Source organism: Silurus meridionalis, chromosome 2 (assembly GCF_014805685.1).
Source record: "Silurus meridionalis isolate SWU-2019-XX chromosome 2, ASM1480568v1, whole genome shotgun sequence".
Taxonomy (NCBI): domain Eukaryota; kingdom Metazoa; phylum Chordata; class Actinopteri; order Siluriformes; family Siluridae; genus Silurus; species Silurus meridionalis.
The window spans coordinates 32278240-32509330 of NC_060885.1; the positions used below are offsets into that span (position 1 = coordinate 32278240).

Genomic DNA, 231091 nt, shown 5'->3' on the forward strand with positions numbered 1-231091 from the left:
AGTCAGTGTTCACATTCACTCATATTCAATAGGCTTGAGTTCCAGCAGGAGATCTTTCACTTCAACCCATGTACTGCATATCTTCAAGGAGCTGCCTTTGTGAACAGGTGCACTGAAATGCTGGGACAGATTTTGGTCTCCTAGTTTGGAGAAGTGAAGGGAAAATGAAATGGCATCCAAAAAATGTCTTATGCAATTGTGTATCTCCAACTTTGTGCAAACATTTATGGGAAAGAATCACAAATGGTTGCAAAAGCCTCAATATTTTATTGGTAGCTCTGTTAGATTGGACATCAAAATCATATCAATGTAAGCATTTTTTCTGTATATGTAAAATGTCCAAATTAATGAGCTTTAATTTATCAATCAACCAGTGTTATTTGATGCTCTTTAATGTTTTTTTTAAGAATCGCTGTCAGTTACATTTGTAGCAATACATTATATTAATATCATATCATTTAACAGATAATCTGTATATAATAAATCATGGTGATCATCAAATTTCTACCTTGGTATCACAAGCCTACGTTAATCATACTTTTCGGTAATTGATCAAACCGAAGCCGATGGATGGGAGAGGTACTGAACTCTAAAACTCAAACACTTGACCCTTTTTCTGCTATTTATTTGCCATTTTCTATTATTAAACAAATTGCAGCAACTTTGACAGGTTTTTCATATACATTCTTACATTCTTGGACTGTTATAAATCTAATCACATTCAATCCATGTAGCCCTGTAAGACAGATCTGCAGTAAACCCTAAACTGGTAAAGAGCCTGTAGGATGCCTGGTTCTCCTCCTCAACAAAGCAGTAGACCGGGTAGCCCTCTGAATGCAGTTTCTTTGCCAGGACACTAACTAGGGCTTTAGCGTAGCCTTTTCGTCTGTGCTCTGCCACAGTGTACAGCATTCCCATTGCACAGGAGGCATAGGTCAATATCCATGACACCGGACGACCCTCTGAGTCCAGCACACAACAAGAAGGGAACTTCACGATCATGTTTTTGATGAACTGTTCACTGAATTCATCCATCCCAAACTTCCACGTGCTGTTCACCAGAGCGACGTGAGACTCGTTGAGTGACGACACTCGTACAGGTAAACTATAAAGAGTCAAGGAGAGTTGTTTCAATGCAAAGCAAACATTGGTTTTTTTTACTTTGTATTTTTCTTTATTTATTCTAGTAAAAATAATGTTTAGAAAGAAAACATTACTATACTGAAACCATTACTGAAAGAAATTAATGAATCTTATCATATTTACAAAAGCCTCAAGGAACAGATTTCAAATTAAGGTTAACCTGCAGGATAAAATACTGACAAGTTTAAGGATTAAAAAGTCAGATCTGTTACCTTTCACTTGAAAGCTTCGATGGATCTTCTAGTGTCATCATGTAGCACACATGATTTTTCACATCCTGCACCCCTCTGCTCAAAGCTACACTTTTTATCATTTCCTTATGGTTCAGGTCAACACCTAAAAAAAAAAAATTGTTGGTGTTTATTGGAGTGATTCATCAAACTGGATATGCACAGACAACAAAAACTGATGTTATGTGTCAGGGTCTGGACATTTTTGTGTTGTTTGTTTTTGCTTTGGCCACCAGATGCCGCCACTGAGGCCTTATCCCCTACTCTCTTATCCCCTACACCCTAACTGTTTAATGTCTCCCACCTGCTTCTTGTTAGTGTTGTGTTTTTAAGTTATCCCTTTTGTCTTGGTCGTTGTTTTCTCTGTATTTTTTTATTTTATTTTATTTTTTTCTCGTCTTTATATTTGTCTTGGTATATTCGGTATTCTATTGATCTTGGTATTTGTCTGTCTTTATATTTGTATTTAAATCTGGATCTGTGTGGGTTTTTTTGTTGTTCTGTTTGGTGAGTGTCTTGCTATTTATGGTTGTTTGAAGTCTTGAGTCTTGTCTACTTGAGGCTCCTGGTATCTCCCTGGCTTCTCCTGTCCCCCACCCCCCCACCCCCTGCTGGAGTGCCTGCACGAGCGACCCGGGTTTGAGACCGGCTCTCGAACCTGCCAGTTTTGTATGGCACACAATTGTATGAAATAAAACCATGCAGCCACAGGACAGGTTCATGACCATAGACTTGCACAGTCCATTTCTCCAGATCACAAATGCTACTTTAGATTGGTCTTCGTTAGTTATTAGTGTCAGAAGGGCCTGACTCCTATCTCCTTGGTGTTTAACACACAGTAGTGTCTGAAGTTCAGGGAAGATGGTTAAAAAAAAACATCAAATGAGCAGCAGTTTTTGCATGTAAAAAAGCTGCTGCTCATTTGATGTTTTTTTTTAACCATCTTCCCTGAACTTCAGACACTACTGTGTGTTAACAATCATTTACCATTTCAATGCAATAAGAACAAAATGGCAACACATTTATACTTAAACAGAGGTACTGCTTCCAGTCAAAGACATCAGTCTCGATCAGTATGCTCCATAGAGATGAGTCATCCTTGCTAAAAATGCATAGGTCTCTGAAAAGGTCTGATTTCTGTATGCAAGAGAAACAGGTCAATGTGATAAAATCATTCGGGAAAACAGCTTTTTTTTAAAACTATACATCTTGTGCAATACCTTTTCCCGTCGTGGTCTGGTGAGTAGCACATTAAAATTTGGCCATTGGTCCACCAGAACATCTATAGGGTCAGCTTGAACTCGATTCATTAAAAAAACATATCCATATGCCTAGAGAAAAAAAAATCCTCTTCTTATGATATACTCAATATATAAAATATAAATAAAGGCTCTATATGTGTATGCATTACATCTAATGACAGTACATTCTTGCACTAAGTAAATTCTCACTATCTTGATTTGTTCCAGCTGTTGTTCAGTTTTCTCTAATGGAAATGAACAACCCCTGCAATAAAATGTGATATTATTTTACTTCCAGGTTGAACTAAACGTTTATTCACCTTAGGAGGTATCACACCACTTCTCTTTTCATGTAACAGACAAACACTCAATATCACAGAGATTTAAAAGAATAATTTCTATAGGATTGGATGGTCTCATAGTTTCTGGCATATTTATAAATGTCCATGGACTTGATTTTTCTTACAGTTACAGTTAGTGATCTATGCATCCTGTGCTTAAAAACACTGTCCCATAATCTTGAATGATCAGTTGTTTTATAGTTCATTTACAGTACAGTTTTTGTTAATGAGTAACAAAAGTCAATATAGATTAGTTACTGGTCCAACTGAACGTTTAGATTTAATTACCCAGTAAATTTCACATATACATACATCAGCATTATACATACATACATATATAGGTGTGTGTGTGATATTGATCATGCCAAAAAAAACATATATAGAACAATTTCAAAACAAGTCACAACAGACCTGTTGTGCCTGAGGAAAGTCATGTCTAAGCGATTCCTCAGCTCTCTTCAGCTCCTCCTTGTTCAGCAGCTTCATGGCTTTCAAAAGAAGAAAAAAACAAACAAAACGAATTTAGATAAATACAGAATACAGATTAAATACAGGTGCACTCAATCTTCTGTATGTGTGCTTGTAAGATTCCATGCTATTTTATTGGAGCAAACCATTCGGGCTCAATGGGTGGTTCCTAAGTCCTGCCCACAATTCTTTTCTAAACACTGGCACAGGTTTTTTTCTTTTTCTTTTTTTAAGGCTCATCTATTGCCATTTTTTATATCAGTGCACTTTACTGATTTGTTTAGGGTTAAAGTCTGGCAAATAATTTGGTTTCTTATACAGTAGCTTTTACAGTAAAGAAACAATCAGTCAATGAAAAATAAAAACGAATGCTTTTAAATGGCATGATAATTATCACAGTTTTAATAGTCTTTTAATGAAAAAAGAAAAATAAAATGTAAAAACACAAACATTTTATGCTCAGAAATTCTATCGTGAATCGCTTGAGTCCAGCACTGTGCCAAACTTCCGCCATTTTACATAAATAGTTAATAAATAGTTAATAAAAACTATATGAATTCTATGAATTATATACATTTTATATACAATCATCGTAAATATAATGCATGAAATAAAAAACCTTCAAACTAACATTTTTTTTTTTTTTTATCAAACACACAAACAGTCATTTGAAAAAATGCAATAAACTTGTCTATTCTATAAAATAACTGGCAGGTTAAAATATCGCTTGAGCCGTTTGATTATTATCTCTCAATAACGCTTTCTAATGGTAAATCTGTTGCACTTCAGTTGTAAGGTTTGACAGATTCTGCAGTTTCATCATGTGTCAAATGTGATCTTTGCTCTTGCCATTCCATCACCTCACTTAATGTAACTTACTGTAGAATCTTCTGATTTCAACACAGTATGTTATATATTGAGCCAAAATAAGTTACATATTAAAGTGAGCTTCTGAAATACCTGCTGCCGTTTTGGTCTGATGAGTAGCACAGTGAAATTTGACCACTGCACCACCAGGGCATCTATGGGGTCTTCATCTATCCTATTAATCAAAAACTTCAATGCTGGTTCACTGCATACCAGGAACACCCAACAAAACCAGTCATTTTGGAGTGAGGAGTGATAAAGAAGGAGTAGGGAAAAGTAAAAAAAAGATTTAATATAAATATATAATAAATATAATAGAGTTTACTTAAACAAGGGCCTTTGTAGGCCCCATATGTGCTGCCATTATTTTCTGACAAGTAGCACAGTGAAATCTGGCGAATGGTCCAAAAGGGGCTATATCGAGGTCAGCTTTAATTCTGTAAATCATAAAAAAATTTAGTTAACCCTTTTGTTGCTTTAAGCTCAGCTCTTCTGGGAAAAGCCCCTCCACTACATTTTAGGCATGATTGTGAGATTTGTGTTCATTCAGCTACACCGATCAGGCATGACATTATGGCATTATAACATTATGACCGGTGAGTAATTAAAAGTGATTACCTCTTCATCCTGGCACCTGTTAGTATGTGGGATATATTAGGCAGCAAATGAACATTTTACCCTCAAATTTGTTGTGTTAGAAGCAGGAAAAATGGGCAAGCATAAGGATTTGAGGACGTTTGACAAGAGCCAAATTGTGATGTCTAGACGATTAAGTCAGAGCATCTCCAAAACTGCAGCTCTCTGTTCCCGGTATGCAGTGGTCAGAATCAAAAGTGCTCCAAGGAAGAAACGGTGGTGAACCAGCGACAGGGTCGTGGGCGGCCGAGGCTCACTGAGGAGAGTGTGGGGAGCGAAGGCTGGTCCGTGTGGTCCGATCCAACAGATGAGCTCCTGTAGCTCAAACTGCTGAACAATTTAATTCTGTTAATGCTCGACAAATCAGGACTGTTTTGGCAGCAAAAGGGGACCCACACAATATTAGGCAGATGGTCATAATGTTATGTTTGATCGATGTAGGTGAGGAGACATGTAGACAGCTTGTATTTAATTCATCCCAAAGGTGTTCAGTGGGGTTGAGGTCAGAGCGCTGGGCAGGACACTTAAATTATTGCACTTCATCTTTAGAAGCTTCCATGCATCAACCGCTTTGTGTTTTTTGTTCCAGTGGCCGCTTTACCTTTACACATATGGGTGTAATGGTCAAGCGTCCACAAACGTGTGCAGGTGCCTTCATTGACCAATTTGTAATAATCTTTTACCTACCTTTTAGTTGTGAAAACAGTCAGTGTAGAATTAAAATAAAGGGTAAATTAATTGCATAATTATGTCTAAGAGTGTGCATCATTGTTGAAAAATTCAAACCACAAATCCTACGAGAACTGATCAGCAGCGTTCGATAACTTTTATGATATCCACAATCTTAGTTACAAGCCTCAAAGATCATGGATTATTATGCAAGCTTATCTAGTTCAGTACTGTACACAGAAATTAGTTTTTATACGTCACATGAGGGTTGAATACTTATGCAGGTAAATTTTTATTTAAAGCATTTCTTATCATTAATCCAATGGTTATAGTTTTACATAAAACAAAAACAAAATCATTTTTTTAGAGCCATAAAAAGAGCTTGATCTATAAAGATTTGTAAAAACTTTACTAAATTAGCCAAAGATCATTATCACATTGTTTCAAAATATCAAAAGAATACATGGAGTTACAGTATTATTATGATAAAGCAGAAATTAAGTTATGAGGTATAAATGGACAACATACTGGCTCATATTGTCATGAGGTATAAATGGATAACATATGGTATGTGCAGTGAACACCATCTTCAAGAACGTTCCTTCAAGAAAGTACTGATTCAGTGACTCAGTGATTCAGATTTCATTGACGGAAAACCAAGCATTCCTGAATGATGGAACCTCAGAAAAGCCTAAACTTGTAAAGAGCTTGTAGGATGCCTGGTTCTCCTCTTCAATGAAGCAGTAGACCGGATAACCCTCTGAATGCAGTTTCTTTGCCAGAACGTTGACCAGGACTTTAGCGTAGCCTTTCCGTCTGTGTTCCGGCAAAGTGTACAGCATTCCCATCGCACAGGACTCGTAGGTCAATATCCATGACACGGGCCGACCCTCTGCATCCAGCACACAATACGAAGGGAAATTCAAGACCATGTTTCTGATCATGGGTTCAGTGAGGTTACCCATGTTAAACTTCCATGTGCTACAGACCAGAGCAATGTGGGACTCCTTCAGTGGTGACACTTGAACAGATGATCTGTAGAGGTTGAGGAAGAGATTGGTTTTCTTTGTTTGAATTTGTTTGACTTTGTTTGACTAGAAACTAGTTACATTTACAGAAACTAACTAGTTTAGAGCGATCATCATTTATAGAGTAATAGCAAATTCGCCACCATACGCCACCAAACAGGTCTCTTGGAATTTGCTATCACTCTATAAATGATTATCGATCTAAACTAGTTAGTTTCTGTAAATGTATGTAAAAAGAAATCTGAAATATCCCATGTACATAAGTATTCAGACCCTTTACTCTACTTAGTAGAAGCACCTTTAGCAACAATTACAGCTTTGCATATTTTTGGGTAGGTTGCAACAAGCTAAGCACACCAGGGTTTAAGGAATTTCTGCCATTCTTCATGGCAAATCCTCTCAAGCTGGGTAAGGTTGGATGCGGACCATCAGTGGTCGGCCACTTTCAGGTCTCTCCAGAGATGTTCAATAGGGTTCAAGTTAGGGCTCTGGCTGGGCCACTCTAGGACATTCACAGATTATCCCTGAGACAATCCTGTGTTGTCTTGGCTGTGTGCCCAGGGTCGTTGTCATATGAACGGAAGGTGAGCCTTTAGCCAAAGTCTGAGGTTATGAGCACTGTGAAACAGGTTTTTATTGAAGATATCTCTGTACTTTGCTCCATTTAGCTTTCCCTCAACCCTAACCAGTCTCCTGCTCCCTGCTGCCACCACCATGCTGCCACCACAGGGATTTGGGATTTAGCTCTGATATGCATTGCCAGCTGGGAGGCCTTCTATAGAGAGGCATGTGCCTATCCAAAACATGTCCCATCAATTCAATATACCAAAAATGGACTTCAGACAAGGTGTAGAAACATCTTAGCAAAGCTCAAGAGAATCGGGGGCAACTAAGCTAAATGGCAACTCTTGTTGCAAAGTGTTTGAATACTTATGTACACGTGATATTAATATTTTTTTTGCTTTGTAATACATTTACAGAAATTTATTTTGTCACTTTACGAGGTGCTGAGTGTAATATCAGGCTGCAACATAACATTTTTAAAAAAGTAAAAGGGTTTCGCACTGTATATTATTTCTCTCAGGACCAAAATATTTTGGCTATACAATAATTCTTTGATGCTATCGAAACTACACCGTACGTATAGCAAATAAGCTCAGGTGACAACAGAAAATACTCAAACAATCTGTGAAGGGTTATAAGGCCATTTCGAAAAAAGAAGAGTGTACATTCTTTCTCCCTTGTACATGTGGTCTAAGTGAAATAACCTACACTCGAAACGAGATACTAAAAACTAAAGCGACAGGTTTTGGATCCCGTATGACAGTTCTAAAATATTATAAAAGTTTTTAGAGGTCCTGTGGAAGCAGGCTGAACTTATGGCTGAAATTATTTGCACTGAATGGATAACAGCAAACCATGTACCTGTCAAGTGTAAGCTTTGATGGATCTTGCAAATTTAATAGGTTGCAGGAACATATGTTTTCCATTGGTACAAATTTGTTCATCGCTACAGCCATTAATGGTTCCTCATATTGCAGGTCAGCACCTAAACAAATATGTTATAGGTTATAGGGTTAAACGACACGTTTAGAATCAGAGGGGGGTCTTTGTAAAGCTGTAAAAAAAATTAATTAATTAATAATTAATTAATTAATACTTAGACACTGGTACTGCTTCCAGTCAATAATGTCTGTCCTGATTAATATGTTCATTAGGGATGTTTTGTCCTTGGTAAAAATGCACACGTCTTTTAAAAAGTCTGGTTTCTGTGTATAAGAGAAACAGGTCAAACTATTACAATGGAGATATTGGTTACATTTGCATATGGTTTACATATTTTACTTTAAACCCCCAACATTTGCATATTGAAATCATCCTGCGCAATACCTTCCGCCGTCTTGGTTTTATAAGTAGCACATTGAAATCTGGCCACTGGTCCACCAGTACATCTGTGGGGTCAGCTTCTACTCGATTGATAGCAGAAACATATCCGTACACCTGAGAATATAAAAAGTACAAAATCTTACTTTAGCACCTTATGATTTATTACTGTGAACATTTGAGCATTTTGTTTGCCTCTTTAAATCTGCTGTACAATCTGCAATCATTTATCCTAACAGTCTCGAGAGTCTAATGATAAAACACATTTAGCGCAATAAGGAATGCCTGAAACACTTCCGAATACCAGGGGAGAAATGGAGGAGTTAAACAACAGATATTTGAGTAAAATGTTCTGTTCTGGCTGATCACTAAAATATGATCTTAACAAGTAATAATCCATTGCATATTGCTGAATATCATACTTAAAATATTATGAGCCTATGCAGATCTTATATTATGATGCACTAGAGAACAATAAGGTCATTTTAAATCTTAGTTTCCATTTTTTTGCATCAGATATGCATATATAAAACAATTCCTAATACCAAAAAGTGGTATTTTTTATACTCTTTTATTATAGTTTTGACTGAGTGCTTCCTCACCTTTCTACATCTTCTGATTGCTCAACACCTTTATTGTTCTGCATTTCTCCTGATTCTCACATTCTTATCTAGAATGCGGTTAAAGATTAGTACTAGCACCAAGTGTCACATGATATAAATGTAAGGGTTCATTTGATCACTTTTAGGGATGGGGTACTTGGGAACATGGAGAAATAGGGGCAGGTTAAACATTAATTCATTAAACAACAGGTTAAACTTACATTTGAAAATGTACTTTAATGGCTGATCAATAAAACATGATTCTAACCCTAACTAACACTAAAAATCGAGGAAAATCTAATTTGATCAACAAATAATCAGCAATTGATTATTGTTAAATATCACAATTGAAATATTGTGATCGAGAACAAGATTTTTTTTTTTAACTGGAAACTCTGATCTTTTTTTTGGACTGTGCTTTTTTTACTCCTTTTTTATTCAGAAATATATATTTTGTTATTATTTGAGTATTTTTTGTAGTTCATCACAGGGGTATTGCAAATATGCTTTTTATTGAAAAGCACAAGGTTACTAAGTTCAGTATTTACCTGATGATGCAAACTACCAGGTTAAGATAACCTGTTCCGAACAAACCGATTCCTGGACTCTACAAGCCTCAATGTATACATTAAATCATTTATAACACTGTCCTTTATCTATCTGTCATTATCTAACATGCAAACTCAAATAGCAGATTTTTACCGTCTTTGGTATTATATGAATGAAATGTCCAAAAATGTACAATTATATTATTTCAGCATATCATCATGTGCTTCCTTTAACAACATGTGCCTGGCAGATAAACACAGTGAAACACCCATTTAAAGTCAGATCAGTGTTATAAAGTTAATTTAGTGTTGTTTACAGACCTGTTGAGACTGGGGAAAGTAATGCCTGAGAGCTTCCTCTGCTTTCTTCAGTTCCTCCTTGCTCAACAGCTTCATGATTCTGTAAACCTCCTGCTGATGAAATCCAGTCACAAATAAAACAAACTCAGGTTACAAACTGGTGAACGAGTAGCACACTGCCCACTCAATCACACGTCACCCAATATCACACACACACACGCCCATACACACATACAGAAACTTGCATACACATTTATTTTTATGACTTTGCATAGGTAGTATAATCAGTATAGTATATGTTTTCAGAAATCAGTGTTTAGACACTGATTCCTGGAGGTGTTTCAGAGCCCATGCAGTGATTTCCATTACAGCATCCTATTCAGATTTTCGTCCTTTTCTTTTGTGCATTGAGATTTTTTTTTTTTCCAGATTCTTTGGATATTTTCATGATATAATGTACTGTACTGATTTAATGTCTGTTGATGTTGAGAAAGATTTTTCTCAAACTGTTCCACAATTTGTAGCCGCTTTCACAGATTGGTGAAACTCAATCTTTACTTCTGACAGTCTCTAACTCTCTAATATATATATTTTTATAATTATAATAAGAATATAATAAACTGATGAGATGGAGATTGTTTTGGTAGACACCAGCACATCACCATACATATAAGCTGTCGAGCATGGTGGTGGAGAGAGACGGAAAAATTATCCCATTTACACCAGCAAATCAACATTTAAATGGATATAGAAGAAAACAGGACCTATATCAAAAAATAAATAAATAAATAAATAAATAATTTTTTTCAAAAAAGACAATTATTTCATTACAATAAAGCATCTGTTGCATATTTGACCCCTTTTCCAAAAGTGGCTGCACAAATGTGAGATCTGTCTTTTCACAATTAGGATTACTGAGAGATTTTCACACGACTATCACAAAAGTTACAAACATTTATTGAGTTTTAAGAATGCAGCAAGTGAATACATTCACAGATCTTGATCAATATAATACATAATAATAGAACCGTTTTCTCTTATGCGTTATGTATTTGACTGTGTGAGGATTGCAGTGTGTAAAGAATAAAGCGAACTATTTAAAGCTTGGAAAACGGACATATAAGGAAAAGGATCTTGTCCCTATAGCAGATTCTATAAATATGTGCAACCTTCAGGAGCTCATATATGGTAATGGTTCTGTGACAGCTTCAGAACGCATATAAGTGAGTGCAAAACTGGATTCTGGTGTGGTGTTTTTAGTCTATCTGGTTTCAAAAGCTACAAGACTTCAGAGCAATTTGGTTCACAACACGTGACACACAGTCAATGGGTGTAAAATATGCAGCAGGTGATGTATATAAAATGCTATTAAACTGATGATATTGTGATTTGCGGTGAGAGTAGTGTGCAGGTTGAGAAGATCCTGGAGAGGTGGAGGTACGCGCTGGAGAGGAGGGGAATGAAAGTCAGTAGGAGTAAGACAGAGTACATGTGTGTGAATGAGAGGGAGGGCAGTGGAGGGGTGCGGTTGCAGGGAGAAGAGGTGGAGAAGGTGGAGGAGTTCAGGTACCTGGGGTCAACAGTGCAAAGTAATGGAGAGTGTGTTAGAGAAGTGAAGAAAAGAGTGCAGGCAGGGTGGAGTGGGTGGAGAAGAGTGATAGCAGGAGTGATTTGTGAAAGAAGAGTATCTGTGAGAGTGAAAGGAAAGTTTATAGGACTGTGGTGAGACCTGAGATGTTGTATGGTTTAGAGACAGTGGCATTGAGTAAAAGACAGGAGGTGGAGCTGGAGGTAGCAGAGCTGAAGATGTTGAGGTTTTCGTTGGGAGTGACGATGGACAGGATTAGAAATGAGTTTATTAGAGGGACAGCGCATGTAGGACGTTTTGGAGACGAGGTGAGGGAGGTGAGATTGAGATGGTTTGGACATGTGCAGAGGACGGACATGGGGTATATCAGTAGGAGAATGCTGAGGATGGAACCACCAGGAAGGAGGAAAAGAGGAAGACCAAGGAGGAGGTTCATGGATGTAGTGAGGAAAGACATGCAGGTAGTTGGTGTGAAAGAAGCAGATGTAGAGGACAGAGTGGTATGGAGCCGGATGATCTGCTGTGGCGCCCCCTAATGGGAGCATCCGAAAGAAGAAGATTAAACATATTTAAATTGAGTATTTTAATACGTAGCTACAAAAGATTTCCAATAAGATTTGATTTATTAACATATTTGGGGCCTGGAGTTTTTGTAAATTGGGAGGTAAAATAAATACCTTTTTTAAATACATTATTATGTAGTAATTATTATTATGTAGTTTGTGTTATCAGCGCTACATATCGCCGGGCCATTAACAGCAATAATAATAGATCTACATAAAATCATCTCCTTGGCCTTGAGTTTGACACATGTGCATTAGAGTACGTCTTTAATAGCCAATCATTAGATTTTTAATAGGTCTGATAATTAACTTACCTACCCAACACCTTGTCTGAAGTCCTGTCCCTTCCCTCCTCAAAACAATCCATCCCACCTGAGCATGTGAGAAGGTCCATTAAGGAAAAGTGGCCTAATGATTGTTGTGGTTGTTAAATTCCTGAATGCATGTGCGGTCCAGCTGCGGTCCAGCTGCGTGAAGATCTACAGCTGTGAAAATGAAATAAATGTGCCATCACTTTTAAATATATTTTGGCTAGTTTCATTATCCTGGAAGAAAAATCCAAAGGGACCTGAATGACTACAAACCGGTAGCACTGATGAAGCACCTTGAAACATTTGTCTTAGATCACCTCAGGGAACATCTGCTCAGAGAACTGCACTTCTTATAGTTTGCTATTGCTAAAAATGAGGTAGGCGGATGCTTGGAACTGTAGCACAGAGCTAATTTTAATATTATCTCATATCTATTACTGTACTTATTGAGCCTGTCATATAATGCTTATGGCACAGGTTACACAACTGTATCACAACTGTATATCCAGCATTATAATGTTCCTAGGATATTCAGTACCGATCTTTGGTATTGTACCCCTCACGTTGTAAATGTCATTTGTGAAAATAAAAAGGAAGGAAATAATGAGTGATATGAGTGAGTTAAATTATATTATAAATCTAATGTTTAAGATTAATTTAGTTGAGCAGTTTTATAATGTTTACTAGAAATCTACTGCGTTATAACTGCTAAAAGGTTTTTGATGCACTGAATCCAGATGTTTCTATAACACCTATATGTTTTTTTTTTTGGGACTTCTGGTTCCTGTGAATCAGCTATTTGAACGCATATTGAACATATATACTGTAGCATTTAAACCACTGTTTAATATATGTTGGTGTAGTTACAGTGTATTTGCATGTGTTATATTGCCATAATGTTATGCTCAATATTGTTACTACTATTATTATTATTATTACATTTATTGTGTTGTTCACTGTTCAATCCTATTCTATTGAAATTCATGCATATAAAACATTGTCAATTTTTTTAAAATATATTTTATGATGTACAGTATATATATATATATATATATATATATATATATATATATATATATATATATGATCAATATATATAATTTAGCGATTACACGTCATCCTGTGCATAATCCAATTAAATATTGTTGTACCTAAAAGCTTCTGTCACCAAATTTATTTGGCAAACAAAAAAATTCTGATTTTTTTTTGTTTTCATTTTATTCCAAAAACATTTAGCTTTTGCAGAATTTTTTATTTTTTTTTCCAATTTGATATCCACAAAACAATACTGCTGTAATGAGGAAAAAATTAGTTCGTAACAATTCGTATTTAATTGTTTAGCCTCCCACGGTTATAGCAACTAAATCTAAGTCAGTTGTGCATCTTGCACAATGTTATATTTCCAGATGGAAACATGTTTTAATCCATCCTGAACCCCACAGTGACATCTACTGGTTTTAAATTCAACACCAGTCTAGACAATAAAATAAATTGTGAATTTTTACTGTTTGTTCGCATACTTCACTATTACTGTAGTTATTGAGCCTGGTTTTACACTGTCAGTAGGCCATATACCATTATAATAAAGCACGGTAACTATTCTAAAACTGGCAAAAGAAGCAAAATCATTCATTGCACAAAATTTGGATTTCACTGCTAAAAAGAAATCACTGAGGTACCAAGGAAATGGCATCAGCTGATCTTTAACACTCACCGACCCAACAAGGCACAGTGCAGGGCTGAAGGCATCACATTTCAATCAGGTCTGCACATCCCCCTTATTCTTAAAAACCAGTACCAGCACACTCCTTCTCCATTCCTCAGGTATCCGCTCACCTTCCAAAAACTTGTTAAACAATCGACTTTCCACTCTTCGTCCTCTTTATTGCTGCTCTCACGTCCTCCTTACTAATCCTATCCACTTCCAGCTTCACCATCTCCAGATCACCCAAACTTCTCTCTCATTCATCACTAATCAATAAGAAGCTAAGCTATTAAATGTTAAATAGCGAGCAGCATTATAAAACAAGCTAACTAGCTAGAGATAACCAACATAGATTATTAACAAGCGTTAATATCGTTACTTAGTAACCAAGTATTATATATGAAATGTTAAATGATCTAACGCTGAGAACACTAGAATGAGACCCGACCTAGGATTATTAATATCCCATTGTATAACTGGACTAATTGCTCTAATTGGAGATGATTAAAAGTGACGATAAGGAGAGAATGTATGCAAATGTAGAGAATGTATGCAAATTTATATTCATGTAACACATCAGCTAGTTACCAGTCTACTTCAGGCAAATTCAGTAGTGCTGAATGTTTTGTTCAAAATCCTGTGTTAAACTCACCCCCCCAAAAAATAATTAAATAAAACCAACTATTTCTTACAAGCATTTAAAGATTAGTTTAAACTCTGGACTATTATGTTCAATGAACCACTCAAGATCAGGACCAATCTGTTTTAATTTCTATTAAAAATTCTTTACAGATTTCAACAAGCAACTCAGAATCAGGATTGAAACAATGAAGCTCAGGATCACTTAACCAATACAAAATAAAAGCTGATTAAAAAAAAAAAAAAAACAAACCTTGGTTTGAGATCACACAAACTTCAAACTGAAATTAACAGATGCTAGATGAAACAGTGATAAACATTTCAATTAAAGATGAAATATTTTAGTCAGTAAAAATGAAAGCTCATTCAGTTATACTGTAGCATTTAAAAGGGCAGGTTTTCCTTTTGAAGAGAGTTAAAACTGTCTTTATTTAGAGGTCTCAGGCTTCTTTTCTCAAGGCACAAAACATGTCGAATGCCCACCCACATACACAAGGATCAAAATGTCAGCAGTTGAGTCAGGTAAAGTTCACCTTTTTATTAAAAAAAAAACAAAAAAAAAAAAACCCTTCCTTCACCTTCTCCATCTCTCAACCTCCTGCATAGTACTTTTAACCACCCCTAGAGTGGTAACTCCCCGGAATGACAAAATCTCAAATTACATTAATAGCACAAATTAATTTCTCATTTTCTAAAATAAAACCAAGACAGGGTGTAAAAAACAGACACCGCGCTACAGACATTCTCCTTTAGCTCCGTTTATTGCACTCCGCTCCTCTTTAACTCCAAACGTGGCGTTTGCAGTGGGTCACCGCCTGAAACACAATAATTCAGAGTGTACATTTCTTTGTTATGCTTTGTAGAATACATTCACCAGCCCCTTTAGACACATACACCTGCTCATCTTTAAAGCGACCCAAAAAAAAAAAGCATCTCAAAATGAATATTAACTGAAACTACTAGCATGCATTTGCATGATTTTATGGATTATGCTGCAGACACATAATTGGCTGATTAGATAAACAAGCATACGTAGAAGTAGACCATGATTTACATGTTCATTAAATGCATTTATTTACTAATAAATACACCAAAGTAGTCTAATTTTATTATCGGGTTTCCCCAGTGATTCCATATTGTTTATTTAAAGGATCAAATAAATCCTCCCCTCGAGTGTTACATTTTGTATCAGATTGAATGCACATCTTATTAATATGATATATTTATTTAGTTTAGCACATTTGTATGATCTGTTCTAGTTTATTTTTGTAATAAAGTTCAGTACTATTTTACAGAGTGTTAGTTGATTTTTCACGGCTCGTACTTGCCGAAAACCGATGAATCAAACTATGTGTATGGTTTTATTTAGTATCCATTTTAAAAACTATTACACGTGCAGAATACTTACATTGCAGCGAGTGGCTGTTTCAATGTTCTTGCACCAGTAGGCTGGGCCCCAACTGCACTGCTCAACACCCAGCAGCATCCTCAGTGCTCCAGGGCATGCACCTAGTTTCTACAACAGTAGATCACACACACATTTAAATAGAGGGCTTGCTTTCACTCTCCAAGTGCTAAGAGTGACAACTAAACTACTTTCTAAACATGTATGCATGATTGGGGATCTTACCATGCAGACAAATTCAGGGTCGAGGGCTTGGAGAAGCAACTGGACAATCATAGGCTCATACTGCTCAATTAGCTGGTCACACTGTAGACAGAAAAACATGTTCAGTGATTCAAATGTTCCTCAGCCCTTAAAAGACTGGGAAAAGGTGGGCTTCATTAAAGGCAGGTCATGTAGGAGTACAATAATTTTCACTCTTGTAAAAATCACAGTTGAAGGTTAACAAATCACTAGTTTTTATAGAAAGTTTTTGAAAGCCACTCAAGAGTTTCTCTGAGGTCTGCATTATGTTATTTGACAGCTCGCTTAAATACAAGGACTCATGCATATTCGTCAACCAGCCCAGCACGAAAGATGCACGTATGTAAACCAACCTGAGTTTTATATTCATCAGGCAGGAAGTTGCAGACTTTTTTCACAGCCTCCTCGATCTGGGCCTCTGTGGCGTTCTGCTCCAAAATGCCATCTACGTAGCGCACGGCCATCTTGCACACGTCGCAGAACCCACCAGCCTTAAACTCAGCCTTCTCCATTACAGCTAAAAAAGACGATGCATACAGAAAAAGGTGATCAAAACCCAAATGCAAAATAGTTAAAAATCCTGGAACCCTTGCGTAATGGATATTTAGATAGAAACTCACGGATAAAAGCACGACTTGACTCTTTGCACAGGCCCAAAATGCTACAGATCGTCTTGGGGTCAGCTTCCTGGACCAACAGGTCAATGACTGCCTGGCCATAGTTCTCAATGAAATCCTTGCACTGAGCAACAAGGGTGCTTGGCAGGAGGCCACACACCTTCTCCACAGCTTGCATCACTTCTTTCTGTAAGACCATAGCAAGGCCAGATAAAACTTGGTTGCATTTGTCAGAGAAAAACTTTGAATATTTATACTCAATACTACAGTGCACAAGAAGGAGGAGAAGCTCATACCTCGGTTTTCTGGTCCTGGATCATACCTTCAAGCTCCTTCATCACAAATTCACAGATGGCACATTGAGGGGATTCACGTGCACGCACCATCTTCTGCTTAGCCACACAAACACAATTAGGGAAATAAATTATGAATTGATAGAGAAAGGGCTTTTAAAAAAAAAAAAAAAAAAAGAGCATACACAGATGTTTAACAATAACGCTCAAGAAAGAAGATTTGTTTAGTAGGAACAAAACCCCATAACTGGATTACGTAGCGCCACATTATACGTAGTGGAAGACACACTGGTTACTTTACCGTGGCAGGTTTGAGGGAGGAAGCCTTCACCAATTTAGCTGCAGGGATGGTTTTTTCCACAGGGATGGATTTAGCAGGAAAAAGATTCATCAGTGGCACAAATTCGGGAGTGGAGTCACAGAAACCAGCACGGCAACAAATGTCTTTAGGTTGCTACAGGAGGAGCAGAGGGAGCATGGATGAGATTTGGTATGAGGTGTAGTTACCCCATCTAGTGCACATTATGATAAGCAAATGGCCCGGTGATGCACAACCCTCTTCCATTCAAACCAACTAGCAAAAGTATCAAAGAAAAAAAACAAAACAAAAAAAAAAAAACCTGCTACTTTGCTTGGATCAGCACAGTTCTTGCCTTTTCAAGATATTGTTATTAGTGGTTGTAGTAGATACTACATTAAACTAGGGGTTTTTTTGTTTGTTTGACGGTACGCAACACATCACCCACAACGAGGATCATAGTGTCAGGACCTCTTCCCACTTACCAGCGAGGGATTGAGAAGTTTAGTAATGCACTCGGTGTCAAGAACACAAACTACTCTATTGATAATTGGATTTTTTTTTCTGGGAGCGTTCTTCCACCCTGATGGCCTGCACACCAGCAGAGTTGGAGCAGCAGCAGTGCCATCAGACAACATCACTAGGATGATTCACACCATCTGACTGAAAGTAAGACATCATGCAATTTACAACTGCCATTTACACAACAAACCAAATAGTTACAAGTACACACACAGCCCAACTTATAAAAACCGTGTCTATTCCTCGTGTAGTAAAACCAAGAAATAACTCTTCCTGCAGTTAAAACTGAAAAATGCCAGATATGCAAACAAAGTTCGGTCTTTTAAACATTAGATCACTTGCACCCAAAGCGCTCATTGTAAATGAGATCACAGATAATAATCTCGATACACTCAGTCTCACTAAGAACTGGCTTAAACCAAATGACTCGTTTAAACCCATATCTACACAGTCAGGATATGCTTATAAGCATGAGCCCCGTCAGACTGGTCGTGGGGGTTCAGGTGATTCAGGTTTAAATTATTTGAAGTGCTAGTTCTTAAAGTTGTACTTTCAATGCATAGAAAACCCATACCATCTCTCGCTCTGGCCACCGTGTACAGACCCCCAGGGCCCTACATTGATTTGCTTCAAGAGTTTGCTCGTTTTCTTTCAGACCGTTTGATCAAGTGCTGCTTGTAGGAGATTTTAATATTCATGTAGATGATGCCCTCAAACTGTCATTTGTGGACTTAAACTCTTTTGGGGTTAAACAAAAGATCACCAGACCAACTCATTTTAATCAAACACTAGTATCCCACGGAGCAGACGTCACCGATATCGACTTGTTAGGACTATTGTTCCGACCACCAAGGAAAGATTTCGAAATAACCTGCCCGATTTCTCCAAAATCTCACTAAACCCCTAAATGCTAACAATCTTGATGAAATTGCTATTATAGACCTTATCCTTACTAGCACATTAGACACTGATGCCCCAGTCCGGTTAAAGAAAACACCTGCACCATGGTATAACAGACATACTCACGCCCTTAAGAGAACAGCCTATAATCTGGGAAAAAAAATTTAGGAAAACCAAATTGGATGTATTTAGAATTGCGTATATAGACAGTATGCTCAGCTACAGACAGGCGCTGAGCACCTGCGCAAACTAAAAAAACAAAAAACAAACCCAGGTTCCTTTACAGTAGAATAGCTAAATTGACAAATCAGGTATCTAAAAAATATATTCCATCACAGTTTAGTAGTGAGGACTTTATAATCTCTTAACTAAAAAAAATTAAGTAAAGTAGTCAAAAAAAACAATTGTGAAGATCCAACCTCTGACAGTATCGCCTAATCCAATCTCACCTAAAACTCCACAACTAGACTGCTTTACACGTATAGGACAGGAAGAGCTGTATGATCTTATCAGCAAAACCAAAACAACATGTCTGTTAGATCCCACTCCAACTAAAATACTGAAGGAAGTGTTACTTACAGCTGGTGAGCCTCTTTTGAATATTATTAACGCCTCACTATCTTTAAGTCATGTCCCTAAACCCCTTAAGTTAGCAGTTAAGCCCCTGATTAAAAAAACTAATTTGGATCCCAACACTCAACTTACAGACCCATTTCAAATCTGCATTTAGAAGGATGTACTGTAACTACTCGTTCAACATTAAAAGAACCGAGTTATTTTAGACAGCAACTTGTCTTTTGAATATCAACCATATTACAAAAACAGCCTTCTTCCACCTTAGAAATATTGCCAAGCTAAGAAACATTTCTATATCTGATGCAGAGAAGCTTGTCCATGCATTCATGACCACCAGACTGGACTATTGTAATGCATTACTAGGTGGTTCTCCTGAAATCATTAATAAACACGCTACAGTTAGTTCAGAAAGCAGCAGCCAGAGTTCTCACAAGGTCGAGTAAATATGATTATACAACCCCAATCTCCTCATCCCTACACTGGATACCTGTAAAGTTTCGACTAGACTACAAACTACTGCAACTTACTTACAAAGCCTCAAATGGTTTAGCGCCCATGTATCTTTCCAGTCTCATAACGAGCTACAATCCATCACGGTCTTGGAGATCTCAAAACTCTGAACTCCTAGTAGTTCCTGGAATAGCAAAGTCCACTAAAGGTGGTAGAGCACTCTCATATTTAGCACCTAAACTTTTTAATAGTCTTACTGACAGTGTTCGGGGCTCAAACACACTCTCCCAGTTTAAGTGCAGATTATCTTTTTAGCAAGTTCTACACATAACACACATCACATATAATAAACTTGTGCTCCAGTACATCTGATTACATGCACATCAACTTGTGCGTGTAAAGATTATGAACAGCAGCTATGCTAATTCTTTTCCACTGCTTCTCTTCCTTTGAGTCTGGTTTCCTCCTCATAACAGCTAGGGAGTTTTTCCTTGCCACAGTCACCACGGCTGCTCATCAGGGATAAATACACATCGTTTACCTTAACTGTTAAATAATGTGAAGCTGCTTTGAGACAACGTCTTGTGAAAAGCACTATAGAAATAAACTTTACTACTTATCACATAAGAGAGAAACTGATTTAAAATGCTTTCTTAATGTGGTGTATTCAAACACTATCCTGCCACCACAAGCAAAATGTACCAACTGACGGATCTAAAAAAAATAAAATATAAATAAATAAAATAAAAAAGCGCTTTAGTTGTCCAAATAAAACGGAATTCATTTTTAAATTTATTTTGCACAAATTCTGAGTGCTTGCTACAGAAATCCATTGTTCCCGATGCACATTACTAGATCTTGCCAAGCTTAACCACATATCATAATGATATCTGGATCTGAACACTGCCACCTCAAATGGTACCAGACACAACACCTCAACCATCAGAAGCTTGCAGTTAGAACTGTATTAGGACCAAACTGCTTTTAACAAAGTAGTAGGCGGACGCTTTAGATGCATTCATGCATGTTTAGAATTCATTCATGCAATGCACGTGTATAGCCTCCTGTGTAACATGCAAAATACATAGATTATTTCTAATAAGTCTTATGTAATGAAACACGATATCTGCTGGCGAGTGAAGGTTTGGGGAGGGGTGAGGAAGCCCAACTCCAGTCTCAAAGCCACAATTAATTGCTTACAGTATTGTAAAGTGGCAAACTGCTGCCAAATAGTAAATTTTGTATTGAGTCCTGCTCCAATTCAAAAACAACCAGGACTCGAGTTGAGCTGCCTGTGTTCTTTAATTAAAAAAAAAAAAAAAAAAAAAAAGGGGGTTTGCAAATGATAAGCCTATTGGAGGCAAGTTAACAACGTAAAAGTTAAGCGAGGTGTTAAAGATCTTCTGAAAAGTATATATATAGCTGTAGAAGGTGATGGGCCACTATAAAACAAGTTAGTGCACATTGTAAGTAATCTCTCTACAAAAACAGCACAGGTTAGCAATGGTCATCCACAGGCATGTAGTTCAAACAGGGAAAAAAGAAAGGAAAAAAAAAAAAACAACAACACGGGTCAAAGTAGCAGAATTCGGATACCTACCTTGTCCTGGCGCCCAAAGAGAAAGCAGAAGGAATAAGAGAAAAGGAAGGCAAATAAATGGGGGAATAAAATAAAGAGAAAAAAGTGATTAGAAACCCATGAATGAGAATAGACAGGCTGAGTGGCTTAAAGACTGGACATGGGCTTAGAGATTTCAGCCTAAATTCAATATATTGAAACATAATTACCCAAAAAAAAAAAAAAAAAGAAAGCTGCACAATGAAAACATGGATATCCTGACACGTGTTGAAGGTTGAACAAACCAGGTGGTACTCACCATGGACATGAGCTGCTGAAGAATAAGAGGGGCGTACTGGCCGACATACTGTTTGCACTGTGAACAAGATGCAGGATATTGTTATACCTCAATCATCATGATCTTTACGTTTTGAGTAAAATATGCTTGTATTTGGTGCTTGCATTACTGTCTGAATAAGTACTAGGTTTAAGATATGGTTTAAATGGTCAAAATAATTTATAAAGCTTAATAGGACCATAATATGCAGTAAATGAGGCTCAATATTTAATATGTGGAATTTTACAAATAAAAAATGGAATTGGAGCACTTACTATATCAGCAAATTCAGGACCCATCAGGTCACACTGGTGCTCGATCTGTTCAATCAGAGAGCTGACAAAGCTAGCGTTTTTTCTAGCCTCATCCTGCATGTCGGTGATGAACTTTAAACAGTCGTCGCACACAACATTATTCTTCAGCGCAAAAAAAAAAAAAAAAAAAAAAAGGATTAGAATTAATATCCAAGAAGACAAAATGCACTTATGAAACAGAGCGAGGAAAGCGAGCTCACATCTGTGGTGGTCTCCTTCTCAGCATGCTGCTTTGGGTAAAGAAGCTGGGGGATGTTAAGGAGTAAGGGGTTAGCCCTCTGGGTCAGATCAAGCTCAGGAATCTCATTGGACATTAGCTGAGCTTTGGCAAGAGCTTCCTGCTGGGTAACACACAGGCCAAGAGCACTGCAGACCACATCTGGATTATCCTGAAACAAGAGAAGATAAGCGGAACAAAAACATTACACAAAAAAATAAATAAATAAATCCACTTTTGATCAAAAGTCAGCGCACACAGAACAGGAAGACGCTCACTACTGAAGAGGAACAAAGAAATGTGTGTTCCTCTCACCCACCATTACACCCAATGCCTGAGAGATTTCACTTCCCAAAAACTATAAGCAGTACCAGTTAACCTAAAGAGTAGGGTTTTAATAAACAACTTGTCATACAGATAGAACTGTATCTAGAATCTGACAATAATGTACAAAACCCTGGAGTTGCCGTCAATGACACTGTCCGACTTACCAGCTCTCCTTTAATGATGTCAACGAGGACAGGGAAGTAATTGTCCACAACTTCTTTGCATTGAGCAGCCAGGCCTTCATCAGGAATCAACTGGCACGTTTTCTCAAGGTAGCTCAGGATCTCAGCCTACACAGACACACAGACGACATTAAACGCTGCCAACAGTCACATTGGTTAGCATCAGTAGAAAAACTGCTTTTGCACCTTTGACCATCAGGGTGCATGAACAATTCACCAGGCTGGGCAGTCGAAACTATTTTGTTCAGTCTTCAAATAATGTGGGAGGACTATCTTAATTTCATGCCTTTATCAACTTACCTCTGTTGAATTGTCCTTAAGCAACTGGTCCACCACAATCAACACCTCTTTGCATAAGTCACATGGCACAGATCTCTAGAAAATTAAAAAAATAAAAATAAAAAAATTTAAATTTGAAGAGACAAAAAGAATATATATTTTTTGCTATAGGCCAAAGCAACAACCCAAAACTGACCATATGAGGCTGGTTCCAGACATTTTGTTGGCAATGGGAGATCGCGCCGCAAATCGAAGCAGTCTTGGCATTTTGGCACCAGTATTGGGGTCCACGGGCACACTGCTCAGTTCCCAGTAGAGGGCTGGCCACAGCTGAAAAGAGAAAGTTCTCATCAGCTTGGCTATTATCCTGCACAAGGAATGGAATGCGTTTGTGTTTATAAGCATGCGTGTGTGTAATTATAAAACAAAAGACATGCCTGAGACTCTATGCAAATCACAAAAACACTGCATTCAGAGCAAGTGTGTGTGGGGATGCTCTTATCTATATCCCTCATTTCTATGACCTGCTGTGTCTTAAGAGACGATCACCTAGTGCTAGGATTTGAACTCACAACTACCTGATCAGAAATCAAACATGTCAAACTACTGCGCTACTACTTCCCTATAGCTAGAACACAAGTTAACTGGTTTCAACAAGATTTTAATTTAGTTAATCGGTTTAACAATGAAATGCAGAACAGTCTGCTTTGGAGAGGAACTATGACATCTTCGTTTATTTTGAGTAACCACAAACTCAAAATTCCCTTATGGCTGACCAATACAAGTATCTCCTGCATAGTCTATGAACAGCCACTCAGACATTTCCTTAAGGTAACACCCAGGTATCCAGGAGGGGAAAGAAAAAAAAAGAAAAATCAAACAACCACAAACAAAAGGAGGTGCTATGATCAAATATGAGTGTAAGGCAAACATCACATGACAAAAACGCTAACAGGGAAATAAGGGGCTTTTTAAGCAACCGCTTACCTCCAGATAAGGCAGTATCTTCATGAGGCAATCATAGCTCGGCAATTTACATTAATCACACTTACAGTGGTAAAGAAATAAACAGTGATGTAAAGTCTGAATCAATATAATTTGAAGAAAACAGAAGCAGCCATCAGTGACTCAAGTCACACAATGCAAGTCAGCAGCATGATCAACAGCCATTACAAAGCTGAAGTACTTATTTGCAAAAGACTGTTAGTGCTCCATGTTAGATTAAAAGCTTTGTGCTGTGGGCCACTAATACCCCTCCCCCAAAAAAAAAATAAAATAAATAAATAAATAAATAAAAAACCGTTCACAACAACTACACAAAGACCTGTTTTGGATTAGAATTTTCAGTCAAGACAGGATCCAAGACACACCCTGCTTTGAGAACTTGTCTGACCAAATCATTGGTGGACTGACCACAATAATTTGTGGTAAAACACTTATTGGTTATATTGAAAGGAGACATTTTAGCAGCCATGTTTTTCCCTTCTTGTCTACCACTTATCTTTTCACAGGTGTACAATAAAATAAATAAACGTGAATCAGCTATAGGGGCAGGGGAAAAAAATAAAGACCTGAAATCAGAAAGTCTTTTGAAATTGATTTTAAAGAATTCTAGTTCGTGACCAAACATTTTACTTTTGGTGGCAACTCTGAAGTTTAAAAAAAATTATATATAAATATAATCCTCTAACTACCTCCAGGCATCATTTACTTTCTATGAATTACAGACAATAAAACTTGAAAACAAAAACAATAAAACAAATGTTATATTTTCTCTGGCATCACTCAGTCATAACACAATTCAGTCAGAATACGGTTTAAAGAGACAAACAAGAACAAAAAAATAAATAAATTTAATCCCATGATCTGCATGTCAGCAATCCAGTGTTCACCTTGACCCATATTTCAAAAGCACAATAAAACAAGTTTAATCATTAAAAACCTCATCCAATTAGTGTAGAATTCAAACTAGAAGAAATAAATAAATAAATAAATAAATAAAACACACATCACAACCACAGGAAGTAAATTAGAATAAACCTGAAGTGGTCATGTTTTCACAGATCTCTCCCCCAATAGTCAAAAATAGAGCCTGATAAAGTTGTACACCAGATTAAATCTTGAGCTGCATGCACTGCTCTCACATTAAAAATCTTAACCTACAAACTTTTCCACAAGCCTATTTATAAAACACACAGCAAAAAAAAAAAAAAAAAAAAAGAAAAAGTGTTAATTTTTTTCTCTCCAAGCCTACACTAGTGAAATTATTCTCATGACCAAAAGTTGAAGTGAAACCTGCAAGGGAAATGAGACAGAAAAAAAAAGAAAAAAAGGAACAGAAAATGAAGACATGAAACAACATTAAGAAGAAGTTCAAAATCACATTCCCTTCTAACGCAATTCACAACCCTTGTACAGGATTGACTTCAGAGCACAACATAAGGGATCACACGCTGGGTTTATTCAGACAAGAAAATAATCATACCAACGTTAGAGTGGTGTAAATTAAAGTGTTCCCCATTGTGCGTGTATCCTTTTGTAGTTAGTTTTAATGTTGTTGAAAGACCAAACACTTTCAGTGGTTTCATCAGGAGCTTCTGTCCTGCTGCCCTACCACATTCTTTCAAAATCAATAACAATGAAAAACACAGCTTAGAGTAAACAGGTGCCTGAAAACTTTATTAACCGGCATGAAGAAGAAACTGAAGAGACTTTGTTGAAAACCAAGCCAGATTTTAGTGGATGCCCTCATCCAGAACGATACCTGAGCAGGTGAGAGGGTGAAGGGCCACACTCGAGAAACCAGCAGAGGCAGCTTGGTCAAGTCAATTTGACTTTTATCATCAATCCAAACATATACAATACAGTACACAGATTAAAAAAAGGTCAATGAGGACCAAGATACTACACTAGACAACATGAGGATGCTGGAGATCTGAACTTGTTTACTTCCTTAACAGGATCTCTTAGCTGAAACCTATGGATTGTTAAAACTCGGATGAAACAAGCATCCTTAATGCAAGCAGCTGCAAATAAGCTAAAAATAAATCCGAACAGGTGTATCTAGATATGGCTGTGACTTGAAATAAACCTGGATCTACTCCCTGGACTGCTGCTGCTAATGAAGAATAGAACAGAAACAACACCTGCTGACCCCTGATTGTGAGAGGAGCGAAGAGATAATATGATGAGTCACTGAGGGGGAAAACACAATTTTCACTCTAGAAGTTATGATTATATTTAATGCTGATGGATCTCAGAGCACTAACGTTGCAGTGTTACCGGGTCTGAAAGTGAGAAATTAAAGAAGAAAACACTATGTAAAAACCACCACAAAAGATGTTTAATATGACAAACTCCTCCCTGAATGTAAAACAGAAGAAGCGGGTTTAACACGTCACGACTCGGTTATAAACCACAACACTTTTATTTTATTTAGTTTCTTTCCACTCCTCTGCCTCCCTGTGAACCATTTCTTCATGATGTTTTTGAGGAGAAAAACATAACCGTCACTCTATTTGCCTCCGCCATGTTGGCTAACGGCTAATCAAAACGCGTAACCGAACCGAACCGCGACGTCATAACGAAAAAACACGGAAAGGCTTTAATTACCTGTGGAGACCAGGAGAAGCGTCAGGAGCATCATGGATTCACAGCAGAAATCCTTAGGGTTGTTTGGTTGTCGCCGAAGTGTCTCGCTTCTGGTGGGCGTCGAGTGTTTTCGGTCTGTGTAGCTGCTGCACTGCGGTTTACTGACACTAGCGCGAGCTTAAAGCATTGTGAATCAGGTGACTCTGACTCGTCCGAAACACGTGACTCACCCGTCCACGTGACCCGCCCGACCACGTGACCCGCCTAAGCAGATAGTTTCACTGGAAAAAAACAACAAATTAAAACAGTATCTAATCTATCTATCTATCTATCTATCTATCTATCTATCTATCTATCTATCTATCTATCTATCTATCTTCTCCTTTGTATTATATAGTGTCATAATCCCCCTCTTAATACCGTAATTATGACGTAACGGCTGTAGAATCTATCAATATTATAGAGTAAACAAAGCGCTGCATCACAGACAGGAATCTCATGAGAATGAATGTCATTACTAAAGCAAGTCTCCTTTCATTGGAGCCACAGCCGCACTGCCTCTGCATACACAATCTCTAAAAGATCAATATTGACCTCTTACAATGACGCCGGATTTTCCTGGGGATTTAAAACAAAGGCAAATTGTGTTTTTGTACAATTTCTACAGGAAAGAAAACACAAAAGTATAAATGGTTCATTAAAAAAAGCGTTACTGTTTTGACTGACCTTCTTGAAGGCCCGCCACTGCTGATCTAAACCCTATCAGATTCTCTGACTTATGTTGGAACTTTTTTTTATTAATATGCATTAATTTATTCCAAATCGTCTATTCTTTTCATTTCAAAGCTTTTCTCTCAGTTGAGATGCTTTCATTTGTATATGTTTTGTCCAATCCTATTTCAGCCGTCGAAACACGTGTTGCCAGGGTCTCTTTGAGGCCTTTAAAATCAACAGTGCCTTTAGTGTAATGTACATGATGCTTGATGCGAGTTGGCAACATCACATCAGGTTGCAACATGATGGTCACATCTTGCAAACCGCATCTGTAGGAACCTGCTAAACGTCTTAATTCTTCATTATTAGTAAAGACGTTCAAGTCATTTAGCAAACATGTCTGTATTGTACGCACCTCTACAGTACAAATATAAATGCCAACAAGACATAGGAGGTCGACTAAATCAATTTAAACTTTCTTAAAGGAAACTTGTGCGATCGTGTTAAATGTGAATGCATGCTAAGTTTTATTAAACCCAAATTCCTGACCTTCTGAATAATAATCCAGAGCCTTTACCATCAAGCAGCACTTTTGGACAAATCAATGTAAACAAATCAGATTCGCTTAACAAACACATTTGTCTGAATAAGTCTATTTTTCAAATGTGAAAGCACTATAATCATGTAATACTTTAGTAATGTTGTTCCAGGAAGCAGAAATGTCTGTTCTGTTGTTTCCTCGGAAGTCCGAACAAATCCGGGCAAGTCAATTTAATCTAGTTTAATTGTTTTAAGAAATACAATCTTCTCATCAATTTGAAAGTGAAAAAACCATAGACATTTTTGTTAACGATGATCCAGTGAAATAAGAAACTTCTGCTGGTATTTCTGAGGTGCTGAAGCAGGCCTAAGCCTCATATCTGTATTTTGCTATGCAAAAAATTCCAGATGATCCAAAAAGCCAGTCAGAATAGTTTAACAAATATACTTTGTTGACTCTGCAAGCAGCATGGAAATATATAATTTGAGTAAAATGCATGTTCTTCTAAAATCTAAAAGAAGCTTTCACACAGCAGTCATCACGTATGTACAAAAAGCCGTCAACTTGATCAGTGTAAATGGGTTTAACAGATACATGTGTTTGATCAAGCTGCATGTGACGTGAAAGCACCATGAAGGTATTCTTTAAGAGGTTTTACTTTTATTTATGATGAGCTTACTGTTTAAGTTAATCTTGTTCAATTCAGTGAGTAAACATGGCAACCATGCTGAACATTTACAGCAGATTTCCAAATAAACCCAGCCATTCTGAAATGAAACGTTCTGCCCTGGGTGTCAAAAAGCTCATCCTCAGTTGTAGTTAATGACACTTTCTAAAGGATAATGACCCAAAACATACAGAATAAAGATCGTTAAAAAAAAGCCTTCTGTACAATCTGAATAGTGTCTCAGGCATAAAATCATTTTCAGAAAACCAAAACAGGTCCAATCGAGAACAATTTAAAAAGACACATTCTCTGCTCACACACACACACACACACACACACACACACACACACACACACACAATATTTCATCAGAGCTGTGATTCGTGTTGATGGTTTTACTACGGAAACAATCATTCAAACCTGATCAGACTCAGGGCTTCAATCTAATCATTTACAAGGTAAATTATTGCATGTTTTCTTTCTCCTTTATTCAGTAAATCGCTCAGGTTTTTAATTTTTATGTACATGTACATTTTGTAAGATAAAAAACAAAACAAAAAAAATTACATTTTTTTTTTTATTAATTTCTCATAATAAACTCTCACACAAACACGCCTATAATGCAGCAGAGCCCAGCAGCGAATCTTCTTCCTTATAAACCTGAGGATGAAAAGAAAACAAGATTTTAACATTCGCAAAATCCAAAACAGTACAGCATTGACCCTGATGTCTGCTGAAATCAGGTCATATCTCGTGCAGGATCAGAATTTATATTGTTTTTTGTGCTCTTTAAGAGTCCGGTCTGTTTGAGAAAACAAACTAGATGTCATTGTTTATTACAATAAAGATCATGTTGAAAATAAAAACACATACAGCAAGAATGCCCACAATGCATCATGGGTAACTCAGAGAGTCTGTCACAGAGACAGTGGTAAATCACTTATACTGCTTTGACGGTCATTTAGAATATCTAGAACGTGTAAGTGAAGGTGATAAAGGTGAAAAGGGTCAAAAGTCTATCTGTTGATATATTTTTCTCGGTATCAGGTAAACCCATCATTGAGCTGCGCATAGCGGGTATGTCTTCATCAGGTGAAGCAGGCGTTCTGGTGACACGTTCGTTCACATTTATAGCATTTTGGCAGATGATCTAAATAAGTCACTTAAATATGAAGGACACATCTGGATCACTGCGGGATTAAGGAACACCAAAACACCGAGCAAACAGTGATTTGGTTCCAAAGCTGGAACCCAAAGGACCAAAAATGTCCTAGTTTATAGCAAATTATACACGTACAAGCACACAATCCTGTATTTATTTCTATTGTTAATCCAGCAGTGAGTGTGTGGTCTATAAAATCCCTAAAAAACACTAACAGATATGATGCTCACACTCCGTCAGAACTAAGAGGTGACCACACGGTGGCTTGGCCTTCCCCAGTATTGATCGGTCATAGTTCAGTTTAATTACAGTAACCATGTGATTCCCAGCAACGTAAAACAATTTGAGAAGGATTTAACCGGTCAATGCAATAACTCAAAATCTGACCAGCCAAATGAAAAGAAGTTCAAACACAATGTTAATTTGTTCCCAGATTAATGCGAATTAAGAAAATTGTACTTAATATTATCAGCACCCCAACAGATGTCCGTTTTTTGTCGTGGCTTCAACTTTAGTGAAATAAATACACAGAGTTACAACAAGATCTACAGACTTTTTAAAAAAAGAAATAATTCCCTTTATCCTAGGTCTTTCACCTTGCACACACATTTAGGCCATTTTAGTGTAACCAATTCTACCTACATGCACTTTTCCTTTATATAAAGAAGGAAGAAAACCAGTAAACGCAGAGAAATCCATGCAGGCACAAAGAAAAAGCTACAAAGTAGGAGCACTACCCACTAAAGCACTGACTGTTGACTGTCTGAAATGATGGAAATGTGAAGAGGATGATACTACAGAAGCTGTAATGTACTAGAATATGTGCATGAATAGAACCCTGTGGTTTGCCTTGGAGCTGCAACTACTGTCAGATCTGCTGCGAGAATTTTGGAGCATGTCAAGCCATTCTGTTGACACTCCTGTCCACTGGTTCTTCTCAATATTTTCTTGGTTTAAGACTTAAGAGTTCCTTCTCGTATTCCTGAGGTCCCATTGAACCCTAATCCTGTCCCTTTCTTATTTTCATATCTGCCTGATTCATCCTGATGTTCTACCTTTGAATGGGGTTCTATTCAGTTGAAGACCATCTGACGATGGCTCTATAACAACAACCTACAGATCCATTAGGAGCATCTAAAGAACTTTGAGACTGGATCTGTATTGTAATTCAAATCAATAGTCTGCGATAAAGGCTCAAGGCTGCAGTTTGCATGAACAGTTCTGCACTTACGTCCCCATCACTGAACACCTCAACCATGATGGAAATGTAATGAATGGACATACGATGTTGAGGATGAGTCATTTCAGATTCTGGTTCCTCTCAGGGTTCCTTGATCATGATGTCTCACCACTGTATTGCTAATTAGGTATAGACTTATAGGCACTCTATATGTCTAAATTCATATTTTACAATCTATTCATCGCTGTAAAGCTGATTAATAAAAGTGAACTCAATTTGGTTTTCTTGATGTACACTTGGTGATTTGAAATCCTCACGTTCATGCAGAAGTCCTCTGGTCAGTGTGAGAAGGTGAAGAAGAGGCGCAGCACGGAGATTTTGGAAGCTCTGTGTCCTTCTTTAACACCGTCTGCCGCACCACGTCCACGTCCCTCTCCAGGTGGTTCAGCAAGGGGCTTAGGATCGACGGGGAGGCGTGAAAGTCGACGAGGAAGTAGGAGGCTCGCGTGTGCCGCTGGCTGTGCTTGCTGATCGTGTACGGCAGTCGCCTCTCACCGAGACTCTCCAGGTCTCTCACCACGGCGCCGCGTTCCATCAAGGTCTCCACCGTGCGCCTCAGCACGGCCGCCGTCTCCGGCCTCTGCATGGCCTTCAGCACCAGAGACAACTCGTAACGAGGCATTATTAAACCCGAATTCAACCAGGCTGAGGGGCACAATTCACACTTAACACTAAAAATATATAAATAAAAAACAAGACTTCTTCTATAAGACACAGGGCGCCGCCATGACAGTTTGACAGCAACGTGAAATCCCTCCTCTTCCTCTTCCTCCTCTTCCTCCTCTTCTTCTTCTTCTTCTTAAAGGCGAGATGTCCACTATAAGGTTTTGGTGAATCAGCGCCACCTAGTGGACAGGATTGTAAAGCGTGGCTGCAAGTCGAAATGGCATCGTTCATTTTGTTATTTACACCACATACGAGTTTATTTATTCCGATTTCTTAAAAAAAACGCATTTCATAAAGATCAATATATATGTTTTTTTTTAAGACACATTTGTTTTATAGACACATGGCGACGTCATTAGGGCTTGACAGTAAGGGCTTCCTTTTTTAAGCGATTGGTCCATTATGGAGTTTTGGTGCCGCCTACTGGACTGAAATCGTAGCTACAAGTCGAAATGACTTTTTATTGTATTTATTTTAATTAATTAATTTGTTTACATTTATTGTTCAAGCTATATTTTCTTACACAAATGTACATTTTAGTTTGCCAAGCCCTATATTTTTTTCTTTGTTTTGTTAGCTTCTGTTTTATACCCATGGAATTGTTGTGTCTTTTCGGATTAATATTAAAAAAAAAGACGCGACACAGGAGACAATGTGAGGGAGGCACGATTGAGATGGTTTGGACATGTGCAAAGGAGGGTTAGGGTCTAACATACATATTTATTTTATATACACAGAGTTGCTGCCATTACAGCGTGACAGCCTTCTTCTTCTTGATATCGAGGCGATTTGTGCACTATACGGTTTGGCGCTACCTACTGGACGGGAGGGTAAAGCTGAGCTACGATTTACATTTATGACATCGAGATAAATATATATGGTCTAACATACATATTTATTTTATAAAGAAAGGAAAAATACTAATACATGAATAAAAGAAGAAACAACTATTATTGAAAATTCGCGTCACTAATACGTATCTTCTCTACTTTACACGCAGCCTGAATACAAACAGCCGCTTCCTTCCTATCTAGGTGCCCTATATTCGGAACAAGCCGCGTTTACCCCCTAGTGCACTATGCGTTTAAATAGAAGGCGTTTGAGATTCAGCCAGACGCAACAGCGCCCCCTGTCTTGTTGGAGACAAGAAAACAGGATTGCCGTTACTATAAAAATTCGTAACAATTTCGAATACGGATACAAAAAGTTAAAACACACAACACACTGCTGGCTCGACATACATTTATCGATGCGGCATTAGAAGAGCTACAAAACGAAAGCCCCGTGACGTCTTTCTTGTGCGCCATTTCCCCGTCGTCACGTGATCGGCTTCGTCGCGCGTTTCAGTGCAGTGAAGATGGCGGCTGGCAGCTCGGTGCCGAGTGATCTGTACCAACACGTTTACACGTTTCTACTAGAGAACAAGTTCACCAAAGCCGCTAAGGAGTTTATAAAGCAGGCGAAAGTCGTGAGTATACGCGATATAGTGTTGCTGTGTTAAACAGAGACACGCACGCACGCGCCGCGTTGTGAGCACGCGTGCGTGGATTGCTTTAAACACGTGTCTGGCGGCGTGTGTGTCTGCATCGCTGTAACCTCTTATTACAACAAAGTGTAACAATATATAAATGATCAGTATGTATTATGCATGATTTCATGTATTACAGTTTAATCTAATCCACTCAACGGTAATGTTTAAGATCCGAGATTACAGAGAGTATTACTAATAAATTCCCATATTGTGCTCAATCTGTGTAATTACCAGTTTATAACCACCACTATAAACCGTGATGTTCCCCTCTAAGCCTTTTTAACCCCCATTAAAAAAGCACCCCTCTTTTTCCCCTTATGATTAATTTGGTCTTTTTTGGGGAGAAGTTTCTGAACAACAAATTCTTACTTTTTCCAATTTAGAAACCTCAGGACCAAAATGAAGAAGGACTGATAGACATCTTCAGTTTTTGGGTTAAGTAAGTAGATGTTGTATAATCTTTCTACCTCGCATCAACTACCAACTGCTTGTACCTACTGACTGTTTCTGTATCCTGAAGGTCTCGAGAGGCTACAAAACGAAAAGCGGTCCCCGGAGGTTCCGGGGTTAACGGACCGTGTGCGAAAAAAGCAAAGCAGGATGAGGAGAGTTCGAGTGAAGAGGATTCGAGCAGCGATGAGGAGGATGCAGCGCCTGCCCAGAAAGCACCTAAAGGTAAAGGAGATCTTTGTGACTTTTGAACTCTGTACTGATCAGGGTCAGGAATCGGTTCTGTCTGTGGCTTTACAGTCAGTGTTTTCATATACGTGTACATGCTTGTGTATGTTAACAGTCGCGGCATCTCCAGCGGTGAAGAAGGCAGCGGTGAAGAAGGCAGCGGCAGCTCCAGCGGTGAAGAAGGCAGCGGTGAAGAAGGCAGCGGCATCTCCAGCGGTGAAGAAGGCAGAGTCCAGCAGCAGTGATGACTCCAGTGACTCTGAGGATGAAGCCGCCACCACCAAAACACCAGTACAGGTAAACTTTAGATTCTTCAAATGTTCCTAGAATCTGACTGATATCTGACCAATTTCCTTCTATACGATATGCTTCCTAACTTTGCAGTTGTGTTGTTTGGTGTCTCAGAAGGTCACAGCTGTGAAGCCTGCAGCTTCGTCCCCTGCAGCAGCCAGGAAGAAGGACACCAGCTCCAGCAGTGAGGAGTCTGATTCGGAGGAAGAACCGGCCAAACCGGCAGCTACAGGTAGATTATTGCTAACATGACACTGAGTAGTTATGGAGTACACATGGAGTTAACTCTCCATTTAATAATAAAAATAAAACAAAAGGGTCTTTAAGCCATTGTTTTGGTGACCTCACCAAACTTCTTGAAAATGAGCTTCAGAGAATTGGGTGCTGAATTCTCTGTAAATGAATCATAACATATCCAGATTGTAATTCACTATTGCATTTTGTTCATTTCAACACACTGCTCAGTAAATGTGTCTCCTGAGGCTGTAAATTTGTTTTGTGCTTCTCAGGAGCCAAGCCTAAGACTGTGACTCCTAAAGCCACGGCTAAAGCCGCTCCTAAAGCCCCAGTTCAGAAAAAGCAGGAGAGCAGCAGCAGTGAGGAAAGTTCAAGTGACTCTGAAGACGAGACTCCAGCAAAGGTAGGATTCCCTCTGGAAAAGCTCTGACAGCAGTAGCACAGAAGCCTCTAGAGAGATTTCTGATGCATCCAGAAGGTAGATTTCCTTATATTTTTTTATTTGTGCATTAAAGGCAGCGGTGAAAGCCCCTGCCCCGGTCAAAGCTCCTGCCCCGGTGAAAGCCCCTGCCCCGGCGAAAGCCCTTGCGAAAGCCCCAGCTACAGCCAATGCCAGCAGTAGCAGTGAAGAATCCTCAGAGGAGGAGGCACCACCTAGTAAGAAACTTAAAGCAGGTAATGTCTTAAATAAATTAAAAACACAATTATAAAATGATTTTAGAAAGTAAACCTGGTTGTTTGTAATGTGGCTGAGGTTGTGTTTTTTGCTTATAGGTACATACAGTGCTGTACCTCCACCTGCAGTTCAGAAAGCCCCTGCTCCAGCAGCTAAAAAGGACTCATCAGACAGCAGTGAAGACAGCAGTGACGAAGAGGAAGAAAAGAAAGCCCCTGGTAAGAGTTTGGATAACTGTATAGTTGTAGAAAAACCACTACTAGATCCATATCTAATGCTTTTTGGTTTTATGTAGCCCCTACAAAGGCAGTGGCTCCCAAACCTGCAGCCAAGAAAGACGAGTCCAGTTCAGACAGCTCGGGTATGAACAGCACACTATTCTGATATTCGTGAAGCTAACCCTGTTATACAGCATTTAGTATTTTCTGAAGTCTACATTTTTATCCTGATTGTTTGGTTTTACAGATTCAAGCTCTGAGGATGAAGCAAAAAAACCAGCTGCCAAAGCGGCATCATCTAAAGCAGCTCCTACTAAAGCCCCAGCGGTTTCCATTAAGACTGCGGCAGCTCCTGCTAAGAAGGATTCTTCCTCATCCTCTAGCTCTGAGGATTCAGATGATGAAGCAGAGAAACCGAAGGCTAAGGCTGCCCCGGCTAAGGCTGCCCCGGCTAAGGCTGCCCCGGCTAAGGCTGCCCCGGCTAAGGCTGCCCCGGCTAAGGCTGCCCCGGCTAAGGCTGCAGAAGTGTCATCTTCTAGTTCTGAAGAGTCTGATGATGATGATAAAGCCAAACCACCTGCTAAAGCTGTCCCTGTTAAAACTCCTCCAGCAAAGGGTGGCCCTGCAAAAAAAGCAGAGTCTTCAAGCTCAGGTGAGAACAACCACCTTTTCTAGAAGCAAGTCATAAGTCCTTTGAGTTTGAAAGGTTGCTCATGACATTTACTATAAGAAGTAACAAGGCAGTTTTTTGTTTTATTCCCCCTTAGATTCTGACAGCTCCGAAGACGAAGCTCCTGCCAAACCTGCAGGCAAAACAGAAACTCCAAAAACCACACCCAAACCAGTGTCCACACCGAAAACTCCAGTCACACCCAAGACTCCATCCAAGCCTGCAGAGAGCAGCTCGGACTCTGACAGCTCTTCTGACGAAGAGGAGCCTCCTAAGAAAGCTGCTGCTCCTGTCGTTAAACCAGCAACACCCAAAACTAAACCAGCGGAGAGTAGCTCCGACAGTGACAGCTCCGACTCGGAAGATGAGACTCCAGCGACTAAAACAGCTAAAACTTCGCCTTCCACAAAAAGCTCCACCCCTACCGCTAAAGTAGCCACACCCACAAGAGCTAAACCCACACCCACAAAAGCTAAACCCACAGCTAAATCCAGCAGCAGTGGCTCAGACAGCTCAAGTGAAGATGAGGATGATAAGAAGATTAAAGGAAAACCTGCTGCCACTTCTAAGCCTTCTGTGACTCCAACAAGCACTAAAAAGGCTGAAAGCAGCAGCTCCGACTCTTCAGACAGCTCCGATTCAGAGACCGAAGCTCCCAAAAAGACCCCGGCCAAACCTGCCGTGACCAACGGGAAAACAACTCCTAAAACCCCTGCTTCTACCACAAAGACGGCTGTATCGAAGCCCGCGGAGTCATCGTCCAGTGAAGAAAGCTCTGATGACGAAAAGGAAGCGAAGACACCAGTAAAAACCACACCTGCTGCAAAAACCACGCCTGCTGCAAAAAGCACGCCGAACGCTGCCGCAAAGAAAAAGCCCGAGAGTAGCTCGTCAGAGAGCTCATCTGAGGAAGAGGAGGTGAAAACTCCCAAGACTACTAACGCCACTCCAGCAAACGGTAAGTCGAATGTTCTCTGAACCTGATTTCACTCTTGAAGCAGTACGAGTTTATGTTTTGCGTAACGTTATGCTGCTGATCACTTTCTTTTCAAACCACAGGTTCAAAGGGCAAAAGAAAAAGGACCGACGAGGACGAAGACGCTTCGATGAAAACGCCTCAGAACAAACCTGTTCACGTCACACCTCATTCTTTCCCCAAAGCCAAAAAGAAGGTAAGGAGGATCGGGGGGCTTTTTAGGTCGTAGCTTAGTTCACTAGAGCCTCTCGCGTGTGCTGTGTGTTCGGGTCATTTCCGAATGAGTGCAGGGGGGGAGATTTCCTGACTGACTGCAGTAGCGCTATGTTTTATACCAGCTTTCATGACTCTCAGCTGGATTTTAAATCAAAGCAGCCACTCGGTAGAGCTTTGGCTTAGATTTAACGGTGTGTGATTGTGAAATGAGGGTCTACTCTGTAGGACCTACTGGTTATAAATAACGATTATATTGGTTTATAAAGTGTTCAAGCTTCCCCCTAGGCTTCATTTAATAAAGTCCTTTCATAAATCATTGCTATTGGTTGAGATCATTTAGGATTTGGAATTTTTTAAAACGAACCCTGATTTGTGGCGAAGCAGTTCTTAAGTGCCTTTCCCCCCTTTTTTTGTTGTGTTCTTTAAAGAATGGCAATAACCCTTTCCGTAGAATAAAAGACGAGGAGATTGAGATCAACCCGCGCATGTCGGACAATTCTTTCACAGCCAAGGTAGGCCACAGTAACTCTTTTCATCTCTCATCCTACTTCACTTTGTTTGAAAACTCCGCCTTTTAACTACTCGCGTTTCTTTTCTTTAAAGTTGGGGGCGAGTGGAGATTGGGGCGAGAAGGCCAACGACGTGCTTAAATACACCAAAGGCAAATCTTTTAGGCACGAAAAGACGAAAAAGAAGCGAGGCAGCTACAGGGGAGGCACCATCTCGACCAACATCAATTCCATTAAATTTGACAGTGATTGAGGGCTCAACCCACGAGCACCACGTTTCCTTCACCCTTCTGGACTACTTTTTCTGATGCTGTAGTGTCCTATTTGAGGATCTGGCCACCCCAGACAACTGCAGTGTATTTGTGCTGTACTCAGGTCATTATTGATAATGAGCAAAGTAAAGCCTCGAGCAGACACACAGCCATGTCAGGTGCAGTTTCATTTCTTAGCCACAAGGTGGTGACCTCACTTTGCTCATATATCTACATTACTCTTTCCTTTTATTTGTACTATCAGAATTGTATTGTCAAAGTCCTAGTTTCATGAGTTTATATCGAGTTAGTAAAGCTTTTTTTTCCTTTTAATTCAGCTAATGAAGCGGTTATATTCTGTTTTTCAGTCTGGACAATAAATCGATGAATGGTTTCTTTTTATCTGTTTTGAATTTGATATTGGTGTGAAACTGATCAGTTAATCAGGCTACATATGCTGAGTGTGGTGATTGTGCACAACGTCTAATGTGAATAAGGAGCCATCTTTAGTAGCACTCACATTGTTCATACTGTGGCTGTTTTTAGTTTTTGATTCTAATTTAACTACCGCAACAGATGTATTAGTTTTGTCCCATTTGTTTATGTATTCGTAATTAAAACCTTAATGAATCTTAACGTAGCTGTCACCTTTCTGGATTTTTTTTTTTTTTTTTTTAATCAATCAGCTACATAATCTAAAATGGCAGAGGGCAGTAATGCTTAGAATTTCAAAAAGTCAATGTTTTAAATTAGTGCATTAGCTTAAGTACTGTTTATTTCATTTCCCCAGATAGACATTTGTCATATGCGTGGTTGCAATTAAAACTTTGAGAATCAGCAGGCACTCTTCTCACTGGCACGAATCATCTATTGCACAGGCTTTCTATATCCAGACTAAAGGCCAGTCATGGAGCCATAATGCTGCTTCAGCACATAAACTGGAGATTCACATAAAACCTTGTTTACTATATTAAGCATAAACCTGCATTATATTACGCAGCTATTTCACACTTATGTGGCTTAAAGCTGCTGTGTGCACCAGTCGGTACGAGCATTAAACTGAAGACAGGAAACGTCAGGCATAAATGGGCCATCTTGCTCAATGCACGGCTTGTGATTTTCACTGCATTTTGCTGTAGAGTTAAACTGCTCAACCACAGCATGTATGGTGTTTGTGGTAGGGGTGGAATGCAATGCTGCTCACATCTAGACATTTAGACAGCTGTTATTTTTGCATGCATCCACCTACTTATATATAAAATTTCCCTTCCCCCACATGAACAAACTGGCAGCCTAATTAAAATCAGTGCAGCCCTGACCAGTTTAACTAAGGATAAAGTCACATGACACTGGACAATTTTTTTTTTTTGTGTGACCTTTTCCATACCTGTCCACTCGTTAGCACTTGTAGCACTTGTTCTCCTATCTGTAATTATATCCTTTTAAAATATGTTTTCAGTTACATCCCCGGTGTGGCAGCACAGACCCGTACTGATGGTTTCAATCTGTGCTGCTTCTCCAAACGCATATTAAACCCACAAACTCACACTGTCATGAAAAATGGTTTAATATAGTAACTCTGCACATCACTCATATATACTCATTCAATAACATATTCAAGTACATCATAATTTCTCAATGTGGCTTTTCTTACATTCATAGCCTCCTCTCTCTCTCTCTCTCTCTCTCTCTCTCTCTCTCTATAGATAGATAGATAGATATATATATATATAGAGAGAGAGAGAGAGAGAGAAAAACAAGAGGGTATCTCAGTGATAATGCTGAATGTGGAAGAGGTCTGGTTTCAAAACAGACCTTAAAAGCACTTTTTTTTTTTTTGTGTAAGAAGGCAAAATGTACAAAAGGCCTTCGTTCTTTTTTTTTTTTTTGTGGATGTCAAGAATACCACAATCCCCTCAGTAGAACTCCAGCATTTTCCACCTAGTATGTATCCAACACATCTGAAGCACATGTCATGGGGAAAGAACCGAAACCTGCTTACAAAAAAAAAAAGCTCAACCTTGATCCAGTAGTTACTGAATCAACACTGGTTGAAAATATTCACCTTTAAGGTTTAACCCGAGTTCAATAATACTACTCTTGCGCTCGGCTGCAATGAACGATGAGCGTGTTCTTATTTCGTATTCTTGAGGAGGAAAACACAAAAAATGTAAAAACTATTGTTACTTGTATTTACACTGGTATCTATACAGAAACAGACCCACATTGGAAATCCAATGGCCATCCTGAGACCAGTGGCCGAAATCCCAATGCATTTATAGTTGCCAATTTACTTATATCTGTTTTACCAAGGAGGAAACCAGAGGAAACCCTCATGCTCAATTGGTTTGTGGAGAGGAGGACACATGAAGGTCAGGTTTGTACCCTGTGTCTACTGACCACCACACCTCTGGCGAACAATAATATATTTGGCATATATAATGATCTAAAAATGTATTATAAATTATTATTAAATAGAATTATTTTTTTTGCAGTATTGAAAAACGTGTTGAAATTCTTGCCTGTGATATTTGCACATATGCTACAGATGTGCCAGAGAAAGTGGCTAATGTGTTATTCTCTCTCACAGCAGTTACCTCATGCAGCGGCACTGTCCACTACAGCATGTGCACGATTTATTACATGCCATCTTAGGTTCATTTTGTAATTTAGTTGGCTGCAGACGATGCTGCTTTCTGTCTGTCTCTCTCTTTTTTTTCTTTTAACCCCCTTCCTCTCTCTCTCTCTTTTTTCCACCCTGTTACTGCTGTTTAGGCATGGCGAAGTCCCACGCTGTGTCCTGCGCACACTTCCACATAGCGCGCACCAAGCGGGTGAAGCCCATGTCCTTGGGCTTCTCGAGCCCCCGCATCAGCCTCTGCTTCATGATGGCTATAAACTCCTTGTTGCTCAGCTCGCCGTTACCTGAGACAAAGACGCTGTCAATTATTGCACTCGGGTTTCGTTCTGTATTTCATTTCTGGACAGGAGCAAGCACACACTTACCGTCGCAATCAAATAAGGCGAACACAACGTCGCACACGTGGTCCGACAGCTCCACCTTGGCTACAGTGCGAGCCACTTGCTTCATTGTGGCTGGATTGAGGGAAAGAAAAAAGGACTGACATTATGGCAGCGACATATTTCTACTCAACGTGTTGTGAAGCCACGATCTGGCAAAGCCGATTATATCGAGATAGCGAGTTTGTGTCATTAATGATTCTCTGGATGAAGACTTTGTCTCCCTGGTGAGGAGGAGATGGAAGAAGGAAGGAAGAAAATAAGTGGAGGAAAAGGGTAGTGGGCTCATAAAAAAAAAAAAAAAAGACGACAGGTACTGAGGATGTCAGTGAGGGACTGGATAATAATCGCCTGCCACACAGCAGCCTCTCAGTCCCAGCTGAGCAACTATAAAGTAAAATAGATAACCAAGACCATGACACGGTCTTTAGTCTCCATAAGAACCATTGATTTGCTTTGTTCTCCGATGAGAAGCGCAGAAGACAAGAGACAAAGACTTATGGGAGACGGCGGCCGGGTTATGATTTCTGCGCCAAGACGAATCAATTTCTACATTATCAGTTCTGCATGGCACTGAGCAGAAAATGTAATTCTTTTTCATTCCAGAATAGAGTGGGAATGAGAGATGCAGAGAGAGAGAAAGCTGGTAGATGAGTGGGAGAGAGAAGAGAGTGGGTGAAAGGCATTAAAGGGTGGAGGGAGGGGGGGTGAATTAGAGAAAGACAAGACACTGGTGTAATGGCATGAACTTCCCATGTTGAAAGCAGAGACTTAATTTGTGTATGCCGGCTGTGTCTCTGATGACGGTCTTTAAATGGGTGCAACTTTACACTGCAAATCCACGCCTGTTTTTTTATTTTTATTGGTGTCAAATAATGACCAAGTTGAAAGTATTTTGTTTACAAATTCTGCTTGCGATGCGAACATAGTGCTTGTGTAATGTTTAAGTTTAATTAGATTGAATCTCCAGCATTATGAGCAATTTCCAAGCCACTATGGAGGCAGTTATATAACAGCATCATAATTAGTCACAGAAATGAAAAATAACTACAAGTTCTCCTGAGAATGTTGTTTAAATGTCTACAGACTTAAAGTAAATCAATGTAGAAGAAAAACAGGAGACATGGACATGTGGATAGTTGAAGATTGACTAAGATGTTGTTTGGTCATTTACCAATTTTAAATGGTCCAGTTACAGTGAATCCTGTTCTTGGATGGGGTCTGTTATAGCCCAACTGCCTCGAACCTTGCAGCCTGACCATTTTCTTTAGAGATCTCTAATCAACAAAACATGTGTGTGTGAAAAATTCCAGGAGATCAGCAGTCACTTTGCATCAACATTAATGTCACGGTCAGACACCGAGATCGTATGGTTTTCATTCTGAAGTTTTCTACGGTCACAAACCTTCCTGTTGCCTTGAACCAGTCTGACCATTTTCCTTTGAGCTCTCTTATCAACAAAACATGTCTGTGTAAACTTGCAGGACAACTGTGTGTAAAAATGGAGAGGTGCAATCTCAGTGGCATTGGACTCTGGCTCTGAAGGTCATTAGTTCAAATCCCAGCATCACCAAGCTGCCACCTGCTGGGCCCTTGAGTAAAGCCCCTTGACCCTAAACTGCTCGGTTTTAAGTTGTTCTGGATAAGGGCATCTGCCATAAATGTAAATGTAAAATCCCAAGAGATAAGAAGTTTATAATATGTTGCCCATGTTGCTTCAACATTCTCATATTTTCTAGGAATGTTAGAGCAGGTGTTCTTATTAAATGCTAGTGAGTGTGTAAGTCAGTGTCAGTCAATTATCACCCTTAAATGTACAGTCATCAGGCATAACATGGTTGGATAGATGATGGACAGATATTTAAATGTTTTGACTTTAAAACAATAGAAAAAGCACAAACAGTCGAATCATATCCATTTAGAAATGACCTTAATAATATGATGTGAATAACTGATCATTCAAATACTCAGCTTTATCATCATCGACTGGAGAGCCAGGATGAATAACTATGAACAGTGTGAAAGCTTCGGCATTCATGTGCGGCCACGCTGCCATAGCTACGGCAGCCTGCCACCTGACTCGCACACCTACACTATATTTAATTATGTCACACCGTGAGGGGAAAAAACGCTTCAGAAAAAGACAGAGAAGAGCAAGAGGCACAGAATATGACCAGCAGCAGATACAGTTCCCCAGATCAATAAAGGAACAGTGGATGAAGATGCAGTGATGCGTTCTGTATTCTGGAGGTTATTTAAGCAGAGACTGGATTTAAAGGGAAAACTGCATCCTGATCTGATCTTATTTCTAATCCTGAATGCCTGAACAATGACCAGCTCTTTTTCCCCCTCACATCCGACTGAACATGAAACTGTTATTAATTAAAATAATATAAATTACAGAGACAAGCATTAAAAGGGCAGAGCGAGAGAGACAGAAGCAGGATCGTGATTATAAAGCCAGAACAGGTACAGTGAGCTACAAGCGGAATGTTTACCAGAATAAAGGGGAAAATGGGAGGAAATATGAGCATTGCCTGGGGAAAATGCTAATGTTGGTAGAAAGCAGTCTCAAAATAAGCATCATGTTTGCAATAAAATGAAGTGTTTGTGTGTACCTTTGTCTATAGATGCACCCGCCATGTGGTAAAAACTCAGTGCGGTGTCCACGTCATTCACGTTTTTCAGAAACGTGAAAAAATTCTCCACTTCTTCAAACGTGATTCCCTAACGAACACAAAAAACGCAATTGAGAGATGAAAGAATGATTGCTTTCTGTTCAATGAAGCCTAAAAAAAGGCAATAAATGTATACAGGCTGTTCATTTGTTTTTACGATATCAGGCTTTTGTTATAGAGTTGGACCTGAAGCCTTAAAGGAGCTTAATTAATGGAGGATGTAAATCTTTCTCTTTTCGTTTTAGCGAACAATGAAACATGACTGATGTCTGTAGCTGGATCATGCAAAAACAGTGATGATTTAAAGCATGACTTCAGGTTCACTCTGATAAATCTAGAGTGGCCTGGGTGTGTACAGGCGACCGGGTGTGTATCGGTATGTGCAAGATATTTCAGCGCAGTGCCTCCTGAGAGGTGGGTAGGTGAGCAGGATATGGCTAATTACCTGATTACAGTCATTAAGAGAGAAGAGACGTGCATTAAAGTGCTCTTTAACCAAAGCAGAAGATCTGAAATCGAGTTAGGCGCATTTTCTATTCCTCAAATGCCCAATTCACCTCGTTCGGAGTCATAAAAGTGCACATTTGATTTCATTTTAATGCAGTTCTCCCAGAAAGAAATAAACACATCAGTCTTTTCTTAAGGAGGAACCTTTTTTTTTGGACGGGCTGGCATGATGAATCGTCCTGTATTGTACCTAAACATCATAACAGTGATAGCTCACAACTGCTTCAATGTACAAAACAACAAACGTAAAACCCCAATATAAATAAAATTTAATAAAATAAATATAAATAAATATTTTCAATAAATGTCACAGCAGCTATTTGAAGGTTTAAGATGCAAGTTGTATTCAATGAATAAAGCAAGCATAAATAAGATGCTACAAGTATAATGACCATTTTATGATATCTACACTTATGCTTACAAGCTAGCAGTTACACATGTGAAGCCTTGTGTCATCTGTCTATCAGTCAGCTAACGCCTCCACATCACCAGATTAAGTGCTTAATCACTCAGCAAGTCAATGAACAGCAATGTCCTGCTAAAGCAAATCATAAACTCGTCAATAAAATCGAGAGGCATCTCATCATGTCGAAACGTCGTGTCCGTGAGCTCCAAGTCATCACTGAGCGCATGTGTCGATACCCTTTTCAAAATGTATACGGCACAAAAAAAAAAAAAAAGAAATTACCTTGTTCCCACCTTTGCACCTTTATGCTCATCTGCCTGAGTAAACAGTACCGCATTACAACCTCGGCAATGAGTCATGAGGCACGCATTACAACCTTGACAACGAGAACTTAAAAGCTAATTTGGCAGTGAGACGCGAGTCACGAGGCATAGATGGGTAATGGTTCGTAAAGGTACAAAGGGAGTGTGTGACGGAAAGAGAGAGGGATACGCATCTACTTGGTTTTGTTGAAAAAGACTAAAGCTAATGACACATTTTACCTTGAAAGTGCCGGTATGATTTCTTCAACACTTATCGTGCTTACCTGCGCGTCTTTGAACATCTTCTTCAGGCCTTTTTGCATCTGTTTGAGTTTGCGGGACTGAACACCGCTGTAAGCGAGCAGCATGCCCCCGAACTGCCTCTCTGTGATCCTGCCATCCACTGGGTCATTCCTCTCAAACTACACACATAAGCACAGAGGGATAAATAAGACTGCAGAGAATAATCACATGCTTTCACACTTTTCTTTTTATCTCTCATATATAAAATTTGGTTTAGGACAAAAAGGGCCTGCTGGTGATTTCTTCCTCTTGCACCGTTCCCCCCCCCGTCCTGCACCCAATCTGTATGTAAATCTTCTTTGTGCGCCATGATGATATAGCATATGCTAGCAGAGTCATGCATCATCCAGACAGCACAGCAACCTTGGGACTGGTCTGTTCGTGCACACTGTATGCTTAAAAAGCACTGAAATCGCACACATGCAGCTGCTTTACTTTAAGCAATTCAAGTAGCATTAATCCAGACACCACCCCAACTAATACAAAATCTATACATTGCAGAGAAGAATTGGATTGTGTGACACCGAGTGTACGGCATGATTCTTTCCAGTGCTTTTATTTTTCAACACAAAATTTTGCACTACAGAAACTACTTCTCGATCACTTATTTTAAAAGTAATGTTTTTATGACTTTTAACATGACTGTCCGAGAACCTCAGAATTCTACTCCTCTTTTCTAGATGGCACCAAAGACAAGTAGTCAGAAATGTGTCTCTCTCACTTTTTTCCAGTCTCTCTCTGTCTCTTTGTTTTACCAACTGAGCCTAAACTCCTTCCCTGTAAGTGAGAATGTCCATCAAGTAGACATTAGCACCAGAGAGAGGCCAAAGTAAGACAGAAAACAGAAGTAACGGTTGGGAGATGGTGGAAAAGTCAGCATCATAACAGACTGGACAGCATGTTAAAGTAAAGCTTGCCCTGCCGCCTATGCCCTTACATACGAACCAGCTCTTAGTGACAAAGCCGACCTGAAATGGACACATGCTGACTTAGTGCTGCCATCATAGAGACAATCCGTCAGTCTGCCTTTTTCTGCTTAACCCATTGTTTTTCCATTGCCCTCTCCCCATCCTGTTCTTTTCTTTCCATTTTATTGCAAGTCAGTCCATTGGGATTACCATCAAGTTTAAATTGGTGAAATTCGATTAAGAAATGTAGAGCTTCTGTGCGTAGGAGTGAGTGGCTGCAGATATTGGTGCTGGTTTGGAGGAAGAAGACTTTCACAAATCACTTGTCTGATGTCTCATGTAAAAACCCGGAAAAGGCTCCTCATGCTCGACATTTTTTCTTGTTTCATGGTCTTACTGACATTCTGCCCTGTTTTGCACTATTATAGAATGTCACTGGTCATTATACACATACACACACACACACACACACGCGCGCGCACACACACACACACACACACACACACACACACACAGCATTTTGATTAAAGCTATTCGATGTTTAACTTCATATTTGCACAGTATTATTTGTAATATATATTGAACCTTTGACATAATATTAGCCAGCAGCATTGACCTGGTCTCTGAACCTGTACCTCATACTTTGCACTACTATAACATATAAATATACATATGTATATACAATAACATATTAGATTTATATTTATTGATATACATTTCTATTTGTACTTCCGGTTGGATGCTAACTGAATTTTACTGGCCCTGTACTTGTACTCTGCACAGTGACAAAGTTGAATCTAATCTGATCTAATTCTGGAAAGACCTGCAATGGTGGGGTTTTTTCCTCCCACAATTCACAGCAAAAATGTAAAACACCGACATGAGTATACTTGTCAAACCTAGATTAATTGATTTTTATTTCACATGGATGACCCCAAGACATGCTCCATTTATAACAAAGTTAAAGTGCTACATCAGCAAATCTTGTACTTAAGTGACCTAGCGGGAACAGGGGCGGGGTCAAGTAGTGATAGATAATAATGGATACCCCACAATACTGTGTAAAATCATTTCAGATTCATATATCAATTGACTCTCAAAAAAAATAATAGGGAGAAAGAAAAAAAGACCATGGCGTATGTTTAAGTGATACTCGTAGCAGTGCATTCCGATGTAAAAATGTAAAAATTGACACATTCCTTATTCCTGTGTTATTTCGATAATAGATTTGTGGCATATTCCTTTTTTATCCCCCCTGTGCATTTTCTTGTGTTTTTTTTTTCTGCCAGCTCTCTCACATGTATCCCACTGATATGACATAATTTCACTCATTACTGTACCTCAAGCTTCAGTACATCGTGCTGTAGTTTCCTCTGGAACTCCAGGAAACTGCCGATGGTGAGTTTGCCCTTCAGGTCGGCCCCAAAGAAGTAGGTGGTGAGAGCGGAACTGCAGCCAGCTGTCCTCAGAGTGTTTCCCGTGGTGGAGCGATCCCTGTGCCGCATACCCATGCTGGTCTGAGAACGGATTATACTCTGTACCTGAAATACAGACATGCAAAAATTTGTTTGGTGCCAAGTCACAAAGCACAAGACCTGGGATCAAATCCTTTGCGAACAGTTCAGCGGTATGAGTAGAAAAACGATGCTCGACATGAGCATTTAGGGATCAGTGCTGTAGGGAATAGTGTTTTTTGCTTGTGTATCTGGTTGGCATCATTCATTAAAACAGGTCAGACTGGATGGGAGATTTATCATACATACAATGTGATTTATCAAGGTAGATGATGTGCGTATATTTAGAAGATGCCCCTGATCTTGCTTACGCAGAACACCCTAGCTGTAAGGAAAGTGTAATAGAGGGTGAGCTGATTCCATTTACAGCCCTGTCAGCATTATTTCCCAGAGTAATTGCAGACCGTTGTGCTTACAACATTGTACAGACAAGTGGTACAGATAAAGGTAAAAATAATCTGAAAGAGACTTTTATAGATCGAATGGAATGAATTGTTTTACACGGGAAGCTCTTTACTGAGCAAAGGTTCTCAGAATGCTATCAAAATCACAGACTTATATTTTGATATATTTTTGTCCATGAATATGCATTCAATTATTCCCAACAGACTTCATTTCATAGTGTTTCTCTCAGGGTGTAAGTTTACGTTGTAGTTTCTATCCAATCAGATCAGTGATTGGATGGTCAGAGAGCGGACTGGTCAGACACCTTTAGCAACCTTCACAAGCTCAAATGTGGATTTAAAAGATGTTTTTTTTCATTCGGCTGACAAAGGAGAAGTATTTGATTTGGGCGCAGATGCACTTACAAGGACAGACTTTTCAAAACAGTTCAAAACAAATGTTAAGCTTTTTCATTAACCTTCTAGAATTTTGCGTTTTCCTGTACACTTCCCTGTACAATTTTTCACAAAAACACAATTTGCCCCAGAAAAACTGTAGTGCATAGAGGAACATGCACAAAAATTAAGCACAGAAAGCACAGGGTCATTTTATGATCAATTAATATTGATGCTGCTGCTAGAGATGATGTTAGGAGACGTGATGAATCGTGTTCACTTCAGTGGGTTTGCTGCTTTAGTGATGGCATTCGGCATTGACGCAGCGCTCTGTTATATTGCGTTTCTCTAGAATATTGATGCTTTCTATAGCCGTGGTGTCATAGTGTTGGTATTAAGAGGTGGATTGGTGTGAAATGCACAGCCTGTCACTGATACTGAAACAGATAAGTAGGGAAATTTTTGCTGGTGAAATTTTGGTGCATCCTGCCAATACCCAACCACAACCAAGCGCCAGATGCACTGAGGTACATGTTCTAATATTTGTTTGTTTTAACCACAATAATTTTTTAGAATGAGAAACTGAGGACTGGTTTGGCATGACCAATCCAACTGTGAGCTGAATAATGATGCATCTCACCCACTTTCATTTCCAGTGTAATTGCATATTGCACACATGTAGCCATAAAAAATGTAAACAAAGTTGTTTACCATACCATATATGATAGTTTCTTTATAAAATGTACTTAACCACACACGAGTAAAGCAATTTAAGATGCGCACACGGTCGATTTTCAAGTGCATGGCACCTGTTCTTAAACGTGGTATAAAAGCCCACTTTGATAAATGAGATCCCTGGATATCATGAGCCACGCTTTAAGAGCATTACAAGATTATATTTTTTAATTAAAAGAATTCAAACAGAATGTTTTTCTGATTTATACGGCAGCAGTTCTGCTCAGTTAACTCACCGAACTCAAAGTACAGCCCCAAGCATGCCTGCTCATGTGGAACCAGACCATTAGAAAGTCACATTTGAAATGAAAGCTCCGTGAAATGTCAGGCTCTTATCTAGCTGCTGCTTTGTGGGAGTGAATGGTCTAAAAACACTTTTTTTTTTTTTTTTTTTTAAGGCAATTTATGAGAATCTACACATGTGCGTGTGTTTGTGATCGCTGGTTTAAAAAAAAAAAAAAAAAGGAAGGACTAGCTTCGAAGCTCAATCATGCATTGTTTATTCTTGTGTGTGTGTTCCTACCTGCTCAAACTCCTCTAGGTCCACCTCTCCATCCCCGTTTAAATCAAACATCTTGAAGGCGATCTCGAAGTTTCTCTGTGGAGCTGCAATGAAAAACCACAGAGTAATAAGTGTTGATCTCTGTACTAATAATGAACAAAAGCACCGTTAATTGTCAAGTGAAAGTGATCATTATAGAAAATTAGCAAATTACTGATTAACGGATTAGTGTGCACAACGCAGAAACAGACTGAAATTAATTTCGAATCACTACTTTGATTATTGCTACCGATCCTGCACAGCTGCAGCTGCTGGAATGGAGCACAACAACTAATGCAATACATCTGCCATTCTAATGCCCCACACACACACACTCTGGCCTCTATTCCCACTCGTCATTCGTATTGCTTGCTAGGCTTCAAAAGAAAGAGGTTATTCAGTGTCCCACGGTCTAATATCGCTTTTATAGATCATAATAGAATAGCCAGAGAGCCGTGATTTGATTCTGTGTGATGATGTTTTGAAACAGGAAATCAGGAGTGACACTGTGTTAAAGTGCTTGACTGTTTACAGCCAATAACGTCTCAGAAATTCCCAAAATAATTTGAAAACTAGCTAAACAAGAAGGACAGCAAAGAGTTTCATGAGAGCCTTGTTTTGATTTTTGGAGGATTTCTCTCTGCTGCTTTCTCTCACACCTGTCACTTTTAATAAGGACAATATACGAGAAGACAAGGGTGTATATTTGAAGGTATGTCATACAGGTTTAGGTCGAGGTTAGCAATCGGTGCAGCTGATGATGACGGTCAGGTACAGGGACAATACCAGGGAACACTGGAGGTGAGCGTACCAAAGAACCACATGTGCTGCTTGAAAGCTTAAACATATACCCCAAAGGACAGGACAAAAATTGGTCTCTAGAGCATGAACTGTACTTGGGGAAAAACAAGTATCTTTCCTAGAAATATAGTAGCCATTAGGGAGGGTAAGACTCAGCGATTCGCATCAGTGCATCGACATAAAAGTTAACTATGTGATGCATTAATATAAAGAAGTGTGCATTAGATTCAAGTTGGCGTTTGTATCCTGCTGCACCGTCTTTAACACATCTGCATCGTTTATATTGCTATGGGCACCAGGGATGTGCATCTCCATAAAATAACTAAATATTATTTATAGATAATTATTAGTAGATGCGCTATACTTTTATTCAGAAAGTGACCAATAATTTCTGACCAATATTTTCTAAGTAGATTGATTTCCCCTCGCTAAATATGACGTAACAAATGATGTATCGCAACACTATGGAGACCGAGGCGTGTCCTGAGTCACAGAGAATATAGATTAACATGGCAGAGGTAGAGCTGCATCTTTCTAGAGTCAGAACTTCTTTAATATTTTTTATTTTTGCACTACAAAGTCATGTTTGTAAAAGGGCCATGCGTTAGAAGTCAGAAAGCACTTAAGTAAAGGTTTGCTGTCCGTCTGAACCAAAGAAATATTAACTATTTGTACTATATTGAATTGCATAGCATAATTATTTTGATCAAATCGAAATCGGATTGCACTGCATCATATAGGGGTGAATCAAATCGCATCGGTAGCTGCTTCATATGCATCTTTAATATATCGTTTCATTTTCTATACATCGAGATGTGAATCGCACCTGCCTCAGTTATGGAAATGCACATCCCTGGTACCCACAGCAATAAAGGACAGGTTTGAAATGTGCAAGTGAATTAGCGTTTAACTCAAATTTACCAGCGAAGGTAGGACAGAAGTGATTGAAGTGTGGATCAGAAGAAACTGACATGTCACATCCAGAGAGAATTCTGTATACATGTGTAACGAGAAGCATATGTTCCTACAACAACATTACACTCCTTGGTCACGTTCTCTTGGCACCGCCTCACCTCCAGATTGAGCAAGTCCCAGATGGTTAAAAGGAGAAAGAAAAAAACACACTTACTGGAGAGAACGGTGGTGAGGAATATGTAGTCGGAGAAGGAGATGAGGCCGCACTCGCCGAGCGAATAAAAGATGCTGTCCTCGTCCGCAAACTTCTCCCGCTCTTGAGAAATCTTCTGTTGATCCCGAGAGAGAGAGACGAGTAGACAGTGTTATCTGCACATCAGCATTTGTTTACAGTGCATAACAACTTACTGTAGAATGAGCTTTACACAGATATTAGAACAAAACACACACATTGGCATGCTTATAAAATAAATATTATATATATATATATATATATATATATATATATATATATATATATATATATATATATATATATATATAAATAAAACACACACACACTTCACAACATCCACAGACCATGCAAGTGCAGCATACTCATATTCAGGCAGACACGGCAGAGGGAAGAGGGAACATGAAGAGAACAGATTATTGTCATCATCATTTTCATCATTATCACAGTGGCACATAAATCAGTGTACAGCATTCTAATGTGAAACACTACCACAGTATTGAAAATACAAAGACAAAGGACTACACAAAAGTCACAAAAACACAGTGAAGTGGTTTGTCCTGCATTCATTTTCTTACACAGTGACTGAATAACAACTTTCAAACACAGACTTAAGTGTATCTCTCACTTTCTCTCACACACACTCTCTCTCACACACACACACACACACACACACCCACACCATGCCAGATTTCAGTCTGTGTTTTACCTCCGTCTGCTGGAGATCCCATCAGAGTGTCAAGGAAGGAGAGAGAGGTGGGGTTTTAAAAAAAAAAAAACAAAAAAAAAAAACATCCTCACCATTACTGACTTCACCAAGGATGGTTATCTCTCTCTCTCTCTCTCTCTCTCACACACACACACACACACACACACACACACACACACACACACACACACACACACACACACACCAACACAAGCACTCATTAAATCTCGGCTTGTGAGCGGATTTATTTCTTACCTGATTCTAACTGTATTAATTGCATTAACTACAACAAACATTTCCCATTGTACAAAAATAAATAAGCCTTTTTATTCTCTTGCATTTCTTCAAAAATACAAGCTGCAATATACTGACAAAAACAAATATATATGCTATTTATCGCGTGGTCTAGTCAGCAAAAAAAAGAAACTTCCTGAACAAAAAAAAAAAAAACAACAACTTTGTTCTGCCTTATAGACTGCACAGCTGCATTATTCAAACCCCTCACAAGCAGTAGCCGACCTACATTTTACACGTCGGAGGACAAATAATCTTTGTGCATCATTTTAGACAGGAATCTAGTGTATCAACTCTGCAAACAGCGATTGGGATCCGTTTTGTCACATGGACAAAGACAAAAGCAAACAAATTGGCACCAGAATTGTTACCAGAACGAGACTTTTTCCTTTAATATATGAGGTGGCATCAAAAATTAAGACTAGTTTTGTAACAAGCCAACAGATGGCAGCACAACAGTGCACGCACAGTCACAGGAAGCACAGTCCTGTGTACATCGGGAGCCGTGCAACTGGTGTTATTCTGACCATGTGTGCAGCCTGTCACCGAGCCCAGAAACAACATGATCCCACTTCCGCCCCCACCCTATTCGCCAGATTTGGCTCCCGCGGACTTCGCCCTCTTCCTGAACATGAAGATTCATCTTAAACGCCAAGATCCGGTGTGAATCCTAGAAGGTGCTTGACACGCTTCAAAATGACGACTTCGATGAAATATTTCAGAAGTGGCAGGAACACTGGGGGCGCTGTGTTGCTATGCAAGGGGACTATTTTTAAGGTGATACTGTGTAAACATTGATAAATTAAGTATATTCTTGTAAACAGAGATCGTCTTGAAACTTCTTGTAATCCACGTCAGCCTTGTTGGCGCTACACCTTGTATCAGAGCCTAGACACTGTCAATGACGTCTTAAAAATATAGGGCTATCAGATTTACCCCAGAAACACTTATAAAGTACATGAGTCCCCTGCTAAGGGGAGTGATGCAGGAATAATCAAGTCTAAGTCCACGGCTGAGTAGGGTGTTTGTGCGAGTGTGAGTTTGTGTTGAAATAGCAGGAGAGCGCAAGTTATTTTTATTGCAGACTGGGAAGTCTGGGTAGTAGCTATAGCTGCAAAAGCAAGTTATCACTGTGTGTGTGTGTGTGTGTGTGTGTGTGTGTGTGTGTGTGTGTTGTCCTTGCTTTCCCTGCAGTCACCTTCAAAGATGCTCAAAGAACATGCAGCACCTGTCTAAGCCAGGAACAAACACATAACACTCAGCAGGTTAGAAATTAACACAAAAAGAAAAGCAAAGCTTGAGAAGCAACACCCACACGCAGGCAGACAGACACAACTGCCAGACAGAATGGGTGTTCGAAGCCGGTGAGGTGATCCCCCTCCATCAGAAACAGTCTCTGCTCACAAATGAAAGAGCAAGGGATGCATAAGAGAGGGGGTGAAAGAGAAACTGACAGCTGGACTTGTACGTCTAATAGTTGCTGCTCTGCTCAGCACCACATGTCCTGAGAGTCTCCAAGTTGATGCGTAACACACAGCCAGTCGACAGCGCGGCGTCTCAGCGAGATGACATGTGGCGGTGTACTGAGACTCAGCAGAAACACTATGACAGCAATGCTAAGACAATATAAATGCCAAGTCAAAACTGGAGACTGGATAGAGGCAGAAACTTGAGAGAGAATATGAAAGATTTACTGAGACACGACCAATGCGTTCAGAAAAAGATGATAAAACCACAACTAAATTATTAAGAAATGCCAGACACACAGTAAGTAGACACCACTGAGTAAATTCTGTGGCACAGCAGAGACGTGAAGACAGCACTAAGACGTTTTAAGGCATCACAGACGACGCCAGCATAAAGAGACAGTGCTGAGAAATAGCTGAGTCATTGTAAAGGCCAGCTGGTATAAAGACGGTGCTGAAACTTAACGGTAACAGTATGAAGACAGCAGAAACACTGTTGAGATGGTATAAAAACATTGACACATCTGAGACTGTGTGGAGACGGCACAGAGACACCGCTGAGACTGAATAAATACAGAGCTGAGACACAAATAAATCGGCATGTAGCCAGCACTCAGACATATTTGACACTGTATGTAGACAGCACAGTGACAGCTGAGAAGGTATGAAGACAGCGCTCAGGCACATCTGTGATTATATGAAGACAATACTGAGATCGAAAAGAAACAGCACTAAAAACACAGCTGAGAACGTATGAAGATGAACTTTGGGACACATTTGAGACTATATGGAGACAGCACACATACAGCTGAGACCGGATAAAGTCAGCATTGAAACATATCTGAGACTGTATGGAGACACTAAGACATAGCTAAGACTGTATCGAAACAGCACGGAGACAGAGCTGAGACTGCATTAAGAAAGTGCTGAGACAAGCTAAGACAGTTTGAGGACACCATTGAGACACATCTGAGAAGGTATGAAGACGGCATTGAGACACAGCCGAGACAGTATGAAGACAGCATTGAGACACATTTGAGACTATACGGAGACAATTTTGAGACACAACTGAGCTGGTATGAAGTATATAATATGAGATGCTTATCGCATCTGAAATTTTTTTGTCACATTGACTTATGGCACATTGTTTATAGCTGCCAATAAACAAAAACAACACAAATATTTTAGATTACTGGAAGTAGCTACGCACTCAATAAATATTTATAAGCAATCAAAAGACATAAGTTGTTGACTTGCACATAGCTGATGCTGAGCTCTGGTAGAGGAAGTGAAGTGTTGAGAATAAAGCAGTGTGCACCAAACTGAAGGAGTGCTGCAGGGGAAACTCCTCTTTCATTTCTTTGTCTTTTCGCCTGGCCTTGCTTCGGGGGCTTCCTTCTGTTTGGGAAGTTGAGATCGCCAGACATAAAGAAAAAGCCACTACACAGAGCACTGGCTCGTAAGTGTGCAAGCGCCTGAGGCTCCTGTTGATTCACTAGCAGTGATATGAGGGTTATTCAGTACTACTGATGGACAGATTCGTAACAGCGTGCAAGAGTGATTAAATCAATGAATCAAGAAGAACTCAAATGCAAAGACTTGCTTTTCAGAGTAGAAAACCCCAGTGTACTTACTATATAAAGAGACTGGTGCTGATAGACACCAAAAGAGAAAAGGAGAAAGCGCATTCTCCTTCATGAGCTGGATCATCTTCTTTCTCACTTCCTCGGGCGCCCCCTTACTTTAGGCTGGAAATGTATTTCTACAATGCTATTTTATCACAATGTCTACATCCACAGAAAAAAATTGTAATAAGCTATAAAGCTAGCAACAAGACGTTAAAGAAAACAATACAGAAAATAAAAGGAATAAATAAAAAATAAAAAAACGAATAGGAGCCGTCCTGAGAAAACGTATAAGCCATGCGCAGTGGCAAAAACCAATCAATATCTCACAACATCCATCAGGGACTTTGGAAAAGGTCCTCTTTTATTATCAAGGTCTCACACACACACACAGACACACAGACACACACACACAGACACACACACACACACACACACACACACACACACACACACAGAAAACACACAGCTTGCTTCCACAAAACTCATTTTATCATTCATCTTTATGCCATTTTGGAACAAATGAATTGCAAATGGTGTTTCTGTAGATCTTTGGGGTGTGTGTGTGTGTGTATGTGTGTGTTGAAATAAATCTCAAAGCAGGTGCTGTTCAAGATATTAGATTGTTGTATACACCAATTACAATCAACTTATATTTTTGTGGGAACCAAATTTGCACAAGAATGAGAATATTTGACTGGTGCGAGTGCCGCTGTGTGTGTGTGTGTGTGTGTGTGTGTGTGTGTGTCAACCCCCAACTGTTATCGAAGGGCTCCTGCTGGGACTGAAAGCCTAAAAGTAAGTTCAACAAATTCAGCCACAAGCCATCACACCATTTTCCACTGGCAGCAGCTCTATTAGCATGCTACAGGCTCATTACTGCACCCCACCCACTGCTTGTCTACCTAGGTCACCTGACTCTAGGTAGAAAAATGTGGCATCACAGTGGCCAATGACCACAAGAATTGGCGGAGAGTGTATCACATTCCCGGTTTGCAAAAACACTTCCACGCTATGCTAAGAATGTGGTTTCGTACGTTTCATTTCCACAATTCAGGGCAAACTGTGGTGCCACAGAGCGCAGACAGGGGGCACAACAGGCAACAAACCCACTCCCAGCTCACAGTGCCCGTCCTGCACACATTCAGCAGGGCATGCACACGCAAAAAGAGAGAACGAGAGATGATACGGAGATACAGGCAAAGACCTTCAGTCCAGAAAAAGTGAGGAAAAACAAACAAAACAAAAAAACATTCCGAGTTGTCCCCGGACAGATTTAGGAATTCTCCCGCCTGAGTGAAGCCTGCACACATCTAATAAGCAGAAAAACCTGAACAGATCTGCTGCTGGATTAATAAATTACTGAATTATTCAGTATATATGTGCACGTCCACTCTCGCTCCCTCTCCTTTATATACGTACGCACAAACAAAACGTGTGCGCACGGTTAATAATTCAGAAGCCATAGTCAGCTGCATTGTTCCACCATAGAGAGATGGGTTATGCAAGCGTCAGCTGTGCTTCAGGTGTGTGTGTGTGTGTGTGTGTGTGTGTGTGTGTGTGTGTGTTCACTAGAACACCTGTGCTTCTACTTTAGAACTGCTGCCCTTTCTTTTGATGTTGTGTGTTTCGTGTGGTGTGTTTGTGTACACCTCGTACGCCCCTAAGCCTCTACCGAGAACAGTTTTGACTGAAAGCAGCAGCACTGATGACACAGCACTGTGCACGAGTAATATCGGATATTAGGAGTGCTTGTGTAATAAGGGTGTATGTGTCATTAAAATACAGACAAATTATTTGCCTGTTAAATGTTTGCATGCGAGTGTAAATGTTTGCTTCTTCGTTTTCAGTAGAACTGGACGGTTTCTTTGTTTCAGGCTTCCCTTTCCACCAGTGATTTCATTTTAACAGAGAAAACAGGTTTAATGCATTTAAATACAATAAAAATACTTCTTCAAATAATGACCTAAAATGATCTCATTTATACAACTGAGGAGCTATAGGGTTAAGGGCCATGCTCAGGGGCCCCCCCGAGTGTCAGCATTGTGTGGCTTCGGAGCCGCTGAGCTACCACCGCCCGATAAAACATAAAATATCAGTTCTTGCTTTGGGATTTAAATGTATTCAAAATGTATTTGTAGTAATGTAAAACTAGACTCAGCAAAGTGGAAGAAGACCATGAGCATTTGTTCTGGAAAGCTGAGAACCATCTATCTATGTCAGCCTGTCTCTCTTCATCTCTTTAACCCGACATTAGCGAAAAGATGCGCCGTCAGTGATTATTCTCTTTGCGATTTTTTTGCTGAATACAAAATTCGCACTTGCTGAAATTTATATAGCAGTAATGCGGTGCTTGGCTGCGCTCCTGTAATTGAGGACTACGGTTCTGAGGCTCGCTCAGGCTAAGAGAGAGACCAGCATCTGTTGAAGCTCGGACAACACAAAACAGAAACGAGAAAGAAAGGCAGAGAAAAAAGGTTTCTTTTTTTTTTTTTTGCATATATACACACACACACACACACACATTCGTGCGCACGCTCATGCAGCTCAGTATCATCCCCATACCTGCCAGAAGTCCTACACAGAGGGACGGGCATACAGAACGTATGGGAAGGAGTCAGAGGATGGAGGGTGCAGGGATGTAATAAAGGGAAGATTGGAGGAATAGACAGGGAAGAGAGAGAATGGAAGGTTTTATTGGTTACATGAGTGGAGAAGAAGGTGAAAGACAGGATAAAGGGAACAGGATAAATTCACAAAACATTTAAAGTATAAGTTAGGTTACGTTAGATCACTGTATCACATATAGAAGTAAAAAAAAACGCTGAATTTTGTTTTAACAAGGAGACATGTCAGTATAGTTACACAATGGAGACAAAAAAAAGAAAGCTTGTTTCCCCGGTGAGCACTCCACACACCTAACATGCACCTGGACAAACGCTGTAATTTTGTGTTAACAGGCAGCCTGGTGCAGCACCCGCGAGGCTGTGAAACGCTGTTAAGCAAAAAAAATATAAAATGGTTAGAATAAAAAATTTGTGCGTCCGTAAATCAGAGCCCATTAAGCTGCTACACATTCTGTACAGTTTGGGCCAAATCCATTACAGTGCGCTATTATACAGGGACACGATGAGACGCAACAAAAAGAGAGAGAAAGAATGGGAGGAGACGGGTTGAATGAATTAAGGGCCAAAAGGCTGGATAAACCTAAAGAAAAGGCTGGATGGAGGATGAAAGGATTTAACAGAATGTAAAGAAAGAGAGCGAGAGCAAGAGAGAGAGAGAGAGAGAGAGAGAGAAAATAGAGAATAAGTGATGAGCTATGCAAAATTTGCTGTGAAGGGGAGATTTGGGAGGGAAATAACTAACCCTAGGTGATGCAGATTTTTGCCTGAGCCAGGGGGTCAGAAATCCTAGTAGAGCTCCTCAGGATAATTTAATTGTGTGTGTGTGTGTGTGTGTGTGTGTGTGTGTGTGTGTGTGTGTGTGTGTGTGTGTGTGTGCGTGCGTGAGAGAGAGAGTGAGTGAGTGAGTGAGTGAGCGAGCGAGCGAGAGAGAACCAGACAGTGGAAAAGAGGAACCTAATGATCTTTAGATCCTCATCATTTCCACTGTTCCAGTACAAAGCTTTGGAGCATCTTACATTTTTTTACCTAATAAAAGAGGAAATTCCAGCAATTGTGTGACAAAACAACATAAATAGATGTGTATGCAAGACATCCAGAACATTCTACAGATCTATTTAATTGGACAAACTAATTGAAGTTTCTATTAAAACACCAGGTTGGATTTCAGTGGCTGTTTCTGGTGTAGAAAAAGTAGGCAGACAAAATATATAACACGGCAGACGTGCGTACTCTGTATATAACATATATATACCATGTATATAACCCCTGACTAGAGTGTAAACAAATGGAAAGCATCTATTCAAATGAGTCCAGCTCTGGTATGGCGTCTGAGTGCTGAAGCTTTAAAAAAACTAAAATTGAGAAACATAAAAAAAAAATGAAGTATACAAAGGAAGGAGAGAGTGAGATCAGTTTGAACAGATGTGAGCATCCTGAGCTGGTGAAGGCTGACTGCACAAAAACAAGCAAAAAATTAAGATTTAGTCAAGAATACTTTGCGTAATGTATAAAAGATGGAAAAAAATATGCACAGATAAAACACTCAAGAGCAGTAAAACATTGTGCAAGGTTCCCCCGAGACAGAATTATTATTTTACAGATCTGATTTACAATTTTTTTTTCTTCATATCTCCTGAGTGGGCTAATCAGCCTGTGGGTGGATGAGACAAGCCCAGCTGAGGCCAAAGACAAGTGCATCGTCCAAGGTTCAGTTCATAAAGAGCTACTCCATTTGCACTTGTGACTGCACTGGATGCCTCCCACGGATAATGGCACTAATGGCTGGAGAGAGGAGAGCAGCGAGGCTAAGCCTCGTGTTACTCTTCGTTTTGTGAACACCAAATGAGCTTGAGGACCGTCGGGGGGGTGGTGGAGGGGGGAGATTCATTAAACACTCTCCATTTCAGATATTTTACATGAACTCATAGCTGACTTTCCTTTGAGCTTCTAGAAAAGTCCATTCCAAACCCACAACCACAACATGATGATAAAAAGATTTACAACCAAAAAAAACATTGCATTTCTATTACCAATCTGTTGTAGATGCCTGGCTGTGTCTCATTATCATTAGAAGCAGATTTTTGCCTCAGATCAGCAAGAGTGCTTTAGTGGTTATAAATAAAACAAAGAGAATAAGAAAAACACACTTCTTCTCTCTTCATCTTGTTTGCTGTCTTACAAAGTTAATAGAATTTGGTTAGGTACTTATACACACACGCACGCACGCATGCTCTTATACACCGACACAAAAGCATCAAGCATTTTATGTGACTCAATGACCAAAAGCAGAGAGACGGCGAGAGAAAGACGTCATAAGGGATCCAAGGCCTCTGTCCTTCTTAAGAGAGAGAATAACGTCTTTATGAGAAGCGGCTTTTGAAACGCACGTTCTCCGGCAACATCCTGCTGGGTAGAACAATATCTAGGTAACCTCTCTGATTCCACCCACTCATCCCCACACACACACACACACAGCACACACACACAAAGCACACAGCTTACCTTTCCATCATAGCGTTTCACCACAAACTGATCCAGACCGAGATCTAAGAGACAGAGAGACAGAAAGACAACATGTTAAGTAATAAAGATACACATTTTTCCATCGGCACACATCCTACGTTGCTCTCTGCAGTATTTAGTGATTATAACCGATGTTTGTATAGTACACAAATGTTTATTATGGTCCAATAAGCGCCGATTTCCATTCTCTACACACACATTCTTATCCTCTGTGTTTTGTGTGCACAGTGAAAGTTGAGTGTGCAATGTCAGACAGGCTCAAGGATTTTGATGGACAAACATTAGTTTATTACAAAACAACCCTACGCAGCCAACAACGGCACACTGAGTACCTGCTCTCGAAGTCATTCCTCTGAATGAAACCAGGATATTTCAATTTTGTCGTACGGTCCTTTGCTTTTTTGTGTGTATAGTTTTGTATCCTGTCAGCAGGTATTTCATCCATAACAGCCAGACTGATGTGCTTACCGACTGTGCCTGAGATCCCAGCACACACAATGAGTCATACCACCTCTGGAGTTCTGGCTAAGGCCTGCCTGTTGCATTATATAAGTCTTAAAATCATGGTGAGAGAATCATGGTTAGATCACATGATAATCCTTTTTGAGAAAAATTTAGTAATAAAGTTTACTCTTTATTAATAATTAGTACAACTGGTGAGAAGATAACCACCTCCACACAATGTATCCCCCCGCCCCACCCTTCATCCTTCCCCTTCTTCAAGGTGCACTTTATTCTGCATAATTCCATATTCTAAAATGATTGATATAATAGGTCAGGCCAAAGACGGTCCCGGAAAAAGTCAAGCGTGAACAGCTGGGAGAGAAATAGAGGCCAAATGCTGAAGGGCCAAAATTGAACAGATCAATGAAAATTCTTCTGGGCAAAGAAGATGAATTATGGAGCAGTTTTCTGGCAGCCCAATGAATAATAGATTGCATGTTTATGTTCACTATTAGCCCTATCTTCTTTTTTTTTTAAGAAAATACCTGTCCATTTATCTACATAAAAGAGGCTAAAATGACAATGAAACAGTGAAACAGATGGTGCACTGCAAGAACTAATTTCCTCTTTATGGGAAGAATTGAAAGGGAAGTTAATTAAGGAAATTAGAGGGCTACAAAAATATATATATATTAATAAAGCCTCTATGAAAATAGTTTACTGAGTTACAGAGACACTGGAGACTGGAGACTAAATCTTGTTTATTAATAGGCATTACAATATGTTGAGCATTATAGAAAACAGCGTCGGACCAATCAGATTCAAGAACACAATATTTTTATTTGTTCTTGTTAATGCACATTGATTTTTGATAGTAAAGGTGGACAGTTTAGAGACTTGGAAACAAACTGTGTCTGCTTATGCTCTCGGCAGGGTTTTTCTCTGAAGAATGAACCATTGAATGCTTGCCTTAAGATACTCAGTCATTGTTTAATGGCTCGAATTAATAAAGTCTTCATGGCACTGCAGAGTAAAAGATCACATTTATTCCTGAACACCATATTTGAAATGCCGGATTTATTCCCCCTTTCAGTCTCGAATAATAGATTTTAAGTACATTGACTCGCTTTCTCCATTACAATGTGAAAAGCATGTTTTGCCTCTAAAAAGTGTGAAAAGAAAAAAAAAACACCTATGAGGTGCATTAGTCCAAGGTTAAAGGATGAGTGTGGAACCCCTATCAGCACTATCACGAGAGCTGTTTGCTCCCGATATGGATAGAACGGCATAGATAAGTAGTCAACGGCAAAATCTCCTTGGTCCAGTTTTAATTAAAGAGCACAGACTGCAGGTAAAATCTCAACAGAAAGCAAAACTTTGATAGAGTCAGGCTATCGGGAGATCAATACACTAAAAGCAATCCCACTCTTCAGTGCCAACTTGCGCTCAACTCGGAAACGAGCGGTCAGCATAATACGAGGGGCTTTGAATGTCAGCCCTGTGGATTGGAAAAAAAAACCCTTCAAATGCAAACAGCTTCATCGTTTATTCAATCAGACTCAACGTCTGGGGGCAAGGGAGAGTGTGTCGGTGGGTAAAAGGATTCCACTATGCACCAAGGTGAGCCTCTGAAGTCTAATAATGACAGCCAGGCTGTGTTGGATAACTACATTGACAGGGAAGTGGTAGGAAAAAGAAAAGAGAGAGAGAGAGAGAGAGAGAGAGAGAGAGAGAGGGCATGCTCATGCGTTTCACACCCTCAATCGTTTGCACACACCCAGACCGTCAGATCCCTTCAATATTAATCTGAGTAACAGAGAGGGATAATATTTACAGACAGGATCTCTGTGTTCATATCTGCTTTAAAAAAAAAAAAAAAAAAAAAAAACCCTCAACTGACTGCACTATAATTCAGTCTAAACAGTCACGTGTTCAGTTGCGTTTTATGAATCAGAATGACAATTATGAGACATGAAGTTTAAAAGAAGAAAAAGGTAACCCTGGCTGTGTGAGTTGACAGGATCATTCTCTTGAGCGTGCCGAGAATTGCAGGCTGGAGATCAAATCTCTGTCATCAGCCGCTTCAGCACATGAGGCCCAGACTACTTTTAGAGCTGATAATTTATTTACCCGCTGCCAAATTCCAAGCCGAGCTCACGTCCTGCCCCCATTTGAGGAATCACCTGACTGAGGTAGCAGCATGTTGAGTCGGGCAGCTGTTTGCCGTCACTCTTCCTGTCAACTGTAAAAATTTTGTAAAGCGCCTACACAAAGCACGGTCTGGTCAAGTTGCCCTGGCCTTCATCTAACAGATACGGGAGAGGGTAACCTTAGAAGGTACAACCCAATGATCGCGTGTAGGGCTGGTAAGAAGAGGTATTTTGGTTACACTCATGAAGGGGGAAATGTACCAGGGGGAAGGACATTAATCAGTGAGAAAGACGTGTGAAGTTGTATTTATAAGCCGGCTTACAAGCTGCATATGTACTCACGCGTATAGAAGCAGAGTGTCGCTTTACTTTAACGCTTCTACAGACGTACAAAACACTCACTCTCTGGCTGCTTCTCGTTAGGCGTGATAGAGCGAATGAAGTCCTGCGGCGTCATGTACACCTCGGTGTCTCCTTGCTCGCTGATGATCTTCAGTGTGGAGAAGTAGCGGAAGATCTTGTCGGGGGTCGAGTAGGCTCGGATACGGTTTTCGTACTCCATCACCTGCACCAGGAACAACATATGGATATACATTGCAACACGTAATGAGAAACACCACCAGAAATACTTCCATGCAATTAAAACCATAGCAAAAAAAAATTTTTCTGAAGAGGGTCATATTTGATTAGAAACACGTGTTATAAAGAGAATAGGAAGCTGTCAGTGACAATGAAGACAGACATTAACCTCCAGGCTTAAACACTGCATTACCAGGCATACAGGAGACAGATGTGCTAGTCAGAAACAGGATTCAGAACCGTGTGTATATCTGTCGCTGTTCTGATCCACAGGGAAAAAAGGTACTGGAACACACTCTGACAGGATGCCATCATGACATTAATGCCATCTGCTACTGGAGCTTGTTGATGCCGCAAAGAAGGACATGGCACCGCGTACACACAAAAGCAATGCCACACACACTTATGAATAAAAAAACACACATGTATCTAAGTTTCTCTACACAGCCTGCTGGAGCAATATGTTAAGCAGGAACAAATAAATAAAATAAAAGCACAGCAAGCACATAAGCATCATATAGGAGGTTTGGGAGGTTTTTTAATTTAAAAATACATAAAACTCAGGATTGTGTTTCGCACTTAATGCTTTAATCATTGTTTTCATAGCAGCGAATTAGTCACCATTCTAGACACGTTTACATCTGTTACTTGGTATTAAACCTTCTGGACAAAATAAATCCACAAACAAAGCTGCACACATTAAACACATTTAAAATGCAGACTTTATTGATAATCAAACAGTGGAAAAGTCTCCCTCCCCTGCAGGGAGATGAGTGATTCCTTTTCATTTATTTTAATATTGGCGTTGGTGAAGAATTTTTACGATGCACAACACCACTAATCCTAGATCAGCACCACTCAGTTATTGCACAGAATAAATTATATTCTGATATCAAAGGACTTCATAAACAAAATGAACTTTTTTGCTAGCTAAGAGTTCAAAGCTTAAAATGTCTGACACGTTGAGGACAAATGCAGTCGTCCTGTTTTGACAGTTATGAGTGAAAATCCCAGATCTGTATCTAAGCATCCAAGAAAGGAAGATGAACATTACCTGAAGCTCCTGGACCATATCTGCATGATTCTTTGCGCTGCATTGCTGCAGCATGACTGAACTGGCATCGTGGTGTTCCTATCAAAGAGCCGTGTATATATTTGCTAGTGCATCTCTATAACTGAGGCATTAGCATCTAAACGCATAGCCAAAAATACGATACAATAAAGATACATATGAAGCAACTTCCGATGTGATGCGATACGATGCACCCCATTACGACGCGATTAGATTTCGATTTGCGATACAACGCAGTGAAAAAATATGATACATTGATTTCTTTAGTTGTAAGACATAGCAGCTCTACCTCTGCCATGTCAATCTGTATTCTATGTGACTCGCAGGACACGCCTCGTTCTACGTAGCGTTGCGATACGTTGTATTCACCTGGCAGCAGCGGTGCTGAGAGAACACGCAGGAGAAACAGTTTAGCGAAGAGAAATCGATCTACTCATAAAATATTGGCCACAAATTAAAATAAATAAAAGTATAGCGCATCTACTAAAAATGATATATATAAATAAATCGTTTTTTGCAATGCAAATATGCTAAAAACTATGCATCGTCGCTACAAATGCCAACTTGTATCTGATGCACACTTTTTAAATCGATGCATCACATCGTTAACTTTTATACCGCTGCATCTTTACGAATCAGTGAATCTTACCATCCCTAAAGCATGGGCATCTTTACATCTGAAATTTGAAGGGATTGTTGCCGTGTGAAAGTTTTATTGCAGAATCGGTCGATGTAGTTGATTTTACAGTATGTAAACTTTGCACTTTGTTTACACATTGGCGAAAGGAAAAGAAGAAGAAAAACTAATTACTCCTTTCTCATGCTTGTATTAGGGAAGCTGTCGTTCATTTAGTTTTATTTCGCTCCTGCTCTGTATTCGCAGATTGTATTTATTCAGCTCTAAATTATAGATGCCACTCTGAAACTTGTAGATCCAGGCCCAATAGTTTATTAATGAAATTCCGATTGCACAGCATGATGTTAAGTACTGCCAACAGTCTGTCTCTGACTGATGACTGACACGCTGCGAGCTGTAGAACATGGTGTGGATGGCAAACGTGTTGATTGCGAAGTCCAAAAAACCCTGGCGGAACTGCACATCAACCTGAATCCTCCTCTTGCCTCTACTTAAAACCACGCACATAAATGCACTTCAGAGAGATCCTGTCCAAACAAGCACCTCACTATAACCCTGAACACAACAGTCAATAGAAAGAAGTCAACGACTTCCTGTTAGAGCTGCAAGCGGCAAACACGTGTAAATATACACGTGAATGACTGTTGAATATTTTTCTTTGCCAGGCAGCACAGATTTAAATCTGTTTAGCATTAATTATACATTTTTCGTCGCGTGCGCCAACAAACCAGCAACTTTATTAGTTACACCAACATCTGCTTCATCTATTTCATTATCAAATTGGACGTTAATGCCAAAAGTATGTGGACACATGACCATCACACCCATATGTGGGTTCTTCTCTAAACTGTTGCCACAAGCTTGGAATTCTCCATTCTTCAGAATGTCTTTATATGCTGTAGAATAGCAATTTCACTTCGCTAGAGCTAAGATGCCCTGACCTGCTTTGGCATAACAGTGTCCCTGTATGCAAAACGAGCTCTGCGAAGTCAAGGTTTGCAGAGGTTGAAGTAGAAGAACTCCAGTGTCCTGCACAGAGCCCTGACCTAAACTCCTGGAACATCACCCCCAGGCCTCCTGCCTGACCTTACTACTGCTCTTGTGCTCTTCTGAATGAGCAAATTCTCACATCCATGCTCTAAATTCGGTTATTATAACATAAAAGGATAAATAAATGTTGGATGCTCAACAAGCACATACAGGTGTGATGGTTAGGTGTCCGCAAACTTTTGACCACGCTGTTTTTCGAGATGTTTAGTATGATAATCCACTATAATCCCGCAATACAACAGAAATCATTAGTAGGCAGACGGAGACTCTCACGCACAGAGAGAAACATGGAAAGGAATGGAGAATGAGAGCGAGAAACAAATACACAGCGCTGATGTAAATTTAATGGTGCGTGTAAAAAAATATATATATATTCGATCCGGCCTCCAAACTTTGCCTGATGCCGCGAAGTAGCGCACTGCAGACACGTCGAAAAGTAAACAGTCACGGCTGAACCGCTGCAGGTGTACATTCAACATTGATCGTTTTAGTGATTCTGTTATTCCAGTTCACTCATAACTCCATTCAAAGATATTCTGTGTAACAAAAAATAAAAATAAAAAATGCCAAGCTGCAAACTTTCAATCACGTTTAACGTGTAGCTACAGTGAAATAGCCTTAGGCAGCAGGAGAGTCACTTTAGTGTCATGAATGTAGATTCACCTTGGGTATTCCCTCCTGATTGGTCTAAGTGAGGAAAGTGAAAGGGTCAATTACAGGTCACGGCATTGATTACCTTACGGTCACGAAATCCGACTCGTTGTTTCTTCTTCTTGCCCTCCGAGCTCTCGCCTTCCTCGCCCTCGTCGTCGCTGCTGTCAGACTCCACCATACCGTCTGACTCTGCGTTTACGTCTTTGGATGCGGCGTCCTCACGCAGCTCTTCCTCGAGCTTGACGGATGAAGCTGGTTCGGCATAAGCCCTGCCAATCAGTGATAGAAATCTTGACAACGGAGACGCTTTCGGAATTTTTACAAAAAAACAGTTATACAAAGAGAAACCACTCGCTATAACTGATGACTTCATGGCCTAAGATTTGGAAAAGCAATGAACTTAATGGTTTTTAAACGTGGTATTTTTCAAAATCCTACTCGCAGATTTGATGCAACACACACACTTTGATCACAAAAACAGCAGCATTGAAGTGTGAAACGTGAAAACCGGAAACTTAATTTAAAAAAAATTGCGGCTGGACAATTGGTTGCTACGCATGCAGCTGTTAGTTCTCGGTCGAATGCTTCCCTTCTGGAGTGGTACTTCTGATTATTTCTCTCTACAGAATAATTTCCAAAGAACGGCAACAAACTGATGACCGCTCGACTCCCTGGCAATATGTTCCCGCACGTTCATCTGTCAGCGGAACCGACAGTGTTAACGCTGCGTGATAACATGACAGAACTCTGCAGTTTAAAACTGTTCCTTAGATTATTATTAATGTGTGTGTGAGGTTTGTGATTTTGGAAATGAAGATCGTGTGAAATGTCGTTACTTCGTCCAGAGGAGTCCTGTGGTCGCGGAGATGCCCGTCGCTCCTGCGAGAGCTGCCAGCAGCAGCCGGCGATACTGAGGAGAGCGCGTGCTGCCGCTGTGCACGCGCCGTGAACGCTGCACCATCCCGATCGTCACTGCTGTCAACGCCCGCACGCGGTACATGCTGTCAAACAGACGTAGAGGCGAAGGGGAGAGAGAAAAAAAAAAACGTCCAGATTAGCAGAATCATAAAAATTCACAGCATGCCAAACTGCAGCTGAAGCTCAATTTTAGAGCTCTCCAGTACATCACAGAATCCGTCTCAGAAGATGATTATTTTCAAAGAGGATAACACTAAACTGAGCATCGGAGCAGCAGTAAAGGAATTATTGCAAAACTGTAATCAAAAAACATTTTCTATCATTAATTCGTACGTAGCCCTGAAGGACGTTTAAGTATTTACAGGCAATGTGAACATTCAAATCAATGATCTTTGTATAACGCATCTTACGACACCACAAAGCAGCTTTATAGATCTCTGAATGTACATGAATATGAAGTGCTGTACTGCTACTGTACATGACCTTTAATGTTTACATGACCTGTAATAATATGGTAATACATGCAAATTTATTAAACAAGTTATTATTAAACGTGGGACAGTACCGTACCTCTTTATGCAATTTTTAAAAGGTGTACATTTTTTTTTTTTTTTTTTGCGAAAAAGTCAGAATTGAGGAAAAAGTCGCAATTAGGCAAACCTTTTTATTTATTTATTTTTTTTTTTTTATGTGGCACAATAGGGTTTTCATAATCATCTGATTTGTTGACCCAAATCCATATTTTCAATAATCCCTAACCATGACGATCATCAAAACAATCAAGTTGCTCTGTGTTACTCTTCCGTTATCACTAATCTCGAAATTTCATTTGCAGAGTCACTGAAGTCAGCAGTGTGTGACAGAAATATGGAGCAGTAATTAAAGAAGGGTCAGAAACAGCCACCTGTCAATACACTCTTACTGATTGCCCCGCCCCAATCCCAGCATCCGAGAGGGAATCAGTGTTAATTAGAGCGAGCCCCGGCGCCAGAATACGGAGGATTACAAAGAAATCCTCTGGAGGATCAAAGAGATTTTGGAATGTTCTCTCAAAAAAAAAAAAAAAATATGGAGGAACTTCTACCAGGCATTCCATCAACTCATGTTCAGATGAAAATGAACATGCTGTGGAGCAGTTTACAGCATAATATTATTTATTATAAATAAAATTTATAAAAAAATATATATTTTAGAAAATTAATTTATATGTATATATAAAAATAAAAACTTTTTTTTAATATAAAAACATTATATATTATAATATATTTAAAAATTTTCCCCGGTTAGGGTTGCAAAATTCCAGAAATTTTCAAGACTGGAAACTCTCCATGGAAATAGATGGGAATTGACAGGAATTAATGGGATTAAATAGGTTAGCCTATAACAGGGAATTTAAATGTTGGCGAAAGAAATCTTGCAGGATAATCTTGGTTAAAACAACCAGTTGAATTTATACCCTGAACATTTATCAGTCACATGCACACTGAAATTGACCGGAAATTTTCCGCCCCTTTGCGACTCTTTTTACATGGTAGAGTTTTTAAATCTCGTCTTTATCCTTTGTTTGTTTGCTTGTTTCTTTAAAGCCTACAAGTTAATCTCTCGATAGTATTTGTACACAAGGAACTGATGTTCAGTGTTCTCATACTAGGGTGGGATTGCTGAGCAGTGTTTCTACGATGCAGGAACGAAACAAGCCTCGTAAAAAAAGACAACACGCTCTCAATTACAGTAAAATCTCACTGTAAAAAAAAAAAGCATCCACTTCCTGCATAAAAAAACCCGTACAGAGTGTAAACTGAATGGAGTGACACCGCCACATTAAGTCACCGACCGGCTGCCAGGCGCTGATTAACCGTTTGAAGGAAGCGGGGGCGGGCACGCTAGTCACACATTTACACAGACACGTGGAAGCTTTATAACTGTCGGACGTCCTGACAGCAGTATTCAGTCCACAAACAGTGAGAGAGGCACACTTGGGCTTTGGGAATGTGTCCACAGCGAGCAAATCCCTCATTCAGAGCAAAAAGTCGTAGATATAGATTTCTGCTGTTTCGTTGATGGCAAAATCACTCTTGATCGAGACCCGTGGGCTGAAATTAAATGTTGCATGGAAGTAAATGTTTTTCGCTGCTGGACTTGATGAAGGTTAAGTTTCAAAATAACAACGAATACTGTATTCTTTTCAAACGGAAGTTGACTGCAAACTAGAAGACATACTGCTTTTGCGTTTATTTCAATAATCCAAAAAAATAAGGAAAAAAATTCACATATTTTCTACCTTTAATTTCAATTAAAAAAAAAAAATTAGCACCGTACAAAAATGTTAAATTGTTAAATTAGAAATTAAGACCTGTGTCTCATATACGGCATGGCTAAGGCCAAGCGCCCACTTTGGAACATGGGCCTAGTTTGGACATCCCTGCTTTATTGCCTCATATCTGTTTATTAGCTCAGCCACAAATCGATCATAAAAACCGAGTCAAGCTGTGTAACAAATAATACAAACTTCTGTTACATCAAATAGTTTGTGAAGTTTGAAATAACCACACACAAAAAAAAAAAATCTGTTTACTGAAAACTAAGATCTTTGGAGAATCTTGGCATTAAGTGGACACTCACAGAAAAGCTGCAAGGTGTCAGTGGCCAAAGCAATTTGTTCTTGAAACAATACCATTTACTAAAACGCCAATAAATAATAGATGTTTTATAAGAATAATAAGAACCTTATAAACATGTGCTGGCCTCAAATTTGACTAAATCGGACCAAAGGACAGTTTTCCACTAATCTATTGTCTGTTCTTTGTGTTTCTTTCTGTTTGTTGTACTTCCACAGTAATGGTTTCTTCACTGCAATTCAACTATGAAGGCCTGACTTGTGCCATCTCCTCTGAACAGTAGATTTTGAAATATATCTGTTAATTTAACTCGAGGAACATTTATGTAAATTGGTGTGTTCTGAGGCTTATAATTCAAAATTCATCCTCTGCTGCAGAGGTAGCTCTTGGTCATCCTTTTGTCATTGTTTGTCATTAGAGCCCGTTTCATCACTTTGTTAGATGGTTTCAGAGACTGTACCTGGACTTGGGGATACATTTGAAGTTCTTGAGATTTTTCAGACTGCCTGACCTTCATTTCTTAAAGTTATGATGGACTGTCTTTTCTCTTTCCTGGGTGTTTCTTGCCATTATATGGATTCGTACAGCAGTTCTAGCAGCTTAAAATACATTATGAAAGCAGGAAATGTCACAAATAAACTCGTGACACACTTGTGTAATTAAAACCAGTACAGGTGACTAGCTGGTGAATCTGATTTTAGAAAAATTTATGAGTTTGCAAGTCTTAAAGATAAATGGAGCTACTTTGGACAATCTAAAATATAAAACACATTCTAGGTTTTTTTTTTGGATACTACATAATTCCATACGTGTTCTTTTATAGTTTGGTTGTCTTCAGGATTAATGTACAATGTTAACAAAGATTAAACTACACCATGTTTATAAATGAGACCCCTGAACAGGTAAACACAGAAGAGGCTGCAGGATGAAAAAAATGGAGGAACGGAGAGAAAACAACGAGGTGCGAGGAGAAGATTCAGGCCAAAGAACACAACAGAAAGTTTCCAAAGTTTGGGATCATAAACTAAAACAAAGAAAACACCACACAGTGGGTTACACAGAGGAATTTAAAATTGCTTTTTTACATTTTTATTTATGATTCTTTCTTCGATTTGTATTTCATTTTGCAATGAAATGCATTAAATGGGTTTAGTTTTCACAGGCTGCAATTTCAGCAATAAAAATGTAATTTTTCTTAACAAGGAAACAAATTACTTGTTAATTTTAAGAGACGTGTCTTACTTTTGTTTTAGATTTAGTATTGCTCTTTAATTAAAAAAAAAAGTACTTCTTTTCCGATTACTCGATTAATCGATAAACTAATCGGTAGAATTCTCGATTACTAAAATTACCCTAATTTAGATATGATTAGCTTGTGTGCGTTCATTCATGAACAAGTCGGCATGCAAGAACATGTGGACAATGAAAGAACATGCAAATAAAATGAGACAAAAGGATGTTGAGCTTCAAAAAGCAGGCAAAACAGCTACATGCCTCAACCTGCTCATATTCACCGCCAATGCGTTGAAAACAACAAAGATCTCAATGGTGCATTCCAACCCTCTCATTTGCAAGAAACATAAATCGTAGTTAGAAATTTGCATACAGTTCAATACATCTGGTTGTTCAAGTTTGTTCAAAAATGCCTGAAATGTGGCTACGGCTGAAATGCAGGGTTTACGTGTAGCAACACCACGCCCCCACCATGTCAGTGTTGGCAAGGGTAACCTGATGCTACTCTTCTAGTGCATCATGTTACCATGTTGTCATGAAGCAGATCCTGGATTATTCTAGAGTCTGGGTTAATTGTTCCTTCTTCTACCTAGGACACGGAATGCCTTTTCTCTCCAGCCTAAACGGTTTGCTTTAATGAATATCTAATGCCATATATTAGCTTAATGCAGGCATATTATCTGGACTTGAAATGTAATGAAAGATCACACAGTAACTCAGCTCATCACACAAACCACTCAACCGTTACGCAGGTTACGTTTAATACACGTGATCCCACAGAAGATTAAATGATCCGGGTGAATACCGGAGATGTAGTTCAAACTTTTTATCTTATATTTGTACAGTCGTTTTAGGTCAGTTCTTTCTACCGAATAACAGGCATTAGATGGACTCTCTGCACTTATAACCTGTTATTACATACTAAATGATATAAAGTCATGGCACGTAAACTCTGCTGTGCATCAGTACTGGAAAATTAATAGACTGCCATCATGCAGATTGGATTTTTTATTTTTATGGAGCATAAAAAAACCTCTCTCCAAGATTGTATTAGATTTTTACATTATGTGCATCTATTAAATCTGCTTCAATATAATCCAAAATAGATGATGTTAGATGTATCTATACTCTAATGCAGGTGTCCCCAAAAAAACAGGATGCGGATCATTCGGTACAGCGATTCACGGAAAAATAAAAACGTGTTCAAATTTGTATTTTATTTCCATTAATGTCAATGCATCGATTACATTTTCATTACATATTCAATAATTAAACCTCACAGATAAAAAAAAATAAACAATCCTAACCAGTTTCGAGTGTGATGGAGCATGATGGAGTGTTTGATTGATATTAGGGCTTATTTGTTAATTCTCCAATCTGAGAGATCAGAATGTGTGCATCAAATGTTTTCGTTTGTTTTTAATTTACACTATCATTTTATTGTAACTGCTTATTCACAAGGACTTGTATGGTGTATACTCCATTATATATACACACACACACACACACACACACACACACACACACACACACACACAATACAGGTAGCCCCCGACTTACAAAATAGATAGGGACCGGAAAAGTGTTTGAGAGTGAGACTTGCGTGTCTCAGTCCCACAATGCATGCCTGCCAGGCGTTCTTCTTCTTCTCCTCCCTATGTTTGCGGCATTGTCGAATCTCAATAGCGCTTGCGGAGTTTGAAGGTTTTCTTGAATATATTTAGATTTTCTTCGTTTTCTTGCGTCTTCTGGGGTGGCTGTGGCCGTGTTCGTATCTCCGAAAATTCGTAAGCTGGGGGCTGACTGTGTATATGCCAAAAGTATTTGGACACCTGCCTTTTCCCACTATAAGTGTTTCTTCTCCAAACTGTTAGCACAAACCTGGAGGCACACGATTGTATCAGATGTCTTTAAATGCGGTGGCATGGAATTGTCCCTTCACTTGAACTAGGAGACCCAAACCTGTTTCAGCATGACAAACATATGGTTTACATGGGTTGTAGTGAAAGATTTCCTGCTAAAAGCTCTGACCTCAACCCTAACAGAACATGAATGAATGTGAATTCTGTCTGCACCCCAGGCCTCCTCACCTCACCGACATCAGTATTGGACACAAAACCTAGTGGAACATTTTAACAGAAGCGTGGACGTTATTATAAAAGCACATGTGGGGTGGGTTGTCAACCAAAAAAGCACCTACAAATCTTATCGTCCTGCGTTTACAAACTTTGGTCTATACGGTGTAACTTTAAGTGACACATTTTAACAATTTCTTGAGAGGTTGTTTTATTTTATTCACACTGAATACGTTTTCCACCACAGGGAAGTCAGAAAGTAGACAGAAAATAAAAGAAGGACCAGCTGCTCTAACGTAAGTGATATTAAGTAACGCCTGGATGACGTCACGTGACATCAGATGTAAACATAAAAGGATAAAAAAAAAGCATGAATGTATCATTTCTCTGCTGTTTTCTGTTTTAGATGTTTACTATACAGAACCATTGAGGTCCATATGAATGAGCTGTTGCTATAGAAACGACATGGTATCATGTATTACTACTAGCATTTTAATAATCCACTTTTGACATGTGACAGCATGAAAAAGTCCTGATTCCTCAGCAAGTACAACTTTTTATCGGTAGAAAGATAGAAATTCTGAAACTAGGAGATAGCATGCTAGTTAAAGAACTTCAACCTGGATTTTATTGAGCTGAATCGGTGGCTAACACCGAAATGCAAAGCTATCCGAGTGCATATTAGCTACAAAAACACGTGCATTGAAGCATATTTTATCCAACACATATTCTTCACTTTTATCGCTACCTAGTACCGCTAGAAACACATGAACACACGAACCGACCCGAACCAAGACTAGCTTGCTAGCTCGCCGTCCTAGCATACTACCAAGCCCGGCTAGCTCTCACTTCTGTCCACACTGTTTACTCACTTCGGTCCGTTGAAGCACCGGGATAAAAAGAAGTAGAAAAAGACCAAAACGAGCCGGGTTCTCTTGTAGAAACACTGGAACTTGTCTGGGTTAATTCCTTCAGTCAGTCCAAATTTCTATCCGTCAGGAAAAAAGAGAAGCTGCGCGTCCAGAGAAGAGCAGAAACACAGTCAGGGACTCAGATCCTACGCACTCTTAAAGTCGCATACTAGCCTACTGCACAGGGCGCTCGCGACCTCACTGCGTACTACACACACATACTGCATAGTGTGCAAGTGTGATTCAGGGTGCAGGAAAGTGACTGACGGAGGAAATGAACTGAAATCAGGCTCAAATTAATTACTTTTAATTATAAATACATATTTATTTATATATACACACAATATATGCTATATATAAATGCGGATGCAAATGAAATGAACTAAAATGAAGCTAAATTAAATAAATAAATCTCTCTCTCTCTTCATGATTGTATTATATCTTTTGTATATCATAAATAAATAATTGTACATTTTCATATACATTAAATAAAATGTATAAATTACCTGGTGTGAAACTTAACTTATATAAATATGATAACTGATTACTACTTTGTTTTGCATGTATACATTTCATCTAATATGTATGTATGTATATATATATATATATATATATATATATATATATATATATATATATATATATATATATATATGTGTGTGTGTGTGTGTGTGTGTGTGTGTGTGTGTGTGTGTGTGTGTTTGTGCATATGCCTCTGTGTGTATATACAGTATACAGATGTGTATGTGTTTATTCAAGGATGAAATGAACTGAAATTACGCTAAAGGAATTAAATTAAATACTAAATGATTACAATAAATGATGATCACTTTGTTTTGCATGTATATATCTTATATATTATTATGTACAGTACTGTGCAAACGTTTTAGACAGGTGTGAAAATATGCTGTAAAATAAGAATTCTTTCTAAATTAAAAGTGTTAATAGTTAATTTTTTATCATTTTACCTAACAGAAAGTAAATGAACAGAAAATCCAAATCTAATCAATATTTTGTGTGACCAAATAGTTGTTGAGTAACTCGATAGATCTTTAGACTGTTCATCTGGAACCATCGTCAGTTGGACAGAGTGGTCTTTATTTGAACTCCAGCCCGAGGTAGGACGTCGGGATCAATACGAAAAATCAGATCGGAGGATCCGATAAGAAGAAAGGAGCAGGATCATTGGATACTGTTACGTCAGGGGCATGAAGTCTCGTCACACACAAGTATACATGAACAAATATGTATTGTAAAAAGTACACAAAAAGTATTGCTCTTCAGTATCAGGACAAACATTATCATTAATTATTGACCAGGTCTGAACTGCTAAGTCAACAGTACTCTGTACATATTTTCTGTGATGTGTTTACAATATAATGCAAAAACACATCCGGCAGTCTGCATTACAGTACATCAGCTTTATTCACCACTGAAATCCTAATGTATCAGATATTATAGGACAATTCTTATGGACACATCTTCCAAAGCTCACTCTTTAGAAACAAGAATCATGGTACATCCTGAACTGTATCTATTTATTGGCAAGTGCATTGCTTTTGTATTGTCCTATTTAATGCACTGTGGCTTTAGAGTTTCAATATATTATCCTACTGTGTACATGTATTGGGAAAGGGGATTACAATTTATGACGGTCATGATAGAAGCCCTGATAAATGAGTAGGCATGGAAGATTATTTTATAGCGTTTTTACTGTGGTAGATTTGCACCTCAAGGGTGTAGTAAGAAACACATAGGTTCTTAAGGCAAGCCCAATAATAGAAGCATAAACTACCTAAACATGCTGTGATGTACTTGCTGTCCTGCACTGGGCCTTAGTGAAAAATTCACAGTTTTCATTGCTCATGTTGTCTTGCTCTGTGCTTCCCCTGGATCTTGATATTGTGGTTTCAGTTTGGATGGATCTTGATATTGTGGTTTCAGTTTGCATTAAAGTGTCTTCATCAGCAGCCAACATCTTTAGCTACTACAGGCCCTTTTCTGTCAATAAATGTAATTTTACAACATTCTGTTGACTTCTAAATCCTGTTAGATGGGAACCACTGGCACCATTCTGACCCCTAACAAAAAATCAGTACAGCATTATGGGGGAAATCACCCACCAGTGGGAGTCTAATTGTTGGGTAATTTCCTATCATTCAGTTGAAACTAATCAAGCTCCAGCTGCTGAAATCCCTTCAGTGACTAAATAACCATCTTGAAGGAATCAAGATTAAACTATGGACGGTTTGCTGACCTGAAATAACATCACACTGCTCTCACAATGTTGCACAGTGTGAGTGCACAAACATGAGACTAACGACTCATGCATATTCATAGAATGCCAAAAGCGAGACAGAGGAACAGAAAATAGCCGTCATCTTTGCCGGCCGATGTTCTATTTCCCTCAGTCCTTTAATAGGCATCTTGCCCGGCATTGATATGTAATTTGTAGGGTGGTGTTATCACACACTCGGAGTAAAATTAGGGTCTCTTTTCAGCACATTTGTTTGCTGATTAACCAAGTGTGAAACAGGATCCTCCTACACCAAAGCATGCGTTTTGGTCCTTCTGTACCTTATCCTTAACAAGCTCGGCGTTTAAGGCAACAACTTGGAAAAGTGAAATTATAGAGAATCTAGCTTTGCATTTGATTTGAATATAGCCCAGAGCTGGGTACAAATGGGTATAGGGAACAGACACAGTGCAGCTGGTTTTGAGAGAAGATGATGTTGGGTTTTTTTTGTATCAGCCTAATTAGGTATGCATTAGGGATATACTCAAACATTTTATTATCAATACACTATGCTGAGACCAATCGTGTGTTTGAGTGATATAACTGAGGTTGAGCTATGGGAACTCCAAACACAGAAGCAGATATAGATATTTGGAGTTGGTAACAAATATATACACACAGAAAGTAGCATTGTTTTACACACCTAGTATCCATAATACTATTTCTCCTTCATCATCTCGAGCAATTGCTAAAAAAAAAAAAAGTATCCTGACAGGAAAATACTTGATCAAAAGGTTTCTTAACTAATTATTCCCAGCTGATCACTGCCACACCGGATCTCTTGATCTGACTCATCACACTTGGGGGCAAATCACTCTAGCACATTGCACAAGTAGGTGTAAATGTGGTATGCATCATCTACCCAAGGGTTCATTAGTATTTGCTTGGTCTGGCTTGTAAGGTCTTTAAGGCACAGTAATGAATGAAAGGTCTTTAAGGCACAGTAATGAATACAGCTATCAAGAGGCACAGAAAAAAGTACACAGGTGAAGCATGGAGAACTACAACAGATATCAAGTTACACGTACCACACGACTGGCAATATGCGTGTGTGTGTGTGTTTTTAAAGGAAAGAGAGTTGTGCGGGTTTAAGTGTACACTTATCTCACTTGGACTCTGACATTGTGCACACACCTTTGATTTAGCCTGAAAACCTCAATACTCTACAAATGTACCAACATGTAATAGTGTATTAAAAAAAAGGTGTGTTCTCGTTTTAGTAGTATCCAGGTAGCCGGGTGTGGAATAGGTGCAGAGAAGTGTCTAATTACAACAACCCTGTATAATAGATGGAGTCTTGCGTTGTTTGCGCTTTAGTACAATGAATATTTAATGCGGGCTAAGTGAGGTATGTCGTATGCTTTCCCTGTTTGGCAGCCACGCCTGCCAGGTGCTGCTTTTAGTTCGTAGTGCATTCCTGAATCCTGACTTTAGGGTGTGGCCGTGTAAAAGCATTGCGTCATGGAAAGTTTAGGACACCAGGCATGGCTGCTGTTTTCTGCTTACTTGTTTCTGATGGGCCTATGCATGTGTGTTTGAGATAAAAGTGTAAGAAAACGTATGAAAAACATCCACCAGACCAATCCATTTTTTGTCCATGAATTTGTTTTAAATCATTAGTTTATTCTCTTCATTTAATAGCGTTTATGTATACGTTGGAGTTTCTATCCAATCAGATTTCAGCCGTCACATTACATCCTGCCGGGGTCAAAAGTATCGATCTGCCATCAGGCTAGCAGTGTGAGCATCTCATAAAGTCTTTGTTGCTTAAAGTTGCTGCTTTAACCAATCAGATTGCCACTTGTTTACAATGAGGCTCCCTAGCTGGCATCCAATTACGTCCACATTTTCACACCCTTTGATTGGATGGTCAGAGCGTGCACCAGTCAGATCTCTCAAACCAAATCTGTCATAAACTGCACAAGCTCAAATATATCCGTGTGGATTTCATAGCTGTATTTTTTTTTAATATTTCACATTAGCTAATGGAGGAGAAGAAATTAGTTAAAAATAAAGTAGATACACTTAAAAGGACTTTTACAAGACAGACTTTTCAAGAAAAGCTGGACATCGTGAGAAAAGGTTGGCCAAAACAGTTACGCTCTCTCATGAACCATTTATACTTTTGTGTTTTCTTCTTTACTATAGAATTTGCACAAAAACAAACAATTTGAAAATTTCAAACCCCCAGGAAAACCCTAATACACACAAAAAAAATGCATGGAAAACCCAGGGTCATTTTATGAGGTCAATATAGATGCTTCTGCTATAGATGATGTATGCAGCTGCGGCTACAGTGAAAGAAGACGTGTTGAATTGTGTTCATTGGGTTTCTTGCTTCAGTAATTCCATTCATTCATCCTGTATGAGATTCCTGTCTGTAATGCAGCGCTCTGTTATACTGCGTTTCTTTATACTATTGATGGTTTCTATCATGTGGTGTTATACTGATGGTATTAAGAGGTGAATTGGTTCAGGTGGGACACCACTGAAGGCCTAGGGGTAAAATGCACAGCATTCCACTGCAAGAAAGAATGAGAGAAAAGCAGGGTGGGGATGGTGAGAATGGTTGTCCTTTCTGGATCTTCAATTTAACATATCAGTTCATCTCACTGCTCATAGACTCACAATGCTAGATCATTTAAACTTCATTAAATGGACAGATAGGCCATTAAATTTTCTTACATTTTGTCTGCTTGTATCTTCTTATTTTGATGGGTGTGAAAATCTCCAATGGCAATGACTCAGAGGTAAAGTAGTCAAAGTGTCAGCCTTGTATGTAGGCTTTTGTTGTCAGGCAGGGGCCCTATGGGCTGAGCAACAGGTGTGAGGCAGAAGTGGTGTGATTGTGTTTTAGTAACGCTCGTGTGAAAGCTGCTCCTCTCTCATTAATGGTAATATATATTTATATATTCCAAATTCATCTCCGCTCACATTCAGCACAACTCCGGAAGTATTGGTTTTAAGACAAATACATCACCATATTTGTTTAATAATACAGAAATTATATTCAGTTGAGCAAGATGGGTTCCTTGTGTGATTTCTATTTTTTTTCGTTAAGATAAAAATTAAAAATAAATCAAAGCTTAGTCCTTGTTAATGGTTTCCTGTGGTGAAATGGCATCTTTTTTGCTGCCCTACAAAGCCATAAAAGACTTTAAGGATTTATTAGACTGCTGCACATGAGAATGAAGAAGTCCAGAGCAGTCCGTTCTCATCTCGTTTCATTTGCTCATAGTGTTCTTTGTGAATTGCATATTGATTACCTGAAAATTTAAATGATTCCCTCGGCAATCCTGAAAGTTTTCACGTTGACTATTTATTGATTCCTAAATGTAAAAATGGAAGAAAACATAAAAACCCCTTGCTGAATTCTGACGCAATTTTATTGAGCATATTATCAGACTGCATGATAAAACAGATAGTAGGAGCAAACACCACGCGTTATCTCCGGTGGGCGAACAGTCCAGAGGGACAGACGTGACGAACTCAGCTAGGAACTTGCTTGTAACTTGTAAGACTAAACTATTAAATCAGTGTATACAGTAGTGTAGTCTTTTTCTATAAAACACAATATAGAAGAAACTCTATATGTACAACTCAGAGGGGTGTAATCGATAGTATGCAGAAAGTCCATGCAATATGTCTTAACATCAGCATGTTTTGCACACATAAATACCAGGCCTCATATGCTACAGGGAATTGTGTCCAAGCCAATCCACCACCTTTTTCTCTGGGGACAACCAGTTCCATTGTGGCTGCATTGTGGTCCCTGTCTCTTCCACCTGATTTGCATTTAAATTGCATCACCCCTGCACTGCAGCACATTGCACCTGGGAGAGGATGAGACCTGGACAGCTGGGGCAAGACAAGCAATAAGAGCCACTTGAGTCCATAACAGCAAGCTTGTCATTTCCCATCCGAACACTTGATCAAGCTGGACGAGTCTGAATCAACTATTGTTCAAGGGCAACGTCTCTGGTATGGACCTAATAAAAAAACGCATGGAAGGAAGGAAAATTATCACAGCTGATAACACCGGGTGTGTGACTGGAACACACCCTTGATGGGTCATCAGTCCATCATCTACACACACATTCTTTCACACCTAAGAACAATGTATTTGATCCAATCCAACTACATGCATGTTTTGGGATTTAGGAGGTAACCAGCGAATTTGGAGACAAGGAAGCAAGAACATGCAATCAAAGAGAGAAACAATATATAAGATTAGAACCCGATCCTTGGAACTGTGACATAAATGCATAATTATACATATGAATCTCATGCCTTCACTCATCTCAGGAGTTCAGCTGAGGCATGCTGGTTTCTTCCAATAAGGTTCTTCTTCTTCCTTTAGCTGTGCATGGGCGATATGAGCCTACATCGGTTAAAGAGTAATACACGTCTCAAAGCTCCAGTGCAAAACTGAAAAAGGAAGATGCACAAGCAGCGGTGTATATTAGATTTCCTTCCCGAATATTTCTTTAATGAGCATTTGGCTTGAGCACTGCTTAGATCCTCTCTCGTAGCCTATTCTTCATCTCGGTCATTAGTCGTGCTACAGGAGGACTCATTAACTGGTCCAGATACACCAATGAATCATCATATCGATAAACTGTAAGCTCAGTATTTTACATTAGCCTGCCGTGTGCAAGTGTGAGCAGATAGAAGCATGTGGTTTTGTCTGATCGATCAAATCAAGCCACCTACCATCCTGAAGAATGATCTAATGATAAAAACTTCTGCCAAGAGAGAAGGACACAAGGTCTTTGCAGTGACGTGACGTGCTGCAAACAAGCAGTGGCAAGCCTATAGGGCCAGCAAGGCCTTCTCTGCTGGGCTAAACTCCATCAGAATCGCTGACTTACGTTTTAATATATTTTTGTCAATGAATGTGTATTAAAGTATTCCCAATAGTCTATTCTCTTCATGTAATACCGTTCCATAGACATAGAGACATACTGTAAGTGTAAGTTTATCTTAGAGTTTCAATCCAATCTATTTCGGGCATCACATGTTGCCAGGGTAAAAAGGACTTCAGAATCGACAATGCAGGCGCTCGTAGCATAACCTACATGTTGTTTGAAGCTGTTGCTTTAACCAATCAGATTTCGAGTTGGCCACACACCGGGGCCATCCAGCAGGCGTTCGATAACATCGGCATTTTCACGTTCTTCGACTGGATAGTCAGTGCACTAGTCAGAGCTCGCAAACCGCATCTGTAGCAAACTGCACAAGCTATAATATATTCATGTGGATTTAATAGCTGTTTATTCACAATGTAATAGCAATATTCCATAATGGTTGACAGAGTAGAATAAATTATTAGAAAAGAAAGTAGATACACTTACAAGGACATTTACAAGCTGGACATTGAGAGCAAAAGGTCGGGCAAAACAGTTCAAAAGTTGAGTGTTAAATTTTTTCATGATCCATTTATACTTTTCACGTTTTCTTTTCAGTAGAATTTGCACAAAAACACACAATTTGCCTGCATTTTAAATCCCTGGGAAAACCGCAATGCACGGATAAAAATCCAGGGAAAACCCTGGATCATTTTATGAGGTTAATATTGACGCCTGTGCTAGAGATGATACATGTGGGAGGTGCTGCATTGGCTGCAGTAAAAGCAGACTTGTGAAATTGTGTTCATTGGGTTTTGTTGCTAATGACATTCCTGCTCGCTGTATGAAATTTCTGTCTGTGATGCAGCTCTCTCCTATACTGCGTTTCTCTAATATTGATGGTGTCATAATGATGGCACTAAGGATAGGATTGTCTCCGGTGGAACACCACTGAAGGCCTAGGTGTGACATGCACAGACCACCTCTGATCCTGTTTTAAAAATGCCTCAGGTACGATTCATGATTCATAAATGGACACTGTGAATGACCAGCTAATAAGGATAAAGCTCATCCATGCAATAAGTGCTTTCCAATTGCTTGAAGGACCTCCCCCTTTGAGCGCTGGAATCCCGCGGGCCCTGATTGGCTGCGCGGGCCGCGTAAGCACCGCCCATTCGAAGCATGGTCTTGCTTCTCATTGGACAGGGGTGAAGGGAATGAGGCCGGCAGGTAACCGTCCTGGTCAATCAAATCGCAAGTTTCTATATTTCAAAGGTGGGAAATATATATTTAAAAAAAATGAATAACCGTTTGGGTTGTCATGGTAACTCTGTTACGAAAGTCCATTTTATTAGAGGGAGGAAAGCTGCAGTTCTGTTCAGCGCTTCTTGTATTGAAATGATCTGAGCGCGTGCCCGCGTGTGTATGTGTGCGCGCGTGTGTGTGTGTATGTGTAGCAGCCCAGCCCAAGCAGTACGCCCCGTTCCCCCCTCCTTCCCTTCCCTCGACGCTCTTCCTCAGTTCAGCCCGCAGCAGCTGCCGTCCGGCTCCACGGTTTCTCCTCCAGACATGGCCGCGAAAGTGTGCAGACTCCTGCTGTCCCGGAGCAGCGTCGCCGTGGCTTCTCCGTTCCCCGCGCTCGGTGTCTCCTCACACGGGCAGCACCAGCACCCAGGAACGGTAAGGAGGACGAAAAGACCGAAAGGAGCGCGGGATAGGGGAAGGGATATGATACATGAAGGGTGGATTCTTCTGGTCCGGTACCGTCCTGGGGATGAGGAAGTAGCGAGCTGACTACTTGTGTCTTAGTGTGTACCGGTGTTTGTTTGACTGTTGTTGTTTGTTTTGTGTTGGTTGTAAGCAGGTTGTAAGGATTATTCCGTTGTGACACTGCAATATTTTGCTCTTCAGCTCGGGTTTTTTTCTCCCCTTTACACCCCCCCTCCCCATCCAGCCAACGCAAATGCTGGACGTGGTCGAATCCCGTTTCCGTGTTCGGTTAATCGCTGTAGGAAGTGGAAGCTTGTTTTCCGGGATAACCTTGAGGAAAAACGCAACAGAGTCCGAGCCCTCGCAACTTTTATTTGGTGAATGAAAGGAGGGCGACGCGAGCACGCGCATTCAAACGCGCGCGTTCACGCACACGCGTGAACACATACAACACACACACACGTATAATATAGAAATACACACGCCCACACACGTAAAACAATGTTTGTGAGGACCTCGCCTTTTAAAAGGATTGATTGTGCATACCCTTAAAATTATATTAAATTAATATGTTTACAGTAACCAACATTAACCTTGATTAATACATAAACCAAAATCATTTTGTTTTTTCAAATTAAATCCTACAGCCACTACACGTTCAGGTTTCCTTATGAGGACCAGGGAAATAAGTCCTTCCTTGTGTGGACACATGGTATTCAGAACCTTCCCCTATGATCTAGCAGTGCTTTTGTTGAAACTGTGAATCTGGTAAGGCAAGCCGAGTGTTTCCTGAGCCTCTGCAGTGATTGTGTGTGTGTGTGTGTGAGAGAGAGTGTGAATGGTGGTGGTGCTGCAGAACTCTTCGATGACCCTTGAGCAATTCTTTCCTCTCTCTTTCTCGTACACACTCACTACGCCGCCCCCTTTTTTTCCTCCTCCTCCTTCTGTACGACGTGTATTTAATCTCCTACATAACGGACACAAGATAGACTTTGCGTTCCGGGTTTCCCTCAACACCTTCCAGGGTATTTCCCCGTTTGGAGTGGCTGTTTTTGTGCTCCATTATAAACGTAAGGGAATAACCAACCCTGCCTGGTTTGTGTTAATTGTGCTTATCTTTTCCTGCCAAATCATTAGTATCTTTGCTGCATGTGCTGACTACATAACTCGTTTCCCCCCCTTTCTCTCTACTACTTGGAACGAACCCCAGATCGACAGAGGATCCATCTGTAGCTCAGCATATCGGCGCTCTTATTTCACGTCACACACGTGGTATTTTTGGCCCTTGTCTGCCTATGCAGGGGTTTCTCATAAGGGGAGCTGACGCAAAGCCGAACAGGAGCCTGGAAGCAGACGACCGCGTACAGACAGCCGAGCTCGGCTTTTCTCCGTCTGTACAAACGTGATCGGCGTCCACAGCAGTGCCTGCGTAGTATTCACCTGTCTGTTTACAGAGCTTATAACAGCCAGTCGAGCAGTTTGTGCTTTTGCTCTCAGGTGGCCTAATCCAATCCAGAAGGTACAGAGTCAGGACTTTAATTCACACATCTTCATCCGCAGTAGCACCATGGGGAAATATGACACAGAACTCCTATTCTCCCAGATCTATAAGCTGTACTTAGGGCTCTGATCCTGTTCTTGACACTCATATTAGACCTCCGAGACAGACACTTAACCTGCTCTGGCTTTGTATTTATGCAACTGATCTGTAAAGGTGCCCCCGTTTGAGGGGAAACAAACCCAAAAAACGACCACTTAGAAAAGCCACCTGCCATAAATCACGATGTGGGTGTGGACGCAGCACAGGGCTATCTATTATATCAAAGCGCCGTCGGTTTTCTGCGAACGGGTGCGAAGGAGCAAGACATGCTCGCTGATCCCTGTCAACCTTATGGCACATATAATCCGATCAGGATTAGAATAAGTTCATTAACCCCTGCTGCTCCGATCGAGCGAGGCACTGCGGCGATCGCATCAGCACGGAAAGAAAGTGGCAGCTCTAAACAGTCAAAGAACACCACTGAGGATGTCACGCTGTCCTACTGAAGTGGTTCATTATAGTGGGACCTGCAAACCAAGAGCTGCTGCTTCATCGATTTTCTGTAGCGTTCATTGTGCTTTGTTTTTTTTTGTTTTGGCTGAAAGGCTGCATTTGTTGGTGATGAATCAATGGAGAGATTATAAACTTTATAATCACCAATATTTGGTTGAATCTTTTTACAGGTTTACTTTTAGCCTCAGAATCCTGACCGGATTGGAACCCAGTGTGGCCATCGACTGTTCCTGCTTGACATTTGCCCGTGCTGTGCTTGCTTTTCTGCTCACCACAGATGTATAGAGTAGTTATTCAGTCTAGTTCATTCTACCACTCATTCTGAACCATTTTTTTCTTATACTTCCTAATGAACAAGCTGCACAGATGCTTTCAGCCACTTACTGTATGTTTGTTTGGATATATTTTATAGACTGGAGCTTTTCAAAATACTCAAAGCAGCCCATCTGGTGCCAACAACCACAGAGATCCATAATCGTTCCTATTCTTGCTAATTTTAATGTTTGTAATGGAAGTGTTAACTGAGTGGTTAAGTGATTGGTCTTTGCCTCCGAAGGTTGTGAGTTTAAATCCTGGCCACATCAAGCTGCTATTCTTGGGCCCCTAAAGAAGGCCCTCAATCCCAAAGTTTCTCATCTGTTTTAATGTGATAAATTATAAGTCGCTCTGGATCAGGAATGCCGGATGCTCCTGCCACACGATTGGCTGATTTGGATAATTGCATGAATGAACAGGCACACAAAAATGTACTTATTTAAATTGCCCCTCGAGCCTACTCCACTGCTTGACTAAACATTTTATTATCATCCTGTAACTACCTGCTTGTACCCACACTCTGAACATAGCTTTATTATCCTGGACTTTGAAATCAGCTCACAGGGTACTCTTTTATTGGCGGTTTGACTTGCCTGACTTTTAAAGGCTTTTATTATTCCTATTATTCCTATTATTATTTTACTCAGGGCTCCTAATTTTCACCATCTATAAGCACCACGCTGGAAATAACAGTGGTCTAAGGAAATTTCACTTCCGAACGTTCAGTGCAACATTTAGCTGAGCGCGGGAAAAAAAAAAGTCAATAGTTGATGCTTAAAAATCATTGACCCGTCCTTTTATAAAGATTAGTCTATCAAATCCGATCAGGGTAAAGAACACATTTATCAGCAGCAACCAGACCCAAAAAAATGCGTGGCTCTGAGATGATGAAAATAAATGATGTCCAGCACAGGGAGGCATCTCTACTTACTCAACTCAAACAATCTTATCTAACCACTTAGAGTTCTTTCTACTGCCTTGTTCGAGTTGGATGATTTTATAAAGATTTATTTTTCCACGTCTCCTCAAGCGATGAAACTCTGCTTTGACAGCAATGAAATGACTGCAGGACGTGCGATTTTGCTATCAGGTCATATTTTTGGACTTTTTGAGTGGCTCTTTGTTTCTATGAGAGGTTTAATATCTTGGGGATAAATGTAAAAAATTGTTCCCCCACCAACTCAAGGTGAGATCTGCATATGAATTCGTAGATGTGTATCAGGGGGCGAAATGATCAGCTGACGACTAAGCAGCAGTTTAGGTTTAATTTGGACAGAGGAGAACACTGATACGGTCGATCCGATCAATCTGGGTAGTAAAATCAAGTCATTCAGAGGGTCGGCTGTAGAAGAAGCTGCACAAGATCAAAGTCTAATACTGATTGGGGCACGTTTGGTAGAAAATGCTACAGCTTGGACTTTAAGGACTTGGGAATCGGACGATTGGAGCACTGGGGGCTACGAAGGGACACGTTCTGACTGCCAGTCTTTCGCACTGCAGCCCACACACACCCACACGCATACATTCATTCATATTAAGGGAAAGGTATTTCAAACTTTTTGTTCAGTAGAAATCTGTTAGACTTTTATTTTGTGCAGCTTCTTCTATTGCTCAACCTCTGAATGAACCGTTACTATGGAAACAGTAGTATATTAGAAAAAGTGTAATAATATAAACCTATATTTTTTGATCAATCAGAATCGAACAGTGTGATGGTTTAGGATCTATGCACTGGGTATTTTCATGAGGGTTATTTAATTTCAAGCTGTTCAGAGAAACATTGTGTTCTGCATCCTTTTGTTCCACATTTAGTCGAAGGCGAGGATGAGAGCCGTCTGGACTCGAGAAATATTAAATAAGGAAACAGACTCGAGGAAAGTGCTCGAAATACCACTCCTCGTTCTCACCGGGGTTTAGAAGATTCGCAAGCTTCACGATTTCTTTCCACCAGAATTACTTAGGTTATTAAAACGACCATTCGTCCATGACCTTCAGTTCGCATGCTAATAAGACCCGGTGAGTTATTGAAGCTTTCGGCATTACAGTTTCGAAACGCGTAAAAGGTCCGGGACCTCGTCTTCATTCGATAGGGAGTTCTCGTGCCAAAAACGTCCCAGAGCCATTGATTAATTAGCCGTCTGACACAAGTTGCTCTGTGTTTGAATTCTGTTTATGATTTTGGATGAAGGGTTGTGTTCGAGAGGGGATGTGCTACCAGTGGTTCATCATTCAGTTTTCTGATTACCTGTACTGAGTAGAGGTAATCTGACCATCACACCTATATATCTATTCCAAATAAGGATGGATTCCTTTTTGAGTCCTCTCAAGGTTCCTTCCTCAACATCCAAGATAGTTTTTCCTTGCCACAGTTGCCCAGGCTGCTCATCAGGGATAAATACACATCATTCACCTTAAATCTTAATGCTGCTTCAAAGCAATGTCCATTGTGAAAAGCGCTATAGAAATAACTCGTCTCGACAAATTTGCAAGCCTTTGATTAGGCTTTTGTTTGCTGTATCGGGCTCAAAACTTTTGGGATAAATAGAAAGTCGGATTGCACCCCAGACCTCATCAAACACCACTTGATCACACTAATGCTGTAATCACAAATCGCCTTAACCAAGTTAAAGAAGAGTGCAGGGAATTTTAACAGCAATGCAGCGTTCACAAAGCACATATGAATGTGTGGTCTGGAGTCCACAAACCTTTGCATGTATTGTGCATATAAGTGAGTTCCACTAGATGAATCGTTTCCCTGCTACACCTTTAACTCCTCCACAAAGATGATCTCTGATCTATTGGTGTATTTCTTCCCTTAGACCCTGTGCTCCAGATTGGATTAAAAAAACTGGACAATTTTTTCCCCCTTGAAATTATTTAAATTGTCATTTTTCTCTCGCTAATGTGTAACACTTAAGAGCGCAGAGCAGAACAGGCCACTGTAGGAGGTCAGAACAGGTGGAGGTCATGATGGTCAAAGTGAAAGCTCATTGCTCAGGGCCCTCCGCCTTTCGCCGCAGCTCTTCACTGCTAACGTTTCCCAGCAAACTGGATTCGAAGCATTGATGGATCTATCGAAACGCACTCCTGGTTACCTCTCTCATCTCATGATGCTAATGCGACGGATTATTGCGCCGATGAGAGAACAACCGATCTCCTTTATCGGCCGAAGAGCCGAATTCGGCTTTGCTGATCCAGGCTCGGTACAGGAAGGTTACCTAGCTCTACTGTGAGATATGTTTGAGATGATAGCAGATGGGAATTGTGGCTTGCTGATTGAGTGTGTGGGTGAGTGTGTTTGCATGATTGCATGCGTATTCGTAGGTCTGTTTGCCCCCCTGTCCGGAGACGGTGTGTGTTCGGCGGTGCGATCATGCCTCTCCGACACGCCGCAGATCGATGGTTTCTTTTCTCGTCCTTGTGTATGGAGTACTATCCTTACAGCAGAGGTACGGATAGTACTTGCCATAGAAAATGAATCGATTTGATCAGATTTGAACTCGCTTAGCTCTTTATTGTAATCAAATTGGGGTCATCTTTTTATTCACCTGTATGGAGGATTTAATAGCGATGAACCGATGTGGCGTTCAAGAGATTCAAACCAAAATGTCTTTCTTCACATCAATGAAAAGAATATACGTGTGTAATCTTACACTCTCTCTCACACACACATGCGATATTGCTTATGTACCTACAACAGGATTAGCAGTCGTGTTCCATGTGCTTTCACACAGTAATTGGCAACGCCTTCAAAGTTCCAGCACGCAGCTCCTGCGCTTGGAAAGTAAGCAGATAAGTGCATGGCAACTGAAATAAAACACTCAAAACCCTCTCCTATTGTGTCTAAAGGGTGCTTGAAGATTTGTGATTTATTATGTCCAGCATATAAACAGAGTACAAACAAGATGCTTAACATATACAGTATATATTGAAAAAATCTAGTAAGAGTATTATGTGATTTTTGAACATCTAATCCCACATTTAGTCCCAATTTGATGTTCAAATAAGATCCACTTTCTTCTGGGAAGACTAGATTTTGTGCTCCTTCAGGTCCCCAGTGTGTTCGTACTGATCAGGTGGAGTACTGAGGTGAGGTGAGGAGGCCTGGGCTGCAATCAGTGTGAAAAAATCCATACCAAAGGTGTTGAGGAGGTTTGGAGCTCTATGGAAGGAGATCTTTCACTCCAGCTCATGTCAAGCACATCTTCATGTGTGTTTAGTTAAAGGGAATATTTGATGACACTGATATGCAATTATGTTGTGATGTCAGTTTGGGGAAGAACCACAGATCGCTGGCTTTTTGTCCATATAGTGTATATAGTGTACATGACTGCCAGAGAGGGAAGCAAGAAGCAGAACCGGAGCATGAGGAAATCGTGGCTTTGCTGTTGATCAACACGCTAATATTCTGCTTCACTAAACCGTAAAAGCATTAAAAACATCCATTTCTCTCAAGCATGGCAGTCATATCGATCCTGAGCTCGGGTGCACTTTTAAATGTTCTCTCCGTGTTAATGTCCATCTCTAATCTAATGTCTAATCTCCTCTTGGAACATGCTGGTAGCTTGGTTGGTTATGTTAGGTGTGAATGAATGTGTTAGAAGATCCGTGGTTTCCTTTCAACCATTTATTGCTGTTTGAAGACGATAATCATTTGTCTAGTTTGGGGAAGAATTACACAGTCAGGTGTCTCGATACTTTTGTCCATATTTTCCCTAACCATCCTGTGTGTAAGCCCAGAGCAGTCTGAATCAGCGTCTAGTCTACGTCCTGATGTCTGTGATTGTGTTGGAATTAGTTGCCAGTACAACTACATGAGAGAAAGCCGACTCTATGGATACCTGCATAACAATGCTTCTTACAAGCCTCGCCACCTGCAAATATCTTACAAGGATGTGGTGTAGCGTCCCGCTCGGTTTCGCCACGTGTGTGTGTGTGTGTGGGTGACCTAAAAGTCCCAAGGACGCAGCCAGCCTGTCTCGTTCCATTTGCCCTGCTTAGCCAGGCATTCACTCCCCCCTTACGGAGCTGCAGAGAAGAGAATCAGGAAGAGAGAGAGAATTCTCTCCTACACACTTAAAGCCTCGATTGCCAGCGGGAAATCAATAGAACTACTTGCACATCGTCCACCAGTAGTGAAGTGGTACTGGGGAGAAAAAGAGGGTTCTTTTTCACCGGTTAGGCGTGTGTTACCTGCTGCACGCTTTCTCTCTGAGGTTTAGGACGCTCTGTTGCAACCGTGACGACGCATTTTCCGTACCATTGGCCTAACGACGTCCTGTGCACACGAGTAATGGATGTTAAAACGGAACACCTGAGCATGTGCCAAGAATTTTTTTTTTTTTAGGTAATTGGCCTGACTATTGTGATTCTTTGTTATTGTTAGTAGGACATTTTGCTTCACTATCGTCAGGCAGAACGGCTGCCAAGGTTTTGTAGCAAAGCTCAAACAATGAAGCAGCGCAGGGGCAGGGGCAGGGGCAGGGGCAGGGGCACTTACACGAATACACAATCCAGCATGAGCAGACTTGTCCCTTTAATTGTAATGATTTCATTGAGAGCAACTTACAATTGAGAGTTAAAGGCCCTTGCTCAAGAGCCCAGCAGAGGAATTATGATGCGCTGGGATTTGACCTCCTGACCTTCCGATGCTTAAACCACTGAGCTTCCACTTCCCAAATTCATCTGAATCCAAAAATGCCTTAAAATGATGCCAGCTTATACAATGAATTCGTTTTTTGTTAGTAGAAATGTATCAAATTTATTTACACTTAATTCTATTTGCTATAACTGTTTACATGCGTTTGAATATTTTATTTGATATGTCTGATACAAATACTCAACCTTCTTGAAAAAACCTGTAGACCCTTGTTGTCAAAAACGGACGGCTCCTGCGTAGACTAGAGTTTGATCGAAGCTGAGCGTCAAAGGGATCAACCTCAGATTAGCCCTCGCTGTTATTCAGACTCATCTACACATGACATCGGTGTAACGGAGCGTTAATTGGCTCGATCTGCATCGACAGGGACTTGATTAGCGCAATCAGTCGCTCACCTTGCGTTCCTTTGCCAAAGAAAGGCCAACCCGGCTTTACAGCTTGGCTCAAATCTGCCCTGAGGGATGGATTTGTGTTTGTGTGTGTGTGTGTGTGTGTGTGTGTGTGTGTGTGTGTGTGTGTGTGTGTGTGTGTGTGTGTGTGTGTGTATATAATTCAAGACTGCTGTGGGAATCTGTTTGAGGCACAGAAAATAAATATTAAGTAATAATTCAAAGGGAAAGGGAGGAAGTGTGATGGACAAAGTTCTCCTGTGGGGGGTGTAACTGATAACAGACCCAGAAATCAGGGAAGCAGGGACGGTTTATTAGAACTGTACAAATGCTCGAAAATCTCAGGATTTAAAGACCAGGCCTGTGGCTGGTTAACGCGAATCCCGAGCGAAAGCGAAAACGCGTTGACTGCCAGATGTTCATTTCTTTTTTTCACTTACATCCAATCAAGTGTGCAAAATTCCCCACAAGTTTTACTTTAAAGTATATTTTGCATAATACGATGTGAACGTGTACAAAATAAAAGTAATCGCACCCCCAGGTCTCCTCACCTCACCTACATCAATACCCTGCTATCACCCTTGTAGCTGATTGAATCTCCACACAAATCTTCACAAGCACACTCCAAAATCTAATGGAACATTTTCCCAGAAGAGTGGAGTTTATTATAAAAGCAAATAAGGAATAAATGTTGAACCAGACTGTTTAAAATATACACACCAATCTTGTGCTCTGTTGTCCACAAACATTTTTTTCCTATTATATAATATTTTTTCCTATTATATATAATTCCTATTTGTAGGTGTTGAGTACTGATCATATATAGAAGCAAAACCATGCCTTCTACCAAACACTTAAACAAACCCTGGTGGTCAACCCTCGCCGAAATCCACGTCTCTACATAACTTCCTGAACCTCCACCAAGTTCACCAGGGTCCCCCCCCCTTCCTCTAAACAGTTAGCTGAATGATGTGATTGTTTTAGTCGTACAGACACCACCCCCCCTTTAATGTTTTCAATTCAGCAAAGTGAGCCTGCTGCCAATCCTTGATGAGAAACTACTGTAATTTGAGTGTGGGATTGTCATGTGTAGGAAGTGAAACTTGTGGAATAAATGGTGAAATGGCAGCCCATAAAGACAAGACCTGGAAGTTACATCAAACGTTTGCTCCTGCCGGTGACCGAGTCGTCGGTGCTCTGGGTTGCGGCTTGGCTTTCAAAGCTGCGAACACGCGCTGCCTTCCTCATTCCTCACCACGGCTTTCCGTTTCTGTAATTACTACCAGGATCAGGTTTCACTTCAGTACATACATGGCGTGCTGCAGCCTTCACACCCTCTGTTCCGTCCACCCTCTCAGCTCTTAGCGATCGACACTGCAGTAAAAAACAACCAGCACAAAATCGGATTGCGTGTGTACGTGTAGGAGTGGCTGTTTTAGGGGCGGGGCATGTGGTATCTGAGGCACTCATTGTTTTTTTTTTTCGTTTTTGTCTGGGCAGTTTCAGGGTTTATAAGCAACGCTTTGGGTGGGTCTTATGGTGGAAGGAGGCTACTAGATGAGAGATGTTTGCACTGCACTGATCTGTCAGAATGTCAGCTGAACAGGAAGTATGCTGCCTGCCGCTTTCTTCGAGCTGTCAGGGTGATACAAGTTCAGCGTCATGCACGTACACACACGCATACACTCGCACAGACCTTTCACTCCCACACACTGTGTCCCCCAGCTGGTTCGAATGTCACTGATCTTATTGCAGTGGGAGTTTGAGCTTATCCAGGAGATCCCATGATACACAGCATACAGGAAATCTCATCTTGGGAACACCATTATATTTAATGACTCGAATGGCATTGTGGATAATGTAGGAAATCTGAAAATAGACCAGCAATGCCCATAAATGTCCCCAGGCATGCCAAAGTAAGAGTCCGATTTATTGCGAAAATAAATCTTGGACTGTCACGTGTACATCAGAAATGCTGGTGGATTTCTGGTGGAAAAACTGGCATTTTATAACAGTAATTCTATGTTCCGAGTTCTTCTTACTATCCCATGTTCCAATAATGAATTCACGCTCCAGAGTAAAGATCTGGAGGTGAACCTTCACAGTAGTATTCTGCCAATAGTGTTCTGCCCCCCCGCCCCTCGGAAGGACTCTGAAGACTGGTCACGTGACTGTGTCCTCTAACCAGCTCTGATTTTAAACCTTGATGCTGACTTTCTCCACCACACAAGAACATCCTTAAACCTCTCTCACAATAGATTTTCAGCATGGCACATTTTTTTGCGGACCTGCTCCGAATATGGCAGGCAACCGGATATGATAAATGTACAAAAAATTTATGATCTGTTTCCCGTACGCATTTTAACGCTGTGTTGTAGAAAACGGCTCATAGCGACACACTTTTTGTTTAGCGGCTCTTCATTTTTTTGTTTTTTCAACATGCCGTATCGATCTCTTCGAAAAAGCTCAAACTAAAAACTTGACTCCAGGATGCCTGAGTATGGAGGGTTTAGACTCCAGTTTAAGACGCTAGGATGCCTGAGTATGGAGGGTTTAGACTCGAGTGCAAGACTCCAGGATGCCTGAGTAGGGAGGGTTTAGACTCCAGTTTAAGACTCCAGGATGCTTGAGTATGGAGGGTTTAGACTCCAGTTTAAGACTCCAGGATGCTCGAGTATGGAGGGTTTAGACTCCAATTTAAGACTTCAGGATGCTCGAGTATAAAGGGTATTAGACTCCAGTTTAAGACTCCAGGATGCCTGAGTAGGGAGGGTTTAGACTCCAGTTTAAGACTCCAGGATGCTTGAGTATGGAGGGTTTAGACTCCAGTTTAAGACTCCAGGATGCCTGAGTATGGAGGGTTTAGACTCCAGTTTAAGACTTCAGGATGCTCGAGTATGGAGGGTTTAGACTCCAGTTTAAGACTTCAGGATGCTCGAGTATAAAGGGTTTAGACTCCAGTTTAAGACTCCAGGATGCTTGAGTATGGAGGGTTTAGACTCCAGTTTAAGACTTCAGGATGCTTGAGTATGGAGGGTTTAGACTCCAGTTTAAGACTCCAGGATGCTTGAGTATGGAGGGTTTAGACTCCAGTTTAAGACTTCAGGATGCTTGAGTATGGAGGGTTTAGACTCCAGTTTAAGACTCCAGGATGCTTGAGTATGAAGGGGTTTAGACTCCAGGATGCTCGAGCATGGAGGTGATATTGTTTTCTTTAAACAGGGGGGGGTGAAGCTGCTGCTCAAACATCTTGTATTTAAGTTATATAGAAAAGATTAGGCCTTGAATAGAATTAGAATTGGAAGAAAACAAACTCTCTTTAGTGTTCACATCTTAATTAAAACAGAATCCTGGCAGTCTGTACCCCTGGTTAGAACCCTGCATACCCAATGTCCTGGAATGGACTGCTGTAGTTCTGTGGTTTCAGCTGTAGACATCAATCAAACTCCAGAAACCTGGTGCTAGGTCTGGTGTCTCAAAGCGTTTAACTGTAAATAACGGAGTGTAGATGTGAGGGTTGATGTTGGCATGCGGTGGCTGGGCAGTGTTTATCTACTTTTACTGCAGTTGCTAGGTAAAGAACCCCTTAATTGTCACGAAGAAAATAACAATTTTTGCGCAAACATTTCCGAGGCTCAGAGTAACGGCGCATTCACGACGACTTGTTTCGTTACACCACAAACTGAAGGGACACTGAGAGCTGGAGAGACGGCGCGAGAGAAATGAGAGGTAAACGCGTACAGCGGATCAGCATCTCAAACTCCCTTTCATCAGGCAGTCCCGAGGGATTTCCCTCTCCCTGCTGAGAGAGGACGAGGGGAGGGGGGGACAGGAGGGACGAGCTTTAAAAGCACGAGTAAACAAGAGTCTGAGAAGAAGATTTTCAGGCCCTGAAAGCAATTCACAGCAAGCTAATTGAGTGAGGCTGAAATTTTCCAGCACTTAGAAATCATGTGTGTGAGAGAGTGGAAAAAAGAGACCAGAGAGGCCAGCTTGTCTTCTATCCAAGGTGTGTGCGAAAAGAAAGCTTTTACAGTACATCTCTGACCTCACGCCTCCTCTCAGTCGCCATGGAGTTGCTGTGGAAACACCGTGACACAGAGGAAGTCCCTGCGCCTGCCTCGTTGCGAAGCCGACTCCGTGCGAAGACATTTCTCTCTCAAATTGCGCCGTAATTACCCATGTAGTTTGTACCAATGCACCGGTCAACTACAGTTACTCACTTACTTCTAATTACACCAAAACAAAATGCTCAGTTTCAATGCACGCAGATCATCACGGACAGTTTTAATATTTTTTTTGAATGTGTTAAATAATTCCCAATAGTCTATTCTCTTCATCCTATAGCGTTTCTCTCTGTGGCGCTGCTTCCAGTGGTGTCTGTTTATGCTAAGGTTTCTATTCAATCAGATTGTAGGCCTCACATCACGCTTTTTTTTCAACCAGTAAGATGCAATTTGCCCCCTCAAAGACCCCCTAGAAGGCGTCCAATAACGTCGGCATTTTAACAGCATTTTAGGCTTATTTCACAAATTTTGTGATGACGTTAGCGCTGGGATTTATTCCTCTTATTATCACTGCTACATGATCTCTGGGACGTTTGTAGCTAATGATTAATCTCTGATTACGCTCCTTGTCATTAATGCCCGTGACTGATTGATCTATCATCTGTGCTCGTTGGTGGCACCCAACCAAACCCGTGTTTTTGTTGGCGGAAATCCTCTCCTCCCTACGCCACATTACTCAATCTAAAGCAAACAGCTCCGCGCTCCGTGCAGTTAGTCATAGTAACTGACTCGGGCTTTTCTCATTGTTCGTGTCGTTCTCTCTACAAATATTTAACCTGCTCTGCAGCATTTTTTACAGTGTGCTCAGCCTCCTGCCTCAAAGGAGAGAGAGGTTTGTTTGTTCATTCATGCCTCATGTTGTTTTACAAATGCAGCATGTTAAATACACAATTGGTACACCAGACATTTTCAGCTATATGAGTCCCAACGTGTTCCAGCATGACGATACCCCTGTGCACAAAGCTAGCTCTAAGAAGATATGCTTTACATGGGTTGGAGTGGAAGATCTCCTGCTGTGAATGCTGACTGCACCCCAGGCCTCCTCACCTCACCTACACCAGTACGGGACTTTACTAACCGCTTTGTCAATGAATGAGCACAAATCTCCACAAAATCTATTGGAACGTCTTCCTAGAAGATTGCAGCTTATTGTATCAGCAAATAAAGTGTTCAAAAAGTGGATAATATTCTTGTGCTCAGGTGTCCACAAACTTTTGTCTATATAGCGTATATTTTCACTGAAAACGATTCCTGCGCTAATTTCATAATCATGTATCTAATAGGAGAAAAAGGTGGGTTTTTTTTTTATTACTCACCTTTTTCACCGCAACGATGTTCAATGTGGTAGTAATGAGACCAGTGGGTAGTGCAGCTAGTTAGCATTCTGAGTGTATGGAGAAAAGAAGTGAAGGAGTAAAAAGGAGATGTAGATGTCACGGAATATCAGGTGTTCAGCATGTGACCATGTAATGTCATTAGAACTCGGTCATGTTACACTGATTATGAGCCTGATATGTGTCCAATGCCTCCTCGTTCAAAATGTACACAAACCACCAATTTTAGTGATTTCAGCCGGAATCAGATACACACACACACACACACACACACACACACACACACACACACACACACACACACACACACGGCCACTCGTACTGTGTGTGTGTGTGTGTGTGTGTGTGAAACGCTTAACTTGACACAGACTCGCACAAAAATTAACACCTGCTCGCGATTTCTCTCACGCCTGAAAGGGTCACAGACAGAAACAGATGGATGAAGAGACTCTTACAATGCGTTTCTTTTCATAAAGTCTATCTGTGGCTTCACTGGTTTATTCCGGCCGATAGGAGCAGCAGGCATTCTTTAATTAAACTGCACCGAGAGCAGAGGGAATACTGCTGTATGTGACATACAGTCACACACCTTTCTTCCTTCTCTGTCTCAGTGTCTCTCCTACAGCTTTTGTATTCTGAATGGAGAAGAGAAGAGTTGTCGTTCATCCCCGCTCCCTTCCAATGTTCCCCGTTTGACAGACGAACTTCTGCCCTGACACCGACACCAAACGTGTCAATCTTTTTGAAGTTTAGTTTTTGTAGTCTTCAAGTATGTGAGTGTGTTTGTGTGTTTCTTATCCTGAGTTCAAGAGGCTTTGATTTGGCACTGATAGATCACCACACATTAACTGGCCGACACAAGACCTCTCTCACTTCACCGCATCCTTGATCCACAATGCCACTCAAACGTTTCTGAACTTCTGCACAGTGTTAGTGCTACGGGGAAACCTTAGATACACTATTTGGCCAAAGGTTTGTAGACACCTGCTTCTTTTTGCACATCCCATTCCACATTGATTTCCCCTCCACTCTTCTGAGATGTTGTTCCACTAGATTTTGTGGAGATTCATTCAGTTATAAGGGTGTTCGTAAATTCAGGTACTGGTCTGGGGTACAGTCAGCTTTCGCATTCAGTCATGGAGCTGGATTTCTGCACAATCTCCCAGTTCAATTCAAGGGAAAATGTCATGCTCCTCCATCCAAAGGCATCCTATAGAATTGTGTACCTCCAAGTGAGTCCTAACAGTTTGAGTAGAAACCACATATAGCAGGAAAAGTCCGGTGCCCCAATACTTTTGTCCACGTTTCTAAAATTGGTCTGCAGTGTTAAAAAGAAAATAAAAAATACACACACACACACATACACACACACACATACACACACATCGCCTTACTGCCACCCTGTCTGCTTCTCATAGACGACAGCAGAGATCAGATCAAGTCTTCTCTTCTCTCCTTTTTCTCGTTCCTCCTTCAGTTTTGGGAAACTTTTCAGTGTACTCGTGTGTATAGAATGCGTTCGTGCAGTAGGAAAGCACAAAAAAAAACCCTAAAGACGGATATTAAAAGTTTGAAGAGACAAACGAGACATGTTATGAAAAGGGGAAGAGGTCCGAGGGCAGCAAGTCAAACAACATTCCCATGGACCCAGGCTTTCATAATGAAATTCTCCCAACCACAATGTGTGAAAGAAATCTTCTTCCTCTAATTTGTTCTGTTTTTTTTTTTTGTTTTTTGTTTTTTTGTTCTATGGTTGCGATTAAACCTCTTAAATCAAAACATTGTTCAGCTTTCACACTGGTGCACAAAAACACACACACACACTTGCATGTCCGAGGTACAGACTTGAGTTATATACAGTGTATATAAGCCCCCTCAGAGTTGTGTTAAATGTGTTTGCCTTGCATGGATAAGTCATGGGGAAGTCTCTCAGCCTCATGGTCTCACACACACACACACACACACACACACACACACACACACCCAGGCTGCGGTTTGTTTCTGTTGTAACTATATTTAGCAACGCAGCACATTAGCTCAGAAGTTTGTGATAAAGGGGATCTCATTACCAGCCTTTTAGCACAGATCACTTATTAACTTTTATTCTGCTGGCGCTCAGGAGTGTGTTTCTGTCAGGAACAAGTGTCCTACTGAATCTTCTTACAGGGAAAAGCTGCATACATGGTTTGATATAATATTTTTAAAGGGGAAAAAATGGAAATGGCACTAAAATGAAAGTGACCTTTTAAGTTTCAGGCAGTTAATTGTGTGTGTGTGTGTGTGTGTGTGTGTGTGTGTGTGTGCGTGCGCGCGCAGTTTTTATTTTTTTTGTAAACGTGTGTGTGTGGGTGTTTGTACAACTTCCTAAACTGCCCTCAATCAAATACACAACGTGATCAACACCTTGCATCTCTTCAACAGCATTCATTATTAAAAAAAAAAAGTGTGACCCGTAGCAGCGATTAAGGGGTTCAAGCAGTACGTCTTTTATTCTTAAAGGTAGATGTTTCCTTAAACATCACAACTCGCTTTTCTTGATCCTTTGCATCATCGAACGTTAAATGCCAAAGCAACAAAGCATTGCTGAAATACATGCTCACTTCCTGTTTTAGCGTCTCAGCCATTCACTTTCTATTCAAAGCTTTGATCACTTCCGCCTCATGAATCAGGTTTGAGGGTCAATCCAAAAGTGAAAATGTAACGATTATTTTTAAAATATTTAATAATGTTCTATGTTGTTTAGGTCTAAAATGTCTGTTTTTTCACCTCTGGTGCACTCGCATATGGCACCTTTTGAAGTTTGAAACTGAGGCTACATTTGTTGCTAAACCTTACGTTGACCTCCAGCCGCATGTTGACAGGAAAATAGCAGTCGCTTAACCAGCAGGAAAAAAGTGCCCTTTTGGTTTGTCATTTTAATCTGTAGGGAGCAGACGCTTTATTCACTCGGACAAGCTAATCAGTGGCAATAGACTGGGCTGTCCCTCTTGGGAGGAGAGATGGATTTAAAAGGAAATCGTAATCGAAATAACCCTTTAACAACACGTGGCCGATGAAAGTCAACGGTCGTAAATTGTCCAGCGCTTCTCTCAGGATTCTTCTGCTTCCACGTTTGCCGCTTTCTAGCTTACGAGCTGTACATCTCTCGCAAAACAGCGGGTCAACACCCCAAGCATGGCCACAGAGATAAGGGTGGTTGTACACCAGCAAATTTGCAGCGCATTAGTTGCTGCCGGCGCTCATTAGACTTGCGTGTCACATAGCTCTTTTGAGTGCGTTTAAGCATCATGAGAAAGCATGTTGAGCAAACCTCAAGCCATGACAAACAATAACTACTTCGATACCGGGCTAATTAGAGGCTGCTATCTGAGCCTTAGACACCCACACACAGTTCTATATTATCCGCTTTATTACCTCCACTGCCTCCTGCCTCAACACACGTGTATGGAAATGTGTGCACGTGTACAGGGCTTGTATACGCATCAGAGTCGGAGTGCATGTATCACCATTACTGTGAGCTTTAATGGATGCCTCGTATGTACGTAAAAAAATCACCGAAGTGACTTCACACACTTTGCTTTCTAGGGAAAATCTGCAAAACTCAATCGCACGCCTTTTATAGCTCGCACATGCCAATTATGACATTTTGTTTAGAGCAACTACAAAGTTGAATGATTATTACACATTTATAAACGCTTTTAAAATTTACTAAGATCTTGAAAACATTGCCGGCCGACTATAGGTCAATATAATTAGCGTGCTTGTGTGCGTCAAATGATTTTAGAACAGCGATGGTTATCATTATTTTAATTAACTCTTGATCAGTTTTTGCATCGTTTTGCTTTAAAGATCATGTCCTCTGAATAAAGGCTTTAGATTAAAACTTAGTCCAATGATTTTGTCAAATATGTCCAACACTAGTTTAGAATGTACATTGGTATAATTGTAGATAATTGCAGATGCACAAGACGTTTTCTGTGCTGTTGCAATACTTGAGTCCATACAGTGTATATACGACAGTTGGTAAATTGTACAGTAGACACATGGAAACATTGTGCTAAATGAACGTGATGAAAGCTTGGAGTTAAATCCTCGGTATACCGATTGATGCGCTTTAATCTCAGGATTTCTTCACTCCCTCTGTCTGTTTCTCTGTGCTTTCCTCCATCTCTCTGGGTTTTACAGAAGCTCAATGTTTCTCAGAGTCTCTTTCTGCCTCATCTGAACTCTTATTTCCACACTGTTTATAGAAGAAGACTTTTAGCATAATTAATTGAGAAGCAGTTTAATTGGCAGTAATGTCGGGCTCTGATGGGACACAGCTGGTGTGATTGCTAAAGTTGGAGGAAACTGAGAAGATGGCGCTTTTTTTTTTTTCTTTCTAGACGAAGTGCACCAGCAGAGCTCAGAGCTTACATTATAACTTTTTTTTACATGAAGTTCTACTGAAAACAAAGTCTGGCATTGCTAAAACAGTGCCATCATCATCATCTCAAAGTCGGCTCATCGGATGAGCACGATAGTGACACAATTATAACAGTCATATTCATTGTATAGTGATACGGCGATTTATAAAAAACAATATTTCTCCGACCCAGTATTCAATACATAGTGTTAATTATTTGTGTCAATCATATTATTTAAATCCAATGCATCTGGGATCCCATCTCATCTGACGCTCTAATGTGCATTTCTGATTTGCAGGAGACTCTATCTGGAGTCTTTGTCCAGCAGAGTGTGAGAAGAGGACACAATCTGAGGTCCTCCGGCAGGGCGACACTCTTCAGCCAGCCCAGGGCCTACCTACCTCCTCAGGTTAGTGCGATCGGGTGAAGAAGAAAAAATAAAAGCCTTCTTATACACTGTACAAACAAAAGTATTGGGACACCTGATTTTTCTACCCACATGTGGTTCATTTCTCAAACTGTTTCCACAAAGCTGGAGGCAAAACATTGTAGAATAGGATCACTTGAACTTGGAGACCCAAACCTGTTCCAGTATGACAAATTCAGCTTCATGAAGATGTGTTTTACATGTGTTGGAGTGGAAGATCTCCTGCTGTAGAGATCAAACCCTGTTAATGTGAAGGATGAAGGATGAGTGCACCTCAGGGCTCTTCACCTTAACCACATCAGTACCTGTTTTTACAAACACCTCAGACAAATCTCCACAAGCACACCCCAAAATTTTGTGCAACGTCCTTCTGGATAGTGAAGGTTATTATAAGAGCAAATTGGGACTAAATATGGAATGGGATGTTTTTAAAAGAATCTTTTGCTCAGGTCTTGACGAATTTTCACCAGTGTATCGGATAAACCAAAGCCTTCCTGAAAGTGCTCAACTCGAGTTTTAAATTGAATGCGTTTTTGTACCCCGTCGAAGTTAACGAGGTCAACCCAAGCACCTCGTTTATTATAGCAAAGGCGCGCATTAGGGACCGGTCACTTTGATAGATTAGATACTCAGCGTAGAAAATTTCACGTTTCCTGACTGACCTTGTAGCAGATCAGCATATTTTGACGCTGTAGATAGTTTGGACTGATATAAGAAATTCCTGTGTCTGGTTGTGAAATGCGTCTCTGCCATTATTAATGCTGCCAACAACAATTCAAATGTAAAAAGAAATTATTTCATTACATATAATTTATTTATTTATGCATGTATTTATATATTTTTTATTTTCAACCTGATTTATATAAAACACATTTCTTGATTTTTGGGTCATCATTAGTGGTGCATTGATTTTATTAATTAATAAGTAAACTAATTAATTTAATTGAGTTTTCAGTACCTACTGATACTAATTGGAAGGTCATGAGTTCAAATCCCAGCCCCACCATATTTCTACTTTTATTTTCTGGTGGTGCTGGGATTTGAACTCATGACCATTTTTGGACTCGAGTGCAATGCCTTAACCATGGAGCCACCGCATGCTTTGAGTGCACGAGTTATTAGGGCTGTACCAAGCACACATAATGAAGTTTAATTAATCTCTAATGTCTAATCTCTAAATCTGATTTTAATCAGAGTTATTAAGTGTGTATGTGAATATGGCATTTTCCTGGTTTCCTCCTTCATTACCAACCCTGATAAGTAGGGCACAGCATCAATCACGCACAAATCATCACACATCGCCAGAGGCCATGGAAACGGGTTTGATTTCCTTCTCAGTGCAGATTGTTTGGCTGATGGAGGCTGCTGTAGCAGCTGCATTACGTCCAGAAGATCAGCTCAAGGTTAAGTGTGTGCATTTTTAATACAGAGGATTCCTCCACTCCAACACCCCACACCAACCACCCCACTGGATTCAATAAACGTGTGGGCTATAATTTTTTTTTTTTTTTTGGTAGAAAAAACAGCCCTATTTTTATCCAGTGCCATCTCGGAGTCACACATTAGCAAGGGCAAACGTGTGCTAAAGCAAATTCAATCTGAGTCGCATAAGGAGCGTTTATGAGCTACCTGAGAGAGGAGAGATGATTAGATGGTGAGGAGCAGCGACGTGACCGAACTACATTTGCTCTACATTCGTACTTTTTTTTTTTTTTTTTTTGCTACTGTCCATCCGAATTTTAAATACGTGTTAAAAAAAAGATAAAATCTCATTTTGGTCCATTTTTATGATTTGAGTTATTTCTTCTAGCTTGAAGTAATGTGTCTGTTTTTTTTTTGTTTTTTTTTTATATATAGAAATCCAATTAAAATATAATATACACCTGTAGTGAAAAACATTATGTATTTAAAAAAAGGGAATGTTTATATTGTAGAATATATGGGATTCATTTTCTCACTTTTTTACACGTCTTTGATTTGTTTAATAAGTGACTTTGACTTGAATAAGTGACCTGCAAATCGAAACACATTCAGGACTCTGTGTAGGTCAATAAAAAATTCACTTATAATCAAAATGTATGTGTATTTATCTCTGATGAGGAAGTCTGGGGTGACTGTGACAAGGAAAAACTCCCTTTAGATGGTGTGAGTAAGAAACCTTGAGAGAGACCAAATTCAAAAAGAGGAACCCATCATTATCTGTCTGACACTAAGAGTATGATTAGAGATTGATTGGAGATTGAGAAATATCTGATTGAGTAATGTTCTTTCTACAGTCTTGTACAGTCATTTAGAGTTGAGGAACTCAAATTAGGTCAACATCTGAGATCAGTATAAATTCAACAACAAATAATCCATGCCAGAGCCTTTAAATGTTCAACGATGGAGTAATAGTACTTCGCATGAATCGTGATCGAATTCCTCAACCTAAAGGATCCAAGGTTGATCCTGGAACAGACTTTTCTTAGAGCACACTGGGGTGCGAGAAAGCTGCTGGACCGTTTTTTTTTTTTATCAATTTTTTTGCTTGCTCTTTCAACACAACGGCGGAGATGTTTCGGGCTCGAGGACCCTGAACCTCACTCCTGTCGTTTAATAACACTTATATCTGGCGTTCTTCTGCGTTAATTCGATTAAGTTTTTTCCCTCTGATCTGTATCCTCCCCTCCACATCGGATCGCATTAGTCGGGACAAGTGTCTCATTCAGCAGTTAATGTCTTGTGAGAATTCTGCACGAAACTGATTTCAGTATCTGCTTCCATACCACTGTGGTTCCAAATGAATGTGTATTTCCATCTCTCGAGACAGTAAGATTGTATCTCAGCCTTTCCTTTGCTTTCATTTATCTCCCTCTTTCCTGTCTCTCTCTCTCTCTCTCTCTCTCTCTCTCTCTCTCTCTCTCTCTCTCTCTCTCTCTCACACTCCCTGTTCCCTCTCTCTTCCTCTCTACCCGCATTGCTGTAGTGAAGGGGCCAGATGTGTCATCGATCGCCAGGGTCTGCGGCTCTTCGTCTGTTCTGCGCTGACAGGTTATCTCTCCCGTCAGGGCTCGACAGCGTTATCACACCTTTTCTTTATCATGCGTGGAATCTTTTTTCCGATCGGAGAATTGCTACGTTACAGACTAACGTATACGCAGCGTTGTTATAACTCTTGGGGGTTCTTCTCTTCCTCTTGCTTTTACTTCAGACTTTTTATTTCCTCCCTCTAATTTCTCCTTTTTTTCCCCCCACTAAAATACAAATGACTAAACTGCAGAACACATTCCTGGTCACCATCGTGGCGGTGGGAGTGTTTGTTATTCCACTGGTGAACCCCGTGACGCCTGGACGCCGTATACGGTGCAATCCTGAATCATCTTTGGCAGCTTTAGCGCATTTCGCTGCCTTATTTGAGCCGAGTTAAAGGGAGACGCCATCACTTCTACTTTGTCCTTGGCAGAAGCTGCTACTTTAGCTGTATTATAATCCTCTTAAGTGAGAGAGAGAGCGAGAGAGAGAGAGCGTAGACTCTACAGCACTGCAGAGTGACATTATACTCTCTAGTATTTGCTTCTCAGAGACTTATCAGGGTTTCCCCTGGTGTATTCCAGCCTCCTTCAAGCACTGAAATGACTTCATTGTAAATTTAAAGAAAAGAATTTAGAATCATTCTGTTTAAATAATTACATTTTAATTATAAGTCTCTTCTGAAATCAACATAATGCACTTGCACTTGTAATGTTGTTGCAGTTTCAGTTGTAATGCTGGTGCAGTTGTAATGACGTTGCTGTAGTGATGCTATTACTGTTGCAGTTGTAACGGTGTTGCTGTTGTAATGAAGTTGCAGTTGTAATAGTGTTGCAGTGGTAATGCGTTGTTGTTTAAATTTTTTTTGCAGTGGTATTACGTTGTTGTAATGGTTTTGCAGTAGTTATGGTGGGGATGTATTGGTGTTGGAGTGGTAATGGTGTTGTTGTGTGTAGTTGTAATGGTATTGCAGTTGTAATGGTGTTGCAGTGGTAATACGTTGTTGTTTTTTTAAATGGTGTTGCAGTGGTAATGGTGCCATTGTATTGGTGTTGCAGTAGTAATGCGCTGCTGTTGTAATGCGTTGCAGTGGTAATGGTGTTGCATTAGAAATGCATTGCTGTTCTAATGGTGTTGCGGTGGTAATGCGTTGCTGTTGTAATGGTGTTGCATTAGAAATGCATTGCTGTTGCAGTGTTAATGGTGTGATGCTGCAACTGAGGCAGGTGAAATTGGGAACTGGTTTTCAGTAAACTCACCGTCCGCCTACATTACCTTGCTTTAATGCTTCAAACGGTAACGTCCATCACATTTCCTGTGGTATTTTCTATATCTGTTGAGTAAAAGGAATTCCACAAAGAAAATTGCAGTGTGTGCAGCGGCGTATTCTCCTACTTGATATGCTGTTCTACTCAATTAACTTATGACATGCAATAGTAGGATGCTGATTTCGGTGTTGAAAAATGATCACAGGGAAAACCCTGCAGCATGAACACCCCATTATTCTCCTGATGATTGAAGATCATTTAAAATCCGCAGTAGCAAAATGATTATTGGTAATGTAAATGTTCGTTGAGAATAGAGTGTAAGGTTTTTGGCCTTAAAGGATGACTCGGCTGTAATCAGAAGATTTTCTTCTGTATTGATGTTTCGTACAGAAGATTTTCTTCTGTACGAAACGCATTACAGAGGGACGGGCTGTGAGTTTAAACCCAGGCTGCGTGAATGATGTTAGCAGGACAGACACGATGAGTGGATGGAGTAGTGTGGAGGAGAGGAGAATAAAAGATTAGCCAGGAGTGAACTGTCCCGCTATCTCTCCGCTCGCTTTAATGAGATCTTTAGCCGAGCGCAGTTACAAGCTCTTCCCCGTCTACTATCCATCCTTTAACCTTTTCTTCTCACAGTCAGCACACGACAAGGCACAGTGAAGATACGTCCTAACTTCCTGAAGGACCAATCTTGGGCTGTGTTCACATTACAAGCTTCAGTGGACCTGTCTGTATTTGATGGTTGCCATTCGTAGCTTTCTTGTCCTTAACACCTCTCCTTCTTTCTCATGCATTTGGTTTATTCCAGGTTCTCACGAATTGCCAAGATATGAAGTAGATCAAGAACTTTATCCTTCCGCTGTCATTTAAAAAAAAAAAATAAGAGTAGCATTCTCCTGATGGTTTTCAAGAGCCCTAGAGCAGAAATGATGATTGATTTAAGGGCATGGATGATGGATTTTATGGATTTCCATATCCATGCTGTTACTTTGAGAACCTAAAGTTCTTTGAAACGAGAAGAGGGAGTCAACTGAAGGCACACTGATGCATCTGATACACAATGATGAGTAAATTGAACTAAATCAGATCTAATGCAAAAGAAAATATAATGTGTGTTAGGGTGTGTGTGTGTGTGTGTGTGTGTGTGTGTGTGTGTGTGTGTGTGTGTGTGTGTGTGTGTGTGTGTGTGTGTGTGTGTGTGTTTGTGGAGCACAGATGATGGACAATCTCCACTCGGGCAGAGTTTCAGTTGAAGGGATAAACAGAGGATGCAGCTGATTGAATGAAGGCCATTTGCTCCTACTGGAAGTGAGCCTGGCTTGTGCGTCTTATCTGTAAGCTCAAGGACTACAGGGTTTTGGAACAGTGGAATATAAAAATCCGCACCAACGGACATCTGCGAAAGCCGTCTATTTAATTCAAGCGAATGAGACGTGCATTATACACATTTCCATTGTGAGTTTTAACAGTAAGAGGTTCGTTCCAGCCACGTTCCTTGCTGTCAAAATGTTAAACCTGTAAAGAATATTGATTCACTCCTCTCTCTCTTTTTGTGGCTTAAAGAAGGATGGAAAGGAATGGGAAAAATGGGAAAATACCCTGCCCTGCTTGTTTAACCTGAACATGCGCCCTGTTGTTATTTCTTTCTTTCTTTCTTTTCTTTTTTCTTTTAATTAATCCTTCGCCTCCCAATTGTTCTCTCCACCCCTACTGTTTATTTCTGCTGCTGAAGCCAGAACTTAAAATCGTCATTAATTAAGATCGCAAGGCTGAACGATCCCTCGTAGGCTAGGAAAGCGTATTATTTTTAAAATTATTATTATTATTATTATTATTATTATTATTATTATTTATCAGCAGTGGTCCAGCGTAAAGCTGTATTTGCTCTGCACATTTCCAACTAGGAATTCACAGATTTCAAAAAAATTATTTAATCTTGTCTTTCCAATTATTGATTATAAAAAAAACATCTTCCTGCTGCTCCCGTCAGGGGTCTCCACAGTGGTTCACCTGCACGCCTTCCCTCACCACATCTATATACCTCCTTCTTGACGTTACTCTTTTCCTCCTACCTGGTGGCTCCATCCTTATCATTCTTCCACCTATATATACCCTATAATCCCTCCTCTGCACAAATGTCCAAACTGTCTTAATCACACCTCTCGCACCTTGGCCACATCGACGACGCTGCACCCCAGGCCTCCTCACCCTCATCATCCAAAATGGGATGTTCAAGAAGTGCACGCCAACCTTATGGGGAGGTGTCCATACATTTTTGCACATGTAACAGTGTTTGTTATACTAACTTTTCCAACAACAAAACTGTTTGAGGAGTTGCAAACTGGATTTAGGTTTATGAGGATTAGTGTGCACCATTGTGGCTATCCCATTTTTCTTAAAGTAATTTGTGTGTGTGTGTGGCTAAATGTTTGTGTTTGGTGTCTGTGTTGTGGTTTTATCAATAATTTATGTGCTGCAGCAGCCATGTGAAGGGTCTTTTAGCTGATTGGTGTCAGGCTAAACAATAGGTGGAAAAGAGACCCATTATTTGGCTTTGTTTAGTCTTGTGATCAAGTAGATTAAGAAAGTCGAGGCAGAGAATAGTTTTCAAAGCATTAGCAAAAAAAGAGGGGGTTAGACTGCCGTAATCACCTTACCGATTGATGAATCGAGCTGTGTGTGTGTGTGTGTGTGTGTGTGTGTGTGTGTGCGTGCAGCTCCTGACCCACTGGTTTAGGATAAATAATTGATAAAATTATTAGTAATTAAATAGGTTCTGTATTTTCTTCAGCTCCAAAGAACAGAAATAACACACTATAAAACAGGTCATTTATTGGGAAACAGTTTATGAAGTGCGACTAAAGACTGAATAAATGTTACCATTCAGAAGTTGATTATTTTTTCCGAAGCGAGTCATTACTATAATAACATGACAATTTTTCAACATTTGGAGATTCTCCTGTCTCTCATATCGTTCAGATCTCAACATGACTCAACTGTGATTCTGCAACGTTGTGTACAGAGACCTTCTTCATTCAATTCAAATAAATGACTGCACCGCTGCTCCCTACATCCTCTCCCGCTGCTCCCTCCATCTGCTCCCTCCATCCTCTACCGCTGCTCCCTCCATCCTCTACCACTGCTCCCTCCACCCGCTACCACTAGTCCATCCATCCACTGCCCCTGCTCCCTACATCCACTACCACTAGTCCCTCCATCCACTACCACTGATCCCTCCATCCACTACCACTAATCCATCCATCCACTGCCACTGCTCCCTCCATCCGCTACCACTAGTCCCTCTATCCTTTACCACTGCTCCCTCCATCCTCTACTATTGGTCCTGTGATCTGTTCATCCTCTACCACTGCACCACTGATCCTGCCATCTCTTAGGGTACCATGAACACATGCTTTCATCCTTTTCACAGTTTTGGCCCGAGGCGGAGAAACAAACTTCTGTTTGATGTCTGAACACCTGAGTCACTAGCAGTCTTTATATGATGTCTAAAGACCAACCTCATCGAGCAGTTCTTAGATAAGCACTTCTCAGAATTTTTTTTTATTTTTTATTGTTTCAGACTTGTGGTACTTATTCTGTGTCCTAATGAACCAGTATCAGAATGTATTTATTAATTTACACCACTTTTCTAAGTCGCGTGACCAAATGCCCTAAACATAAATGGGATTTGAACTGAACACTCTGGATATTGCAGATTTGTTTATTGGGTGTTGTGATTACCACCACTAGAGTTTCTTATTTTATCTGTAAAGATAACTACGTGCATTAAATGAGTAACTAATAGGAAGAGCTAAATAAGATGTAGATTAGTCACAGTGAGCATCCCCAAAAGCATCAAACGAAAAAACAACACAAATGGAATATACCAATCAAAAGAATGTCATTTTTTAATTGCGGAGACATTCCTTATTTTCACCTCAATTTCATAGAATCTTTTTTTTTTTTTTTTTTTTTTCTCTCTAACAAAAAAATTTTTTCTAAGTGATTCAGTGAATCCAGCTGCTCTATAGTTTCCTCCAAACAGCAGGAAACAGCGTTTCAGAAAAAAAAAATACTCCTACCCTGCTTTTTTTCTTCTTGTTTTATTGTTATGGTCATTATGTGACTTTAAAATATATAGCTAGTTAAGAAGCAGAGAAGCTCAATGCAAAATCTCTGCAGCTACAACTGCATCACACAAACGCACACACACACAGACGTATGCATAGAAACTAATGAAATGGATGCTAACAGATTGCTAATTTGTGACTTCAATTATGTGTGCCACGTTTTTTACTTTGACCGAACAAATCTACTCTCAGCATTGACCATATTTGGTCAAATTATTGTACACAGTGTATGTGTATATATATACACACACACACACACACAGACACACACATGTCTGTGGTTGGAGACATCTCTACTGCACGATTCTATTTTATTCCACTCATGGGACAGATTTTGCACCACAAGTTGAGCTCTAGGGATTGCCTGGACTATTGATTCGAGGGTCAATAAAGCACATGCTAACTGTGTGTGTGTGTGTGTGGTGTTCTGAGAATTTCAATCACTCTCTCCTGACTCTTTAGGGCACCTGCATATATAGGGGAAATTCATCTCTAGGCTGTAAAAGGTTTTCTGAGTGAAATGGGCAAGTTTTTTGGAAGGTTCCAGCAGACTCGTGTGATTTAGGGTGATAAGGATGATGACGGCCATCAGGCTCAGGGCAGGATCATTTATGAAGTGCGCCGGTGTGCATGAGCCTGAACGAGTGTGCGCAAGCGTGTATGCGTGACGATATTAGTCTAAAAAAATAATAATTCTGTTTAGGAGATAAATAGCAGGTCATAGCTTTAGAATGACATTGAGGGTGAAAGCTTTTGTGAAAAACTGGGACCATGTCAAATAATGTGAGATGCTGCAAGAGCTCAACCCGGAGATAATCTGTTAATTAATTGATGGAATTTTCATATTATGCTAATTACATCTCTCTCTCTCTTTCTCTCTCTCTCTCTCTCTTTATGCAAATGTACATTTATTATTAGTGAAACCAATCTCAACATAGAGCATGAAGACAAAATATTTTTTGTAAATGTTTGAAAGTGATTATGGTGATTTTAAAATTACGTAAATCATCAAACATTAATTTATTTTTTGCTGTGTTTCCAACCAGACGGTTAATGAGGTGATACCTGAGAAACTCTACCTCTCTTAACTTTAATACGGATTACATAATCAGAGGCTATTTGTTTTCAATATTGGTTTATACGTTTGAAGCTGTCTGTATATATATTTGTCTGTGAGGCAAGTATTTACTGATATTTAGTTTTTGTTTGTCTGTGAAGAGAGATGACAGAGAGCACCCCCTGTCTGTTTTCATAATAATAATAATAATAATAATAATAATAATAATAATGGCATCTTTCCTCAGTATTTAGGAGTCTTTCTGAAATAAAATAGCACTTGATCCAGCACGTTCTATTTTTTTGCAGATATCATGCAAATAATTGATTGTCAACTACAAGATGCTGAGTCATGGTCATGAAATTGTAAAACATCTAGAATGCATCATATGAGCGATTCGTTGGATAAAAAAATGCTTCCTGCAGTTTGTTTCGCCTTCAAATCGTTCCTCTTTTATTTATTTACTAACGATGGGTTAGCCACACCCACAGTGATGCCACACCCCCAGCGATGCCTTCAAACATGACAGTGCAGAAACCCCCCCCCAAAAAAAAATAAATCTATGCAGCAATGGCATAAGTCTGCCATGTTCGATAATACGGTGCAATAAGGAGTTCTACATCCTGGGAGAGTGAAACGTGCAGATACAAAAGGAAACACCTACGCAAGCATGCTAACGTGCTAAACCATGTCTTCTAAGTGCAGCGAAGAGGCAGGAAGGGACTTGTCGCATAGCAAACAGGGGAACACCGAGATTCAGACAGCAGCGAGGATAAAGAGAGAGGGAGTGGAACGGAGTGAAAGAGAGGGAGGAGGAGGAGGGGATGCCAAAGAAGAGAAATAAGGGGTAACCCCCCTCTCCAGGCAAGGGATTCCACTGCTGCAGTGCTCAGCATTTCCTGCAGTTACTCTCCCTCCCGCCACTGTGCTGCAGAGTACACACAAACACACACACACACACACACACACACACACTTACACACACAGTGCTAGCTCTCCTCTCTCTCTCTCTCTCTCTCTCTCTCTCTCTATCTGTCACTCTGTCTGAATACAATTGACTTCAAGGTTGCTGGACTATTGACTGCTCTGCTGTTTAATATTTCAGCTAACGCACGAGTGCCGTCATGCAGAACCAGGCCAGACGGCTTTTCCGAACGGAGCCGCCAATCCCGCTCCACATTCTCTACTAATACACGATACACACTGTATAATTTACACCACCACAGTGTGGCCATGTTACACATCACACGCTCTCATCCTCCATCAATTGCTGCCACTCTGGGTTTTCGACTGATTAAAGTTATGAAAAATCAAAAGCCAATTCTTGAAGATATGCAGAACGCACGAGTACTTTAAGACTCTTACCAGACTCTGTTCTGGTTTTAGTTCTGAGCCAGTGTATGTGCTGTTCCATACCATGTGTGATCCTGAAACCTGTGTGTGTGAGGTGAGAGAGAGAGCTGACAAGGCTCGCTGCTGGGAGACGGGCTTGTTAACTCTTCATCACTAATTAATGTCAGTCCTGAGTTAAGATCCGCAGTCAACATCCCTCCTGCTGTGCCTCTGCAACTCCTGCAGAGAAAACACACACACACACACACACACACACACACACAGAATGGAACACACATATGTACATACAGCTACATTAAAGCACATCAAAGGCATTACATTGTTTGAATTTTGGATTCATAAATAAATAAAACGTGTGTGTGTGTGTGTGTGTGTTTATACCGTGTAAAATGACCTCCCTGTCTGTAGCAGTGTATAATATACCATTAATATTTTAATGCATGTGAAAAGTATTTAAAGTAATGAAATGGAGTTCTGGGGGGAAAAAAAGAAAAGAAAGTGTGTGTGTGGTGGAACCTCAGACGGTCGTAATTCACAGCTCGAGTGTTCACAGTGGTGCGAAGAGGTCCGTGTGTGCAAGTGTGTGTTAATTGCCGGCAGGACATTAAGGACATTATAGAGCCCCCTCTGGTGCAGATCGTCTGCTCTAGGATCCAAAAAGCAGAACGAGAGCTGTGTGCAGTCTGTAAACCATCCTGCCACCTTCATGGAGTCTAATTTTAGCTTGTTGTGTGCTTTTGATTGGTTTGTTCAAAGTGCGGTCGCATGTGAGAGAGCATGTGTTTGCATGAGGATTAGTGGGTGGTCACTGGTCTTTTAAAAGCAGATGTGCTGCCATTCTCTGTTGTTTCACTTTTAGTTCATGTAGACAGCAGGGTAACATTTACCAGAGTCTTTGTGCAGGGGCGGGGATATGTGTGTGTGTGTGTGTGTGTGTGTGTGTGTGTGTGTGTGTGTGTATATGTATATGCAGCTTTTTCCCCAGGCTGTTACCACCGACCATTTTGGAGCACACAATTATATAAAATGTCTCTTCAAGCAGTAGCATTACATTTTTCCCTGCAGATGAGCCACACGACCCAAACCTGTTCCAGCATGACTATGCACAAAGTCAGCTTCATAAATATGCTTTCAATAGGTTGGAGTGGAAGATCTCCTTCTACAGAGCACATTTGGGATGAATTAGAACACTGACTCCACCGCAGGCCTCTTCACATACCTGACTTTACTAATGCCCTCGTATCTGAATATCACACATCTCCACCAGTACACTCTAAAATCTAGTGGAACATCTTCCCAGAAGAGTGCAATCGAGAGCTTGAGCGAGGTGCTCTCAACCCGTATCCAAGTGGACCCTGGCGTGATTCGAGTTCAGCGAGAAAGATATTCGAACTTGAATCAACCTCACTGCAGGAAATAAACCAAACTTGGCATTCTGGGTTATTTTAAGATGTCGTTCTAGCAATCATAGTATTTTTGTTTTTGGGGGGATTTGATGTAGATTATGTTGCATACAGCAGGGTGTTGGTTGATTTTTTTTTTTTCTTTTTTTTTTTTTTGGACCAGCATTATATTTTATTTTTTGTCTCAACAAAGTTTTTTTATTTTTACATTATTAAATTTTTGCTCTTTTAGCGGTGTGAAATCAGTAAACGAAATGGAACGGCAAACAAATCAGACTCAGTTGAGCCAATTGCATAGTTGGTTAAAAAAAAAAAAAAAAAAGTCAGTACTTCCAGCTTGTTGGTTTTTTTTTTTTTTTTTTTTTTATTCTTGTTTTTTTGTGGCAAGCAAAAACTCGCTGGTTGCTCTTCCCTTTAATTTCCTGGCAGACAATACAGAAATTCCTTTAGTTAGTCTCCTCCTCGTTCTCCAGTTGTCTGCGTGTGAATACGGCTCAGTGGAAAGCATTTCTCATTGCAGCTTCTATCTGGATGCCGTTCACCAGAGACCATCAGTAACCTGTACCAAAATAGAATGAGGGTTAAAGTCGAGCAGCTTCCCATACCGCCCTTCTCTCTCACTCTCTCACACACTCACATTCCCTTCATCTCTCACAGTTCTTCCTTTCCTCAGACTGCACTTCTCCCGTGACAGTAATTTAATGTGTTTTGCTGCAACGAATGGCCTTTTCGACCATAAGTCTTTATTTAGAAGCGATCGCTGTCTATGTTCATTCGTTTAATTTAGCAAGTATTTATAAATTTGTATGTCATCCTCTTAAATTGGATCTTGAGCATATCAGTGGAGATTTTTGGTCCCTTCCATAATGTTAAACCAGGCCAATAAAATAAGAGTTCAGTCATTGGGGCTCAGTTATTGACTCATTGGAATTCCGTCTGTCTGCTACACGGAGGTCAAATATGTAATGCATTCCACTCATCAGTCAGTGCTTTGTGTTTTGTGTCTTTGCAGGGCTGGAAGGGAACTCCTACATGGCAGGCTCATAGGCTGCTGTGCTCGTCTGCAGCTTCAGAAGGTAAGATAAAAGAGAAGTGTGTGTATGTGTAAGAAATGTCCATGTCCTGTTCAGATTCGTGTTAAGGTCCGTCTCTGTGATCACTATTCGACCTCTTTGACGCATAACTCTTCACACCTGCTGTTTTTTGTGACTCCATGCTGACCACAATCTACATTTTGTCAGTAGTCCGTCTGTAACCCCGACCTCACCAGTTTCACAATACAACACCAACTCACCAATTCAACACCAACGGAAAACAATAAACCACACGTTTAAATTTAGCCATCAGATTTCAGTCCTTATTTGACCCACAGAGATTCATTTATAAACACAATACCCTGCTCATACGCTTTCCGGCTGTGCCTCTGATAATCACAGTCCTGGTCCTTTCAAATAAACAAATTAATGTGAGCGAAGTACATACATGCACTGAGAAAATGTAAAATCTATACATGAACAAAGACTGTATCTGTTACATGTAAAACAAAAAAGGTAATTTCATAAAAAGACAGTCAAACCTGGTGGTGGTGCTGTGATGGTCCGGGGCTGCTTTGCAAAAAATGTCCTGAATGAGAATGTCCGGCTCAAGTACGCTCGAGCTTGAGTTGAGTTCTAGCACGCTTGGGCTATGCAGCAGGACAATGATCAGAAACACCCAAACCCAAAAATCCGATCTAAATGATGTGGCGTAAACAAGTCGTTCTAGCAATCATAGTATTTTTGCATTTTTGGGGGAATTTGATGTAGAAACACAAACCTGGCAACCCCTCCCCCCCCCTATTGTCCCGTTTCCTATTGATGTTGATATAAAAAGGTTTTTCGGATCAACTCTTTTCCAAGTGCTCACAAGACTCTGTTCACACCTCTATTTAATACTGGTCTCTTGTCATCTGACCACCTGAGACTGGATTATACGACAGTGCCTACACAAGCACGAAACACTAGTTTGAACCGTGTAGAAGTCGAATTGCTAAGTGGCATCGTTGTCCTATTAACACAGGAGTGAAAAGAAGTGCCGTGCAAGTCGTGCTCCGAACGAAATCGGTTTACACGCAACGCACGATGACACCGCTCAATTTTCACGTTTATTATTAACAGAGCAAGCTTTTAGTACGCCACGCTGCGCAAGGCAACGATGAGTCAAAAAGCAAGCGAGATGTTCTACTCGAGAGCTCGGCAGAACGTTTCCACAGGAATATCCTCTTTAGGATGAAAGAGCAGGCAGGAATCTGCAGATCGACTGGTTCAAGTTCAAGAGATTGTTCTGAATTGTAGGACTTAGAGTTGTATTTATAAAACAAGTACAAATTCGGTGCCATTCTGTTGACTCGAGTGCACGCTGGAGGCGTGATGAATCAGAATCGGGATGCATGGATGAACGGCGTCTCCTTAGATGGAGGGAAATGCTGAACAGATTCCAGCAGATGGGCCATGCTGCGAGTACAGTCGTGCTGCAGACTAGGCTTTTATTTCTGCCTGTGGTACATTTTAATAGCACAGGCTTGAAGACTGGCCTCTTGTGGTGCCAGAGTAAAATTAAAAAAAAGGTAAAAATAAAAAAGATTTTGTGAGTGAAGGTTAAATAGAAAACAAAATGTATGAGTACAATGAAATGATTGATGAGGTGGGTGTGGTGCACGTAGCAGGTAGATTCATCAAAAAATATAACGGAATTGTTACTGGTCTCATGCTGGTGTTAAACGGAGTGAAGAGACATTTGAACTAGTCATATTTTCTTCCTCAGACATTTGCATTTAAAAACGCAAACTTTAAAAATGACTCCTCATTAAGCGTAATATCAGCTGTAATCGAGCCCCATAAAAATACGGCGTAGTTCGAACCTACCGAGAACGCAAGCTCGAGTCGACATTCAGACAAACGCACGCTTCCCGAGTCATAAAAGTGATGCACGCTGAGATGATGCCTCCAGGCCATCCCTTTTTCTTACCAACAGACAGACTCCCATAGAGGTCGATTTATTTCAGCGCATATTTCCCAGCGTAATGAAGTCGTCGTGCGTTTAGGAGGTTTTATTGAAACTAAATAATTCCTTATAAATATTAGAATTGTATCTCTTTCCAGTTCTTTTCACCCTGAATACTGCCAAAAGAACGTAGTGCATGTCATCGCTTCGGCCCACCACCAAAATCTGGCCGAGCGCTTAATGCTAAATACTGTTACCTTTATTTGTGTAGTTAGGCGTGTTTGTTTACCTCCCACCATGTATTAAAAAGATGCTGTCCATGATAATGATTAAATAAATCCTTTTCCCAATCAAGCAGCAACCAGAGCCGATTATAAACTTATTGTTAAAAATGAATAGAAATGACGTAACGGCGTTCAGTTCCTGCGGCACGGACGACTGTTTAACGAGCGCTGCAACGGCAATAATGTGTGTGTGTCTCATCAGAGGTGACGGTGGTGTATCAGAACAGCCTGCCGGTGATCTCGGTGAGGCTGCCGTCTCGAAAGGAACGCTGTCAGTTCACTCTCAAGCCCCTCAGTGACAGCGTGGGAGTCTTTCTCCAGCAGCTGCAAACTGAGGACCGGGGTATCGACCGAGTCGCTATCTACTCCACAGGTACAACCCCACAAGCAAATTCATTTCAAAAGCACATTTTAGTCCTGGTATACTAAGCTGCCTGCTGGCTGATCTCTGCCCGTAATCTTGGTACTAGACTGCCTTTATAAGATCCCCCATCAGCACGTCGCATCCTGCGACACCTTTAGCATGAACACTGCTGCATGAAAATTGCTTTCACGATATTACTCTTGTCTTCCTGTAGATGGCGCGAGAGTAGCTTCCTCTACAGGGATCGACATTTTGCTGCTGGACGACTTTAAGCTAGTCATTAATGACACCACGCACCTTGTCCGGCCACCTCGAAGAGGTAAGAGTTGAGGGGTGCATCAAACATTTTTCTCTTTATATTACATGTAGCTAATGATTGTGCGTGTTTGTTACGTGTGTATATCAGAGTTGTTGCCGCACGAGGACACTGAGCGGCTGAACGACGTGAAGCTACTGGTGCAGCAGCTCTACACGACTCTGCGCATAGAGGAGCATCAGCTGAACAAAGAGAGAGAGTTGATTGGCCGGCTGGAGGATCTCAACTCCCAGCTTCGCCCGCTGGAAAAGGTGACTTGTATTCGTTGCTTGCAGATTTTTAATCGATCCAGAAATGCATACATGCTGTATAGAGGTTGGTTATGTCTACTAAGGGTATATTTAATAATACGGTATGTTTAAACAGAGAAGAAATTTCAGGGTTGATTGCTAATTGGATAAAGCATAATAATTAATGTCTAGAAAAATAAATCACCACAAAAAAGGAGCGGAAATAACACATTTTGTACATTTATATTTTTACACCTTGTGTCAGAAAAGTGTTTTTGTAATGGCTTTGTAGCACGCAGTGTCAGTGATTCGCCTCTAGAGGCCGCTCTTGTAATGAATCTCCTGTAATAGATGCAAGCCAGAAAAACGATATGTATGGATTTTTCCCGATAGTTCCAGAACACGGCTCTCGGTGGCGATTCATCGGCAAAACTGATGAATCGGTCGACCTCGAGTCATGTGGTCTTATTTCGAATCTAAGAATCTAAAATGGTACCGACTTGTTCGCTGTACCTACCCGATTTTGCTTGTATGAACTTTTTTGCTGCGTGTTTCAGGTGAAAGATGAGCTCAGCAGGAAAGCAGAGCGCCGGACCACCTGGGTGCTGTGGGGAGGCATGGCTTATATGGCTACCCAGTTTGGCGTGCTGGCACGGCTAACCTGGTGGGAGTACTCATGGGATATTATGGAGCCCGTCACCTATTTCATCACCTATGGCACAGCTATGGCCATGTATGCCTACTTCGTGCTCACACGCCAGGTACGATAACATCAATCTGTCCAGATACGGCGTAATATCACACCAGTGTTGATCTATATAAGTATATCATTACAGCTTGATTAGTATTTGTTTGTAGTGGACTAGTGCAAAAGAATGATTTTGAGTTTTATTTGATCATTTTTTTGGTAGTAGTTGAGCAGGATGATGATATAAATCAGAGTTAAAAATAAAGTAATGTCAATACATGGAGCAAAACCATACAAAAGAGCGCCATCCAGATGACATACCAGTAGAAGCGTGGAGACGTTTAGGAGAGATGGCAGTGGAGTTTTAAACCAGATTGTTTAACAGAATTTTGGAAGGTGAGAGGATGCCTGAGGAATGGAGAAGGAGGTTGCTGGTACCGTTTATAATAATAAGGGAGATGTGCAGAGTAGTGGAAGCCAGGCTGAGAGAAGAGGTGACCATCTGTGAGCAACAGTATGGTTTCATGCTGAGAAAGCCCTACAGACGCATTATTTGCTCTGAGAATGTTGATTGAGAAGTATAGAGAAGGTCAGAAGGAGTTGCATTGTGTGTTTGCGAATAAGAAAGCGTACGACAGGGTGGAGAGAGGAGTTGAGGTATTGTATGAGAAAGTCTGGTGTGTCAGAGGAGTATGTGAGGGTGGTGCAGGACATGTATGAGGACAGTGTGACAGCAGTGAAGTGTGCAGTAGGAACGACAGACTGGTTCAAGGTGGAGGTTGGACTGCATCAAGGATCAGCTCTGAGCCCTTTCCTGTTTGCAGTGGTGATGGACACGTTGCCGGACGAGGTCAGACAGGAGTCTCCCTGGACTATGATGTTTGCGGATAAAATTGTGATTTGTGGTGAGAGTAGTGAGCAGGTTGAGAAGACCCTGGAGAGCTGGAGGTGCGTGCTGGGGAATGAAAGTCAGTAGGAGTAAGACAGAGTACATGTGTGTGATTGGGAGGGAGGGCAGTGGAGGTGCGGTTGCAGGGAGAAGAGGTGGAGAAGGTGGAGGAGTTCAGATACCCGGGGTCAAGAGTGTTACAGAAGTGAAGAAAAGAGTGCAGGCAGGGTGGAGTGGGTGGAGAAGAGTGATATCTGTGAGAGTGAAAGGGAAAGTTTATAGGACTGTGGTGAGACCTGAGATGTTGTATGGATTAGAGACAGTGGCATTGAGTAAAAGACAGGAGGTGGAGCTGGAGGTAGCAGAGCTGAAGATGTTGAGGTTCTCATTGTGACGACGATGGACAGGATTAGAAATGAATTTATTAGAGGGACAGCGCATGTAGGACGTTTTGGAAACAAGGTGAGGGAGGCGAGATTGAGATGGTTTGGACATGTATAGAGGAGGGACATGGGGTATATCTGTAGGAGAATGCTAAGGATGGAACCACCAGGAAGGAAGGCCAAGGAGGAGGTTAATGGATGTGGTGAGGGAAAGAGACAGATGTAGAGGACAGGGGGGTATGGAGATGATCCGCTGTGGCGCTCCCTAGTAGCTTTCAGCTGCGCTTTTTTCTATACGGATTAGGTCCTCATGTTTATGTAATCGAGACTCCACAACATACAACTCATGAACATCTGAGACAAGTTGGTACACGTTTCCACCACGTTTTAGCTGCAATAAATAGTCGTTCCCTTACTGGTCTCTCTTTCTTTCTGTCTTTCTTTGTGTTTCTCTCTCAAATTCTCAACATCTCAACAAGCCAGAACGTGTGTAAACCCCTCTGTCTTGAACCTAGGAAGTCTTGACTGTAATAAAACCCTTACAAGTACGACTCCTTCCATATTTAATCCCTGTATTATTAGTCTTGGTCATACACAAGCCTCTGTGTATGAGCTGTTCATTACCTTTAAATATCAACCTGACGTTCACATCACAGTTGACGTGAAATGTACTTATTTTTTTCTTTTATGAAAGAAGAGTGTAGTGTAACCTTGTGCTGTGTTTGCCCACGTACAGGAGTACATCTACCCTGATGCTAGAGACAGACAGTATCTGCTGTTCTTCCACAAGGGAGTGAGGAGGACAAGCTTCGACATCGAAAAGTACAACAAACTGAAGGACGCAATTGCTGAGGTGTGCTGACATATCTATACACAAACACACATTATCCCTGCCCTTTAAAATGGCACTACCGAATGACCCCGATTCTCTCCGTCCCTCCCTCCTTTCTTTCCTCTTCCTCCGTTCTCTCCCTCTTTCTCAGGCCGAGTTGGACCTGAAGCGCCTGAGAGATCCCCTCCAGCTGCACCTCCCCATCCAGCAGATTAGCACCAGCAAGGATTGATGTGAGGAAGTGAAAGCCTCCCTTCCTCCTTTCCTTCTTCCTTCTCCCTCCTTCCCTCCTTCCTCTCTTTCTCCTTTCCCTGCTCCCACGTTCACTCTTTTTTTCATTTTTTTTTTGTCTTTTTTTCCCCTTGCCACCTCTTAATTTTTTTGACATTAAAGTGAATTTCTTTGTTTTTTTTTTATTTCTACCGTTTTAATGTTCTATAATTTGGTTTCAAAAACTGCTTAAACATGGCAAGTAAAAGTAGAGGAGGAGGGGATGGAACGAAATCCAGCAAAAGAACGAACAACACCTGAAGCCCCTCTGCCGGAGGAGCCGGAGGGCAAACGTTGCTAGTTGTGCCTGCAGACCTGTGCGCTTTGGTAACGCTACAGGAACACTGAGAGAACAGCAGCAGCCTGCAGAAAGCTCCTGATACCTAACAGGAAGTGACCTCTAGATATGGACACAATATCTCCTATACATGCTGAATAAACAACAAAGTGTAGACACATGCTCTGTGGTTCAGCACTTATAGCGTGTACTTTAAAAAAGAGAAAGAAGACAAACTCTAAAGACCTATTTTTTACAGTGGAGTTGTATATCTGGCACAGGAAAGATCTTGGGCTTTTGGGTGTTTTTTTTTTTTTTTTTGGTGTTTGGATTTTTTTATTTTATTTATTTTTTTTCCTTCCTCCCAGCCCTGGACATTGATGCTGGGGGATACAATCAAATGCAGGAGAGCTATTTTTGCCCCAACATCCCTGCCTGGAGCAGAGCTGTCCTCTCTGTCTCCTCTTGTCCCCTCCTGTCCTTTACCGGCTGGGACTCTGGACTGCCGGAGACATCTCCCCGTGTCTCAGTCGCAATCCTGTGCAAATCACAGAGCTGGAACAGGACTTCAACCACACTGCTGCTAAGTGTGTCCGAGGAGAAAGGGGTCAGGTGATGAGCATCACTTCCTGTACAGACCTGTTGCAAGCTGCAGACCAGAGATCTACCGGCTGAACATCACTGTGTGTTGAATTATTCCAAAAAAATACAAAAAAAAAGAATGGAGAAAAAAAAAAAAGATTTTTGGGCACTTTTAATTTTGAAAGCCATATTATATTATTATTATATTTGTTATAATGGGTGAGGAAATGAACTACGCTTTTTCTTTCATATTGGTGGAGGAGTTTCTTTCTTTCGTTTTTTAATTCTTTTCCTTTTCATGTCATTACATCGGATCAGGCCATTTTTTTGGTATAATGCAGCTCCTGATATGAAATGACAAAATTACTACGCTAACACACAAAATAACTCACTTTTTTTTTTTTATACATCACAAATGCAGTCTATGAATGGTGACATTGAATTAGTCCACATATGCGAATTTTTTTTTTTTTTGCTTTAAAACCTGTGGAGATTGACAGAGGAACACACCAGTGACAGATTCAGAAGGTTTCCTCTTCTTTTCTGTGCCAGAAAACTGTTACCCACAGTGCCTCACAGCACCCCTGTGCAGCCACGTCCTGGTCTCTCAGCCTCAGCCCTTCCGAGCCAGACGCATCCATCCTTCAAGACTTTTCCCCGGGCTGTTTACTGTATCATACGATTGCGTTACAAATAAATGAAATCAAATATTAGAGACGAAATCAAGGCGTGCACCTGCACAGCTCCTCTGTATGCCAAGAATATCCTGAAGCGCAAAAGAGATCCGTGTAATATATTAGATCCTAGACGTAGTTGGTTATCTCGCGCAGATTTTTTTTGCGGCATGCCGTAGCGCGTGACTTTTGCATTGTTTCATCTAGAACATGGCGTCTTTAGGGGGACCCGCTTTAGAACAGATGCATTCTGAAGTAGTTACATCTGTGGATGGAATATTGGACCGCTTAAATACGCACACTGCTTTTTTTTTTTTAATTATTATAATTATTTCTTTCTCCATAAAAGACATGCATGCATTTCTTCTGGACAAGGTGCTCCGTGTGAAGTTGAGTAGGAATCACGCCATAACTCATATTTGTGTCTCAGAAGAATCTGCGTGCATTTCTGTACTTTCAGAGGGTTCTTACAATATCTTCCTTTATTCATTTAGATGTGCTGCAGATGCTTCATACCGCCAAAAAAAAAAGCCTTTTTAACTATTAAGGCATCATGATTGTATAGAAAATATATAGAGAATGCATCCAAAAGATGTGTTTTTTCTGCAGCACCCCCATGCAGCATTTGCTCAGATTGATGCCAGTGATCAATCTAACAGCCTTGCAATCTCCATTGCAGTAAAATACTACAAAGCCTAATTCTGCATGTTGGCTTTTGTGCACTGCGAATGAGACATTTCTCCATGTGTGTATCCCTCCAGGCAGTCACAGCACACATACCCAGTGGCTCAGCATGGCAAAATGAGCTATGGGACTGTCTGGAGCTTGATGTTGAGACACGGCTTACTTATTTAATCAGCGAAATGTCATACAACGGCAAGTCGGGGGGAAAAATCCGTCGATGCGTTTCCGAACGTGTCGCGCGAAAAGCTTTGACGTTGATAGGAAGGAAAAGCACAATCATATCAATCCAGGAAAGGCCACATCTGAATAAGTGAGCTGAAATTGTATTGCGAGCATTGGAATATGGTTTTTAAAGAGACTGCAGTGGTCTACAGTGATAAATCTGAAGCTTATCGCAGGTAGTTCGATAATTGCGTCCATATTTCACAAGGAACAGGTTTTTCGCCGCTCTCAGCCTTCATCCCGCAAAGTTTGGAAATGCTGTCGCGGTAAGACCGCCTCGTCGATATACACCTCCGTCAATACGATCGCCAGTCGAACTGTTTTTGTACGACCCTGCGAGTGGGTCTGAGTAATTCGTTCCCATCCTTATCGGTCCTGATCAATAGGACTTAATCAATCGTTTCCTGCGCCCCCTTTGGCCTCTCGTCCTGGTACCGTCGATAATCATAAATCCTTGTATGCTGTTGCACGTGCAAAAGGGAAGCGAAGGGCAGACACGGTGTCTAAAAAACACTTCCTGAATCGCCCTGCAAAGCTGAAACCAAAACCATTCTCACTGGTCAATGCCTCAGACTTTATCACCATTGAGCATTTTTACTTTTTTTTTTAATTATTGGTTTCATTGATTTTTTTTTTTTTTTTAGTGTTTGCCTTGTGTTTGTCTGCTTTGCCTTTCTTTTCTTTATTTTTTTCCCTTACAAGAGTATATGTAATATATGGAACTTATTCTAAAGCAGGTGTTGCATGAATGTAATGTTTACATGGGGAAACTATATAAAAATGACCCAAAAAAGCTGCAAAGTTTAAAGAATACCGGTATGTCGAGGAATTTAGTGCAGTTTTTAATTTCCTACCATGTGCTTTTGAGACTGCCCAGAAAGATAGATAGGCAGCAAACGTCCAGCCATGCATCACTTTTTCTTTTTTTTCTTTTTTTTCTTCTCTCTCTTCTCTCATTCTCTATACATTTATATCTTTCATGTACCTCTTCATAAGCCCACGCATTTTCCACAGCACATAAATTGTCAGAGGAGTGCATTATTTTACATTTTTACCAGATGCACTGAAGAAAATTGTCTATATATATATATATATATATATATATATATATATATATATATATATATATATATATATATATATATATATATATATATATATATATATAAACTTGTTGCGTTCACATTAACATATTTTCTTCATTTCATGATTGTTTTTATCAATGGCATCAGATGCTGTGATATCGGAAGAATATAAAAATACAAATGTAAACTCCTGTATCATTTATGAAATGTGTATAAAAGAGAAATGTAATTCACTTATCAATAAATACTTATCCAGTTTTGGAACTGAGTGTCAGTTTTATTTTATTTTTGTTTGTTTTGAGGATTATTTTTGGCTTTGTCAAATTCCCTTTCAAATTCTAAAATCACATCTTGTAGTGTGTGTGTGTGTGTATATACATTATACATATGGTGTAATATTCATAGTAAGAATATGTGATGCAATTATGTGTTCTAATACTGTAAAAGAAACTCCCAGGTTGCTCAAACCAGACTGCGATTGAAAGAAAAGTTGCGTCGACCACAAGGTTGAGAAACGTGGTTTGGGGTTCAGCATGATTTTGCATGTTTACATTAGGACTGAACAGCTGAGCCTTGACCTTCCCAAATCTGCATCCTCATATCTGCGCTTCCTGCAGTTTTGCTTCCTACCGAATAAAAAATGGAATTTACGGCTCAGATGACTGCAGGAATGTTAAACAGATATTCTATTGTGGGGATTCCATGAACAGCTATAAAAGAAAATATTCTCCTTTGTCAACATCTTTTTTGTTGTTGTTTTCAACTATTTAAACTTTATTGAGCAATATACTGTAATGGGATACGATGCTTGACACATTCTAGCTCATACTTCTTAATGGTCCAGCTAATGGAAGAACCAATTCCTGTAATTAAACATGGGTGAGAGCTGCTTTGCTCAGGTTTTTGCTGCCTGTACTGATTGATATTGTACTGTCAATTATTAAAACTGCTCTGGGCAGCTGCCCCGGATCTGTATGTGGATTATGTATGAGCTCAATGTAGGACTTATTAGTTTGGGAACAATGAAAGGATGACCCTGTCACAAACCGGAGGTGTGTGTGTGTTTGTATGTATGTGTGTGTTGTATGGGGCTAGAGGACAGGACTGAAGGTCAAGGTGAGACAGATGTCCTGTCTTTTGACAGCACAGTACACAACTCGGACATGGACCCATCCCTTTTGTACTGAGATAAAACACTAGTTTTAAAGACCCTGCCCTGTTTTTAAAATACTCACAAGTTGCAGCTTTGCGTAAGACCGGAGTTGCCATGCTGTCCACTTTGCTGATGGATGCGCTCATGTTTCTGTCGGTCCTCCACATTGTAGCCACTCAGCAGATCACGGGTAAGTGTAAGTGCTTTTATTTTTTACATTTTTTTTTATTGGCTGAATTTTAAATACAGTAAATTGGCAAAACCAAAGTCTCAAAACCCACTGAAGTTCTTGGTGAAAGATGTCCAACATATTGTACATTGTATGCATCAGGACTTTTTTCCCCTTCAACCCCCTGGAGAAAATCTTTAGAGATCATCTAAATTAATTGAAATGATAGTTTAAAGAAAAGACAGTGTGAGTATTTGGACAATATTCTAATGCGAATAAAACATATTTAAGACGATGCTTTCACATAAACGCCAATGAGCATTTTAGAGTTGCTATGCAAATGTTGCGAGTTTGAAAACCCTGCCTTGACTTTTAGCGATAATCTTTTCCGAATTAATTGCTGACCAAATAGTGTGCAGATTTATAATGCGGTATATTAAATTTGCATAAACATTTGCCAATTTGACCAACAAACAAAAGAAATCTGAAACATTTCATTAATGCTTTTGTCTGCAAGTATTTCTGATTCACAAGTACCAACTGTGATCTCCAAGTCATTAATGTAAAAGTCTAATTATTATTATTTTTTGTAGTCTATCCAAAAACAAGTCATATGTGCCTCATTCCCCCAGGCTCAGTCCAGTTATCTAAAGTATGATTTGGCCATCTAAAAAAAAAAAAAAAAAAAAAAAGATGCTGGAGGAGGAGAAAATAGTGGAAAAAATTTGTTTTGGCCAGAGGACGTAAATCTTGTGTTTACAGCATGTCACCTTGACCCGATCCTTGGCCTCCAATACTTCCTCTATTATCAGAACATCCTAAAGAGAGAGACCTCTGTGTACTCCCTGCTTTGTGATTGCACTTTACTGCTATGAATTCTTTTGTTGGTGGAAAGGAAGAGCAGGGAGAATTCTTTTTTTATTATTAATTTTTTCCATCTCTAGAGGTTTATGCTGCAATTAAAGAAATCTTTACTTTGCTGGAACTGTTCCTTCAAATTTTATTATATTTATAATTTTTATTCTACTTTTCACCCCATTTTAGTCCCTCATGCCGGACCGTCGTTAAAAGCATTTCACTGCATGTCGTACCCTGTATGTATGTGTATGTGACAAATAAAATTTGATTTGATTTTGAAATGCTATATTTTAAAAATGACCCCAACCACCGCTTTATATGTTCTAGGAATTACTCGGGTCACACCACATCATCTTTAATTTACAGCAGGATACATGCACTAGCTTCTTAATGAGTTATGTAGAGAGAGATATTGATTACCCAGTGCTTATTCATTCTCTGGATTGAGGTTTTCTCCGAACTTAATTAGAAGGAAAAGTTCTACATTTTATTATTGAGACTGACTTCACAAGAACGAATAATTACCCTGTGATTATTTACTAAATTTGTTTATTCCTTTTGAAGCCTGTATTGAGGGTTAGAATGGATTGAGTTGGGAGTTGGTTCCACACTCTGATCCAGATGTTTGAATGGAACTTTGTTGCTTCGGTATTTATACTTTTACAAATATATAAATAAAAGTGTGCCATTTTCATACCTACACCCGTGTCCAGTTCCGGATCCGTGCACAGCTTACATCAGTCTGAATGAGCCCTGGAGGAACACCGACTACCATGTCAACAACTCTGCTGGTGTGCCCTTGTGTGACCGCCATGTAGCCGGTCAGTGGTATCGCTTCACTGGAATGGCGGGTGATGCCATGCCCACCTTTTGCATCGAGGAGAACCACTGTGGCACCCACGCACCCATCTGGCTCAACGGCAGTCACCCGCTGCCTTCTGAAGGCATCGTCACGTTGCCGACATGCGCAAGCTTCAATGATGATTGTTGCCATTGGCGTGGGATGGTGGATGTGAAAGCTTGTCCCAGGGGTTACTATGTATATCGCCTGCCCCGCCCATCAGTGTGCTTTCATGTGTACTGTGGCCGTAAGTCTACATTGTCATGCATGTCTACATTTTGCTTACCTCTTTTATTTAATTGCTGTGAATATAAGCCGGAGTAATTTGTGTGCGATAGATTTCTACGACATCTGTGATGAAGTGGAGTGCACTGGTCCAGGGTGTCCCCTGCAACTAGAGTGCCATTGTCCTGCTGGGACTGTTCTGGGGCCAGACTCCCAGACGTGTCTTGGTGAGCCAAGAGACAGTGAGGGATGGATGTTGGGGAGGGGGATGTTTATAAAGGTTTTCAGCCATCATTTTTAAACTTTAGTATCTCAGTGTCTTGTGTACCTTTTAGTAGGTCAAAGTTTCTTATTGTAACTTATTGTTCTTATTGTGTAAATGAATGTGGGTTCAATAGGTATTGAAAAAGCAATACCTGCGAAATCAAGTCTAGGTGTATTTTAGTTTTTTCTATTTCTATCCACTTTTTTGTCTGAAAAAACATACAAACCTTCTTTCACTTTATTCAAACCAGACCTAAATGAGTGTGAGAGAAGCAATGGCGGATGTGCTGAGATGTGTGTGAACACTAGGGGCTCATGGCGGTGTGAGTGTGGCCCAGGCCGTGTACTGGATGCTGACGGACGGACCTGCAATGGTATGACTCGGCCCCTTATAAACTGAAATAAATACGAAGCACTTAACTCTGATAATGATTGATTTATGGTGTCTTTTGGCTGCATGAAGAGATTGCAGGTTGCCACAACGTAAATGGAGGGTGTAGCCACGGCTGCTCGTCGGAGGCTGAGTCGTATTACTGTCACTGTCCAAGAGGACTAACACTGGGGGAGGACAAGAAAAGCTGCCAGGGTCAGCAAAACCTCACTCATGTATTTTAGTTTTTTTAAAGTGTGTGTATGTGTGTAAATAAACATCTAAATTCAAATTTGGACACACTGGGCTTTGGTCTAGGTTTAGAGTAGATTGGGTTAGGGCTGACAACTTTTGGGTTGCCAGACCACCAACTGATTTTGCATCTAGAATTACAGTTGGAAAAAAAAAACTTTTTATTTTATAAAATTTTTTATCTTTTATAAAAATCTTGTTCTATTAATTCTAAAGTTTAGTCAGAGGTTAAAAGCGGTGTGTTTTATTTCCTGTCCAGTGCCCGTGCTGTGCAATCCCAGCTCTATTGATGTGTCTGTTCCCAAAGACCTTGTGGGTGGCCTGGAGCTCTTTTTGTCAAATTCCTCGTGTCGTGGAATCTCTAACGGCACTCACATCAACCTTCATTTCAGCCTGAAGACCTGCGGCACTGTAGTCAAGGTGAGGAGAAACATGACAGCCACTGATGATTCTCATTTGTCAAAGAACGTGTTTTGCTCGATCAGGAACTCACCTGAGTAAAACTTTCTTAAGAAAATACAGGTCCCTGGTTTGATGCCAGCGGGCTTATACCTGTATAAATCGATGTTAGTAACATAGAGGATCAAAGTATAGCATTAAAATCCTGACTGCAGTGGTCAGGAAAGTTCAGTCAAACAGTCTCCATTAGCAGTATATTGCTAATAGGTTGCCCACATGGAAAAATCTGGTCATATGAATTGTGTTTTTAATAAGTCAAAAAGAGTAAACTGAATGAGTTTGTGTAATTATTTCTCAGTTGATTTTGCATGTGGTGGATTTCTGAGGTGATTTGTCACCTTTTTCCAGATGTAACAATGTTTTTTTGGCTAAAATCCCCTGGCCAGCAGTCATTACTAGCGCCTCTGGACCACTAGCTACAAAATCTTTTTCCATCTGTAGGTTATTGATGACAAAATTATTGGCACAAATCTGGTCACTGGACTGCCAAAGTCAAGCCCAACCAGCAACGGAGAGGTAATTGTACGCACCAGCAAACTTTTGCTACCCATCACGTGCGAGTTCCCGGGTCACTACGAGGTATCGGATGGTTACCTTCCCAGTCTACACAACTCTGCCCTGGAGCTATCGGCACACAGTGAGGGCATCTTTCCCTTCACGCTCGAGCTGTTTAAGAACTCGGAGTTCTCCGAGCCGTACAACAGTCCTCCTCAGCTGCGCTTACGTGACGCGCTGTATTTCGGCGTGGAGCCACGTGAGCGTGTGGAGGGCCTTGCTGCTCTTGTGGAGACCTGCTTTGCTACGCCTGGCCCTAAAGCTGACCAAGTTCTCAAATATTACCTCATTAAAGACGGGTGAGTGATCTGAAGCCCTTTGCTATTCTTTCCATCTTTTTTAAAACCGATTCTGTTCTCGATTCTTTGGTGTTTTCTTTCCATCAGCTGTGTTTCAGATGAGACCGTACGGCAGCTTTCGGCTAAAGATCAGCTCTCCAAACATTACCAGGTTCCTGTCTTCAAGTTCATCGGCAGTGACAATGGGGTGAGTGAAAATGCTCGGCCAGACGTTACTCAGGCAACCGTCTGAGATTGAAAAGCCTTGTTCTATGTAAGCCCTGATCAGCTTTTTTTTTGCTGACACAGAAAGCTAATCCTCAAATCTTTAAGGGTGGATGGATGTGACATCAAAGCAGAACCGCAGTCACAAACTCACGCCAGTTTCCAGTCAAATGATTGTGTGATGTCCAGTGAAAACTTTTTCCTAAACTCAATTTCCATTACAGGCAACATGCTTCCATGTTAGCTATTCTGAAGGACTCATTGTGGGTGCTTCTAGGCTTTATTTTGAACTACAATATAAGAAATGGAACACCCTGTGGCCTTATAAGCCTTGCATCCTCACACAAAAAGTGAACGAATCAAGAAAGGGTCAGAAAGCGAGAGAAATTGTGTTTGTGTGTAGCTGGCTAGGTTTATACACATCAAGGACATTGGGTTGGTCCTCAAAAAGAAATGGTTACTAAGCCATCATTAGGCATTAAATAATAAAATAATACCCCACATATATACAGTAAAACTCTTATATTTGTGTGATTTGATACTGTACATTATCTTCTGACTCATGTAATGTTTTTTCGTGTGTGTAGGAGGTCTACCTGCACTGCCGGGTGCTAGTGTGTGGTGAGGGAGAGTCACGCTGCACGCAAGGCTGCCGCAGACGTCTGAGACGAGACCTCTGGTCCGAACAACACCAAGAGAAACGCACCCTCATCGGAGGACCCATTGTCATTCTGCCAGATCCGTAAACCACCCATCCACACACACACGCACACACACACACACACACACACATTTGCCATCCACCATTCTGTAACCTCTGATTGTGTGTTTATTCGAGCATTATCCTGTTTATCACTATCCATTATTCTTTATTCTGCCAGCTGCAACCAGAAGGATTAAGAATTATCAACGTTACTCAAATGCACTGACGACATACACGTGTAAGGTGTGTCTGAGCCAATAGCGCACTCCTTTACTCCAGTATACTGTACCATCATACAATCATTAACGGAAGCATGAAGCCTGAACAGTGATTATGCAAGCTTTACATTTATGTCTATTACAAATAATCATTGCATACACTTTTGATATACAAGTGCACCTTTTTTTTAAATAAAGGAATACGCATAATAAATGATACATATTTTATAATGCTTATTCTATATCATGCTCAGCGTGGATGAATGATCAATGTTTTTGCTTGCAGTGTGTTGCAGCTTCTCCAGTCATGTTAATGCACAAGAAGGATTTCTGTATTCAAATCCTATGCGAATTAATTCTATGCAAATATCACAGCTGACTCTGGCCAAACAGGGTAAACCTTAAAAAGATAAAATAAAAAAATAAAAAGACGTATAAATCCTGTTTCTATGCACATTGTAAATTTTAAATTGTAAGCACTTTCAGCATGCTGTGTGAATTCTGGTTCTGAAAGTTCATCGACCTCCGCTACATCACTTCAGTTCATAATTAGTCTTAACCAGAGATGCATGTGTTTATAATCCTTCTTGGGCATGAATTATGTATGTATGTAGATGTCCATGACCTTTTTTAAACTTCCCTAAATTCTAATTTGAATCATCGCCATCGTTAATACTGCTTAACAATACATTTATAGCATTTGGAGGATGCCCTTATTCACTTAGTTTTATCTCAACTTTTAGCAAGTGAGCAGCTATGAGATTAAGGGCCTTTCTCAGGGGCCCAGTATTGGCACCTTTGTGTGGCTAGTATTTGAACTCACAACCTTCGGATCCAAATTTCAATGCCTTAAACCTTAAACTTCCACCTCCACAATATTACTGGTCACATGAATTCCTGAAAGTCCTGATGCAAACCTCTTGTCCCAAACAGATATTTTGCCAATTTTTTTTTTTAGCAGTCCTCCTTAAAAAGTCTAATGGATTTCTATGTGTAAATCTCGAACACATTTCCTCAATTTGAATGACACATTCATTTTCCTTTATACAACCACATTATATACCCAAATGCACAGCTCTATTTGTAGACACAGGTTTATTCTTGTCCCTGCTGAAGCGCCATTTTAGTCTGAGGAAGAAAAAAAAAAAAAACACGTACAAGATGTGACTCGAGTCTGACATTTATTCAGAATATATTCATTCAGAAGTTCAAAATAACTTAGAAACTTTTGGATGTGACAGAGTAGATGGTCATGAAATTCTTGAGTCTTATAATGTTTCAAATCTGTGTGAAATGAAACCACATTATTTATAAATTATATGCCAGTGTTTGGATTGTAAAAGTGTGTGAAATATCAATCTGAAAGTCTCAGCGCTGAACTATAATAAATTACGAATATATTGCATTAAGTCCGGGGAGCACACTGTCACTTAGTGGGGGTGGAGTGGATTCTTTCAACCATTCGTAATGTGTCTTAAGTTTAGAATTACAGCATTATTCCACTCTGTCCTCTCATTTAGAATACCACCCTGACTGATCTTAAAACATTAGGCCTATAGGAGTACTAAAGGAATGCTCTCCTCCAGCAGCACCATAGGAGTTTACCATTTAGATAAAACTGTAAACCCAAACCTATATCTATATAATAAAAAGGGAAAACAAAAACCCTGGCATCCACAGGAAGCATGTCAGTCGTTTGCTCCAATGAGTTTTCAGCAACACAAGTCTCTCTTTAGGAGTTCGCTGAGCTGATGTTGGTCGAGTTTGAAGGCGCATGGTAATGGTGAGTCATTGCGCTTGGCTGAGTGGAGTGGTAGGTCTTACAACTCGTCTTTCTCCTCTCCCTCACAGATACATGCTGCCCTCTGGCTGTTCATGAACGGCCTGCAGCCCAGAGTCCAAACCGTGTTGTACATGGTGTCTGCAAATGCTTCGCAAGCTGCGAGAAGAGAGTGGCAGTTTATACGGTTATTCTCAGGTACACATTGTGTAGAAAAAAAAGAGCAAGCAGATGTAAATAATCCAGAAAGGAGATTTTAGAGTGTACAAAGTGCATCCGTGTCGTAATGCAAAGCAACAGCTTCGTTATCTTTAACATTGTCAGTATCACACAGACCTCCTTGTTCTTTTAAGATCTTATTTACTTCAAGTCAGCAAACGTGGATGTGTGTGAGTCATGACCGCGTTCTCACCTTCAACCTTCGACATGAAGCCCAAGCTCTTTTTTAGGTCACTGCAGATGCTGTGGAGGCACCAGCGGAACTTGGTGTCGCAGCGGTACTTGTTGGAACCGCACGTGTCATAACAAATGTCCAGCTGGTTACAGCACTTGGTCATGGCTGGGATTCCCATGTCGAACTGTGGTAGAACATTGTGTATAAGAAATGGGTGATTTTAATTCATTTGATCTTGTGCTCTTAGGAAAAAAAATGGATGAAATCAGGGGGTTTCACTCTTCCCAAGAGTGCACATTTACTCTTTTAATTATTATTACTTTAATGAAAAATCTTTTTGGAAAAAAGTGCATCACTGGGGTGGTTTCATTAAGGGTGATTTTAAAGCTTTATGATTTATACCTTTAGTACCTTTTACATAAAAGTACAGTTTACGTAAAAGTACAGTGAACATGGAAACACATGCTGGTGTTAGTCTGTTAGTATTGTTTCAGAAGACACATACACTTTCTGGTACCTGGAAACCAAGCAAAGAGGATGTGCAGCCATTGGGCTCAGGCATCTGGTAGGTTGGACGAGCTTGTGGAGCTTTACCTGTCAATCAACAAACATGCCTGTGTTACTTAACTTGGAGGAGAAAACACTGTGAAACAATCCACATCTTTACATTTTAATGGAGTGACAGGGGTGTCTAATCTTTTCCACAAAGGGTTTTTATTCCTACCAATCAAGTCCAAACCAAATTCTACCTGTTTAAATTGAATGATTTTCATTTGAAATAACTATCAGGTGTGGCCCTTGATTGTCTGGAATGAAAAACCTGCACCCACACCGGCCCTTTGTGGAAAAGATTGGACAACCCTGATTTAAGACATTGTTAATCCTTGGAAAAACAATAGTTCACCAGACACCCTAAAGTTCTCAACTACGGAAGGTTCCTCCTTCTGATATGATCTGTTTGTTATGTAACAGTGCTGCTGTTATTCGGATTTAGGATAAAACTCTGAAGCAATAGTTTTGTAAGACTTAGCAAACATTTCACACTGACTCTCCAATGGTAGTTTATTGAACCAACACATGATCAAATCAGCATGAAATACAGAATCAAGCTTTATCCACTAAGTTTCTTTAAGACAACTTTTCAGGGTTGTCCATGGCCAGGAGTGGTGCGATTGACATGAAGTAAAACTAAGCCATTCAATGAGATTACATCACAGCTTTCTGTACATCAACATTTCGCTTGGCTTGCTCACCGTATCTGCAGCGGTACTGGCACACGCCATCGCGGCCTCCCATCAGCTCCAGTAACGAGTCAAAATACCCATTGACTGCTTGAAAGCTGCCTCTGATGGAGCCCATGCCCCAGTCGGAATCCTCTTCATCCTGGGTAGCGCTGGCACCATCTTTGGCCTGGTTTCCCTCAGCGCCAGCAGCCTGTAGGACTGTATCCAGGTTCGGCTCTTCAGCTGCTGCGGCTTCAGGAGCCAAAGGAGGCTCCTCAGCAGAAACGGCAGTGATGAGTGTTGCAGCGAGGCCCGTGGAGAGGCAGAGCAGAAGAACGAGGGCACACCGAGACATGGTGGTGAAGCACACAAGCCAGTCTTGTGTGGGATGGGTGTCTTTGGAGTGAAAGAGCGTAACAGCCTGCTACTGATAGCGCCTCATGGACAGGACTTTGATCCCCGATTAGATCAAGCAGACAGCGAGGCACTGGCTGGTGCTAAGGTCAAAAAGCACAGCCTTTTCTATTGCTAAGGATAGAGGAGAGAGCATGTTTGGAGCCACACACCCTTTTTAATCTTCTTGGCAGTTTGTGCTTCTTTTAAAATAAAAGGATGATCGTGTCAACTCTTTCACTTTGGCAAAAGTACGGTCATTGCCTTTGAGGTCATTTTCTTTTTCAATGAAATGGAATAGTGCCAAGACAATCCACACTGAGAGTATTAAAAGTAAAACTAGAGAGTGCAATCATCGGGTTGGCCGATTTATTGCAATTATTTTTTTGGCAAGGCTTTGGGGTACATCTAGTGGTTAAACCGATGAACAACAAAAACACACAATCGGAGCGAACCAGCACATGGTTGGTCAAAGGGCATTGTTTATTGGAATTGCTGGCTGCAGTAAACGTTCCTCTCGAAGGCACGTTCCTCGGTTCGGGTTCCTCGTCATGAAGCCGATTCCAAAAGTACACGGTGTAAAAAAGATCGTGTTATCAATTGCTTTACTTTATCCTTGTGTCTGACTGATAGCTGGTAGACTTTATCTTCTACTGACAACAGCTTTACACACCATCTTATTAGTCCAAAAGTTCTCTGCCTCTTTCCTACTAAAGAGTCTGAGTCACTCACAGAACAAAGGGACAGACAGCTGTCTTCCCTAAGCATAGTTTCAACCCTTTTAAGAAGCCCCATGTTACTAGATCACTTAAGCAATAAAAGATGATTTGAGAATATAAAAAATTAGGATGCATACTTTATAGAAGAAAAGAAAAGCAAAAAAAAATTGTATTAGTTAAGTGTCCTTATTATGTCCTTTTAGTGTGGTCCATATGTCCTCCCAAATCTGCCTGTAAAGAAAAGAAACCAATAAATATCATTCTTCTATCATTCTGCCTGCAAAGCAAGATGGGGAAAGTACATACGCTTTTGTCTCCTCGCTGATTAGCGCATTGCTCAAGACCAGTGAAATGTTTTGTTCGAGATCCTTTAAATGAAGGAAAAAAGGACAGTTTATGCCATATGATTTACACTTTGTACGGATTTCTAACCCCATTCCTGTCCCTCGTTACCTTATTGGCTCTCTGGAGACGCACATTTAATGCGGCAATGTTCAAGATTTCATCCTAAAGGCAGAAAAAAGACAGTCAGTGTTTAACGTCCGCTTAGCCAGAGCACAGTGTTCTTCTCGGACCAGACGCAATAGAAGTTCGTACTTCTGAGTCTCTGATGCTGGTCTCCAGAGCACTGATGATTACAGAGGACATCATCATCTCCTTGATGTCTCTCTCAAGGTCCTTCAGCTCACCCCACACTTTCCACACCTGCTGTCTCTTAGCCTCCACCTGAGCGACGGAGGAGCGTTCACATGGCATCACTCCTGAGAACGGGTCCTCATCACGTCGACGGGTATCACAGCTTTCTAAACCTCACAGGAAAAAACACACAGTAAATTTATCATTTTAGAAACATTTGTTTTAATGTTATAAATGATTATTTTATATCACCACTGTGATATAAATAGTAAGCTGCTGGTGACATTTTTTTTTTTTTGTAGAAATGCACTATATGGGCAAAAAGTATTGGGACATCTGATTTTCCAGCCGACATTTACCACAAAGTTGGAGGCACACGATTGTATAAAAATGTGTTTGGAGGCAGTTGCATTAAATTCTTCTATAGTCGAACTAGAATCCTGTGCACAAAGCCAGCTCAATGAAGATGCTTTACACGTTTTGGGGTGGAAGATCTCCTGTTATAGAGGTCTGACTTTATTCCTAGGTGGCTCAATGACCACAAATCTCCACACACACACTCTAGAATCCAGTGGAACCTCTTCCCAGAAGAGTGGAGGTTATTATAACTTCCTATTCCACATTTAATGCCCATTTGATCTTTTGTTTGTGTATATACTGGAATAAGATGTTTCATCACGTGTCAGGTTTCTACAAGCTTTTCTATATAGTGTATATGAAGTTGAAGTTATTTAAACGTGTGTGTGTGTGTGTGTGTGTGTGTGTGTGTGTGTGTGTGTGAGAGAGAGAGAAAGAAAGTAGTGAATCTGAACAGTGCTGAAAGATTTGCTTGTGATTATGGGTTCTTCTACTTTGTACCTTTTTCTTTCTGGTCTACCAGAGCTTTGAGTTGAACGTCTTCATACTCTAATCTGACTCTATAACGGAATAGAAGTGAATTTAGTGTGAACAATTATTTGGCATGAGAAAATCCAAATGAATTGAAAATAATACCTGTCATTTTCCTCTAAAACCCTCTTGGCTTCCTGTTCCAGTAAAAACATTTGACTTGCTGCTTCCTTTAACTCGAGTCCTTCTGTGGAGGCTTCGACAGGGAGATCAGCAGACTGAACACAAGGCCGAATTATTCTTTGTTAGGACTTGCCATCAGCAGAGCTAATAATCAAGCTAATCAAAGTAACGCTTAGATCTTAACATTGAGGCAAAACTGTCAGATGTTCCTATATTTATGAAAACATTTGGTCCATACTGAGATGTTTGGTCCACCTCAATCATCTGATGATTCAGAAGTTTGTGATTTTGACAGCTGTTTTAAACATCAGAGTTGTTTCATCAAAGCTCTCACCTTGTCCTGGAGAAGTGACTGTGAGGTAAGAAGTGATGCGACGAACAAATCGTACTCTTTCTGTATACAACATAAAATCACAAAAATATTTTATACTTAAACATAAAAATAATACGGCTATAACGGATCATTTCTATAAACACGAATGCGACTAATGCTTTGATGTAAATCATCAGGAAAGAAAGCATTCCGGTGTGTGAGACATGCACATGTGTGTTACAGTGTCTCACCTTGATTTCTCGGAGGATGTCGCCAAATGCACGTGAGCCGTTGCACACGTCATCAAAGACGTCGCTGAATACTCCGAGGCGCTCTCTGCAGGGACCTTCCCTTGCCGGAAGTTTCCTCAGTGCCTAACACACACACACACACACACACATTAACAATTTCCTCTGTCGGAAATGTGCATCAGTCTCTCGCTGTCCTCTGAGATAATTAAGTCTAATTTGTCTGCGTTCTCAACCACATACAGCCGAGCCAAACCTATATGATGAGACGATGTGGGCCTCGTATGGCTTCTAAATAATACAAAAAATGTCATTATTTTGTTGAAAACGTGTCTAAAATTTAGCTGCATTTCAATTGTTTTTTACTGACGTTGCATCTGCTCAGTGGAGTTTAATGCATTTGAGAAATGAAATGCTTCTTGGAATATTCAAATAAATACAAAGCTCATGATCATCAGTCAGATGGGCCAGGAAGCCATTTCACAAGGCTTTTAAATGAAAATCCTGTTTTTTCAGAAAGCTGGAGAAAGGGATTGAGATATCAGTGTTTAGGGAATTTTAAAAAAAGAATGAAAGACTAATAATTTAACAGAGGAAAAAAAAAAAAAAGTTAAGGTAAAGTTAGAGACTAAAAGAATAGACCACATTTATAGACAGTGATCAGGTATAACATGGTCATTAGGACGTTATAAGTGCCGAAGTGAATAACACTCATTATCTCCTCATCATGGCACCTGTTAGTGGGTGGGATATATACTAGGCAGCAACTAAAACTGCTGAAGAAATTCATGCTCTTAATGCTTGATGGGTCAGGACTGTTTTGGAAGGGGGCCAACACAATATTAGGCAGGTGGTCATTATGTCTTACCTGATCGCCTTGTGTTAATAAAGGGAACATTTTAAGAGTAATGCTTGCACTCCGGTGTATGTATAGTACGAACCTGCTGAAGCTTGCTCTCATGCCGCTTTGCTGCTTCTCTCCAACTCAGACACTTCCTGTTTATCAGGTCTTTTGGCCGTTTGTCAATGCACCGCCCCTGGTGCAGTCGATCGCTCCGGGTGACCCCTGCTTTGTTTGTGTGTGTGAACCAGCTGTTGTCCTGTTTCTTCGTCTGAGACTCTGTACAACCATCCTGCTTTGCTTTTCTCATCTTACCTAGCTCTGGCCTGTCCAACCCTCCTGTCAGATTAGTGGTAACCAATTCCTCACGTTTCTGGATCCTAGGTTTATTAGTGTCTATAGTGCAGCTCTGTAGGCCATCAGTCACCTTCTCCCCATCAGCTTTGTGAGTTGGTTCCGTGTCTTTACACTGAGGCTCGTTCTGAATCGGCTTGAGTGGTCGGCTGTAGAGGGGTTTATGAGTGAGGCTGTTAAGACCCTGGTGACTTGAGCTGTCTGTCTGGATGTCAGCTTTGTCCACAAAACGCAGAAGCTCTTTCAGCTTGCGCTGCATGGCTGAGTGCCTCCGAGTTTGGTTGCTTGATGCAGACATGTCTAACACTGCAGAAGAGCAAAGAGGAGAACATTTGAGTGGATCATCTTCAGAATAGGAATGGCATAGCATTATGTGCTGTGCATATCAAAACACTGTGTTTAATACACCTACATTCTGGGTCAATCTTGTAGGTTTATAGTTAGAGATTGAAGCTTGTTCCCAGCACATTAAGTTGTCATCATCTGCTTCTCTTTTTTTCTGGTTCTGACCCTAAGATTGTTGTTCGATGGACACACACGAAAAAAAAACTGAAAAAGCTGATTAAAACATTGGCAACAATGCAGCACTGAATAATATCAAATAACATCTGGTCTATATATATATATATATATATATATATATATATATATATATATATATATATATATATATATAATAATACATAATACATATATTCAGTTGATCACAATATGATTTTAATCAGCCCCAGCTAATAATGCAAATGAGAAAATATCGTCTCCTACATTCTTTCCTACAATGCAACTTTCTATAAATAAGTATCTTGCTTTATAATGCGGTAATCGCACTCTATGTAAAAATAAAGATTTAAAAGTATTTATAATGTTCGTGTTCTCACCTGTCGCTGTACTTCCAGCTGGAGGCGTCGAACACAGGTTGCCATGGCAACGCCTTCTACGCTTTTGTTAGTAACTTCCGGTCACGTGGTTAAAGGCGGAAACGCAGTGGTTTTGTCCTTTTGAAATGTTTTTTTTTTTTTTATTGATTTGAGGAATTCTGTTTCTTGTTATTTTTTTTCATTGGCCACTTGTATGTATATAAGTCTGTATACTGCCATTATTTGGACATTAGTAATGCTGTAAATATAATCTAAAACGTTATATACTTTCTATTAATGCATTTTGTCCATCTCTAGTCTACAGGACTTGTAGTATGTGTAATTAGTTGATTGGGATATGTAAGGATGGCATGTATTTGCATAGATTGATAGAGGCTTTTTGAGGAATGTGCAAAAGCACAGCTTTTGTCTTGCAAAATGTCTGTAACCTCTGTCAGGTGTATTAGATTATACATGATCCAAGTTCTCCAGGTTCAACAGTCTGGATTTCATGTAGGAACATTTTTATCCATGTGACCATTTCTTGACTGACAGGAGGTGTAACATTCCAAAACTGGTGATTTTTAGTGACTAGTGTTGAAAACAAGTCCCTTTTTGATGGATTGAGTTTGGTTGATATTTATGTTAGTCTGGATGAGTGTTTGTTTTGCATCAAAAGCAATGAAGTCTCCACTGAAAGGGTTTCCTTTTGTCTTGAAATACAAAATCACGACTAATCTGAGACTGAGTGTTCAATGAAATGCTAAGACACACACACACACACACACACACACACACACACACACACACACACACACACACACACACAAATATACTTCCAAAAATATTTTCCAAACAAAGACGCCAGTTTAGAAGATCTGATTTTGTCTTCGTGTTTTGAAATAAAATAGCGAACAGAATTTCAATGCACCATTAGTGATTCAGAAATTTGAGATGATTGGTCAGGGGTCTGAATACTTTTGCTAGGCTTTTTTTCATGCAACATCTTAGAACCAAAAATGTAATGCATTTGTATGCTGAAAATGCGGTAGATAATAACATATATATTTATATATAATTACATTCAAATAAATAAATGTTTAGGATTACTCATAGGTCCTAAAAGAGCACCTAAAAACCTCTTGTGAAGAAGATGAGGTAATAATGAGCGTTATTTTGGAATCCAGATTGGTGAAATGGGATTATATTAGTAGAATGAATTGAAATGAAAGCAGTGTTTGTGTGGTGAGAAAGACGAGTGGTGAACTTCTTGTTCAGCAATGTTTCTGGATTAAACAGGAAATCTGTTTGTGCTCAGTTACTTGTGGTTTGGAGTTGCTGGAGCATTACCAAATCCCTTGTGTGCTTTAATATTATTATTATTTTTGTTCATTGTTGGATATGGGAAGAGAAGGCACAGAATGTTCATGATCTAAAACATGGAGTACTGCACAACATGCTCGTTATAGAAATTGGGATATTGATAATATTTCTACTGTTGTCTCTAATTGAAATTATTGGTATTTTCATGATTTCTATATGATTAGAATTAATTTATTTAAAAGAATTCATTTCCTGCTCTTTTATCTAAATCGGAAGTCAGTCATGTACTCAATTGTTGCATCTAATCTGCACTTGCTTGGGAAATGTATGGTTGTGTAAATGTACAGTCATTTCAATACAACATGGAAAAGGGGAAAAGATGGTAAGGTTGTAAATAATCCTCTCATGTTCTAGATTTCCTTAAGTTTCTCATGCTGATCCTTTCAGATTGTTTTAACTGTTTGAATAGGGGATACTGGACGCTTGCTCTTTATCTATTCGCAGGGTTATTGAATTAATTTCCTTTTGTCCGACTTGTAGGATGATTGTCTGGGTCGAGTTTGTGGTCTGGTTCAAAAACACTGTACATCAAAATTCAATGTTTTGTAACTGCCTTGGTGAAAACCTTTATTCATTTTTTTTTGTTGTTGCATGAATAGTTTTTTTTTTTCAATTTTTTCTAGGTCTTGTATAATGTCACTGGGTGCCAATAATTATGGATCAAACCAATTGTTTGATATCTACAAAGCAGAGTATTTTTTGAAACTAATAATCATTAAAGTTAAACAATAAAAGATTTTCGCAGCTTTGCTCATACTTACTGAAGGTGCCAATATTAATGGAGGCACTCAATCTAACAGTTTAAACCAGATCATAGTGCACCATTAGGAAGCGCTAACCCATTTGTATCCCCAACATAAAATAACCCCAAAGTGAGTTTTCTCAAAAAAAAAAAAAAAAACCCTACAGGAAAATATACAGTAAATATTACACGCTTTTTTCTTTTATTCCCAGAAATATTTAATAAAATTACTGCTCTTCTATGTACAGTCAAGACATTCCTCATTATTCTTGGGCAACAGCAGGTCGACATGACCGTTCACTTCATGATGCACAACTTTACTCTGTACAAAACAAAAATGCTAAGTATTTTTTCTTGTATAAAAAATATAAGTTAATTTAAAATTTAATTCTAATTAAGAAAATAACAATGCTAATAATCATTGATAGTTGCAGTAATAATAGCAATGTGATAGGAACCATAATAAAATTAAGGACATAAAAATAGTATTAGTAATAATAATAATAATAATAATAATAATAATAATATTACAATGATGAGTCTCTAAACATAGTGCATGTGAGGGGAGAAAAATGGGCTGTGGATGACAGTCACTGAAGGGATTAATGCTGTGATGTTCCTCTTCACTTCGTTATTTTTGGAGGATTCTTGTTTTAAGGGGTTATGGCGTTCTCTCTCTCTCACACACACACACACACACACACACACACACACACACACACAAAATCTGAAAGTGCATGGCTCCCTAAGACCTAAGGTAGCACCATAAGAGTGTAGCTTACGTCTCTGAATACAAACACACATTCACTCATACACATTGCACATGTGCTTAAAGTTTGGAAAAAAACAAAATAAAAAACGACTGACACACACACACACAATGCAGTGGAAACTGTACCTACTGAACACACACATGACCTCATTTGACAGTGTACCCCAAAAAAAAAAAAAAAAACAAAACAACAAAAACACACCAGGCGTGTTTCAAGCGTGTTTCAATTACACTCACTCATCAGTTCTGTAGCATTACCACAAGGCTTTGGCGCTCTGGCCATGTCCCATGTTACAGGCTGAAAAACAGAAACGAGGGCCAAATCAAGGTGCCGATCTACTTTGGTACCCCGAGAAACCCCCAGATTACGATTTTCCTGATTTGTCTTTGGCCATGTTTTTCAATGTAGCCCAATTGTGCAGACAAACATCTCACTCGAATTTATCTTTAAAAACATTCTTAGCACAGTGTAGATTTTAAACACAGTGTTTCATCTTCATACACATTCTGGTTTGAGATGTTTTGATATTGCGGAGGGTTTGATGGTTCCCACATCAATATCCAGGTCTCTCATTTGATATGATTAATGTTTTCAAATGACTAAATGGAATAAACTTATTGCTTTAAGATGTTTTAGACATTACTGTGAACTTGTAAGTATCATTCAAATTTCTTGTGACTTGTGAATATTCAAAGTTTCCATCTCCTGTTTATTCTTGACTCCTGGAGAACCTTAAAATGTTAAGCTCATGGAATGTTTTGGAACAATAATCATGAGTGCCATGTGTTGCTTTTATGAGGGGGGTTTAATTGGGCACAAATGGTAGCAAGCTGGACTGCATTTGCCATAGTGGTTGTTTTCTTTCCTGTCCTACACATACAGCAGTGTAACTCTCTCCAAATTCAGGCGACTAAGAGAACTAAGTGCTAATGAGACGCGTAAGACTGCCCTGATTTAGAGAGTGCAATGGATAAGTCTACAATTACTACTTAAATATTACCCTTAGCGAGAGTTAATGGTTTGCGTTCGCGTGCACGCCGCTTAGGGCGTCACGATGCGGACCATACAACGTTTATTTCTGCTCGCCTTCAAAATGAGCGGATTGCCCAAGGTTTAGCGCTTTTAGGACAAGAGGATCAAAAGCCGATTTGTATATCAGGTTGAATGGCCTTAGATTTCAGAGAGGAACATTGTGACTCTCGTGTGACTACAGTAAGGTTCAGAATGATCCGGTTGCTTTTATCACAACAGCGCTCTTACTTCAGTCAGATACGCTGCAGGGCTTACCCTCAACCCCCTTCCACACCGAAAAGGCTGTATTTCTTCAATCAAGTACTGCAAAACATCTTCGCACAACCAACAGAACACATCCACAAGACTGCCACAGCACCCCGGCCTGGCCTGGCCTGGCCTCCTACGTCTCCCCGAGTAGGTTTTGCGCTCGATGTTTTGATCACAGCGGGAAATAAGTACCATTTTAGACGAGCTGAACCTTCTTCAGTTACTAGACATTTAGTAAAAACTGCAGGTTCAGCTTGTAAGGCCTCTTCAAATATAAGACCACAAAAGAAACAAATTAGATTTTCACCCCAAAACTAAATATTTAATTAAAAAAACCAAAAGCAACCATCCGAGGAAGCTGCACAAGTCCGTTTAGATTTGAGGCGATCGAATCCTGCATCCTGGGCGAGTCCCTCTGATTCGAGTCTCTAGCCTCTGTCACCCACTGAGGTAACGTTTGTTTTGCTTTGTCTTTTTCAGATTCTTCTTCGAGTTGCTGGATGAATATCTCCTCTCCTGCCTCTCTGCTCCACAGCGGAAGTGGGACTGTCCTCAGGGAAGTGCAGTGTCTCTGGCAGGGTGTGGATGGTGTCGTGTTCAAGGCTGAAGGTCTCAGGCTGAGTCAGTTGTCCACTTTGACCGGTCCGCTCTCCAGCAGCCCACTCTGCGCTGGTTCTTCACACGGAGTCCACGCACACGTCTCTTCTCCACGTACGATATGTTCCCACTGGCCCAGGTTTTCCCTGCATACACACAATGCCAGACTTTAGAAACCATTTATAAGAACTGATTTACAGTTATCGACTTTGTTTCTATGCTATTATCACGCTAGACTGATTAAGATTTGTGATCACATTTGTGATCAGTGCCTTCATGGCTCTCACTTTAATTTGGTTAAGTAAATGTTGTAAAGCAACTCATATATAGTTCACTTTGTTTGTTTTTTCATATTTGTACCAATAGAAAAAACCCTACAGGTGTGATGATGGATAAAAAACCTTCAGCTGGCAAACTGCCGATAATCACAGGTAATTCATCATATACTTATTGTGGATTTCCGCTTGGGTGCAATTTGTTTTAATACTTTCCCTTAGAATTGTGTGTGTATTCACATGCTTTTAGAGAAGATAAATACAGGAAGCCGTACAGCGTCTGCCTTCGGACCTGGAATTATTATTTGCACCAATGATTTGATCGATTAGGTCACACACCGTGCACATCATGCACATGTTTCTCAAGCGGTAACGCAGTGGCTTTCAAACCTGTTGTTTGTGAGCAGCACGTCAGAAGATCGATCGTGAATGATCTGACTGCACCCTGCATTTTAAAACCGCTTAGGCATGTTGACACGACCTGGAAACCATTTTTAATCAATCGTCAATTCCAGTGAGTCTGGGACGTTGTGTTAGTCCAGCCATTAAATTGTCAACAACCGATGGAGGTACGTCTCGTGCTAAGTCTGACTTTCAAACCCAAGTTCCAACCTCTCGAATCATATGTACACGATTTGCGTATGAACGAATCAATGTTACGCCATTTGTGCAAATAAAATAAAATATAAATAATCCAGGTCGGGAGGCAAAAGAGCTGCATGGCTGCCTGTATTACACACAGCTCGGTTGGCAATCGGTGGTAAAGATGCCATTGGGTAGTTCGACTCTTTTCAGGTTATAAGCAATAATCAATAACAATGTATTGAGGGCATCTTGTCCCAAGTGGCAGTGGTTAGTGTTTTTCCTGGTTCAGGTAGGTTGTTATTTAATCCGCCAATTGTGTGGCAGCAGTGTATTACAAAATATTATGTAGATACAGGCCAAGAGATATAATTCATGTTCACATCAAAGATTCAAACGAAGAAAAACTGTGATCTCCCTCCGTGTGCTCGCAGCATGGAAGTTGGTACCAGATGGATTGGTTTGAGTATTTTAGAAACTGCTGATATCCTTGGAATTTCAAATGCAGCAGAGTTTATAGAGAACAGAGTGTGACTATGAGGACTTCTGGTAAATTAGTCACTACAACTCAAAAGTATCTTGGTATGCGAATGAAAATATTCTGATTGTGGTGGATGGGGTACATCAGCGGTCCAGTTTAGGTGAGTCTGTGCTCATGAAGGACTTAAATCCCTGTTCTTGTCTAACAGGAGTGAAATCTGATGTGGTCTTCTGCTGTTGTAGCTCATCCACCTCGAAGGGTTAAATGGTTGTTCTTTAAAAACTCTAAAGACTTTGTAATCACAGTAAGTCACAGAGATCACTTGCATTCTTAAAAAAAGTTGCGAACATTAATTGAAGCGCTTGACCTGTACATGCAGGATTTTGCTTTGTGCTGCGATCACATGATTGGCTGATTGGATATCTGCCTGAATGTCCAGGTGTTCCTATTAAAGAGGACATTGAGTGCATGTGTTAATAACATAGTTCTATTTTACTGGATGGGTAGTGATACCTGGTGAACTCTGTTATGCATAAAAAGTTTTGAGGATTACCAATAATGAACCAGATGGTGTGTAATCAGGATGTAGATTTTAATTTCATGTGAGAATTCTAAATAAGGGGGTCGACTTTCTTTCCAGGAGCAGAAGTTAAAAATTGAAGGAGAAGCAGGGAAGAGCTGTAATGTAGTGTTAAAAATAGGAACACTCGGGACAGCAGTAAGGTGTATTTGCATTGCAGTTTTACCATCTTTTATATTTCACGTTTTATTCCGAACCGTCATCTCTGTCATGGAACACAACACATTTTGCATAAACAGCTGCTTATTGAGACCTCAGTATCTCTAATCTTAGTCTTATCTCCATCCGTACAAACACTGACCTCTAGAACACAGTACAGATTACATTTACATTCATATACAAACATTTTGCTCTTTTTTTCTTCTTCTCCACACTTTGATGGTCAGTTTGTATGTAATGCTTAAGATTACTCACAGATTCACTTTTAGTTCCAGGTCACAGTGGGTCCGAAGTTTCTAGTTCTGGAGACACTGGTTAGCTTGTTCAGGTGGGTTTAATTAGGATTGGCGCTAAACTCTGCAGGACAGTGGACCTCGAGGGACAGTTTTAGGTCTATCGTTTTAGGTCGATCAAGTCAACATTCTAAAGAGACTCTTTATGAAAGTCCTCAGTCTGATCTATTCAGGTTTTCCTTTATGTTCACAAATCTTTTTTTGTAGCAAATGGGACACAGTGACTGACCAAGGACAAGTTTAGGTGAATACTTAGTTTCCTTTGATACGTGCTCTAATCTGTCCAATTTAATCGACTGTTCAATTGTTAACAAATAGTTACTTTCAAATTTCTTTTGCTAATTGCTGTTTCAATGCCACGCCAGCAGGGGTAGATGTTTTCATAGGAGGATTATGATAGGTAGGATGGGACATTATGGAAATAGTGGCTTACAATATTTTGACTATGGCAAAATTAGTAGTTATATAGATTCACTATATACATTCTTTTTGTATCACATTCTGCTCTTGAACAGAACTTATTTTCTATTAAACTGCAGTTACTTCAGTAAAGTACAGATACATGAAAAAGCCACATAGTACAGGAGCCAATTACATTTAATTAATGACTGTCCACCACTGATTGGTGGAGATACTGACATCTTAAGCAAAATGTGTTTCGTGACGCAGATATGACGGTCCTGGTTAAACCACGTCAAACTCAAATACACTGCTTTATTCAGACACAGTTTATTAAAAACCCTTAAGAATGGTCATGTGCGACGACCCGTTTAGATGTTCTCATCCTTTACACCAGTGGTCCCCAACATTTTTTTTTCGCCACGGACCGGATTAATGTCGGACAATATTTTCACGGACCGGCCTTTAATGTGTGGCGGATAAATACAACTAAATAAACTGATACGACCAGCATAAAAATTGGTATTTTCCAAATCTAATAATAAACGTGAATCCACTGTGTTGTTTTTTGTTCATTTTGCTCACTTGGGGGTTTGAATTTAGCAGTAATGTATTATGTGTTAGTGGCCAGAGCAGCCCCTTCAAGAAGGTAGTGGATGGAGGTAAGACATGTGACCGAGGCATCATGACATGCATCAAGAGTGAGTGACAGATGTGGTGGTGAGAATCCGGTCATTTTCCAAAATAAAACATCGTTCAGAATCAGATAATAAATAAAACGGAAATATTGTAAGTTGTGTATTCTTTCTGTGGCCCAGGGGGTTGGGGACCACTGCTTTACACTATATTACAGCTCTTACCTGCTTCTCCATCATTCTTAACTTCTGCTCCTGGAAAGAAAGTTCTACCAGTATTTATAATTATCACATGAAACTGAAATTGATCCTGATTACACACCACTAAGATGAACTTACCTTAACTTACCTTATTACCATTATAGATTAATATTTGTTCTCTCTCCTGAGAAGTTTCCATCTCTTAGGCATTACCTGTTAATGTAATATGAGAGTAGGATGAGGTGTGGAGGCAATTGAGCTGCTGCCTAAGTATCTCACCTGCAGGCTCTAAGCAGAGGAGCAGACGGAGGGAACAGCTCAGAGAGTGTGGTATAACAGGGAATGGCCACTGCGTTATAAAAACCCACCTACAAACACATTACACTGCTGTTAGAGGGTAAAAACAACAGTTACTACAGAGCGTTTACTCAACTAACAAGCGCCTGTGTATATAATTATTTTCCGAGGTACACTATATTGACAAAAGTATTGGGACACCTGACCTTTCCTGCCATATGTGGTTCTTCTCCAAACTGTTACCAAAATGTTGGAGGCACTCAATTGCACAGGATCCTGCATGGACAAAGCGAGCTTCATGAAGATCTGCTTTACATGGTTTGGAAAGGAAAGATCTCGAGCTCTGATCTCAACCCTACTGAACACCTTTGGGATGAATGTGAACGCTGACTGCACCAATGCCTCCTTACCTACATCAATACCTGATTTTACTAACACCCTTGCGGCTGATTAACATGAATGTCCACAAGCACACTCCAAAATCTAGTGGAACATCTTGCTGGAAGAGTGAAGGAAATTTGTGGAATGCGATGCTCAAAAAGCACATACCGTACTCATGACCGGGTGTCCGCAAACTTTTGGCAATATAGTGTAGCACAGACATTTAAGCTTTTTTAAATAAGCAATGTCTCAAATGTTCTTTAGGAGTTGTCCTTTTTCCAGGTCTGGAGGTACCTGTCCTTGCGGAACCTCATCCCGCTTGTCCCTGTCCATCATGGGAATCGGCTGCATTCCTATCTTCTTCATCTCATCCCCCTGACGAAGATATTTCCAGTTTAATTGAAATGAAACTGCCTACTTTTTGTGCTTTAACATGTACCCATAATAAATCTTACCTCAGCCCAGAACTCTGCATAGATGTCGTTGGCTGTGAGACGAGTGATGGGCCACAGTTTGGTTACAGAGCAGAGATCACACGCCGTCATCATCAGGCCGATTACACGATCCCTACCGTGGACAAGCAATTATATGTCCTTAATCGCCCCGACACTAGACTCATGACCAGTGTTATTCTTAGTAGTGCCAGTGCATGACCTCTGACCTGTGGGCATGGTTGTTGAGGTCCAGTGCGCCTGTGCTTAACAGATCAGCAAGCTGCTTACGGTTGCCAAAGTAGAGGGCCAGGTCTGTGGCGATGATTGCTTTGCGGATGATCTCCAGCACCTGCTCGTACTCGCTGGAAGTCAGGTTGGAGAAAATATTGTGCCCTTCCAGCTATGGGAAACAAAGAGATCAATAAAAAAGCAAAAGCTCCACTTAGGAGGTGTACGGCTCAGCTGGGGCAACAGCAAAGCCAACCACAACAAAAAAAAGTCCCAAGCAGGTGAGATGCTTAGATGAGCAAAAACCGAATAAGCAATATTTACATTATTTAATAAAAAATGTATTATAATTATTGAATAATTCAGATCCATATAATCTCCATTGCTTGATATTGTATTTTTCGGCTTTAATGCACCTGGTGATTAATTTCCAAACACAAGAATCATCTGTGACCACTGCCTGTCCACATCACACACCAGCATAGGTTACACTGGACAGTTTATATTTCTACAGTTTATATTTCTACCAAAAATCACCAAATATAAGTAATAGTTCTAAACAGTGTTCAACTGTGACACATAATTACCTCCTCACTGATCATTTCACATTTTTTCCCCCCTTCCATTCAAACATCTGAGTTCAAAATTATTTTTGTTCTGCAAAATTAATTTATTTGTATCTTAAATACTATTTTATTAGGTCTACTAGATGATCATTTCCAAGGAAACTTCCTACTTTTACTAATAGAATTATGGAATAATAACGTGTAAGAGCCCTGGGTTTCCCTACTGCTAGATCGGGTTATGGGTGCTGTTTGATTGAGAAGTGCTAACAGAGGCAATGAAGAAAAGAACGGTACACAGCTCACGAGGATGGAAGCCAAGAGTGTGTAGATACATTGTGTGAGAGCTCTACCTGGAGGATCGACACCGTCTGGGAGAAATGGTGCTGTTCCATGGTGGACGTGGAGTACAGCGCTGCCAACGGGTGGTCAAACTTCTGCAAGTAGCTGTTGCTGTAGCCTCGATGGTCCAAGTCATGACACAAGCAGGCTATAAGCAGACCTTTCCTCTGGGTGAATGGAAAAAAAAAGAAAAGAGAGAAGACAACATGAGATCTAGGGGGAAAAATGTTTTTTGATGGAATAAAAAGTTGAGGGTTGCACCAACCTCCAGTTCAGTGAAGATTCCAGAGGTTTTTTGGAGAATGACGTACATGCAGTGGGCCACTGTAACCGCATGCTTCCAGTTGTGGTATGGAACCCGTCGGTAATTCTTTCGAACCGACATGGTGAAGCGGCACAACTTCTCCAGCTCAAAACTTCCCACACACAAATAATCAAAGACTTAAAAATATTAACTTATTAATTCAGATGGAACATGTTACACACACACACACACACACACACACACACACACACACACACAGCTAAACACACTGCAGATAACAATGAAAGCAAAGTGGTTTTTATCTCAAGCATAATACAGTACCATACTGTAATCATATTTCAGTAAGTTTGCGAAAACATAAAAAAATGCACTATAATAGGACTATATTATAGGGTGTACTATAGAAAAGTTAGTAGACTTGTTAAAGTACACATTTATACAACTTTTCACTAATATTAAAGAAGGTGGCTCTTTTGAGGGGGTAACATATGGTGAGATTGAAGCAACGAGCAATTGCAATGCTTACGAGCTACAAAAAGGAGTTCGGGAAATCACACCGCTTGTATTTATCAAACACGGGATGGTAAAACTTTAACGTTCGCCACAGCGGATTAAACAGTATTTCATCTCTCGCTACACTCTCACAACTACTGCTATTCCAAATAACGTGACTCAGTTCTCGCGGTTTCGGCAGATCTTTTTTCACGATTGTAGTACATCATTTCTAACTTTAAATGACACTCAAGTTGGTTGATATATTGCTAATGTAAGATTCACTGATGTGCATCTGCATTAAAGTTAACGATGTGATGCATCGATTTAAAAAGTGCCTTGGATACAAAAAAAAAAAAACTTTTAACGATCTAACGATTATTTATCCTACATCAGGTTTTTTAATCGATGCATCACATCGTTAAATTTAACGCAGATGCACATCAGTGAATCCCCAATATACATGTATGTATGTATACACACACAGGTATTCTTTAGAATATAAGTGCTTTAGCATCAATTACAGTATCCTTTACAAAGGTCTTAGAGGTTAAAAGGTGTGATGTTATTTTCTCACCTGTTTTTCCCACATGAACTATGAACCATGTACACAAAGACTGCAGGCCAGAGTTCCTCATAAGGGCTAATGTCAAAATGGAACCTATGAAGACAAAGCAGTGAATCAAATCATGGTTCATTCCTCATTTTACCAGGCAGAGGTGTTCGGCGCTTTAGTGTACACATACAGTTCAATCTCTTTGTATATGGGCGTAGGGAGGGAGAGCTGCGCGAGGGTCTTCCACTCCTCCGATGTGCAGATGCTGTGGTATGAAAGTTTCTCCATCGTCACCCTGTAGATGCACTCCGAATGTCTGATCCGGTGATACATCTACACACAGAGATGACATCTTCAGGACAAAGTCAGTCTATTAGAAGGATTCTTCTCACTAGACATAATAGGTTTTGTACCCAAATACGAATTAATACTTTTACTCAAGTGAAGGTGTAAAGGGAGCACATTTACTGGAATCATTTTTTACCGAGTGTATCTCGACTTTAACTCAACTACATGGTTTGTGTACTTCATTCACCACTGGTTTACTGTATAATGATCATGGCATGATGTATGGCTATATATTGTATACTGTATAATATACTTATAATGTATAGTTATATAATGTATAGTGGTATAGTGGTGTACTATATTGTATATTGTTTAATCATATGCTTTATAGTGTACAAGTTTTAAATGCAATAGCATCTTAGACTGATATATATATATATATATATATATATATATATATATATATATATATATATAGATTTTAAGAGTCAGTCAGTGGTGTCTCATTGCTGCTGAGTTGTCATTAAACTAATCGATTTACAGTTGCAGGTATTGAACTCTGGAGGAGAGTGACTCGTACCTCACACGCGAGAGGTTTAGATATACATATATATGTGTTACTTACATTTGCACAGTGTAAGGCCAGGGCACAAAAGACAGCGAACATCTTAAAATTGTTCTCGTCAGTTTTAGTGAAGGCACTTCCGTTCAGCTTGTTGACCATCTGTACGACACCTATTACGGTCCCCCGGCTGACGATGGGCATGCACAGGATGTTGCGCGTCGTGTAGCCAGTATACAGATCCACTTCTCTGTGAAGCGTGAAAGGCATGAGAGGCAATCGCTCAAGTACAAAAAGCATTTCTGTTATATGCATATGGAATTTTTGAAAGCTGCATAAACATGCGTCTCATCATGCACGAATAAAATACAAAAAAAAAAAAAAAAAATTCTAATTTAAAAGGACAATTAGGTAGAGATTTGTTTATCACAGTTGATTTTTTTTTTTAGATCTAAATGACAGTACTATACATTAATATAATTTACAATGTTTAGATTACAGTACATATAAAGATAAAATCTACAAACTCCAAATAAAACAGTAGGTTATAATCTGCACACTGGCAAATAAAAAAACAAAACAAACGAACATTTCAGAGAAAAAAATGCTGAAACCCCCCCCAAAAATCATATTGCACCTCCCTGACTATTACTTATCTGAAGTGCCATTTGGTTTAATTACTGCACTCTGTCTGTTTGTAGAAGAGTATATCAGCTTGACACATGCTAACTGCAAAAATTTTCCAAATCTGTCAACTTGCAGGAGGATCCTCCTCAGGTCCCCTCACAGATATAGGATAAGTCTGGGCTCTGGCTGGCCCACTCCAAAACACTAGAAGCCATTTTTTTGTGGATTTCAATGTTTGCTTTGGATCATTGTCATGCTGAAAGGTCAAATTCCTCTAAGCACATGCCATAATGTTGTCAAAACTGACTTGAATTTTGGCCCAATTTAGGATTTCCTCTACTTTCACTAAAGCCTCATTTCCAGTAGAAGAAAAGCAGCCCTAGAGCACAATGTTTCCACAACCATACTTCAACAGGGGTACGCTTTTCTTTTTGCTGAGATCTCCTTGTTTTTGAACCAAACATGTTTTACAACTGTGGCCAAAATGTTCCAGTCCATAACATATTCTTACAATCGGTTTTGGAAGACTGGATATACACTTTTCCAGTGTTTAGCAGGGTTTGAATGGTTTTCTCATCAGAATAGGCTTTTGTCTTAACACCCTGGCCCAGAAACATGAAAAATACAAGAGATTGATGTCCCATGTTGGGAGAAAGCAGTACTTCCCAGAGTGTATTTTGGCTCCATTAATGCTCCTGTAGATCTTTCTGACCAGTTGTCTCTTTCATCATACATTTTTGGAGGTACATTCAGTTCTTGGTAACATCACTTTTGCAGCATATTATTTCATATACTTGTTGATGACAGTCTGACACAGATGACTGTGTTTCCTGGTATAACTAATGTCTTGGAAATTGTTTTAGGTTACTTTCTGCACAAATGTATAAATGTTCTCATTTTCCATACTGGCAAGATTTTAGGACGTGATGAAAAGGTGATGGTTAAAGTTTCTACACCACAAATTATGATGTGTTACCTGTTGAATCGTGGGTCTGCATAGGCATCTGGAATATTTAAGACCTCTCCTGTTCGGGCAACCTGACCGGCTATGCCCTTCTCTATAGAAAACCTGAGAAGAGACAAGACTGTGTTGAATTTAAATATGCTTCATTTCTATAACAAGAACATACATGCAGCTCGACAGATATCCTGGCCTGGATCCCAAACATACTACAGTATTTAATTGCATTTCACATAGGAGGCACTTTTGCATCAGCTAGCATGTTGTATGATCTCTGAAGCAGTTATTAGTGAACAAAAATTGTTTGGGTGCAATGAAAGAGGACAGACTAGGTTTCTGTTCTTCTTAAACCGACTGAAATCTGGTAGCTGCCCACGTCTCGTTACACAGACAATGGAGTGACATGGATATCCATGCCATACTGCTGAGAGCATAATACCAGAGTAGTTGTGGAAAGGATCTGTTAGATGCCAGAGCGCAGAAAGAGTATTAAATTACATAATATTGCATAACACAATATAAAGACGTACACGAGCAGCAAGATATTTGCGAGATTGAAGTTAAATGAGATACAGTTTGAGATTTACATGCTTTGTGCTCTTGTTTGATAAACACATTACTTGTTAAGCCCCTCTTGCACCCTCTAATAAAGATCAAATTTAAACACCAAAACCTCTTAAACATAATTATCACAATGATTTCATTGCTAGCAGCAAAAGCGGGATAAACCTCATTTTAATTTGCCTTTGTTTTCTTAGCAACGATCAGGTATCGGTATACCTATATACTATAGTATAAAGTACTCAATCTGAATAAAAATGGCATTGATGCATCCCTAGTTAGTTCAGAGTTCAGAATAAGAGAGTGTGTCCCAGAAATTAATAAAAATGACTGTAAATTGAAAGTTTTTTCATTTGAACACTGTTTCCTTCAAAATATGCACTTTGTGAGTGTACACAATGCTCCCAGTGACTTTTTACCCCATTCTTTTTGAATTAATTGGCACCAATAGTTGATTGCTGGAACTATCGGCAAAAATCCATACCGATAGTTTTTCCGGGTTGCATTATACAGTACGAGAGCGGCCTCTGGAGGTGAATCACTAAGGTGCTGTTTATTAAGTGTCTTTTTTATCTATTTTTGGATGTAACTGTTTTTATTTATTTGTAGTGCCACTTTTGTTTCAGTTTTAATGTATATCTTATTTTCTCTCAATATTTAATAATATATTAATATTTATTTCATTTAGCACATTTTCATGGTTCAGTATGTTTTTTTTGTTGTTGTTATAAAGCTAAGTACTATTTTATGCTGTGTTGGTTTTTATTTTTTTTATAGCTATGCACTGTTGGTCGACCTTGACTTGACACCCCACCCTGAGTGACCTTGGCCAGCTTCACCCTTCACAGATCACTTCTAAAAGTTTATTCACATGATATTCTGGACATACCGTGCATTTAATAGTTAAAGCCAAATTCTTACTTGTACTTACCTAATTTCTTTGGTTTTCTTAAATACCGGCTTCCCTTCGTTCTCTTCTCCAATATCAAAGAGGTCAGAGTACAGCTCTTTGTTATTGTGATCGACCTGGAAGAGGGCACATCTGTCGGCATTCACCAGGTTTTTTGCATATATCTGGAACACAAATTAGCACAGTGCTCACATCAAACTTCATCACTATAACGAGTGCCAACTGAGGGAACGCTGCATTCCCAGTCATAATCAGAGGTGGCAAAAGTACTTAAGTAAAGGCTGCTCATCAGGGACAAACTTACTTACAAAGAACATATTTACTTTTAATCACCACATTATCTGTGTAAAGCTGCTTTGAGACAATGTACATTGTTAAAAGCGCTATACAAATAAAAATGAATTGAATTTAATTGAAAGTAGAAGTACAGATACTCAAGTTTTAAAATACTCGGGTAAAAGTTGAAGTACTGATTAAACTTTTCTACTTAAGTGAAAGTAAAGAAGTTTTGGCTGTGACATGTACTTAAGTAAAAAGTAGTTATTACTTCTACCTGTTTTAGCTGTTAACTGGACCTCACATCATATTAGATAGATAGATGGATGGATGGATGGATGGATGGATGGATGGATGGATAGATAGATAGATAGATAGATAGATAGATAGATAGATAGATAGATAGATAGATAGATAGATAGATAGATAGATAGATAGAGTGATAGAGTGATAGAGTGATGGATAGATGGATGGATGTGATAGCCTAGTGGGTTAATGTCAGTATCCCCACAAGGATGAGTTTGAGAGTTTGATTCCTGGTTGCTGTGTTGGTAAATAAAACTTCTGGACCTTGTCCCCTCTGAAAACATTTCAATTCTGTGTTAGATTAATTTCTTGATTTCCTGGTCTTTAATGAAAGATATCTCCACCAAAAAAAAAGCACTTCTGTGGTAGCTCAGTGGGTTAAGGCTTGTGCCTGAACATGGTCCTTAATATAGTCCACGCTGGTGATAAGGTTTCAAAGCCAGTCCTACATGCCTTCTTTCTTTCTTTCTACAAAGTATGAACCCTCCAAAAAGCACACATGCTTTTCAGCAGCGGTCGCTCAGTGGTTTAAGGCTTGTGCCTCATCTAAACATACTTCCCAGTCTGGTCTCTTCCGTGGTTCAGTGGGTTAAGGCTGGTTCCTTGCTGATGATGAGGATCAGGGTTTGAATCCTGCTTTCTGCCTGCTAGTTGTGATGTAGGTTATGTTCCTGCTTCCTAAATCTTTCTTTAGCTTTATATTCGTGTGTTGATGGTTTAAAGGCATATAGACCTGCTCTAAACAACCTTTCAGCCTGTCTTCCCTGATGGTTCAGTGGGTTAAATCAGGGTTTTTGCTTTTGGTGGGGTTTAGGGTTCGAATCCTGCTTTCTGCCTGCCAGTCACGATCAGGATTCACTTCCTACATCTTTCTTTAGCGATATATTTTCGTTTTTAATGGGTTGAAAAGAAAGATAGACCTGCTCTAAAGAAACTTCCTAACCTGTCCTCACCAATGGTTCAATGGGTTAAGGTTGGTATCTCGCTAGTAGTGGGGTTCAGGGTTCGAATCCTGCTTTCTGTCTGCCGATCAAGATTCAATTCCTACATCTTTCTTTACCGTTAAATTCTTGTGTTGATGGTTTGAAAAGAATGATAGACCTGCTCTAATCAAGCTTCCCATCCTGTTTTTTTCTGATGGCTTAGTGGGTTAAGGCTGGTACTTTGCTAATGTTGGTGGTCAGGGTTCAAACCTGGCTTTCTGTCTGCTAGTCATGAGGTAGGTTAAATTCCTGATTTCTTATTCTTGTTTTGATGGGTTAAAAAGAAAGATAGACCCACTCTAAACAAGCTTCCCAGCTTGTCCTTCCTGATGGTTCAGTGGGTTAATGCTGGTGTCTTGCTAATTGTGTGAATCAGGGTTCGAATCCTGCTAGTCACATCATGGGTTTGCTTCCTATGTCTGTCTTTAGCATTATATTCTTGTGTTGATGGTTTGAAAGAAAAGATAGACCTGCTCTAAACAATCGTCACAGCCGGTCCTTCCCGATGGTTCAGTGGGTTAAGACTGGTATTTCGCTGTTGGTGGGGTTCAGGGTTCGAATCCTGGTTTCTGTGTTTCTGTTTGGTCTGAATTTCTTGCTTTGAAGCCAGAAACAAACGATAAACCCCCCAAAAAAAGAAGGTGTGTTGTGGGACTTGATGGCTTTGTGGTAAAAGCCTTGCCTCTGAGTGCAGAGGTTGCTGGTTCAAATCTGGCTTGTCCCCATACTGGGTAAGCTTTGTGAAAAGTAGTGTCTGGTGAGCAATGAGGCAGTTGACTGTGAGCAATGAGATAGGTGACTGTAAACAAAGGCTGTGAAGACCTGCTGCTTCACAGTCTCAGAAAAAGTGAGGGTGATAGGTTTTTGGCAGAATTTTTCCCTATATATGCAAAACTAAGTCGATACTTTTTTGAACATTTTTGCTTCATAACCCCCTGTTTTCAACTTCTCAGACACCGGGGGCAGATGCCCGGATATTGCCCCCCTGCTTTAGGATACGCCCTCCGAAACCATCCACATCCAACCTTCCACGCAGCCATTTCTGACACCTTCCTTACTACTGCCACCCACCGGAACCTTCCACACTCTTAACTTTGAGCCCTGGCCAGGGCCACCCACCGGAACCTTCAACACTCTTAACTTTGAGCCCTGGCCGGGGTTTGAACCGGCAACCTCTCAACCCAGAGGTAAAGCTCTTCCAATTGAGCCACAGGATCTCCTGCAAGAACCTGATTTTTAGGACCTTTTTAGTTTTTTTTTTTAAACTTTTTTAAACAATTTAAAGGAAAGCTAAGGGGTAGGAATCGAACCGGGTGAGCCAGATCACAGCGACCAATTCACTGACCATTACACTAACACAGGAGAGGCAATCACACCATTGCTTATTGGACTCTTGGTTTTTCTATAGTTAAGAGACCACTGTTTTCTCTTAGATCATGATGGTAGAGGGTCAAAACTTCTCCTTCCTGTACATTCTCTCAGTTACTCAAAGTGACTCAGGTACAAGAACCACATCTCCAACACCTGCACCACTGATATACCATGATTTACCAGCAACCAATTTTAATGATCTTTTATTGTTCTGTTTTTAAAAACTTCTTAAAATGTTCAATATGAAACTAGAGGTAAGAATCGAACCAGAAAAGTCTTTCATCATAGATCACTAATGGCATTACTTTCAAAACACAAAACTTTGTTAGACATGTAAATAAGCAGGAAAGACAAAGACAAAGAGACACAGACACAGCAAGAGAGAGACATATACAGTGAGACAGAGACATTTACTAAAAGAGACACAGAGACAATTAGATAGAGAAAATAGAGAGACAAAGATAGCGAGATATAGCCACTTCCTGTTGGAAGTGTTTCTCCCGAGCGACTCATTGCGATCTCATTTACTAAATGAGCAGTAGTGAGTTAAGGACTTGCTCAGGTGTCCAAAACTGGCAGCTTGGAGGTGTTAAACATGTATCATATGTACAGCATGTGATATGTATGTAAGCATATGTACAGTGATTAAATATAAAGGCTATATCAGTGCAGAGACGTGTGGACATCATTTAGAGCCTTTGCTATGTTTCCACACAGACAGTTAATGGTGTGATACCGGAGAAAATGCACCTCTTTAAGTCAAGTCAGGAAGCTTTTATATATATACAATTATAGACATTTTACAGATTTATATGATGTATTGTTTTTATCTGTACGATCAATAAAGACAGTAATTTAAGTTTGTGTCGCCATTATGAGGGAAGAAGCCACAAAACGCCACCCAGAGGGTAAATTGTGTAAAACATGGCGGATTTTGGTGTTTGATTTGAGACTCAGAAATAAAACAAAAGTTTACTGATTAAAAATATTTTTATCTGGAGTTTTTTATTTATTTTATATCTAAGTTAAAAAAGTAAAACATTTCGTGCCTTTTAAAATAATTTTAATTTTGACAGCCAAATATATATATATATATATATATATATTAATACAAAACTAATTAAAAATGTTGTTACCTAATGAATGTGTCCAGGCTGAAGATCCACATATAGAACACAAGCAGAGAAAAGATGATGATGATCAGGAATGTGTCTGTTCTCAGTCATGTTTAAATCACTGACTCCCTCTGTCTCATCAACATTAACCCCAAACTTCTTACTGCCTTCTGTGGTGAGTGAGAGTCAGGAATTTATACACCAGTGGATTGAACTGGTGAACTGGTGCAGTAACAGGAAATCGGTTGTTCGGCTGAAATCGGCGCGCAGTGAAAATAAAAATAATATTTCACCAAATCAATGGATTAAAACTAAAGTAACGAGTCTGTTTTGAAAATGTAAGAAGTAAAAAGTACAGATATTTGTGTAAAAATGTAATGAGTAAAAGTAAAAATTGTCTGAAAAATAAATAGTGGAGTAAAGTACTGATACCAGACAAATCTACTTAAGTACAGTAACGAAGTATTTGCACTCTGTTACTTCCCTCCTCTGGTCATAATACACTTCCAACATTTGTGTTGATATTTAGACAGGGATTTTTCATGGTCGCATGGAAAATATTTCCCTGCTCTCCTAATATTTTCTTCTTTGGCTACTTAACTCATCTTTGTGTATGAGAGAAACACCACCGGGGAAATCCTTTATTTTGGCAACTTTTTGTCAGTATGTTGGACATGTTTCTGACATCTTTTATCAGCAGAGTGAAACCATTCAGACAGATGGCTCGGGAAATTCCTATGGCTCTTATTTGTGCAGGTATTTTAAAGCTTAAAGTGTAGCCAGGAACGAACAGAGGCTGATAGAATTACAGCTGTTCGATTCTTCACTGTGTGCGTGTCCCCTTTCTGACCTGTCCGCATCACTTCCTGTAATGCTTGGCTCAGCAGGAAGACAGACAGACAGGAGTGGGTCAGTGATCGGATATGTGGTATGTGCTTGTTGTCTCTTTAAGAGGCAGATAAAGAAGAACTAAAGACCTAGAGGGTAAGGGAGTTGAAATTCTGGCCCTGATATAGACAATGTTCAAGAGAGCAAAAATAATAATAATAAAAAAAAAATGCAATGGGTGTAAAAAAGTGGGAGAAAAATATTTAAGCACAAAAAAGGAGTAAAGGGGGGAGGCCCAAGGGGAATAGCATGAGCATTTTCTAGAAAGGGACTTTCACTGAACCCAACAAAATAATAAGAGGAGTTCTTTCATTGCTCAGATTTCTGCTCTGGTGTTGGTACCACCCAAGCGACAAAAACACAGCGTGTTTTTTACCTCATGACCAGGCTTGTGACACTGCTGAGAAAAGCAAAAACACTCACCATGATATGTTCAAGTAAAGAATCTATTGCCACAATGTTGTCGAAGTACGTTCTGGAGAGAGAGAGAGAGAGAGAGAGAGAGAGAGAGAGAGAGAGAGAGAGAGAGAGAGAAATATTTATGGTTTCCTTAACATTTCTTTGACCACACCCTATATGAATATTTCAAAATGATTTACTTTAATTATCTTGCCTAGCATTTTATTTAATATCAGAAGTTGATTCAACAAACATAATTTTTAAAACTATCGGTATCTATAAAGACGTCTAAGCCGAAGACTTAACTATATTTTTCTATGCCTGAATATTATTTTGGTTAAAATAGATGTAAACTTGAATTGGCTCAGTTTGTGATCACGTTATGCAATCACCTTGTGACAAAAAAAGAAAAAGAAAAGAGCGCAGACACACCTATTTTTCAGTGACCTAATAAAAAGAAGAAATTCAGGTAACATGAGAACTTAATAAATCAGTGGTAATTTCTGTACCACCACAAATGGTTAACTTGGTAATTAAATCATCAATGATGATCAAAGGGAGTACAAAACCATGTCATTCTTATTTGAACAACTACATGGTGATATCAAAAAGTTTCATGAGTAATGGTACTAACTGGTGCTGTTCTGAATACGAGTGTTACCACGTGTGCGATTTCATCACGGACAGCAAATTAGAACAAAGTGCAAATGTGAAATTTTGGGTAAAACCGACAAGAGACGTTTGACATGACATACGGCGACGCTGCAAAGAGTCGGTTAAGGTGTTTTGAGTGGCACGTGTGCTTCAAGAGTGGAACATCATCGCTGCATGATGATGAGAGATCAGGAAGACCTTCGACGAGCTCGACCCTTAAAAATATTGAAACCGCTCGGCAACTCGTGCATGATGATCGTCGGAGAACAATCTGCATGATCTCACTTTCCGTACCCACCCTACTCGGCAGATATGGCTCCTGCAAACTTCTCCCTCTTTCCAAAGATGAAGATCCAGCTCAAAGCTCACGTTTTGACACCACTGCGGCGATTCGCAGAAGACACGCTTTGAAAAGAAGACTTCCGGGACACATTCCAAAAATGGCAGGAACGCTGGGGTGCGCTGAGTAAGGGGACTATTTTCAAAGCGATAGTGTGTAAATATAGATAAATAAAGTACTTTCTTGTAAACAGAGCTAGTCCCGAAACTTTGATACCACCTCGTATATATAGTATGAATATTTTTTATTGTATTTACTGCCAGTGCAACTGAATAAAAAAAAAAAGGGGTCAAAATTATCCCCCCTTTGTGCAACCCTTTATTTGTTTTTTACATTTCATTAAAGATTACAAGCATTCTCTTAAGATTATACTCCCATTTAGCCTCTTACTTTGACACGTCTAGGAGGAAGTCATTGAGCTCCGTCTGCTTTGCTAAACCTCTGCAGACCTGGAACGAATAGAAAAGCAAAATTAAAAAAAGAACTTTGCCTCCATTAAAGCCCAGAAGATTTGGTGATGCACAAATAAGTGCAACAGAACACCAGGTCTCTACTATTTGACTAAAAGCATCTTTAAACTCTTAATCTGCACACTGTTCTAACAATCAAGCCAGACTCTGCGGGCCCTGGGACACCACGGGACTCGATCACCCCCAGAGTGCTACTGCTCATGTTTCAACAGGTTGCGACTTCATAATTATGTCCCATGAGGCGCAAGTGCGCATTGATTCAATGGCCGGGTTGCGTACATTGGACCTCAGAGGCTGCTCGGTTCATATACTCAAGAGCGTCGCATTTAACTGTGTGTGGAAACAGAAAAACATGGCTCATGTAAAAGAACGAGTGTCTAAACCCACCTGCACTTGGTGAATAGCTACAGAAGCCCATGCCAAATTTGCAGTGGCAACCTAAAAAAGAGAAAAGAGAAAGAAAAATATATACATAATTAGCAAACACGAAAATGCATATGCATGATATTTTATTATCTGGCACCCTACAAAACATCTGCACTGTCAGATTAAGGTCTTTTAATGGTTCGATGTCTGCATTATTTTATTCTGGAGATTTATGTATCCTAATGTATAAAAATAGTGTTATTTTATTCAATCAGCATGTCCCAGAATGTTTTATTCCTTTTTCACCTCAGCGACTTGCCAAGAATTACAAGTTAAATTTCTTATCCAAGGACAACATGCTTTTTAACCATTTCTATTTACATGCTATGTCCATTGCACAAGGTATTACTATGCTGTCCCTTCACAAGACTGTTATTTTTCATTTCACATCTTGTTACTGAGAAACCAAAGCGTAGAAACTGAGAAAGCACTCGGTCCTGAACAACTTCCTTAAATTTCAAATAAACATTACTTTAGAGGAAACCTCCATATTATCATATTCCCTCATCAATCTGCTTATTATTATTAGCCTTAAATTGAGTGGAATATCTGGCATCCAAGTCTTTGACAAAAAGACAGGAGACGGAGCTGAAGATGGCAGAGTTTAAGATGCTGCGGGGTGATGAGGATGGACAGGATCAGAAATTAGTTAATCAGTCGGACGATTTGAAAACGAGGTGAGAAAAGAGTGTGATTTTGGTCATATGCAGAGAAGGGACATTGGGTATATGGGTAGAAGACTGCTGAGGATGAAGGCACCAGGCAAGAGAAAGGCCAAGGAGAAGGTTTCTGGAGGTGGTAGGTTTGAAAGAGGCAGATGTAGGGAACAAGGTGGTATGAAGACCGTGATTATTTGTGGGTGCTGTGATGTCTGTGCACCTCCTGGTGGCTGAGGTTGAAGGGTTCTCGGCCCAGGTGGCGGTGCAGCTCCAGTACAGCGATCAGGTCTCCGATGGCCGTGAGGATGGGGAGACACAGAACAGAGTGAACATGGATCCCTGAGTCCTGCCCTGTGCCATGGGGGAACCGCTCGTCCTGTGAACACACACACACACACACACACCCCATTACAACAATGCAAGTGTATTTTTGCTAAACTTGTGTTTCTGCATTCCAGCCTAGGGTTTCCCCTCCATTCTGCAGTTCTGCATTGTACCTGCTCCACTACAACTGATTTGCGTCATCGCTTAATTGACCTTAATTACCTGTATTCAGAATCGACTTAAGTACATAATCAGATGTTAATCCACAATGGCTCGTTTAGACCTCGAATGTACAGATTTACATACTACTCAGACAGGTGTTTGTGTCATGGGGGGAAAAGTCTCTTCTTACACTAGAGTTCCACAGCCATCACCTGACAGTTTGTTGTGACCACAATATTTAAACCTGAAACCTGTTTGGGCTGGAAACAGATGCAAACTAATTACGAAATACCTTTTTACAGACCGGATTTAACATAAAGGTCTGACTGGAAACAACTGGAAAAAAACGAAAGTTTCGAAATAGCTTCATGAAAAATATGTGACCAAATATATACTGATTATAATATAAATATATTATATATCAATAGGCTGGACAGCTTTTCCACTCAGTGTGGTACACCGTGACTCACCCCCATGATGTCTTCTACAAGTAGTGTCTTGCGCGTCTTAGCAACGTGAGCAGCAATGGTGGTACCGAATGCAATTGGACCAGAGGGAATGAGCCCAGGAAGCCCCTCTTTTGCCCCTGTTGGCGTGAATAAACACAGGGTCTGGCGCAGAGAAAAGGACAGCATTGTGTCAACATGACGTTCATGATTCATTCTTGTTCAGAAAACTTGATGAAAACTTTATCAGGTGAGTCAAATCCAAATCCTACATATGCATCAAATTAGTAATAATTTTCTAGAAGAGTCTGAAAGTGCTGGAGCATAAACTTGTAAAAAAATAAAATAAAAAAAAAAGTAAAGGCACTAAACTTATACATTCTTTTATGTATCTCTCTACACTCTACAAACTCTACAAATAAAAACAAATTGAAACTAAAACTATTAAAGTCCTCACTTGGCTCGATGTTGTTCGATCGTTCTAGAAATCATTCAAATGTCTAAATGTACTAAGTGGACCGAAATAGCGATCCCAAACCTCAGCTATGTTTATCTGTTGTAGATAGCAGCAGCATCATGACATAGTAATGAAGGAAAAGAAAGACAGTCGGGTGCATTTGTTTGAATTTGATGCTCCGACAGATTAGAGGAGACTGGGGTAAAAATAGCCAACCAGGAAACATGGGATAATCATATAACTCAGTACTTTCAGTTGTATAGACATTTATTTAAAGGCATAGAGGGACACTTACATTGTTGCATTCTCCAAGGAAGTACAATGCAAAACCATCAGCTTTGGTGGCTGTGAGGGAAACAAATACAAGGATGCTTTAGGTGTTAGAGCATAAAAGATGATCAAATGGTCCTCCATCATGTCTATGAACTTAATTTTGGAATGAATTTTGTTTGTTTTCTTTTTTTTTTCTTTCTTCAAACTATAAGCCAAATTACTCGTCATACTCAAGCTTGTGTGTGTGAGTGTGTGTGTGTGTGTGTGTGTGTGTGTGTGTGTGTATGAGAGAGAGAGAGAGCGCAAGAGACCGGTCTGGCATGTACTGGGTGGTGTTTATAAGCATGGATGCGTAAGAGAAAACTTGTACAGGTGTGTGTAGAGGTGTGTGTGTGTATGTGTGTGCAGGGGGCAGGGCTGTATCTCTGAGCTCTGCAGTGCTGCAGTGTGCTGACGAGGCGTGGGTGGATGAAATGTGACAGCCTGTGCGACTGCTCAGCCAGGGAGTGAGCGAGCTACAGAGAGAAAGAAAAAAGAAGAGAGAGAGAGAGAGAGAGAGAGAGAGAGAGAGAGAGAGAGAGAGGGGAGCAGTGTCAGAAAGATGAACATGAGCTAGGGCAAGGCCTGCTAACCGGGGTCAACCCCACTAGAACCCAGCTCTCTCGCTCTGCTGCATCATTAACACATTAATCTACTGGACTGGCTGCTTGTGAAGAAGCACTAAGGCCTCATGAAGACACACTGCAGACAGGATTTGTCTATTAAGCCGAATGACAGTAAAGGCCAAACTACAACACTGAACACACGGTGTACAACATGACCACCAATCCATGTCGCACCACAGATATGATCTCGGGGCCTACACTCAGTGGTTCAGCTCAACAGTTCAGTGATCTTCAGAACGATCTGCACTAATTGGGAAAATAATATATCGGAAAATAACATTGAATGCACTAAAGGATTATTATTTTATTTATTAATTTTTTTTACACAGTTTTACCAGTGAACCACTTCCTGTAAACTTTAACTAAGCTTCAGACACCTGTAGAGGAATCTTGTAGGACATTTTGGAGACGAGGTGAGATTCAAACGGTTTGTTCATGTGTAGATAAGGGACATGGGGTATATACAGTAAGTAGAAGAATGCTGAGGAGGAATAGAGGAAGGCCTAGGAAGGAGGTTTATGGATGTGGTGATGGAAGATATGCAGGGGGTTGGACGCAGATGTAGAGGACAGAGTGATATGGAGAAGTATGATCTGCTGTGGCGACCCTAACGAGAGCAGCCGGAAGAAGGAGAAATCATCTGTCTCTCTTTCTGATGAAGGACAATCCATTAAAATCGTGAAAACTACTGGACATGGCACTTTTTTAAAAGGAAGAAAAAGACTTTCATTTATTGTGAGAAATGTTTCAGGGATGCTTTGGAGAAAAAAAACACTACTATGAATTACTATAGCATGAAAGTACCAAATTTATGTTTTAGGTAAAAAGTTGTATCTTTGCATGTTGATATGCAAAATGGCTTGTAGCACCAAGTCTGATTACCACTGTTATCCGAAATGGTGTAATCTTTGTAATAGAACTTAATCATTATATAGAGTAGTATAGTGGGTAGTGTGTGTGGGGCCTGACCTGTTTTGACAATGTTGCACAGTTCGTACAGCAGGAGTTTATTGTCTCCGCCCGTGTCTAGTCGCTGCTCCATGTAGCTGTTCAGCTCATAAACCACGCCCTGCATATTAGTGTCCTGGTACTGCTGGACACAACAGACACAAACAGCATGCGACTAACCGAACACAAGCATTATGTACCATTTATAAATCACAAATGTGTGTTAGAACTCTTTAGGAACCCATGGAACTATCCACGCTGGAACCCATAACCCCTGATAGAGTAGCTCTGTGTGTGTAATGCAACAGAAGGAACAGTTTACTTCACCCCATTGTGTGGAGGGTCACAGTTAGATCACAGTTAATCACGACGACGTATTTGCTCCTCTCGACTTAACCTGCCTCACATCCCCTGTCTTGTCTCGAAGATTTGTTGTGCCATGCATCACTTTACCTTCCAAACCGAGCACACCAATAACTGCTTCTTCTTCTAAATCAGGGGTCCCCAAACTATGGCCCACAGAACAATGACTATATAATATTTAAAAAACGTAATAAAACATTATTTTTTACTCATAGCATATATGTATTTGATAATAAAAGGTTGGCTTTCAAAAAAAAAAGTTATTAATAGAGGCCGAGGGGGCAAAAATTTATACCGATAGTTTTTCCGGCTTCCGATCCTCTGTCATTACGAGAGCGGCCTCTAGAGGCGACTCAATGACATTTACATTTGCGGCATTTAGCATTTAGACTGACACTACCCGCTGCACGGAGAGCGCTATTTTATAATTATTATATATAATGTATTAATAACAATTCTATTTATTAATGCATAATCTAGGATTCGGAGGCATAGTAAATACATATAAAATCATTAAAATCTCCACAATAATACTGGTAGTCATTCCAGCCCATGTCATTTTCTGTGACTGACCAGGCCCTCATTAAAGATAGGAAAAATTATGTGGCCCTCAGAAAAATTAAGGGACCCATTTTAAAGCCTGAATACTGATACTTTGGGTCAGGATTTCAAGCATTAAAGTGGTTAAGATCCTACATGGTTCGTCTTTCCTCCCTTATGTGAACTATAACGCAAGTCATTACAAAAATTTTGTGTAATGACTCAATGTTCAACATTCCAATAGGAGGATTAAACATTTTCGTTCTTTCTTTTTTTTTTCTAAATTGCATTGAATTTGAGGTCAAAACATAGACATTTCATTAAAAAAAATAAACAAAATAAAAATAAAAAACCCTCTTTACTGTGATGTTCCCATTTTTTTGTGAACGGTAAAAGTATTTCATAGCACTCAAATGAGGACAAAAGCTTCATTGACCCTGAACAGGTGTTCTCCCAGAGCTCTCATTTTGAAAACCTGGTATGATGTTAACTGCAATAAGTTCCCGTCTCATTCGGAACATCCTGACTAACATCTACGACGGCCAACAATAATCAAAAATAATCCTCTGTACCAAGTGGTGCTACTGTAATGACTGGAAAGTGAGCCTAGTGAGAAAAAAAACAAACAAATGCTGTGCTGTTTCGCTTCTAAAGACACCTCCAGACACACACATGCTCACAATCACACATACACACTCACACACACACACCATCATGCACAGTTAACCAATATGGCAGTAAGACTGTAGCTGTGCTTCTATATATGTGGGTTTATCCGTGGGTTAACGTTTAGAGCACACACACACACACACACACACTATATAGACACAAAGCTAAAATCACCAGATATGCACCGGAAAAACTATTCAAATAGAAGTCATCTGACTTACCCTGCTTACTTCTTTCATCGAAGGCTCATCTGTGTGGAAAGAAAATATAAAACACGTCCTGAATGAAAAAAGGCATCTCGTCAAATGACTGCATAAACCAACATCATTAACCCTGGAAATACAACATTCATTCTTAGTAACAATGCAAATGCCATTTTGTCTAAACTATACAACATATAACTATTTAGCAATAGCAATTCAATTCGATTCATTTTTATTTGTAGCACTTTTAATGGACATTGTTTTAAAGCAGCTTTACACAGGTGAAGCGGTTTTAAGTTCCCTATAGTAAGTTTATCCCTAATGAGCGAGTCAGTGGCGAATGTGACAAGAAAAAAAATCCTCGAGATGGTATAAGAAAGAAATGTTAAGAGAAACCAGACTCAAAAGGGAACTCATTCTCATTTGGGTGGCATTTAATTGTCCATTCATTACATTCAATCATTGTTATTATTGCAGTCTTGAGCCATTGAAGTAGACTGTTGATATCAATCACAGTCCAAATCCATCCTCAAAGTTCTTGAGTTGCTCAGTAACTTCAGGTATCTTCAGGCTGTTGATGTGAAACCATCCCCAGATGTGCAGAGTGTCTAGTTGAAGAGAACTCCAGTCAGAGGTAGGGCGTCAGGATGAATCGGACAGATCCAAAGAGCGGAAAGGGACAGGAACATTGGTCGCTGGCACCTCAGGAGCATGCTTAGAAACTTTCCCTTTCATTCTTGCAGATACCCTTCAATCACAAATCACTCTTGCCACGTTTTTCCATTTCTCGACCACACTCCCCATTACTTTGCACAGTTGACAGAGATATAAACTCAACAGTGGTTGAAAGGCTCACCAGTTCACCAGAGATCAACAAAAAAATCGTGTCTAAGTAAAACCTCCAGTATTGATTGATGGTTAAACCTGTAATTTCGAGGACTAAACAAATTCACAAAGTGTCACATCCCATTTTTTGCCATCTCAAGACCAGGCAGTCATTTGAGCAGAATCTTCTCCTCAGTGAAAGACGGCTGCAGAATCGAGGCTCGGAGGAAGAAAGCACTTTTCATTGCAATGATTTGGGCAGATGTGGGCCTGAAAACAAGACGCACAAGGCTCCGCTCTACTCTGAGGTAATGTGATTTAGTGTACATTAGCGGCTGCCATGGCAGGCGCATCTCAGTCACTGCGTCATTAAGCAACATGTGACTAGTCCTTTTAGGGACACAATGCACTTTCACCAATGTGGAATACAACACAGAGAGACAGCAGCATGCACGTGTATATCACATGTACGTTTTGCATTATAGATCATTCATTGCAAAATATCGTGCCATTATACAGCATAAGATTATCGATATATTATTTATAATATTGTTTATTTATAATGTCAAGAATATGTGCTAAGATGAAATAGGGAGTGCATGTGTGTGTGTGTGTGTGTGTGTGTGTGTGTGTGTGTGTGTGTGTGTGTGGGGGGTCGCTTTAAATGTACAGTAACCTAGTCCCTCTGGGGCTATTACTGAGGATGCTGGGAAATGTGTCCTTGATCATGTGAAATACGACGCAGCAGGCATGTCCCGGCCTGACCCTGCATCCACACTAGCAAGCGACGGTTCATTTTCTATGCAAGTCCACAAGCTGGGGCTCTGATTGTGACAACAGCAGCAGAGTGGCGTTTTACTCAACATTCCTCAGTTCTGTGCAAACGATCAGCTCTGGTGTATTCCTTTAACCGACACATCCAATGTGTGTTCTCTCAAATCACAGAAAGATGGAATAAAACCACCCTTTTTCTATTTCAATATTCAATATGTAAATTATTTTCACTGAATTGCTTCGGTTTCTGCCTGCATTCTGTCATCACTGTTCTGTAACTGGTATTAACTGTTTAAAAAAAAAGAATCATGTATATAATCATAAGAATGTTTGAGATTGTCTAAAAGCATTTAATAAAACCACTTAATGAGATGAAACCTCGCCCAGCAAAAGTGGATCAATGGATAGAAGTTATTTTTTTAAATGGATAATGTGATGGCCCAGTTCCAGTGGAAACATCTATCTGTCTATCTATCCATCCATCCATCCATCCATCCATCCATCCATCCATCCATCCATCCATCCATCCGTACGCTGCTACATTTTTATTTTCTATATTTTCTATAATATATATTTTGTCGTATCATTTTCTTAATCATAAGACTGAAAAACCGTAAGTCGAACCATCGCAACTCGGGGACCATCTGTATGTACACACAATGTATATTTCTTCTTTCTATGATCAATACTGCCCTGCATATCCTCTACATCTCCTCAATCTTGCAGGTAAACCGTACTGGCTCCTGGATTCCACAACATCTTTGTGCCCCTGTGGCCAACGTCTAAAACAAAGCTGAGAAACGACTCACAAAGACCAATAACGCACAAACCCAATTCCCTTGCTGTCTTTCTGTCTTGTCCTTATCACTGGGTTGGTGAAGGAGGGCGCTACTGTTCCATGTGTGAGTGAGAAATGTGTGTGTTTGGCTCCGAGCTCGATGGGAACATACTGGGTAAGCCAGGATCACGGCGAGAGCCTCAGCACACGCTACAACGGGAGATTCACCTGGGATTCCCGAGCGAATGGCGAAAGCTTGCACTGACCCTCGTAAAGCAGAGTATTGAAATACTAATACATTTTTATTTAAAATATTATTATAAATTAATTTAAATTCTATACTATAAATTCCAAAGGACCGAAGCGTCTGACTATTTCACAATTTCTGTTCCCTTCTCCTTTTTGCTCTGGTCAGTTTCTTTATTCATTGGTTGCTTTCCTTTTTTCCCACTTTATCTAATTTGTCCTTCTTTCCTGCGTGTTTATTCGTTTCGCTTATTTCTTCCAGATATACTTTGGACATTTTTCCACACGTCCTACAGTCAGAGCAAGAGTGCGTCGGTGTCTTTCTCTAATTGAAGCATCCTGAACAAATCTTATAAAGCAATCTTATTCTTTTTACACAGCGGAAATCGATTCGATTAGTGCAGCTGAGTGGAGTTGCAATTAATGACTGCAGTAAGAAATGCAGGAAGCAAAAAAAAAAAAAAAAAAAAAAAGAACAGAGGCATTAAATAGCTGTATTAGATAAAAAAGAGCGAAGAATATGTGTGAAGAATGATGTCACGGATGTTTCCACAAATTTTGAGCGAAAGGAGAATCTGGAAATAAGTTGCACATTGAGGCATTAAAGTGTCTCTTCTTCTGCTGTAACTGAATTATGGCATTTCAGCCATTTTTCCTGATCACGTCATCCATAGCGCTCTGCTTTAGTGGCAGAGTGATTAGAGCTGCGCAGCCACAGACGGTCTGACTGGGTCGTAAAGCACAGTGTGTGTATGCATACGTGTGAGTAAGAGAGGGTCAGATTAGAACAAGAATGATAGAGAGAAAGAGAGAGAGAGAGAGAATGAAAGAAAGAAGACAACACAATGGTAAGTGTAGCAGAGGACAGGAAGTCTATATCCCAGCTGTGTTGTTCCTCTACAATAGTACATTGAAGAGTTGGGAATTTATTAAGCACCTAGCGTGTGTGTGTGTGTGTGCGTGTGTGTGTGTGTGTGTGTGTGTGTGTGTGTGTGAGAGAGAGTGGAGTCCACAGAGCCGGGGGAGCGGGTAGGGGGGCCACTGACGTCAGTAAGGCCTGAGGGTGCTCATTAGTCACAGCCAAACTACACACACAGACAGCCAGGATAACACCTCACCAGTTTCACACACCTCAGTAGTCAGTCACACACACATACACACACTTTCAACAAGTCTGTAGTCCTGTATTTGCTGCCGGCACACACACACACACACACACACACACACACACACACACACACACACACACTCAAACACACACTCACTTTTGACACGTAATGATTAGGGTTGGATGGTCAAAAATTGTAAGGAAGAAAATTCATTTAAAAACAGACAAAAACACACACTCAAATTGAACAGTTGTCCTGCAATTAGAGAGGTTACACAACCTTGGAGCGTCACTGCAGCAGGAATGTGTGCTTTGAGGGTAAAAGCAGTCACAAGATACAAAACATGACTTCACATTTTACAGGAGAAAACTCCAGCTGCGCACACACACACAAACACACACACACACACACACACACACACACACACACACACAGCTTACCTTTGTTTACACTTGAAAGCAGAAGAGCTTATATTTTTGCATATAACCTTCATTTACAAGTATTTGTTTTCAACTTGCAACCTGATTGGCTAAAATTGTCTTTTACAAGTGATGTAGCTGATAGAAGCAGGTTTTCCACCCAAACCTCTACGTTTCAGCCGACACCCATTCGCTAAGTAACAGCAATGGTCACGCTACTTGTAGCTTTTGAATGGTCAACAAAAAAAGTTTACGCCTTTTATGTCCACACTAACACACTTTTGTTTGATATTTTTCTCTCTGTTTTGTCTTGTGTTCACGCGGTGACTGGAATTTTCCGTCAACAAAAATGTTGCTTTTTGAAAAAGTTCTCAAAAGTGCCTAAAGTTAATAAATAAATACGCAGTTTTTGAGTCGCAGTGTGAACTGTGAAAACGGAGGCTTTCAAAACTTTGCCACACCGTTCTCAAAGAGCCAGACAGTAAATAAACAACGGGTGGAAATGACGAAGGTCGAATCGTTATTCACGAGAACGCACACTTCCTCAGAGGTTTTAAATCATTTGAAGATCTTGACTATGAATGTAAAGATAGAAGCATGGAAAATATCTCTGATATCAGAATGAAGATGCTTAGAATATGGATGAAGAACCAGGATATTCTTCGGAAATAAAGAAATGATATGTTCTTTCTCCATCTTTGGAGTGCTGGGAAAGACATGTACTGACCTGCACACACATACACCAGAGGTCTTGTGGTGATCCCAAGCCAGCTCCAGCCGTGCCTTGAATACAACACGGCTCAGACTGATACCCACGGTATTGCTTACAGAACCACTACAATCCACCACAGGCGAAAATCTGTCACTATATTTCTTTATCCCCGCTGTTCTGGTTAAGAATTTGTCATTGTAGAAGTGACACTGCCCACACTGACCAACGTGGCATAAACTGTCAGTTTCACATCTCTTTGATGACTGTCCTCTTAGCCACATCTGCTTAGAAATAAAGAGCTCTATGGGAAAATTCCCATTTCCGACAAAACAGTGACCTGATCAGCATCAAGAGTTACGGCTGAAATGATTTCTCGAGTAACTCAAGTAATTAGAATACCAAAATGCATTGAGGCAAATTAATTGCCTTAATGCTTCATTTAGTCCATTTAACTACACCTGGCAGACTGTTTCCCCACGGGCCATTATTACTGAAACACCACCAGATAAACTCCGGACCGCGCTGGGGTCTAAATTATAAATGTGGCGTACGTACAGAAACGGGGCTGGAAACGTGCGTATGCCATTTTCCACGCAAAGGTTCTGTGTCGCCACTTCCCCTTCTCGCCTTCTGTGTTTCCAGAGGGACCAGAGTTTACTTACAGGAGCATTTATTATATCAAATACATTTGCATTCGTCCTGCAACTCCATGATGCCTACAGGAAGTAGAGCGTGATGCTAATAAGATTCTCTTCAAAGTGGTGCTGGAGAAAAAGAAAGGGTGGTGAAGTGGGTCCAGTGCCAGCATCTGGTATCGCTCAGTAAGGCATGCAGCTGGATGAAGACCACTGGCAGCATGTCTGGGGCCAAACTAGCCCTACTTCTCTTCTATCTGGCCCCAGTCTTCACTCTTAGCTTTCTTCCCCCTGCCCTTCTCCCATCCCCACTCCTCAAAAATCAGAGGGCAATTCCACAGGCCGCCCCCGATAAAGCAGGACCGTACCACATACCTGTGTGTATTAAAAGATTGGATTGTCCTGCATTGATGAGCTACACAAACTGGCTAGGTGTCAAGTCAAGTCGGCCTTATTGTCCTTCCAATCATATACAGTAAAATGAATCAACGTTCCCACAGGACCAAGGTGCTACATCAGACAACATAAATGAACAAAAGGACTACAGTGTGCTTGAACTTCATGTTTACTCTACACCAGCCCATTAACCTCTGCATCTCATCTCTGTATGCTGACATGATCTGGATTGCCTGAGGTCTCCCAGAGAAAAAAATTGGTTGCCCAGAGAGGTGTTCAGGCCCAACAGGCTCAGCAGCCCAATCAGGTGCTAAGAAATAATAGTGTTGAATGCGGAATTGGTCTAGTGATGACAGCAGCAGGGTCTGGATGTGCCAGATGATGAATCTCTTAACGTACTTCATGATGATAGGAGCGAGTGCAAAGGGTCGATAGTCATTAAGGCGAGGCACAGATGGCTTCTCTAGTAAGTGGATGATGGTAGTGGCCTTGAAGCACGTTGGGACAACAACAACTTCAACAGAGATGTTGAAGCTAAACATCCACCAGTTGGTTTGCACATCCACTGAGCACTGCGCCAGGAATTGTGGTTTGATCCTGCAGCTTTCCGTGGCTCTGTGGGCGCTGTGGAGAGATGATAGAAACGGAAGGAGGGGTGGTCTCCCTCACAGTCACGTCATTCTGTGCTGCATATCAAAAGCAAACATTTGGAATGGTACAATTTAGAAGGAATGCCTGGCCATCAAGTGGGTGGGCCTCACCCTCTGTTCGAACCACACCCTGCTCAAGTTGATGCACTGCATGAAAGATGTCAAACCGAGGATCACTAATTGGTAAATAGCACTGCAACTGTTAAAGTTCTAGGTGGTCCACAAACCAGGGGCACAGATGGCTTGTGGAGGATTTTCTCTCGCATTAAGGAGAGAGACAACACGCCAACCTATGTGTTTGTGTGTAATAGAAAAAGAAATCCCTGTAGTGATAGTCGTCTGCCTCTCAGAAGCGCCTTCATCAATCCACAGCTCTCCAAAATGCCTCCGGTTATTTTTAAGCAAATGGCTCGATTGCGCTCAAAGTTGCAGGTAAGGTTTCGTTCTAATGACTCCTCCATGCACATCATGTCTGTACAATATTAGAGAAAAGTGCAGAACCTTCCTGCAGGTCCTTAGTGGGAGTTCTATCAGAATCAAATTTTGCCTTGACTTCCACATTTTGCCTTAATTACCATGCCTTAATTATATTTCGGACAGCGGATGTAGTGGGCTGGAAGACCTCCGATATCTATTTATAGCCTCCTCCGCTTTGCAGCCATCAATTAGTTTAGATTTTCAGATTCCTTAATCAAGAAGAGCTAGCTTCAGCGTCGTTCCTTGGATATTCTTGCTCAAACGGCAGAAAGGTATATATATAAATAGAGGGTTAATGTATCATTAACAAGCTGTTAAAAAAAAACGTTGATGTGAATTACAGCTGGAACTACTGTCAGAGCTTCTGCTGCCATAGGAAATAAATCCGCAGATTCAGGTTTAAAAATTGAACAGCGACGGTGTCTAACAATTAAAACTTATTGGCAACAAATTTGTCGTGCATGAAGCAAATTATAAACACATTCTATAAGCTGGCATCTGTTTTTTTTATTTTATTTACCAAGAAAATCAGACAGTGCCTCGACCGAAGCATTTAAACTCAACATTTGTATTAAGGTGACATGCTGCCTTACAGAAAAGCAGTGTCATTAAATAAAATAAATTCATAAAGTCCCTTGAAGAATAATTCAGCTGTCCGTCCTCTTTTAAATGCACACACATACACACGATGTGCACAAAGCATTTGGGCCGCTCAAAATACATCCTCTAGCTCCGCAGCTGCGCTCATGCAGAAAACATTTCCAAAATTCGACATTTCCACTGTCCACACACCTCCACCCAGCTGTCTGCATGCCCCTGAAGGTTTGTAATGACGTCAGAGGCTGAACTTGGCTGGTTGGCCACCAGCGCTGTGGGCTCTTGATGGTTGTGGTGGGTCTGGTAAAGTGGGCGTACTGCAGACAAGACAATGGCAATGCCAATGTTTGTAATGACCTGTATCTCCTCAGCAGACCATTTCACCCAAGCTTTCAACTCGAGTGCTTTCTCCATCGCCCCAAGGCACCTCTCGGATTCGTTCATGGGCTCCGGTTACTCGCGCGCTCAGACGTTTTGGTCAGCCCGAAGAAATGTGGTGTATTTAGCGCTTTTTTGGCAGTTGCAAATCTGCAAGTTTACCGTGCGGTTTCTCAGAGGTTGTATTTATTTGAGGAGGAAAACGGAGAGTATAATTCAACTACAAGTTTGGCATTTTATTTTAATGAACCATGCAAGTGTATATGTTCCAAGTTCAACGGATGTGGTGAGGTCACTCCTACTCCCTGCCAGGAGCGTTTCTCTGCCCGTCTGTGCTTTAAAGCACCATGTAGAAAATGACAAAACACTTTTTTGGTTTTTGTAGCTCCACAATGGAAAGTGTGTCATAAAATTTTATGTGAAAACCAAAGAAGGTGTACATTTCACAAAAACATCCACTACTCCCATGCTTGAATTTACAAGCATTGGAAACAGTTTATAAAAAAAAGAAAAAGCTTGCACACCTTCAGAAAAAAAAAAGCCAGCACAGCTCGTGGCGCAAAAAGCAAGTGGACACAGGAGGAGATCGTTGATAATAGCAGAGCTCGTGTTGCTTTTGCAGGACAGCTTACCTGTAGGAGGGCTGCTGCTCTTGCGCTTCAGCCATCTGTCCACCGTCTCCGCGCTCACGCTCTCCAGCACAAACTCATCCAGCATCTGCGGGTGCAGGGAAAGGTACGCCTTCACTTTCTCATCCGTCAGACCTGCAAGACAGCCGCTGCCATCAGTGCCTGTGCATCGCTTGTACAAATATCAGAGCAGTGGGGAAACATATTTGTCTTTTTCGGAAGAACAATTCGAGTGAACGAGTATTAACGGTGAACGTAAACTGTGGAACCAATTAACATTAGGCTGTGAAGAAATCACACACTTGAGTCAAAGATTTGACCGCTGCATAGGACCCAGTCACATTGCTTTCCATAATAGTATAAAATATAACACGTCATCACTAGAGACGACCAAATGTTCGGCCGATTGATCAGACCGTTTTTGGCATATTTTTTTTTACTAATCAGCCGATTGTGCTGCAAATTAGGCCAATTATCAGGCAGGCAACTGACAAAAAAAAACGCTCTGCGCTTGCATGAGAGAATATAACACCCATACCAGCAGGTGGCAGTATTCTGTATTCGCCACCCAAACAGGGAAACCTGAAGAGCTAGAACTGTGAATATATAAATAAGGCAAGCAACGTTTCCACCTGCTGAGATCATTACTCACATTACATAACGGATTCCTGTCGCTTTTTGCGATCATGTCTGCTAAGTTGCAGAGACAAGAGCAAGTATGACAACAAGTGTCTGTGCGGAACGTCTTTGCTCCGTCGTTAATTGCTTTCGTTTTTGTTTTTTTTCCTCGTGTGCTCATTCGCTAAACCGAATAGCCAATTCGACAAGCAGAATCAGGCGAAAAACAGCAGACGCTTGTGTTATTCAATAAATGTTTAATTTAATTTAATAATGAAATAATTTTCTGTATCACTTCATATTAATGAATTGTTAGATTTAATTAGATGAAGGGGGGAGGAAATCGGCTAAAACGTATCACGCGTTAAATATCGCCCATCGGCTGCCCTGATTTCTAAATATCAGCATCGGCATATCAGAGAAAAACTTATAACGTTCGACCCGTAATCATGACTTCTGCATAGTACGATAAGACGTATGCCTTCTACAGATTGAGCACATGAACACAAAGCCACCATGACACCTGTGACTTTCACATATTGCTAGATGTCATGGGGTATTAAAATAATGCAAAATATCCGATTAGTTCCGAGAATAGCTTTGATATCGATGTGGTTTCAAATGGTGCGTTCTAAAAGGCTTCTCTGGGACTCGCTGTTCATTGCACTGTTGCGTCTTCTGGGAATGACAGGCGGTCCCGATGGAGCTGAGGGAAGACGACACCCAACAACTTGATTGTGTTTAATAGGCAATTAAGTCGTTGCGTGTTTGCTAAGTGCTGCCGTTTATTGTCTTTGTTGTCAGCGCGGGCGGCCATTTGCTGCGCTTGTGTGGGGATTTAATGCACTCCGTGGCGTCGGAAAGCCACTGCTGATGTACGTCCTCGGGTGCGGCCTAGCCCCAAATGCTAACGTTATAATGTAGGGCAAGTATCGGTGTATAATGTCTGTATCGTGTTTCTCGGCGGCTTTTTATTAGAGCTAATTTTGTCAAGGTGAAAAAAGTCATGTCGCATATCATCCGTCTGAAGGACAACGAAACAAGTATACAGTAGTGACCTGTGTAGCGATTAAAGAGAGGAACGAGAAAAGCTAGTCATAGGAACACAAAAAGAACCGTACGGATAGTAGCGCATGGCTTAACGCTTGGAAACTACAAATAAACATGTTTGAATTTAATTGAATTTATAAATACAGAATAAAACACTGTTACACTCCGATTTATTGCACCATTACACATTCCAACAGTTCACACCTTTTATTCATTCATAGTTACACTTTAATGAGGAACCAACTTGACTCATGGACGTTCCACAACATTTGAACAATTTAGTAAGCCTTTGATGTTTGGAAGACAAAAACAAATGCCTCTTGTCAGGTCATTGCAAAGTCATAAAGCCCAAAGTACTAAAGTAGTAAAGGCACAGTAAAGGAACATTTCTGAAGTAATAAAGAAACAGCTTGAATAACCTCCGTCATTAAGAGTGGAAACTGGAAACTCCATCTATAAATGTTAAACTATATCTATAAACTTCCCCGAACTTCACCCTGCTACATTTATACACTTAGCCCAGTGTTTAACTAACGCCTGGAAGGATTCAGCATAGAAAGATTTGTCAGTACACCTGAACCATCCACATACAGCCTGCTTCACTTCCTCCCCAGTGAACCACCATAATCATCATCATCATCATCACTGACCATCTTTGAAACATTTACACCGTTCAAATGTCTTAGTGTGGCTGAGCGTCTCATCAAACTTTGTAACCATAAGCTGTTCCATGCATGCACTAGCACTAGCACTCTCGATTAACGGCCTCTGGATCGTAATAGGACGTGTAGCCACTTAACTACTGCTTGTTGTACTGCCTCGCTAGCATCCATTTTTATCCCTGTCCTAGTTTGACTTGAACGCTCCTTGTTTTATTTGTTGAACAACCTTTTTTAATCCATACAAGTTGCTACATAAAGGATAATGCTTTAAAACTAGCATGTTATTACAAACGTGTGACAATTAAACAGCACTTTCTGACCAATGGGAGCGGAGAATTTAACACTAAAGTGATCTAGGAGTAATAATTACTCAATGAATGTAGAACATAATACTGATTTACATATTTATGAGACACTGCATTGTGTGCGTGCTGTAGTTTATGCAGTGTTGTATTTCCTCACAATGTGTATAAGCTTGCAAGGGATTACAGCTGGGAGGCACGTGTACCGCAAGGCCACGCACATTCACACGGACGCAAAAAGTACGAGGGATCGTAAAACCCGAACCATGGTCTTTGTCTGAATTTCAATGGGGTAGCAAATGGCTACAGACTGTTTTGGTGCGCAACAACAAAAGCCAAACAGACCTGCAAAGGCAGAGGCTCTATGCTTTGAACACTAAAGTCGAACCAGATACACAAGTCGTCCAGCCTCACAGCCTTAACAGCAAATCTTGGAAAAATAAGCAAAGTAGTGTCATTTTGATAGCCTGCAGCCAGCTATGAGCTCTCCCTGGGTGTGTGTGTGTGTGTGTGTGTGTGTGTGTGTGTGTGTGTGATTTTCTTTTTGCACACAGAGGCTGCATGTTCATTAGGTTCTTTCACAGACGCCCTGGTCTTTGCACAAAAACCGCGTGTGTGCGCGAGCTAAGGAAAGAGTATGAGGGGGGGTGAATGACGTTGTCCAGACACGAGACAGTGCTCTTGAGCTGCGTACAGCCTCACGAGACTCCTCGAGTCCGTGATGACGCACATGGATAGAGTGTGCAGCTTAATAAATCGACAACAGGAGGGGATGCAGAGACACACAATGGCTAAAAGCAAGAGCAGGGCGAGGGAGTGCCTCACCTCACCTCACCTCGTCCGTCTTCCATTTTACCGCAAAGCAGAAAAGACTTGCCGAGACTCTGAATTTATGAAGTGCACTTGATTTTAGGCTGCGGGAAAAGGTGCCAAAATAAAAATGTCCCTATTAATTAGTTTACGTCAAACTGTCAATGCCAAACACTCAGGCAAATACACGCTCTTACTGAAAGGGTTATTTATTAATATTATATATATATATATATATATATATATATATATATATATATATATATATATATATATATATATATATATAATTTACACACACACACACACACACACACACACACACACACACACACACACACACACACAGAAAGTTACCCCTAGTAACGATGGTTCGACTTACGATGATATTGATACAACAATTGTCAAAATGTGAATATTATATATATATATATATATATATATATATATAGCCTTGTGTCCTTCATACTGTAGCTCAGAAATATGCTTTCCTTCTATAATTTGGTGAGAATATCTTTTAAAGTAATATGACCAAAATAAGTTATATCTTCAAAGCTCATATGTGTGGTGATCTCAATTGTGTGTGACACTACTTGATGCAAATACATCCAATAAAATATTCAATCTCAAATGGGAAAACCTACAGAATGTAAGTGATGCAATCGAACACACCACTATTTAGCTTCCGTCTTAAGGGTGTAATGCAAAAAATCACTGTATCTGTACTTGGATACAAACTGAAAGTGGCTGTGGCGTAAGTATTACAAAATCCCTCATGCACCTTTTTAGAGAGAGATGCAGAATGTTCTTTTTTTTTTTATCTTTATTTTAAAATGAGCAATTTATTATTAGTAAATGTAAGTCATATTTTTTCAGAGACCTGCCTGAGATATGGACAGTGTGTGATATGCGTGGGTTCGATGAAACTGAAGCTAATTTGTAAAAAAACAAAAACATGGTAGGCATAATTAATTATTATTTTGGAGCTGAATAAAAAAATGTATTTGGAGGCTCCAGTAGCAAAGCATTAACCATGGACACAGACGACTCTCCGGATAATTTCTTATTTAATATTTATTCACCAAGCAAATTCACACGTCCGTACTAGATGATTCGTTGCTTTTCACACTAACTATTGTGGAGTCCTGTCAGATTTGAGCAGGAGGGAAACGTGAAGCAAGTGTTCATAGGAACTAAAGTCTGGTTGCACAACAGCCTGCAAGCTGTGCATTTTGAGAATACACTGGCCCCTTACAATTGTCCTCATTAAAAGTTCGACCTGGAGCGACACAAACGCGTCTTGTTCAGAATTAGATTTTATTTGTGTGTTTTATTTATGTAAAACAAATTCCCTTAAAATATGGAATATGGTGCTCTAATGGTGCATTATAAATGTTGGAGACAAACGGCTGGTGTCTAGACTGAGTTCTGAGAAGTTTCTAAAATTTTATATAATTTATAATTCAAAATACTAAGTCAATCATCCATAATGACACCAGAACACATTCAACGATTGTGCATTCCCACATAGATTATTAACATTCATGCTTCATATCTCCAAAGTTCTGGCCTGACTGCAGTCCTTCTGTTTTTTCTGCACTGAGAACAAGAACACATGTGACTCAGGAGGACATCAGGCCCTGGGGATGGACAGGATCTCACCTCTCACACGCTCACCCATGTGGCGCAGATCACTGACCCTTAATGGAGCCCCTTTCAACTGACCCTGAGCTGGTGCTCGTGCTGGAGCAGTGCTGGCACAGGAGACCGGTTAACCTTGTGTGTGGAGGAGCATTAATGCCAGCGTCATGTCAGTTCGTTTGGTGTAATTGCGATGTGTCGTGCTGAAATTTATGTTTTAGCCTCTGAGTACAGCTTCGAAAAAGAAAAAAAAACTGGAGGATAAAATTGGCAAAGGGAGGGAGGTTTGACATGACTGATTAGCAGTATTGTTTCTGCAAACTCCATGACCAAAGCATAACAGATGCTTAGTCAGCATGTTCTACAAACCGTAGTCATGTTTCTTTTCCAATAGCAAGCAAATTAAATAAATGAAAAATCGCGTAAAAAACAGCACATTAAAAAAAAGTCCATGTCGAACGTGCAGATTATCGTTTCAGAGCCCATGGCGAGCAGGTGAGAGTTAAGGGCCTTGCTCAAGGGCCCATCAGTGGCAGTGGTGCTGGGATTTGAACTCATGACCTTATGATCAGAAGTCGAATCTCCTAAATCACTGAGCTACCCCTTTCCTATCCCTATCACACTTTCATTATTTTACTATTTGGTATCTACACATTCATACACCAAGTTTTGTCTTTTGCACTTACGCCAACTACATTTGACAGCAAAGAAAAAGTCGGCATTATCTATTCCATGATTATTTTTTTCAGGCTTAACAGCAACGTAGTTTAGATTTTATGGGACAAAAATACTTTTCCTTTCTTATTATTATTTTAATGATTATTTCTATGTTTTTGAATGTATTTTTGTGGTCTGAACCATTCTCTCTCTTAGCTCCAATGTCTAATCATTACTAACCAAAACATTTTCAATATTTACAACCGAGCGCAATTACAAGTGAAAATCCAACCCAACATTTTATCGAACACTCTATTGTTTGGGTCAGACAGCACCATAATTACCCGATTTAATCTTCCAAGTTGGTGATTCATAGTCTAGATATGCACTTTTTTTCATAAATCACATCTCCTAAGCGCTCTCTCTCTCTTCCATATGACTGTCAACGCATCAAATTACAGAAGTGCATCTTCTAGGTTTTGATCTCCACGAAAAAATATTCAGTCTTGAAGCATTGGCCAAAACTGTCTGGCTGCTCTCACGCCAGGAAAGTCTTCTAAAGGCTTCCATATTCATCTGCTGCTCATACCCAGTCCGGGTCAACTCGGGTGAGCGTTATCTGCGTCTTTGATAAAAACGCTGCAGAAATGAACTGCATACGGACTTTATCGCAAACTTACAGAACAGCTAGTGGTAAAGGAACAAGATAAGAACCGCAGTTTATAGAATTCTTTTCTTTTTTTTGTATTTCTTTCTGGGGTCATAGAAACATCAATAGTCAGGTCAAGATTCAGTCAGGTCAAAGTCAATGATCGGAGAAATAAAAAATTTATGATAGGATTTTTGCCAGATTTCTGAATGGCACATATTTATATCCCTGGCAGTCATACAGGGTCATTCACTACACACATGGGGTGATACAACAGGAGTGTATTCCACAATCTCCTTAATCTATCCCACCGAGACATACGTCAAAAAGAAAGTAATGAAAAGTAAAGCTTTTTTCATTTTGTGGGTGTATTGGGGTAAAACAAGCTTGTAGTAAACCCTTGTTGTGAAGCTAAAGAAATCAATCTGGCAACCCTCAAGAGTAGATTTTTAAAAAGCACACAAACTTAAATTCTGTAAAGGCACAAAAATGTATAGTAGTAACAATGATAATAATAATAATAATAATAATAATAATAATAATAATAAATTTAATTTACATTTACATATCTTCAAAAAGAGGTGTAAAGAGTACATGAAAATCATCTTGATTTAAAGTATTATATGCAATATTAATATTAATGCAAATCTTAATCACTATCATCGCAGAAGTTGTCACCAATTTCAATATGACATGAGTAAGTCTTAGGCTACTTCTACACTAATCCAGATAAATCTAAAAATGGCATTTTCATCTAAATATGCTTCGTGTCCAGACCTGTAATGCGCATGAGCAAAACGTAGGACGCTTGGACCTGCGTCGTTTCCACCTCGCCTTTATGCAAATGCGTAATCGTTTTCAAATTTATCCACTTTGAAGTCCAGTGTGGACATGGAGTTAGATTTCCTGATTTGAACAGTACTTGAGTATTTGACACACCAAGACAAGTGTTGATGAAGCCAAAAACAGTTGATTTGTAAGGTATTCTTTCCTAAAATACGAATCAAATTGCACACACTAACACTGAGATAAACACAACAGCCTCTTCAACACGCCAGAATGAAAAACAAGTCAGTCAAAAAAATCCCAAAAAAATTAGTAAAGCAAGTTTTCAAAAACGCTTTTAACAAATACAATGACTGTCACAAACTAGAAGAACGTATGGACAAAACAAATTAAAAATGAATCATTTTAGTCAAAGTAAAAACAAATATTCTGAGCTGACTGACTGATTGCAAAATGTAATTGTTATAGGTGATTGTCAATTAAAATATAATGGCGTAAAAAGTACATCTATTGAATGATGAATGTAGTTGAGTAGAGAGTAAATGTTGCTTAAATCTTTCAAAAATAAAACAAAAAACTAGAAAGTAGCAAAAAATGACTTAAATACCGTAAAAAAGTACATTTAACCATATAGTTTACACCGTGTCTACAAATACAACTCATCATTTTCATTATTATTTAAAAAACTATTATCATCTCTGTACATAATGATTTAAGATACTTCATGATTGTGAACGCAGACACTGAGAGATAAGTCAAATCAGCTGACTTGCTGTCATTGTATCCTCCATTTCAAACTCAACGCCCTCATTATGCCAAACAGAGCACACCTAAAACGCATCGGCCCCAAGTACGGCGCTGAACTGTACGAGTATGACCTCCTGTTCCGTCCCAAATTAAAAGTGGCCTCATTTCGTTCCTGACTTTTGTGATTGTCCTTATTCCACAAAAGCCGATCCTTTGTGTCTTTTTTAGATCAGTTCAGCAGAGTCTTCGATTCCCCCCAGACGTTCGGATTGCGTCACCGAGGGCTTTTTTTTTTTTTTTTAGTTCTGCTTTGAGTAAAAGAGCAACGGTTCTCAAGAGGGAGGGTTCAAATGTGAGTGTTTTCGCTGTGACACATGGCCTTCCCGTGACAATGTCAAAACACTGTGCTCGAGATGTGAGAACAACCAGCAGTACGCTCCGATGTAGAACAGGTCGCGGTCAATCGCTTCAACAGTAGAGGTGCAGCACGATAATATTTACACAGGATTATTTACAAAATTCTCGCTCGATTTACGGACGTTACGCCTAATAAACTAGTAGTTCTTATCAAGTTTTTCTTAGACGAACGGTGCCACGTCTACACTAGAAGACATTCCGCCTTGTGCGAATTTATTTGCATGGCAAAGTTTCAACGATATCTAAAAACTAACAATTTACGGTACAATATAATTCAGGTTTTTCAACTCCACCGATATGCATCTGATATATTTTGTATAATTCTTTGGCCAAAATCTTCACTTCTAAAAAAATAATTAATTAATTTAAAAAAAAAAAAAAAAAAAAAGAATTTATCTAAGCATGAAAAATTATTTTAAAAACATTTTGAGATTACAATTTGAAAAAATGTCAAGCCTGAATCATCTTTTGGAGATAACTCAATTTCTACAAATAAACATGAAATTAGTTTTTTTTTTTTTTTAAATCATTTTGATAATGCTAATTTCACGTTCAGCATTTATGCAGCATTTCCGTGTTTTACGACCAGATGGGAAAATTTTACAAACCATGTGAAAATTAGATTTTGAAGCAAGATATATTCACTTGATTGAAAAAGGGTCACCGAGTTTTTTGTTTGTTATTTATATATATTTTTTAAATAAAAATAAACCGACTGATAGAAACAAGAATCCCGATAATGTCTGCAGAAACGTTTGGTAAAAATCGGTTTCAGTTTCAGCTAAATTGTCTCTTTCTGTAAAAGTTCAAACGTTTTTTTTTTTTTTTTTTTGAGAGGAGGACCAAATTTTACTGATGAACAACAGACTCTCAAACAAGTCACACTCATGTAGACGTAAAATAAACATTTAGACAAAACAAAACCTTGTACAAAAAATATGGATACAACTTTTGCACGCCGCTGTGTATGTCAAGCTACCGATGACAGTTTGAAACAATTACGAGATCACGAGCTGAACGTTTTTTTTTTCCACCTATTTTTCATTTTCCGGAAAAAAAAAAACCCCGGTGAGAATAACCTCTGGTCCTGAAAGCAAAGACGCTTCCCCCTGATTCCCCTGCATAATTTATACCAGCCAATAAAAGTGGTTTCCACTGTCAATTAGATTTGAGCGTGCTGATGGGGAATACGATAACAGACGACCTCCATCACGGCCTACACAGGAGTCTCGCCTTTTACAGAATTTATTTGACGAGGTGAACTCGGAGACTAAGAGCTCTGTGTGCGGTCAGCTTCACACCGCCGATGTCCAGGAAGTGTGTAGTGCTAAAGCTTTACAGTAATAAATAACGGCAGCACAGATGGAGGTGGTGGTGGTGGTGGGATTCGATACTTGGAGCACAAAAAGACAGAGAGGGGGAGAAAAAAAAAGGTGGCTTTTTTGTGAACGATTCCCTTTCTGGCTCCGTGTCAAAGGCAGTCTGCCAAGGTAGTGCTTTTTCCCTCGCCTGCCATGAGAGCGAAGCAGGCGAGGGTGGGTGTGTAAGAGGCTGTGTGCGTCAGCAGGTCCAGCTGGGACTCCCTCGCCAGGAGGTGGGAAGAGCATGTGTTTCTTATCTTATCTACGGGAGGGCTGCAGGGACGCTGCCCGTGCAAATGAAAAAAGGAAGGAGCAGAATGGGAAGGGTGGAGGGCAGTTACCTCTGCACCCTAAATGCAAGCCTGCTGGGACTTCGGCGGTGTAGGATTTCTCCCCTGGCGGTTCGTTTGCAGGTTTTTCGGCCGATAAGGTAAAGAAAAATGGCGTCAGAGCGCACGATAAGAGGCTGTGTCTCGGTAGCGTCTCGTTCGAGGCTGAGCGATTGGCACAAAAACATTTTACGTTTGAGATTTTGATATGGAAAACCAAAATATGTTTGATAATGACCGCTTAAAATCACTATTTCTTTATTTGACTCGATTCCACCAGAAGGATTTAGGTGAATGTAGGCGAAATCTTTAGAACCCTCATTTTAAAAAAGACACCACAAATTTTCCAGTCACCACGATCAATCTCTCCCAGCACCAAAACGCAAATAGTAAAAACTCAGACTGTCTAGATCTCCACCAGCCGTGCACACACTGCAACAGATACGGCTGGGAATAAATGTGCAAATCAACATGCACAGAAACATGCACACGTCCAGATTTCCAAGGAAAGATACAGAAATTTGCACCATTTTCATTCTCTTGCTTGTGCTTATTAGGGTAAAAGTGTACGTGCTATAAAAGACAGGCGTATACAGGGATGAGGCTTGGGATGTATATGAGACCAGGCTCCTCTCTCTCTCTCTCTCTCTCTCTCTCTCTCTGTGTGTGTGTGTGTGTGTGTGGAGTCCTTGCCGCCAAGGCCGTGACCATCCGCCAGTGAACGAGGCCTTGGCCGTTTTTCTTTCTCGCTCTCTGTCTCTCTTTTAAAAGTCAAACTATCTTATACAGAACCATAAGCTGAAATCTAATCTCTGGCCATGACAAGATACACCGTGCAGCTCTGCCTCTGTGGTCCGAACAGTGAAATATGCCGATGATCTACTGACCACGATGGGCATTATAGCTTTTACATCATCACGTTAATACCATACACGAGATCTGAACAGATGAATAACGGTCCCTCGCAAACATCTGGAGAAATCTATATCGAGCAGTGGGACCAGAAGGACACTGATGAGAACTGCAGAGGCTTTCGCTGCCTTCACAGAGCTTGAATGTCAGGAACAACGAACGGCTTAATGACGTAAAAGGAGTTTAAACTAAAAACATGTCCTGCTGATTGGTAAGCACATAGGACGTGCGGTCCTACTGACACACTCGCGCTGCAATTGCCCTGAGCTTGCTCCTGACCATGTACGCATTTACGACGACTCGGCAGCTGTATTGTTTCTGAATAAGCCACGGACGTGTATTACATTACACACCACAGATCGTAAAGCAGTCGTCAGGAGGCACGTATTACTGAATGTAAAAGCTCAGCTGTACAGGTGTGTACGCTTTTAACTCCAAAGTTCCATTCAGCTACTATTCAGTTGCTTTTGTCCCAAATGATGTAATTAATAAGCAATAAAACAAGTAAAAAGGTATGCGGTTACAATAAAACAACTGACACAGAAAAAAAAATTAACGACCTAATAAATTAATCCATTTATTTATTCATAAACACCGCACTGTACTTCTTCATTTATTAAAGTTCTATTCATTAAAGCGGGTCACTTAACAGCCTTCACGGTTCTCTCAAGTTAATAAGACCAAAAAAGGAAGAAAGTGCAAAGACCATCTGTCTCAGGAGGTTCCTTCCATAAATGCTAAATAAACATCCCTGAACAAAAAAAAACACCATATCCACCAGTATGCGTTAATAATATTCCGTTTATTTTTAGCCTTGGATCATCTGCTATTCCGTGTGAACAAGCTGTAACTATAGAAACAATCATGTTTAAGAGCGAATGTATTGTACAAACCAGCCGTTTCACCTGCACCTGGATCGAACAATCAGGTGCACGTAAACCTACTTCTCACATGTACATTACAGCAGAGTAAAATCTTTTCTTTGTATATACCAACGATGTTAGGAAGCCATTATACAGCGCCCCTGGACCACAGAGGGTTAAGGGCCTTGCTCAAGGGCCCAACAGTGGCAGCTTGGAGATATTGGTGCTTGAACCACTTTCCAACCAGTGACCAACTCTCCGATCAGGAACCCAAAGCCTTTATCACTGAGATACCACCTCCCCCAGACCCATGCTGTCAAGAGTATATTAAGTCATACACCTTCTCAAATTCCAGATGAGAGGTAAGCTTCACAGTTATTGCTGACCAAATCCATTTTTTGTCCTGTGACGACGTCTGCAAAGCGCACCTTTAAAATTCTGACGCAAGTGAAACATCTTTATTTACTTCCCTGCGGAAAAGGAAACCACTACGGTGATTAAAAGACATCCAGCTGAGGCAGGAAGTGGGATTTGTTCTTCAAGGAGTGTTTCCCGCATGACAATACAGACTTTTTTTATGCTCTGTAGTTGTTGGTCCAATTAGGGATGGGAATGCCTGTCAGACTTATCTAGAGTGGCTTTAAACAGTGACCTCCACAAAGGACCATGTGCACACACACACACACACACACACACACACACACACACACACACACACACAGAGAAGTATGCATGGAAAAGACCTGATAACCAACCAGTGCAGGAGTTCTAACATCTGGATAAAAAGCTACAACATGGAAATTCACCCGATACGCATTTTAATACGTGGTGGTTATAAGAAATGCTCCACCTTTAAATACAAAGTAATGTTTAATTCTCTTTCAAGAAAATAAATATATTTTAAGGCACAAAATAAAGGCAATAAATGCGCAAAATGCTAATAATATCTTACACCGGGATTGTGCGCGCTCGATCTGGTGTTTAACTCGGACTTTTAGAGCCCGGCAGAAAATACTGCACAAAGTAGACATCCAAAAAAATCAACCCAGACTGAAGAGAAAAGAAAGTGATGCCTGAAAAGAAGTGATAATGTTATTAGACTACATCAAAATCCTTAAATTTTAACGCAAAACTTCCGATCGCAAGGTGATAAAGGACGTAGATATATTTTACACGTGTGGTCCGGTTTTTCGAAAAGGTTTCGTATATATTACGTTGGAGAATAAAACATGACTCATGGTAATTAACAGTGCATTCGGAGCATAATTATGTCCATTTATGTTTCTAATGGTGCAAGCTGTGTAACATGAATACCAGCCATTCTCGCTGACAAAAACATTCGCTGTTTAAAAACCAATGCAAGTTAAAGCAGGTGAAATATCAGCAGTAAGACGTTCACTTTAGCAATCTGAGGTATGCACTTGGATTAACCTGCCGTCCGAAAGACTACATGATTATCTGGAAAAAATGTGAACGCCCAAAATCCTTTGTGATTGAGTAAAAAAATAGAAAAATTAAATAACCAAGGCCATAGGGCTTGGCATTAAGAAAGACAAACCACACTTTTAAAGACACAATAGAGTTCGTGCTGGAATTTCCCTTTATCCATACAGCGTTGTATTCTGGCAGTCATAGCAATAAAAGCATTAAGCAGTAACATGAATGACGCATCAACCGATTGCTGCCGAGCAGGAACACGACAGACTGGCTGAAATTAAATTACATTCTATAGCAGGGCTCATTTTCACCGCACCCCTCCTTTCGAAGTAAAGATCTTTGTAACATTATTTGCTTTGTTCGATAAGTAGACAGGTTTTGGTCTGTACTAATTACTACAGACGGCCTGTGATTGGTGCAGTTAATTAGCCATACACATTCCAGTACATACCATTATACTCTATACTATTATATATTGTTTCAATAAGTTGAAATATATATTTTATTATATATTTACACAATTTGGCAGACAACCTTATCCAGAGAGACGTACATTTATCTCACTCACACAACTGAGCAGCAATGGGGTTAGGGGCCTTGTTTAGGGGCCCAGGAGGGGCAGCTTGGTGCAGCTGGGATTTGAACTCACAAGTCCAATGTCTTAACCACTAAGTTCCCACGTATGTAGTCATTGACCCACAGCATGCAAAGTGAATTATCCCTCGAACTGTACTAGCATTACTCAAAATGAGCCCGGACTTACAGGGGCAAGTTCGTGGTTCAGGAAACCAAATTTACCGCACCATAAAAAAAAGAGCAGAAATCAAACTATAAATCCTGTAAAAACTGTCATTTTTAATTAAGATTCTATGTTCTTAAAATGGAAAAGTTGATTTTGCAATATTAGTATTGCTCTGATCTTTTTCAATGCAAGTTTTCTTAAATCCCGTACATTAATCCTGGAAGGTATGTGTTACAGGAACAAGCTCCTGGGATAATATGTGACAGAATGCAAGATTTTTGCAAAGTTGCTTGTTTTGACAAAGTTTTAATAACTGATGTCTGTACCAGAATATAAGCCGAAATAAAAACTCATGCATGCTCTTACAGAGTTTGCTGTGCACTAGGAGAGGTGTACTGCTAATTCGACCGTGGTGCTGAAACCTGGAAAGTGTTTTAAGAACAAATTATCACAGTTAAAAAGCTAATTGTTGATAGTTTCCTCCCTTCGGTTATTCCACCATCTCCCTCCCTCCTCTTCTAGGATGAGATGCACCCAAATGTAAGATAAGAAAGAATGGAGCGTACGCATTCATGAGCTTAACGGGAGATTGCAGGTCATGCAGGTAAGTCGATCACATAAAGGGGCACCAATGGCAGATGTGGTACCTGTTGTTATAGAAAGAGACATGCCAGTCTCCTTTACAGCCCATAAGGATTCTTTAAAAGCAGTTGAAGAGACCACTGAATGGATAAGGAACAGTATTAAGAGTTACTGAAGGTATATTCATTTTCAAATGTAGAAAAGATAGGTGGGACTTACTCATCACCTTTACTACTCAGTAATTCTGGGACGGGTTGTGTCTGTTCAGTTATCAGGAAACTGGGTGTGTCCCGACGAGGAAAGCAGTTTGAGGTTTTAACAGCTTTCACATCACGTACATGCGGGAGACCAAGCAGAGGCAAGTGACAAGACCTTCAGGTCCATGATGACTGGGTATTGGGTACCTCACAGCTTCCTTTAAACATTTTTAATTCTCCAAAATCCCAAACAGTGCAACAATTATTGTACAAGAATTTACCCCAGACTAATGAACGACAACAGTCCCAGTCCCAAGTGAGACATTTTGCACTGGCAGATCAAATCCTTGTATTACTGCCAACCTCAGGCCTAAAATGACTGAACAAGTAGCAGTTTATTTAGACTTAAAAATGCATTTGACCCTATTCTATTCATACCAGTTTTTCCCAATTCTACTTCGTCTATTGGACAGAGAACTAACTATGTTACAATGACCGTTGCAACTGGTGCTACTGATCGTTTCCTTATGCTCTTTTTAGACCACTGGCTACAAAGGTTATTGGACTCAGTATAGGCCTCACAGTACATATGAATCAGCACAGTAGAGCAGCGTTAAAGTCCTTGATACGAGCTGACCTCACAGTAAACCTTGTGAAATGTGCGACTGGATTGAGAGACACTATATCTGCCCTTGAATTGTGGTCAGATGCTTCCGCATATTGATAAGACCGTTGTCTTTCTGCACTCAAGACCAACAAGGATGCGAAATAGTTGCTGGGGATATTATTTTATGCACAAATATTCAGAGACCATTAGCTCACTGACCTATCTCACTAAAAAGAAAGTTTCAGGCAGCTTTTGTGAGGGAAAAACTCAGATTCCAAAATGTCACTCCAATAAAAGGGTGTGACTGATCCTTCAATGGGCAGTACAACTCATGAGGCTGAGGTGCCTGGAGACCAGTGTTGTTTTGACCAATCAATATAATCAAATATACGGAGCCACTGGAGAAGCTGGGGACCAAGGAAATGACCATTCCCTAACTAAAGTGAGACCTCAGAATTAGAAGTCAATTTATTCATCTGTTTTGCCGATCAATCTGCACCGATAACCGGTAAAAATCCATAGCAATAGTTTTTCCAGGTTTCTGTCTGCGGTCATTAAGAGAGTGGCCTCTAGAGGTAAATCACTGAAGCCACGTGCTGTTTGTTTTTACATGCGAGACTGCACGCTGCATGAACCGTGCTGTATTATATATATATATATATATATATATATATATATATATATATATATATATATATATATATATATATATATTATATATTTATTTAGCACATGTTCATATACAGTACTGTTTTTTTATTTATTATTAAAATACCGTATTTTTCGGACTATAAGCCGCTACTTTTTTCCCACGTTTCTAACCCCGCGGCTTAAACAACGAAGCGGCTTATTTCTGAATTTTTCCCGGGTTTTTCCTGGTTTCACAAACTTCAAGCCAAAAAACTGAACCCCATAACATTACACCAATAAAATTTCCGAACGGAAACGAAAAAAACGCACCTCACCTGTGTTCTGAGCTGCACGGCATCGGGAGAAAAAACTTTTTTTAAGCGCATGACAATGCCAAAAGAGAAACACCCGAGATAAATAGTTGTGAAAGGAAGGAGGAAGACAGTGAACAATGACTTTCTTGGTAGGCTACTGTTTAGATACAAGCCGTTGTAACGCGTTGAGTCTGGGTGAAGGGAGAGCTCGCTAACTCCAGTTACAACAGAAATCATATAAGCACAGACAGGTTTCCAAAACTCGTGCTTTTTTATTATTCTTGGCAACAGCGTTACGGGTTAGTCAAAGAAACTTAGAAATGAGCATCAGAAAATAATAAGGACATATTCCTCTTCTTGCACACACGCAGTAATACCCGAAAAATGCAGTGCCAGGCTGTTCCCAAAATACCGCTCTGCTCCTAAAGGAAGCGCAACATATTTCACCCGTTACACCGTGTGCAACGTGTCTTTCGTTAAAGCCTGTGTAAAGTACATTAGTTTCAGTGTAGACTGCGGCTTATTTATGTTCAAAATAAAAATATTTGTAAAATTCAGTGGGTGCGGCTTATATATGGGTGTGCTTTATAGTCCGGAAATTACAGTAATTATTTTCATGTCATTAACTCTGAATTGTGACACATCTATCGAACTGGTTTGCTGATTGTTGACTGGGTAGCGAGGTTCTGAAAACGGTTGGATCAGGTGTTTTTGATGCCGCACTATAGGTTAGTGTATGCCATGTTAAGCAAAACAACAGTTCCTATGCAAAGAGACAAAAGGGAACAGATGCGTGCGAATAGTAGTAAAGAATAATGCAAGCGATTAAATGAATGAGGAACAAAAAACAGAAGTGATAAATTTCCCCTACTGAATATTTAAATCCACATTTTTCCAACAAGAGAAATTCGTTTTAGATGTCCGATGAGAAAGTGGAGAACTTCAACAATTCACATTTAAATCAGTTATAAAAGAGTAGACAAGAATATTAAATAGCTATAAAAAAAATACGACAAAATAATGTATGAAACTTTGGAGGCGTGGAAAAGTGAGAATACGTTCTGTCTGCGTGTTCAGGGTGCGGTTCAGGACTCATTGTGTAAGCTGGCTAGAGTTTCAAAATGCTGACTGATGCTGATTCTGTTAGCTTCCATTTTTTTGGAGCCTTCCTGAACTGAAACGCTGCTCGCTGCTCTTGCATCACTTGTTTAAGGAAGGAAAAAAACAACAACAAAAAAAAAAAAACACACCACTGATAAATAATAGATGAGAACAGTACAATAAAGCACAAAAGTTAAATATGGATGTACTGGAAGCAGATCACCATTCATGGTCATTTTGAAGCTTATGACTTTGAGGCTTGATAACAAATAGCTTCTTATTTACTGGAGTTCGTATTCAAAAGTTGAGATAAAAGTTGACATCCATAATGAGTGGATAACGCTTAAGTTACACACATTGATTTTCAGACCTCAGGCATTACTAAAGACTTACAGGTTCCTCTAAAAGTGCCACTGTAAATGTGTATACAGTCTAGGGAATGCCTAGAATGTATGAGTGTGTATAAATATCTGTATGATGCTGACCGTGAATTAACATTTTTTTCTTATTTTTCTTGAATTATATTTCCTTTTTATTTATTATTCAATATATTTAAACAGCAGGAATTTCAGGGTAAAATATTTAGAATGCCGGACAGTCGATACCAAATCATTAAAATTATTAACAGTGTGATCACAGATTCAGTTAAATAAATCAATAAATACAGCACTTTTTTTTTGCCAATTTACATTAGATATTGAAGCAAAAAAAAAAAAAAAATGCTGTATAAATTTTTATTGCTATTTTTATAGAGGTTAATGAGGGTGGAATTCATAATGTAACATTACTACAAATGTGCCAAGATGTAATAAATACATCTTCAATTTCAATGCAAAAATTATGAACACGGTCTAATTTTTTATAATTGTATTATTTTCTTTTTTTTTTTCCTCTTCCCTTTTTTTTATGCTCCAAATAGTTCTGAGGTTAAAGGTGAGTCCCTTTTTTTTAAAAGAAAAACCCCTTGACACTGGTCCACTTTGACATTTGAGAATCCCATCAGACTTAAAAGAACAAAAAAACGAAAAAAAAAAAAAAAAAATACACAGGCGGTCACATATAGACCACTTCAAATGTATTCAACTGGCAAGTGTGAAAAACTTTTTGGTTCTAAAAGATGAATACAAGACGTCTGATCAGAATTTTTTTAGCAATGACATCTACAAACATTTACAGTATAGCAGATTCAGTTTGGATCCACGCAAGTGATCAAAAAAAAAAAAGAACACGGTACTGACAGATGTTGCTTGTGGCCCAGCTGTGACCTGTTCGGGGGGTAAAATTATTGTTCATCAAAGTAATAAAAGACTAAAGTGTAGTAAAAGAAAGAGTCTTCTTATGACACAAACCATATAATGTCAGGGCTCAGACTTGCATGGGGGCTTCTGGAATCTTTCTCGACGATGTAACTCATCAAAATCGTCCAAACTTCATCGTGCAACCTGGAGAGCCACTGCCATAAACTGATGTATAGCGTTGACGGTGTCGTGAATGCAAACAAGAAAAAGATACTTTTGCTCACCTAAACATTGGGAGATCTGCCACCAAAGGTTCCATGCTCCAGGTACAGTATTTAATGCATCTAGATATAAAGATTCTAATCCATAATCTTATTAATCTCTTGATCTCAAACTTTAATGGCTCCGGTGTGAAATCAAATCAAAAGAATGCCAATATGTTCAATGTATGAAGCGCAGAGAGGGGGAAAATGAGGCCGGGTTCTTGGTGTTTACATGGTGCTATGAGATGCAACACGGCTGCGCCACTTATTCATTCATTCTTAGTGACTGTTTTGTCCTGGTTTGCGTCAATGTGGTTGGGAAATTTGAATTTGTATGTTTTTCGAGAAACAAACAAGGTTCTATAGAAAATACAGAACTGGAAAAGAAATAAATAAAAATACCTTTATAAGTGGATTCAATCGGTCAGACTTTCTGCATGAACTGAAGGGAGTGTGCTTGGAAGCTGGATGTTTTTTTTGCAGCATTCTGTGTAAACTGAGCAAATCTTTTCATGGTCAAAGTCACAGAGATCACATTCTATTGTTTGACAAATATATTGATGCTGACTGTCCAACATATGTCATGTAAAACTATATATTCGTTGTTCAGAATAATTTTTCCCCCTCATAATGTAAATTATACACACTTTTACTGCAATAAAAGAATAATTCGACACACACTTTTAAATGTAAACAGCAACCTTTTATAAAGTGTGTCGCTTTTTTAAGAGTCATGAAGCACCTTGTTACTGTCTTTCATGGACGTGTTCCACTGCTATGTTGAGTAACACGAACATAAAGCCACCTCCCAAGTACAGCAGTGAGACCAAGCATTATAAGTTTCTTTTTTTATTTATCTAAGCAAATCCTTTAATTACACCCCTCCCCTGAAAATACAGTGAATGGTCTCTAAATACTGTCCTGAACTTGTCCGCTTCATCGCTAAAACATTTTTAACCTAAATTTACACAAACTTGCGTAAATTTCACGTCTGTGCACGTGCATTAAATCTGCCTGTGCGTTCCATTTTTTATAGGCATTCACACACAGCCATTGGTTTACCTGCTTGCTCTTGTTTTTCTACGTGATTGACAGGTTCCTGCGTCATATTCATTATATCGAACAACACAATGGACACAATAGTGAGCTGGAGAGATTATTGTGTGGGTCAAATCGGTATTTTAAGCAAAGATATATGTGAAAACGAGAAGAGGAAAAAAATAAGGTCAGGTTAAGCCACGATTTGAACCTGCAAGTTTTCTATATCCAGTACGGCCCATAAACAAAATCATTTAGAAACTGCCATGTCCCAAAAGTCATTACGTCCATGATCTGAGTTAAAGGTGATGGACCAAAGGCATTGTTAATGATGTTCACAAATTACTGAAGCGGTCACGTTATGAGATACGTATTGCTTAGGGGCGTTCTCCACCTAACGCACAGCACTTACTGTACAATTAAATCTGACTTAGAGACACGTTATTTAACGTAGGTATCCATTTTATATTTTTGTGAAATTGTCCTTTTTTTTTTCCCTGACACTTGATCAGCACTGTTAAACAGGGAAAAAACCTCCTGTGTTAACAGTGCAAAAGCGGTTTTGTTCCCATGTTCATTATCTGATCATTGTATACAAAGCAAACCGTACAAAACTGTTATACCTTCGAGTCTTCAAAGTGCTGGTGACGCAAATCGGACTGCGGTAAGCCACAAATGTGCTGCAAACGTCTACTAGCACGAAAACTGCTGACAGTCACCTGTCAGCCAACCACCAAACGAACCTTTATTCCAATATACAATGCAAATCATGTTTTCAACACCCCATATCAGGGATATTAACGTAAAAAACATTGTGCATGCTCCTATTCGTTTATGACACTTGGAAGAGAGAATAAATTAGAAACATTCTTCCGTCCGAAAGACATTTTGGTTTTTCTCATCAATTAAATCAAACCCGAGAGAGCAAAAAAAAATAGAAAAATCTGCCAAAGTCTGTAAAAGCATACAGTATAAATCCTTTTTTGAAACAGCTAATTAAAGAAATACAAGGCATCTAGTTGTATGTATGCATTTTATTAGTTTAATATAAATGTGTAGTGTAAAATCATTAATCCTGTACCTGTAGCACCAAACATTTTTAATAAACAGTTCATTCTAGAGCTATGAGTCACTTACATACAGACTAAACACGTTTCATGGTCCAAGGGCACCTGCCATTAATAAAGCCCTCGAATCAACAAGCAGGCAATTAATAACTTCTACAAATATTCAGATTGATTTAATTAACTGCTATTTGCGATTATATTGTTTGATCTGGAAATCAGAGTGATTATACCAGCATAATAACAGAAGAAACTTCGAAAAGCTTTGCAGTGCACACCGGCACCATCACAGATTATCAAAGCAGCTTGTGGTGAATAAAGCACCGACTTGTTGAGCGATGATGAACGGGCTGTGCTCAGGTCGAAACGCTGGCACGCTAGATGCCGATAAAACTTGGATTAATGAACGTGATTCAATTTGGTTTTATTACTGATCACATATACGAGCCACATCTGTTCTACTGCAAGAGTAATAAAACATCCCTGAAGAAAAGGAGAGGAACAAAGCATGGCCTGTAGGATCTTTAGATGTGTATAGTTCATGCATATAAAATATTTGAAGCAAAAAGTAATAAATCAAGAAAAAGACGCTAGGGCGGGTTGGATAGACTTTGAGATAGATAGATTTTTTTTTAAGGATTCCTATGAAATTGGCTCGACAACATGTACGGCAAAGAAAGCATGCACGGCTATTGTGTGCAAAATAAAATAGAAGCTCGTTCAACTTCACCCTTGGCGACATCAGAAATGACATTGTGCACTGCATGGACTCTGAACATGCACAACTTCTGTATGTTTCAGAAGGAATCGCTTTTATCAGGAAGCCAAAGACAGTCCTACAGATAAATATGCATGCAAACCGAAAGGTGAGTGAGGATGTGAAGCTTCTTTGACTTTATTGCTGACGGATGCACATCAAAGCAAGGATTAGGAGCAGTTTACAGGCATGCATTCACAAATATGAGACCATGCATGAGACTTCATTGTGAAATAAACTAACAAACAACCACTTACAGGCATGCATTCACAAATCTGAGACCATGCATGATGTTTCATTGTGAAATAAACTAACAACTAAAAAATGTGTCACAAATGGACTCCCAGTGGGGCTTTTATTTAAAACAATTTTCCAAAAGAAACCCCACGAGCTTTAAAGGATAAATCTTAAGTAGTGTTAGAAAGAAGTTGCATGTCTTCACGTGAAAGTTTGTTTTGCTGCTCATGTTCTCAGCTGGAAATCACGCAGACAGATGAATGCTTGTCTTGTTTGGATCACAGTCACTTGTCTGAGTGCGACTGCTTTACAAACACTGAGCAACAAATTACAAATATTGTTCAAAGATGACTAGGGGGTGGCTACATGACCGGCACGTGCCGCGGGCTGTTTCCATGAACATGCATCGGAAACATTGTATTAAAATAAATATACATAATACCCGCAAAACAGTTGCGCCTACAAACTTTGCACTAAAATGGGAAACAAGAAAAGTTTGCGAACTAAGAAGAACGAGGCATACAGCTGAGATTTTTCTGATTCGAACCGTAAAAGCTTCCACGCGAGGACTAAAAAAATCCGATAACACAATTAACCGAAATGTACCTACTTGATCCGAGAAAACAGTCCGCGAGCCTTCTGAAGCAGCTTGTCGAAGGCGGCCCATCTTCCATGTCGGACTGGGAAACGCGACAAAACGGGAGAGGAGGAGAGGAGAGGAGAGGAAGAAGGAGGAGGAGGAGGAGATGAGGGGAAAAAAACACGCCAAAGTCTTGCTGAAGGTAAAGTCCAGCGGCTCATCAAGACCCACGGAGAAGAAAGCGGACAATCCGGGTACCGCAGTCCGAGCCGGCTGCTGGTGACAAGGGGTGGTGGTGGTGGTGTTGAAGGAGGAGGTGGAGAGGAGGGGGGAATGCCGGAAACCGAGCGATACCTCGTGTCTCCGCGTCCTCCTGTTTCTTCCCTTGCGCGAGCCGGAACCGGACCGCGGAAAGTCCTGCTGATGTAAACCACTGAGCTCCACACTTCTTTCCTGCCTCCTGTGTGTCCACGGAGGAGTATTCATAAAGAGCGGTCTAATAAAGGAGGCTCTTGGACGCGCTTTGGGAGCGGACACACTGGCGCAGACGCAAAAGTTGCGCGGACGTGTGTGCGTGCGTGCGCGAGTGTTTTCCCTTGAGTCGCGGGCCTATGGGGGGGAGGCGGGGGAGGCGTGATGGGAGTAATTTCACTGGGTTGAATGTTTTTGTCTGGTTACTTTTTCATTAAAGCTCGTTATGAACGCAAAGAACACAGTCGGGTTTTTTTTTTTCCACGCTGCCGTTTTTGCGCTTCTCTCCGCTGAACGGAAATCGCCTGCGGCCGCGATCACCCCGATATGCAGGCATTATAATGGAGGCATTCTGCTGAGCGACAGCGCTCCGGTGAATGAATTAACACAAGGTGGCCATAAAAGCGCATTCCTGCTCGCCACACCCATCCGAGCGCGATTACACCGAGCCATAAGTAGAAGTCAAACTGTTTGCTCGTGCTGCGGCAGGCGGTCCTGATGCGCTCCTGACGTCAGCGCGCGTCAGTCTGAGCGCGCGTGCGTGTATGTATGTGTGTGTGTGTGTGTGTGTGTGTGTGCGCGCACGCTGGTGCGTGCGTCTCCAAGACGGAGCGAGAGAGTACGAAGTGATCGCTACAGCTTGTTACTTTTTTTTTTTTTTTTTTCATTTAATTACTTTTCATATTTTTTGCCAAGTTGCATCCAAGCGAACATAATGTCACCTAAATTCATGTCCAATTTTGGCATTGTGATTCAATTAAATCAGGAGAAATGCAATGATTTTAGTGTTCAACATATTTGCACAGGTTACACCTACAGAACGTTTAAAAACAAACAAAAACAAACAAAAAACACCCCAAAATCCTGAGCAGATTTCAGATCATCTGCCCTGAAGCTCAGCACTGAAATCTGCACAGAATTCTCTCTGCAGGAATGTTATCCTTCAAGCGAAAATAAAATGCACCAACATTTTTTTTTATTTCTGAAAACACTTCAAGTCTAACTACTAGTGAAGCCTCTTTCTTGTGGTGTTCAATATCCTACAAAGCACTGGTGCACTGATGATCACAACTCTGGCCATGCTGTAAATCTGCTTTGGCTTGCATGAGAAAAGTGCACTTGGTTCTTTAAACTCGCAGACGTTCTCCATCCAGTCCTTTATAATTATCACAGGCATTTGGTTTTCTGTTCCACGAGTCGTGTTGTTTTAAACTTTGAGGTTTACTCAAAGGATTTCCTGTGTCATTTTTTTTGACGTCCTACTGACGTCTTTTCAGGCCCGCACACGGCTCACGAAACGCCAAGGAGAATCTTAAATGTGAGCGGTTTAGTCTCGCTGGATAAACTCATCTTGTGCAAAAGGTGTTTTGTTAGCTAATCAACACAGGAAGTGACCCAGAAACTGTATTACATGTGTGTACGTTGGAGGCAGGGACCCTTCATGAGACTAATGCTAACCACCTGAAGCGTTTATAATGGATAACATGTTACAGAAGTGAAACTTTTATACAGGAAGGTAACTGGGTACAGAATAGCAAGAGAACAAAGGGTCTCAATTTCAGTATCATGATGAAACTATAATGAGCTCTGTTAGGGGGTAGAAATTACCTGTTACATCATTATTTATGGTATTTCAAGTCAAGTCAAGAAGCTTTTATTGTCATTTCAACCATATATATAGCTGACGCAGTACACAGTGAAATAAAACAACGTTCCTCCAGAACCCTGATGCTACATACAACAACATAAGACAACAATCACAGAAACAAAGAAACACTGAGCCAAGGACTAGTAAGTGTCCTCGCTACATAAAGTGCATGTGTGCAACCTGGTGCAAACAGTGCAAAGACAACACGAGACAGTGCAAAGACAACACAAGACAGTGCAAGACAACACAAGACAGTGCAAAGACAACACAAGACAGTGCAAGACAACACAAGACAGTGCAAGACAACACAAGACAGTGCAAAGACAACAAGAGACAGTGCAAGACAACACAAGACAGTGCAAAGACAACAAGAGACAGTGCAAAGACAACACAAGACAGTGCAAGACAACACAAGACAGTGCAAAGACAACACGAGACAGTGTAAGACAACACAAGACAGTGCAAAGACAACACGAGACAGTGCAAAACAACAAAAGACAGTACAAAGATAACACAAGACAGTGCAAAGACAACACAAGACAGTGCAAAGACAACAAGAGACAGTGCAAAGACAACAAGAGACAGTGCAAAGACAACACAAGACAGTGCAAAACAACACAAGACAGTGCAAAGACAACACAAGACAGTGCAAGACAACACAAGACAGTAAAGACAACAAGAGACAGTGCAAGACAACACAAGACAGTGCAAAGACAACACAAGACAGTGCAAGACAACACAAGACAGTGCAAAGACAACAAGAGACAGTGCAAGACAACACAAGACAGTGCAAAGACAACAAGAGACAGTGCAAGACAACACAAGACAGTGCAAGACAACACAAGACAGTGCAAAGACAACACGAGACAGTGCAAAACAACAAAAGACAGTACAAAGATAACACAAGACAGTGTAAAGACAACACAAGACAGTGCAAAGACAACAAGAGACAGTGCAAAGACAACAAGAGACAGTGCAAAGACAACACAAGACAGTGCAAAACAACAAAAGACAGTACAAAGATAACACAAGACAGTGCAAGACAACACAAGACAGTGCAAAGACAACACAAGACAGTATGAGACAACAAAAGACAGTGCAAAGACAACACAAGACAGTGCAAGACAACACAAGACAGTGCAAAGACAACACAAGACAGTGCAAGACAACACAAGACAGTGCAAAGACAACACGAGACAGTGCAAGACAACACAAGACAGTGCAAAGACAACACAAGACAGTGCAAAGACAACAAGAGACAGTGCAAGACAACACAAGACAGTGCAAGACAACACAAGACAGTGCAAAGACAACACGAGACAGTGCAAAACAACAAAAGACAGTACAAAGATAACACAAGACAGTGCAAAGACAACAAGAGACAGTGCGAAAACAACAAAAGACAGTACAAAGATAACACAAGACAGTGCAAGACAACACAAGACAGTGCAAAACAACAAAAGACAGTACAAAGACAACACAAGACAGTGCAAAGACAACACAAGAGAGTGCAAAACAACAAAAGACAGTGCAAAGACAACACAAGACAGTGCAAAGACAACACAAGACAGTGCAAAGACGATACACAAAACACAAAATAGCTCCACCAGTAAACCCGTCGTAACGAGATAAAGTGAACAGTAGCGAAAATGTAAGCAGAATATTGTGCAAAAGAGCAAATAGCAGCATTTTTATTACAAAAAGAAAGATATGTGAAGGACCGGTACCAATATCATCAGACATGTCGCTTTTATGCGGTGCATGGAAAACAAGGGAAACAATTATAAAATGCTTTTACATATCTTAAGTTCACCAAAAACCCCAAAATTTTATTAAAGCAGTCTTTCTAATTTTGCATCTCATCTTCTTTGGGATATAACAGCACTGTCTGCTGCAGTTATTCAAAAAAAAAGGGAAGGACAAGGTAATAATAATGTGTGGAGGAAGCTTCTCTATAACAAACTGTGCCATGACATGTGGGTGGGAGCACACCAGCGTTCAGGGCCGATGCATTAAGATTACCTAAAGCAGAAATTGTCAGCCGGGGCTTTTGTTAAATGTGACTTAAAAGAGCCACTTTATGCCATTTTTCCTCTTTTATGTCACATTCCTCCTTTTCTCATGTTATTATTCAGCCTGTGCGGAGACTCATAACGAGGATTCATCTACAAGTCCTCTTCCTCTTCGCCAAGCCGTGTGTCTTTTACGTCCCATTTTTCTAAGCCTTTCTGGACATCAAATAAAACAAGGAAAAAATGGACTTTTTTGGAGTTGAGGGCTAATCATGGATAATTCAATTATTAAATAATTTTATAATGAATTTTCAGACAGTGCATGATGATAAAGCAGCAAACAAATAGGATGTGAAGGAAAGGATTTAAATGTGGTCTATGCAATAACTAAATGAGAGAGTCAAGGATAATGAAAATACAAAAGAAATGCAATTACTAATTTATCAACAGCGTAAAACAATTTTAAAAGAAGTCTGTAATCTGGTCGTGTACATTTAAAATGCAAGTGCAGAAACTGCTGAATCACTGATCCTCTCAAGTTCTTGCCATTTTATACGCATTCCTCTTTTTGTCCTTTTTTTTTTGGCAGACTTTTAATTAGGAACCCATTTATGCTGCCTAGAGTGAAACAAACTACAGATGAGAATCCACTGGGGTAAAATTCGGTCATGATGACACCAGTTAAAACCAAGAAAACCTGATCAAGTGCACTGACACAAGGTCTTAACCAGGAACTGAGTATAAAATAATCTTTATAGGGAGTATAAAACACTGGAAGTGTAACAGTAGGTAAACCACAACTTATATAAGACTATATGACTAATTAAAAGTTCGCTCTTTGGCCAGAGCTCAGTTTTTTATCAACACTGGATAAAATAGTCGTTATTGCATTTCTTTGTATCTTCATTATCCTTGACTCACTGATTTACTTATTTCATGGTCATATCCTATTTGTTTGCTGTATATGAGATACTTTACCTTCATGCACTTTCGTTGGCTTTATTATAAAACTATTTTAAGGATTTAAAAGTCCAGGCCAGAATTTCACTTGCTAGATCCCGAAATGTATGACTGAATCCTGCACATTTCTCAACTAAGTAGATATATGCAGCAATGAGCTCTAGTTGCTGTGGTCTTTGGTATGTAGTACTTTTACTTGCCAAACTTGGCACACTAACATATTGGTCTATCATTAGTTGGCCAAGTGTTGAGGGTTTTCTTTTTTTTCAAACGCTACAGTCTATAATGATCTAAGATAAACAAGGGGCTTCATTGAGTTACTATTAAACCTTAAACAATTTAAGCCGTATTTCACGTTGCACAGCTTGTTTTTATATAGACTGTTGAGTGAAAAAAAACCCAAACGTTTCAAATCAAGAGCCTTGTATCTACACAATACGTCCAATATACAATATCACTACACCCCTAAGACACAATTGTAGAGAAATTTAAATGCAAAAAAAAAAAAACAGCTTTGTCTAAGTTATTTGTGTGATTCTGTGTACAGTACATTGATAAAATCAATGTGCACCAAACAGCTTTCTATTAAAGATTTCCTTTATGTCTGTTTGTACGAGAATAAACTAGACACACATCCGAACATAGTTCTAATGCAGAGATTGTGTTTAGCTGAATGGGCTGGGAGCAGAGTTTGAAGTAGAATAAGGATGCGTGCCGGACGGGGGGGAGGGGACACTGGAACATATGGAAGTAATTTATAATCCAATAACTATGTGCCTATGTGCCTGTGTTAGCGGTGAAGTAAGCATTTGTGACAAGATTGTGAGCCCTGGACCGCACAGTTGCTCTGTTCCTATCCTTTTTTGTTATGATTTCCTAAAACTTCTTGTATTTTTTTTTTCTCCATAGATAACAAGTTGAAGGACTATTGCATGTTGCGTTAAATACTGTAGAGCAAAGATTTTACAGTTAATTTAACAAATAACAGCCAAAACCTGAACAACACCATCTAATCTATACATCAGATCCACTTAGAACTGCTAAGAGACAAGTTGAACTGCCCATGTCTGAACCACCAAGAGTTCTCATTTTTTATTTATATACAAGTTTTATAAACTTCTCACGAATCTAAACGATATTAATGAATCTCTTTATTTAGTTATATATAATTGTCATTTAGCTTTATTGAAAACTATTGTAATTTAGTCTTAGTATTACAGCTTTCATGAAAAAGAATCTTTGATGTATATTAGTTTTTCTGTGGTTTAGGAAACATATATGGAAAATCTATAAATTATTAAGCAATTTGCAAGACATGATCTTACATGGTTGCAGTGCCAACAGACTGGTAGCTTTACATCTATTAAGTCGGATGTTAACCTGCCAGTCTGGTGGCACTGCAACCATGAAAACTCCACCTCATCGCTCTCTTAAAATGAACAAGTAAATCGTTTTTCCTTTTGGAATTATTTACATTTTTATTGCTGAAATTGCACACAAAACTAAATCCATTTAGAGCATTTAATTGCCATATTACACCAGAATACAAATACAGTTCAAAAAGTTCCTCTGCAGTGGCAGTGTAGAGTAGGTTATTGGAAACTATTTGGTTACTGAATCTTAATTATTTATTTATTACATTTTGAACAGTATCTTGAAGTGGTTTTCTACACACTAAAGCTGTGTATTTATCGGCAGCTTTTAAAACGTGCTCTACTACCTACTGTCCGCTGAGACTTTAAATGCATTATATATATAAATAAAAATATAAAAATCAATTTCAAATTACTTAAAAAACGTTAACCGCACTGTACTGTGGTTTCTTTGTGTTTTAGTTTTAAATGATCGCAAACTTTTTGCCACACCTAACTTTAGTTTTAATCCAAATACAGATATAGAAACTATAACTGATAAACACACACACAGTGTCAGATATGGATATTGGTGTTTGAAAGCGGGAGAAGATTTATCAGCATTTTTTAACAGCTGACTTGCATCCAAACATCATATAGGCAGCAAAAGGAAGCGGGTTATTATCTAAGAACTCTTTGAGAATGGTGCTATCATATACATTTTATCAAAAAATAAATACATAAATAAGCTAGAGATTGACTTGATTAAGACCAAAACTAATTTCCAATTTTACTTTTCTAAGCATTATAATGCACAAGTTGCCAATTCTCCAAACTAATGCATGCTTTACAGTTCTCCAGAAACTCCTGATAGTACCATTACAGTGCATTTTATAGACAATGCACAGATAAAGCAAAGCTTTTAGGTGCATTCTGGTTTAGCACCATAACACTACTGTGGTTTTGGGTCACAAGACAGACAGAGTCATTTTAAGAATCTACAAATGCATTGTGATTCACTGTCCTCCTTTAAAAAAAATGGGATATAAATATAAGTTAATAACAAAGCAGCCGGCACAATGCGCTGGAAATCTAGTTCTATATATGGAAGGAGAGACGTCACTGAGAGGTGACATGAAGGTGACTAAACAGTCGTAGGAATAACAAAGCCCCCTTCGAATGGCTTGCGGCTCAGATGCTCACGTTAAATATTCAGATAACAGTCGAGTTCACGTGCAAACGTTCGCGAAAAAACTGCTTCGAATTGAATTTCCACATTGTTTTATATAAATGATTTCTGTCCTGCGGTGATGGCGCTGAAGGAAAACAAAGAGAGATTATAATGAGTAATTTATATTATTTTCTATTTGATCCGATTCAGCCGCTGTGATCCATCATGCTCACCACGCCTCATCACCGCGTGCTTTACGTAATCAATGCCAAATGCTAAGAGAGCTTGGCATGAAGCAACTGGTTTTTAAGTGCCACCCGAATGCTTTGTCACCGTGCTGGTTCACCCCAGCACTGAGGTACATACACACACACACACACACACACACACACACACACACACACACACACACACACACACACACCTCCCTATTGCTCGGTAACAAAATGCATCTCTTTAATACTGTATGTGTTTGCAGCAGGATACAGTCTAGAGTGCAGACTGCAGTCTTTGCACACTCTGAAACACACACACACATTCAAATCCACACATTCTCTCTCTCTCTCTCTCTCTCTCTCTCTCTCTCTCTCTCTCTCTCTCTCTCTCTCTCTCTCTCTCTCTCTCTCTCTCTCTCTCTCTCTCAGCGTCTGCTGTGACGATCCACAGGACAGCCAGAGCATTGACGTCAGAGACAGGCGTATGAAAAAACTGGTCCCTTGGGGCACGGCAAAGTTATGCTTGTGCTCGCAGCGCTGCTCGCAACTATTTCAGCGACGGTGTTGCCTGTTAGAAGTCAATTGCCTCGCATCTGCTTTTCAGATGGGAAATTCTACTGTTCTATCATAAAAATTAAACGACCAAATTTTTTTTTTATGAACAATTCACCAAGCATGCGCATGTTCCCTTTTCAGGAGAAAGTAATTCTGTACAGTACCTTGCACCATTTTGACCATTTTAACAGTTCTATTGCGTCTGTGTAACTGCACAACTGTCGTAAACGAGGCCGAATTTTTACAGTCAAGATAAAAAGTCTAATAAACAACGAAAATGGGGAGTTTTGAAATGTAATATATCCAGTGGGTAAATGAGTCTGACGTACTGGTGATGCATATGGACATTAGAGTGACATTAGGGTCAATGTTAAAGCAATGTGTGTGTGTGTGTGTGTGTGCATGTGTGTGCATGTGTGTGTGTGTGTGTGTTATCAGAAGGTGCTATAATGGGAGAGGGGGGATACATGTTAGGTTCGGCTATTCTGTTAAAAAAATAAAAAATAAAATAAACCCATTCACAAACAAAACATGACAGAGGGAAATTTTAAATAGATTAACAATTTTGCATGGACTTGTAGCACTGATGTTTCCTCCTCTCACCTTTTTATGTCAATATTTTAGACACAAGATCTAAAATGATCTGGAATGGTCTATCGAGAACCCCCGTGAAATAAAACGGCATGCAGGTTTAACCCTGTTGATTTAACCCTGAGGGAGAGACAGGGTAGACAAGAAATATTCGACCTATGCTGTAGAAAGAAATAGGGTGGCGAATATGAAGAGAAATAAACAAATGAATGGAAGAGAAAAGGAAAGGCCTGAAAACAAGAAAGAAAGAAAAAAAGTGCTCCTCTCAAGCAGAGGTGAACGTTGCAGTGGGAGGAAGTGCAGAAAGCACATGAATCAAAAACCCATCTAAGCCAGCAAGAGAAAAAAAAAAAGAGATGAAAAAAAGGAGTGGTGGAGGAAAGGGAAGAGGGGAAGAGGGGGGCCTATCTGCGTCAGAGCTGCAGCCAATGCAGTGAGAGATGGGCCAGGCTGGAAAGGAGAGACGCTGTTACTGCCACTCACGTTGCCTTCCAGGACCTTGTGTCCCCCCAACGACAGGGAAATGGCACACATTGCTGCAGCTTCTACTGCTCAAACACACACACACACACACACACACACACACACACACACACACACACACCTGGGTAATTCACAAGTGCGTGCACACATTTTTATTTGTACCTGTTTAAGCAATTAATAATACCACAACTATCTTAGGCACAAGTCACTTTGTGTATTCAGTAAACAAAAAGGTTCCTGTTTAACTCCATAATGCAAACCAAAGTAAATCTAAATGAAAGGAAGGAAATAGAAAATCGAGACAAGAAGTTCAGGCTAACCATCATATGCGGAAGTCTCTATCTTGGCTTCAATAGCTGTTTGTGTACTTCCCGATAAGGCATTTGCTCAGTCAAATGACCACCACCATTGTACTAACACGCACACAAGCCATATGCAAAACATTCTTTCTTTCCATTCGTCAGTATTCGGTTTGATCGCCGTTGAGGTATAACGCCGGCCTGTGCATCGTGAAATCAAAAGTAAAGTCTCACAAGGTCGTATTTAAGCTACACCCAAGTGGACCAACACATCATGTGATAGTGTTTACGAGCAATTCCAGATCATACGTTATTAAATGCGTAAAGTAAAACGTGTTATCCAAGTCATATTGTGTATGCATATTGGGATGCTTTTCCCCACCAGCTGAGCAAAATAAAATGCTTTCATCTACCGAAAAATAGTTCAAAGCATGAACATGAAGATGAACCAATAAATCACCAGTAACAGCTGTTAGTTTTCCGCTGTTTATTTCCACAACCCGAGTACAGTTTAAGCACAGTATGAAAGTATGTCCTGGATGTTTTTCAGTTATGCGCTTTTAGCTCTGCAGTGTCAAGCCATTGTGTTGCTTTAACGCTGTTGTTTTTCTTGACCATGGCCTTTCTGTTGTGGGAGAGAGAGCCTACGGCGATGGTGACACCCGACACTATTTTTACACAATTCTTAGAAAGCGAAGTGTGGTTTCAGGATGAAGTCGAACATGCAGGTCAGTGCAAGACAGGTAGCATTAACCTATGCATGAAACGCGTCCATTTTTGAAACAGAATGCTCAAATTTGAATAAACATTTTAAATCACATCACTGCATTTTATCCAATAAATTTAAAATCATTTTGATAATCTAATCTACTTTTTTGTAAATAAGCTTTTAACAATTTTATTTGGATCTGATAGCATTAAATGTTTCCTTCAATTGATCTAGGAAACCCAAACCTGCTCTAGCATGACATTGCCCCTGTGCACTGTACCACCACCACCACCACCACCTTCACGCTTTCATGAAAATATTCTTTACATGGGCTGGAGTGGAAGATCTCCCGCTATTGAGTTCTGACCCTCAACACTAACGAAGATGAATGAGTGTGAACACTGACTGCACCCCAGGCCTCCTCACATCACTTACATCAATACCTGACTTTACTAACACTCTTGTGTCGAAATGAGCATAATTCTCCACACTACAAAATCTAGTGGAACATCTTCCTGGAAGAGTGGAGCAAATGTGTACTGAATAGGATGTTAAAAAATGTATGGTCAGGTGTCCACAAATGTTTGTCCATACAGTGTATGTTAATATACACTCACTTGGTGACTCGACCATTGTGGCTGCGTGCTTTCTGAGATGCTTTTCTGCTCAGCATGTTGGAAATCAGTGGTTATTTAAGTTACTAAAGCCAATCATTCAGTGAAAAACCAACAGCCTGTTGTGTGGTACATTCCCTGGACCACCAGGAGGTTCTGAAATCCTCAAATCAGCCAAACTGCCCTTTACAATCATATCACAAAGTCACAGCGATCACATTTTTCGCTGATGTTTGAAGACCATTAGCGTTAACCTCTTCGTCTGTGTATTCCTATGCACTGTGATGATGATTGGCTGATTGGATAATTGCATGAATGGACAGGTGTTTGTTGTTTAAATTAGTCACTGAGAGGAGTAGAGGCACAGTTACCATGTGTTTTTGGGGATTTTGTTTGAAAAACAAGCTGAACGTAAATCTTTTGGGGTTTTTTCGGCTTAACAAATAATTACCAAATTTCAGTATTACGCAGCCCAGGTGAGTCATTCAGGATATGACTCTAGTTTAGTGCCTCTGTACATAAAAGTTCTGACCTGGTAAATCTACACCCGTAACACTCCTCCCTCTACTCCATATCCACAGTGAGCCATTCGTTTCTTCAGAGCTGTCACACAAACATCAGAGGCCTCGTCAGTGAAATTTCGATACGCTGCCCTGCCTGAGAGGTTACATTCTGTCATTTTGTGTACGGGGCTCATACACAACTACTCACTCACACTAGAAATACTGAGGACAGACATTCTGTCCTTAAGATGTGTTGAGTAGAACTATCAGTTTGAGCTTTAATTTAGAGAGGGGTTTCATTTGTTTAGTTTAATGATGACCTCTAATCTGCTGTGCAATAATCATTAGCATATTATATTTTATTCCAATATTTGAGGTTAATAACAAAAGAACGAATTAATAAAACTCAAGTGTACCTCTTCGTTCATTCATGAAGTAGCAAGAATGATTTTTCCTGAGTATCCCCGATTCTCACACAGATATTCATTTAGTCATTTTAACTAATAATTTCAAGACTTCCATCCAGAGGGTTCAATTGTATAGCTTTTTAAAATTACATGCACCCGTAGAAGTTTAAAGAAAGTCTTAAATTAAAACAAAAACAAAATCAACAATATTTCCTATTAAAGTTCCTAATAAACTGAATATGTTACAAAATATATTATATATTATTAAATTAGTTATAAAGGCATATCACTGAAATCCGACTACACCTTTATGCACATTTTAAACAAGGTAGAAAATACTTTACAAGCTGCATTCGTACTTGTCTGCAGAATAAAGAGTGTTTTTTTAAAGGGCATATGTGTTGTTTTCTTTGTACTCTGTGTCTGGCTTTGTTTTTTTTGAATGGCTGCTCCCCTGACCGTGTTCATAAACAGAGGGAAAATTATACATCAAGAAATCTACCGTACTTAAACCTTACTGTACATCCAACATCATAATGCAGTGCATTGAAGCACAGATAGTTTGTTATATTGTGGGAACACCTGTGATTCATAAAGAAGAAAAAAATCCCACCGCACAGTCAGTAGGAAAGTATGAGTTTGATGAGTGCACTGCGAGGGTGTTCACTGTCTCTCTCTCTCTCTTTTTCTCCTTCGCTCTTTTTACGCACACACACACACACACACACACACACACACACACACACACACAATGTCTCCGAATACAATAATGTTGTGTATTTAAAGCAGAAATGCTTATAATTCGTGGTTTCATGCTAACAGAACGAACCCACAATTTTGTTTTATATACATGAATGATTCTGCAATCTCACACCAAATTGAGGCTATTGTTAAAGAATACGGAGTGGCATTGTGCACGATGCAACACACACACACACACACACACACACACACACACACACACACACACACACACACACAGTCCACAGAGACCAGTGACCTGGAATTTTTTCAGAGGCTGCTTTCAAACCTCAATCTCTGCCCTCATTAAATTGGAAAGATGATTATGATGATGTGTGTGACACACGTCAGCACCTCCCAGAGGGTAGAGAGTGTTAGATAGAGGGGAAAAAGAAAAAGCACACTAAGGAGAGAGTGCACGCAAAAGGGGGGAGCGAGAGAAAGAGAGAAAAAACAAACAGCAGATTTTAAGCTTGCATGTGTTTCTCACTGCTGCCTGCTTACGTCTGTAAGGGACGTCTAAATGGACTCAGTGTGCGCCGTCACATCAAAGCCCTCGATATTAGTGCCAAGCACATGCTCGGGCCTTTACGCATGACACTTGGCTATGCATCCGTTCACACACATGCACACACACACACACACACACACACACACACACACACACACAAAATCCCTGCCTTCATTTACACGTTTTTCTAAACCGTTCACTGGGCGTGATTTATTAACTATCTCAAGTCTGTGTTCTGTTTTTCCCCACTTAGATTTTGTTTTTGGTTTAAAATGAATATACACAATTTTTGTTATTGTTTGTATTGAAATTGTGAAGAGTTTTACTGTTTACACTTTTTCAACTGGTACCCTGAAAACCACAGTTAATTAGTTTGGTAATTCAAGCCATGTGTGCTCAACACTCGATTTTAGATGCAGAGTGATTTATGAATTGCGACTGAGTGCAATGTGCTGCAGTTAGCAATATAAATAAATATCTATAATGGGAATTATATATATATATATGTGTGTGTGTGTATGTGTATGTGTGTGTGTGTGTGTGTGTGTGTGTATATATATATATATATATATATTAAAATGAAGGGCTGTCAATCGATTTAAATATTTAATTGTGATTAATCGCATGATTGTCATGAGCACAAATTATCACAGCTTAATCTCATATTTTTTTCTGTTTTTTTTATCTACCTTAAATTAATACTTTCACATTTCTAACACTCTAATCAATATGGGAATGAACAAATATGGATGCTTTATGCCAATGTATGTTCATTATTAGTGGAACCAAACTCAACATATAGCATAAAGACAAAATATTCCTGAAAGAGTTTTAAAGTAATTACGGTGTTTTAAATGACTTAAATCATCAGGACACCAAACGGAACTTTTGCTGTGTTTCCACACGGACGGTTTTAATTGCCGGAAATGTGCATCATGCCGTTTTTTTTTTTTGGTCTGGGGAATAGGGATATAAGTCTCTGATCCATTACCACAATTGATGGTGGTTATGCTCTACTTAAGAATGCGAAACACCAATAAAAAAGAAGAAAAATAATCGTGGTAGTTTGGGTGCTTGATTCGAGACTTGGCACATCAATAAAACAAATGTTTAGTGTTTAAAAATCATTTTTGAGTTTATTTATTTATTTAATAATTTTTTATTTATCATAAATGTGTGTTGAAGGTTTTAATTTCTCCTTTTTCATATATATATATATATATATCAGAAATGCACACTGTGTTAATCGTGAGTTAATAAAATGATTCCTGCTAAAAATGAATGAGTTATTGCTAAACATATAATATAATATTGCAGATAATTGATACGCATGCACAATTATTAATCTGGTAAATATTTAAAACAGTATATTTTATTTACCATAATTATCATTAAATGCATTATATTCTTAGGTTCAATAAATCTACACATCAATAATAATAGTTTTATTGCATGTACATGTTAAATGTGTGTATTTTATACATTAAAGATATACATTTGCTGAAACTTTTAATTATCTTTTTCTCTTAAAACCCAGGTGACAAAACCAGGTGCTTGAATCCAGTTGTTTTTAAATCTGTACACAATCCTTGCTTTCTCTCTCTCTCTCTCTCTCTCTCTCTCTCTCAGGCCTAAAATCTTCTCTTTATCTTTTCTCTGTGCCCTTTAGTCATTTTGTTTCTCGATCCCTGTGTGCTCACGTGTCTTCTCTTTGCTCACCAAGTGCATTTATATTTTATCTTGAAATGCCACACTGCGTAAACCACGCCAGTTGACATTAATCAGACGGCTCCTGTGCAGCAGATCTTCAGGAGGAGAAATCGGACTCCTCGCGGTCTGCCGGCAGCACGGTGTGTTCTGCCTCTCTGATATTTAGTTGCGATATTTACTGAGGTGTTGCATTTTGCTGCCCTCACCTACGTCTATGGCAACAGGCCCAGCTTCTGGTTTTCACCCGTGTGATGTCAGAGAGCTCTGTACAGTGACAGAGTCCTTGCCGGCTGACATTGCATTCTTTGTATGTGCAAAAAGACAAGTTATACAGGCGGTGTCTCTCTCCCACACTGTTCTTATCCGCAAGCCGTGGACAGCACATGCTATTCTTAATGTGCTGCTAGAGAACAAACAAAACGTCTTCCCTGTTCGTCTCTTATACAGGGAGATTTGGGTAAAAGAAAAGAACTCATCTTTCCTTTCCTTAAGTAAATAATATCTTCACAAGATTTAAATCTACACATGTTCATGTATGTGTACTAATGCATTATTAATAAAGGTACAACCAGATGGCTCAGTTTTTTCTCTTTCTTTCTTTCTTTCTTTCTTTCTTTCTTTCTTTCTTTCTTCTTTCTTTCTTTCTTTCTTTCTTTCAGTAAACCCGCCACAAAACGTTTCAAAAGTCATCGGGTTGATAGGAGGAATGAAGGAAGTCTTGCTATAGATCTAAATCTTTTTGGGAGAAATTATTTATTGATGAATATACAGCTATTCCTTCTTTCTTTTTCTTTCTTTTTGCGCAGGGACACAGTGGTGTTTTGTTGAGATGTTGGAAAGGAGAACAAAAAAAAAAATCAGAAAGTAAGAAAGACAGAAATAAAGAGAGACAGAGAAACAGACAGAAAGCAAGAAAGAAAAAGCAAGAAAGGAAGAAAGCGAGCAAGAAACAAAAGGTAGGAAGCCCTTATGTTCAAGATAAAACCCATTTGGAGTTTAAATCCCAGTAAAAATACAAATGAGCATGAAACAGAGTCAAACAGTGACACTGCAGTCCATGTTTATTACGAATATCTGCAAAACATCTGGAATTATTTATTATTTATTTTCCCTATATTTATTTATTTATTTATTTATTTATTTATTTATTTATCTATTTATTTATCTATTTATTTGATTTCATTCTGATTGTGAATAAAATTAAGCAGATATATGATGCTTAAAAATTTCAAATAATCTATTGAACAACAGGGATCAGGATAATTGTAATAAAATCATTAAAACTAAAAAATTAAAAAATGTTTTCCTAAAAACAAACTCAAATGTTGAGCCTGTGCCTCATTTACATAAGAAGACTTTCAATTTCTCTAACGTTAACTGTTATATAAATTAAACACAGAGAAAAAAAATATCACAGTCCAACAGTCAGTAGAGTAAAACACTCTTTAAAGGAGTAATTATGTCCTGGTGTTGGATGAGCAAAAGGGGAAAAAAAAATCCCAAATATCTAGACCACACTATTCTACAATTTTTGCTCGAGGCCACAGTTTCTTTATCATGTTAGCATGTGGGTGAATGACCGTCACAGCTTTTTTCCTCTGTAAGTATTTAAAAGGAAACTGTTTGTTCTTTGGCTTCTAGAAAACAAATTGTGCATGCAAACTTCATGCTTTACAAGTTTCATTTATTCTAGTCATATTTAATTAGATTGTTTTTTTCTTCTAATTCTAGCAAGCCAAACAATTTAGGCAGAAGTGTGAAATGTGACCAAAGTTCATTATGGATGATAAAACCAGAGTAAGAAGAAGGAATTTCTGATATGCAGGCATGGCACAGAACAGAACCCACATCGAGCAAAGTGATGCTGAAGAGGAAGTAAAGCAACGTCATCTGCCTCCTACATTAGTCAGAGGAAACGTATCAACACCCCCTTGCACACGGTCATCAGATCGTCCTGATAGACAGCGAGTCTGCATTTCTTTAAAATTACATTTAAAACAATTATACACATCATCATTTTTTTAGTCTTAGTGTCATCGAGTTCTTATTGTTATTACCCGGTTTGACCATCCGTTATATGGAACAGATTAACACAGAATAACAAAAACAAGCAGGCCTGTAAATAGTGTTAAATTGAACTAATAATTGTTGAATACAAATATGATCTAAAATAATCAATAAAATACATTAAAATGTAATTCGATTTATCGATGATCACTTATATTACTACTCCTCCAGACACAGCCTCCACACACACACACACACACACACACACACACACACACACACACACACACACATATATATATATATATATCTTGGATGTGTCAAAGACTTTGATGCATTCCTTTTTTTTTTGCAGAATCAGCTTTAATCTCTTTTCTCCCACACTTATTGTGTGGTTGTTTTTTTCCTCATTACCTGTAATTAAAACGACATTTTTAATTGCACCGCAATGACATGACATAATCATGCATTTGTCAAAGTTAGTAGTGCCCTCATTTGGGAAGAGGTTATATTTGTCATTTTTACTGTTGGCCACCAGATGGCGCCACTAGACCATGAAATAGCGCTGTGAATAGAAATCTTAGTTTCTATACAGTTTTCTATTGAGTATATCTTCCTATTAAAGTATGTGTGTGTATGTGTGTGAGATAGAGAGAGAAAAGAGGGGGACATGACGTTTTAGACAAAATTATGAAGCCTGACCCGAACGAGCTGCAGGACATATTATCTCCCTTTGACACCACGGACTCACAAGACTCTGAAGAGTCAGATTCAGATTTTGTTGCCGCAACCTCATCCTGAACTTTTGCGACTGAAGGTGAGAAGGATTCTGAGGATCCTGGATCAGATTGGTTCAGGAGAAATGGTCAAGTGTGGTTTCCCACCAACGCAGACACAACTTCATTTCTGCAACCTGCCTAAGACTTCAGGGGGCTACACGTTATGTCATTGTGAAGGTCCAGAATGTGAACTCTGCATTTTAGCTGTTTTTTTTTTTTTTTTGCGTAGGAGAAGTCTAATTTAATTGTCAGCATGACCAACCTCCATGGGTGGCACACTGAAAAAAACTGGACCAAGGTAGACTCCACAGATGTCAGAGCCTACATGGGCCTACTGATTTTGGCCGGGGTCTACAGGTCTAGAGGTGAGTCCACATGCTTCTTGTGGGACCATCAAAGTGGCTGTGCAGTTGACCAAACGGGAGGAATGTGATCCTTCTAAGCACAAGGCACCATGAGGCAACAGTGACGGAGGAACCTAAATCCTTCTACTTCCGGCTGCTCCCATTAGGGGTCACCACATTGGATCATCCGTCTCCATACCCCCCGTCCTCTACATCTGCCTCTTTTAAACCAACTACCTGCATGTCTTCCCTCACCACATCCATAAACCTCCTCCTTGGTCTTCCTCTTTTCCTCCTTCGTAGCAGCTCCATCCTCAGCATTTCTCCTACAGATCGACAGAGGGACCTAAATGCAAGCTTCAAATCATCACAATATTCATAAATCTAAAGTGGAGAAGACATTTTTACAGAAAAATAGAAAACGTATCACTGAAGGATTTTAAGGTAGTTTCTGGCTTTACCAAAAAAAAAAAAAGACAAGCATTTCATACATGGGCCTATTTCGTGTTCTAATGGCGCCACCTAGTGTAAACATACAGTACAGTAAAATTTACAAATTTGACCTTTTCCCAACGGAGGCACCAACATTCAAAAATTCACGATTGTATGGAGTCATGCCGGTGCAAATAGAACATGTTATAATAAGTTAATAAGAGACAAAAAAAATTGAAAAACTGATGCTGCAAAAAAGGTAACAATGCATCAAAGTCAGTTTTATTACTAATCTTTGGCAATTTCAAGACTGTGATAAAAGGTGTAAAAAAAATATAATACACAATTAATAATTACTCTTTAAATTAAAATTAAGTAATTTTGTATGTTTTTCGCCCAAATTTGTGACGTTAATTATTAAATGGGCAATTAAAAAGTTAAAATTATAGATTTAAAACATTTAGTAGTTTTGAACAGAACTGAGGTTGATTAATAGGTTTAAGCAAAAAAAGGTGAAAAAAATAAATATTTATCTGGTATTTTTAACAGCAGTTTAATTAAATTGTCATTTACTGAAACTCGGGGAAAGTTAGAGGCAAAAACGAAAACTGAATACTGCCCTCTGGTGGAGGAAAAAGTCCAGAAAAGTCCACAATTAAAAATATTACTTTGTCGCCATCTAGTGGCTAGGAGTCCAGTGCTGTAATGGAAGCTGTTGTGAAGCCTAATAATTCTTTTTAGAGTTAAATGGTAAATTTGCCTCGATTAGTTCAATATAAAGCAGGTAACACCATATTTTGGCTTGTGAGAAGAAAGCATTAATAAATTCAGCAGTGATATTTAAATGCAATCAAAATGATTTCTGATTATAAATGATTTAAATATCCTTGTTTTTCTCATTTGGCTTTATGTTTCATGAGAATCAGTATAGCCCTGTTTCACCCTAGTGATGGGGATCTTTAACAGCTTAAATGCATTTTTTTGCTAATATATTTTGTACATGTTTTTTTGTCTAGAAAATGGTTCCAATAAGGTATTAAAAAAAATTGTACACTACTTGTACACTACTTCATAACTCACACAATACAATGCTTTGTCATCTTATAAAATCTGTTGAAAAAATGAGCTGTTAAACATTACCAGAAACGATCAATCTAATACGTTATAGCTTTTTTAATAAATAAAAAAAACCTTGTAAATTTTTATAAGATGACGACTTTGGTCATTTTCTCTACAAGATCATTCTCTTAACCCAACTGCTGCTGTATCCAGTAATGCTTTTCACTAAACACACCACCCCACTATGCAAAAAAAAAGAGAATATCAACATTCATATCAAAGAGTTTACTGGTTCACAGATGACACATTAATACTCGTGCTCAGGCATGCATCCAAATAAATTCTCACCCACATACACACAAGAAAATCACCAGCTCATACGACTCGTCCGTATTTTAAAAAAATGTAAACGGTGTGAAGTGTGAACATGAAAAAGAATATACATCGAAAACATCTGTTTTATTAATGTCAATCACTCGATACAATGCAAAGATGGATCGAATGTCGTTCACAAACCTTACGATGGTATTTCACATGGGTTTTTAATACTGAACCACATGATCTGCATGCACACTGATCTCAGGTTTCCTCTTCGCTCTCTAATTCTACCTGTGACTGGTCTATTGGTCCATTTTCCCCATTTATTATATCCTGTTTGTCTCTATTGTCACCTACGTCATTTTTCTGTCTCTCTACTCTCCCTGCTGCCTTACTTGTCTGGTCACATCCGCATGGTAAACCTCATTCACTCTAAAAATGAACGACTTGTCACTGCTTTCACTAATACCTGCTTGGAATTATTAAAAGCGAGTTTTGTATGCGTTCTGTAGCTAGCTATTTATGCATTTAATATTTTCATATCGCACTAGCCAGATGTTAAACCAGGACATCATAGCAACAAGATGAACAGTGAAGATAGCAATGACCATCAAGTAGCAGGTTGAGCAACAATACCATAACAAAAGCTGTACACATGATGCTTATACACTGTCTTTGTACATTAGGGCCAAAAAAAAAAAATCACCCTTAATGTACAGCAACTGATTAACTTTGGAGGATTTCTGATTATGCCTGATAATAACCAGTTTTTTTATTTGTCACATACACATTCATACAGAGTTTGACATGTAGTAAAATTTAAAAAATCTATAAAGTATAAATAAAAGCATAAAGCATGAAATATAATGAACTATATCTCAAGGGTCCAAAACTGGCAGCTTGGGGGTGCTATAACCCCTGAGCTTCTGATCAGTAACCCTGAGACATAACCACTGATCTACAACTACAAAAGCTCAGAATCAACTTTTGATTAAATCAACTACAATATTCTTCTTATATTCTTCTTTACATATTATACATCTGATTGCTATCAGTAAAGCTCGGTGTTCCACAAGTCTCTGTTTTAGGCCCATTTATACTGTCCACTATAAATGGTTCCTTTTATACAATCGGGTGTTTAACACTGGACAAGGATGAACATTCTGATAATGAATTTAAGAAGATTAAAAAGCTTGGTGAATGGCCCAGGTGTAATGACATCATCATAATGTTTTTTTTATTTCAGAAATAAAGAAACATTAACTGATCGGACTTCAGGTGAATAGATTTAAACTGAACAAAATTAATAAAGTGACCTGTAGTGAACTGAATTTGCACCACCCATGCTTTTTATAACCCTTATCTCCTTAAACAACCAAACTGGGACTTTTTTTTTTTTTTTACGATGAATGCAATTGAAGATAACTTATGTCTTTTAAGTTTTAAGTTTTATAACTGTATGCCAAAATCTGTGGGTCTTGTAAAGGGCTTTTTAAACAGAATAATAAGTAAGAAGATAAACGTGGGGGGATCTGGTGGCTTAAGTCAACATAATTAATCTGCTGTTATTGAGGTTTATGACGTCATACAAATGTATCGAACAATAGCGGTATAGAATGCAGGATTAGCCATAGCCCTGTAACACTATACTCCTGCTGTACGGGTTTTTGTTTAATCCAAAAAGGGTAGGTCTTTCTCGTAACACTGTCTCTCGAAATTAAGCCCCATAATAATGCAAAGTCTTGTTAAATAGATGCTGCCATTTATTTAGTTCATTTAAACTGCTTTTGCACCAAATAAATATGCAGGCAGAATTCAATATTAGAGCTGAAGAATTAATAGTCGTTTACTTGCCCAATCACAACGGCCAACTCATGATCTGTCCTGGCAAAGCATGCAGAGCTGGTAGCATTTGTGGAATTATTATTGAATGGCGTAGACTTCATCTGCCTGTAAATTGAATATTCACGAATTTCAGCATTTTTCAGCTTTCTACTCGTTTGTAAACAAGCACTAGTGCAGTATGTTCAGTTATCTGACTAGCAATCATTTACATTTATGGCATTTGGCAGACACTCTTATCCAGAGCGACTTACAATTAAACTGTTGAAAGTTAAGGGCCTTGCTCAAGGGCCCGCAGTGGTAGCTAGGTGGTGCTGGGATTTGAACTCATGACCTTCTGATACCTTAGTGGAAAGAGTAGAGTAGTAAGTTTGCTCTCTTATTTAAATCTACTGCCAAACTGATACTAATTACAAGCAGAAAAAAGGATTTCCTATACTCTCTATTCAATTTAATATTTCATATATTCATCCAATCAGCCAATCAGGTGGCAGGAGCACAATGCATAAAATCTTGCAGATTTTATAAGGTTTTTTTATCCACAGCAGAATAGTGCAAAAAAACAAACATGAAATCTAAAAACAAAAAACGAAACACCTTCTTGATAAAAGGGATCCATGAAGAGTGGTTTAAACAGACAAGAAGTTTACAGTGTGGTGGAACCACATTCACCTCCAGTTTAATTTGATTGTTGATTTTATTCATTGTGCTGCTGCAATATGATTCGCTGATTGGATAACTGCATAAGTGAGCAGTGGTACAGGCGAGCCTACGGCCCAAACATCTCTTATTCTACTCCCCTACTTCCATATCAGTGTATTATAGTGACCACAGGTAAATAGTGTATTCAGCAAACATGGAAGGTTAATATATTTATGATTGCAAATCTTACTTCTATTAATATGGATAGTATTTGGAAGTAGTGTATTTGTATAGTAATATGGTAGCAGTGTCCTCGAGGGAGACATTTAGCGAGCATTTAAACATGTAAATAATAATTTCTTCCCAAACCAGTTGTTTAAGGTTTCACTGATACGTCTGCTGTTCTTATAGGCCATTGCTAACCATCGCAGCCAAAGGAACAAACGTTTGGAACAATAGTGCTACCAGCAAGTGGAAATAAATGCAATTTGCTTTATCGAAGACATTTAAAATCTGAAATATGTAACCATCAATATCATGCAATCGACTTTTTAGTAATAGAAACATGATTGTTAGTTGCCGTGTTTACCAGTTCATTTTCTTGCTTTTGATTGTAAAGTTATTTGTGCTAATGTAGAGTCAGCGATTAGACACGGCTGAAGCTTTTTAGCGCTCGTGGGAAACAAGGCTGATCTGGTCTGCAACCTGGGGAGAGTTACCCCTTATGGACAGGTTGAGTCTTCGCCTCAGTTAGACATACAAAAAGGCTTTTGTGGCTCCTGATATGAATCTCAATGGATCTCTTTCTATGCTTCCATTTCGTCCCCTGGCCACAGAAAACATGAAGGATAAGGGTTCAAACAAAAAAAAGAAAAGAAATGCAAGACTGCACCATTGAGCCAGTGGCCAGAATGGACATTTTTTAAAACTGCTGCTTTGTGTAAATGGTTTCACCTGGCACAAGCGATTTTAATAATAGAAAGGACAATGGACAGCCCAGTCTCAACAGTGGACATTCGTGAACTTTTGCAAAGCTGCATTTTAGTGGATTTAAAATGTACTCTATATTTTAGAGGAGGCATTTTGTACATACTGTAAGGACAAAATTGTATGCAAATGCCCAGATTCAATGCTTTACAGAATAAAGGAAGTGCCCATTTTGTCTTCCGTGCCAGCCAAAGGAGACACACAATATGGCTTGGCCTTTTAAAAGCATTAATGAGACGTCAGACAATATGTAGAAACAGCCAGACTTCTATTTAAAGGCCTGATAATGCCAGTCCTGGCTTTGATTGTGCCAGTCTTGAACACTGCAGTATATCCACATTTTAGCCATGTGATTAAAAAGGTCAATGGACAGAGGGTCTGACATACTATTACTTTAAACATCTTCAGGGATTACGTTCTACCTGGCTAGACTTCTTGTCTCACTATATGTTAATATTTGTTTGAATTAACACGTAGGTTGACGTTTTTTTTCCCACTCTATTACACTACTACGTTGTTCATTGTAACCTGTTAAATATTTTTCACAACAAAAAAATTACTATCTAACATGGAACTGTGTGAGACAACCAGGCTGACCATTACTGCTACAAGATACATTCTACTACTGATGAAAATATTAATGTTTATAGGCATGGCTGTGGCTTAGCTTTTTAAATCGAGCCATTTTAGAAGCGTGACAAACACTGCACTGCCTCCCGAGTGTCATTTATCCGATATCCATTCAGCCTCTCCCAGGAACACTGGGAAAGTGGAATACACCTGGGATGGTTTGCCAGGGTTCCACAGGGCACTATTTATACAGGAATTTACGAGCAGAGGCAATTTTAGCTGGTCATTCCATCTTCCAGTAGTGGAGGAAACCAGAGAACCTGAAGGTAACCTACAAAAAAAAACCAAAGCAATGCGTGCAATACTCTGCCCAGATCTCGAACATCACATGATGTGTTATTATGAAGATTTTCAGATGAATAAAACACGGTATGGTGTTCTCCATGGAGTTATATAAAACCCTATTTCTGCTCAACCACATGTAGGAGCATGTAGGAGTCTGCAACGCTATGCTCAGAGTCTAGGCCTGCTCATGGTTCAATGATTACACCATCATTTATTTTTCTTTCTTTTCAAGACGAAGTGCATGGATCAAAACATTCAAGAGGACACTGAGCTCATGTCCCTGTCCATAAGCAATCTATCTCTCAAATATGCACGTGCAATTTTGTTTGCATCAACAGCCTCCCTTGGTAAGACATCACCCTTTCGAGTCATAGCACCACTGATGGTTCGAGGTTTCATACCTTGGTCGGCGCAGCTTGAACGCGGGAAATCCTCTGCTCTCGCGAGCTCTCCTCCTCCTCCACCACCACCACCTCCTCCTCCGTCGTGGTCGGCGTCGGGAGTTTTGCGTTTCTTCGACATCGGGCTTTCTAGGTAGGACACAATGTTTTTGGAGATGTCCCCTGAGCTCGAGGGGGAGACGCGAGTGAAAGCGAGGCACTCCGGATCGCGCAGTTACGCACATACGTTTGGACGCGAGGCGAGAAGATGCTGGAGCGATCCCGTGCATTCAGACTCCAGTAGTTTTTTTTTTTTTTTTTTTTACTGTGCAAAAGAAGGGAGAAGTTGGCACGTGCACGGGCGATTAGAGGAACCCAAAGGGCGACTCGTGCACAAATCGAACAGCAACAACAACAGAAAACAGACTAGTTTTCCTTCTGCTCGTAAACAAATGATGGAATAACTGTACACGAAGTGACACTTTTGGTCGCGTGCCCGGGATTAGACGGGAGCAGGAAGAAAGTACACGTCCACGACCATGCACGACTGAACATCTTTCGATCTCCGATTCGTGGCGGCATGCGCGTCCACGCGGATCGCTCTTTTATTCTGCTGCTCCACTCCAGCGTGTCCATAGCGCTCATGTGCTTGGTCAGCTGAGAGCTGATAAGAGGTTCTCCTACGTTTTGGACTGAATGATGCTCTCAACAGCTTTCGCATGTTTTTTTTTTTTTTTTGGACCGACTTTCTCTCAGTGTCGAGAGCCAACTCATAAGTTGCCGACAGATGCAGAAACATCTGTGGCGTCAGGGAGAAGCTTTTGGAGATCCTTTGGACGGCCGGTTTGGATGAACACCCGAGCCTAAGGTCTGTGCCTGTGCCGGAGACGACCGAGCACCTTGGGGACGTCGCACCTTTGGCTCGTCCTCGTCGACTCCATCCGCCGATCCAGTTGCCAGGGAAACGCGGACGGAGCGCGCGAGCATGGTTTCCGCAAACCGGCGCCTGAAGAGCTTCAACTTTTGAGGCGCGCGGCTCTGCGCTCTGTGCTATGGAGAACTCTTGGGGACTTGTGGTGCTTAGAGTAGGGCTTTTTTTTTTTAAAGGGAGGGGGGTGATGGGGGGACTGTTTTTTTTTTGCAAATAAAACACTGCACGGGGGGGGTGGGGGGGATTGCGTGCGCACGCGTATGCGTGTGTATGTGGAGAGGAGCAAGGGGTGGTTGTTGCTTTTCTGTTCCTGAGCCAATGACGTCAGCAGCCTCCCCCACAATCATTCAATGGGGACCTCACGTAGGTCTTTACGCAAAAGCCGTTACATCTGCGTATGCGCACTGGGACGCGCCTCTGACTGGAGCGCGCATGGAAGACGAAAAAGAAGTAAAGAGGAAGAAGAAAAAGAAGGGGAAATAAAAGACTTATAAAAAGGAGAAATGAAGTAGCACAACGCACGAGCGCAAACACGTCTAATAGATGTTTTGTGGTCGAATACGTTGCATGGGTGTGTTTTTTTCTGCAAATTAGAATAGAAGCTAGAATGCAAACGCCGTTGGGTCTCTACAGCTTGGCTTTCGGTTATAAAGTTGTGAAGGCGCGCGGCACCTGTTGAACGAGATGAGAGTAAGACTCAAAAAAAGGCAGGAATGAACGAGGCGCACGAGGCGCACTGCACATATTCACATTCACTCACTTACCGGCATGCAGTACGGGGGGAAAGTATATTTTTTTCACATATCATCAGTAATAATCAGATTTATAATCAAATCAAGACTGTGAAGGGAAAAAAAAACACGAGTTAGTGTTGCTTGGAAATCCTGCTTTAAGCATTATCTTTAAACTCCCACCCAAGCGAGTTTTTTTTATTGCCCTTCTGCATTTATCATCATCGCATGAAGCCTGTGTGCAAAAGATTTCGAATTCCACACTAATGCCATTGACAAAACGCTTCAGTCCTACAGGCTCTGCTCTCCCCCTTTCACTGCAGCTGCTGACGTCAAGGCTGCTTGCGTCAATGCGCTCTCTCTCTTTCACAGGAGATCCCCCCCCACACACACACACACACACACACACACACACACACAAACCTAATTAGATTAGCACAAAATAAAATCTCGAAATGCACCATTTTCCCTCTCCAGCTCATTTGATAGCTCTTCTCACGTTGCATGTAAAGCAATGCTTTGGGCCTTCAGCAGCTTAAATCCTGCAAATCCGTTTCAGGAAACCGTCACGTGACTTTTTTTTTTTTTTTGGCAAACGCACCGATTTGTTGAGTGAACGCATTAGGAGAAGAAACACACCACCAGGCCCGTGTTTCTGCATACACACACACACACACACGCGCGCGCGAGCGCACGCAGAAAGTTTATCAGCCTTAAGTCGCTGCGTCTCGCGCCCGTGATGACGCGCGCACGCCGCCTCAAGCGCGTCACACGTGCGAAAGCGCTGGGAAGCTAAAAAAAAATGTAACCGAGTCGACCCCTATTTGCAAAGCTACCGAAAGGAAGTTGCAGAGAATGGCCTTCGGTGGCCTCGTGACCTTCAAACGGCGGATGGAATGAAAATATTTGTATATATATATATAAACGCGTGCATGCATTAAAAACGCAAATTTGTTTTGGTGCCACTTAACACACTTCGATTTATGTGCATGGTCTGATATGTAGGAGAACCGCACTGCTTGTGCATTCATGACATTCATGTAGAGAAAAACAAGATCTTCACACCTGTATGCTAGTGCTGCTTCCTATCTTTACATGTAAAGTCATTGTGCAAAGATGATTGTCAACCTAGTCTGCTTAGGAAATACTCTGTTTATAGTAAATACAACTTCTTAATAAAAAATCCATTGGTCTACCTTCCTTAGAGTTGGACTCCACGCGCTTGTTTTCTCGGAAAATCCCGTGATGGCATCATTGAATAAAAACCAGAGCTGTTTCAACTGTTCCCGTCGTGCCAAGGTACATCTCAAATACAACAAAAAAAAGCAACCAACCAATGATGTTCTGCTCTGGCTACAACGAATGGGAAATTCAGAAACACTTGGTATGTGTTTTTTCTGAAGAAATAATGTAGAAGTTTAAACGTGCCATCTTTGAATGTCTGTCAAAGATGTTTCACAGAAGGTTCTTGCAGGTTCCAAATGCTTTGAGGCTAAAAAACCAAAGCGACTTTGAAAACAGCTTTTCCATGCCTCAGTGGTGTTCAGGAAGCCAAAAGAAAAAAACACCCTAATGTTTGCAAACTTTTCATTTTCTTTCAATACTGTACATTTGCACACCAAGATCAACTATCCCAGGTTTACTGCGTTTCAAGGATGCATTACTTTAAGGCTTTTTAAGTCTATCAAAATGGAATTCACCAACCACATTCACCAGATTCTACAGACTACATGTTGGGCCATTAGAGTTCACAGGTTTTCTGTGGAAGAAGGAAGTTGGAGAAGAAAGTATCTCTCCAATGGATCATTCTCATCCTCAGTAGAGTCCATTATTAAAGGATTGAGTGATCAGTTGTGAGCCAGATCAATATTTTAAATAACAGGATCCCCAACAAAAACAATATCAACAGGATATTAAACACTTAACCTGGATCAACATTAAATAATTAATCATAGATCAACACACTGTTCTAGAGAGTGATCTATTCCACCATGACCAGCTGAAGATACAATCTGTTACAAACAGGAATTTAGGGCTCACAAACTATAGAGAGAAACTAAACACAGAAAAGATCATCTGCTGCACAATAGAACATTTGAATACACTGGATAACAGAACAAATGATGACAGCAATAAGAGTTTAAACTTCACATGTGTCTGGAAAATGCACTTCATGCAATCAATATAACTCTTATTGCAGTTGGTCCTTCAACCTTTATAAAGGGAAGTTTAAATGGCCGCTGAACCATACTTATAAAGAAGTTTCTGTGGATAAGGAGCTTTTCCCAGGAACACTGTGCAAGATAGTAATCCACCTAATGCCACTCTTGAGCGCTTGAGCAAGGCCCTTAACCCTCTGCACTCCATGGTGGCTGTGTCATGGCCGACCTTGCGCTCTGACCCCATTAAAAAAAGTATTTGACTGTACTGTAATGTATATGTGACGAGTAAAACGCAACTCTTTTGCCCCCTTGTCAGTTCGCTTTTAAATAATCTGTAATACTTTTTGCTGGTATGCAGTGCCACCTGGTGGCGCTTTATGAACTGCAAGCGGGGAAAAATGCTTGAAAAAAAAAAACTCGTATGCTTCAGTATGATTTAAATGATAAGTTCCTGGCTGTAAAGTCAATTATTTTAATGAATGCTTAACATTTTAGCAATAATTCTGTAAATGTTGATACCCCAGTCAATTCCAGAGGTATATACAGACAAGATCCAGCTTTTGACATGCAAATCAGGAAATTAATGAACATATGTATATGAGAAATACAAAATGACAATAAGCACAATTAGGGCTGCATTTAAAACATTTCACTGGTTAATAAAATTTAACTTCTGCCTAAAACATCCTGTTTGCCTGTAGTTTGTCTACTACACTGCATATCTACAACTTCTTCACATGAAGATTCCTTTTACATTGACATTATTTGTTTATTTAACGTCGTTTTACTTGGTAGAAAGCAGAGGTCAGCCAAGATACGAAAATCACTTGATACGCATTTTTATTTTATTAGATTTTTGGAATCATCAAGGTGAAGGAAATTAAAAGAACACCAGAGGTATGACTGATGCCCTTCTCATAAAGGTGTCAATTAAAATTCAGAGCTACAGTTTCATAATCCAGGGTTGGAGAACTTGGTGTTAGCTGGCAAAATCTGACTGCTGTGAGCACCTTTGGATAGATACAATTCCTCACTTAAGTGAGTGGAATTTGCTCATAAGAGAAGAGTAAACAGAGCTGAATAGCACCGGGCAGAAGAGGCCATGAAATCACAGAGAACAGGCAAGTGTTGTGATTTCAAACAGTCTCAGAGGTTATTCTGAACGCTTGTGTAGAGCAGAATTGCTATTAGCAATGTGATTATGGCTATGTTGAATATTATTAATATAGGATAAAAACTGGATATGGTACATGTAATTATTGTGTTTATTTTCTTGCGAGTTTCGTTTTTCAGGAATTAGTTTTGGTTCTTAATCAATTCTTGTCTGCCATTATTTTTTATGAAATTTATACTCTTATTGTGACTGATAATCATAAGGTTTCCTAATCAGGTGATCTGTTAGTAGGTTAAATAAGACCAGAGATATACAATCTGTTTTAC

General features: G+C 39.9%; 11 protein-coding genes across 32 annotated transcripts; 3 read left to right on the plus strand and 8 right to left on the minus strand.

Annotated features, from left to right (window-relative positions):
• Positions 1-252: 252 nt before the first annotated feature.
• LOC124378362 (glycine N-acyltransferase-like protein 3) lies at positions 253-8627 on the minus strand. 2 transcript variants are annotated; one of them, XM_046838003.1, is made up of 6 exons: positions 8514-8627; positions 3367-3443; positions 2594-2704; positions 2402-2510; positions 1356-1479; positions 253-1105 (listed from the first exon to the last, which is right to left on the minus strand). In XM_046838003.1, exons 2-6 carry the CDS (start codon positions 3439-3441, stop codon positions 712-714), a joined length of 813 nt encoding a protein of 270 aa, XP_046693959.1. In that variant the 5' UTR covers positions 3442-3443; positions 8514-8627; the 3' UTR covers positions 253-711. The 2 variants fall into 2 exon arrangements, with proteins under 2 accessions (XP_046693959.1, XP_046693952.1); XM_046837996.1 differs by lacking the exon at positions 8514-8627 and adding an exon at positions 4384-4507.
• Positions 5367-10053, minus strand: LOC124378357 (glycine N-acyltransferase-like protein). Its single transcript, XM_046837983.1, has 5 exons — positions 9979-10053; positions 8514-8624; positions 8284-8392; positions 8049-8172; positions 5367-6630 (listed from the first exon to the last, which is right to left on the minus strand). Exons 1-5 carry the CDS (start codon positions 10051-10053, stop codon positions 6231-6233), a joined length of 819 nt encoding a protein of 272 aa, XP_046693939.1. The 3' UTR covers positions 5367-6230.
• Positions 10054-14873: 4820 nt separating this feature from the next.
• On the minus strand, positions 14874-27063 carry LOC124396570 (prosaposin). 4 transcript variants are annotated; one of them, XM_046865723.1, is made up of 15 exons: positions 26894-27063; positions 23478-23611; positions 23303-23377; positions 22985-23110; positions 22477-22665; positions 22238-22378; positions 21945-22001; positions 21668-21673; positions 17623-17775; positions 17325-17420; positions 17032-17215; positions 16765-16928; positions 16394-16474; positions 16172-16279; positions 14874-15578 (listed from the first exon to the last, which is right to left on the minus strand). In XM_046865723.1, the coding sequence occupies exons 1-15, from the start codon at positions 26925-26927 to the stop codon at positions 15543-15545; spliced, it is 1584 nt and encodes a 527-aa protein (XP_046721679.1). In that variant the 5' UTR covers positions 26928-27063; the 3' UTR covers positions 14874-15542. The 4 variants fall into 4 exon arrangements, with proteins under 4 accessions (XP_046721679.1, XP_046721683.1, XP_046721684.1 ...); XM_046865727.1 differs by having other exon boundaries at positions 17325-17417; positions 26894-27062; XM_046865728.1 differs by lacking the exon at positions 21668-21673 and having other exon boundaries at positions 26894-27062.
• A 1494-nt stretch (positions 27064-28557) lies between these two features.
• Positions 28558-31980, minus strand: mrps6 (mitochondrial ribosomal protein S6). 3 transcript variants are annotated; one of them, XR_006927803.1, is made up of 3 exons: positions 31454-31979; positions 29386-29454; positions 28558-29350 (listed from the first exon to the last, which is right to left on the minus strand). XR_006927803.1 is itself a non-coding variant. In XM_046865752.1 (2 exons), the coding sequence occupies exon 1, from the start codon at positions 31816-31818 to the stop codon at positions 31456-31458; it is 363 nt and encodes a 120-aa protein (XP_046721708.1). In that variant the 5' UTR covers positions 31819-31980; the 3' UTR covers positions 29358-29454; positions 31431-31455. The 3 variants fall into 3 exon arrangements, 2 of the variants coding, with proteins under 2 accessions (XP_046721708.1, XP_046721698.1); XM_046865752.1 differs by lacking the exon at positions 28558-29350 and having other exon boundaries at positions 29358-29454; positions 31431-31980; XM_046865742.1 differs by lacking the exon at positions 28558-29350 and having other exon boundaries at positions 29358-29454.
• Positions 31981-33098: 1118 nt separating this feature from the next.
• Positions 33099-38751, plus strand: nolc1 (nucleolar and coiled-body phosphoprotein 1). Of its 4 annotated transcripts, XM_046865701.1 has the most exons (15): positions 33103-33330; positions 33777-33832; positions 33914-34068; positions 34187-34368; positions 34477-34594; positions 34872-35002; positions 35115-35274; positions 35374-35493; positions 35571-35636; positions 35741-35919; positions 35965-36145; positions 36261-37121; positions 37223-37335; positions 37784-37867; positions 37959-38751. In XM_046865701.1, the coding sequence occupies exons 1-15, from the start codon at positions 33220-33222 to the stop codon at positions 38115-38117; spliced, it is 2676 nt and encodes an 891-aa protein (XP_046721657.1). In that variant the 5' UTR covers positions 33103-33219; the 3' UTR covers positions 38118-38751. The 4 variants fall into 4 exon arrangements, with proteins under 4 accessions (XP_046721667.1, XP_046721648.1, XP_046721657.1 ...); XM_046865711.1 differs by having other exon boundaries at positions 33099-33330; positions 35741-36145; positions 37807-37867; positions 37959-38099; XM_046865692.1 differs by having other exon boundaries at positions 33101-33330; positions 34480-34594; positions 35741-36145.
• Positions 38752-39664: 913 nt separating this feature from the next.
• On the minus strand, positions 39665-75509 carry micu1 (mitochondrial calcium uptake 1). Of its 6 annotated transcripts, none has more exons than XM_046869377.1 (14): positions 75304-75509; positions 68424-68588; positions 67670-67856; positions 63998-64160; positions 60981-61024; positions 58417-58428; positions 52467-52472; positions 51740-51854; positions 49792-49874; positions 47581-47781; positions 45314-45451; positions 43755-43863; positions 41122-41211; positions 39665-41040 (listed from the first exon to the last, which is right to left on the minus strand). In XM_046869377.1, exons 2-14 carry the CDS (start codon positions 68585-68587, stop codon positions 40877-40879), a joined length of 1476 nt encoding a protein of 491 aa, XP_046725333.1. In that variant the 5' UTR covers position 68588; positions 75304-75509; the 3' UTR covers positions 39665-40876. The 6 variants fall into 6 exon arrangements, with proteins under 6 accessions (XP_046725333.1, XP_046725325.1, XP_046725360.1 ...); XM_046869369.1 differs by having other exon boundaries at positions 52467-52475; XM_046869404.1 differs by lacking the exon at positions 58417-58428.
• An 8319-nt stretch (positions 75510-83828) lies between these two features.
• Positions 83829-126094, plus strand: mcu (mitochondrial calcium uniporter). Its single transcript, XM_046834779.1, has 10 exons — positions 83829-84165; positions 102717-102827; positions 116081-116144; positions 118537-118707; positions 118913-119017; positions 119105-119265; positions 119802-120005; positions 121941-122057; positions 122188-122269; positions 122952-126094. The coding sequence occupies exons 1-9, from the start codon at positions 83911-83913 to the stop codon at positions 122266-122268; spliced, it is 1269 nt and encodes a 422-aa protein (XP_046690735.1). The 5' UTR covers positions 83829-83910; the 3' UTR covers position 122269; positions 122952-126094.
• A 948-nt stretch (positions 126095-127042) lies between these two features.
• On the plus strand, positions 127043-132617 carry oit3 (oncoprotein induced transcript 3). 2 transcript variants are annotated; one of them, XM_046835641.1, is made up of 9 exons: positions 127043-127179; positions 128724-129098; positions 129190-129303; positions 129592-129714; positions 129804-129926; positions 130222-130382; positions 130863-131275; positions 131363-131462; positions 132067-132617. In XM_046835641.1, exons 1-9 carry the CDS (start codon positions 127098-127100, stop codon positions 132223-132225), a joined length of 1650 nt encoding a protein of 549 aa, XP_046691597.1. In that variant the 5' UTR covers positions 127043-127097; the 3' UTR covers positions 132226-132617. The 2 variants fall into 2 exon arrangements, with proteins under 2 accessions (XP_046691597.1, XP_046691605.1); XM_046835649.1 differs by having other exon boundaries at positions 127044-127173.
• A 951-nt stretch (positions 132618-133568) lies between these two features.
• Positions 133569-136876, minus strand: pla2g12b (phospholipase A2, group XIIB). 2 transcript variants are annotated; one of them, XM_046835699.1, is made up of 4 exons: positions 135828-136876; positions 135092-135168; positions 134593-134758; positions 133569-134339 (listed from the first exon to the last, which is right to left on the minus strand). In XM_046835699.1, the coding sequence occupies exons 1-4, from the start codon at positions 136150-136152 to the stop codon at positions 134221-134223; spliced, it is 687 nt and encodes a 228-aa protein (XP_046691655.1). In that variant the 5' UTR covers positions 136153-136876; the 3' UTR covers positions 133569-134220. The 2 variants fall into 2 exon arrangements, with proteins under 2 accessions (XP_046691655.1, XP_046691645.1); XM_046835689.1 differs by having other exon boundaries at positions 135080-135168.
• A 152-nt stretch (positions 136877-137028) lies between these two features.
• LOC124376529 (uncharacterized protein C6orf118-like) lies at positions 137029-141248 on the minus strand. Of its 3 annotated transcripts, none has more exons than XM_046835669.1 (11): positions 141191-141248; positions 140725-140823; positions 140059-140618; positions 139121-139243; positions 138891-138950; positions 138539-138651; positions 138404-138462; positions 137507-137718; positions 137363-137416; positions 137216-137277; positions 137029-137140 (listed from the first exon to the last, which is right to left on the minus strand). In XM_046835669.1, the coding sequence occupies exons 3-11, from the start codon at positions 140608-140610 to the stop codon at positions 137086-137088; spliced, it is 1290 nt and encodes a 429-aa protein (XP_046691625.1). In that variant the 5' UTR covers positions 140611-140618; positions 140725-140823; positions 141191-141248; the 3' UTR covers positions 137029-137085. The 3 variants fall into 3 exon arrangements, with proteins under 3 accessions (XP_046691625.1, XP_046691615.1, XP_046691634.1); XM_046835659.1 differs by having other exon boundaries at positions 140725-140861; positions 141191-141208; XM_046835678.1 differs by having other exon boundaries at positions 137507-137712; positions 140725-140861; positions 141191-141207.
• A 4395-nt stretch (positions 141249-145643) lies between these two features.
• Positions 145644-226927, minus strand: pde10a (phosphodiesterase 10A). Of its 4 annotated transcripts, none has more exons than XM_046870669.1 (22): positions 225849-226927; positions 178583-178714; positions 169973-170001; positions 168201-168324; positions 166589-166638; positions 165861-166001; positions 165125-165280; positions 164207-164257; positions 163740-163798; positions 162380-162431; positions 157039-157181; positions 155562-155654; positions 154022-154208; positions 153299-153441; positions 153130-153213; positions 152061-152211; positions 151807-151962; positions 150890-151059; positions 150684-150795; positions 150523-150603; positions 149830-149918; positions 145644-146091 (listed from the first exon to the last, which is right to left on the minus strand). In XM_046870669.1, exons 1-22 carry the CDS (start codon positions 225967-225969, stop codon positions 145971-145973), a joined length of 2445 nt encoding a protein of 814 aa, XP_046726625.1. In that variant the 5' UTR covers positions 225970-226927; the 3' UTR covers positions 145644-145970. The 4 variants fall into 4 exon arrangements, with proteins under 4 accessions (XP_046726625.1, XP_046726646.1, XP_046726616.1 ...); XM_046870690.1 differs by having other exon boundaries at positions 149830-149838; positions 150890-151062; XM_046870660.1 differs by having other exon boundaries at positions 150890-151062.
• Positions 226928-231091: the final 4164 nt, after the last annotated feature.

What these genes read in the sequence shown, in the direction of transcription:
- pde10a (XM_046870660.1), bottom strand. Translation starts at nt 225,969, where the DNA reads ATGTCGAAGAAACGCAAAACTCCCGACGCCGACCACGACGGAGGAGGA. An exon ending in GTGCAACATTGTCAAAACAG is followed by an intron (nt 166,639 to 168,200) that starts GTCAGGCCCCAC and finishes TTTCCCTCACAG; the next exon opens with CCACCAAAGCTGATGGTTTT. An exon ending in ATGAGGTTCCGCAAGGACAG is followed by an intron (nt 149,919 to 150,522) that starts GTACCTCCAGAC and finishes ATGTGTTTGTAG; the next exon opens with GTGGGTTTTTATAACGCAGT.
- mrps6 (XM_046865752.1), bottom strand. Translation starts at nt 31,818, where the DNA reads ATGCCTCGTTACGAGTTGTCTCTGGTGCTGAAGGCCATGCAGAGGCCG.
- mcu (XM_046834779.1), top strand. Translation starts at nt 83,911, where the DNA reads ATGTGTGCGCGCGTGTGTGTGTGTATGTGTAGCAGCCCAGCCCAAGCA. An exon ending in GGGCCTACCTACCTCCTCAG is followed by an intron (nt 102,828 to 116,080) that starts GTTAGTGCGATC and finishes GTGTCTTTGCAG; the next exon opens with GGCTGGAAGGGAACTCCTAC. An exon ending in AGCTTCGCCCGCTGGAAAAG is followed by an intron (nt 119,266 to 119,801) that starts GTGACTTGTATT and finishes TGCGTGTTTCAG; the next exon opens with GTGAAAGATGAGCTCAGCAG.
- LOC124376529 (XM_046835669.1), bottom strand. Translation starts at nt 140,610, where the DNA reads ATGTCTGCATCAAGCAACCAAACTCGGAGGCACTCAGCCATGCAGCGC. An exon ending in AGTCACTTCTCCAGGACAAG is followed by an intron (nt 138,652 to 138,890) that starts GTGAGAGCTTTG and finishes CCTTGTGTTCAG; the next exon opens with TCTGCTGATCTCCCTGTCGA. An exon ending in CCAGCATCAGAGACTCAGAA is followed by an intron (nt 137,417 to 137,506) that starts GTACGAACTTCT and finishes TTCTGCCTTTAG; the next exon opens with GATGAAATCTTGAACATTGC.
- LOC124396570 (XM_046865723.1), bottom strand. Translation starts at nt 26,927, where the DNA reads ATGATGCTCCTGACGCTTCTCCTGGTCTCCACAG. An exon ending in TCTGGAACCAGCCTCATATG is followed by an intron (nt 23,378 to 23,477) that starts GTCAGTTTTGGG and finishes TTAATTTTCTAG; the next exon opens with AGATCTGTGCCATGTGACTT. An exon ending in ACCCTGAATTTGTCTGCATG is followed by an intron (nt 16,280 to 16,393) that starts GTAAGATCCCCA and finishes CTACTGTTGTAG; the next exon opens with AAACTAGGTGCATGCCCTGG.
- micu1 (XM_046869369.1), bottom strand. Translation starts at nt 68,587, where the DNA reads ATGTACCGCGTGCGGGCGTTGACAGCAGTGACGATCGGGATGGTGCAG. An exon ending in AGATGTTCAAAGACGCGCAG is followed by an intron (nt 43,864 to 45,313) that starts GTAAGCACGATA and finishes TGTGTTCGTTAG; the next exon opens with GGAATCACGTTTGAAGAAGT. An exon ending in CGCCTTATTTGATTGCGACG is followed by an intron (nt 41,041 to 41,121) that starts GTAAGTGTGTGC and finishes TCTTTGTCTCAG; the next exon opens with GTAACGGCGAGCTGAGCAAC.
- LOC124378357 (XM_046837983.1), bottom strand. Translation starts at nt 10,053, where the DNA reads ATGAAGCTGTTGAGCAAGGAGGAACTGAAGAAAGCAGAGGAAGCTCTC. An exon ending in ACTTTCCCCAGTCTCAACAG is followed by an intron (nt 8,625 to 9,978) that starts GTCTGTAAACAA and finishes TTATATTCTCAG; the next exon opens with GTGTACGGATATGTTTCTGC. An exon ending in TAAAACCAAGACGGCGGAAG is followed by an intron (nt 8,393 to 8,513) that starts GTATTGCGCAGG and finishes TCTTATACACAG; the next exon opens with AAACCAGACTTTTTAAAAGA.
- LOC124378362 (XM_046838003.1), bottom strand. Translation starts at nt 3,441, where the DNA reads ATGAAGCTGCTGAACAAGGAGGAGCTGAAGAGAGCTGAGGAATCGCTT. An exon ending in ACTTTCCTCAGGCACAACAG is followed by an intron (nt 2,705 to 3,366) that starts GTCTGTTGTGAC and finishes TTTTTTCTCTAG; the next exon opens with GCATATGGATATGTTTTTTT. An exon ending in CCAGACCACGACGGGAAAAG is followed by an intron (nt 2,511 to 2,593) that starts GTATTGCACAAG and finishes TCTTGCATACAG; the next exon opens with AAATCAGACCTTTTCAGAGA.
- oit3 (XM_046835641.1), top strand. Translation starts at nt 127,098, where the DNA reads ATGCTGTCCACTTTGCTGATGGATGCGCTCATGTTTCTGTCGGTCCTC. An exon ending in TATTACCTCATTAAAGACGG is followed by an intron (nt 131,276 to 131,362) that starts GTGAGTGATCTG and finishes TCTTTCCATCAG; the next exon opens with CTGTGTTTCAGATGAGACCG. An exon ending in TCATCGGCAGTGACAATGGG is followed by an intron (nt 131,463 to 132,066) that starts GTGAGTGAAAAT and finishes TCGTGTGTGTAG; the next exon opens with GAGGTCTACCTGCACTGCCG.
- nolc1 (XM_046865683.1), top strand. Translation starts at nt 33,220, where the DNA reads ATGGCGGCTGGCAGCTCGGTGCCGAGTGATCTGTACCAACACGTTTAC. An exon ending in TTATAAAGCAGGCGAAAGTC is followed by an intron (nt 33,331 to 33,776) that starts GTGAGTATACGC and finishes TTTCCAATTTAG; the next exon opens with AAACCTCAGGACCAAAATGA. An exon ending in CCACCAAAACACCAGTACAG is followed by an intron (nt 34,369 to 34,476) that starts GTAAACTTTAGA and finishes TTGGTGTCTCAG; the next exon opens with AAGGTCACAGCTGTGAAGCC.
- pla2g12b (XM_046835689.1), bottom strand. Translation starts at nt 136,152, where the DNA reads ATGTCTCGGTGTGCCCTCGTTCTTCTGCTCTGCCTCTCCACGGGCCTC. An exon ending in CCAGTACCGCTGCAGATACG is followed by an intron (nt 135,169 to 135,827) that starts GTGAGCAAGCCA and finishes GTTGATTGACAG; the next exon opens with GTAAAGCTCCACAAGCTCGT. An exon ending in CTTCATGTCGAAGGTTGAAG is followed by an intron (nt 134,340 to 134,592) that starts GTGAGAACGCGG and finishes CTCTTCTCGCAG; the next exon opens with CTTGCGAAGCATTTGCAGAC.